The sequence below is a fragment of the Equus asinus genome, chromosome 11 (genome assembly GCF_041296235.1).
Source record: "Equus asinus isolate D_3611 breed Donkey chromosome 11, EquAss-T2T_v2, whole genome shotgun sequence".
NCBI classification, from domain to species: domain Eukaryota; kingdom Metazoa; phylum Chordata; class Mammalia; order Perissodactyla; family Equidae; genus Equus; species Equus asinus.
The window spans coordinates 30,113,581-30,401,938 of NC_091800.1; the positions used below are offsets into that span (position 1 = coordinate 30,113,581).

The 288,358-nt window shown below is 42.1% G+C and overlaps 3 long non-coding RNA genes across 5 annotated transcripts; all 3 read left to right on the forward strand.

The window, feature by feature from the left end:
* Window positions 1–15,285: 15,285 nt before the first annotated feature.
* On the forward strand, window positions 15,286–28,400 carry LOC123289772 (uncharacterized). Of its 3 annotated transcripts, XR_011492994.1 has the most exons (9): window positions 15,286–15,402; window positions 16,701–16,868; window positions 24,156–24,243; window positions 24,369–24,487; window positions 25,927–26,008; window positions 26,211–26,260; window positions 26,562–26,636; window positions 26,763–27,510; window positions 28,066–28,400. It is a non-coding gene; the product is annotated as an uncharacterized lncRNA (long non-coding RNA). The 3 variants fall into 3 exon arrangements; XR_011492995.1 differs by lacking the exons at window positions 16,701–16,868; window positions 28,066–28,400 and having other exon boundaries at window positions 15,310–15,402; window positions 26,763–27,541; XR_011492993.1 differs by lacking the exons at window positions 16,701–16,868; window positions 28,066–28,400 and having other exon boundaries at window positions 15,352–15,576; window positions 26,763–27,541.
* A 34,612-nt stretch (window positions 28,401–63,012) lies between these two features.
* On the forward strand, window positions 63,013–196,912 carry LOC139039791 (uncharacterized). Its single transcript, XR_011492996.1, has 5 exons — window positions 63,013–63,195; window positions 115,010–115,118; window positions 115,595–115,744; window positions 185,571–185,743; window positions 196,689–196,912. It is a non-coding gene; the product is annotated as an uncharacterized lncRNA (long non-coding RNA).
* Window positions 196,913–204,044: 7,132 nt separating this feature from the next.
* LOC139039792 (uncharacterized) lies at window positions 204,045–230,223 on the forward strand. The gene is made up of 3 exons (XR_011492997.1): window positions 204,045–204,280; window positions 228,244–228,291; window positions 230,126–230,223. It is a non-coding gene; the product is annotated as an uncharacterized lncRNA (long non-coding RNA).
* Window positions 230,224–288,358: the final 58,135 nt, after the last annotated feature.

Here is a 288,358-nt window from a genome sequence, read left to right on the forward strand (position 1 = left end):
TCATCCCCCTTCCCCTGGTAACCACTGAACTATTTTCTTTGTCTATGTGCGTTTTTATATTCCACATATGAGCGAAATCATCTGGTGTTTGTCTTTCTCAGTCTGGCTTATTTCGCTTAGCATAATTCCCTCCAGGTCTTCCCATGTTGTTGCAAATGGGATGAATTTGTCTTTTTTTCTGGCTAAGTAGTATTCCATTGTATATATACCACATCTTCTTCATCCAATCATCAGTCAGTGGGCACTTGGGTTGCTTCCATGTCTTGGCTATTGTGAATAGTGCTGCAATGAACATAGGGGTGCATATGTTACTTCGGATTGTTGAGTTCAAGTTGTTTGGGTAGATACCCAGTAATGGGATAGCTGAGTCATATGGTAGTTCTATTTTTAGTTTTTTGAGGAATCTCCTTACTGTTTTCCATAGTGGCCGCACCAGTTTGCATTCCCACCAGCAGTGTATGAGGATTTGGAGGGTAGTTATTTTTGCTATATGGAGGAGTGAGGAGGGATCCGCATTAGACCTTGTGTGGGGTATATTTTTCTTAGTTACTTCATCAAGTGATATCCCAGGGATTCATGAAGTGGTCAGTGGGTTTCGAGGGTCTGAGCTTTTGCCAGGGGAAACCAGTGTTGCTCCACCTGAATAGAACAATTGCACCACTTTACTTCCAGATGAGAAATCTGCCTCTCGCAGGAAGTATGAAGTTGGGCTTGATCATCCCTTTAAAATGGTGTCCTTGAGCCATTTATGCATCCTTGGGGGTCTATGTCAGTCCAGTCAGATTCATGAAGAGAGACAGGGAGATAAAAGCAGACAGGCTTTTAAAGGTTCATGAACTACGAAAAATAAGACTGATGGTTCAAGGGGAACTTTCAAAGCAAGAAAACAGAATTTGACTTATAAAGCTTGAAACCCATGGCAAAGCAATCAAAATACTGATTTCCCCAAAGTACAAAGACTTTCGTGATATTTCAAATCAAGTAACTGCTTAGAGGAACTCAATTTCAGTCTTGACTAGTTAAGGTAAAGTTTATGGTTGTAAACTGAAACAACCCTTTTGGAAAGAATTATATAGCAGGAGGCATAAAGACAATACATACCCATACACCCAGTAATTCTACACGTAGGAATTTTTCTTAAGGAAATAATTCACAGAAACCAAAGAATATATAAGCAAAAATGTTCACTGATGCATTATCTTTAAGATAAAAAATAAGGAAGCAATTTATATAAAAAATATCAACGCTAGGAGAATGATTGGTGAATTACGCTATAACAATATCATAAAACTATTAAAATAAATAATTATAAAGAACAAGGAGACATATGTTATAATTTAAGTAAAAAAACAGTAAACAAAATAGAATGTTTGCTATAATTGCGGATATGTAAATGTTACATGCAAGAGGTAATAGCAAAGATTGAAAATAGTGTAATTAGGTAGTGTGATACTATGAGTGACATTTTAAATATTTCCTTTAACAATGTTGTGTTTTTTCAAAAAAGAATGAGGGCAGTCACTAATTAAAAGCTGAAGGCTCAGATAGGGACAAATGTTAAGGAAATACCGTATTTTAATTTTGACATAGATTCGATATATCAGGAGAAAATAAAATCACTTTATTTAAACATCATAAGGATTCGGAAAAGAATCTAGAATCCAAAAGTCATGTGATTCATTTTCTTGTGAGAGCTAATGGTCATCGAGCCCTTTGTTGTCATTAATGCTGGGGAGTTGACTCCTACTGATCCTGGGGACAGCAGAGTGGAAGCCTGTCTGGTCTTTTTGTGCCATCCTCTCACCTTCCAACTCTGTTTCGCACAGTGCTCTGCTGCTATTTATAGGGTTTCATGGCTGATTTTTTCGGAAGGGGGTGGCCAGGTCCTTCTTCCTAGTCTGTCTTAGTCTGGAAGCTCTGCTGAAATCTGTCCACCATGGGTGATCCTGCTGGTGTTTGAAATACTGGTGGCATAGCTTTCAGCATCACAGCAACACACAGCCACCACAGTATGACAACTGACAGATGGGTGGTGTGGTTCCCTGACCAGAAAACAACCCCAGGCTGCAGCACTGAGAGCACCAAATCTTAACCACTGGACTACCAGGGCTGGCTACTGAGCACTTACTCTGTGGAGATGTCCTTTAGTCTTCACACATCCTTTGTGACAAGCATTTTTCAGACGAGGTAATAGGCATAAAGAGGATGGGGAATTTGCCCACAATCACACAGATAATCAGAGGCAGAGCTGGGATTTAATTCAAGTCTGACTCCAGGGCTGCTGCAGCTGTTGAGTTGAAATCCTTCAAGACTTTAGGCCCATGAGAGACAGGCTCTCAGACTAGAACACTCTTGGAATGAGTAGGTGCTTGGTCATCAGACAGACCTGAATTTGGATTCTGGCTTTTTGTATTAGCAGGTATGCTTTTGATGGAAAGGAAATAGAATCTGACTCATATTGGCATAGACACTTAGGAAATTTATCTCATTAACACGGAGTCCAGAGGTTGGGCTGCCTGTGGGGTTGGCAGCTCTATGATGCCACCAGGGTCATTGCCGTCTCTCCCCCTTGGCCCTCTGCCATCCTTGGAGTGATCCTTGCTGTGAAAAGGATGCATCACTTTCTTGCCTGAGGAAGAAGAGAGAGTTCATCTGCCTGGGACACTGTCCCAGGAGAGGGAAGCTTTCCTCAGAAGGCCTCCAGCAGAAATGTGCCCCAGGGTCATTCCTGACCTAGTTCATGGCTGGGGATCCCGGTAGCCTGATGGGTTTACACTAGCATGGAGGTGTGGACGTCAGGGAGTCAAGCACAATGTTCACTGTACTCTTTTACCTAACTTGTTACCTAACTTGTTCGCGTTTCCATTTCTTCGTCTGTAAGAAGGCGGATCTGAAGATTCAAGGGGATGAGGGTTGGATGTGCTTGGTCAATGGGGGCATTCAGTATTAGCTGAGTTTGTTAGTTGAGGAAGGGTAGGGGGAGAGTGTATAAGCTTGAGCTCTCAGAGGTGCATTCTTAGTGTGCTTAATTCTTTTTCTTTGCTATCGTTCACTCCAAAAGAGGTGGAGTGATAAGTTGATAAAGAATGAGGTGCTAATATTCTCAAAATTTTTAAAACTTTCTTTTCTCCTTCTTTCATTTTTTAAGCAGCTTTATTAAGATATTATTGGCATATAAACATGGTATATGTTTAAGGTGATATTTTCTTTTGGTGAGGAAGATTGGCCCTGAGCTACCATCCATTGCCAATCTTCTTCTTTTTGCTTGAGGAAGATTATCACTGAGCTAACATCTGTGCCATTCTTCCTCTACTTTTTGTATGTGGAATGCCGCATCGTTTGAACAGTGGTGTATAGGTCTGTGCCCAGGATCAGAACCCACAAACCTCAGGCCACCAAAGTGGAACACAGGAACTTAACCACTACAACACTGGGCTGGCCTCTAAGGTGATGTTTTGATATACAAATACATTGTGAAATGGTCACCATATGCAGCTAATTAACATGTCTATCACCTCCACCTAGTTACTGTGTGTGCACTCGAATGCGTGTGTGTTGAGAAGACTTAATTTCAGATCTATTCTCTTAGCAAATTTCAAGTACACGATGTGGTCTCGTTAGCTGCCATCATATGCTGAAGTTAGGTCTCCAGAACTCACTCATCTTGCACAACTGATTTTTTTCTCCTCTTCCTGTCCTTCACCTTATTTCTCTATTGAATTTCTATAGTTGATAAGAAAAATGCATAAACCCAAAGTTTAAGATGTTATGAAGTTCCATTATTTAAAAAGTGAAAATTAAGTTTTATAGAAAATTTACAATTTTCAAGACCCAAGCTAAATTTGGTAATTTCTGCTGCCCCCCACCCTTGCTAGTCTTGTTTACTCGTGTTTCTCTTAGGTTGTTTTCAGTCTATTCTTTAACAGTAGATTTCTTTCTCTGTGTTATTATTAATTTGTCATTTATCCTAACTGCAAAAACAGTGAATTTTAAAAAATTGCAAAATCCACACACCTGGACATCTGTGATTCTTCCCTCCGTGGTGGCCTTCTGGAAAAGCAGAGAGCTTCCACTTTCTCAGTTAAATGCTCCTGTCTGACTGAGTCCCCTGGAGGAACAGCAGGCGCAGTTTCTAACTGTTTCACATACTAATGTGTAGGCTGAGCTCCTCTCACCTGCTCTGTCTGCACCGTCATTTCTGGTGACATGCATGTGTCAGGTAGAATGACCCCTGGGGGTCAACACAAGGAGCTGTGAAAAACAAGAAAAAGAAAATTGGTTTGCAGTGCTTGTTAGCACGAATATGTAATGATTCCTTCCCTCTTTCTGTCTTTCCTTTCTCTCTTCCTTCCTCCCTCTCTCCCAGTGTCATGTGGATAGAGCCCCTGGATGGCACTGAAATCACTCAGTGGGGTCTCCAGAATCATAGGCACGTGTCTTCATTTGAGTGACTGAGTGTCGGCCCCACTTTGAAGCCCAAGTACCAGTGTATTTTACTGGTGTATATGGATAAAAAGACACTACAGATTTTGAAATCTCTAGTTGAATGCCGTAGGAAGTATGATGTGGTTAGTTTTGTAGCCAGTTCCTACTTAATTGTCCAGCCTTTCCCCATTTATTGCAACCCTAAAGCCCTGCAAACACATGAAAAACTATAAAATATCAATGGGCTAAAGGCAATAGAGTTCAATCTATAAGAATCTGGCTGTAGGAGCCGGCCCTGTGGTCAAGTGTTAAGTTCGCGTGCTCTGCTGCGGCGGTCCAGGGTTTCACTGGTTCAGACCCTGGGCGCGGACATGGCACCGCTCATCAGGCCACGCTGAGGCGGCATCCCACATGCCACAACTAGAAGGACTCACAACTAAAACACACAACTATATACTGGGGGAATTTGGGGAGGAAAACAGAAAAAAAAAAAAAGACTGGCAACAGTTGTTAGCTCAGGTGACAATCTTTAAGAAAAAAAAAGAATCTGGCTGTAGAGGAATAAATCATTTGTGTGAACTTTATTATAAAATGACAATATAATATTTAATAAATGTTTTTAAAGGGAAATATTACTTAGATCTTTCACCCAAACACAACTGTCTTTATTTTTTGTGTTTCCAGGTATCATTGGTCATATGCCTACGTTTTCAAATAGCTGTAATCATATGAAATATGAAATATTATATATATTACACATATATATTATGAATAGTAGTAGACTGTTGACATTCTTGAATTTGACATTCTCAATTTCAGTTATTTGCCTCGGACTTCAAAGATCACAATAATGTGTAATTTTGCAGAGGGATTTTGAAATAGCTGGGTTTCAAAGCTGGCATCCAAGAAGCCAGTCAGTGAACAAGCCCAGCCACCATTGCTGCAAGCAGCATTTAAATACATCTTTTGTGTTTGCATATGGAGCTTGCAAGGAACTCTCACGAACTGATAGAGATGTTGTTTCTTTGCCGATTTAGGTGCATTTAGCTAAGTAAACTAATGATGTGATATAATGCAATTTAGAATTTGTTTTATTGGCAGAATTTGTTTTTATAGCTTTATAAGCAAATCCTGAGCTCATAGATTCATTAAGAGTCTTAAGGGGTTACTTAACGTTTTTAGTTACTGCATTTTAAAGGGAGCAGTTATATGCTACAATGGTTTCCCACATATCTAGGAATTTGTAAAGATATTAGGCCTTGTTCCTTATGAATGTCAATAGTGTACTGTATTCTGCCTTTTCATGTGACAGTTCACTTTTTATAAATATTTTCCCATGGTGTTACATAATCCTCGTAAAGGTCATGTTAAATGACTACACAATATTCCATTGAGTTGTTGTGGGATTGTTTGACAAATCATTGTCCTATCATTCTCATTTAGGTTGTTTTCAATTTTGCACTATTAAAGATAATGTTGCAATGATAAACTTTGCATCTACTTTTGAAATATTTTCCTAGGGTACATTATTATATTGCTTTCCAAAAGACTTATGTAAATTTACAATATGACCCATCAATGTATTAATGTCAACTGAGTGATGCAAAATAGATGGCATAGTGCATGATTATTAATGTTTTCTGTTAGTTAAATGGCTATAAAATGGTTTGATATTATTGTTTTACTTTCCAGTGCTTTGATTTGTGCCCAAGTTGAACACTGTAAATATACTTAGAATTCAAAGTTTCCTTTTAGTGATGCATCTGTTCATATCCTTTGCTGGGTTTCTTCTAGAGGGTCATTTTGGGCTTTGGAGTTGAGAGATGTGAAGAGAAAGAGTTTGAATCCCAGCTGTGCCACTTGCTAGCTGTGTGACCTTGGGCAAGTTACTAAACCTCCTGGGTCTCTGTTTCCTTATTTGTCAAGTAGGCATGACAATGTGTCTCTCATAGAGTTGTTAAGAGGATTAAGCAGACTAGCAGCCGGGAAAAAGTATTGAGCACACACATTAAAACTGTTTCCTGAGTTTCTAGTCACACGATATGGCTTTGGCTTGTTGGTTGGTCTTTCTCCTAGCCTTCAGCGGCTTCCCATGGCTCTCAAGATAAGCCCTCCTTGTTCTCTCAGCAGCCCGAGTGCCTCTCATCTCTGCGCTCGTCTACCAATCCACCCTTCACGGGAAGTGTCTGGAACATGTCTTGCTGTTTCAGAATCCTATCTGTACCTTCTGACAAGCAGCTCCTCCCTTCAGGCCTCGCCAGCTTTCTTCATCTAGCAAATTCCTAATCATCCTTCAAAACGGCCTCCGGAAGTTTCTCTGACCTTCCAGCCTAACTTTACTGCTCTTCCTCCCATAGACCTCTGTGCCTGTCTCCATTCCAGCATTTATTACATTATTTTCTATTAATGATTCACTCGTAATTCTCCTCTAATAGACTCTAAGCCCCGTGTGAGTAAAAAATCTTGTTTTATTTGACTTTACAGCCTCACCCGTAGCACAGTACTTGGCATGTGGAAAGCGCTCAACAAATACTTGTTGAATGGATGACTCAGCACCTATATTACTCATCAAGTGTGCAGCCAAACGTCTCCAAAAAGGAAGTTCACTTTCACAGGACAAATATTCGCCATCCTCAAGATGGGTTCAATTTAGGGCAAGATTGTGGGAGAAAGGGTGTCATGTCCGAGGGACTGCTCACGATGTCTCAGTTGTGGGGTTACAAAATATGGATGTACTTTCACCACCCTGAGGTCACCAATCATGGTTCCGAATGATCCCCTGAACCTCAAAGCACAGAGAGTTGCTGTAGGCTACTGTGTTCAGTAGTGTCTGCTACACACTTTGAAGGCAAAGCCGAAAGAGGAACCCCCAAATTATGACGGGCAGTGGCTGCATGGGAGGAAGTGATTAATCTCACAAGAGGAGTACTTTGAAAGTGACAACATCTACTTGGATGATTAAGTTCTGATCTAATTGTTTAAAAAATAAAAATAGGCACATCTCGTAATTGCTAAAAATTAGTAAGGGGTCTAGGTAGAGTCTAGTTGAGAAATTTTGGAATAAGTAAAATTTGAGTTAAATCCTGACAGAAATGGATAAGTGGAGAGTAAGCTTTCTTAGCAGGAGGAAGAAGAGAAGACAGACTTGAGCTGTGGAAATAGTGAGGGGGCAGTTCTGGATAGAGCAGAGAAAGCAAGGGAAGGGGGGTGGAACAGGTGGCTTCTGGGAGCCTGAAGGCTAGGCCAGGACTCCTTGTTAGTGTGTCTGTGCCGCTGCTGGAGGGGAAGCCAGGGGCTCACTGTCTTATGTCGGGGTCCCTAGAAGCAAAGCCTAAGATAGGGATTTGGATGCATGTGGTTTACTGAAGAGATGTTCTCAGGGAAAACATGCCAGGGAGGGGGGAAACAGGCTAGGAGAGGCGAGAGCCCAGCGAAGATTAGGTCTCAAGGGGGGATTAGCCTCAGCCTGATCGACTGGGGGATGCACGGTCTCTTCATAAACCACACCTCAGAGTTGTTCCTGCCTTGAGGCAAGGGGGCGGGACTTTTGTGCCCCTGTATCTGTCAGTCGCTGGCTGTCAGCACCCCCGGAGGTGGGGTGTGGTTATCTCTCTGGTGAGGTGCTGTGGTCAGTCAAGAGCAAACCCCTGGAGAAGGGGAGCAGCTGGGAGCTGAGCAACTAAAGTCCTGGTGGCTGGTGACAGAAGCCCACATGCCAAGAGGGTCTGGGCCAGACGCCGAGACCTCTACTTCGTTCATGGCTGCAGCAAATGGATTCTCTTCCTCCCCGCTGCCACATGCCTGAATCGTCCCCACTTTTTAAGACTCAGCTCAAGTGCCTCCTCCAGAAATCTGAGGTCTCACAGTGTGGGAGAGTTACTAGTATGGGGGAGCAATCTCTTTCTTCAGACATCCTGAAATCTTTATCTGTCCCTCTTCCATGGCACTTTTCATCTAATGTGTGTCATTTCACGCTTTGATATGTGGCTCCTATCTCACCTGCTAGACTGTCGTCTTCCCAGTGTCAGGAGTCGTGTCCCCTTCAGCTCTGTATCATGTTGACTCCAGCATGGTGGCTGACACACAGGGTCACAATAAATGCATGTAGGGTGAGCATGGAGAGATTCCTGCTGCTGCCCAAATTGGGAAAGAACTTCAGCTATAAATCCATTTTTTCTGTGTTGGCTACTAAATGCTCTTGGTTTATTATCAAACCACAGCTCTGCAAAGTCCTGTGTAATCTCCGCTCCGCCCCCCCCAACATTAGTATAATCTAATATAATCTTTTTATTATCCTTTGACCTGTATGCTATTAGCATGACTGGCTCAGTAGTGAAATCATAGTAACTTCGGAATCGCGACTTTGGCTGTTCTGGAGGACGCCTGCAGAGATTTGTTTTTGGGCTACTCAGTGTCCAATTTCACAGATGGAAGTTGGGCCTATGAATTGAGTAGTGAAATGCTGTCTTTGATGTGCCCCTGACCACAGATGTCTGCCCTGTTGTAGCCTGCAGCCAGGCTGTCATTCTGAGCCTGGCTTCCAGATTGTCTTCTGAGAAGTCCTTATAGAAGGGAGGCTGATTGCTCGCCAGCAAAACAGAGTAGTGAGACGCTGTGGAAATGGCTCCACCCAGCCTTCTTTTGTCCTTCAAAGTCCTCTGGTGTTGCCTCTGTGCTCACAAACTGAAGGAGAACACAGGGGAGGTGGTGTGGGGCTTCCCAAGATAGCACAGGGGACAGTCACAGCTGCCTGCATGCTTCAGCTTGTTGGGGGTTTGGACTGAGGGTAGAGAGTAGTGGGGCTGGAAAGGAGCCTTTATTCTGGCAGAAGGGCAGCATTTTGTGTACATGTTCTTTTGGAAGAACATCCAGGATGGTAAGTGTTTCATAACATTATGCAACCCTATATACCCCGGGCAGGTTGGATTCATGACTTACCGTGTGTATTTTAATCAAGCCCAATCTCCTGAAAATGTTATTGGCAGAGATGGGGAAGAGAGGTTCCATCAGCCTCTGTGCTGAACTTTTTGTAAGCTGCACCATCGGAAGACCAAACACATCACCCACACAACCTAAAGGAAATCACATGATCCAGAAAAAAGAGCGAATTCTGATTTGTTTTCTAGACCTGGGGACCTGCATACAGTCAGGTTTTTCCCTTGAGCAAACTACTCACTGGCCAGAGGGATCATTAACCATAGCCACCAGGGTGCCCATTTGGGATGGGATGCTGTTTGTGGCGATGGGAATAACTAACTCTGGAAATGCTGACCAGGTCACGGCTGAGGCCCTTCCTAGATTATCGGTGCCAGGCTCTTCCCAGCATCAGTCCCTGTGCTTCCAAGACCCCTCATCCCAGCCACTGCAGGATGCAACCAGCCAGAGGCCAGAGGGACACCGCTGACACCACTCCGAAAGGCTGGAGGCAGACAGTACCCTCTCTCTTCTCTCTTTTGCACCCTAGAAGGTACAGCGTTTTGTCCTTCTCAGGTGCCCCCACCCACTTTTAAGTCTGGTTAAACTCAGAAAATTTTTAAATGGCTCCGCTTATTGAGAATTTAAGTGTTGCCTCTATGTATTTCTTGTTTGGTTCTTACTAATTTTGTCTGGCGTGGCTCACTTGGATTCCCCTGGGCACACGATCCCTATGAATAAAACATTCCAGGGTCAAACAGTTTAGCGTGACTACTTACATGGACATTACTGGAGAGTGACATAAAGTACAGATCAGGTCCTGGAGATGCATCTCTCTCAGAGGAAGACCCCGAAACAGCTGTGGCATAGTGGAAGGCATCTTTCACCTGGAGTCCGAAGGCTCCTTCAAATACTGAGTCTGCCACTAACAAGATACTTGATCAGGCTGTCTCTTTCTCAGGGAGGATTATGTGTCCTTGTCCCACGGTGCCAGGTGTGGCCATGTGATTTTTGGCACCCCTCCCTTCTGTGGAAAAACTATACATCCCTGCCCTATTGACGTCAGGCTTGGCCATGAGATTTGCTTTGGCTGGCAAAAGTGAGTATGAGTAACTGTGTCACTATTGTATAGGTGCCTTCAGAGCCACTGTGTGGTCTGCCATCTCTCTTTCTCTCTGTCACTGGGTCCTGGAATGAAGAAGACAGGGAGAAGGGCTGTACCTGACCCAAAGTGCATGTATGACATGAGAGAGAAAAATGCCTTTGTTGTGATAAACACTGAGATTTTCCAGTTGTGTGTTATTGCAGCATAATTACCTTAAGCTGATTAATACAACTGAGAGTAGTATGATCTACCTGATGGGATTTTTGTGAGAATTAAATGAGAGAATTAACTAAAAAAAGGTATTGTGCAGTTATAAGGTACCAGCTACTGTGTTCTAGGTATAAGAGCCACAAAGTTGCATAAGGCATGGAGCCCATCCTCCAAAGAGCTAATAGTGAGTAGAAGAGGCAGAGATTTCTAAAAATTATGTTAATAACAATGGATAGTAGACCTATGGCCTTTGTAAGGGATTCAGCATGAGCAGTCACAGATTCCAAATTCAGGAAAACCTCTGAACATATGATTTTCCTCAGAAAATGTTTGAAGAACAGTGAGTTTAGAACAGCAAAACTGTTGAGGTGGATGCTGGGCAGCTGCATCACGACGTGGACACTGGGCAGCTGCATCATAATGCGGATGCTGGGCAGCTGCATCACAGCGTGGACGCTGGGCAGCTGTACGAGATCTCTCACTAGCTGAGTAACTCATTCTTTGCACCTAAGCCTTATAGGTCAAAATACTTTATTCAAACCTGTACTCATGAAAATATTTTATTTCAACTGCCTGTGGTTGCTTGTAAGTCAAAACCATAAACGCAAATTATCCAAGAACCAAGGATACATGCATTTAACACAGCAGAAGTTGACACCCAGTATGAGTTACTGCTTGATAAATGGCTGGTCTAAAGGTAGAGAATGGGGCTACCTAGTAACATTCAAAGAGATCCACAATGTGTTTGTTCTAATTAGGGGTGTTTCAGTTGTCAGGAAGAGAAAGCCACTCAATCCAGTTCAGTGAAGAAGGGGGATTGGAAGGAGGTAGGGAAATCTCATGGCCTCTGGAAGGCCTCTGGACAGTACCCTTCCCATCCTTCATCTTGATTCCTCCCTGAGAATGTCCACTTTCCTCCATAAGGTGGCTTTCCCTGCATCCCTGGGCTTCCACACTTTGTCTTGCCTGGATTCTGGCTTGCCATGCCAACCTGACCCCTCTCTATATAATTGTCATGGTTAATTTTATGTGTCAAGTTTACTGGGCCACGGGGTCCCCAGAAAGTGGGTCAAATATTATCCTGGGTGTTTCTGTGAGGGTATTTTTGGATGAGATTAACATTTAAATCAGTAGACTGAGTAAAGCAGATTGCCTTCCCTGATGTGGGTGGGCCTCATCCAATCAGTTGAAGTCCTGAATAGAACAAAAAATCTGGCCCTCCTGAGAGTCAGAGAGAATTCCTGCCTGATCGCCTTTGGACTGACATCAGCTTTTTCCGGCTGTTGAACTTGAACTGAAACATTGATTCTTCCTTGGTCTTGAGTCTGGTGGCCTTTGGTCTGGACCTAAACCATCAGTTCTACTTGATCTCTAGCTTGCTGACTCATCTGCAGCTTGCTGCAGATCTTGGAATTTGCTGGCCTCCACAATTGTGTGAACCGGCTCCTTATAATAAATCCCTTTCTGTATCTGTACACATCCTGTTGGTTCTACTCTCTGGAGAACCCTGACTAATACAGCGATTGTATAGCTTCAGGCTCCTAGAGGATGCTTAACTGTCCTCTCGAGGTCTCAATATCACTCCTGTGGGAAAGCCACCCTGACTCGCTCTCAGCCGGCTGACTCTCCCTGGTCCAATCAGCTCTGGATGCAGATAGTGTGACCCAAAGGACCACCCTGTTCAGAGTAGGGGCGGGGCTGGTTCTTGAACGTGTTGTGCGTGAGGAACTAATGAATAACTTCTCTCACAGTTTTCCATTCCAGCTGATACAATAAACTCAGCTCTGTAGATTCCAGGAGAGGTTTTTACACTATTCTCAGGCCATCATGGGGTTGTACACCTCCGAGTGTTGCATTTCCCAGAAGCCGGCACACTAGATGGCTCCCCTCTTACCCTCAATTGCTTTCCAATACAAATCAAAACCCAAAAAACCCCTAACAAAACAGGAATAGCAACGCTTTGAGCTTATAATTGCAAATGTACTTTTAGTCATTTTTGAGACAATGCTATGTCCACCATTGCCCTTCTAGGGCGCTGGACCAGGAGCCATCAGAATGAGGGTTTATTATGGGCTCTGGGAACCACCAGCTATGTGACGTTAGGTAGACCACTTCCCCTTATGGGGCTTTGGTTTGTGAAACGGGGTTAACACCCGTTGCTCAGGTACAATGAGACAGTGCTGTGCAAAAACCCTTTGACAATTTCGTTGTGATGTAAAACGTTAAAGCTGTTTAAAAGTTCTAGGGTATCATAACTAGAAGGCGTCAGGAAGAACACCTGGTCCAAACTCTTAATTGTAAAGATTATGAAGCTGAGGCTCAAAGAGAGATTATTGTTGCTGTGGACATAAACAATGATTCTCACAATTCTTCCGTTTGTTCTGGTCTGACCTTTCCACCCTCCAGGAGGGGTTTGTTTTCTTAGCTGGGAGGCTCAGGATCCCCAGGCGCCTCCCCTCCCCCTCCTCTTAAGGACTTGGTTTGTTTCCTCCAGGGCACGTGTTGGCCCCCCTCTGAGGTTAGGTGTGGGATCCTCTTCTCTAATTAGGAAGTCAGGGGAGGCCAGCTGCTCTTCTGGGGGCAGACCTGCCAAGGACTGGCATCCAAACTCCTATGGCAAGAAGAGCCAAAGCCATAGATCTGAGTGAGGATTAAGTCACGCGGCAGAAAAAATGCCCAGCACACAGGCGTGTAGGCCCTGTGGCCAGGTTTCCCGGGATGTGCGTTGGCCGAGCGGAGCCTGGGGAGCCCAGCAAACAGCTTTTGATCTAACGCCATAGCGGTTTTTGAACTCAGGGTGCAGCGCCTCTAATCGCTCTTGGCTCCGATTTCCCAGGTTAATTTCCTGACATCTAAGGAGCTTTGTTTCGCGTATGTAACTTCCTGCCTTTTATGTCAGAGCCTGTGAACTGACGGAATCAGGGCCGGAGCCGAGATAACCTGGGGGTGGGGCAAGCATCTGAGGCTCCTTTCCCAGTTTTATTTTCCTTAGTCACACACTCACCCTGAGTCACTTCTTTCCCCTGATATTAACACAATAGGAGGCTCTTGTGTAAGACGTTAAAGGGGGCTAGGGAGGGGCTGGGAGGGACTCTGGAAGGAGACTGGCATTGCTGGAGTAAAATGCTGGCGAGGTTTGACCCTGGCTTTGTGACTTTGCGCTGATGTTTGGAGCCTTTGGGGCCCTTTCACCAAGGGCCCTTGTCTTGAGTCCCCATCCCAGTTCTCTCCACCCTTCAAAAGACCCTGGCGACCCCAGACTAAGAAGATGGAGTGAGTGACCCCTCACCCTGTTTGTTTTCTGGCCTGTGCAAATTCGTCCATCCTGTCTCCCCCTCCACCCTCCCAAAGGAGAACTTTCTCACCAGTTCTTCATTTGCATTCCCTTTGTGGGTCTGACAGAGTTTGCTCAGTTGTTTGTTTGTCCTTGAAGTGGGTGAGCTCCAGGGTTTCTAGAAGCTTCTGGACAGCTGGGCTGTGCCTCTTTGACTTAGTGCATATGGCGCCCTGAGCAGACAGGAGCCTAATAAGTGTTTTTGATTGTGGCAGATGTTGCAACACTTACCTCTCTCCCAGGGCTGTGGGGAGGCTCAATTAACATTTCAGACACCCACATTGCAAGTGCGAGGTAGTTCAGTTTGGGAACTCCAACGTAAAAAAACAAACAAAGAAAACACCATCCTTTTTACTTAGTTGGAGCTGAATTCACTAGCTCAGGAGATAAAGGGAAGCCCTCTTGCCATAGGAAACCACTGAAGGAATATTAGATGGGAAGGGTCCTTAGAGAGTATGTTCTAGAAGCCTGCTGATGCTTGGGTCCATGTGGGCTGTTTTGCTTTTGTTTTTCTAACCCCTGGTAGGTACTCCGTAAATGATTGTTGAATGAATAATTGCAACTACTTACACACTGACATCTCACAGATGAGCAAACCAAGCTCTGCAGAAGTTGTGATGGAACTAGGAGAATGAGAATCCGTCTCCTGCCTCTCCAGCTAGTGCTGTTTCCACTTGGTGGACTTGTTTGTTTTGTGTGTCTTGTGTGGACTGCTGACTGCTTCAAAGGCCACTCAAGCTGGGTCTGAGGGCTCTTGGATCTCAGGAAACCCCTCTGAACCTCACAACCTGATGAGAAGGAGAGCCCAGGAGTGCGCCAGCAAGAGGCCTGCCACCATGTCTGTGGCAATTAGGAAGCCCTTGTGGAGACTCTGGGGGAGTCTCCTTGAGACTTGACCAGGTCCCAACAATCTGAATATCCAGTGATCTTTGGCCAGAGACAAATGCTCCCAAAGGCAGTGCCCTCTGGTCATGGCTCCCAGCTCAGGGTTACCTCCAGAGGAAGTTGATAAGGGGACATTGCAACATGTGTGTCTGGCTCGCGTGGAGCCCGGGGTTGACCATCAGGAAGATTTACTTTAAAAATCTACCCTCACCGTTTACAAACAGCAAAACAAACCACACAAGGAAATTCTTAGTCAGAAACAAAACAACTCAAAAGAAAGTAATTTCTTTGTTCAGGAATTCCCATAGCCTCTCTAACTCTTTGCCTCTCTCCTTTCTCTGTCTCCGTTTCTCAGTTTCTGTCCCTTTGCCTTTCTCAGTTTGCCGCTATTTCTGACACACCCCCACACAAGCACGCACACGTGCTTCAGTGAGATCCTCCCTCTAGTTTTCATCATCGGCAACCCTGTGCGCTCTGCTCTGTGGCATGGATCATTCCTGGGGGAATGCAGAGGATGCCAGCCTTCAAGGTAAACTGACTTGTATTTCAAAGGACTGATTATTCAGAATTGTCCCGAGCCTCACAGGGAGGTGCTGAGGAAAGGCAGAGGAAACATTTGGATCCCCAATGGGACGAAGCCACCGGTACAGAGAGGACGATGGTGTCATTGGCGTAGAGCCCAGGAAAGTTCATCACAGAAACAGTGAGTCACGAAAGAATGACCAGCGGCACTGGTGGCTGCTGCCCCTGCTCAGGGCCCATCTCCTTGCCTGGCTGGCCCTTTGGTGCACTCCCTGGGGTTCTGGAGCCAGGCGGGCTTGGACTGCAAACTCCAGCCCTGGCCCAAGTTAGAAGGCAAGGCCAAAATAGCAGGAGAATGAGGTGGAGAGAACGGAGAGAGTGGGAGGTTTCCATGGCCATGCCCAGTGATGGGAGTCCAATTTTAGAACCCTCTTAAGCAGGACACTTTAAACTCCTGAAGTCAGGGTTTCCTACACTGGGAGAAAAAAGATTGTTTATAGCTCTGAGGCTAGGTAATGCCCTGATTTCTAATTTAGCACTTTTTTTTCATTCTTTCCTATTTCCTCTACCACCTAGCTACCTCCCCAGGGCATTCATAGGAATAATGAGAACATGTGTAATTGCTGTGAGCTCCTTAAAAGGAAAGTGCTATATAAACATGGAGTATTTTTATGTGTGCATATAAAATATATCTTTCTGGCTGGAAGTTTCTTATTCGTGGAGCTAAATGAAACAAGTTTATTTGGAATAGCAGCGATCCCAGAGGACCTGAGGAGTGCAAAAGCTTGTGTTTTGGGAAATATCAGTCAGTATCAGAAACTGTTTCTAGCATTAATTTCTCCCCCCATCTGTGGAGTCTTAGTTTTTACCTTATTCTCTTTGTTTTACCTTAACAAGGCTCGCGGAGGATACTCACACATGGATTCTCAGCATAGATCATAATATGGTTTCAGGTAGTGATGTGCTCGTAAATATTTAACAGCTGACCCTTTTGGGGAGGGAGCCCTAATTTGTAGTTTTTGCCAGTTTTCATAATCTAAGTACTCACCATAGCCAATTTAAAGCTATCAACGTGGTTGATGTGGAGTTGGGGAGAGATGCACAGTGCAACACTGTTAAATGGTTCTCCCACCAGATAGATAAAATAGATGTAAGCAACCTCAAGAGCAGAGGTAACAGTAAAGTAATTACGGGGTGATGAGTTTTGAGAATTTACTACATTTGTTTTTAAGATTACTTAATTGTAAGTTTTATGATACGATTTTTCATAATGTTTGCACTAACAACTGGCTTGCAACATTTCAGAAAGTTTAGCAGTTGGCTTCCCCAAGCTGGTATAAGCTGGTCCCAGCACTGTGCTGAGGTGCCGAGGTGTTGAGCTTGGTGTGGTCTTGACTCTGAAGGCCCTGAAGCCTCTGGCTCACTTTGCCAAGCATCTGTTGGATGTTCCCACCTGGATGTCACACTATGACGGTAAAGTAAAGGACTATGAAAATAAATTCCTTATTTTCCCACTAGCATCCCTTTCTGACTTTATCCCAGGTAAAAATCTTAGAGTCACTTGGGCTGGCCCGGTGGCATAGTGGTTAAGTTCGTGCGCTCTGCTTCGGCAGCACCAGGGTTTATGGGTTGGATCCTGGGCGCGGACCTGCACACCACTCATGCCATGCCGTGGCAGGGTTCCACATCAAAATAGAGGAAGATGGGCACAAATGTTAGCTGAGTGACAATCTTCGTCAAGGAAAAAGAGGAAGATTGGCAACAGATGTTAGCTCAGGGCTAATCTTCCTCACCAAAAAAGAAAAAAAAATTAAAAAATCTTAAAGTCATCTTCTTTCCTCCTTCTCTCTCAGTCTTTACATTTGCTAACCAATTATTATTAATTCTTCCTTTGCAATATCTCTTGCAGCAGTGGTTCTCAAACTCGGCTGCACATTGGAATCACCTGGGGAGTTCTAAATGAATGCTGATGTCTGGGTCCCATCCTGCTCATGGAAATCTTGATTTAATTGGTTTGAGGTGCAGCCTGTGCATCATGATTTCAAAAAGCTCCCCAGGTGACTGTAACGCTCAGCCAGGGCTGAGAATCACTGTCCTTTCCATTCTCATCGGCACCCTCTCCTGATACAGGACAAAGGGCTTGGAAGTCCAACAGACTTGGTGTGAATCTTGACTTTGCCACCTACGAGGGCATGTTTCTTAAATCTGTGAGCTTCACTTTCACCAACTGTAGAGAGGGAATCATAACCCTGATTGCGTACACTTATGTAAAAATGCTGTAGCTCAGGGCTTGACTTAACAAAAGTCAGATTCTTAACTTTGTATTTCAGGGGTCTCCTGATTGATCTCGTCTCATGTCTCCCCAGACTGTATATCTCAGGCACGACTGCTAAATGATCATTCTCAAAAGTCAGACCTTTGTTCAAAAAGCTTGAATGGCTCCCCATCAGCTATATTAAGCCTGGTCCACTCTGCCTCGTACTCACAGTCCTCAAGGATCTCACCCCAAGTATCTCTCCAGCCTCCCCTTCTGCCAGGAAGAACTCTCCTGTCCGCAGGTTAGAACACTTCTCTCAGGTTTGCGAATCCCCCAGTGCCTTCCCGCTCATGCCTTTCTTCCCACCGGGCACTCTCTTGGAATGCCCTCCCTGTTCCTCACTCCACAACCAGCTCAGAGCTTCCAGCTTCCAGGAAGCCTGTCTTTTCAGGAAGACTGATGGGTGTTTCCTCTTCCCAGGCTCCCTTAGTCCTTGCTCTCCTTATCTCTGGTCTGAACCTTTTGGGCTCCCCTCATTGAATGGAGACATTTACATTTCATATCCTCAGACTGAAGCCACCTAGATGATAGGACTTCTTTTCACCCACAGCCCAGGCTGTCCCTGGGACGTGGTCAGTGAGGGTGGCTAAGTATGCAGGGTGACAATCAGTTTTGTTGTTCGCAGCTGCCATTTTTTGGAGCTGCTCAGATTGGAGGGAGAAGGAAGTGGCTGAGAAATTCTAACATCCCATCCCCACTCTTATAGTGCCTCTTCCCCGCCTCTGCCCTTCCCATCTAAGCCCCACGTGCATCCTGCACCTAACTGTACCTCAGCTCCCCCTGGGCATTCAGGGTGATCATCGCTGGGCCTGGACTCTCAATGCAGCAGCTCTGCCCAGGGCCCTGCAAGCCCCTGGCACTCCACGAGTATGGAAATGGGGAGGAAGACGAAGGTCCTTCCTGCCCAGCTCTTGGCCATCACTACCACTGATCCCTGGGAGCACCATACAGGACAGAGAAAGGCCTTCCGTCAACACTGCATTGTCACCCTAAAGAACATCTGTCTAACGCCACCCACAATAAAAGTTAATTTTATAGCAGTTGATTTAAATATTGTGTCTAAATGAGAGCAGCTTCCTTTACCTAGGCTGTTCGATGTCCTATTACTGTACAGTAAGCATTTTGGATGAGCAGGCCCTAAGTTCTCACTCTCTTGTGTTTTGGCCTCCTGTGTTCAATTTCCTGGCTCAGTTATCACCATCACCATTGACTCAGTTGGCCAAGTTGGAAACCTCAGAACCCCCCTTGACTCCCTTCCTACCTCCCCCTCCAAATCTAATTAGCCATCAAACGCTGTTGACTCTACTTTCTAAATGTCACGTGCCTGTCTCCTCTCTCTTTCTGCCACAATGATCTGATTTCAGGCTTTCATTTTCTCTTCATTGGTCTATGGATGAGCCTCTGACCTTCCCTGTCCGTGTCCCACTTTGCTTGCTGCCCGATACAGCTTTATAAAATCTGACAAATCATAGCCATGCTTGAAATCCTGTTTCACCCAAAGAAATAAGTTCAGACCTTTTAGTGTCACACACATGCCTTCACGTCCGACCCAACCCACCATGTCAGCCTGATACCCTCCCCATTTCCTCCTCTGAACCTGTGTCCCAGACACACCACACTTCTCAGGGGGTTTTCATGCCTCCATCCGTGCCTTTTGGTCTGCTGTTCTCTCTCCCTGGAATGCCTTTCTTTTCCTTTCTCGCTTAGACATTCCAACTCATCTGTTACGACAGCTCAGAGGTCACCGTCTACACAACCTTCCTTGACTCCCTCTGACAAAATTAATTATTCCTTCTTTGTGTTCCCACGGTCCTTGGTACAAACCTTATTCAGCATTTGGCTCCATTATTTTAATTATTTGTTTTCATGTCTGTCCTCATTTAACCGCGGCTGAGTCATCTCGGTATTCCCCAATGGCCCCACGCGGAAGGAGGAGTTCCACAGATGTTTGTGAATAAACAAGGGCATTTCCTGTCTCCTGTTGTACATGCTCTCTCTTGTCCTCCTACGTCAGAGATACGCCCATAGACCAAGTGGAGAGAGCTTAGATTAGACAATAATACTCACAAGCATCTTACAAGCTCCGTTGTGTGCCCAGAAAAGACTTCCTCCCAGATCCCACGTGGCAAAGCATGTTGAAGGGAGCCATGGCAGACAGGTGAAAAGTCTACCCTTCACCCTCAGAGAGGCTGTGTTTGGAAAACCCATGTTGATTTTAACTTGAGTATTAGTCACCCATAAAATGCTGCCAGAAATCTCTCTGGGGCTGGCCCAAGTCACAGAACGTGTGCAGATTGTTTTCTAAGCTGCGGTTGTTAAAATAGCAATTCCCTGTGTGCCTCAGGTGTAGAGTTTAGGTTCATGGTTCACTGGGTATTTTAGGAAAATACGAGCAAACATTCCAATCCTTGCTTTTCTCCCTCACAGTATGTAAGGCTTAGGTTGTTTGTTCACGTGTCTTGGAGTTTTCAGAGAACAGATTGCTGATAATGACCGTTCTGTCTCCTGGCCCTCTCCTAAAAGAACCATATTTAAGCTCTTGGTGGATGTGAATGTCCGCAAAACATTACTCTCCAGAATAAGCCCAAGGGTGGTGTTTGGGGACTTTGGAGTCCCTGACAGAGCCAGAGCCCTGGGCCCACGTTAGAGATAAAACCACACTTGGCCATTTTCTGGGAGATGAAGCCAGACTGAAAGAATGAATAAATGAATGAACAGAGGAATCCTTCCTCATAACTTGAAAAAAAGATTTGAAAACCCAACTCTATCTTTAATGTTATTTTCCCCTTCCATCAGCCTTCTCCCACTCTCCCCTCCAGAGGTTCACTCGCTTGTTGACTTGGTGAAAGTTTTTCACTAACGTTCACCTTGCCAGATTAACCTTCAGTGTCAGCCAGTAAAAAAGACCATCAACGACCACTGTGCAGGGCTGGAGGCTCGACAGCTCTCTAATGATTTCTGGCCAACACAGAAGGAAAAGCACTTTTGAAACAAAAGTAGGAGATGGTCAAGGAATGATGGTATAAAATGCGTTCATTCCCTTCCTTCAAGAAAATGATATCTAGGTAGGTTGTTGTTCTTCATCAGGTGGGCACTGTGCTGGAGCTGGGTGCTGGGCAGATGCTGGTGAGGTAGCAAGGTGGTGAACGGGAGGAGGGCTTGCCAGAGTTATGGCTGATTTGTCAGAGCCCTGGCAAGGTGAAGACCATGGATCACAATCATGGAAAGGAGCTGCTCCAACTCCACGTCAGCAAGTAAACGGCCAAGGAAGCCTCTGGGAATGAGGGCAAAGCAGCTTTGTGTCTGCCTCGGCAGGTATTGGTGACATCTACTTGTCAGAATCTTCAGGAATTAAAGAGCGTACATTAACTAAAACAGATGTGCTTAGAAGTACAAATAAAATTAGCTTACATAAATCAATTAACAAATATTACATCAAATAGTGAAAATGTTGTAGGAATGAATGGCTGAGGTTTGAGGTGTGCTGCCCCTCAGAGGGAGTGAGGCCACCGTCTGCCAACTGCGTTAGTCACTGAGCCAAGCTTCTTTCAGTTGCCGTCTCGAGGAGCTCAGAAGCTCTTGCCATCTTGGAAGGTTGTAATCCTGATCCTAAGATAGGAACTGGCAGAGATCTCTTTACTGGCTGTTTCTTGGGACAGAGGTGGAGGTCCTCAGAGGGCCCAGTCTTGGTCACACAACTATATGACAGGGCCAAATCAAACACCCAGATAACAGAGTACAGGGAGTCACATCCTGTATCTCACTGGATCCTCACCACATCCTTCTGAGGGTAGACAGGGCATTTGTTCATTTGTTCATACATTCATTCATTCATTCATCCATCCATTCAACATTTACTAAGCAATGTGTGCCGAGCTCTGTACTAGGGATTAAGACTGCAAAGAGAGAGACCCTGACTTTAAGATGCTCAGAGGCCAGTAAGGAAGACAGATAAGAATATTAACTATGATACCACAGTGTGAAAACATCAGACTAGAGGTATGTACAGGATGCTATGAGAACACATCAGAGGGGTACTGGGCCCAGCCTGGGAGAGAAGTTCAGACAGGCTTGAGTTGTTCTTAAAGGATGAGTAGGAATGAGTCAAATTACAAGGTGGCAGGAGGTGTGGTTTGGATTCCAGGAAATGGGAATAGCATTTTTAAAGACATGGGGCTGCCTCGTGGCCCAGAGGTTAAAGTTCCGCATGTTCCACTTCAATGGCCCAGTTTTGTGGGGTGGGATCCTGGGCACAGACCTACTCTACCCGTCAGCCATGCTGCGGCGGCATCCCACATACAAAATAGAGGAAGATTGGCACAGATGTTAGCTCAGAGTGAATCTTTCTCACCAAAAAAAAAGACATAGAGACATGAAAAAATATGGTAACCAGGAAGCAGCAGATATTTCAGTATGACTGGAGCAAAATGGGTGGGATTCTAGCAGGAAATAGACTGGAGAGAGAAAGGGGACATAGCATCGAGGACCTTGTGTATAATATTAACGTTTTTTACTTTATTCTGAAGTACTGAGGAGCAGTTGAACACTTTTTTCTTTTTAAATCAACTGTATTGAGGTGTATTTTACGTATAATAAAATGTACCCATTTTAAGCATGCAGTTTGATGACTGTTGACAGACATATATACCTGTGTAACCACAGCCCCCAATTAAGATAGAATATCTCCATCTCTCCTAAAAGTTCCTTGTGCCCCTCTTCAGCTCCAGGCAATCGCTGATCTGTTTTCAGTCACAATACGTTAGTCCTGTCTAGGCTAGAATTTCATGTTGCTAGAATTGTACTGAATGTTCTCTTTTTAAACTCAGTTTCTCTTGCTCAGTATAACGTCTCTGAGATTCATCCATGTTGTGGTGTGTATCAGAAGTTCATTCTTTTTCATTGCTCAAAAAGAGTCCATTTTCTGAGTATACTACAATTTGTTTATCTATTCACCTGTTGATGGACATTTTGGTTTCCAGTTTTGGGCTATTATAAAGTTGCTATGATCCTTTTTGTACAAATCTTTTTGTAGACATGAGTTTTTATTTCTCTTGGGTAAATAATTAGACAAACGTCTAACAAGCACATGAAAAGATGTTCAGCATGATTAGTCATCAAGAAATGCAAATTAAAACCACAATGAGATACCAGTAGACACCCTTTAGCATGGATAAAATGAAAAAGACTGACCACAACAAGTGCTGGTGAGGATGTGGAGGAACTGGAACTCTCATAGTCCTTGTGGGAAAGTGAAATGTTGTATCCACTTTGGAAAACAGTTTGGCAGTTTCTTATATACATAAACATTAACTCAGCAATCCCACTCCTGAGTTTTTAGCCATTAAATAATTTTAAGCAGGGCAGCAATATGAACAGATTTTGCTTTTAAAGGAATACTCTAGCAGCATTGAGGATGATAGATTCTATGTGTTTAGAGAGCCTTCATATAAAATAATTTTTATTGTTGAAAAATCATTCATTATGTTTAAATATTGTACGTTGGTAATTATTTCCCTATTGTGGATAGTTAGGTAATGTCAAATGTTTCAATATTGGTTATAATTCTGAATAAACTTCTTCATGCACATAACAGTGTTGTTTCTGCTGAATTAGTTCCTTAAAATGAGCCCTTAGGATTATTTTAGTCAATGTTCATTGAGTCAATGTTCTTCAATATCTTTATGTTTTTTGCTGCCAAGTGACATTCTGACTGCCTAAGGATTGTGCCACTCAACAACAAGCTATATATTGTTAGTTATTTGTCATAGATCGGGAAAGAGAAGCTCAGATAGATTATGTGAATGAACTAATGCAGGTAGAAAAATACAACAGAGTTTTGAACCAGTGTCCTTGATCTTTGCTTAGTCTAGGAGTTCTTTTTGATTCACACTTGCGCTCACTCAGATCGTTATCTGGAGAACCCCTACTCTGTGCTGTAGACTGCTATTACCAGGGATACAACGAGGAAAATGCATACTTCCTATTTCCAGAGAGCTAATGGTCTACTGCCCTTCCCAGAATCCCTCCTCTTTATCTCCCTGGCATGGATAAAAATCTCAGGTGAACAGACTGAACAACAAAAGAAGGAGAGAAAAAGTGTTAAAGTCATTTACTCGGTCGTAGCTTGGATACTAATTTTTGACCCAGCTTCCAGGACCGTGCTGTGAGATGTGAGGGAAGTGCATCCTGTGTTGTACAGGATATGGCTGGGTCAACCACGTGGGTGGAGGCCTGGGATTAAGAAACCCATCTCAGTGGGGAGTGACTACAGAGATTCAGTGTGAGTTTAAGAAGGAGAGAGTACACCGAGGTGCTCAGTGGGGAGAATGACAGCTTGGAGTAATAACTGAGGGAGTTTGATGGAAGCATTCTGAATTGAGTTCATTTTATTGTGAACGACTCACATTTCTTGAGTTCTTTCTGTGTGGTTGGCATTGTTCTAGGTGCTGGAAGAAAGTAGAAGAAAAAAGCTTTGGGGGCTGGAGATCAAGACGTTCCAGGAAACGTCTGGCACATATCAATGCACGTGAGGTAGGAGGCAGAGTGTGGAGGTGGTGGCGTTTCAGTTTAGTGTGCTCCAGCTCTCTCCCTCCTTCTTTCCCTCTGGATGCCCATTTCTCTACCCTCTCCCCCACTGCACCCTCCTGGACCTCCAGGTGCCAAGTTAGCACCGTCGTGTTAGCCCAGCCCCTAGAGGAGGCACCTTGCCCAGGCCTGCACACCTACTTCGGGATCGCAACCACAAATGCCTGCAGGTGCCAGCCAGGTCAGCCACGTGAGTAAAGAAGGATGTTGTGGGGAACCAGTGGTGGGGGCTGCAGAGGACCGGACAGCTGTTACTGCTCCGGGTGATTGATAATAATGATGCTAATGAAACAGGGCATTGCAAGATGGCCCAAGGTTCCAGGAGGATGGGAAAACCAGTTTTTATTTGAAATCTCACTGTGTTTACATATTGGAAATCCAGTTAATTTAATCATTTTGTACACCTTGTATTGACCAAATAAAAAAAGACTTTGGACTGAATTCTGCTGGGGGCCTCTCATATGTGCTTCTGTTCTAGGCAATGCCACTTTCCTTTTTCTTTCTTCTCAAAGCCTGTCTCTCGTTCCTGGGATCTGCTCCCTTAGGACCCAGGGAGCTGACTGGTCAGCTAATTGATTTTCAAGGGTGATAATGGCTTAATAGTGGCAAGTTTGCCTTTGCTTTCAGAGCCATCACCTGGAGGTTCTGGGACTGATGGAGAAAATTGAGGCCCTTGCAAGGTGCATGTGGTCATTGGGTGGGCTGGCCCTTTTGGTGCCAGCTTGCATCAAACTATTTGGGCAGCCTGTGGGTTCTGACCATGTCTAGGGTCAGCTCCCTCTTCAAGGGGTCTGGGGACACTCAAGGAATATTCATGAATGGGTTCACTTGGGCCAGGGGCTTGGAATGGAGAAGGGATGGCTCTGGGGAATGGTACCTATGGAAAGATGAGGGTGACTGACCCAGAAGCCCTCTCTGTGCAGCTCAGCTTTAGCACTAAGGTCCTACTGGATTGTCTGATTTGGTAGCCACTAGTCACATGTGGCTATTTAAATTTAAATTAATTAAAATAAAATAAAATTTAAAAAATATAGGTCTTCAGTTGCAGTAGCCACATTTCAAATGCTCAGTAGCTACATTGGGTTGGTGGCTACCATAATAGACAATGCAAATATGGAACATTTCCATCATCACAGAAAGTTCTATTGGACAGCATGGCTGGAACCCCAACCTTATGAGGAAATAGGTGTGGGAGTCAGACTGAGTTTTGGTCCTAGCCCAGCCACTCACTAGCTCTGAGATCTTGGGCAAATTATTTAATTCCTTGGGATCTTGATCCTGTTTCTTCATTGGTCAAATGGAAATGATAGCATGTTCCACAAGATTCCCTTGCGAATTACAGGAAAATACAAATATATTGGCATTACAGTGATTAATAAAGTTAATGAGGTCCACAACCTCCCAGCCAGAATGCTGTCCTGCATGAGGAGAAGAGCTGGGCCTTACACTTGGAAGGAGTCCTTGCTCCCCTCACTAGGGTCCCCAGTCTGGTTCTCAGGTTTTACTGTATTATTTTTGCTTATTAGCATAACTTCAGAAATATTACCTAGGAGCATATAGGCACAGAGAGATGGTATGTCTGAAATAATCCATTTTGCTTTTTCCATTTACTGCCTTAAAAAATAAAAGTAAAATATGAACCCACAGATGAGGAAGAGCACGAGAAAAATAAATGAAATGCTGAGGAATTGGCATACCCCTCCCGAAGAAGGTAGGTTTGCCAGGAATTTTGTGGGGGAAAGAAGAAACAATTCAGTAATACCCATATGCATATCTGTGGAGGCAGGAAATGCTTTTTGAAAATTAAATTTCAAACAGACAGTGATGATTTTGATATTGAGACACTTGGACAGAGAAAACCCAGGATGAATTTCAAAATTTTGCTTTCTAATATTCATCTCCTTTCCTTCCAGGAAGGAAAATTTATGAACTTCAGAATTAAATTCAAAGGATATAGTACTTGGTATGCTGGAAATATTCGCTAGCAAATATGTCAGACTCTAATAAAGATGGGTCTGACATATTTCCATGGGAAAGAAAGGCATCTTGTCTTTTTTATTCTTTCAAATCAGGAATGTGAAATGCATTTCATTAACCCTGACGCATCAGGGGGCCCTCAGCTAACATATTTCATTCAGCAAAAGGGCACAATATACCTTTCTCTCCTATTGCCTGCTTGCTTTGAGAAATCTTTCTGCCCTTCACACACACATGAGAAGCACATCTGAAAGGTCTATAATTTTCCAAACTGTGTCCTCAACCAGGTGAATTGCACAAAGGATCACTCAATCCTTCCAACCGAGGAGAGAAACTGTGATTGGAAAGCTCCCTTCCCAAAGGTAGGCTGTGGAACGGAGGCTTGGGGAAGGTGGGTAGCTTTTGTTGGGACAAGTCATGGAAGCTTTGGGAGCCTTCTGCCCTGTGGTTGATGAAACTGTCATCTGAAATACTATTCTTTTGACCAGGTGTGCCCCCTGAATTCTGGGATTGCATAATGTGAGTGCAAATGAAAGTCAAGTCAATGAAAGCAGTCAAGGAGGGACAAGATAGGAGGGAGGATATTTCCAGAGGAGATTTGAAATGAGATCCCGGGTTGATGAGGCAAAGACATACAGGATGGTTGTTCAAATGACAGGAGCTACAGAAGATGTGCCTCTGTGTTTGTCTTTATGAAGAGAGAAAAGCTTAAACGGATGGGAACACCAAATATTAAAAGTACTATATACAGCACAAAACATTGTTTTAAAATCTGAAAATGCTACAAGAACACAGATTTCACTTTAAATAATTTTGCTGAACATGATTTTCAAAAGTGAATGAGTAATTTTACATGGTATGGTGGTATAGTGGTTGAATTGTGGCCCCCAAAAAGAGTCTCCACGTTCTAACCCCCAGGACCTGTGAATGTGACCTTTTTGGGAAAAAGCATATTTACTAGTGTAATTAAGTTAAAGATATTTAGATGAGATCATCCTAGATTACCTGGGTGGGCCCTAAATCCATTGACAACTGTCCTTATAAGAGATAAAAGAGAAGACAGACACACAGAGCGAGAAGGTGTTGTGAAGAACAGGGCAGAGATTGGAGCGATGCAGCCACAGGGCAAGGAATGCCTGAAGCCACCAGCAGCTGGAAGAAGGATTCTCTCCTAGAGATTTCAGAGGGAGCATGCTCTGCAAACACTTTGATTTTGGACTTCTGGCCTCCAGAACTGTAAGAGAATAAAATTTCCTTGCCGTAGGCCACCCAGTTTGTGCTAATTTATTATGGCAGCCCTAGCAAACTAATGTGGGTGGTTTTAGCAGGGTCTTAGCATCCAGACAGGCCTGGTTTTGAATCATGGTCGCTCCTTTTCCTAACCTTTTACAAATCCCTTAGCATCTCTAAATATTAGCTTCTGCCTCTGTGAAACTGGTAAGACAATAGTACCTACCTCATAGGCTGTGGAGAGCAAAGGAGTCAATGTGTGGAAAGGATGGAACACAGTCAAGGTCACATAGTAGGTACTCAGTAGAGGCAGCTGATGGTTATCTCTCTTTCTCCCAAACCATTTGCACTGGTGCTTACACATAACCCACCTGTGCTGGTAAGGAAGCCATGTTCTCTCATCTCCAAACCCATACTCCTATACTGTGTTCTGTTGGGCTTGGGCTGGGACTTTGCTAACTCCATGTCTCCTTTGCCAATTACTGACACTACAGGAGGTAAGGTGCCACAAAGAGAGGAAGAAGGGACTTATCTTTTCTGTTTGCTTGCTTTTCCTGTCAGCATCACCCCAGCAGTGACCTCTCACCCTGGAAGCAGTATTAGTTCCAGTTGGTAGCAGTTTCCAGCCTCTTTCAATACTCCCAGTACCAGCTCCATCACAAGTGCTCTAAGGTACCAGCACCAGCTGGGCAGTGCTCCCTCCTCAGAAGTCTGAGTCCTATGTCTGAGGGCCCCTTCTGCAAGCCTCTAGGGTCTGCTGACCCCAGCCCCAGAGCTGTTTGTTAGCTACTTACAGTTACTGGCTTTTGTTACCTCCTGGTTCCCTGTTTGCCTTTTCAGCCTCCCTAATACCTGTTCAACCAATTCTCTATATTAAATTCTCTCTGTTAAAGTCACTAGTGAAGTTTCTGTTTTCTGACTGCACCCTGGTGAATACAACACTCAGTGGGTTTCTTGGTTTCCTATGTGTGTGGGAAATGGTTGGTGCAACTGAATGAGCACTGAATTAAAACCAGAAAGACTTAAGTTTGTATCTTGGCTCCTCTACTTTCCAGCTGAGAAATTTTGGCCAAAATACTTGGCTTCTTTGAGAGTCCAATTTTCTTATTTGTGAAATGGGATTAATAATGTGTATCTTGTAGAGTTATGTGTAGTTGAATGAGATAATGTCTAAAAAGTGCCTGGCACTTAACAGATGTTCAAGAGATGTTGGCTATCATTTTATGTGTGTTAGAAATATATCCTTGCATCTAGATATTGCTTATAGCTTCCTCTGCTTCTTACTGTTGAGCTTATGAACTCCTCTGGTCAAGCCTGGACTCTTATTTCAGCTTTCTTGGTTCGTTGAGGGTGTTTGCTCTAGATGAGAGGACTGCTGTTCTGTTGTATTAATTAGCTTGCCCCCAATTGACATAAGAATGAGGAAGTGACAGCTGTGAGTGTGAAAGGAGTTGGCTTTAAAATACACAATAAATTAGGCTGAAAAATAAGACCCCCATTGGGAAGCACCACTGGAATGGTTTTGATAGCCTGGAGTTCACCATTGCTCACTCAGCCCTCTTTCTCACATGGATGTGCTCCTGACTTTCAAAAGCACATCTGGTAAGAGCCTATGATGTCCCTGGGGGTGGTGGAATGTGAATTAAAAATTAAATGAATACAATTTGAGTGGGACTGTTTGCCTAAGACGTAGTCAAAACTCATTTGAAGCCACTCCCATATTTAAAAACTATTTCAGCGTCCAAGAATATGGTCTGCAAGTCACCAAACATTCTCTAGGCACCTGCTGTAGGTCAGGAAACATTCTGTAGGGGTGACCAGAATTAAAGGAAAACAAAAATTGTTGTCTTAGTTGGTATGGAATGTCCAGTATAGTAAGGAGACCAAACTGACAGGCCCAAACACAAATATAATATCTGCATATGCAATTCCTCTAGATAAGAGAATTTTCTGGATCTCTCTGGAATATTTCTGAGCTGGCAGGTGCAGGACCTGGGGCATAGTTACCACCATTGAGAAGTATTTTGCAGAGTCTATTGAGAATTATTTCCCCCATTCTCTCTTCCCAATCACCCTCATTTGACCCCGTGCTCTGACACTGTTGTCAGGCATCATCACATCAGCTCACAGGAGGCTTGATCCATTCCCTTGGCTCCCAGTTACTACCCCTTCTTGACCATCAAAATGTTTCATCCCTACTCTCTTAGGACCCTGCTTTCTTTCTATGAGAAAATTCAGTCAGTCAGCTGTATAAACCACAGATAGTACCAGATACTTGGCTAGGCTTATTGACACAAAGGTACATGAACCATAGATCCTGACCTTAAGGAGTTTACAGTCTCAGTAGGAGAGATAGACAGGTGAACAATGTGTATATTAAATGCACAATGATTTTGGGTTCTAGGATGATGAAACACAGAGACGTCACGGCTATTCTAACAAAGGGTGAGAAGGGGTTTCATGGACACTTCAAAATGGATAGTAGTGCAATGCTATTAATTTTAGGGCCTATGAATTTGGAAGGTGAGGAAAGGGAGTTGCAGGTACTACAGCAGAATAGAGGACGGGCAAACCAAATGTGCAAGTCTCAAAATACAGGAGCGTGGCGGCTTCTAACCCCAGAGACTGAAAGACGGAGGAGGGCCATGCAGCGGGTAAAGGATTTGGCTTGGGAGAAAACACAAGAAAAAGGGTTCTTGCTTTAGCTACCTTTGTTTCACACTTCACAGCCAGGTCTCTGATGTTTCAATCAGGTATTTCATTCTGCTTCCTCTAGTGTCCGTTTATCACAGACTTATCAACTATCGTGTTATGATTGTTGAAAAGGTGCTGCATTTGGAGAACGTGTTCAGGAGAAGCAACCAGGCCCCCTAACCGTCTCACCAGTCAGGATTCTGAAGAAAAGTCTACTGCGCTCCTCCCTACCTTCCCTCCCAGAAAACCAGTTCTGAAACATCCATTGGGTGTCAGCTGAAACATGGTTCCATGCTAGTCACAAAGAGGAATAACTAGTGCTTTTTAACAAACATTTGCTATTTTCCAAGCACGGTGCTAACTGCTTTGGAGGCAAATAAAAATAGAGCACAGTTCCTCCCATTAAGAGCTTGCAATTTTTGTTGGGAAGCAAGATTTATGCATGGATTTTTATATACTATAGTCATGGCCAAGAGAGAAGTATGCAGAGGATGCTTTAGGGGTACAGAGGAGCAGTGCTTCTGGAGCTCCTGGGAAGGCTTCAAGAATTGATGGAGGCTGAGCTGAGTGTTGAAGCGTGAATAAATGGCAGCTACATCCAAAAAAGATGAACAGAAATCCCAGGCTGAGGAAAGAGCATGAGCAAGAGCATGGAAACTTGAAACAACAGAACGCATGTTAGGAGCTACGAGTGCTTTAGCACAAATAGCGCGTAAAGTATAAGACAAGAAGGGGAGGAGGGGAAACTAGAAGGGTGGAGGCTAGTTCATGCAGCAGGTGAAGCAAAGAGCTTAACTCTCTTCTGTCATGTTGGGAAGCCATAGAATGGTTTTATGTCAGGGTGACATGCTTAGATGTCTAATTGCAGAATCGAAGATGGATCTGGGGGGGTGGGGGTGGGTGTCAAGGCTGGAAGCAAGGAGTCAATTAGGAGTCTTGTTCCATAGTCCAGGTAAGAGATGCTGAGCTCCTGAGCTAGAAAAGGGGTGGTGGGGGGAGTGGGGAGGAGGAAACAAGTCTTAAGGGCCGCTTAGGAGACAAAAGAAGCAACTGGATTTAGTGAAGGAATGGCTAAAGGAGAGGAGCTAAAGGAGAGGCAGGATGAATTAGGTTGAGGCTTGGCTGAATGGTTGCAAGGAGGTTTGATGAACTGAAATAGGAAATATGAGAGGAAGAACAGAATTCTGAGGAAGTGGGGGAGGGCTGTGGTTGCTTGAATATGAAGTGCTTGGAGGGCCTGAAAAAGGGTTTGCTCATCAGGGAGTTTGACATATAATCTGAAACTCCTAAGAGAGCTGGCGTGACTTGTAAGCATCATCAACAAGTGGGTGGGAAATGCAACTGTGACAGTAGCTGGAATCACCCATGAAGAGAAAAACAGGAGAGAGAAAGAAGAACACATTATCCTTCCTTTGAGGGGATATAGTCTATTGGAGGAGAAAGGCTTGTACACAAACAACTGTAATACAAGAAACCACGTCATAATTGCTGTAATTAAAGCAACTGCATTGTCTGGGTCAAATACTGGACGATGTGGTCTCACCACGATCTGATCACAGGCACAATTTTTGAAGGAGAGTTCTGTCAGAAATCCAGTTGCCTTAGTTCTGACAGAGGTACAAAGCGAAATGTTTTTAAGGTGCAGAGTAGGAAGAAATTTATGGAGAAAGAGGAATCTGAGTTTATCCCTGAAAGTGGACTTGGAAAGTCTCAACTCTACCTATATTTAATGTTGTTTTTGTTAAATATTGTGTCATCCTGGAGCCACTAAAAATAGTGCTGGCCTCGGGGGAAAAAAAAACATTGAGTCCTGTTGCAAGCGCAGACTGGCCAAATTCATAAGAGAAGGTATGTTTTTGGGCTCCAGTTCTTTTCTGGACTTCTGGGTCCCTGTAATTTGTACAGCATCGTCATTTCCCACCCTGTGTCAACCCACAGAGACACACCCAAGGGATACAAGAATGAATTCCATTATTCACAAACGTGGTGGGGTCTCAGTTATGTTCAAACTGGAATTCAGAGTCTGTTTATCTATGGGAGAAATGAGCTATTGACCGGTTAGCAGCCCACCCCCCATATCTGTTTCATGAGTGGTTTTCCGTGAATTTTTTTTTCCTGAAGGGTAATGGAGGAAGTTTAGTGCTTGAGCATCTTAGAGAGAGATGAGAGAAATATGGATGATAGAGAATTGCAACAATGTCTGTCTCTTCTGCTTGGTAATATGAGCCTCAATTTTTTATTATGAAAAATTTGAAATCCTCAAAAAGTCCCAAGAATAGTGTATCATATACTCTTCACTTGGATTCACCAATATTAACATTTCGTAACGTTGGCTTCCTCTTTCTCTCTCTCTTCCCGTGTGTATATCATACACAGGTATTTTATTTTTGCTGAACGGCTTGAGAGGTAGTTGTAAGCATCATGAGCTTTTATCCCCACATACTTCATGCTGTATATCTTAGGATAAGGGGCAAGGTTCCACATAACTACAATACAACCTTCACACTCAGAAATTTAACGTTTAGACAACAATATTATCTAATATGCAGCTCTCATTTCAATTTCCTCAATGTTCCCACTGAGGTCTTTTATGACCTTTTTTTTTTTTTCTTTAAATTTCAGGACCTAATACAAGACCGTCCATTGTCTTCAGTTGTCATATCTCTTGGGTCCCCTTTAGTCTCAAGAACAGTGCCCGAATCTTTTGTGGTTTTCCACGACATGGAGATTTTTGAAGGGCCCAGGCCAGTTGCTCAATTTGGATTTTTCTGATTGTTTCCTCATGGCTAGTTTCAAGTTAAACATTTGGTTGAGACTTGTTTTTGAGCTCCCAGGTGAGGGTTAGGGGCAGAACAGGAAGAGCCATGTGACTGGCAACCTGGCCTGGGCAGGGAGCCCTTTCTGATCAGGCGTTTCTCAGCCTGGCTCCAGCGCAGTGAGGGCTGAGCAGGGTCGGTGTGATTGCCAGCTCCAGGGCTTTGCAGTTTGGATATGACCAGGCTCAGTGGCAAAGAGCAGACACAGGAACAGTGGCTGGAACAGCTGTCAGGGACTTACAAGCGCCCTGCAAGAGCCACAGCAGAGCAGTAGCATCCTTGAAGGGGATGCATCCATGACGTGTGTGGAGATCCCCTGGAGTTCCAGACATACTTGGGATTGGTGTCCTTCACGGTGGAGGTCTCTGTATTGTTGATACTCTTCCTGATTAAACAGTGGGGTAGAATTGTAATAGTCAGGAGAATGTTGGGGTTTACAATCTGGAAAGGAGGAGAAGGTACTCCTTCACAGGTGGGAAATGAATGAATAATTGGAAGAAACTACTAAGATTTTCATTTTCCTGAAAGAAGTAGAGGCCATTGTGGTGGGGGGTGGGGAAAGGGATGGAAATGTACTATTGCCAGAGATCTTAAACAAATTTATTTTTAGTACAATTTTTATTATTAGAGGTTCATGATAAAATAGGAAAGGTACACTCGGATTTCCTTCTAAAGGAGAGATTTCCTGTTCCCGAAAATTCCACTGACTATTTTGAGAAGCACGTGGGAGGCAAAGAGCACCTCCTTCTGCGCTCAGCAATGAGACACCAGGTCGTCTGTCTGCCCCCCTTCCTCCTGACCCTGCCCCAAGGGCTGTGAGCATTCATTGCTTCCTGGGCATGGAAGGAAATAAAAGTGGAAACCAAAAGTGGAACACAGAGGAGCGACATCCTTCCTGTTTTGTGGAGCTGGTCCCCTCTAGAAGCACTGGGGTGAGGCAGATCCAGGCTTGGTTTTCGGATGGCAGAGTCTTTTGATCTTAAAGCAGCCTCTGGATCCTGGACATGGTTCAGGCCAGGGGGAATGTAGCTACTGGTTTGTGTAATCATTTGCTCACTCCTAAGACCAAATCCTACCTTGCAGCCGTTAGAATTGTGAACAAAACGTTTCAAAGCAGGAAATTTTTTTTTGTTAAGTTTATCTATTTATTTTTTTATAAAGCAATGATGCCTTCTGCTTGTAAAGCATTTTAGCATTTTCAAAACACTTTCACAAATCGTCAGTTTTCACATTAGCTTCCCAATATAGGGAAAAGAAGGACGCAGCCCACCCTGGAATCCACGACTTCTATTCCGGCTCTTGGCCCAGTGCTCAACCTCTGCCCTCTGCTTTCTCCTCGCAGCAGGTGGGTACCATCTAAGAGGTTTGCTAAGAGAGCTGACTCTTCCAACTTTCACCCTTCAGCCTCCTATGAGTTTTTTCTTCCACCTGGTACCAGGTCTGCATGGAGAGAAGACCAGTAGGCACTAGGGAAAAGCCCGGGGCTCCTTGGGCAGCTGTTGACCCAGAGAGTGGAAGATGCCCCTGAGATTTTCCCCTTTTTGTGAAAACACAAGTTCTCATGTGGTGTGGGAGAGAGTCACCCTGTCTTCTCATGAGACTGCTTGGGAGGAACAAATATGCCCCATGAGATTTATTTTCTTAGACCGATAGAAAATAGATCCATGTTAAACTGAGTTTCAGGCATGGCCCCTGAATCTGGAAGGATGGATTTCAGAAGGTCAGCAAGCTGTTGACACTACCTGCCAGATTTCTGTGGGATGTGTGTGTCTGTGTGAGTGTGTGTGTGTGTGTGTCCTCAGGTAGCTATCAGGTAGTAGCACTGTAAGTGATGCTCCACAAGTCAGAGGACATTTCATGTGCTACTCACAGGAAAGACGTCAGGCTGGAATGCCAGCCTCCGCCTACAATTTCAACTAACTTTGGATTGCCATTATCACTTATAAGAGAGGAAGCTTCCCCTGAAGCATTTGTGAAACTCCTGACATGGGAGGCTGGTGAGGGAAGAGGCTTCCCACAGCTCCATGGCAGGGTCCTGCTGAGAGCACACCAGGATCTTTCCCCACAGAGGTGAAGCCCTGTGGCTGATGGCTGAGAATGACACTTTAGGACCCACCCCACTTAATTTTCCTCCTCTGGGAAGGTGATCAAACGTTATTGTCTATGCGCACATTTACATGTTCCTGCAGGATGTTCTGCAGTCCAGCCCATTACAGTCTGTCATCCATGAAGCTTTGTGTCCAGGCCTGGAGGCATAAAACATATGAAATTGTGCACTGGAGAAAAAGAGCACAAAATCTCAGAGGCAATCTCTCCTTAGGCTAAAAAGGAGATTGGGAAATCTAAAAAAATCAGAGGTTAATATGGTAGAACCAAAAAAACCAGTCAATTCAGTAAAAGACAAAATAAGGTACACTCATGTTCATGGCAGCGCTATTCACAATAAGCAGAAAGGGAGAAGCATCCCAAATGTCCATCCACCGATGAATGGACAGGAAAAACATAGTATATATGTATACCATGGAATATTATTCAGCCATCAAAGGAAGGAAATTCAGACATACACTACAACAAGGATGTATCTTGAAGATATTATGCTAAGTGAAATAAGCCAGTCACAAAAGGATAATGTTGTATGACTCCACTTACATGAGGCACCTAGAGTCATCAAATTCACAGAGACAGAAAGAAGAATGGTGGTTGCCAGGGGCTGAGAGGAGGAGGGCATGGGGAGTTGTTGTTTAATGGGTACAGAGTTTGAGTTTTGCAATATGAGAAGGTTCTGAAGAGTGGTTGCCCAACCATGTGAAGATACTTAACACTGCTGGAAGGGAAACTTAAAGTGTTTAAGATGGTCCATTTTATGTTATGTGTCTTTTACCACAAATGAAAAACAACAAAAAACAAACAAACAAAAGTAAGGCAAGACAAGCCAAGTCGTAAAACAACTCATGGACCAACAGAGCTTTGTTAACTGGTCACTTGGACTTCCTGGAGACACAGCCATATGTGGCCAGCCAGGGAGTGGGGCCAGAGGTGGTGCTCTCAGCTGGGAGAGAAGCTGCCCTGGGGAGAATTTGCTGAGGAGGGAGTTGGGTCATCCTCTGCCCTTTATCTTCTGGAAATTCTTCCCTCCATCCATGACTTCTGGAGGAAAACTCCTTGTGACAGCATCAGTCTCTGTGTTTTACTCCAAATCCTGACACTGTCCTGGGCAGGGAACTGCTGTCTCTTCAGGATTTCTAGAGACTGGGTTGGGTTTGTCTTTCTTTGGGCAAAAGGGTGATCAGACTAGTTGCACAGGTGGGAGAATGTTGCCAGTGTTGGTGGTTGATCTAACAGCATGTTTCTCAAACCAGAATCCACAGGTTCTTTATGCAAATTTTATAATTTGTAGTGGTGTGACCTTTACAATAGAAATATAACTTAAAATTATACATTTAATTTAATAGTTGGAGCACCTGGATGATCAGCTTATCAGTAGTATGCTGGTATAATTCCAGTACCCACTTTTATGATTACATTCACTCCAGTGAAGGGCGAATGACATTGTGAAGCTTTGCACGAATGGAGGTGTTGCACCCAATTAAACTGAGGAAAGAGGTGGGAAAACTGAGTCATCCCAGGGCATAGGGCAGCACAGGCGTGTCACACTCAAAAATGACAACATCGTCACAACGTCAGGATAGAGTCCATGCAGTAAATTAGTTTCCACAAAACATTATTGGTGCCATTAATTTAATGTGGTTTATTTGAATTTTATTGCCCTTTGAGGTTTTGTTTCCATTTAATTTGTAAACTTGTGCTGCTTTTCAAGTTGTGTCAAAGTTATAAACACAAAGAGTTTATATCTACATTTATGTTGGCATATTCTTAAATAACAGTATGATAAAGTTAATTTATAATAAGATTAACTTAACACTCAGTGCCCAGGATGCCTTCTTCTCTAGAAGCTTCTACAGCTCCCCAGGTGAGAGAAGCCCGTTACATTGGGGAGTCAATAGGCTTTATCTATATTTGAGCAGATGTGGAGGGAGGTCTTTAACTCAGGCCACGAGGCTAACACAATGACTTATTGAGAATGACTGAACTTACATTTAGGCGTTCTACCCATTGTCTTCAACATAAATACGTAAAAGTCCGTGCATATAAATAACAGCTTCTTGTTTGTGTTCATGAAGAAACTGGCACTCTGACTGCTTCTCTCCCGTTGGGCTCAGTTGATCCTCCTCTGTGTTTCACATCATTCTTGTCGTTTCTCATCCATCTAGAGTTAGCTGCTTCTTTTGTTCCAGATGCTTGTTGTAGGTACACAAACTTCTGGACTTGACATCAGCAAGTGCTCAGATTTCACTTTAAACACAATTCTCATCAAGTGGTTTCTGTGCAGTTTGGCTTCCCTAGAAAACAGTCTGCAAACTGTTGCTTTCTTATTGTGCTTATTACCCCAAGACTTGCTTTGCGTTTCCACTTGCTTTCGCAGCTCTCTGTCTCTCTCTAACCAGACACTCTGCCCTCCATTTGCACACTCCCTTGAGATGTGGATCCTGCCTGACAGCAGGAGAGGCTCTTGGAACTTTCTGGGCAGGAAATCACTTCCTGAGCAGGAACCAAGTTGAAAATGGATTCCCACTTGGGGTAGAGACTTGGGCATCCAGACACTTTCTTTGGAACACCATTAATATTTCTGCTGTCAACAGGAGTTAGGGGCTATTTCTGGTTAACTTTTCATGATCTGTGTCATGGAGGCCTCACACCTCCATTATTTGGTTCATCTGGCAAATATTTACTAGATATCTTCTGTATGAGAGCCACTGTTCCAGGTTTTGTCAATACCAAGATGGATAAAATGTAGTATTTGTCCGTCATGAGCTTGTGGTCTCATTGGGGATGCCATGTGCATCTAAATAGATTGCAGTGCATTGTGACAAATGCCTTACCATATAATAGAACTGCTATACTCTATAATAGCCCTCCGGAGGCGAAGGGGAGGAGCTCCCTAACTACCAAGGGAGGTCAGAAGAGACATGCTGAAGGGTGTGACATTTGAACCCCTCTTGAAGGGTGAATGGGAATTCTTTTGGTGGGAAATGGGGTTGGGAGGCATTCAAGGTAGAGAGGAGTTTGTGCAGAAGCTCTAAGGAATAGAACTGCATGGAGTTTGGATGGAAAGGTAAATTGTTTGGAAAGGCTGGAGTGTACGTTTCGGTGTGTGCATGTGAGTGTGTTGTGGGAGGGAGAGGGTAGTGGACATGTACACTGTAAGGAAGCAGGGTGCAGATTCGGAAGAGGCATAGACTCCAGGCCAAGCAGAGGCAACGGTATACCATTCCATATTCCACCAAACAGCTTACTCCGCTCCACACTGTATATCACTCCTGCCTTTGGGCTGCTGTATTTTCTCTCCCTCTCTTTTTCTTCCTCTGTTTTGCTTTCTTTCCTTTCCTTTCCTTACCTCGCCCCTCCCCTTCCTCCCTTCCTCTGTCTTTCTCTCTCTCTCAGCCTCTCCCTCCCTTCCTTCCTTCCTTCTTCCTTCTTTCTTTCTTTCTTTCTTTCTTTCTTTCTTTCTTTCTTTCTCTCTCTCTCTCTGTTTCTCCCTTTCTTTATTCCTTCCTTTCCTTTTAACAGCTTTATAATTCACACACCATACAATTCATCTATTTAAAGTATACAATTCAGTGGTGTTTAGTATATTCACAGAGTTGTATAACCATCACCACAACTAATTTTGGTACATTTTCATTGCCTCAAAAAGAAAACCTATACCCTTTAGCTATCACACTCCTATCCCCTATCCCCTCCACCTCGGCTCTAATCAACCAGTAATCTACTTTCTGTCTCAGTGGATTTGCCTTTGCTGGACATCTCATATACGTGGAATCATACAATATATGGCCTTTTGTGACTGGCTTCTTTCACTTACCATGGTGTATTTTCTTTAGCAGCTGCAGAATAGGCAGAATTCTGTTTCTCCTAAACTTGCAAAGCGATAGTGAGTTCATGAGAGAGAAAAAGAAAACAGTGGTAGAGTATTTGGAGACTCTGAAAGGGCAAGGCTAAAAAGGCATAAAGTTTCATTTAAGACATTTTCTTTCTGGGCCCACGGCTGCCCAGGTATGAATATTTCTCTTACAGGAGACTTCTTCTTGTTTTGAGCAATGGGTAGTTTATCTGGAACCCCTACAGTTTATGTCTTTGCATGCTGGTAGGAAGAGACAACCACTCTCTTTCCCACTTTATGTTACCATTGTGTACATGAAAACATCACTGAATTTGTCATATATACTACTTGCTTCTTTATGAGCCTTCTGCCCAATATTGGGTATACACAAAATTGCTTCTTCTCCAGAACAAACTTGATGAACTGGTAAGTGGCATAAGCCGTACCGGAACTGTTTTCGTAAGTGTGGCAAAATTCAACAGGGAAGCCCTTGTCCATTTCATAGGTCTCTGTGCAGAATTCCTGAGTTCTGGGAAGGTCTGGTTTCTTTCTCTGTGAGGCTTGCTGGCACATTTTCAAAGACCACATAAGTCAGCCCTGGGTCCTTTCCATGCAGCCGTCTCAGGGTTTTATGCACCCTGAGATGGAATCTCATAAAGACTGGAAGCCATTTTGGGTTGCAGTCTAGTGATTCTCTGTCTTTTCCTACATGAAGATTTGATTTTAAATCCATTTGGAAAACGACATGGTTAGCCTGAATCATCTTAGGCTTCAATGTTAAAATAGAATGGAATATGCAGTAGTTGACTCACACTATTGTAGTTAAATTACTTGTCACTTAGTACTACATGACTTTAAGAGTCGTTTTAATCAGTAATTTTATAAGGTACATAGACGCCAGAGAGCTTCTTCCACGTTGTTCTCTTCTCTAGTGATGTGCGTCGTTATTACACCTCTGCCAAATAGTATATTTTAAGAGCCTGTTGTGTACAACCCTGCTTTCTCTTTCTGATTTTCTCTCTCTCTCTGTTTCTGCCTCTCTGTCTCTGTCTCTCTCTCATTCATACCTATATTTACCAAAATATGATTACAAATATTCCCCTAATATTTTACTTAGGAAGATTTTGGCATGTGGCTTGAGGTTGTCCTTCAAATGGTTTACAAGTGTGCTAAATGAGAATGAGAAATGGGAGAGGCAGGTCTGGGACAGCAGGTGGAGGGAATGCTCAGTGGTCACAGAAATCTCAGCTTAGTGAAGTGAATCTTTCGCTTGAGGTTAAAGACCAACTTGCCTAATCATAACAGCTGTGACCCAGAATCTGATCTGGGAGTCGACTTCTTCTAAGAGCTGATTCGGTGATGTGAGCCTGGAACAACAAGGTCGGGAGCAGCCACAGAAGCAGCACACTTATGATCGGATATCAATGAGCTTGCAACCTCTGCTTGGCCCGGTGTGGTCAGAAAGCACAGGTTTTATAATCATTGGCCCTGGTTTGAAGTTTGGGGCTTAGCCATTTTGTAGTTGTGTGATGTTAGGCAAGTTATTCAATATCTCTGATCTTCAATTTACTTGTTTTGTAAAAGAAACACGATGACACCTACCTCTTGGAGGTTATTGTGAAGTTCAAATGTGCATTGAACGTTGCAGACATGGGAGTTTCAGATTGAAGATTTGTCTCTGTCCCTTGATAGAACAGTACATTGTGTGGTTCACTTGACAATACCTGATCAAAAATTTAGCTAGAAAGATTGCCTTATCCAGTTGTTCATTTCTTGTTTCATTGATTCATTTGCTCATTCACTCAGCGCTGACCATGAAGTGTGTGACACTGGGCAGGTGCTGAGGATACAACCATGATGGATCAGACCCTGTCCTGCCCCTATCAGTCTAGTGGAGGTGCCAACCACAGTGACAAGTACAATCCAGTGTGGACAAGCACTGTGCTGGGGGAGGTAGCATTTGAAGAGTCAGTCAATCTAACTGGCGAGAGGCCCGGGAAAGGGGAGACCAGAAGGATGAAAAGGAGGTAGTCAGGTGAAGGGGAGGTAGAGAGCGTCGAATGACACACAGTGAGCAGACAGATGGGGATGATGCGGCTCCTGTAGACATTCTGGTATGTTCAGGGTGTTGAGTGTGAGGGGAAACATAGTGATTTGGAGAGAACACAAGCTGACCATACCCAGGAGTTTTCTCCTTGCCTCTCCCATGGAATTCTATACCTCAGAGGTTGATACCATGGATACTGTCATCACCAAAGATAGGCCACTGGGGCATTCCTCACATTTAGAGTTAGGTCTTGATATACGTTTTCCCATAGAAACAACATGTTAAATGGTAGTTCCATGTAGGTAAGATAGTGCTATAAATAACACCGTCAAGTGGATTTTAATTTAAACAAGTAAAATATAAAAAAATAAGGAAGGACAGGTCCTGTTTACTGGTTAGGGGACCTTTGCAACCCCCGCTTCTTGTTCTGGCCATCCAGGCCTGGACCATATCCACAGGTGACTTTACTTGGCCTGAGGTGTTGGGATTTGAATGTCTGGTCCGGTGAGGCTCTCTCCACAGTGCTCCCATGGCTCCATCACTCCCCACTATTGAACATCTGGCCCACTTCCTCACATTGTTGGTCTCTGGAGGCAACTAAATTGGTCCTGGGAGGCACTAGACTTGGGGACCCTTTCTCTAGGCAGCAGAGGTGCGAGGTGGTATCATCGCTTCCTTCTGATTCATCATCAGTTTGGTGTTAGTCCGTACACAAAGTCAAACATGAGAGTTGAGCTGGTGTTTGGGGGTGCCTTCTCACTTTCCGCCAGTGCCTCTTTTTCTTTCCTCTTCCTCCAGTCTTCCTCCCGGTCTTTCATCTTGCCCCACCAGCACTTTTCTCTTCTAGCTCAATTCAATTCAATTTAGCAAAGGCATATGGGAAATTAACTATGTGCCTGCCACTTAGGATGAGGGGGTTAACAAAGCACAGTGGCATGAGGGGGTGGAGAACGGGCAAGTCAAGAGGCCTGCTCTACATGGTGAGGTGGTAGCCCTGGTGGGGCAGTGTCTATAGGAGCATCAAGGAGGAGTGCCTGAGGCATTCTGGGGATGAGGAAGCGGCCTGAAGGACCAGTAGGAATTAGGCAAAGGCAGTTGTGCCCCAGGCACAGAGTAAAACACTCAGGATATTGCAGAATTGAGCCAAAGGCTGGGGGCAGAGAGGACGAGGGAGTGGAGGGCTGTGAGAGCTGAGGATGAGAGGCCAGGGCCTGCCTTTCCTGTCTCTCCCCAGAGGCACGTAGGGTGGTCCTTAGCACCTCCTGGCAGCCCTCCGATCTGAGATGGGCACTGACTTCTGCCCTGTGGGAAGTCCGTATTTTTCAAAATTTCCTTAGAGGAAAGAGTCCCAGGAGAGTAGAGGGGCCAAGCATGCACTGGCAGGAAAAGGGGTTAAAAGCAGGACAAACCAAAAATAGCTCCTGGGGGTTGACCAGATGGGAATTAGTTTGCTGGGCTGTTTGAGTGTAACTCTCGGGAGGCTAGAAAAATGGCCAGAAAAAGGAGAGTGGGGGAGAAAATGTTCCTGTGGGGGTCCCAGCTCAGCAAATGTTAACAAAGAATACTACCCTGCAAAAGCCACGTCTTTAAAAAAATTCAAAATGCAAATGATTTTGAGTGCCATAGAGAAAAGATTCCTTTGTTTATAAATGAGTACCAAGAAGATTACCGGCCCTGATGTCTAAAATAATGTCTGGACCTGTTTGGGAGTAGCAATCTGGAGGCAGCTGGCTAATCTTTCTTCCTGAGCTGGGAAGAATTCAGTCATGCTCCTTAGGTTGCTGTCACTAGGCATGTGGTGTCCCATTAGGAAAATGCACCCAGCCTTCGAAAGTGGCTGGTCTGCGGTCTTGTCCTTTTGCATCTATTTCTGGTCTTTACATGTAAAGCCACCCGCTTAAGAAGACCCAGGGGCAGGGTGCTGTGTAAACATGTAATGTCTATGCTGTTTTGGTTTCTTCTTTCATCACAGTGTTGTTTTGGGAACTCAGTTCAGGGAAATGACGGCCAGCCTTTCAGCCTGCTCTGGGCTGCCCAGCATCCCCGCCGGCACCCCGGAGGCAGGCGTGTCTGATTTCTTCCTCTTAAAGCTGCAGGAAGTAGCAGCTCCAGGATGTGCACACATCTCAGCCTCGTGAGAATGATGGGCTTTGGGAAGAGGGATTTAGATGGAGAGTAAACAGGAGGGAGGTTTTCATGAGCTTCTCGGAAACGCCTGGACCTGACGCCTGTCATCTGCTGCTAAATTTGGCCTTTTCATTTTCATTGCACAGGATATAATGGCAACTGTGGCACGAATTCCAGGATGGATTTAGATAAACAACTTGGCTACTGAGGATTTCTACCTGTTACGGGTCCAAGAAATGTTAAGCATTATAAGCATGACTCAGGACAACTTCAATTAAAATATCAAGAATAGAAAAAATCAGCTGTCTAGTTGATCAGTCCTTTTTTCTTTTCTAACCTTATAATTTTCATTACTCTCAAAAAACTACTGGAGGTATAACTATTTTTGTCCTTTCAGCTTTTATGTTGTGCGTAAGCTGATTCTCGTGTTTAGTAATACTGTGGAGAGCTTCCGTAACACCTCCACCCTCTTCCTGAGCAGGTAGAGTGCTTCTCCCCACCTTGAATATCCCAGAGCAGCTGTGCATGCCTCTATTACAGCATTAGCCGCTTATAGTCCATTATTTGTTCTCGAGTCTGTCCCCCGCTGGTCCTGGGACCCATTATGGACCACTCTCATTGACTTTTGTATTCTTAATGTGATCACAGTGCCTGGTACATAGTGGGCACCTAGTTAACGCTAAGTGGTCACCATGATTCTGCAGGATGATGTTTTTGGCTGCCAACTGACAGAGGGATAGAGTGAAAGGCTCATGGAAAGACAGCTATGAGGTAGGAGAAGGAACAAAGGATGTGAAGATGAAATACTCTTCTTTTGTTGACTAGCAGTTTCTGTCACTTTGGGCAAATCATCAATTTGATGTTTTGTAACCCATAAAGTGATCATACAGCTTTCCTTCTAGATTTTTGAGAGGAGATTAAGTGATGTAATGGATATGAAAATGCTTTTTCAATGGTGATGAGTTTTGTATAGGAGAGGCATCGTCCTTAGCGGAAAGAAGCATCTGTTCTGGGAATTGGGACAGCCACGTTTCGCTATGGTCCCTCACATTCTATCTGAATGACCTTGGGCAAGTAAATTACTTAGCCTGTTGTGGATGCCTCATTGGCAAGGAAACTGTCAGTTCTATTTCCCGGGGTCAATGTGAGGATCAAAAGAGATAGTACACATGAGTATGGTGTGAAGATTATTAAGGTCTGTGAACTAGAGCTATGACATTATCAGGTAAAGTGGTGTAAGTGCATACAGATCTCCCTTTGCTTCCCTTTGCTTGTGTCCCCTGCTGTCCTCCTCCCTGCCCCTACCTCCCACCACCGATTCTGGGCGCATGTACGTGCATGTGTGTAGCATGGGGAACAGGCAGCAAGAGCCCCTCTGACTCCAAGTGCTGGCAGTGTGGCCCCGTCCTTGCTGTGCAATGACCCAGATGGGTTGGATTCTTGGCAGTCTTCCATGAGGACAGGATAGGGGAGGTCAGCAGAAGCTGGCTCTGCTAAAATCCCACATTTTGGGGAGATGCATCCAGGTGTACAAACAGACATATACATTTCTGGTATATCTGCCTCCAAAACAAACATTGATAATGTTTGCCACTCTTTAATGAACAAGATCAACGTTTTTTCTGCCAGCCAGACAATACAGGAAGTTAGGCTTTTTACCTGTGCACTGAAAATAAAGCACTTCAAGGCATAATTAAGTAGAACCTTCATAACCGGGACTTCCAATTCACCAGAATTATGTTGCTGCGTTTAGTAGTCACGAGAAAGGTTAGCAAGGAATACACAAAGCTGGTGTGTCAGGATAATGTATTAAAATATCAATTAGTGCTTTGTTCGTGCTTCGATAGAAGAATACAAATTGAATGAGACACTGTTGTGCTTTATTTATTTTATCCCACCTTTCTTATTGTAAGAAAGTAGACAGATCTTTTAGGGTCACTTGATTGTGAACACCCCCAGGGCAGAAGGGAGGGGTGAGCATCTTTGGGGTGTGTGAGTGGAAGCTGCGAGGGAAGGGGAGCCATCCTGAGGCTGGGGAGCTGGTGAAGTCTAGTGGATCTGCAGAGTCACAGCACCCTTGCCCCTGCTCTGTCCACACCCCAGGTTAGCAATGAGAGCTTGGAGAGAAATGCTTGTGTAGAGTTCCCAGGGGGCTGAAATTCAGGAAATGGGGCTCCTGGCCCCAGTAGCAATTGGCTACCTCTGCCCCTAGCACAGGCTAGGAAGTACCAGGCTGTAGGACTTCAAGGGACCATATTGGCTCTTTGTGTGACCCTGGTAGGTCCAACAGGAAGCCCCAGAAGATACTGAGATTGAATTTTGGAATCATTGCTCAGAGTTGAATTGAATGAAAATAAATAAATGTGTTATTTCTTGGAAAGCTGAACATGAATTTGCAAACTTACCCTCATGTGGTTGGCAGTATTTGTTTCAGAGACCCAATTTCCAGTGGGCTCTATGAGGTCAACTGACATCTAGTCCAGTTTCTAGCATCCACATCTTCAGAACCATAGGGGCTTAGAGAGTTGGGGGTAGAGCAAGAGGAAAGCTGACATCCAAGTTTCGGAATTCAAGATGGTGGGATGTGGAGGAAACTGATTCATCTGAGCCAGGAACTGGAAGAATCTCTCATCTCTCTTCCCATTGGGAATCCCTGAAACCCCTAGAGATTGTGATAAGGCAAACCAGGTAACCAAGTACTATGCTAAGCATGTTGTTACATACATTAACTCATTTAATCCCCATAACAGCCTTGGAAGGTGGGGGCTGCTATCAGTCTCGAATTTTACAGACAAAGAAACTGAGATAGAGAGATACTCAAGATCACAAAGTTAGTAAGGAGCGAAGGCAGGAGTGAACCAAGCAATCTGGCTTCAGAGTCGTGCTCTTAACAACCACACTCTTCTGCCAGTTGGACTTCACTTAAAACAAACTGGCTGGGATGTTGCTACTGGACAAGGCTCATGGGTGTTCAGGATGCTAATCCAAGCAAGACTGTAAATCGTCAAGGAAGGTCACATATGCATATTCTTTGTGGCTATTAAGAGGTAAGATATTTTTAATTTTTAGGATGAATTTTTACAAGTATTGGAAGAAAAGGGTTTCTGGGTAACTCTTGGTTGTTTCACTTAAGCAACACAAAGCAATTCTCTTCCTAGCACATTGTGGTTTATCTGGATTTCACTTCAACAAATAACTTTCGGTAACTGAGGCAATCTTGAAGTGGACGGGGATTAATTCCTTCTTTGCTACTATACAACTAAACCAAATCTGGCCTGGTGTGTGGGCTCTTTTTGGAAACACTGCAACACGAGGAGCACCATGAAAATCTCAGGATGAAATCACAAAAACAGTATGTTTGCTTTCTGGCAAGAACATTGAATTCTAGCAGAGTGTAAGGGGCAAGCACACAGTGGATGGTTTCATCTGGACCATTCCATTTAAATGAAATTTGACTAAGGATTTCGAGAGCATTATGACTACTGTGGGGAATTCCTGTGTGGATGTAAACAGAGCTTAGTCTTTATTTATAGGTAAATACCCCAAAGGTCATAGCAAGTGAGGGCTTAGCAACAATAGCATTTTTTTTCCTTCTTTTTCTCCTCAAAGCCCCCCAGTACATAGTTGTGTATTCTAGTTTTAGGTCCTTCTGGTTGTAGAATTTTCTTTTTAAACAAAGACTTTATATTATGTTTGGGTACTTTACACGTTACACTACTTTCTGGATTTGAAGATGATGTTTCTCGTGGTACTCTCAGCCCATGGTTACATGTCACAGGGGGCATATAAAAATAGATACACTTATACTCTCTGCAGGTTTTAATTTTATTCTAAGAGAGAATAACAGCCAAGTGACTAGAAGCTTCCTTTGTTAGAAGCCTTGAGACCACCCCATTCCTCCCTTCTATCTCCCTCCCCCCAGGGAGCTGCCACAGGGCGGTCTGCCTCAGTGACAACAGGTCTCAGCAATGAGCAAATGTGGAACCAAAGTCATCTGGTTGGCCTCTGAGAATTATTTTATCCTTGGTATCTTGCTGCTACCTTTCATTTCTGATCCAGATTTCCCTTTGAACTTGGGTTTCTGACTTTGCTGCAAAGCCATCCATGTATCTATCTATCCATCCACGCAGCCATTGGTCCATTCATTCTTCTATTCAAGTATCCATTACCTGTGCTTTCTCTGACAGGCCTCCCTCAGTGCCCCAGTTGATTCTGTTCTTCCCAGGGGGCCTGGGGCTCCCATTCTCTCACCATGCATGTAGGGGTATGCATGGTGTTGTGAGGCCATCCTCAGCCTCATTTTCTCGGACCCTTCCCATGGCCAGTACGAGTCCATTGTAGTGCCGGGCGGACTGGTCCACAGTTCCTGTCCAGGACTTCCTGACACAGTTCTGAGCCCACAGGGCCGGAGTGGGAGAAGGGGAGGTTCTGGGGACAGGAGGCCACAGTCCTACCTTGGCTCCTCTTCTTCCTGTGGGGTGGGAATCACCCTCATAGGACACCCTAATTTCTTTCATGCCTTGCTGTGTATGGCCAGCTGAGAAATCTTTTGGGTCTTTATATGTTAAAAAAAAAAGCCTTGAGAATTCTGATAAAACCCTTGCCCTTAACAGTCTTACAAAGTCCATTGCCTTTAAAGTTAAATACAGTTTGAAATCCACAGTAGATGTAGTGATGCCTTTTCTCCACTCACCATACCCGCTTCCTAGGGCTGTATGTTTCAATAGCATGGCCCAATTTTAATGGCAGATGAGCTATGGAGCAGGGGCAGCAGAGAGTCACTGAGGAAATACAGTGGGCGATATTTCAAAGCATCCTTGGACCCGAGGGGCCTGTGTGAGCCCCATCCTCCAGCGGCTCCCACTTCTACTGACCTTGTCCTGAACGACCTCTCATGTGACATGGAGAAATTGCCTTTCTCCTCATATTCAGTTCTGATTTATGTGGCCGTTTTGAAGATCAAAACTTGAACTAACGTTCCTGAGCTGGGAACCCCTTCCTGTGAGCACAGAAGCCTCTGCACTGGACTCAGCTGTCACACTGCATCATCTCTGTCCCACTGCCCCCGAGCAATTTGGCCCCATGTCCAGAAGCAACAGCCCCAGCCTGTCGCCATCTGTCAGACCATCGAACTACGGAGGCTTCTCCAGTCAGCTTCCCTCAACCTTCACTTCCTGGAGTTTGACTGGCATCAAAAGCAAGCACCCTCTCAAAACTTAGGCAGCTTTTCAAGGACGTGGATGACAAGGCCACCTCAAGGACAATTCTTGGCCCTGCTGGTGACTATGACCTGCTCCTTCTGTCTGACATTATGGCATCTTCCCAGTCATCTTAGAGGGAGGAGTCTAACCATGCCCGTGTGGGCAGCACTTCCCAAGTTTCTCATCCGTGGTCCAAGGATTCAAACATTCTGTGCTCTGTCATGCTTCTGCACCTTTGTGTATTTTATTCCTTCTTAGAATACCTTCTACCCAGAGTCCTTGATCCCTTCACTGAACTATCTGGGTGCTTCTGTCTGTACCAAACTGGTTTAAGAGTCCCACTTGTCCCTTAAGCCTTCGCCCAGCACTCAGTGCCTTCGCTTGGGGGACTGTCTTGATAACTCCCTCTCCTTTTACATCTCTTTCCCCCTTTCATCTCAGTTCTGAATTATGGGCTCCTCATCCGCTCTCTTAGGACCTGTTGCATACTCCTATCACAGCATTTATCACGTATTGTAATTGCTTTCTCCACCAGCCCCTTTCCAGACTTAATTAACTCCTGAAAGGGCAAAGATGGTGTCTTGTTCACCTAGCACATGATCTGCACATAGAAGGCCCTCAACAGAATTTACTAAATGAGTAGATAAATAAATGATCGGTTTTAACGTATTTTCAAAATCACATCGTGGTGTAGGATTGACTAAGAAGATATTCCTGGAACTGAGAAAACAAACCAGAGCAATTTAGTGTGATTTTAATTTTAACCTGACCTTGGGGCTTTAGGCTGAGTAAACAGAAGATGAAAGACAAAATATTGGATTTAAGAAATGGTAATTTTCTCAATGTTTAAAGTTTTAAAAGTCCCATGCAGTTTTACCCACAGAGAGAAAAAAAATGTTGCCATGAAGGAGCTGTGAATTTTGTCTTGTCTCTGGGGCAACAAAGTGAATAATTTTAGAGAGAGAAGGAGAGAAATTGAGACAGAGTCTTACAAAGAGAATTCACTGTTCCAGCTAAAAGTCATTAAAAAAAAAAACAAAGACTGTCCTAAAACATAAAGATAGGAATCAAAATCAAAATAAAAGGAATTGGGGTAAGATTCCTTATACATAATCTTCTCTTGGTGGGCGCCAAGAAGGAGATGGGGAAACAATGGAAATTTTATGAGTGTTCAACTCAATTGAGAAACAACAGAGCAGTCTTTCTGACGTTTACAGCAGGGAAGAAACATCACGTAGGAACCGTATGTATAAGCCGTCTCCCTAGGCCAGTTTCAAAATGCGATCAGCCCCTCGAGGTGTGAGAAGGAATATGATGATAGGATGTCCCTGAAAAGGGTTGGCAGGGGAACAGAGCTGTGCTGAAAGATTGCCCCTCGCCTCTTGCTCTGCTCTCCTGCCTGGAGTGCTCTCAATTCAGGTCCATCAGGAGCAAATTTCAGGTCTGTTTCTGGCATGGTTTTTTGCCTCCTGATTCTGGCATCCTGCAAATCAGTTCGTTGTCATGGAGACAACCATTTAGACATTTCATCTGAACAGGGCCTTGTTAAGTGGGCCAATAGGACCCGAAGAAGTATCCTCTTCAGTGCAGGAAGGCTCCCGGTTGGAACGCTCTGTGTCACTGCTAGGGCAGCAGCCGAAGCAGGTTGTCACAAGGCTTCCCAGAGTGTTCTCGGTTCACCCTTCATCTCTTCGTACACTCAGAATACATTTGTTTACTGCTTCATGAGTGCCCTTGATATGTGACTTCAACAGAGATGTTTCTGACTTCTCTGCCTGTCAGGACCCTCCTGCAGCGTCTGGGCTCCCACATTTGGCTATCACACTCCCAACGGTCGACTGTGGTTGTTTCCATTTCTAGCGTTTTGTGTTTAGGATGTGGATGATGAGCTGCTTCTTACTCACTGTCTGTGGCATCAATGGTGAGATGGCTGAGTGCCTCGGGCCCTCTGAGCAGTTCCATCTGCAGTGGTACCCACAGCCTGGCAGTTGGATGACCAGCACCCCGAGTCATAGTGGAGAGGGGAACCCATAGGTGCAAACCTAGAGCTGAGAACAGATATAAGAGCCACTCAGGAAAAGTAGCTGGCCCCAAAGGGCCTGGGGATTTTATTCCATGTGAGTGAAGCCATTCTCGGGACCTCCCCATAAAACCATGTGAAATCATGCATTATGCAGGGCTTCAGAGGCACTGCTCCCATTCAACACAGAGAATAACATCTAATAGGACAGTAGTTTGGGGTCATTTTGCACCTCTGGATGACACTGGAGGCAAAGAGTATTGCATCTCTCAATACCCACTGAAGGTCTTGTTCTATTGGTGTCCAGAATGACACCAACACATTATCAAGAAAAGCTAAGCATATATGTATATATACACATATGTACACATGTACACATATATATTTTTCAAGAAGGTGAAGTATGTAACATATTTCAGGAAAATTTCCTACCATATTGATAAAACCAAAAAGGGAAAAACATCAGTTTTATGGAAAATTAAGAACTACTATTCTGTGCATTCTATGTGAATAGAGTGACTTTCTATTACAATGCCAGTGGAATTCAGAGTTCTTATACATGGATTCTGCAGAAGCACTGCTGGAGTGGGAGGGATCTTGGCGATCATATATTACGGTGGTTTTTAAATAATTATCAGCCTTGGAATCTTTTCTGCAGTGGAATCTTAGGCAAGAGCCCCACCTGTATGTGAAAATCTCTCTCTCTGCCAACATGTGGGGAAGGAGTTGTAAGAACTGCTGGTTTCAGGTTCAGGTGGCATCTTAGTCTGCTCAGCTGCCATAACCAAGTACCATGGACTGAGTGGCTTAAGCGACAGACATTTACGTTCTCAGAGTTCTGGAGGCTAAAAGCCCAAGATCAAGGTGCCAGCACGGTCATCTTCCTGGCTTGTAGATGGCTGCCTTCTGGCTGTGTCCTCACATGCAGGGGAGAGAGAAAGAGAGCTCTCTGGTGTCTCTTCTTACAAGGGCCCTAATTCCGTCTGAGGGCCCCACTCTCATGACCTCACCTAACTCTAATTACCTCCCAAAGGTCCCGTCTCTAAATGCTATCACACTGGAGGTTAGGGCTTCAGTATATGGCTTTTGATGGGACATAATTCAGTCTGTAGTAGGTGGGAAAGAGGAGGTCTGTGGTGTGTGTGAGGTCCTAGAGCTCATGCAGGAAGAAGGCCACTTGCTCCCAGGTGATGATGTCTAATCCAGGGCTCCTTGCCTTCTACTGCACAGCCTCACCTTCCAGAGCAACTGCCTTGGGGTCTTGGCTCCTTAGTCTCTGTCCTTTTGAGAGCTGGGTGGGTTTAAGGAAGGATTTCTGGAGGCTGCCTTTTCTAAAGTTTATCAGGAGCAACAATAACAATTAGAGATAGCTATCCTATACAGGGCCTTGACCAAAGTCAGCACTGATCTAAGAGGCTCACATATAGCCCTCATTTAACCTTCATGAGCACCTAGGGTAAGGTGCTCTTATCCCTTCCCCTTTTCATAGAGATAGTACAGAGACATTATGTGATCGTGCAAGGTCACACAGCCAGTTGGTGGCACAGCTGGTGATCGAACCCAGGCTGTCTGGCTCCAGAGTCTGTGTTCTTAATCAGCACTGCCCTTAGGGATGGAATGGACAATACCATAATCAGGAGATGGGCAAGAGTAACCCCTCCCCCGGGCTGAGTGTGCTGGAATACACTGTCTGGCCCCTGGTCAGGGCTTGGGCTGGCATGTCAAGCTGATCGTACAAAAAGCTATAAGTATAATTGACATATGCGTATCTCCCAAGCTGAGAACACAGGCACAGACTTGAATCCTCTGCTGGTTACAGTGCCAAAGAATGAAGTAGACAGCCTTATTCTAGTCATATTCCCAATTTCCTGTTTTTCCAGTTGGATAGAGGTCAAGGGTCTCTTTATCTAGCGTCACAGGATCTAGGGACTATGCAAGGCCTATTAAGCTACCTGAGACCCTTTGGTGCCGTTGGACAGGACCACACGGAGAAGGATGCCATTTTAGTATTAAACAGTAACTGCTGGTCTGTCCTCTAAGGGTGATAATCTCCCCTTCTTCTCTTTGGTGATATTCAATAGTCACCAAGGACATTCAGTGTTCTGGGTGTCCTAGAGCCTAGACATGTGGTCCTGTGCTGTTGAGGTTTACATCCAGACATTGCTTGATGTCAGCCATCCTGGGATTCTTATCCTCAGCTGTGGCTTCTGGTTGGATGGCCCACACACTGCGCTCAGCACCACAGAGAGGGACAGGGGTGTGTGGAAGAGTGAAGATGTGAAGGGATAGCAGGGAATGTGTTTTACTGCCTGTATGTAAGCGGGATGTCAGATTTGGGAGGCACCTTGACAAGGGTTCCATCTTGGCTTGTCACTGGGTTAATTTGAGCAGATGACTTCACCCTCCCAAACCCCAGCTTCTTCACTTACAAATACAAAAACAGCCTTGCAGGTTGTTGTCTGGATGGATTTGAGTGTCTGCCATCTAGTTGGGGCTCAACAACGAGAGCTTTTTTCTCAGATGCTGCAGGCTGTGCACTTTTACTTAAAGAAATGCTTCTGCTAGAGTTTAACTGACATCAGCTTGCTTCAGTGGGTTGTTGGCTTGCCTTTGTCCCGGAATCTTTTTATACCTGAGATGCTTCCTGCTTCTGGATAAAGAGCAGAAGTCAAGTCAAGGAAGAAGCCAAGCTGAGGTTTAAGGGTGGTCATGGAACGCTGCGGGCCACCCATTGGCAGAAAAGAATCACAATGATTTAAAAAGAAAAAAAAAGAATATCCTGGGGAAAAATTGCATTGAAGTTCACTCCTTTGTCTCAATTTGGAAAATTATTATTTTGTATCATGTTCCCAAAGTGCACCCTCAACGAAGAATCACTGTCTCCTAGAAAGATTCGAACAAGTGAAATTAGGGAAGTAGAAGATCAAGACGATAGCAAATAATCTCCCACCAGAAGGAGAACAAGGAGGAAGAAGTGTCCTCACAAACGCAGGATGTTTCCGACCAGATGCTGCCTGAGCTTGACATTCCCTTAACAGACCTGCCCCGGGTGACAGCTGGTTAGCAGGAGACGGACGGTTTAAGAGTTAAAAAATTATCTTTTACTCTTCTTCCCTGCAGATCTTAGTTTTCAAAGATGATTTTCTTGCTAACTCTTTAGTAACACGGAGCAGCTGATGCATTATGCTGTTCCTCTCCGATGGGAACATGCATTTTGCTGGCAGAGAAAAACAGAAAAAAACAAAAGAAAGCCACGCAAGTGGATTGATGAGGGTGAAGGAATCATGATTGGCTGAGAAAGAAGGTTAGGAAGTTACCCATGGAGATGAAGCGCATAGATTTAATTTAATATTGATTTCAGTTTCAGGAGGAAGAAATTGGCTTTGCAGCTGAGCATGCTGTCGTGCAGAAATCTCTGTTTTCTCATTCTGACCAGGACTCTCCTCTCCTCCCAGTAGCCTCCCCACCTGCACGTGTCTTACACTGAGGGCATTTTGAAGGGCTGTTCATTCATTCCAAGGCGATGGAGAGTGGAATAGAAAGTGCCTTCAGTCAAAAGCACCTCTGTGCAGTGACCAGGAAATCTCAGACACACGAATTCCCTGAATAAGATGATTTTCTTTCCTACATCGTCAGGGTCTTCTCTAACAAACCGATAGCCTGTTCTTACAAATGGCTTTTAGGAAACAAATGACCACTCTGGTTTTGCCTCATCCATACAAAGGGATTTAAAAATAACCAATGTTAGGATCAAACGCTGGGCTAATTATTTCTGGCGTGTTTTCCTTTCAAGTCAGGACGAAAATGACATCATTCAGCGCCATGGTTGCCTTATGTGGCATCTTCCTGTATCTCTGTCACCACAAACACTCACCCATTCATCCCTTCACTGTCCAACCATCCCCCAAAAATGTGACTGACACATAAATTGTGCCAGGCAAGGGACAGGTGGGTTAGCTGATCTTGGGGCCCTGCCAGACCTCCCATCATGTAATAAGAGAGCTCTCAAATAAACACCGTATGATTTAATTGAAAGTGAGCTAGGAGATATGGTTTTTACAGAAACTAATTACAGCAGGCAGCCTGGCATATTAGTGCAGTAAATCTCACTGATGTCAAACCCTTGAGCTGCTCCTGCATTTATTTTCTCTCTCGCTTCCTTTGCTTCTCAGTTTTTTTCATTCAGTCTCTTTCCACTTATTCTCATCTCCCCCTCTTCTAGCTGGCATGTTTAGACCTGGAATATGGGTTCAGCACTGGTAGCCCACTGACTCCTGCTTCAGATCAATAAACATACATGGTTCTGTGTATGTATATGTGTGTGCACACGTGTGCACACGTGTGTGTTTTGATCTTTCTGTCTGCAAGGGACATGACAATTCAGGGTAGAATGGTATCATAAGTCACTATGGCATGCAGGGGTGGAGGCGAGGGGCAGTGTATTAAAAAAATGATTCAAACTTCCTGCCTTCAAATAGCTTAGCATGGGTGATCCTGGGGGCGGTAGTGGTGGTTATGAAAAGGGGAAGAGAAAGTTATGTAAACAGCTAGCCTTGGAAACATCAGGCAGAATAAGGTACTGGCCATGTGTTATGAGAATGCAGATGGAGGAGTTTTAATTCCTACTAGGCTAAGCTTTAGCTTCTTTGCTTCAAGGCCACCTTCTGTTTCAGTTAGGAACAGAATTCTTGACCAAGTATTAGGAGTGAATGAACTCATAATGACACATCATTTACTTGAGAAAAAGTCTGGAGCCAGGTGATCTTAGAGTTTGTCCAATTGCTTGGTTATCCTTCCATGCTTTTTCCACCCTTCTTTGCCATCCTCATTGTCAATGGCTTTTTGTTCTCATGCTTCATGGTCTTAAAATGGCTGCCGCAGTTCCAGATATCACATGAGCATCCCAAGCTTAAAGGAAGGGACAAGGGCAAAAGATCTTCTTTTTGTTAAGCTCTAGATTTTTATTTTTTAAGAAACAAAAGTTTGTTCTACAGCCCCCAAGAAAATTTTCCTTATATCCTCATGATTTGAACTGGGTGGCTAGCTGTAAGGAAGGACAGGAACGTGAGTATCTAGCAAAGGCAAAGAGGAATGGGAGGGCCGTGACTTATTTCCTAGGGATGGATGCATTGTCACTCTACTAAAACTGAGATTCCGTGAGGAAGGAGGAGGGGGACTGGGAATGGCAGCTGGATTGGCCAAACTATGGTATCTGTCACACTCTCCTCTAGCATATTTGAGAAAAACGGTAATTGTCTTACCTCATTTCTTGAGCTGTCCCCAGCCCCCACCTCCATTCCCCCTCCCTCCCCAGGAGATGCTCCTCATGTAAGTACCTTTCTCTGACATTTGCTTCCCTGCTGGTCACCACTGGAATTCTTCAACTACAGTTCTCTGGAAACAATGCTGCTTCCTCTGCACACGTCTCCACATAGGATTTCAGGTCAGACAGACCTGGGTTCAAATCCTATCCAGACGTACCACTCACTAGCATCATGGCCTTGGGCCAGTTACTTAACCTCCTCACTCAGTAAAAATGCGCATAATCATTTGTGTGTCATTGCATTGCTATGAGGAGTAAAAAATGAATGTAAAGTGCCTTACACTGTGCCTGCCCAGAGAGGTGCTCAATAAATGGCATTTTCTCTTTTCTCCACATTTAAAAAATAATAATAGCTGTTATTTATTGAGTGCTCACTATATACCTGGCACAGCTCTAAGTGTTTCACATAAATTGACTTATTTCACCCTCACAACAACCCAAAGAGGTCTATACTAGATTGTGAGCTTTAACAGCTGAGGGAACACGAGAGAAGAGTAAATGTGTCTAAGATTCCAGAGCCCGTGAGAAGCAGAATGAAGACTGAATCCAGGCAGTTGGCTTGGAGCCTGAGCACTAGCCACTGTGTGATACTTCCTCCCCCACACACCATATCTCTCCTGGAAATGGGTCCACACCCAGCTAGGGCCAAAGCTTCCTATCAGGCAGCGGACATTAGACAAGAGGCAGCCCAAGTGAGCACAGTTGTGTGGTCATGGAGAATGGTGGGCTCCTCCAAGGGGTAGGGGCTGTGTCCTGTCTGAGAAGGTGGCACAGCAGGAGAGCAAGGTCCATGAGGGGGTGAAGAGGAGTAATGCTCCACACTGCACAGCAAGCTGTGCCCCCTGAAGGGTCTCCCTCCACTCATGGTTTGTTTAGCCAGTCTCCATGTGTGTGACAGCACCCAGCTCCCTCCTGAAGGGGACTGCCCTCAGAGAGGCAGGGATCGAAGTCTCTTGGATCCAACAGAGACCCTGAGCTACATTATTTTCTGGGTGGGGACTATTGAGAGAGAGAAAAGAATCAATATTAGGACCTGGCAGCAGGAAGCCATCTTGATATTCTCCCTGGGTGCAGCCTTTCTAGTGGAAATAAGACAGAGCAGTGTTTTATGGAGGAAAATGACATCTTTCTTTTGACTTCTGAAAAGCCTACTCAGTTGCATTGAACGATTCTGACCGATGGACATAGGCTGCAGCATCGAAACTCTGGTGCCCCGTGGCACTCAGGAGCTAAAGCACCTTCTGGACTGAGATCCTAGAAAACCGAGGGAGAGAAAGGATCAGAATGGAAAACTGGCTCCCTGCTCTGCTGGCTGTCTAAGCTTAAGTCATTTCAATCTGACTTTTGGAAGGTGACATTTCCTTCCTAAGAGAATTATGGACCCAAATATCAGTGCCTGCATTAATATACATTCCATTAAAAGAAACAGGTGAAGGACCGGCCCAGTGTTGTAGCAGTTAAGTTTGCACGTTTCCACCTCAGCGGCCCAGGATTTGTCAGTTCAGATCCTGGGTGTGGACCTACGCACCGCTTGGCAAGCCATGCTGTAGTAGGCGTCCCACATATAAAGTAGAGGTAGATGAGCACGGATGTTAGCTCAGGGCCAGTCTTCCTCACCAAAAAGAGGAGGATTGGAAGCAGATGTTAGCTCAGGGCTAATCTTCCTCAAAAAAAGAAGATGAATCACAAACCATGCTGGCAAGGTCTTTGATGAGGGCATAACATTTTTCATTAAAAAAAAAAAATGGGAGTACACCAGAGCCCATCAGGTTGGATGGAGGGTGGTGGGTGGGGAGCGTGGAGGTGTTTAACAACTGTACCCTGAGGAGATAAATTCCTCTGCACATTTCCTCACCCCTTTGGTGGTGTTGTGCTGCCTTTGGATTTTGTTTGTTTGTTTGAGTAAAGAATGAGGACCCGCAATAATGGACCAGAAAGGTTAGATAACTGAGTGGCACAGGCCTGCCTGAAAATGAGTCTCTGCCTTGCACATGATGAAGGACATGACTTTTTACATGCCGGGTGTACAATTAGTTGCTTACTTAGGCCTATCTGAGCATTGCTGAACCCTAGATAACGACAAGTTTTAAAAGTGATTTCTGAGTACCTTCTCTCACATGATTTCATGGTCACCTTGGCTGGAACTAGGATCCAGGAGATTTTTAGTGTTACCTGGATTTTACAGAGGAAACCTGGGCTCAGATCAGCTAAATGACTTATGGTGGGGAAGCACTCTGACTTCTCACCTTTGGAAACAAATCCCACTATGCCATCAGGTCCTTCCCCTAGCGGTGGGCAATTCCCCACAAGCCTCCCTAAGATGGGGGGACTCACATGTAGCAGGAAGGTGCCGTCCAGCAGAAATGAGGATGGAGACACGATGTCTTTGGTCACTGGCTTGCTGCCTCCCTAGGGTCGGAGTTGCAGGTGGTTTTAGCAGGGTTTTGAGAATATGGTGGCTTATCAGGAGGGCAAGAGTATGTCCACCTTCTAGAGTTACAACCACACTGAACACTGGAAGGAGCATCAGAGGTTTCCTAGGCTAGTTCTCACAAATAGGAAAATGGGACTCTAACTCTGCACCCACTTTCAGTGTGTGGGTTTTTACCCCACACCAAGCAGTTCTCAGACACCAGCTGGGTGTCCTACAATTCCACTCAATTCTGACACGATCTACCTAGAGATAACATCAGATACCACAGGGTAAGGGCTCAGTCTTCCAAGACTGCCCCCCAACCCCATTCAGTTGCCAATCACAAGTCCAGGTTGTCACTTGTGCTTCTGACCGACCACGGGCTATAGATTGGAGGTTCAGACGACTCCCTCCGCGGGTTCGATAGTTTGCTAGAGCAGCTCACAGAACTCAGGACAACATTTCACTGGGTCACCAGTTTATTATGAAAGACTCTTAACTCAGGAACAGCCAGATGAAAGAGATGCATGGGGCAAGGTATGTGGGAAGGGACACAGAGCTTCCACGTCCTCTGAACGCCCGACTCTCCCAGAATCTCCCCGTGTTCACCAGCCCGGAAGCTCTCTGAACCCTGTCCTTTTGGGGTTTATGGAAGCCTCATTATGTAGGCATGAGGGAGCAGATCTTTGGCCACTGGTGATTAAACTCAATTTTCAGCCCCTTTCCACTCCCCGGAAGTCGAGGTGGGACGGAGTTCAAATCCTGTAATTACAGGGTTGGTTCCCATCCTCAGGTTACCTAAGGGATTTCCAAAAGTCACCTCACTGACATATCAAAGGATGTCTTTATGGCTTTCATCACTTAGGAAATTCCAAGGGTTTTTAGGCACTCTGTGCCAGGAATGGGACAAAAACCAAACAATAAATTTCATGTTATAAATCACAATATCACACAGACTCAGAGAGGTGAATTGACTGACCTGAAGCCATGCAGGTAGTAGAGAGCAAGCATCGGAGCTCAGATCTCTCTGCAGGTGCCCGGCCCAGTGTACTTTTCCCTGTCTCTCACTGCCTAGCTATTGGGCTGCTTTCTGCTGGCTGTAATTTGTGGGCCAAAGGAATGGTCAAAAGGAGGCAGTGAGACACGGTGGCTAGGAGCACAGGTCTGGGGGTGGGTGAGACCCAAGTTTGAATTCTGCCTCAGTTGAAAGGCAGCTGTGCACCTTCAAGTGGTACATTCAAGGCAGGAAGAAAAGGAGATGGCAGGGCTGTGCTGGCCAAGATTGCCTCTTTTTCTCAGGAAAGGAAAATTTATTCTGGAAGCCACATCCAGGAGTCTTCAGCTTGCCTTCTATGTGCCAGAGTGGGGTGATCTGGCTCTGCCCAGCTGCGAGGGAAAGAGAACATTAAGCTGTGGGCCCTGTAGTGGAGGCAGCGAGGACCAGGGGATGGGGTCAGTCAGCAGTGGCTGCCTCAGATCACATGCTGAATTTCAGGGAGAAGGCTGATGGGACGCAGTCTCTGGCTCAGCCTCACGTGGAACCTGGGGAAGCAGGTTTCCCACTCCTTAAGAACGAGGTAAAACTGGTTCAAGTCTCCATTTCTTGGTACTCCCAAGGATGTCTTCCTATAAGATGGAGGTTTCTGTCCTCGTGGTCACCACTGGCGTGGAGCTCAGTTTCAGCTGCCTCAGTTCCTCTCAAGGAGAATATCACCACCTGTGGGTGCTATCCCTGTTTTCCCCCAGTTTACCCAGGCCTGGATCTCAGAGACTTTCTTTTCTTCCCAGCAACCTCCCAAAGCTCCAGGTGTGTGCATTTTACAAAGAAGTGAGTTTAGGGCTGGGTCCACTGACATCAAAGCCAAGCAAAATCCAATGGAAGAACACACACTGCTTGCACCATTGTTTCTGCAATAGCTTAGTCAGAATGAGCCCTTCTAATCACAGCCTCCACTTTTGGGCAGGCTGAGTCTGTTTTCTAAAGACCTGTCTGTGCCATTGTTTGTCTGATGCTCGGTTCCCACAGCAAGGTGGGTGTTTAAGAAATTAGTTAAATAAGAGCAGAGAGGGAAATCATGAGTCAGGAAGCAACCACTCAAATATCTGAGAACTTTTGAGAAAGTTTGGGGACTACCTCTTTTGGTTAACTAGAGTTTAAAAAGACATATGCTTCTTGAATGTTTCACTTTCGCAAGTGAAAATTTTTCCTTATTGTTTTCTTGGTGGAGGGAAGAGGTTTCAGTGTGAAAAGGAGACAGTGAGATTTTGCTGATGTAACTAAATTAATGAATAAATAAATAAATATATTTTAAAAATATTTGCCTGCAATTTATGTTCTCTCTCCCTGCCACTTACCCACTTATCAGGGTTCTTTGCGCACTACTTGTGCTGCATTCCTGAGGTCGCCTTGGAGAAAGAAGCTCCAGGATTTCCAGCCATACATAAGGACCTAGATGTTTTCTCTTTTTTTCGGGGAATGTCTTTGGGCCTGGAACATGCCCATGTGTTTGCTATGGCTCAGTTTCCTTATGTGAAGAGTGGAATTGTCGTTACTCAGATTCCTCAACGCCCTGAAGACTTTCTGATGGGCAATTTTCAGGCCGCATGTGTAGGAAACACTGCCTGGCTGTGGCTTCAGGAAGTCAAGCTGTGATTTCAGAAGGTGCAGAGAACAGATTGGGCACTGAGGGAATTTCACTGCTGACAGGATACGGAAACGTGTGTGTAGGACCCAAATGGAAAAGAAGCTACCTGAGTCAGTCCACTCTAGCTGATGGATCAGATGACTTGATAAATCTATCAGCTCTTCACTTAAGGCCCTGATAGATTTCAGCTGCGCTTTTTGTTTGGTTTTTTTTTTTTTTTTTTTTTTGGGTGGGGGGGGGTGGGGAGAGAAGGATGAGGGAGGAGGCTGGGAGGAAGTTAAGTACTTTCACCTGTGCTAATGTTTCCTCCCTCTGAGCTGTAATGGGAGATCCCTTCTCAGAGGAATCAGAAGTGGAAGCAATAGTTGAAGTTTGACAGCTCATCATCTTGCAGGTGGGAACAGAGGGTGACAGAAAAATCATGTGGGGCCATGAGGGAAGTGGGGAAAATTCATTCAAGATGTTCACCACTATGTGTGAAAAGTTGAATTGATTTCTACAAAGTTGTTTTGTCTATGATCTTCTGGAAGGGTTTGTTAACAGCCACTTTAATCAACTAATGCCCTGAAATATGACCATCAGTGGGTGATGAGAAACTAAGTTTAGAATGTTCTTCCTCTAAAAGGAAGAAAGTCACCCCACCCCAATCCGATTTTATCAAAGAAGAAACTGAACTTTAAGAAGACATTTGTTTACATAGCAGAACAAGAGCTGAGAGAACCATTTAAATGGAGTTAAGACTTGACTATTGTTCCCGTGACTGTCTTCCTGCCTCTGTGGCTGGGGTTGGGGTTGGGGGTGGGCATGAGGGTGGGTGACTCAAGAGACTGACCGTCTCCTTGGTGTTTCGTTGCCTGGCCCAGGCCAAACTGTTACAGCAGAAGAACAGACATGCCTGCAGGCCAATCTTTCCACCTGAATTCCTCCCCACTGTGTTCCAACCAGAGCCCTATTGACCATTCTCCAAAGATGGCATTTTCTTTGCTGATTTTTGCCTTTGCATATTCACTCCGTCCAGAATTCCCTTTCTTACTTTCTCTTCTGTGTAAGCCCCTACTCACTCTTCATGCCCCATCTCCACAGTCACCCCTTCTAGAAAACCTTCAGTGGTGCCTCAGCCACTTTATAGTATCTCTGTCATGGCCCAGTCACCCTGAACGTTGTCAATATCTGAACAGGCGTCTCCATGGCTCCCGAGCCTGTGTTGCAACTTGAGGACAGTGACACGGGCCTTTTCGTTTTTGTAGACGTAGCTTCAACAATGCCTGACACTTAAAATATGTGTTTAAATTACTTATTCGACCAATTCTGCCATTCTCACAGCTGAAAAAGTACTGGGACATAACAACTCCCACAGAAACCCATATTAATTCACTCTTGTTATGCCTAACCTCTTGGGGAAGTTGCTAGGAGCTCACTGAAACAAACCTCAAGCCGCTGAGCGTATGGAAGGAGTGTGGACTTTGCCAGCATTTTATTCTTTACTATCAACTTATGTCAGGCCCTTTCCATCCACAATCTCATTTAATCCGCACAACAGCATACAAAGGAGGTGTTACATCCTAACTTCACATTTGAGGAAACTGGGGCAAAGAGAGATTAGCACTTGGCTCAAGGTCACAGAGCTCCCCAAAATGGCAAAGCCAGATTTGGACCTTGGTCAGCTGAAGGCTGAAGATGGTACTCAGGACCACTGAGTTGTAATGCCTTTCAACACATCCACCATAGCATGCATTTAAATGGAACAATGATGGCAGGAGGTGGAGACGGCTAGGAAGGGGGCTCAGCCTGGGCTGAATTTTTTCTTCACCTCCAGGCTTAGAGTAAGACTCTTAAATGGGGTCAGGCCTAGAGGCTTGGACTGATGCTGAAGCTTCAGGTAACCTGTTTGGAAAGGAACCCATGGCCTCCCAGAACCAGGGCAACCAGCAGTGTCTACAACCAGCAGTGTCATTGTTGAAGACCAAGTATGATGGGCTTCACACACACACATACACAAACAGACACACACACACACACACACTGACAGGCACATTCCCCTAAAAAGCTGCTTGTTGGAGACCAGGCAACAGAGGTTCCCCAGACTTTCATAGTCAGTATCGAGGGGAAATATCCTGTGTGGGGCCTGGCAAGAGGCAGCACAGCCAACTCCAAAACACCACCAGTGAGAACAAGCCCCAGGGGGCCAAACGCTTGGCTCCTGCCATGTTTACTCAGAGTTCTGGGCAGGAGTTTGGGGTGGAAGGGGAGAGGCTTCCAGCTTCTCTAGGCCAGCCCTAGGCCATGGTCTGAGCCTGGGATCTGTCTGGGCTTTGCAACCCTGGAAGGCTCTGCTGCTTGCTGCAGGCCCGAGAGCTGCCAGGAGGCCCGAGAAAATGCTTAAGAACAAAGAGGCAATAAACACACTCTGAACCCTTTTACCAACTGGCTCCATCCCAAAACAAGATGAGAAAGGAATTGCTGGGTAAGCATGTGTGCGTGTGTGTTTGTGTGTGTGTGTTTTAAGTTGATGGGAAAGAAAAACCCTGTTTTAGATGAGAATACTCAGTTTGGACCATTTCAAGTTATGATTGAATGAATACAGCAAATTTAATTTCTCTAAGTTTGTTCCCCCCCAAAAGCTGGATAGGCTTACAGGCTATAAAATCTTAGCACCTCAGCTTTTCATAAGTACTAACAGTTCTGGGAGGAAGGCGAAGCGTTTGCTTAACTTGAGAATGTGTTTTCTACACAGGGAAGACCATCATCATCATTGGCATCATTATAGTCGTCATCATCATCATCTCCGTATCATCATCATCATCCTTTATTAAGCACAGTTTATGAACTAGGCAATTTGCTGGAAGCCCACAGACATCATCTATCACTTTTATAACAATACTGCTGGGTTGTTATCCTTAACCTATTTTACAGAGCACAAAATTGATGTTCAGATTGTGTAAATAATTTGTTCAGGATTACACCACTGTGGTATTTGAATTCAAGGCTTTCAGACTCCAAAACCCACGCTATTCCTGCTGCACTTCTCTGTGGAAAATATTTACTTTTGTCATACAATGTCCCAAGCCAGATCAATATTCAGCCTAGGATGGGGAAATGACTGTTTTCTCAATGTATTGGCTTTTTACAGAAAACTTAGGTGGGTATGTTGTTACCCAAATAGTGGATCCAGGAGCCAGGGGCTGGATTCTATTTCTGGTTCACAATTACTTTTTCTGTTCTTCTCTTTGGTAAAATAAATGTGTTGCCACTGGCCTTTACCCCTATTTCACAAGACTTGGTGAATTCATGTCTGCAAGATGCTCCCAGTATCTTAGCCACCAGGTAGTCACACATTTTGCTAGTTGTTGTTTTGTTTGTTTGTTTGCTGGTTTTTATTAAAGTCGGATCATATTTACTTTGTTTTTAATTGAGTTGAAGTTTTTGGAGGAGTCTAAGGGAGAGGCCTGATCTATGGCTTGAAGAGATTGGCATGGTCAGCTCACCATCTGGAAAGTTCTTTGAGGCCTTCCTTCCATGAAGGTTTGCTTCTAGGAAGTCATCAGAATGTTGCATGTCCCAGTTTGGTAGGAAGGAGAGCAACCCAAGAAAAATATGCAAATGTAACTTGGCTCTGGTGATATCGCAGGTGTGTCTGAATGCAAAAATCACACGTCACGTAAAACAATGGGAATAAAACGAAACACCTTGTGCACATCTAATCTTTTAACAAAGCACATCAAACCAAACAAAAAGAAAACATCAACTGCCAAAAATAATTTTAGGACTATTCTGATATAGTTGTTTGATTGAAATGATTTTTAAATATATCTGTTAAATTGCTGAATACCTTCCAATCCTCCGTGGGGACATAGAAAAAGTACAATTGATGGGAAGACCTATGCTCAAGAGTATTTAAGTTAATCAGCAGTGTTTTAAAGAGATTTACACAGTTAGACAAATAATCCTCACAATTATATCCTTTTCAAAGATGAGGAATCTGGACACAGAGTAGGCGAGTAACCTGTCCAAACTCACGCACTACGTGGTTCTTTGACTCCATTGTTCATACTTGGTTCACTTATTAATTCATTTATTCAACAAATCTTTATTGGGTATAATGTCTGGCACTGTCCTAGGCACTGGAGGGGCAGCAGTGGAGAAATTCAGCACATCCCTGCACCCACGGAGCCCATGTGTGAGTGGGGGGTGACCCTCAAGTGCAAATATCATGTTTAGAGTGAACACCATATCTTCTGAAGCTCTGGGTGTGAAAATTCACACCTCTAAAGTGGTGGCCAACGCTGGGTCTTTGCGCCTGGTGTTTGTTTTAGTAAACTGACTTTACACTGTGAGTTCCAGAGTAACAGACCTTGAAGTCTTCTCTTGTTTCACCGCACACGGATACGAGTGAGAGCGTGTTTGAGAAATATTAGCTCTTTTGTTAAGCTTATGAAAATATCAGACCTTTGCTAATGAAGACTTTTGCCTAATGGAGCAAAAACTGTTTAAGTTTTAATCAGAGAGATAGGAGGGGGGCTCAGAAAGAATGAAGGCCTGAAGCTGAGCCGTCAGCGTGGATGCCTTGGTTCAGTCCTGTGCACGCTGCAGGCTGCTTCTCAGGATTTGTGCTGATTTGGTTTGAGTTGCATTCAGTGGAGGATGGGAACAGTGGGGAGAGAGTGTCTCTAAGCATCCGGAGGTCTCTTTCCCTTTGATGTTAGCTCCCGGTGCTTCTTGCATCACAGCAACAAAGAGAATGGGCTCCTGCGGGCAAAGACTCCTTTCCTCTCCCTATTCCAAATTCCTCAGAGAACTGGCTTATTTAAGGGCTTGCCAAAAGTTGACTGGATGAAGGAAAAGATCTCAAGACCAAGTTAGCTAGTTTCCGATTTTAAATAGCTAGTTTCTGGTCTTAGAAACTTAGGCCAGGTGCACAAGGTGTCTGGGCTTCCACATCCTCATCTATAAAACGAGAAGGCAAGCTCTCAGGTCCCCTCAAACTCAGACAACTGTAGAAGGTCTCTTTTCCAGGAATTCTTATTTGCAACAATAGATGTCGATAGCCTGTAACTTACACTATGCTTCTGCCTCATAGTGAACTCTATGGAAAACCCCAAATGGAATCAACTCTGACTTTCTATAGGGTGTGAGGGGCTGAAGGCTCTTTATCAGGAAGGAAGAGAATTTTATTATTATCATTATTACTATTATCTACCATTTATCAGGCACTTAGAATGTTCCAGGTGTTGTTTTAAGTGCTTTGTATACATTATTTCCATTAATCCTTGCAACAACACTATGATTTGACCCTTTTATTTTCCTGATTTCATAAACAAGGAAACCAGGCTCAGAAAGGTTAATTAACTTAAGCAGGCTCACAAGCTAAGTGATAAAGGCAGGAATCAAAATCAAGTCTGTGTGGTTTCAAAATTGCTGTTTCCCAAAAGGTAAACATCAAAGAGTATTCACACTGTACCCAAATGGTGTGTGTGTGTGTGTGTGTGTTGATATTCGGGGTGAGAGCATCTTGTTTTCCTTTTATTTGTCTCAACTCTGCAGTGGGAAGGTCTGTCCATCCCCCAGAGGATGCAGACTTTGGCAAAGATTCACAGCTGAACAAAGCCCTTTCCTGTCAGACCTGCTGATTTAGTCTGTTTGGGCTGCTCAGACAAAATGCCACAGACTGGTGGCTGATAAACAATAAACATTTACTGTTCACAGTTCTGGAGGCTGGAAGTCCGAGAACAGGGTGCCAGCACGGTTCATTCTAGTGAGGGCCCTCCTCCTGCATGCAGACTCCCTTGGTACCCTTACATGGTAGAAGGGGCTAGGGAGTGCTATGGGGTCTCTTTTACAAGCACACCAATCTCATTCATGAGGGCTCCATCCTCATGACCTAAGGCCCTATCTTCTAATACTATCATCTTTAGGGGTCAGCATTTCAGCATATGAATTTGAGGGGGGACACATTCAGACCAGAACACCTGCCACAGCAAAGCCAAGCCAAGGTGTGAGAGTAGCTAGATGCTTTACACAAAGGAAGGGAAAAATGAGGGCCAGGCAGAATCCTAACTGACTTCTCCAGCACTGGGAGCCTCAGTGGTCAGGGGCATTGGTCATCTGTATATAAGAACCCGAAATGATTCCCAGGGGGGACTCCAGGTTTGCAAAAACTTCTGTGACCATTAATTCCAATTGCTAAAATACCTTTTCATAAAAAAGACAATTACACTCAACTCTTCAGTCTCAAGGTTGTAACTGTTTTCAACTCAGAGGAGGGAACATATTCAGGAATCTATGACTCCTTGATTTCAAACTAATTTGTCTTGTTTTCTGTTAACACCAACAAAGCTGCCATTGACAGAAATCAAGGACATTAAAACCCAGGGCACATCCACCAGCTGGGGAAATTAATCAGATGATGACCGCTTTGAGAAATGGGCTCTGTGTTGGGACACAATGGCCAGTCTCCTTAGTGTACACCCAGGATTTCATTACAAACTACCCACCCCATGCTGTGTAGAGACTCCCCTGTGTGACTTACACACAGAAAATTGCACTCACATGTACAAAATTGCCTCTGCTGGTGGGACAGACTTCCCCAGACGATGGGCTTGCTGTGCTGTTTCACAAAAGAAATACCATATGCTAAAGAGTTGATGTACATATCATGGTCTGGTGGCTGAGACACTTTGGTGAAGAGCGCCTAGTAAACTCAGGGGGGCTGATTGCGCTGTTTGTGTCAGGCGTGGGCCCCAGGCTGCATGCTAGCCCACTTGCTATTCACAATACCTGAGTCTAATGCCATTGGAGAGGCCCTCCAGGCCCACCTTCTAGTTGAAATCATCATTCACCTTTTACCTGGATTTTCAACATGCTGTTTTTTACTCCTGCTTCTGGGTGTGCAAAACAATTGCTGGTGCCTCAGATTCACCTCACCTTTGTTCTCCTGAGCCGAGTAAGCTCCCATCAGTCTCTGTAGGTCTGAGTTTGAGAGGACCTGAGAGCTTGCCTTCTCAATTTATAGATGAGGATACAGAAGCCCAGAGACCCTCAAGCACTTGGCCAAGGTCCCAGCTACTTATTTTTAGAGTCAAGACCAGAAACTAGCTATCATGACTGTTGGTCTTGGGATCTTTTCACTTGTCCATTTAACATTTGAAAAAACTTAAGCCAATTCTATGAAGAACTGAGAATAGAGAGACAAAAGGGGGTCTCTGTCCTGAGGAGCCCGTGGTCTTTGTTGCTATGATTGCAAGAAGCACTGGGAGCTAACAGCAAAGGGAGAGAGGTCTTGGGGTCCTTGGAGAAAGAGAGTCTCCCCCTGGTTCCCATCCTCCACTGAATGCAGCTCAACCAAATCAGCACAAATCCAGTATTCACTAAATAAGACCACCGGAAAACAAGGTCAAAGAGATGGAGGCCAAGGGAACCAACACAAGTGCCTTCTTTTCTCTGTTGAGTGGTGAGCTGAAGAGCGACCCCAAGTGACAACTGTGGGACTCACGGCTAGGCCTTGCCCCCCATCCCAGCACCGCCTGGGATGAATCACACACCAGAGAACAACAGAGCTATTTCTCGAGAGTCATTTGTCAAGTTGACGTCCCTGCCTGGAGTTATTTAGGGCTTTCTAAAGACACTTCTTTCCTCCGCTGCTGCAGGAAGCACCTGCACGGCTGTTGAGTTGTGGTTTTGCTCAACAGCACTTTGATATCCCTTAAGGCCATTAATTACTCTTCTGTCCCTGCCAGCATGGACCTTGGCTGATACAAAGATAGGGAAGCTTAGAGAGGATGATGAAGGGGAAGAAGATGGTGTGTTCCTCTGAGATCTGAGGCCAGACACTGTCTGCAGGTGGGCTTCTTGCTGATTTCTGTGGGGGCTCCTCTAGGTAAAGACAGTCTGAGTCCTTGGCTGACTGGACCTGGAACCTAGCTGTGATGCTCCCGTGAGGCCAGCTCTCTCTCCTGGAGCAGAGCTATGCTCCTCGCTAACTACGTAGAGAAAAGGCAGGCCTGTCAGATGAGTGCGACTGGAGCAAAACTGGTCTTCTTGCTCAGGTACATGACTTAAGGGAGAGGGAAATTTGAAAGGAAGCAGAGGAGAAAAATATAAATAATTAGAAGGCTTGGCGACTGGACCTCTGAAAGCAGTTAGGGGAATTAGAGTTGTTGAGTCTAGGGAAGGCAAGAGCGAACTAAGAACCAGCTTTGATTACAGGGAGAATAATTGTGTAGAGATTAGTGGTCATTTCCACCGAAAATATGATGTGGGTTAGAGATGCTTAAATTGCTGCCTGAGGATTTTGTTCAGTGTGCGTTGGCCTGTCTGGGCTAGTGCATTGTTCTTTTTCATGAAGTGGTGGGTCTCCTTCCTTGGAGATTTGCATGAATGAAAATGACATCCTCCCAGCTGGAAGGGTTTAGGGAAAGTCTTAGTGGCACATCAGTCTCTTCCTTCAGTTCACACTGCCTAAAGCCCAGCTTGACCTTTATGTCTGAATCAGTTCGGCAGACTCTTGACTGGTATCCAGACATTTCATCTCTGCCTCCTCCAAGCCATTTTGCATATTGAGGTCCCACTTATCTTTCTTAAATTCTGCTTGAGTTATGGCAACGCCCTGCTCAAAAAACATTACTGCCTCATTATTCATCATTCAACAAATATTGAGGGCCTTTTGTGTTGAGTTTGTATTATGTGCCTGTACTGTACTAAGCTCTGTATGTATAACATGGCACAAAATGCAGTAGGGCCTCAAGGAGGGCACTCAGTCTTCAAGTTCTTGTCCTGGAATTACTCAAGGCCCCCACCACCTGATTTTAACATGTCTTTCTGACCTTATGTCTGCTACAAAACCTTCTCTTTTACCAGCCTAGTCTATTCACCATGCCCAACCCACTCTGGGCTTTGCCTCTCGCCATTACTTATGCTTAGAATATCCTTACCCAAAGTCCATCTCTTCTTTGAAGCTAACACAAGTCTTTCCTCTTTTTGGAAGACTTCTGTGGCCACTTGGGTTTTAAGAATTCTCCAGAACCTCAGCCTCCACAGTGCTTACTTGGCACTAGACGTTTTCAGCCTGACTACAGATTGCAAACCAGGCAGCAATTGCACATACGCTGACCACTCCTGCCCTCACTCACTGTGGATAAGCCCTGAGAGAGCCATGACCGAGTGGACCTTCTCTCTCTATCCAATGCTCTGCTGTGAGCAGTGACAGCTCAGGTGTTAGCTGGTGCTTCCACAGCATTTTACACCATTAAAAAAAGCGTGAAGATATCAAACCTCTGAACTTAAAGGGAGAAAGGCTTTTGAGATCTTTTAATAAAACTACCTCATTTTACAGATACAGAAACTGAGGACCAGAGAAACTGATTTACCCAAAGCCACAAGATGAAGTCCTAACAGAGTCAAATCTGTTCTCCTTGCCCACTATATAGTTTCTATATAGTCAGTCTCTAGACAGTCTCCTGTCTGTATACAGTCTAGCAGTTGGAATCCTAAAGAACCTAACACTTCAGGACAGACATGAAAGAAATAGGAAATGTATTAGTTTCTTATTATGGTTGTATCCACCACAAATTTAGTGGCTTAGACAATACAAATTTATCGTCTTACAGTTCTGTAGACATTGGTTTAATGGGGCTAAAATCCAAATGTTTGCAGGGCTTCATTCCTTTCTGAATGCTCCAGAGGAGAATCTGTTTTCTTGTTTTTTTCTAGTTTCCAGAGGCTGCCCAATTCCTTGGCTCATGGCCCCTTTCCTACATCTTCCAAGCCAGCAATGGTGTGTTGAGTGTTTCTCACATTGCATTACTCCAACCTCCTCTCTCCCCTCCCTCTTCTATTTTAAGGACCCTTGATTACATTGGGCCCACTTGGATAACCTTTCTACCTTAAGGTCAGCTTAACAGCAATCTTTATTCTTCTTTGCTATGTAACACAACATATTCACAGGTTCCCGGGGTTAGGAGGTGAACATCTTTGGGGGTGGGGCGGTAAGTATTCTGCCTACCACAGGAAGAGAGTAGAAAAATGAGAATAAAGACTGACTCTGTCTCTTGCTTTCTTTAATTCTTTGTGACCAGAAAAATTTAGTTTGAAGATGTTCTAGACCTCTGCATTCAACCTCAGGCTTCTCTTCTTTGCCATGATTTGGTTAATATGGTCAAGACATAAAGGAAAGGGACAAAAATGACAAAATTTATAGAAAAGGAGCCTCAAAACTATTGGCTAAAATGGGATGAGGACCAAGGGAAGACTCCTCTAGTTTCTAAGGGCCTGAGAATTCCAAGGCTTCAAGGGTGCGGGCTGAATTTGCCAGAGGGGGAGTTTATATGAGACATCTAGATGGAATCAGTGAATAAGAGTGAGGGGAGGGAGGGAATGTCCTGGACAATTTGAAGAAGGAATCAACCAATTTGAGGTTGCAATAGGCTCACAGACTCATGGCTTTTCAGAGTCTAAAGGATCTCAGGAGTTTCATTGTCTGGCCTCACACCTAATGCAAGATCCTCTATAAGGCCTTTGACCACCCGTCATCACCCTTCTTTGTGAAGCTCTGGCCAGAGGTAGGAAATCACCTAGGTTCCCTTAGATCTTCCCTAATTCTCTGAGTCTATGATTTTCTGTGATTTCCAAACTTCATCTCTAGTTAATTCTTGGTGTTGGTAGGAAAATCATGAACTATCCCCCCTGATCTTCTCACTGCCAGGATGGTAGAAGGTTGTCTGTTGTATGTCTTCATGTGGAGGGTCTGAGGTCCCCTAGACCACACATAGTATTTAGCCCTTACTTAAGGGACTGTGAGGACAGGGAGGAAGATCCGAGGGAGGAGTCATCTGCCAGTAGTCTTGGTGGCCTTCACAGAGCTCTCTCTTCCTCAGATACTGCAGTGGCTGTTAAACAATGGCCTAGCTAGCACCTCTCCCTCACTTCCTCTGGTAACAGACCCTGTCCCCCTAGCCACATGGGACACACGACCCAGGAGAGCCAATCACAAACCTCACATGCTTAGTCATTGTGAATGGGCCAGTCAGCATCACCCCTCAGGGATTTTTTTCCAATCCATAGGGGTAGAGGGAGGAAATTCCTAACTGTTCATGTCACGAGCTGTGAGGAGGTGAGCTCTGCCCATGGCCACGTCCAGACCTCATGGAGGAGCTGGTCTGGGAGAATAGCATCAGGCAGGACCAAAAAGAAGAGAAAGAGTATCCTGAGGGTGTTTTTGGGTCCCTCAATCCACCCATCTTTTTTTATGACTTGGTTATATGAACAAATAAATTTCCCTTTTAGGCTTAAGCTGTTTCAAGATGTGTTTCTTCCATTTGTAACCCATGAGTCCTAAATAATTTAGGATCTTTCTCAGTTTTTCTAGTTTTTCTAGAGACTCTAAAAAGTAAACTAAATATCAGAAACTATTAGTCTCAGAGTCCAACTGGTCCATGATGGTTTGGGGAGGAATCAGGAGAAAGAAAGGATGAGAAATCATGCAGGTGAGAAGTACAGGTTCTTCTGTGTGAGGTCCAGGGAGATGGGATCCATAGGTGATTCATGGGGTCCCCCTCCTTTCACCCCTTTTGCACCTCACCTTGGTTAAAATAAATCATGGCCCCAAATTCACACAGAGTCAGGCCAAACTTGGGGTCCCAAAGTGAGTGTTTTTCTATTTTGTGGACATGGTGCTCCTTGTTTGGTGTAAATCAGAGATTTAGAGAGTACTCAGTAGATTCCCTGGTGAGCCCAATGTTTTGGCAGCAGAGGGGGAAGAAAGAGAAAAACAGAAAGGGAGGGAAGTGAGAAAAGCAGTAGAAGTAAGAGAGCGAGACATGGCTCCATCTACAAAATGCTGATTGAATATCTCCTCTGTGTGTAAGGCTGTGCTAGTTTCAACGTGTCATTCCAAAGCAACAAGCAGAAACCTTAGCTGTGATGATAGACGCTAAGAGTTAGGTGTGTCTGGTGTAAGAGAAATGTACACCCAGGTATGAATGGCAAGCAGCAGACTAAGTGGACAATTACTCACGCAGGCTGCCAAGGAAGGAACAAGGATGAATGGGCTCACGTTTAAATGAGAAGTTAAGTTAAAACATATGGAAAATGTTTTTTTTTGATATTCATTTAAAGCCTGGAACACGCTACACAAAGAGGCTGTGGCGTCTCCCTCAGAGCTAGGCTGTTGAGGATAGTTGAGACTGCCTTATGACTGCTTCACAAGCTTGATTACAGGTCTGCGTCTCTGCCCATCACATCTGCTTTTCAGTAATACCGTGGGGGGAGGCAAGTTGTCCCTTTGGACTCTTAAAGTTAATCTGTCTAAGGCTTTTGCATTTTTTTTCTGGCAGGGCTAGTTTTTCATGTTTGTTTTGTGAAGAAAGGGCTCTCTCTCTCTCTGCATATATATATTTTTTTTTGCAGTAAACAGTTGAACAAAACGTACACCATTTTGTCCAAACTTTTTAAACGCTCCCAGATTTGGATCTACTGTTTATTTATGTAGCCTTTAGAAAGTCAGAACGGATCTGAAAGGTCGGAAGATATCCAAACTTTTGACTCTGCCCTTCGGCTCACACACTGTTGTACGCATTGTTTTATCTTCAAAATGGGAAAACGAGGAGCTGTTCTTTAGCTGTATCTTGCTCACAGAGCCTTTCCCCTCCTGCAGACTGTGCCACCACCCAAAAGCTTGAAAACACCCCAGGAAACCATTGCACCATTGTGAAAGGACTAATCGCCACACACCACTTGGTTTTCCTTCCTGGACTGCGTCACAGGCCATAGCCCTGTGGTTCCCACATTGTTTCTGTCATCATCCCAAGGAACATAACTCTTGATGCTGAGTCTGGGCAGGACAGCCTGTCTCAGCATGAGCTCTTATGTAAGTGGCTGTGGGGAGAGCTGGCAATAAACAAACATTTTTCTAGCCCTTGTTTTCACTGCAGCCTTGAAAAATTTTTCTCTGGGGCTGCTGCTGTGTTCCTGCAACAGGATGGCAAATTCCCGGCTTAGAAAGGTCTTGTGCTGCATTTCTACATTCTAAAATCAGAATAAAGTGAGCCGAAGTGTTCAAAGAGGTTGAATTATTGAGAACGGGGACATTTAGATGGGTTTCTCTATAAGGGGACTTAAGGAGCCACTTCAGAAAGCTTGTCCACATGTCTGTGCTGCTGGTAACCACTGGCAAATCACACAGTCACTTTAGGGCCATGAATGGGGGAAGCAGAAGATGGTAGAAAACAACCTGGGAATGGAAAAGTGATTTCATGGTTACCAAGTACTGTCTTCCCGTGTCAAAGTCAGACTCACTATAAGAACAAAGTACATGCCTGTGAGAACAATGGGACTGAGTATTTGTAGAATCCATTTTTCCTCGGGCAACTCCATCTTAGAAACCAAACTGATTTCTGTGTGTCTCTGAATAACTCAAGTCATTTCGCAATGAATTAACAAACGTGTTTGTTATTTGGGGGAGTTGTAGAGATGGGAAGCACATCCAGAGTTTCTTTTAGTTTTCCTTGAGTCTACTAAGACCCCTGAGAGAGAATTTATTGCCTGTAGCCCGGACACATTGCTACACATCTGAGAAGCCTCCAATCTGCTCATTGGCAAGGTGGGCTCCGTGGCTGTACTAATGCCACCTCTCTCAACATTGTCTCCATAACATCCATAGAAGTGGGATAAGAGCCACCTGGAAAGGAAGTGGCTTACCCTAGGCTACTCAGCTAGTCCTTAGTCACACAGAAGTACAACTGGCTACATAATTTTGGAGACCCAGTAAAAATAAAAGAGTAGAGCTGCTTTTTGAAAAATTATTAAGAATTTCAATATGGCGACAGCTGAGCATTAAACTAAGCACAGGCCCTATGCAAATGCACAGGTCACATGCCCTGAAGATGCCCTGAGTGAAGCTTTTATCTGAAGTCTCTAGTTTTCAGGATGGAGTGGCTGGAAGGGGTAAGTACTTTAGGGCCATCTAAGAAAGTCTGTGACGGGAAGACATCAGCTGGCTGCTTCCAGCAGGCTACACTAAGTGGGTGGTGCCCTGTGGGGTCACTGTGAATAACCGGCACCATTCTGAGTGCTTCCGTATGTTAAATCCTTTCCTATACATACACATGTATAAATAATTTACATCTATTAAGTCATGAATCCTCTCAACAACCTTACAAAGCAGGCACTATTATTTTCCCTTGCTTTACAAAAGAAGAAACTGAGGCACAATAGAATTTAAAACAACATTGATTTAGAGTTTGATTCTCAGTTTTCTGATACAGAACCTCTACTTTTCAAGTCTACCTGGAGCTTACTACACCTGGAGGGACTGAATCGTGCTAAGCTCACAGATAACTGATTTCTATGCTGCAAAACAAATTTGTTCTTACACAATGGCAGGCACTACTATTTCAGTAACTGAAATATTTATTTCCATGCTCCAGGACACCCCTTTGGGTATTAAGGTGCCTGGGGTGACTGAAGTAAGAATTAGAAGGTTTCTCAGCAAGCACAGAATCAAAACAAAGCTAATTGCATAGTCTCAAGGGACATGTTGACAAGACTAACGCAGAATCTGGGAAATCATCATCCCTGTGCTTGACACACTTCTTCCTGGTGGATGGAACATTCCTGTCTGCTGAGCACAGGGTCTCTCTCCTGTGCATGGTGTCATCCCAACCAGCTCACTCGAGGCCAGTTACATTACAATTGAGCGGGCTGTCTCTTTCTTTACTTTGTTGCATTTTGGTCTGAGATTTGATCCCAAATATCATGATCCCAGCAGTAGCTTGTTTACAACCCAACACCAACGATGCTTGATCCACAGAAGGTCTGTTGATTTCTACCGGTTTCCGCTTCCAAGGACGAAAAGAATCTGGGCCTCTATGTGCTGCCCAAACTTAGCATTTAAATGTCTCTAAAGAGAAGCAGAATGTTAACGTGTTAAGATGAGATTATGTTGGTTCCATCACTAATGTAGGATAAAGATGCCAGGCTGGCTCCGCGGAGGTAAATTAATTCCCTAAAAGCGCCTACCTAAGTGGCATTAGATAATTAAACAACAAAACTACACTTGGATATGTTTCAAGTGGGACTGAGGAAGTAGTCGTAAAGTAAATGACTTTGCATCATCAGGGAATTAGATTTTTGTTTTGTTTTGTTTGTAACGTTCCACTTGAAAGTTGTCTTCTCCCTGCCAAAGTCAGGGTGATTCATAAAACCGTCTTCCGATGTAAAGAGAAGCTGCTGGAGGTGATGTGGAAGGGCATCTTCCAGGAGGCAATTTAAAGAGTAGCATGATTGGATTAAAAAGATGGTGAGGAGGATGCTGATAATGATAATATGATGATAATAACAGCCAAAATAAGAAATATTTTCACTATGCTTGTGGCAAGCATTGTGCTAACTGAATAAAAACATTATTTTTTAACAGTCCTATGAGATCATTCTCATTTTTCTAAGAGAAAATGAATTTTGGACCAGCCATGGTTATAGAGATAAAAAAGATGATTCTTAAACTCTGAATTTCAAGAATTGGCTGCAACTGGAAACTTGTCTTAGTTGGAAGGGATGATTCCAGGCAGACCAGCATGGGCTGAATACTGGTGGGCACGTGGGGGAGGACCAGAGACCACAAGCCAAGTGATGAAGATGGAAGAGGGTCTTACTTAAAAGCACCGAGGCAAGCATTCCTTTAGGTTAGGCACACTTGGATAAAGTTCTCCTGAGATTCCCCTACTGAGAAAGGATCAAAAAGACCACCAGAATCATCTACTCTCTAGTTAGGTGTGGATATTAATTGTGACTGATCATATGTGTTCATGTATGCTCATGTTAATTGTGAGTAGATTGGTTAGATGTCATACTATGACTTGGATTTTGCCTTTCTTTCCTAATCTCTTTTGCTCCATTATAAACTCTAGTTAATTGAACTCTTCCGATATTGTGAGAGGTAGGAGCCAGCTGACCAGCACTTAGTCAAGTAGTCTTCTGCTCCTCCCTGGGAGGTGGTTTAATCACATCCATTTGTAAGAGAGGAAATGGCAGCTCAGAGCTACTCAGTAATTTTCACAGCTAGGTAATTCACAAGTGAGGGGTTCAAACCTAGGTCTCAGATCTCTCTAGCTCTTTCCCCTAAAGTGTTTGTGATGGGGAATCAGGCAAACAGTAACCCTCATACACAAGCAGTCAACCAGGCTTACTCCTATCTCCAGGGTGCCTCCCGCTGCCCTGTCTGCACAGAGCTGCCCCTGGGGTCTACCCTCAGGTACTCGGTCTCCTTCGGCTCATTACTTTGCCTACTCATGTGCAGGCAGTAACTGAGAAATACAAGAATGTGCCTTGTGATTTCCTTACCTACTTTTTAATGCTCAAATCAGCTCTTTGAAAGCAAAGTTGAGATACCACAGTGGTGATAATAAAAATCATTTATAGTTAAAGCGGGGAATCAAATAGCACTTCTACAGCATCTACTCTGTGTCAGGTACTGTTTTAAGTGTGTTATATTAATTCAGTTTGCCCTATATCTTCATAAAGCTGTTTCTTTTTGTGTGTGTGCAGGGAAGGAGGCTAGAATTTCAGTTTTATCCTGTTCCAGGCTTTGAACTTCTCAAAATGAATTTTAGCAGGCAGAGCCTGACTAAGAAGAATCTGATTCTTACTTGTGACTCCAAAAATGGTCCCACTCTAAAGCCTGCCTCTTTGGGAAAGGGACGGGCCAGACAAGATGCGAGGGTCCTTGGCCCACCCCAGAGTCCCCGAGGCCTGATCTCCCCAGGAGTGTTTCTCAGAATCTGTGGTTCCTTCTCTCCTTCCTCTTCCTTCCTCCTCTGCTACCACAAAGTCTTTCTTTTTCATCTTGAAAAGCCACATGCTAATTACTGTGTAGACCAACACACCAGTCTTTCGGGACCCTTGAATGCTTTCCGCACCCTGGGAGGGTGGTGCTCACCGAGCCAGGAGAGCCACATACATGCAGTCACGGGGATAATTCGGCTCCCACGGTCCAAAGACACTCAAAACCAAGCCCTGTCCAGTAATTCCCCTCATAAATCTCGGCCTTAACTACAAATTATTTAGACTATCCAGTTTCACTTCCTTTTCCTCTCCCATCACATTGAAAGGGTTGGAGACTTCAGGGAAACACTGACTCTGATTTAAGCAATTTCTTTAACCTGATCATCTTTAAGTCTTTCATTTCACAGGGGAATCCCAGGAGTGGGGAGATGTGGGGGCAGGGCTCCCCGAGGCAGGGATCAGATGTCTACAGATAAAAAGGCATGTGCAAAGCCAAACCTGCTATAGACTTTATAATATTGAAGATGGTATAGCCCAAACGAAGCTTAAAACAAAAGGTCAGCCCACCTCACTGCAATGTTGTTGCCCTTAATTATTGTCCTGGGTAGTATACCTCCAGAAGGTTGAAACAGGAAATAAACAGAATTTCAGGGCCTCCAGAGAGACAATAATGACAGGTTTGGAGTGCAGCTGCAGCCACTTTCTGCGATTAGGCCTCCATCCCTCCCCTTGGCCTTGGCAGTGGGTCTAGGGTGCTATTTGATCCCTAAGGCTTTCCTTCCACCCACTTCAAGTACTTGCTTGCAAGCTTCCCCTTGCCCAGCGCACAAACAAACTTAAAATGACAAAAGAAAACACTGGCAAAGTATTCCAAGGCAGGCCTGAGGCTGGGATTTCCCAGAGTTTGTTACGAAAGGCAACCTGCTCTCCCCACCAGGTCAGGAGGAGCCAGGAACCAGGTGGAAAAGCCATGAGTCAGGCCTAGAGAAGTTCAGTTTCAACATCCACTCTGCAAGAGGCTGTTTAATTATATCTGTTACCTTCAATGAAAAGGTCACCCACTCTACAGTAAATGATTAATTGCTAGCTGCTTCACATACTGTTCTGATTATAATCCCTTCACAGTTCTGGTTAATTTTTGTAGGAAAACAGTGCTCAGTTTTGCTTTATGGGATGGTAACCATAGTCGACGCTCAATTGGTGAGCTGGATCCGTTTGATGGATCTTTTGCAAACAACTCTGTGTAGGATTGAAAGTAGGGGTGGGCAGCATGGTACTCAATTTGTAGTTCAAATTCTGGTGCAATTTTTCTCCCCCAAGTCAAATGTTCACTGAATGACTGGAAACTAGTTGAATAAACACTGTGGTCTGAGCAGGAAAGGAAGAAAGGATGCAGGCTTCTAGAGAGAACATTCATACAAGCCAGCCATGCCATGACTGCACTCAGGGTCTTCCAGCTCCCAACTTGCCATCTTCAACCCTGGGAGTGACTGACCCAGGAAGATCAGAAGGTCCTCTCTTAGCACCTGTCAGCTCTCTTCCTGAGCAGAGGCCTTAGTCAAGAGTCACGCTTAACCCCACCAGGTTTACTGGCTTTCCTTCTTATAGTGATGGCAAAGGGGAAAGAGGAGAGTTGCCGAATTTGATCTATAACTCACCATCACATTTTAGACCTTTCGTTTCCCTCAAGAGCATAACTGTTGAGTCTAATTCATTGGAGAAAATTTTTAGGAGAAATGAGAGGGATGGGGGATTGACAGATGGAGGGAGCATCAAGTATTTTATTATCATTTCTTCACCATTTTTCCTACCCTTTCTTCTACATGGAACTCATTAAAGTCTGTTGTAAGCTCCTTAATAACAGAAGCACATCATCTGTACCCGCATCCAGGAGATGACCCAGTCTCCCGGGGCTTGAAGCTTAAAAACTGTGGGGGCCTTGTTTAACAAAATTAAATATTTATTCAGAATAAGGACAGAAATCAAAATAAATCTAAAAGTTTAAAATGGTGACAAACACCACAAAAATCCTGAAAAATAGCATACGTTTTCATCAACTAAGTGCCTAACATACCTCTATAATACTAATAATATTTCATGTTTTCCCCATACCTTTTCGGTTACACACACTTTGATCCATCTCTTTATGTGACAATAATTTTATAGAAAAAAAGTAGAAGGATAGTACAGTCTTTAACATGATGGATCAAAAACAATTTTTTTTTTAAGATTTTATTTTTTTCCTTTTTCTCCTCAAAGCCCCCAGGCACATAGTTGTATATTCTCAGTTGTGGGTCCCTCTAGTTGTGGTATGTGGGATGCCACCTCAGCGTGGCCCGATGAGCAGCGCCATGTCCGTGCCCAGGATTTGAACCGACGAAACCCTGAGCCGTCTGCAGCGGAGCGTGAGAACTTAACCACTCAGCCACAGGGCCGGCCCCCAAAAACAATTTTTTAAAAAAACTTTAAGTTAAATAGTTGGGTGCATAAACATATGACTTGCACAGGGATATATTTGCTATTTATAGTACTACCATAGGTTTGTGCCCTATAAATGAAAAAGAACTTTCTTTTTAATTAGATGTCCATGAGAAGTGAAATCTCTGCTTACAATTTTACACTTTTGATGATGGGAGGAATTCCCACAGACCAGCTTCTGCCTCCATAATCTCAAATCTCAGTGATCCTCCGTTCCCCATATACAGTCATGAGTCACTTAGTGAAGGGGATACATTCTGAGAAATGTGTTGTAAGGAGATTTCGTCATTGTGTGAACACCACAGAGTGCACTTCCACAAACCTAGATGGTATAGCCCACTACACACCTGGGCTATATAGTACTAATCTTATGGGGTCACCTTTGCATATGCAGTCTGTCCTTGACCGAAACATATTTATGTGGCTCATGATTGTATTTACAGAACCAGATTCTGCACAGCACATTTATATCACGATACGACATCTGGCAGTGTGTCTGCATGGTGATGCTGGATAAGTTGGCACAGTGCGTTCTAAGAGTATTTCTAGAAGCAATCCTACAGCACGATGAATACCAACAACTTAACTATTATATACAGATTAAACCCAAACTAAATGTATCTTCAATTCATCTTCATCCCAGCAGAATCCCAAAAATGCTGTGGTTACTCCAAGGCAATCCTGCACAAGGGTTAGTGTGGTGAAGGGGAAGTCAGAACAGAAGAGAGAGTCTTAAGTGATTTCAGTTAAAATATTTTATTTTTGCAGATTTTGCAAAACACGGGCCCTGTAGCTTAAGCTTCATTAACATCGAAGTCAATCTTCCTCTGCTTGTATCCATTTTAAAGCCCAGTTCAGTGCTCAATAAATAGCTGTTAATTGAAGGAATGGAAAAATTAATCTGTAGAAAACAATGAAGAGTGATGAAAGAGGGCATCTAAGGCAACGCTGCTGCCAGCCATGCGTGTACGCCAAGCAGCATCTCAGCCTGACGTGGATCCGGGAAAGCAGCCAGGTGGCTGGCCCCGGGAACCTTCCAGGGATGCTTCAGGCTGGTGATCTGGTTTTTGAACCATGACGTTTTTCAAAAACACAGAGTAGTCTTAGCTGTTAGCAAAGGTGAGAGAATAGCCTGAATATGCCAGAGAAAAAGTTAATAGAGTTTAGGTAGGGAGTGGAGACGAGAGGGGAGGAAAAAAAAAAGAATTTTCCTCATTAGGTCTCCTACCTTCCCCCTAGCAATGGCAATTCTGTGTGCAGCCTGAAAGGAGAACATGTCAGAGTTACTTGTGGTATATAAAGGTCTTTTAAGTGACCCGTGAGCGACGGTGGTCTGCTGGGCCTGGAGAGAATCCCCTGCTAAGTGTGAGGATTTTCCTCTGTGTTTCTAGGAGGCATCAGTGCTTAGCTCTTTTTCTGGGTAAGAAAACAGATTTATGGAGGAGGGAGTGTCATCTGTGAGACTCATTTGTGAACCTAACAAGAGCCATTGAAAAGCTGGAGCAAGACCCCATATTCTCCATTTCCTAGTCTCCTAGGGCTCCAATACTCTGTTCGTTCATTGATTTGACTACTGTGTATTGACTGTATATTGAGAACTCCTACATGCCAGGTACTCTTCTAGAACTGGGGATACAGTGGTGGCCAAGACTGGCAAAGCCCATTCCCTCATGTAGCTTCCATTCTGTTGGGGAAATAAATAGTGTCTTAGCAAATGAACAATACATATCAGTTCCAGATGGCCATAAGAGGAAATGAAAGAGGGGGGTGGGATATGGGTTGGAGAGGTGAAGGGGATGCTAACAGCAATCTCAAGAGTGTGCTCACTTTTGAGGAGGTGACACCTGGGACTGGAATGGGGAGAGGGAGGCAGGTGTGCAAGCCCAGTGCAAGAGTATACCAAAGAGAAGGGGAGCAACAAACGTGAAAGCCCCGAGTCCAAGAGGAGCTGGTGCATTAGAGGGGCAGAGAGCATGCCCATGTGTCTGAGGCTAAGTGAAGAGGTGGAGAAAGGGCAGGGGATGAGATTAGAGGGACACAGGCCAGATGATGATGGGCTTTGTAGACTATGCAAGGATCATGGATTTGGACAAATTAACTTCCCCATTTAGACAAATTAACTCTCCGTTTTACAATATTATCCCAGGTACTTGGAAAGGTACATAGAAAGTGACCACGGTGAATGTAAAGACCACCAAACCAGTGCCAGTAGTAGGTGCAGCGAACTATGAGAGTGGTGGGAGGAGTCTGCAGACCCCAGAGGAACAAAGGGGTGAAATAAACTGGTCTCCCATGATTCTCACGGGGGCATGCTCCAAGGTGCCCAAGAGAGTGAGCTGGTACTAGATGTGCAGAAATAATCTTATTTACAGTTTAAAACGACCACATTGTGGCCGTTTATACCAGGCCATAGTGGGATAAGAGAGGTAGCAGAGAGGCCAATTGGAAGGTTATTGCAGTAGTTCAGGCTAGAGATGGTGGCTCATGGTAGTACCTGCAGGCACATATCTTGGAGGTAGAGCTGGGAAGATTTGCTGAACAGTTGGATGAGGATGTAGGAAAGTGAGGAGGAGGATGACATCATCATTTGCTGAGATAGGAAAGGTGAGAGAGAAATAACATTTCGATGAGAAGATCGAAAGTTCTGTATGACTGTTGTTTATGATACCTAATGATATATTAAGTAGGACACTGGACAGAAGATCTGGAGCCCTTGGAGGAGGTTGGGGCTGCATTTTATATTATTGGATTTATTCGCTCATGTTGATGCTTCAACAGTGTTGTGAGCAGCCAGGCAAATCTTGACAACAGGGATACATTCTGCAAGATGCATCCTTAGGCAATTTCATTGTTGTGTGAACATCATAGAGTGTACTTGCACAAATCTAGACAGTATAGTCCACTACACACCTAGGTTAGATGGTATAGCCTATTGCTCCTAGGCTACAAACCTGTACAACATGTTACTGCACTGAATACTGTAGGCAATTACAACACAATGATATTTGTATATCTAAACATAGAAAAGATACAGTAAAAATATGGTACAAAAGATAAAAAAATAGTACACCTGTACAAGGTAGTTACCACAAGTGGAGCTTGCAGGACTGGAAGCTGCTCTGGGTGAGTCAGTGAGTGAGTGGCGAGCGCATGTGAGGCTAGGACATCACTGCACACTGCTGTAGACTTCATCAACACTGTACACTTAGGCTACACTAGATCTATAAAAACATTCTTTTATTTCTTCAATAATAAATTAACCTTAGCTTACTGTAACATTTTTACATTATGAACTTTTAGATTTCTTTAACTTTTTGGCTGGTTTGTAATAACATTTAGCTTAAAACACGAACACATTGGATAGCTGTACAAAAATATTTTCTTTCTTTACATCCTTGTTCTATAAGCTTTTTCTATTTTAAAAATTTTTTTATTTTTTTTTTTTACTGTTTAAACTTTTTTGTTAAAAACTAAGACACAAACGCACCTTAGCCTGGGCCGACACAGGATCAGGATCATCAACATCACTGTCCTTCACCTCCATGTGTGCTTCCACCGAAAGATGTTCAGAGGCAATAACACCCACAGAGTCATCAGCTCCTATGTTAACAATACCTTCTTCTGGAATATCTCCTGAAGAACCTGAAGTTTGTTTACACTAGTATCACCACAAACACATGAGTAATGCATTGTGCTATAGAATTACAATGGCTTCGATGTCACTAAGCGATAGGAATTTTTCAGCTCCATTATGTTCTTATGGGATCACTGTTGTTGACTGACATTTCGTTATGCAGCACATGACTATACATAAAGAACACGTAAACTCGATAGCAAAAAAATAAACCATCCGATTAAAAAATGGGCAGAAGATCTGAATAGATATTTTTCCAAAGAAGATACACAGATGGCCAACAGGCACATGGAAAGATGCTCAACATCACTAACCATCAGGTAAATGCAAATCAAAACCACAATGAGACATCTCACATTACAATGGCTATCACCAAAAAGACAAGAAATAACAAGTGTTGGCAAGGATGTGGAGAAAAGGGAACCCTGGTGTTGATGGGAATGTAAATTAGTGCAGCCACTATGGAAAACAGTATGAAGGGTCCTCAAAAAACTAAAAAGAGAACTACTATATGACCCAGCAATTCCATTTCTGGACATATGTCTAAAGAAAACAAAAATACTAACTCAAAAAGATACGTGCACTCCCATGTTCATTGCAGCAATGATTTATAATAGCCAAGATATAGAAACAACCTAAGTGTTCATTGATTGATGAATGGATAAAGAAAATGTGAGCTATGTATACAATGGAATATTATTCAGTCATAAAAAGAATGAAATCTTTCCATTTGCAACAACACAGATGGACCTTGAGGGCATTATGCTAAGTGAAATAAGTCAGAGAAAGACAAATACTGGATCATCTCACTTATATGTGGAATATAAAACAAAACAAAAAGTAAGCTCATGGATACAGAGAACAGACTAACAGTTGCCAGAGGCAGTGGCTAGGGAGTAGGAGAAATGGGTGAAGGGGCTCAAAAGGTATAAATTTGCAGTTATAAAATAATTAAGCCAGGGGGATGTAAGGTATAGCATGGTGACTGTAGCTAATAATACTGTATTGCATATTTGAAAGTTGCTAAGATAGTAGATCTACAAAGTTCTCATCACATGAAAAAAACTTGCAACTATATATGTAACTATGTAACTATGTAAGGTGTCGGATGTTAACTAGACTTATTGTGGTGATCATTTTGCAACGTATACAAATATCCTATCACTGTGTTGTACATCTGAAACTAATATATGGTAATATTATATGTCAATTATACCTCAATAAAAACATTTTTTCTAAAAAGACTGCAACTCAGGAAGAAATACATTGTGACCCAAAGCACACATAACAGTTTCACAGAACAATACCTATCATTACTATGAGCAAATAACTCTGATATAGATAGGATGCTACACCACCATTAAAGTTATGGCTATAAAAAGTTTGTAAGAAAATGGGAAAATGATGATTTTATTGTGCTGAAAAGCAAGAAGTTTTAACTGAACTCTTTCCCATGGTAATTATCTTGAGCACTATGCATAAAAGTCCATTTTTGCGTAGAAATGTTTTTCTAATAGAAAGGAAACCTAATATTGCATTTGAAATCCAAAGAAAACCCAGGCTCTGGCCTCTGCAATGCTTCTGACAGACTATATAATCTATAAAAGTGGTGTGAGGAAAATATGCTGCTTCCACCAGGAATTCTGGTGGGAGAGAGAATGACATTATTTGTAGCACTTTCCAAGGACCAGTTCTATATAAACATAAAGTGTTATTCTATCCTTTCATAATTAGAAAGAAAAAAAAGTTATGGAACATTTTCTTGAAAAAAAATAAGACTTTGAATCCTGAGTAATTGCTACCATAGACATTCAACAGAGCATGGAAGTCAAGCTCAAATGGTAACCTATTTTCCTGTCTTCAACTCTTTTTCTTAACTGAAAAATTCTAAGTCCTAAATCTACAGGCCATAGGGATCCTTGACAGCTGCAGTGGAAATTAAGGAACCAGTCTCTGTTGAGACGTCTGCCTTTCTGGAGCGTTCAATGGAATGTTTTATGAAAAGTAAGATATAATAGAGTTAATGAAAACGTAGAGATGCAGTCTTGAAAACTCCAGTTTTTCTTAAAGGACCTCGCAGTTTCTTCCTTTGCAACACAGCCTAGTGGGGTTATATATTACTTTACCAGTTGGTTCCAGAAGTTGGTCACCTGTTTTGATACCTCTCTGTGGGAGTTATCTTTTGTTGTTCACAGCACAGACACTTCCTAAGACTGCAATTTCTTGGACTTCAAGTACCTATGAAGTCTCTTTTGGAAAGGTGAAAACAAGTATCAAGGGCACCATTATCTTGCTTTCTCTACCCAAGTACATTAGTGTTTCATGCGTCAGTGGATAAGAAGAGAACTTGTGGTAGGAGGAAGAGGGAGATTTTAAACAGATCTAAGGTAAAGGGTGGACTTGAATATCAATGGAGAGGATGTATAGTGAGATGTTTCTTATTCTAGAAAGATAAGAGAATGGAACATTTCCACATCACCCTTCCTAGAACTCTCTAACCTTGAAATTCCTGGGCGCTCTTGTTAATAATAATAATTAAGATACTTGTAATAATAGCTGGAGTAAACATTTAGTGATCTCTAGGTGCTGGGCACCATACCAAGCATTTTATGTGTATTATTTCATTTAATCCTCACAATAACTCGAGGTAAATTTTATTATGATACCAATTTTGCTTAAAGACAGTTAATAACTTGCCCAAGTATGAAAGCTGACAATTGGCACTGTGAGGAGATGAATTTGAGTGAGTTAGGATCTAAAGTTCATGCTCTTAGCCATTATGTTGTACTGCCTTCTTGATGCCCATGAGATGTCTACAGTGGAAGTAGCCATGCATTCTAGAACAGGTCTCGTGGGTAACCAGTGCTAATGCATCACTAATGGTGATGGCATCCTTTTTTGTTGACACCTTTGTCTTTCTTTAAGAAATAATGCTTTCTGGGGCTGGCCCATGGCCGAGTGGTTAGGTTTGCGTGCTCCGCTCTGGTGGCCTGGGGTTTTGCCGGTTGGGATCCTGGGTGTGGATGTGGCGCCGCTGGTCAGGCCATGTTGAGGCAGCGTCCCACATGCCACAAATGGAAGGACCTGCAACTAAGATATGCAACTATGTACGGGGGTGGGGGTGGGGGATTTGGGGAGATAAAGCAGAAAAAAAAAAAAAAGAAGATTGGCAACAGTTGTTAGCTCAGGTGCCAATCTTTAAAAAAAAAAAAATAAAAGTAAGGTAAAAAAAAAAAAAAGAAATAATGCTTTCTCCAGAATCCTGATGTGCTAGATCTGTGGCACTGTGAAAACATTTCTTTTTGCTTCTTTTAAATTTGCTAGTTTAAAATGTTCCCAAAGTGACCATCTACCATTCCTCTCTCTTCTGCAAATAAATCCATTTTTCATGAGCTCATGCCATTTGGGCATGAGACCCAGGTCCACTCACAGCGATTGGTCTAGACTTGGGCATTTGATTCAGCTGGGCCAATCAGAGTCCTTCTCTGAGACCTTTCCAACTGGAGGTGGTGAGAAGACTCTTTAGTTACATGTACCAATAAATCACTTCTTTTTGGGTCTTATTTCGTGTTGAATTTCTGAAAGAGTCCTGATTAATGTAATTTTATCCTCAACTCTTCTCAATTTTTGTTTTGTTGTAGGCCCCAGTACACATTAGCTATAGGATAATTTGGTTTTGTACCGATAAAAGCAGGAAATTCATTGAGAGTAAATGAAAATGAGATAAAGATGAGAACTGGGTACTGATAGGAAAATGGCCTTGTGTTTGAGGACATAGTGTTGGAGTGTTGGAGGACACGGTTCCAGGGAAAGTTATAATATTTTTTTCTCAAAATATTTGTTTAAATATGGTAAGAAATTTTCACAAGGAGGAGGAGCTAGAGAAGATGCTGTCCTGCCTAAATGTAGGAGAGTCCTGAGGATTTTCTGGATCTAATCTCTGCTGTTTTATGCCAAGTTCGAGGACTCATCATACTTTATGCTTTGTAAAATATTTTTCTTCTGGGTGCTTCTGTTTGTGTAAATTTTCTATATTGGGTTTGCATGTTTTTCTAGTGGAACCTTGCTCCATTGTGTACATCTTTTTTTCCTCTAGGGACATATCAGAAAAGAATATAGCAGCTTGTTTTTCTATCTAAATGGAGGTTTGTGCTAAACACAAAAACCTAGCTACAAGTAAATTATTCTCTGATCTTGAAGGATAAAATAAACACAAAGCAATGCAGAGCTGTGTTTTGCCAGAGCCAAATGGAACATGACGTTCAGAAGTTTCAAATTGAGTTCCAAAATTAGACTAAATCTTGGCAAAATGCATACTCATGTCCCCATCAGGAATTTTATCATTTGAACTCAGTGCTGGCTACTCTATGCCTTACTCATTCCAGTAGCTCCCAGGAGGCCTGAGGACATGACTCCCTGTGTTCTGGAGCTGCCCTAGGCCTGCTGGTTTTAACTTTGTCTCAGTTAGGATGGAAATAAGGTATCGAAAATGCAACCAGTGATCTAAGACTTGAACATCGACTTCCAGCCCCATGTCTTCTAGGAAGTCTGGCATCACTACTTGGTTTTGCAGTGTAGCTCTGTCAGAAGGACTTGGTGGTAGGTGCCAGATCTAAGCCTTTTGGCTGGGCTGTGAGCTCTGGGTTACTATGAAAATTTCGCTGGATTATACATTGTATAAGGGGTAGTTCATTTCTAGATTAGAGGCCTTCTTGGATAGGTAGTCTGGTTCAAGTGAGAGTGTAGGAGTTCCTATCAAGAAGTCCTTAATTAAAGACAGCCATGTGGCTTCCAGGTAGTGTGAAACAAGGCTAAATACTTGCTGAGTTACCTTCCAGGAGCCAGGATGCCAAACTTCATCGCCAAAATGGTCTTGAAGCTCTTCCTTCTTTTGTTCATGGGGCCTCTCAGCACAAGACTTCATCTTGTCTCCCACTACTAATGAATCAGTGTAGATGTTTTTGTCCACCAGGGTCTTCTTAGCCCCTTAACGTGCTGTGTTCATTCTAACCTCAAGACTTGTGCTCATTCCAGTTTCCTCTTGGAATACTTCTTTCTACTCCACTCTACAAATTCCATTCATCCCTCAAACCCATCTCAAATCTTCCACCCTGTGTGAGGCATCATTGTCAACAATTTCAGCCCACTTTGGTTGCTTGCCTTTCTCTTTTTTCATTGTCTACATGATACAACTCCTACTTTTGTAATATTCAGTCTTTTACTTTTCTGCAATTGTGTCCCACAATTGTACCACAGCATCTTTAAGTCATTTGAAGGGCACATATTTCAGACTTTCTTTTTTATATCTCTTGCAACTTGAAAGATAACTACTTGAATGTGCTCAAAGTTGAATGTAAATCTAACAAAAGATGAACAAAATCTTTAGACTAAAAACTAAAGAATATTACTGGGATAAATTAAAGACCTAAATAAATGAAAGCATAGATCATGCTCATGGATTAGGGGACTTGATATTATAATGCAGAAAAAATATTTTCATGTGCGCAGGAAGGCAAAGATTTCATAAATAACATTTATGAATTTTATAACATACTAAACATAAAATTGATAAATTGGATGACATTAAAAGCGAGAACTTCTGTTTATCAAAAGACACCGTTAAAAGACAACCATGACAAATGACTTGTATCCAAAATATATCAAGATGTCCTACAAATTAGTAAGAAAAAGATAGACATCTCAACAGAAAAATGTGCAAAAGGCTTGAAGTAGTCTACAAAAGAGGAAATCTGAGTGGCCAATAAACATATGACAAGATGTCTAACTTCATTAGTTATCAGGAAAGTGCAAATTAAAATCACGGGCTTCAAAAATACAGCCACCAGAGCAGCTAAAATGAAAAGGACATTCAATACTGAGTCTTGGCCAGGATTTGGAATATTTGGAACTCTTGCACATTGTTACTATACAATGTCAGTATACAGTTGGTATAACCACTTTTCAAATCTGTTTAGCAGGAACTACTAAATCTGAATGTATGTATATATGAGCTAGCACTTTCACTCCTAGGTGTGTATGAGTACATATGCTCATCAAAAGACATGTAGGAGGAATAGTAGCACGAGGCATAATGACCAAAAAAGGAAAACCACCCAAATATTCATTAACAGTAGAATGGGTAAATAATGTGGTATATCCATACAATGAAATCCTTTCAACAATGAGAATGAACAAACTACGGCCACATGTAACAATCGAGATGAATCTCACAGACATATTATTGAGCAAAAGAAGTCAGACACAAAGATTGCATATTGTATAATTCCATTTTTTAAAGTTCAAAAAGGGGCAAAACTAATCTACAGTAACCAGGAGGGCTTTCAGGATGCAATAATGTTTTATTTCTTCATCTGAATGGTGGTTACAATGGTTTTTTGTGTGTGTGTGCAAATTCATTGAACTGTACACTTATGATTAGTGCATTTCTTCTGTATGTATGAAGTGTTTATGCTTAAAAGCAAAAGGTTATGGGGCTGACCTGGTGGCGTAGCAGTTATGTTCTCACGCTCTGCTTCAGTGGCCTGCAGTTTGCCGGTTTGGATCCCAGGTGTGGACCTATGTGCTGCCTGTCAAGCCAGGCTGTGGCAGGCATCCCACATATAAAGTAGAAGAAGATGAGCACAGATGTTAGCTCAGGGTCAATCCTCCTTAGCAAAAACAGAAGGATTGGTGGTGGATGTTACTCAGGGCTAATCTTCCTCAAAAATAAATTAGTTAATTAAAAAAAAACCCAGAAGTTTATCCTAGGAGGAAGAACTGTCACTCAGCAGGGATTTTTAACCACTGCTTCACTTCTGCTCATGAGCTCAGCCAGGGAAGATAAAGAAAGTTTGATTGAACAAACAGACTCATAAATCCAATCTCAAATCTCATCTTGACCTTGGAAAGGATAAAACACTGGTTTGAGGTACTCAGCCCCTCCTGCTTCAACAAATTTACTTATAAAACCATTTTACAGATGTCACTTTGCTTTGCTTTCAACAAGGAAAGCATCTTTATTAATCACATTCCTGTCCTCATTATCTCCCCATTGTAGTCATCTCCTGGCTTAGAATTTTATGTCTCTCTCATGACTGTGATTGTGTGGAATATTCCATTTTAATCGTGTGTATTCTTTTCTTATTCCACCACCCCCACCTCCCGAGGAGAGGGTAGCCCTGTGCTGCCCAGTTCAATACATAGGAGAGGTTCAAAGATGAATTAAAAAAAATTTTTTTAATTTAATTGTATTAACTGCAAGGACAAGGTAAGTGAGTGGTATCAGCTATACCTGGGTATGACTCGGATTCTCCTGGCTGGGAGTGGCCACTATTCCCACCAAAACCCACTCAGATGCTGAAGCATCTTTGCTCAAGTCTGTAAGACCACAGGCTTGATTTTCCAGGGTTGGTCTTGGGCACTTAAATTGGCTTAGGCTATTCCAACCAGAACATTCTTGAATGTTGGAGGCAAATTGGAAAACATATTCTCCTGTTTTTGTGTAAATTCTATCAATTATACCAAAGTGAGGTGAGAGAACATTGCATTTGGGATCTAGAAGTCCTGAATTCAAAATGTTTCTAGTTTAGCACTTACTAACTCTCAAACTTCAGTGGTGGTGGTTGGGAAGGGGCACTTAGCACCTGTTTCCTTATCTTCCCCCAATATAATGCACTCTCCCCCCCCCCCAGGATAATTGGGAGGATTCATTCACGAAAACATGCATTCAGCTTTCAACATTCAACATTTACTCAAAACACACTACGAGTCAGCCACTCCGTTGGCTCTGGACACTCACAGTTCACTTGGTGAGAAAGACATGTGAACAAATCACTTCAGTATTTCTTCTCCTCATTTTTTATTATTGGCCTCTAAGGATCCTTCTTAGACATTTTTCCCTATCTCCCCCCCCCCATGAAATTTTAATACTACAGACATACTGTATATATATTTATGAATTGTATGCATATCTGGGCTTTATAATAAAAAAGAGTAAGAATTTTCCAGCCCTCCCCCCAAGAGATACTTCTCAACACCATGGGGAGATATCCCCCCTCCACTGAAGGAAACAAATGATTAAAGGGGAGTTTAGTGAGTGCAATAGGAGAAAGAGGTGCAAGTTGCAGAGTCACTCCACCACCCATGGGTGGGGGAGACCAACTGTGATGGGTGTTGTCGGGGAAGACTTCAGGGAGAAAAGGAAGGCGCTGGAGATCACAAAAGATGCATGGGGACTGCCTGGCCGCCCCAGGGAGGGGGAGTTCCAGTGGAAAGGTGGAAGGGGGTGTGAGGCAGTGCGCCCACTCCAGGTAGGTGCAGGTGGGGAAGCCCAGGGCCAGGAAGCTGGCAGGGCCAGCAACAGAGGGTCTGGAATGCCAAGTCCAAGAGCAGACCTTACCCCAAGGGCATTGGGGACACAAAAAGTCTTTAAGAAAGAGAAGGACTTGATCAGATTTATCCATTTGCAAGTTCATTCAGGCTTCTGTGTGGATGAGGCAGAGAAATCAGGTCAGAGATTAGTGCAGAAGTTGAAGCCAGAAATCATGAGAACTCGCATGAGAGCAGTTGCCAATGAAGATGAGAGAGGAGAGGGAGAGATTTTGGAGAAAGAATTAAGTGAAACAGTTTGTGTGACAGCATGCTATGGGTAACTGATAAAAAGGCTTATTACTAAAACTCAGCATTTGGGACCATTTGACAGCTTAGCATTGCAGATGCTTCCCAGAGGCCTCAGAACCTGATTGCTTAAATCCCTCAGTGGCTGAGGTTTGATATCTGTTAAACCAATGATTTTCTTTGAGGTGAAACTGGGCAGAGTAAACCTAGCTCGTGGGTTGTGAGGAGCCTGCACAGGCTGTTCCTCGGCTGAGCCCTGACCACTGAGCTGAATGGCTCCATGAATTACGTACGTATAATGGCAGGACAGTATGGGCTATGGGCATTCTTAGGCCTGTGCAGGGTTTTATGCACTGATTTCAAATGCTCCTTTGCCTCTCAGCTCCAGCCAATCCGAATCCACTAACTACATCAGTTGCTGCTCTTGTTGTCCCCTCTGCCTGGCTTTGCTCTCTTCTGGGAATCACCTGATCTGCCCCCGAGACCCTGGAGAGATGACCACAGGCTCTTGTTTGTCTCTAGTTCACAGTAAATTAGACTGCTTACAAATTAGCCAACATAAAGCTATTCATTTGCCATCTGTTAGTGGCTTCTAGGATTATGAAGAAACGAAAAGAGGGCAGTGGGGACGTAACCTGCAGGGAAAATGAGGAACATTAGTGTTTGAATGGTTTCTCTGTTAAGTGGAGGAGCAGAGATGGGTGGCTTTTGGTGATGGAAGGACTGTTAGCCATTCCTGGAAGCCAGGAAAGAATTCAGGGAGGCGGACCAGGGAGGGTGGCTGCTGCTTCTCTCTATGCTGGGGAGCTGGCTGCAGTCGCCCCACAGAGCTGCCTGACAGGATCTTGGGGCATCCAGGGAGGGGCCTGTCCAGTGCCTGGGACCCTGTGATACCTGTTAAGGTCCATTCCCTTCAGCTTTATGCAGAGCATACTCACTGTGTTTGACAAGATGGCTTCAAAGTAAGGATTAGTGCTCTTTTGCCTATTCTGAATCAAACCCATCCACTGGGGGCCACCCCCTCAGCATCCATATTTATCATAGCACATCCCTTACAGTCCCTGTCAAGCTCCTAGAAGCCCGCCACACTGGCAGCAGGAATCAAGAACTGCCAACGTTTCCCTCCCAACCATCCTATTTAATGTCCCCTCACTTAGGCTTCCCCAGTCTCAGCCTCATTTGGCTTCCCACACTGGCTCTCTGCTTTGCCTAAACCCAGTTGGACTGACAACTGGGCCTCAGACTGTTTACCTTGGCTCTGACATAGACTGCCTTTAGAATTATTGCTCTTTGAAACTGCCCTTCATGGATTTGCAATGAAACTTGGGCAAAGGTCCCTGGCCCTATGCCTGCCCAAGGTGTAGGAATTGGATGCAGCTGGGCATGCAGAACCTTCCAGATTCCAATTATTTGTTAGGAGAAGGTGGAAGCAAGGGGGCTGAGAGGGAGCTAGAGCTGAAGATGATTAAGGAGCTTGCTAGGGAACCCCACAAATGCTCCACTGAGCTCAGAGCTTCTGACCTGGCTCAAGTTCTATCCCAGGCAGTGGCTACCTAATTCTTGAAAGGACACATCCACAGAAGGATGACTTGTGCATTTTGGTATCAGGAAGGAGGTCTTCAGTGGTGTGTCACAGTCCCTGAAATAGTCGTCATTTAAAAATTAACTGAGTTAGGAGCTTTGGGAATATGTTAAAGAAACACTGAGAGAATGCAAAGCTGGAAGCGGAAACCAGTACACTGTGACAAACTCAGGATTTAGAGCAACTTTGAGGGACCAAGCAATGACATAACATGCAGAGAAGAATGAGAAACGTTAATGAGAAGTGTGAATGGTTTTTCTATTAACTTCATAGTGAAAGAGAGAGGAGATGTGGCAAACCATTGTGAATTGGAAGAGCCTTCAGGATTTTAGTGGACAATAAGATCAGAGAAATATAAACCCAAGATCCAGCAGATTTCACATTTGACATGAGCATACCAAATTTGTACCTCCCTTGATCGTCCCAATTTCTGTCGATCAGAGCTGTTAGTTTCCTAGAAGTCTCTGTGATATGATTTATCTATTAAATGATTGCAATCTGTAGCCAATTGTTTAATATACATATACTTGATACATAATCTCACAATATATTTTAGTGAATCAGTTGATCGTTCATTCATTCTTCTCACAAGTATTTACTGAGCAAATAGTAAGTACTGTAGACTCTGCTTGGTGCTGGAAATATGGTAGTAAATGAGATAGACATTGTCCCTGCCCTTCTAGAGCTGTTCTCTCGGAGGAGACACACATAAAACTAGTAAACACACACAAAATCATTCAAAGTTATAGTCTTCATTAGCTTTATGAAAGTACAAGACACTCAACAGCATACAGTGAGGAGGTAGGCCTGGCTCCGGGAGGCGGATTCAGGGAATTTTTTTGAGGAAGTGAATGCTGAGTTCACTAAAGGTTATGCAGTTATTCTGTCCAATATGGTAACCTCTAGCCACATGTGGGTATTTAAATGTAAATGGATTAAAGTGAAATCAAATTGGAAGCTCAGATCCTCAGTCGCACTAGGCATATTCCACTGTTCACAGCAACCTTCCGCAAGTGGCTACCGTATTTCATAACACAAATATAGAATGTTTCCGTTGTTGCAGAAAGTTTTATTGGGCAGTGCTGTTATATAGGATTTAACTAGCTGGATAGGAGCCCAGGGTAGGGGGAAGGAAATACTTTGAGCCAAAAAGATACTTTTTAATTTAGAGAAACTAAATTATAATCTAAGAGAAATAAGGTTTTTAGAATGTTCAGTTGATGGTGACAGTGGGTGATGAGTTTTCGTGCAGGATCAGAGGAGCTGGGAAGCGTCTCCTTCTCCTGTTTTCTGAAACAGGCTGGGACAGATGATACCCAGCCAGTTGTTCAGTCTTATTCCTACATGGGCCCCTGGTCTGAACCCTTGGCTTGGTTCCTGGGTATATGACATAGTGACTAAGACAGCATAACAGAGAACAATATTGTGCTTGAATTGTTCAACAAAACATAATATGAGTGACACAGACTAGAACAATTAAGACTAAACTTCAAATTGTATAGTCAAAATCGCACATAACTGAATATTGGCAGTTGTCACCCTCTGAGTCGTCTGCCATTTGCAACAGCACCTGTCTGCTGCCCATGGAGTGTGTGTCCATGCTCCTGAGAGTTCCGTCCTGGACGCTATTCTCTCTTCACTCTATACATTCCCCTGAGTTCAACCATTCTCTCCCTGACTAACATATGATCCATATGCTGATGGTTCCCAAGCCTGTATTTCTAGCTCCAGACCTCTCTCCTGTGCTTCAGACCTCTAAATTCAAATTCCCACTCATAATCTCCAATTGGCTGTCCCACACTCACTTCAAACTCACCTCTACAGTGCCCATCCAAACTGCACCTCCTTCTCGGTTCCCAACGTCAACAATGGCAACACTCTCCAAACCAGAAGCCGGAAGCCTGGGCATTGGCCTTGTCTTCCGTACTGAAATCCCATCGGTCACCAAGTCCTGTGGATTCTGCCTCCCAAATAACGTCTTCAGTTTACTGACTTGTCTCCTTTCCCTTCTGCACTATCCTAGTTTATCATTCACTGCCTGAATTATGTAACCATTTCCTAACCAGTCTCCTGGGTCCAGCCTTGGCCCCCTCCAAACCATGCTCCACACTACAGCCACAGAAATCTTTCGAAATCTGGTGATGTCCTTCCATGGCTTAAAACCCTTCAGTGCCTCCCCATCACATTGGTCCAAGTGACTTCCTGTAGTTGCAAGGCTCATCTTGATTTGGCCCTAATTACTTCTTCAGCTGCTGCTCTCACCCTTTCTTGCTTGCATATTATTCTGCAAATACACTTACCTTCATTTAGTTCTAGGAATCCAGCATGCTTAACTTTGCATTGGGATCTTTGCACTTGCTATTTCCAGAAACACTTTCACCACCACCCCCCTTTCCCTCTTTTCCTGGCTTATTCAGTTTAAATACTGTTTTTTTAAAGGAGATTTCCCCCAATTCCCCAGTGTAGAGTTAGCTGCCCCTGTCATATACCCTCTAAAGTGGGTCGAATGATGGTCCCCCCCAAAAGATAAGCCACATCGTAATTCCCAGAACCTGTGAATGTTACCTTAATGGGAAAAAGGGTCTTTGCAGACATAATTAAGTTAAGGATCTTAAGATGAGATCTTCTTGGATTATCCAGATAGACTCTAAATACAATGACAAATGTTTTTATAAGAGATGCAGAGAAAAGAGGAAAAGGACATGCGAAGAAGGAGACAAAGATTGGAGTGATGCTGCCACAAGTCAAGGAATGCCTGGAGCCACCAGAAGCTAGGGAGGCAAGGAAAGATTGTTCGTTAGAGCCTTCTGAGGAAGTGTGGCCCTGTCCACACCTTAACTTCAGGCTTCTGGCCTCCAGAACTGGGAGAGAATACATTTCTGTTGTTACAAGCCACCAAGTCTGTGGTAATTTGTCACAGCCGCCCTAGGAAACTAATGCATCTCCCCTTAGTTCTTCTAGGGTACCTCTTATCACAGTGCTTCCAAGTGGCCTCTTTCCTTGTTGCCTTCTTAACTTGCAAAGCTCGGGGGCAGGAGTGTGAGTATCCCCAACACTGGGATGGTACCCAGTGCAGATTAAGCAGTCAGTAATCATTTGATGTATGAATGAAGCACTGTTGGCTGATAGACACACGATACACCTTGTGGAGGAGATGGACTTGGTCGAATAAAAATGGCAGGATGTGGGTAACACTGCACAGGGGAGTGATTATTCCCAGCAACAGGAACTACATTATGAGGGCCTAGAGGTGAGAATGTCAGTAATACGTGGACTCACAGAGATCAAGCTGACTACAGGATCAACCTGACTAGCAAAGCTGGATGAGCACAAAGGTGAACTAGCAGGACCTTCTCCTGCAGGCCAGAGTTTCCCAGCAGTTTTGGGTGCTGTGAGAGGGTCACAGTTTTCCATGACATCTGCTCTCCCCAGCACCGCTGCCTGGGATCTGGGGCTTCAGAGCGGCCCACTACAGCATACATCTATTATCATGCTCTTTGTGTGCCATGGCTCACAAAACCCTGGGAAATACTGCTAAGGTTAGGAGCCATTAGAGCTTCTTGAATTGAAACATGAATAGGACCAGCTACTTAGTTTGCAGGCCACAGTGCAAAATAAAAATGTGGGCCTCTGGTTCAAAAATCATTAAAATTTCAAGATGGCAATAGCAGATCATTAAACCATGTGTGGGGGTCCTTCTAAATATGTGGTCCTGTGTAAGGGCATAAGTCTCATACTCTTGAAGTTGAGCCTGACCATGATAGAAAGATTTGCTGAAGATGGATATGCAGTTGTTGTATGGAATGGGTTAAATAGTAGGAAGTATGTCAGGGGACTAGGTAAGGGGCTACCTCAGTGATCCAGGAAGGCAGGGTGAGGAGCCCCTGGGCTAAGGTGTTTTCAGTGGAACTCAAAGGGATGGAAAAGGCCACTCTAAGAGATGATACGTGCTCAGAGTCGGGGATGCTTCAGGGCTTTCCAGACTTCTCAGAGCAGGCGGAGGCAGCAGGGGAGCCCTCGAGGAGTCTGGGAGCATCAGTATGTCATTGACTTTGTACTGGGAGCCACATTGGGCAGGAATGAGTAGAGTCCAGTAGAGATGAGAGCGAATCACTGGCATTTTACTCCACAAGGAACCACATCCGGATATCAGCGTTACCTAACAACCTCATGGCTTTAGTGAGAAAGAGGAATGGAGAAGGTGATGGGAGAGAGGACAGACCCTCCAATGCTTCTGGGGGCCTGAATGCGTGAGGATGAGGCATGGTGGGGGCTGTTGTAAGCTCATGACTGTCCAAAGGTGACAGCCACTGTGTAGCTTCAGCTGTACCTGCTTATGTGAGATCACAGGGGCAGGGTGCCCAGAGCTTCAGATTTTTAAAGAGAAGCTGAAGATCCAGAATTGTGAAATCCTTCTTAATTTTTAAGTATTAACAACTAAGTTAAATATTTTTTTATAAATACCAAAGGCCAAACCAAACACACTCATAGGCCAGATCTGGCTCATGGGGCACAGCTTGCAGCCTCTGTACAGAACACAGTGGGTAAGAGCTAGGCAGGGTTCAAATCCTGCCTCTGCCATTGGACCAGCTGTGGTCATTAGAAAGAGCCTTTCTAAGCCTCACTTTCCTATCGAATGGGGACAGTTTTAGTATCTACTTCTCAGGGTAGTGGTGAGGATTAAATGACATCCTTAAGATAAAGCACAGTTGATGGTAACTGGTAGGTGAAGGTTAAATAAATGCTGGCTGTGACTGTTCTTAAGCATCTACTATGAGCCAGTTCCATGCTACGTACCTTATGTGGTCTATTTTATTCTATGCTCACAGCCACGCTGTCAAAGAGGCTTTACAGTATACCCATTTCCCAGAGGTGGGGTGGAAGTAAAGGCTCAGAGAAATGAAGTCACTTGCCTGAAATCACAGACTCTAAGTCTGAGCAAGAATTCACATCTCACTATTTCTGCCTCCAAAGGTGCTGCTTTTTAAACAGTCTTTCCTACCTTGTACTGACTCTTGTATTTTATTTTGGAGGTTTCTAAAGAGAATATTCTAGCTAATGGTACTTTTTAAGGAAAATTTTAATAAGAAAACAAAACTCCAAAAGGGGAAAAAAGCTCTCCCCCACACACATTCAAACACACACACACACACACACACACACACACACCCCATCAAAACAAAAGTAATGAAAGCTGGCAGTGCTGCCTCCCTCCGCATCCAATGAACTCTTAAATAACATTGTTCGGGGAAACACATTATTCTTTGTATTTTCCCAATTCCACAAGACAACCACGGCATTCCTATTCTGCCTTAGAGGTGAAGCAGTCGATGGTATAATGGATAAGGGACCTATGCACAGACCCTAAGGCAAGAGATTAACAGGAGGACCCTAATGTTTTTATTGAGCAGACAAACTCTCTTGGGTCTTCTCAGCAATGGTGACAGGTGTCAGAGCCACGCATGGGGCCCTAGGGCCTCTGTGCCCTGGAAGGCAATTAGTTATTTGCTCAGTGGCCTACACTTGATGTATATTCTCCAGTCCTACAAACTGGTCATTCCATCTCCTGCTTCTCCCTGGGGGCTTTACACTCTGGACCTGTCTACCCAGAATCTTCCAGTGATCAGAGTTTCTTGTCTTAAAAAAAGAAAAAGAAAGAACAGGAAAGATTTGCATTGTTTGTAGGTCTAAAAGTAGCAGGAATTTTCACTTGTTCCTGGAACAAATTCTGGGGCATTTGAATTGGGAGTGGAATTGGGATGGGGTAGGGGGGAGGTCCCAGCTGGGCAAGTCAGAGTGATGAAATTCATGGCAAACAGCTTTGTTTGAATCTTTTGACTATGGCCAAGCCAGTGGGGCTGAGAGCACGATGTTCTCAATAACAGCCTTGACAATAACACGATTTGTTTCCCTTCCAAAGCCGAAAATGGCATCTCAGCCTGCAAAGGGGAGCTTTCTTCTGAACCTGTGGGATGAGAGAGCTGGTTTCGTCCTCCAGAGTAGGAAATAAAGGCATTAAGCAGAGCAGACTTGAACTGAAATGTCATCCGGCCATAACACTTGCCTAAACAATACATATTTTATTTTATTTTGGAGGAACTTCTCTTCAGTCTTTTCACGGGTAGGATTTCAGACTAAGATGTTCCTCTTTCCTACCCACCAGATTGAAACAGAATATTGCCTCCATCCAAGGGGCACAACATCTGCATTCTTTTTCTGTAATTCACAACAGAAACTAAGTCCTCAAGCTTGACTCAAGCCAGCTGATAGTTTTAGGCCCTGGGCTGATCCCTTACCTAAATGGTTTTCTTTTGTTCACGCTTTTCTGGATTTTCTCGGAGAATAGGGAGGATGTAAAGTAAGCTTCAGTGCTTTTTCTACGGGGAAAACTGAAAGCTAACAGGCATTTATGCCATTAAGAAAAATAATGGTTGCAGTTAGCTAGCAGTTGATAATGATTGTAAGTGATTGCAAATCTCTTGAGCTACAGAAACGCTAGAAGTAAGTGAGGGTTCCCATGCTTTCTCCATCAGTGAGAAGCATGGATGAGGAACAACAGCAGCCAAAGCGGTGCTCTAGTGCAGCAGGGAAACAATGAGTCAATACGTGATCCCTGCCCCCGGGATCTTACAGTGGAACAGAGGAGCAGGGTGCTCACACTCACACCCAATCACACACACACACCCCCCGGAAAGGTAGGCACAGTCTCCAAGGTGTGCACTGCCCACGTTCATTTCTAAATCAATGGCTTGAACTCAGATTGCATTTGCCAATATAAATTATACTCTAAAGGCTAAGTTCCCGGGGGGCAAACTACAGCCCACTTGCTTCTTCAGACAACTGTAGGATTTGTCCACCTTTTATAACTTTGCTTCTATGGACTAATGTATTGATTCCCATGGTCCCAATGGTAAATCCCAGAAGCTCCATGTCACCATCCTGCTGGAGGGAATGTCCCTTCCTCTCTCCTTTCACTGGGATTCTACTTTCTTTTTGCTGTTGTTGAAGCATAATTGACATACAATATCTTATTAGTTCCAGGTCTACATCGTAGTGATCCGATAGTTATAAACATTACAAAATGAACACTGTGATAACTCCAGTTACCATCTGTCACCATACAGTTATTACAGTATCATTGGCTATATTCCCTCTGCTGTACATTACATCCCCAAGACATTTATTTTATAACTTGAAGTTTGTACCTCTGAATCCCCGTCACCTTTTTCACCCACTCCCTCAACACTTCCTCACTCTGGTAAGCACCAGATTGTTTCCTGTATCTATGAGTCTGTTTCTGTTTTGTTTTTCTGTTTGTTTGTTTTGTTTTTTAGATTCCACATATAGAATTGGAATATAGAATTTCTCTGTCTGAATTATTTCATTTAGCATAATACCCTCTAGGTCCCTTCACATTGCCACAAATGGCAAGATTTCATTCATGTTTATGGCTGAGTAATATTCCAGTGTGTGTGTGTGTGTGTGTATATGTATATACCCCCCACATCTTCTTTATCCATTCATCTATTGATGGACACTTGGGCTGCTTCCATATCTTGGCTATTGTAAGTAATGCTGCAAGGAACACAGAGGTGCATGTATCTCTTCAAATTAGTGTTTTGGTTTTTTTTTTCAGATAAATACCCAGAAGCAGAATTGCTGAATCGTATGGTAGTTCTATTTTTAATCTTTTGAGGAACTTCCATACTGTTTTCCACAGTGGAGACACCAATTTACATTCCCACAGTGTATGAGGGTTCCTTTTTCTCCATATCCTTGTCAACACTTGCTAGTTTTTGTCTTTTTGATAGTAGCCATTCTGACAGGTGTGAGGTGACAGCTCATTGTGGTTTCCATTTTCATTTCCCTGATGATTAATGATGTGGAGCATCTTTTCATGTGCCTGTTGGCCATCTGTATGTCTTCTTTGGGAAAATATCTATTCAAGTCTTCTGCTCATCTTTTAATCACGTTGTTTGTTTTTTTGATGTTAAGTTGTGTAAGTTCTTTATACATTTTGGATATTCACTCCTTATCAGATGTATGATTTGAAAATATCTTTTCCCATTCAGTAGGTTGCCTTTCTGCTTTGCTGATGGTTTCCTTTGCTGTACAAAAGCTTTTTAGTTTGATGTGATCCCCTTTTGTTTATTTTTTTGTTTTGTTTATTTATTTTTTTCTGCCTTATCTCCCCACCCCCCACCCCCCACCCCCCCGTACATAGTTGTCTATCTTAGTTGTGGGTCCTTCTAGTTGCGGCATGTTGTTTTGTTTATTTATCCCATTTGTTTATTTTTGCTTTTGTTGCCCTTGCTTGAGGAGACTTGTCAAAAAAAATATTGCTAAGACTGCTGTCAAAGAGCTGATTGCCTATGTTTTCTTCTAAGAGTTTTATGGTTTCGGGTCTTATACTCAAATCTTTAATCCATTTTGAATTTCTTCTCGTGTATGGTCTAAGACAATGGTTCATTTTCATTCTTTTGCATATAGCTGTTCAGTTTTCTCAACACCATTTATTAAAGAGACTGTCTTTTCGCTATTGTATATTCTTGCCTCCTTTGTCATAGATTAATTGACTAAGTATGCATGGGTTTATTTCTGGGCTCTCTACTCTATTCCATTGATCTTTTGTCTGTTTCTGTGCCAGTACCATACTGTTTTGATTACTGTAGCTTTGTAGTACAGTTTGAAACCAGGGAGCATGATGCGTCCAGCTTTATACATTTTTCTCAAGATTGCTTTGGCTATTTGGGGTCTTTTGTGGTTCCATACAAATTTTAGGATCCTTTGTTCTAGTTCTGTGAAAAATTCCATTGTTTTTCTTTATTGAGGTAATAATAGTTTACAAAATTGTGACGTTTCAGTTGTACATTATTATTTTTCCATCATCATATGTGCTCCCCTTCACCCTTTGTGCCTACTCCCCACCCACCTCCCTGCTGGTAACCACTGAACTATTCTGTTTGTCCGTGTGTTTGTTTATCTTCCACATATGAGTGAAATAATATGGTGTTTGTCTTTCTCTGTCTGGCTTATTTTGCTTAACATAATTCCCTCAAGGTCCATCCATGTTGTTGCGAATGGGATGATTTTGTCTTTTTTATGGGTGAGTAGTATTCCATTGTATGTATATACCACATCTTCTTTATCCAGTCATCCATAGAGGGCACTTGGGTTGCTTCCATGTCTTGGCTATTGTGAACGCTGCAATGAACATGTGGGTGCATAAATCTCTTTGGGTCATTGATTTCAAGTTCTCTGGACAAATAACCAGTAGTGGGATAGCTGGATCACATGGTAGTTCTATTTTTAATTTTTTGAGGAATCTCCATACTGTTTTCCATAGTGGCTGCATCAGTTTGCATTCCCACCAGCAGTGTAGGAGAGTTGCCTTTTCTCTACAACCTCTCTAACATTTGTTATTTTTTGTTTTGGTGATTATAGCCATTCTAATGGTGTAAGGTAATATCTTAGTGTAGTTTTGATTTGCATTTCCCTGATGATTAGTGATGTTGTATATCTTTTTATCTGCCTATTGGCCATCTGTATATCTTCTTTGGAAAAATGTTCATATCCTCTGCTCATGTTTTGATTGGGTTATTTGTTTTTTCTTGTTCAGTTGTGTGAGTTCTTTATACATTATGGAGATTAACCCCTTGTTGGATATATGATTTGCAAATATTTTCTCCCAATTGGGTTGTCTTTCTGTTTTGATCCTGGTTTCCTTTACCTTGCAGAAGTTATTCAGTCTGATGAAGTCCTTTTTATTTTATTTTATTACTTGTTTATTTTTTCTTTTGTTTCCCTTGTCCAAGTAGATACGGTATTTGAAAAGATCCTTTTAAGACGGATGTCAAATAGCATATTGCCTATATTTTCTTCTGGAAGTTTTATGGTTTCAGGTCTTACCTTAAAGTCTTTGATCCATTTTGAGTTTATTTTTGTGTATGGCAGAAGACAATGGTCTACTTTCATTCTTTTGCATGTGGCTGTCCAGTTTTCCCAACAGCAGTTATTGAGAAGACTATATTTTCTCTATTGTATGTTCTTAGCACCTTTGTCGAAGAATAGCTGTCTGTAGATGTGTTGTTTTATTTCTGGGCTTTCAATTCTGTTCCACTGATCTGTGTGCCTGTTTTTGTACCAGTACCATAGTGTTTTGATTACTATAGCTTTGTAGAACATTTTGAAGTCAGGGATTATGATGCCTTCAGCTTTGTTCTTTATTCTCAGGATTGCTTTAGCTATCCGGGGTCTTTTGTTGCCCTATATGAATTTTTGGATGCTTTGTTCTATTTCTGTGAAGAATGTCATTGGGATTCTGACTGGGATTGCATTGAATCTGTAGATTGCTTTAGGTAGTTATGGACATTTTAACTACGTTCTTCTTCCAATCCGTGTGCATGGAATATCTTCTCATTTCTTTATGTCTTCATCAATTTCTTTCCATAATGTCTCATAGTTTTCATTGTGTAGGTCTTTCGCCTCCTTGGTTAAATTTACTCCTGGATATTTTATTCTTTTTGTTGTGATAGTATATGGGATTATATTCTTTAGTTCTCTTTTGGTTAGTTTGTTATTAGAGTATAGAAACGTAACTGATTTTCATAAGTTGATTTTGTACTCTGCAACTTTACTGTAGTTGTTGATTATTTCTAATAGTTTTCCAATGGATTCTTCAGGGTTTTCTATATATATAGAATCATGTCATTTGCAAACAGTGAGAGCTTCACTTTTTCTTTGCCTATTTGGATTCCTTTTATTTCTTTTTCTTGCCTAATTGCTCTGGCCAAAACCTCCAGTAATATGTTGAATAAGAGTGGTAAGAGCGGGCACGTTTGTATTATTCCTGTTCTCAGAGGGGTGGCTTTCAGTTTTTCTCCATTGAGTATGGTGTCAGCTATAGGTTTGTCATATATGGCCTTTATTATCTTGAGATTATTTCCTTCTATACTAATTTTATTAAGAATTTTTATCATAAATGGATGTTGGATCTTGTCAAATGCTTTCTCTGCATCTATTGAGATGATCATGTGGTTTTTATTCCTCATTTTGTTATTGGGGTATATCACATTGATTGATTTGCAGATGTCAAACCATCCCCGTGTCCCTGGTATAAATCCCACTTAATCATGATGTATGATCTTTTTAATGTATTGCTCTATTCGGTTTGCCAATATTTTGTTGAGGATTTTTGAAAAATGCCATTGATATTTTGTTGGGAATTGCTTTGAATCTGTAGATTGCTTTGGGTAATATGGACATGTTAACAATATTAATTCTTCCAATCCATGAGCAAAAAATATCTTTCCATTATTTGTGTCATCTTCAATTTCTTTCATCAAGGTCTTAAATTTTCAGAGTACAAATCTTTCACCTCCTTGGTTAAATTTATTCCTAGGTATTTTATTCTTTTGGATGCAATTGTAAATGGGATAGTTTTCTTAATTTCTCTTTCTGATAGTTCATTATTAGTGTATAGAAATGCAACCAATTTCTGCATATTAGTTTTGTTTCCTACATCTTTACTGAATTTCTTTATTAGTTCTAATAGATTTTTGGGGCATCTTTAGGGTTTTCTATATATACAATCATGTCATACGCAAATAGTGACAGTTTTACTTCTTCCTTTCCAATTTGGATGCATTTTTTTTTCTTTCTTAATTGCTATGGCTAAGACTTCCAATACTATGTTGAATAAAAGTGGTAAGAATGGGCATTCCTTTCCTATTCCTCATCTTAGAAGAAAAGTTGTCAGTTTTTCACTGTTGAGTGTGATGTGGATTTGAGTGTGAGTTAGCTGTGGATTTGTCATATATAGCCTTTGTTATGTTGAGGTATGTTCCTTCTATACCCACTTTATTGAGAGTTTTTATCATAAATGAATGTTGAAGTTTGTCAAGTGCTTTTTCTGCATCTATTGAGATGATTATATGATTTTTATCCTTTGTTTTGTTAATGTGGTATATCATGTTGATTGATTTGCAGATGTTGACCCATCCTTGCATCCTGGGAATAAATCCTACCTGATGGTGGTGTATGATCCTTTCAATATATTGCTGAATTCCATTTGCTAACTTCTTGTTAAGGATTTTTGCATTTATGTTCATCAGGGATATTGGCCTGTAATTTTCTTCTTTTTTGGTATTGTCGTCTGGTTTTGGTATCAGGGTGATCCTGGGCTCTTAAAATGAGTTTGGAAGTATTTCTTCCTTTTCAGTTTTTTGGAATAAAGTGAGAAGGATAGGTATCAATTCTTCTTTAAATGTTTGCTAGAATTCACCTGTGAAGCTGTCTGGTCCTGTACTTTCGTTTTATGGGAGTTTTAAAATTATCGATTCAATTTCATTACTTGTAATTAGTCTAGTCAGATTTTCTATTTATTTGTAATTCAGTCTTGGAAGGTTGTGTGTTTCTAGGAATTTATCCATTTCTTCTAGGTTTTCCAATTTGAGGGTGTATAATTGTTCATAGTAGTCTATTATGATGCTTTGTGTTTCTGTGGTGTCATTTGTCACTTCTCTTTCATTTCTGATTTTGGTTATTTGGGTTCTCTCTCTTTTTTTCTTGATGAGTCTGGCTAGAGGTTTATCAGTTTTGTTTATCTTTTCAAAGAACCAGCTTTTAGTTTCATTGACCTTTTATATTGGTTTTTTTAGTCTCTATTTCATTTATTTCTGCTCTGATCTTTATTTATTTATTTATTTATTTATTTATTTATTTATTTATTTTAAAGATTGGCACCTGAGCTAACAACTGTTGCCAATCTTCATTTTTTTTTTCTCTGCTTTTCTCCCAAATACCCCCAGTGCATAGTTGTATATTTTAGTTGTGGGTCCTTCTAGTTGTGGCATGTGGGATGCCGCCTCAGCATGATCCAACAAGCAGTGCCATGTCTTTGCCCAGGATCTGAACCAGCGAAACCCTGGGCTGCCAAAACGGGGCTCACGAACTTAACTGCTTGGCCATGGGGCAGGCCTCTGCTCTGATCTTTATGATTTCCTTCCTTCTAATAACTTTGGACTTTGTCCTTCTTTTTCCAGTTCCTTTAGGTGCAAAGTTAGATTTTTTATTTGAGATTTTTCTTTTTGCTTGAGGTAAGCCTGTATCTCTATGAACTTCCCTCTTAAAATTGCTTTTTTCTTTCAAAGATTTTATTTTTTCCTTTTTCTCCCCAAAGCCCCCTGGTACATAGTTGTATATTCTTTGTTGTGGGTCCTTCTAGTTGTGGTATGTGGGATGCCGCCTCAGCGTGGTTTGATGAGCAGTGCCATGTCCGCGCCTGGGATTTGAACCAACGAAACACTGGGCCGCCTGCAGCGGAGTGCGCGAACTTAACCACTCAGCCACGGGGCCAGCCCCTCTTAAAATTGCTTTTGCTGCATCCCATAGACTTGGGAAAGTTGTGTTTCCATTTTCATTTGTCTCAAGGTACTTTTTTATTTCTTCTTGATTTCTTCATTGACCCATTGGTTATTTAGTAGCGCGTTGTTTAGCCTCTATGTGTTTTTGCTTTTTCCAGTTATCTTCTTGTAATTGGTTTCATACCGTAGTCGTTGGAAAAGATGCTTGATATTATTTTAATCTTCTTAAATTTATTGAGACTTTCTTGTGGTCTAACGTGTGATATATCCTGGAGAAAGTTCTACGTGCCCTTGAAAAGAACGCGTATTCTGCACTTTGGGGATGGACTGTTCTATATATCTCTATTAAGACCATCTGGTCTAACGTGTCATTAAGGCCAATGTTTCTTTATTGAGTCTTTGTCTCAATGATCTACCCATTGATGTAAATGGGGTATTAAATCCCCCTACTATTATTGTATTACTGTCAATCTCTCACTTTATGTCTGTTAATATTTGCTTTATATATTTAGGTGCTCCTTTGTTGTGTGTATAAATATTTATTAATTTTATATCCCCTTCTGGGTTGATCCCTTTATTATTATGAAATGCCCTTCTTTATCTTTTGTTACAGTTATTGTTTTAAAGCCTATTTGGTCTGATATGGATATTGCTGTCTCAGCTTTCTTTTTGTTTCCATTTGCGCAGAATATCTTTTTTACCATCCTTTCACTTTCAGTCTGTATGTGTCTTTAGATCTAAAATGCATCTCTTCTATGCAGCATATACATGGATCTTGTTTTTCTATCCATTAAGCCACCCTGTGTCTTTTGATTGGAGCATTTAGTTCATTTACACTTAAAGTAATTATTGATAGATATGTTCTTATTTTCCATCTTGTTAGTTGTTTTTTTAGTTCTACTCTGTTCTTTTCTTTTTCTCTTGGCCTTGTCCCTTGTGGTTGGATGGTTTTCTTTAGTGTTATGTTCAGGTTCTTTTCTTTTTTGTGTATCTATTGTTGGTTTTTGGTTTGTGGTTGCCATGAAGTATATCAACCTGTATATGTAGTAGTCTATTTTAATAATTGATAATTGCTTAAGTTTGAATGCATACTAAAAACACTACATTTTTATTCCCCCTCCATACTGTATTTTTTTGACATCATATTTTACATCTTTTTATTTTGTGTATTCTTTAACTACTTATTGTAGTTATACAGGCATACCATGTTTTATTGAGTTTCACTTTACTGCACTTTGCATATATTGCATTTTTTACAAATGGAAGGTTTGTAGCAACTCTGCATTGAACAAGTCTATTAGCGCCATTTTCATGTCTTTGTGTCACATTTTGGTAATTCTTGCAACATTTCAAACTTATTCATTATTGCTTTATTTATTATGTGATCTGTGATCAGTGATCTTGGATGTTATTATTGTGATTGTTTTGGGGCACCACAAATTGCGCCTGTATAAGACAGAAAACTTAACCAATAAATGCTGTGTGTGTTCTGGCTGCTGCGCTGACTGGCTATTCCTCCATCTCTCTCTCCTTTCCTCAGGCCTTCCTACTCTCTGAGACATAATAATATTGAAATTAGGCCAACTAATAACCCTACAGTAGCCTCTAAATTTTCAAGTGAAAGAATCACACATCTCTCACTTTAAATCAAAAGATAGAAATGATTAAGCTTAGTGAGAAAGGCATGTTGAAAGCCAAGACAGGCTGAAAGCTAGGCCTCTTGTGCCAAACAATTAGCCAAGTGTGAATGCAAAGGAAACATTCTTGAAGGAAATTGAAAGTGCTATTCCAGTGAACACATGAATGATTAGAAAGTGAAACAGCCTTACTGCTGATATGTAGAAAGTTTTAGTGGTCTAGATAGAAGATCAAACCAGCCACAACATTCTCTTAAGCCAAAGCACAATCCAGAGCAGGCCCTAACTCTCTTTAATTCTATGAAGGCTGAGAGAGGTGAGGAAGCTGCAGAAGAAAAGTTGAAGCTAGCAGAGGTTCGTTCATGAAGTTTAAGGAAAGAAGCTGTCTCCATAACATAAAAGTGCAAGGTGAAGCAGCAGGTGCTGATGTAGGAGCTGAAGCAAGTTCTCCAGAAGATCTAGCTAAGATCACTAATGAAAGTGGCTACACTAAACAACAGATTTTCAGTTTAGATGAAACAGCTTTATATTGGACCAAGATGCCATGTAGGACTTTCAGAGCTGGAGAGGAGAAGTCAGTGCCTGGCTTTGAAGCTTTGAAGGACAGGCTGACTCTCTTGTTAGGGACTAATGCGGCTGATGGCTTTAAGTTAAAGCCAAACTTCATTTGCCCTTCTGAAAATCTTAGGACCCTTAAGAATGGAGCTAAACCTACTCTGCCTATGCTCTATACATGGAGCAAAAAAAGGCTGGATGACAGCATATCTGTTTATAACATGGTTTACTGAATATTTCAAGCCCACTGTTGAGAGCTACTGCTCAGAAAAAAAGATTTCTTTCAAAATATTACTGCTTATTGACAATGCAGCTGGTCACCCAAGAGCTCTGATGGAGATGTACAATGAGATTTATGTTGTTTTCATGACTGCTAACACAATATCCATTCTACAGACCACAGGTCAAGGCGTACTCTTGACTTTCAAGTCTTATTAGTCAAGAAATATATTTCATAATGCTATCGGTGCCATAGATAGTGATTCCTCTGATAGATATGGGCAAAGTAAGTAGAAAACCTTCTGGAAAGGATTCACCAGTCTAGATGCCACTAAAAACATTTGTGATTCACAGGAAGAGGTCAACGTAGCAACATTAACAGGAGTTTGGAAGAAGTTGATTCTAACCCTCATGGATGACTTTGAGGTCAAGACTTTGGGTTCAAGACTTCAGCGGAGGAAGTACAGATGTGGGGTAAATAGCAAGAGAACTATAACTGGAAGTAGAGCCTGAAGATGTGACTGAATTGCTGCCATCTCATGATAAAACTTGAAGACATGTGGAGTTGCTTCTTACGGATGAGCAAAAAAAGTGGTTTCTTGAGATGGAATCTACTCTTGCCCACAATGTTGTGAAGATTGTTGAAATGACAACAAAGGACTTAGACTATTACATAAACTTAGTTGATAAAGCAGGGACAGGGTTTGAGAAAACTGACTCCAGTTTTTGAAAGAAGTTCTGCTATGGGTAAAATGCTATCAAAGAGCATCACAGGCTACGGAGAAATCATTCATGAAAGGAAGAGTCAATAGATAAGGCAAACTTCACTGTTGTTTTATTTTAAGAAGTTGCCACAGACATCCCAACCTGCAGCAACCATCACCCTGATCAGTCAGCAACCCTCAACATTGAGGCAAGACCCTCCACCAGCAAAGATTACGACTTGCAGAAGGTTCAGATAATGGTTGGCATTTTTTAGCAATAGAGTATTTTTAATTAAGGTATGTACATTGTTTTTGTAGACATAATGCTATTGCACACTTATTAGACTACAGTATAGTGTAAATATAACTTTCATATGCACTAGGAAACCAAAAACTTCGTATGAATCACTTTATTACAATATTCACTTTACTGCAGTGGTCTGGAACCAAACCTGCAATACCTCTGAGGTATGCCTATAGTTGATTTTACTACTTTTGTCTTTTAACCTTCATACTAGTTTTTCAAGTGGCTGATCCATCGCCTTTACTAACTATCTGCCTTTACCAGTGAGATTTTTTATTTCATATATTTTCTTATTTCTAGTTATGGTCTCTTCTTTTCCACTTAAAGAAAACCCTTTAATATTTCTTGTAAATTTAGTTTAGTGGCAATGAACTCCTTTAGTTCTTCCTTCTCTGGGGAACTCATTCTCTCTCCTTTAATTCTGAATGCTAACCTTGCTGGGGAGAGAACTCTTGGTTGTAAGTTTTCCTTTCAGCACTTTCAATATTCCATGACACTCCCTTCTGGCCTGCAAAGTTTCTGTTGAAAAATCAGCTGATAGTCTTATGGGAATTGCCTTATATGTGACTTCTTGTTTTTCTCTTGCTGCCTTTAAGATTCTTTCTTTATCTTTAACTCTTGCCATTTTAATTATAATATATCTTGGTGTGGATCTCTTTGGGTTCATCTTCTCTGGAGCTCTCTGGGCTTCCTGGACCTGGATGTCTGTTTACTTCCCCAGGTTAGGGAAGGTTTTAGCCATTGTTTCCTCAAATAAGTTTTTTGCCCCTTTCTCTCTCTCTTCTCCTTCTGGAACACCTATAATGCTAATGTTAGTATGCTTGATGTTGTCCCAGAGGTCCCCTATTCTCATTTTTTTAAATTCTTTTTCCTTTTCGCTGTTCTGATTGAGTGATTTCCACTATTTTGTCTTTCATATCACTGATCTATTCTTCTGTATCATCTAACGTGCTGTTGATTACTCTAGTGTACTTTTCATTTTAGTTATTGTATTTTTCAGGTCTGATTGGTTCTTTCTTATATTTTCTAACTCTTTGTTGAAGTTCTCACTGTATTCCTCCAATCTTCTCCTGAGTTTGGTGAGAACTTTTATAACCATCACTTTGAATTCTTTATCAGATAAATTTATTATCTCCATTTCATTAGGGTTTCTTTCTGGGGTTTTATCTTGTTCTTTTGGTTGGAACATAGTCCTTTGTCTCTTCATTTTGTTTGACTTTCTGTGTTTGTTTCTATGAATTAGGCATAATACCTATCTCTCCTAGTCTTGAAGGAGTGGCCTTGTGTTGGGGTGTCCCCCGTGTAGACTGTAGGTGCTGGATGGCTTTGGTAGGCTGGCTGGAGCTGGAATGGGTACAGGCTGGGGGTTCCTGGGGTGCACTATGCTAGGGATGGCTGGCGCTGGCGTAGACCAGGGGTGTCTGTACTGTGTTCCTGCCCATGCTATCAAGGTGGATGCAAAAAGTGGCAGTCACCAGTGCCTCTGACTCTGGAGAGAGTTCAGCAGTTCTCTGCCCATTTGGCAGATGCTCTAGGTTTAGTTAATGGATTTCCTTCCCATATAGTCTAGTTACCCTTTAAGTTGCTGGGGTTTTTTGCTGTGCCCCATGGTGGGCAAGCCTGCTTGTGGGCCACTCTGTGATATCCCTTCCTGTTGTAGGTCACTGTGTTGGAGGTGGGGTTCCTATTCATACCATGTCTCCATCTCTTCTACCCATCTCTTTTTGGTCCCTCTATCGTTTGTTGCACACAAGCTGTTCAATCAGCCCTCAGTTCGTCTTCAGGAGGAATTGCTCTATTTGTAGGTGTAGACTCAGTATGTCCACAGGAGGAGATGAGTTCAGGGTTTTCCTACACCACTATCTTGGAGCCTTTCAGGGATTCTATTTTCTTAAGGGTTCCAGCGAGGGTAGGGAGATGGTACCAGCCATTGATGGGAGTAGAGAGTAGGAGGTGGCTTGGGTGGAGATAGAAAAGCAGAGAGACCTCATTCAGGGAGTGGTTCATCTTTAAGAAGGAGTTCAAATCTTAGCCGTGGCACTTATGAGTCATGGGGCCTTAGGCAACACTTTCTTGATGAGTTCCTCAGCTTGCAAGGACCCTTTGAAGCTGTTTCCTCATCTGGAAAATGGAAAAAAAAAATAATAGATGATGCTTCCCTCTTGGGGTTGTTGTGAAGATAAGGAGATGGAGTATGTGAGAGCACCTAAGATGATTCACTGTTCTATAGTTGGCACTCAGTAAATATTGACTCTGGATCTGTTAAAGAAAGACACAGCACGTACAAAAGTATAAACAAGTATAAATACATTGAATGCAAACTATATATAGGCTGAGAACTAGGTGTGGAATTATTTGGATATCAGGTAATTTGGGGGCTAGCAGATAAAGCTATCCAGGGAAACTCTTGGAAACTTACATGAGGATGGATGCCCCTCTACAGGGCATATCTCAGCATAGCCAGGCTTTTTGGGCTCTTCATGATGGTCTGGGTTTGGTCAGGGCTTCCATGTGGGCTTCTTGGCTCTGTTTCTGTTCCTGCTGATAAGAAGGAGCTTAGCCCCACCCATGTAAAGTTGCAAGATTTAGCAAGTAAAAATATAGAATGCTCAGTTAAATTTGAATTTCAAATAAACAATGAATAATTGTTTAGTATAAGTATGTCCCATGCAATATTTGGGATATACATATACTAAAAAAATCCATTGTTTATCTGAGATTGAAATCGAACTAAGTGTCCTCTATTGTATTTGGAGATCATACCCCATCGCCACAACTTGTAAGGGACCAAGGGCAGAACTCAACAGGATACTCCACACTGACATCTTGGGAAAGAGGAAGTCATCACTTCTGGGGTGGTTGGATCAACTGAGGAAAAATAGCAAAGGCACTGCTGAGTGACACAAAGGATTTCTCTTGTCAAAAAGCTCTATCAGCTCCCCTCTCCTCAGCTCTCCTCTTTGGCTCGGGGACTCTCCTGGCATAGACACCAAGATTGATGCCCCTGGACTGGTAGCTTTGGGAATTCGGCCTCAGAGGGAGAATGCTGCCTGCCCTGGATAAGTAACTGAAATTTTCATGTGACCGTAAGTTAGGAGTTTCTCTAGATTCCAGTCAGTCCTCCACCTCAGAGGCAAGCCTCATAGCATCAAATCCACTGTTTCCTTCAGTGCCCACCATTTTTATGTTTCCTTGATGGACACAAGGAAGCTTTCACTGGTCCTATGCTCTGTGAAGATGGAGCTCAGTAAATTCTTAGGACAACAATATGGCTTGAAGAGAAAGATATGAGGAAGCAAAGAGAATCTTGAAAATGTAAAAATCTCACTATGAGACCCAGGTGGAAGAAGCAGCCCCTGGGACATCTGTTCTCCCGGCAGAGAAGAAGAGCCAGAGGGGAGTAGAAACTCACCACGGCTTTAAACCTTCTGCTTAGAACTAGCGTACAGGACTGCTGCTCACATTTTATTGGTTAAAGCAAGAACATGATTGAGTCTGTTTATGGGGTAGGTAAGTACACTCCTTCCACAATAAGGCACTGCAATAGGCAGGGATAGGTAATTCTCTTACGGGGAAAGAGGGCATCAATAATTGGGAACCATAATACATTTGATCCCAAGAGGCATAATGTATTTGCTAATATATGACTGTAATATCTCTGGAAGGATATTCAAGAAAATGATAACATCAGTTACCTCTGGGAGAAGAGAACTGGGTGTCTGAGGAATAAGGATGGGAGGCAGATTTTTCACTATGTGCCTGTTTGAATCTTTTAAATGAGATCTAAGTAAATATAGTACCTATTAAAACACACTTACCTTAAATTAAAATTTAAAGTGGAAGGCATGAGCCTTTTATTTGGAATTATGTTCCTGCTAGAGACATACCTGGAGAACCAGTAGTTACTTATGGAGAGTGGAGTGAGGGTAAGGCCGGAGGAGTGGGAAACTTGATGTTTTGTTTAGGTCTTGTTAGTTATTTTTCAAAAATAAAACAAACTTCTGCTTTCAGGAAGATGGAATAGATGTACTTTTCCTTATTTCCCCACTAAGGACAACCAAAATCCCCGGACATTATATCTAAAACAAACAGTAGATGATTCTGAAAGGTGGAGAGAAGGCAGACCAGCTAGGAACCTTGGGAGTTGAGAAATGACGTGGTCAAGAGTTCCCTGGGGCCGGCCTGTGGCCAAGTGGTTAAGTTCATGTGCTCCACTTTGGCGGCCCAGGGTTTCGCCGGTTCGGATCCTGGGTGCGGATGTGGCACCACTCATCAGGCCACACTGAGGCAGTGTCCCACATGGCAGAACTAAAAGAACCTACAACTAGAGTATACAACCATGTACTGGGGGACTTTGGGGAGAAGAAAAAACAAAAACAAATAAAAGAGTTCCCTGAGTTTTCTTTTTGCCTTAGATATCCCAGACTTGGAGCTGAAGAAGCCAGCAACCCAGAAAGGCCTACAGAAGCAGATGGGGAAAAAAAAGCCCCAGGAAAAACCTGCTTTCTCCAGCCAAAGGAAGAGGTAAGGAGAAGTCTAGAAAGACACAAAACTTTTAGACAACAACCAGCCAAACACCACAGAAAAAACTGTGGTCCCACTCCCACCCATGCCAGCAAAGACCAGGTGAAGAACCAATACTTTTACCCTTGTGAGGCTCTGTCCAGGTGCCTCCGAATCCCTCACTGGGGTTCTGTGAGAGAAGGCCAAGTAGGGGCCCAGGCCTCTCATCTTCACTGGCCTGTAAAGTCCTATCCCCACCCTACAGGGTCAGTGGAGATTACATGGGAGCTGGAACGCCCATTCCCATCCAGCAGTAACAAGGAGCCCTCTTCCCCAGGTGTTGAGAGAGGCCCAGTGGGGAGCCTGGATTTCCACCTCCACCTGGCATAGCAAGGTGCCCCTCCCCCAGCTACCTCCTGCCAGAACAGTCAGAAAAAGCCAGTTAGAAACAGAAGGTTTAAATAAGATCCAGAGTCTTAAAAAGATTTGATATACAGCTCTCTATTCATTTCCTGTGGCTGCTACAACGAATTACCACAGACTGGATGGCTTAAAACAACAGACATTTCTCGTCTCACTGTTCTGAAGGCGAGAGGTCACAAATAGAGGTGCTGGCCTGGCAGTTCTCCCTCTGGATGCGTTAGCAGGTACTCTGTTCGTTGCCTCTTCCAGCGTCTGGTGTCAGTTGGCATTCTTTGACTTGTGGCCACATCACTCCAATCTCTGCCTCCGTGGTCACATCTCCTGCTCCTTTTCTGTCTATCTCCTCTGTGTGTCTCTTAGCAGGATACTTGTTATTGAATTTAGGTCCTACCTGGATAATCCGGGATGATCTCCTCATCTCAGGATCCTTAACTTAATTACATCTACAGACACGTTTACTTTTTTTCTTTTTTTCCCCTAAATATTGGCACCTGAGCTCACAACTGTTGCCAATCTTTTTTTTTGCTTTTCCTGCTTTATCTCCCCAAATCCTGCCCCCCTCCCCAGTACATAGTTGTATATCTTAGTTGTGGGTCCTTCTAGCTGTGGCATGTGGGACGCCTCCTCAATGTGGCCTGATGAGTGGTGCCGTGTCTGCGCCCAGGATCCGAACCCGTGAAACCTGGGCCGCTGAAGCGAAGCGTGTGAACTTAACCACGGGGCCGGCCCCCAGCACTTTTTCCAAAGATAGTCACATTCACTCATTCCAGAGATCACGACATGGACATACCCTTTGGGGAACTGCCACTGAACCTATTATAAGGTTTAACTCAAGCGTATCAAAATCTCAGCCGTACTTTTTGTAGACATAGACAAGATTATTCTAAAGTTTATATGGAAAAGCAAAGAAATTAGAATAGCTAGAAAAATGTTTAAAAAGAAGAATAAAATGAAAGGAATCAGTTTATTGGATTTCAAGACTTACTATACAGCTACAGTAATCAAGATTATGTGATATCGCGGGAGGGATAGACCCATGGATCAACAGAACACAACAGAGAACCTAGTGACGGACCCACACCAATATGACATACTGGTTTTCGGCAAAAGGTAGAAAAAGAAGGGGGAAAAAAGAAAAAATGGTTCTGGAACAATTGGACATCCATAGGCAAATATATGAAACTCAACCTAAGTCTTACAATTTATACAAAATTAACCCAAAATGGATCATGAACTTAAATGTAAAGTGCATAATTATAAAACAGCTGGAATAAAACAGGAGAATATCTTCAGGATCCAAGGCAAAGAGTTATTAGACTTGACACCAAAAGTACAATCTATAAAAGAAAAATTAGAAATTAGAAATTTAAAGACTTTGCTCTGTAAAAGACCCTGTTAGGAGGAAGAAAAGACAAGATACATAGTGCGAGAAAATATTTGCAAGATGCATATCTGACAAAAAGGCTAGCATCTAGTACACACAAAGATCATTCAAAACCGAACAATGAGGGGCTGGCCCCGTGGCGGAGTGGTTAAGTTCGCGCACTCCGCTACAGGCGGTTCACTGTTTCGTTGGTTCGAATCCTGGGCGCGGACATGGCACTGCTCATCAAACCACGCTGAGGCAGCGTCCCACATGCCACAACTAGAAGGACCCACAACGAAGAATATACAACTATGTATTGGGGGGGCTTTGGGGAGAAAAAGGAAAAAAATAAAATCTTTAAAAAAAAAAACAAAAAAAACCGAACAATGAGAAAAATAAACAATCCAGTTAGAAAATGGGCAAGAGATATGAAGAGAGATTTCACCAGGGAAAATATACAAACAGCAATAAGCACATGAAGAGATATTCAATATTACTAGCAATCAGGGAAATGAAAATGATAACCACAGTGAGAAATCACTACTCACACATCAGAATGGCTAAAATAAAAAATAGTGACAATCACCAAACGTTGGTGAGGATGTGGAGAAACTGGATGACTCATACATTGCCAGGGTGAGTGTGAAATCGTACAGCCACTCTGGAAAACAGTTTGGCAATTTCTTAAAAAACTAAACATGCAGCTACCACATGATGTAGCAGTTGCACTCCTAGGCATTTATCCTAGAGAAACGAAGACTTAGGTTCACACAAAAACCTGCACGTGCATGTTTATAGCAGCTTTATTTGCAGTAGTCAAAAACTGGGAACAACCCAGATGTCCTTCAGAGCATGAATGGCTAAACAAACTGCCATATATCCCTACCAGGGAATACTACTCAGCAATAAAAAGGAACAAACTATCCATACATCCAACAACCTGGATGAATCTCCAGAGAATTCTGCTGAATGAAAAAGCCACTCCTGAAAGGTTATGTACTGTATGATGCCATTTATATAACATTCTTGAAATGACAAAGTTATAGAAATGGAGAACAGATTAGTGGTTGCCAGGGGTTAAGGGGAGGGCGGGAGGGAAGTGGGTGTGGCTATAAAAGGGCAACATGAAGGATCCTCGTGATGATGGAAATGTTCCATATCTTGACTGTATAAAAGCCAATAGCCTGGTTGTGATATTGTACTAGAGTTTTGCAAGATGTTACCATTGGAGGAAATGGGGTAAAGGGTAAAGGAGATCTCTCTTTATTATTTCTTAGAATTACATGTGAATCTACAATTGTTTCAAAAAGTTTAACTAAAAAATCTGAAACAAGGGCTGGCCTGGTGGCGCAGCAGTTAAGTGCGCACGTTCTGCTTTGGCAGCCCGGGGTTCATCAGTTCAGATCCCGGGTGCAGATATGGCACCGACTGGCAAGCCATGCTGTGGTAGGCATCCCACATATAAAGTAGAGGAAGACGGGCATGGATGTTAGCTCAGGGCCAGTCCTCCTCAGAAAAAAAGAGGAGGATTGGCAGATGTTAGCTCGGGGCTAATCTTCCTCAGGAAAAAAAAATCTGAAACAAACTAAAAAAATATGGTTTTGGATTATCTTTATAATTAAAAATAAAAAATATTGAACATAAATTATAGGAGGTTAATATTATTATTGTAACATGATCTTTACATAATCAGTAAGAACAGACAACTTGATAGAAAAATAAAAGCAACAAACAAGCAATTCTCAGACTAAGAAATGCAAACGGTCAATAGGTTGTGTGACCATGAGTTCCATTTGCTTCCCTTCTGGTTAGTATCCCTTTCACTCGCCAGATTGGGCACTGGCCCAGTGGCATAATGGTTAAGTTTGTGCACCCTGCTTTGGTGGCCCAGGGTTCGCAGGTTTGGACCCTGGGCGTGGATCTATGCACCACTCATCAAGCCATGCTGTGGTGGTGTCCCACATAGAAGAACTAGAAGGACATACAAGTATATACTGGGGCTTTGGGGAGAGAAAAAAAAGAGACGAAGATTGGCAACAGATATTCGCTCAGGGCCAAACTTCCTCATCAAAAAAAACCCCCAAAAACAAAAAACACTACAGATTGGATAATAAGTTATATGATCATCTTATTAGTAAACTAATAAAAAGATTTTCACCTTCACAAGTAGGGAGAAAAATATGAATAAACAAGCTATTGTTTTCTCCTATCAGCTATAAAAGTTTGCTAATACTCACTGTTAGCAAAGTTGTGGGAAAGATGTATCTTATGTTCTGCTGGTGAGAGTATAAACTGATTCAAGTTTTCTGGAGGGTGATTTATCAACATATATTAAAAACCTTTACAAAGTATATTCTCATGAACAGCAATTCCACTTCTAGAAAATTAGACAAGTACACAAAGATGTATATTGAAGTATTTTCATTGAAATGTTGTATATACACTGAAAACAATCCAAATGGCAAATGTTTGTTAATACATAAATAATGGTACATACATACATGTACATATGATGGGATATTATGTAGCCATTTATATATGCATATAACAAGATATTAATATTAGCATATCTTGGTAAATGATACTTGTTATTGTGCTTATTTTCTTATGTATACTATTCTGTGTTTTCTAAATTATTTTCAAAAGTCATATACTATTTTTATAAACATAATGCAGCAAATCTATTTTAAAAGGATCCTAAGAAAATTACACCTAGAAGATAAAGGTAGCCTTAAGGAGATTAAGTGAAGCAAGAAAAATGCAGTGTCACTTAGGAAATTGGTCTCTACAAGATGTGGGAATTGATTCTAGCATCTAAGAATATGGTTAAGACTGGGTCTCGTCACCCTGAAAAATATGGTCACCTTGCTGTTCTGTTTCTGACTGCAGTGTTGAATGCAGTGGTTGCATTCAAAATTAGAACAAATGAGCTAGGTACTTTACAAACTATAAAATGCTATGAAAATGTTGGTTATCATTCTCATCACAAGTGACCACTCCATGCTGCTGAGACTGGATTGAAGGATAGTTCTGCAACACCAATGAGCCAACTGGATCCATGTTGCTCATGAATGGGGCACTTGGGCATTCAGTTCACATTCAGCCCTTTGGCCATCCTTGGGCTCTGTCCTCTGCTGTCACATGGTGTAGTGCCCAGAGCAAAGGTTTGGACATCATAAGATATGGGTTCAAATTCTGACAGATCATTCACCACCTTAGAAAATCTGGGCAAATTGCTGTAATTACTCTAGCTGCTTCCTCCATTTGGAAATGAAGAAAACAATAATCCTCATGTCCTGGGAGTGTCCTGAGGCTGCAATGAAATGCGGTATGTTAAAGTGCTTTGTAAATGCAATATTCTGCAAAGCTCAGTTATGTGTATTAGAGAGGCAGTATTGCTAAGAAAAAGGCATGGGGATTCTAGTTTGAACCCAGAGTGGCCACCTGTAGTCATGTGAACTCAGCAAGTTACTTAAACTCTTTAAACTTTTGTTTCCTCATCTAAAAAATAAGACTTAAAACTTCCTCATAGTGTTTTAAATGAAAATTAAGTGAGATAGTGAGGTAGGGAAGGAAAGTGAGATTTATAGAGCATCTGCTATGTGTCAGACACAAACTAGGTGCTTATATATGATAGTAAATAAACAAATACTTCCCTCCAAATTACCCTTTGATGTAGAGAGCTTTGCCTTACATTCAGGTCCTTACAATGTTTCTTCTATTATGGGATGTTCACTCAGTTATTTTATTTGTGAAAAACAAAGTACCGTTTGAAAAAGACACACTAGACCAAAATGACTCAATGGATGCTGGTTTTGGACGCATAAGAGTCATCTGACGGAATCCATGAAACAGGAGGCATGAGCACCGAATCAGGAAGCAACATTCCAGGGTGGTTAAACAGCACAAGAGGTGCCCCATTGTGAGTCAGCCTCCGCAGAGGGGGTTATCCAGTACTCCCCATATCTTTAGTGAAATCATTTCTTTGGTATGATGAATAGCATGACAACTGGTGATCGGATAGGAATATTGTAGGCTCTACCCCCTTTCATGGATAAGACATAAGGTGACAGATCTGTGTCTGCCACCAGCCCCTTGGTCGTCTGTCCTTTCCTTCACTGAAGATCCTGTTGCCTAACCCAACCCAGAACTGCCCAGTGCTCTCCTAAGAGTATCACTGGGTCTGCCCCAGTGCCTGCCTTCCATGCACCACACCCGCTGGGATGCTGGCACCAGTGTGGGTCTTCCCCAAAGTACGGAATGAGTTCAATGGCTGTTTTTGTGGTTCCTTGCCAATACAGGTCTGTATGCCTGGTGGGGTTCAGTCCAACATTTCTGAGGTTATGGGAGAGGGGATTCATAGTTCCCCATGTGTCTCTCACTACAAGAGGCTACCAATAGTTACCAAAAGAACCTGATGTTTTCTGAATGGCCAAATTTGCTCAAGTCAGAAGGCAATGTTGTCTGTCTCTGCCCCAGACCATAAACTCCTTTAAGGTAGGGACTATGTCATTGTTGTTAGCCTCTTCAAATGCCTAGTATAGCGCCTCCTACAAGAGTAAAAATAGGAAGCAGACACATTTAGTGACTAAAAGGATTGAATTTGGAATAAAACTTCCAGTGTTCAAATCCTGGCTCTTGCATACAGTGAGAAACTTTGGGGAAATTACTTAAGCTTACTGTGCCTCAGTTTCCTCTTCTGTAAAACAGAAAGGATGACAATAGTACCCACTCCATAGAACTCTTGTGCAGATTAAATTAATAGATATGAAGAGCTTGGAACAGTACTTGACTTCCAATAAACATTCGCTATCCTCATTAAGTAGGTGAAAAATGTTTGTTATGTAAATTAGTAGAAGTAGTATAGGGTTCTGGTAATTGCATGAGAGGTCTGTCCAGGCCAGCTCTTATTGCACAATCAGTTGCCATAAATCTACTACTGGTTCCGAGAAATGTATCCCTGTCAATGAATCCACCTACACCACACACTAAGCCACCCTGGCAGCGTTGGAGGCAGCACAAGCCAGCAGGACGCTTTCTGAGAAGGCCGCCTGGGATCCAGTCCCAACTCATTCCTAATGGGTCCTATTTTTTCCACATTAAGTGACCTCTCCATCAGGATGTTGATTATGACAATTGGTAGACATTCTCCTTTGTTCTATTCCATCTCATTACTTTACGCTCCTCCTTTCTCCCAACTATGCTAAGTGATTTCCACAGGGTGAACTGGAATGAGAACAGGGTACGAGTCAACTCCTGGAAAATAATGGCTTTTCCCATCAGAGTTGGGTTTGGCAATTGTTCTGTGGTTAGGCTAACATGTGTAGTACTTATACTGTTTGCAGCATCACATGAACTTCCTCACGCACGCCCAGAGGCATCAGCACACTTGTACAGATCTACATGGGGTGGCACACACACTCTGTGTTCATGTACACATGTTCACAGCCCCCGATTTCCAAACGTATCCTGAAAGGACCTGGCATAAGGAGAGAAGGGGAAAATGCAATCCACTTGAATCCTCTCATCATCTTTGCTTCCTACTTGTTTTGAAGAACTGGGGCCCCTCTACTCACGTTTATTCTCTTTCTGTCTCCCCACTTGGCTCCCATTCTTTCCTCCTCCACCCTGGGGGGTCTCCAACTGTTCATATAAGGCCAGGTGTGTGAATGTCTGCTTTGCTTAAGGTGATGACTCTTTCTAAACACAACCTCACAGGCCCTTTTTGTCCAATCAGGAGGAAGTCAGGACATTGTCCTCCCACACTGACCATCCTCCCCGCTGGCCCTTGGGCTGCAGTGGTGAGGACAGTCACAGGGAAAGGAGCATTCCAGACTTGAGGGCTGAGATTTCATCTTCCCAGGACTGACTTCTTTACTTTGGTTGCTATGTATCCTAGGAGACTGTGTTCCTGGGATCCCTAAGTATTTAAAAGCTACTGCCTCCCACATCCTTGAGATGGTCACACTTACTAAGCAAATCCCTGACTTCAGTTCACATCAAACACCCTGTAGCTGAAGGCTTGTCTCCTATGCCAAGAGAGCAAATATGAAAGGGGGGGGGGTGTCTACCAGGAGGAGGAAAGATCTCTTTCCTTCTTCTCCAAGATGGTGAAAACACAGCCCTACCCCTCGCTATTTATAGTTAGTGTCTATGGCCACCTAGGTGTGTCTCTATAAATAGAACTTTCCAGAAAAATCTTCTGAGTAAATCTTCTTATCAGTCCCCTAAATAGTGTTGACTGACAGGGAGAGGCAAGCTGTGTTAGCTTTCCACTAGCAAGCAAAAGGCATGGCTGATAAATTTCAACAAGTGAGATGTTAATGAGGTTGAGTAGGGAAACTCCTGGCCAGAGAGGGATGAAAGAGAAACGTTGTTTAAGAAAGAGTTTACCTGGCACCTGTGTTTTTTTCTCCACTAATTATGCACTGGCTTCAGCAACGAGAGTAGATAACGCAGGTAAAACATGCTTGTATTCTGGTTGTCAAGGAGACGGGGGATGTGTTTGTTAGCTCAATGTACAGTCCAACTTAATAAGCACAGCCCACTGTTTAGATTTCTGGACCTTTACCAAATCTTTGCATCTCTGTCCCAGTGCTATATTGAGTTCAGTGATCTATGGCATCTACTCTTCTTTTCATGTTTCTCTTCTTCCTACCACCCCCTCAGTCTGTGAAACTGCTGACATAAAATGAAATCCCTTGTGGCAAGGGAGTTTCAGCCAGTGGGAGACTCTGCCTTATGTCGGCAAACCCTTAGAATGACAGTGCTAGGCAAGGAGGACATCCAAAGGCCAACTCCCAGCACCCACTCCTCGGGACTGTCAGGAAAACAGAGACTTCCTCAGCCCTCTAACTAGGTGGTTCAAAGGACAGGTGACTGAGTGGAGAAATGTGATTTTAGAAGGCTGGAGCGAATGGGGCATGGAGCCAGAGAAGAATATGCTGGACCTGAGAGCAGGGAAGCTGAACCATAGATGTGGACACGTTTCCATGTCAACCAAGTGTCTTGGATCCATGTGATAGAATGACAGAGTTTTCCTGGCAGAACGGTGGGGAGGCTTGTGGGACCAACTAATCCAGGATGAGCCTTGCTGGATATTCTGTTTTTCCTGGGACCATCTCTTGTGAGCCTGTTTCTCTTTAGTCGACTGGTAAATCATTACGAAGCCACGAGTGGTCTACATGCGAATGTTCCCTAGGCTTCTTTAGCCGTGGACGCAAATGAGACTGTCAACCCTTAGGATCAATTTTTTTTGGCTCAGCTCTGTCGTCCATAGGACCTCAGTCCTTCTTTCACAGTCCCGGCTCCCTCTAACATCTCTGAGTCTGAGACGGTGTATTATATGCTCCATAATCAGTTCAGATGTATGGAAACAGCATCCTGTCTTTTGTAAGCTGCTCTTTTAGGGGGTCCCCCACAAAGTTGGTGGACTACAGAAGTTGAGTAGATCAAACGTGAGTTACATATGATCCTTTCTCTTCAAGGAATGCACCCCCTACCACCAAAGGAGATAGTTAGGGTGGAGTCCAACAAAAGCCGTCCATGCCTTTCACTTACATTGTTTTTCCTCTCTGGGACAGATTCTCCCTGAGAGTAGGCACACCATCCTTCCTGTAAGTTTGCATCCTTTTATCCTCTCCTCCTCCATTATAGTTCACCAGGTGAAAAGGGAAAGCTCAAAGAAATATCTTTTGCAGATGAATGGATCAAAAAGTACAGATAAATGTAAAATAATTTGCCTACATACATGAGGAGGAGGGCCTGAGGGGAGTAAATGAAGGGGCAGGCATAGAAAGCGCCCTGGGAGAGGTGAGTGGAACCAGGAGAGAGCTGACAGATGAAATTACTGGAGATGTGGGAGGAGGACATCCTATGTGCTTCCATAGCAACCCGGCTTCCCTCTGAATTGCCTACCACAATTATAGTGCCTTGTAATTGCTCTTTCAGCCGTCTCTCCACTAATCTATGAGCTTCAGAGACTGAAGCTTTAATCTCTGTATTCCCAGAACCCAGCTCAGTTCCTGATATAGAACAGGTGTTCAGAACACAGCAGAAAGGCTTGGGCAAAGATCTGGAGGCAAAACAGGCAAATTATTGGCCAGGGGCAGTTAACAAAATTGCTTGGTTTAAAATGGTAGATATGGGTAGAGAGAGGACTCTTGTAAGGGAGGGCAATACCTTAATAGTTATCCTTGAGTACTAAGATTTTAGTTAACAGTGAGTCAGAAGCTGAAATCATTCCTTAAGTGTGGCTCCAACAACAGGGCTTGAGAACTAATCGTCAGAAGTTGTGTTTAGAATGGCCGGGGTGGAGGGAGAGAAGGACAGAGGCAGTGGGCTGAGGGACCCACCAAGAAGCTGTTGTAGGTAGTCAGCATGAGACCAGGAAGGTAGGAGCTGAAGGAGCGTTTGTACGAATAAAAGGGCGGAGCAGAGGAGGAGGTTCAATGAGCAGGAATTAGGCTGGACTGTACGAAAGATTGATAGGTGTGGATTCATTCATTTGTTTCTTTGTCTGTTTATTCATAAATTTGTAAATTCATGTGTGCTTTATCATCTTGGGTTGTGCCGGTGTCCTTGCTAAGTGCTGTTCTCTGTTGGCTGTCAGCAGCAGCTTCAGGGCAGACCACAGCCAGAGGGTGAGTGTGTAGCACAGTGCAGACTCTGGCTTCGGTCTCCGCTGGTTCGTGTCCTGATTCTGCCTTCGTGGTTCTTGGCAATTTATTTAAATACTCTAAATCGCACTTCCTCATCCATGATAATGACCTACCTCACGAGTTACTGTGAGGATTGTCTGGGATTAATGCACAGAGCTAACAAAGGCTGGTTATCATATGATACATGAATATTTCTTAAGCACCTGCCTATGTGTTAGGCACTTTGATGTTAGGATACCAAGACAGATAAGACCCCATTTTGTCCTCAAGCACCTGAAAGACAACTTTGGGGAGTAGGGAAATTTGTAAACTGTGCTGCATAATATAATGTGGTAAACAGATCTAACAGAAGGATGATGTTAGTGCCATGGAATTCAGACAGAGAGATTAATGGGGCCTGGGGAGTTAAGAGAGATGCCACAAAGGAAACAGTAATTGAACTGGGCTTTGAAAAGGAGTAGAAATCTGGAAGATGAGAGGAGGGAGGAAGAAAAAGAATTTCAGATAAAAGGAACAAATATGCAAAAGGACAAAGGCTAATGAGACACCTCCCTTGCAGGGTTATTGTAGGATGGACTGAGGCACACCATATGCATGGTTGAGGGCCTGCAAGGTGTACAGTAAGCTCTCAACAAACACTGGTTTTCTCCCCGCCTTTGCTGAATCCCAGCTCTGTCTTCTGTAGATAACTTGTAGCTCAAACCAAGAAAATGGAGGAAGATCTCAGAAAAGAGAGGAGAAAGAAGGCAGGGGTCATAAGATCAAGACTTTTATCACCATAGTTAATGAGTGAATGAGGACGGAGTAAAGGAAGCATCTGCAAAGGAGGCTGACAGAGGTCACTCTGGGTAAAAGGAGCAGAAACAAGAGGGTTCGTGTCACATAAGCTTAGGAAGGAAGTCTTAAGAATCAGTTTGGTCAGTTACGTCAAATGTAATAAAAGGTCCAACGGAAGGACATTGCCAGGACTGCTTCTAGTGGCCCTCAGTGTTCTCCTCAGAGGTTTCCATGGTAACAGTGGTAGCCACTGTGAGGGGCTCACTCTCCAGTGTTTGGCCACAGCTCTGGCAACATTTCTTCTTCCCTCAGCATCCCTATTGCCCTCTGCACGCACACCCCACAGGTCCACGGTGTAGGCAGACCTCAGAGAGGTGGGAGCAAGAGGGCACACAGCTATACCCTTGAGCCAACCCACAGACCAAGCCACTCTCCCTGGAGAGCCCCACCCACTCAAACCCCACTGTCTTGAGGGACAGCTGCCTGCCAACCCAGAGGCAGTCTCACGAAGGTATTTGGTAAAACCGAAATAAAGCAAAACAATCTCCCCATGTTATTGTTGCAGCTGGGATTGGTCTTCAAACTATCTGCTGATGCAATTCTCCCAGGCAACATTAAAGGACTCAGACCTCAAATATTTAATGACAAATAAATATAGTTTTCAAGATAAAGTCCTACAAGACTGGGTCATTCACAAATGCCCTGGTAAGTAATGAGACCGCATTAAACTCCTACAACGTCCATCTATTCTAGCACCTATAACACAACACAGGGAGCTTATACTTCCTAAAAACTACAGTTTAGTAGGTCTGCCTTTGCTTGAATCATTTGCCAATGGGTCAGGATATGGGTTCCCTTTATTTATAGCTGAAACCCTGTAGAGTGGAATAAAACAGACACGACTCCTGAAATACAGTAACATGATGGAGAAAGCAAACAAAATGGAAAGAGATTTCCCATTTTCTTGATCTTCTTCTTTGCTCTCCAAATTGCCTCATATTTTCTAAAACTTAGTGAATTGAATCTGAAGAACTACTCTAAGATAGCAGTGTAAACTCATATGTTAATGTTTAATTCACCTTGGGTTGATCAGTTCTTTAAAAGTCTGAACAAAATGGACTTAAAGATAAAAATGGAAGGACATCTTAATATAATTTTGGTGGAGAAATAAGGGCAAAAGCAAGTGGTTAAGGAAGAAGTAGGTTGTAAGGAAAACAAGCCATAGCTAAGGGATTAGAGCAGGGAAAGCTGAAGTCTAGGCTTGTGTAAGAGAAGCTCTTGCCTTTTCATCAGGAACTTGGCTTTTCTCACTGTGGTTCTCATTCTGCTAAATTTTCCTCACTCCATGCCCAATAATCACCAAACTAATCTAGCAAATGCTAATTGCAAAGTAGAATACTTAGCACATGGGAGTATAGAAAGAAGAATGATACTCCAAAACCTTCTTCATCTTCGCCTATCTCAGAGACCTTCCTCTGACCCCTAGACCAGGTGAGGACCCCCATTATGTGCTTGCCCAACAGCTCAAGTGTCTCCTTCACAACAGCCATTGCTCTTGCGTATATTTGATTAATATCTGTCTCCCCACATATTGTAAGCTCCAAGAGGACAGGGACTCTTGGTGAACTGATCCCACCTGTATCTGGAGCATCTAGTATAGAGCCGACAGAGAGGAGGTCTTCAATACATAATGAATGAATGAATGAGCAAGGAATGGAAGAATAAATATCATTTCTAAACCATTGACATTATTAATTATTCTCTCTCCTGGAACAGCAATGGAAGGCTGTCATTCAAATATCAGCTCACTCTCCCCTCCTCTCTCCTCTCTTTTTCTTTTCTTCTTTCTGTTTCTCCTCTTACCACCACATGCCTCACTCCTCACCCCTCCCAGCAGCCCCTCAAATACTAAAATGACTACATCATCAACGACTACTAAATGCGCTGTGAGTGTCTGGGTCCTGGAGGAGGTGGTGGTATCCACACGGGCTGTAAGAGCACAGCCCACGTCCTCTGCTATGCTGCATGGTGTTTTTATGTAACACGAACATGTCGATTGGCATGTTCTCAGTTTGGAAAGATAAGCAATGTCTTGTTGTGGCTTTGAGTTCAGACAAATTTTTCTTAATCTTTGAAGATGATGAGTCTTATAAGCAAAGCAAGTCAAAATGAGCCTGGATGCTTCAAGCTGTACGCAAGGCAGGAAGAATGCTGTGCGGTGATATTGTTTAGAAAGAGACTCGGTAATTGCTGTACTGGAGAGCCGACATTTGCAGAACTCAATTGTGTGGTGTCCGACTGAGTAAGTTAGCAAAATAAAGACAGATGGCAATGGATTAACTCCAGCACGCCCACCAGACAACAGGAGCCAACACGGAGAACTGCGGAGTGCTCTAAAAAGCGCTTTCTGGGACAGTTCGCGAGTGCCTCCATTAGATGCCACCTAGTGACTCCCCAAAACATTGCATCTTGCACAACTGTGTACACTGAGGACACAGCTTAAGGGGACTGTGCCATACATTGGTTTTGTTTAATAGGAAATGAGAGAGAGAGAGAGACACCAGATCATGTGGAACTTGAAAATTTACAGTTTAATACATTAAACTGTACAGTTCACTGGGAAATAATGGTTCAATTCTGTATTCTGCCTTGCACGCTTAGAGAAAAAAAAATGAAAAGAAAAAGAAAGAAAGAAAGAAAGAAAGAAAGAAAGAAAGAAGAAAAGAAAGAAAGAAAGAAAGAAAGAAAGAAAGAAAGAAAGAAAAAGAAAGAAAGAAAGAAAGAAAGAAAGAAAGAAAGAAAGAAAGAAAGAAGAAAGGAAAGGAAGGAAGGAAGAAAGAAAGGCAAATTTTGCAAGACAGCCCAACTGTCTTTCATTCAGAAATGCATGACCCAGAGATAGATACAAGATTTAGTACAGTTTATGCATTTGGGTCCTGGCTTTATACAACTAAAACCTAGGATGGTAAATCACTTCATTTCAAGTGCCAGCCCCAGTTGACTGTCAGAGGTTCTCCCCGGGCTCAGGGTTAGGACTCTGTGGTCTCTGAGGTTGTCTGCCATGGCTGCAGGCAAGGGCACTGGTGGTACCTGAGTCTGTGTTGGACAGCTGTACATCAGGCTATGAAATCTCCTAATTTGTTTAATAGTGGGTGTTTAGCCAAGAAAAGCTTTGTAATCCTGATTGTCTGAGGGAAGAAGCTGAAATGTGAATAGACTGTATAGAAAAGGTAGTGTTTTTCCACCTAAAGGAGAAATGAAGAAGTAATACCAGCAGTTTTGTTAGGCTCTACTAGGTTAGAAACTAGGGTTTTATTACGTTTGTCCCTCCATTGTGGAAGGCACTGTTTGACTGGCAATTTGCACCACTAGCCTATATAATTTAGGGCTTATAGTCCTCAAATATGCTCCAAGAACTTGGTGATGAGTCACCGATTATTCCTAACTATAGAATTTATTTTACAAGTGAAGGCCTAGACAATTCCAGTAACTGACCCAGAGTGCCAAGTAGTTGAGGAGGGAATAAGCTTTAGTTTCTGGGCCTCTCCATCACTACCTCCCCACTGAGCTGACAGTGTATTTCTTGTTTTTCCCTGGAAATTGCCTGGTCTGTGTTTGGACAAAAAGAGAAGTTCTTTTCTCTTTTGAACCTTAACATCCTTTGGTGACCAGCAAACAGCGCCAGCTCTCTTCGCAGATTTGGGGCTTCCAGTTTGGAGGGTCAGTTAGTTGTTTGGTTAACTGGTCTGTCTGATTCTACCCAACAAGGTCGGTGTGTCCAGGGTGAGAGCGTGGGTCACCAACGGCTACACTTCTGCCTTCTCAAGTAACTCTCTCCAGAGGTCCGCATGCTCTGAGCTCAGTTTATTTGAGGGCCAGGCACAGACACCAAACTCTGTTCAGCCTTTTCTAGTTTTAATTCAATTTGACATTCATTGATTAACTGAATGCTCACCACAGGCAAAGCGCTGTGCTCAGAGTCAAAACCCAGAAGTCACACAAGGGGTCTAGCTTCAGCTCTGCACAGTATGAGTCATTTCACCACCTGAGACCTCTTTCTCCATTTTGGTTGAATGAGAATACTAAGCTAAAGTAAACCCTCTAAATTATTTTCTCACTCTAAAGTTTTATGGCTTTGTGAGGAAAGTACTTGAGAATATGAGGCTGGATTTCAGATTTGATTTCTTAAAGCATGATACTTTTATTAGTTATTCATTCAAAAATAGTTTTTGAGTACCCATTATGTGTCAGGAACTGGTCTTCTTCCGTGAACAAGACAAAGTCCCTTAGCTCACAGAGCTTACAGTCTCCTGGAGAAGACAAACAATAAACAAAATGAACAATAAATGCAAACTACAATGTGTCAGGTGATGAGTGCTATGAGGAAACACAGCAGAGTAAGGAGAGAGAGGGAGAGAGTGACAAGGGGAAGCCTCTTTTTGGGAAAGATGCATCTATCCTGACTGATGTGGGGAAGAAAGCTACGTGAGATCTGAGGGAAGAGAGTTCTGGGCAGAAGTAGGTGCAGATGTGAGGGCTCTGAGGGGAGAGCAGGCTTGGCAGGCTTGAGGAACAAGATCCATCATCACATGTGGCCAACCCATCTGAGGTGCCTAGAAGGGCACCCCAAAGCAGTTACTGAACATCTCCTGTGTTCCAGGCACTATCCTAGGGGTCAGGGGACACAGAGATGAAAAGAAAACACTACCTGTGTGAGAGAAGTTTGAGTTTTAGTGAAGAGCCAGACATGCATAGATAAAACCCCAATACTATGAAAGAGGTGCTATAACTGAGATCATGGCTGAGGGAGACGGGAGCTCAGGAGAGAAAGAGACGGTTCAGTTGGGTCTTGAAGGATGAGGAGGTGTCAGATAGGCTGAGGATGAAGGACTAGTGTTTGCAAGGACAAGGGCACATGGAAAGGCAACATGTGATTAGGGAATAATGAGTCAAGATCCAGGTTGACCAAGCACAAGGCAATGAGAAGCACCAAAAAAATCAGAAAACCTTTTGTGTCTCCTCCACTTTGACGTGAGCCTCATGTTTAGACTTTATCCTGTGAGCCAGGTCCCTGATATTCATTCTTGAGGACTCCCTTTTCATACTTTCTTTCCAATGGCTCAAGTTTTCACAGATTCTTTTCAACCTCCCCCAACACTGCATTTATTAAGAAGTAACTAATTTCCCATTTTGAAAAAGTCATCCAACCTCCATACCTTCCAATCAGAGCCACAGATATGTCTGAGATACAGCGTGTTACCAAACTGAGTTGATAAAATAACCAATGAGGAGGAAAGGGGTTCTCCTATTCAATGAGCCATATCATGGGCTGTATTGATTGAAGATACAACATTAGCTGGTACATCAAACAAACCCCCAAATCTCAGTGCTTTAACACATGAAGGTTTATTCTTGCTCAAGTGAGGTCCACTGTGGGTTGAGAAGGCACCTTCCATGATGCAGAAAACCACTGAGAACATTTCTTTCAAGGTCTCTGTATCGGGGAAGAGAGAGCATGGAGGAAGCACCCTACCTCAGCCTGGAAGTGGTAATGTCACTTTGCTCACAGTCCATTGGACACAACTAGTCATATGCCCAACCTAACCACAGGGGAGGGTAGAATGTGTGGGGATGCATGTGGAATATTTCTTCATCACTAACTGCCTCTGCCACATGGCATAAATGTGCAATTTTGCTCCTGGGTTCTTGGAGTTCAGGGGATCCTCCAGTTGAGAACCACTACTCTGGCAATAGGAAGCAGGGGAGTGACAGGATTGACTTCTTTCTCAGAAAGATCACCCAGGTGGTAGTTCAGAGAATTGACTGTCGTGGGTAGACTGGAGGCAGGAAGACCAGATGGAAGGCACTAGATCCAAATGAGAGAGGATGAGGGCCTGGCCCAAGGTATTGGCAGTGGGATGGAGAGGGGAATGGGTTCTAAAAATAGCCTGGGGATGAAATCCCTCCGTGATGGGGACCAGATATGATGTCCAAGGGAGTCGGGGGTGGCAGAGTCAATCCTTGGGTTTCTAGGCTGAGTGAGTCAGAGGCACTACGACAGCAACAGCATGAGTCAGAGCAGAAGGCAGGGCCAGGCAGGCTGGATCCCCTTCTCCAGGGTGGCAGGTATAACGCTTGCCAGTCACCCTTCTTTTTCCTTCTGACCTAGTCATTTGCCCCATCACTTCCCCACCCAAGAACGCACCAGGTCTGAGTCACAGCATGTGGGAACTCAAAAGCCAAGGCACCAGAGTAAGGGCAGGCCTGGCTGGAAGTTTCAGACCCAAATCCAGGGAGCAAAAGCCTTCTTGGCTCTACCTGGCCCTGCTTAGGTGCTTTGTACGTGTCTGGGCCAAACAGCACTTAAAACTGCCACTACTGCCATCACTCAATGTGCCTTCTCTTCGACTCACTTTCCTCCATCAAGTTTTTTTCCTTCTGAACTCTTCTTGGTTGTCTCTACTGACCTTGACAATTTGCAACAAGCACTACATCAATCCCCTACTCCCCGTGGGGATATTGCAATCCAATGTATCCACACACTTCTTGTTCAGAAACCCAGTCTGTCCTGTCTCCTATTAGATAGCAACCTCATCTGTGGAGAGACCACACCTTCCCAACCGCTGCCAACTGAGCAGAAGGGAGCGAATCCTGCCCCTTTCAATAAGGGACTACACTCTTTAATAAAGTTGACCCACTCTGGGCATCAGAGCCTGGAATGCAAAAATCAATTTTGCTCCCCTGTTCGAAGCATCAACCTCTTAGCTGAATCTACGGTGACACAGTTTCTTTGAACTTTACAAAGACAATTGAAAAAATAATTTGAGAAGAAATTAAATCATACATAGGAACAAACTGTGTTCAGTTTACTCAAAGTCTATTCCATTTACTCAAAATGATGAACTACGAATGAATAAATGGCTGTTACAATGGATAGCAGAAGAGAGTAGACTTGAGCATCACAGAAAACTTGGTACTTGGGTTCTAACTCTGCTGTTTACTGCACGTTATCGAGCTTCACTCTCCTCATTTGCAAACTAGGGATCACAAGAGGCAAATGGCAGCGCTATCCTAGGACTGGGTCCATGATACGTAGGGAACCTAGTGTGGACCTTGCACAATAAGAGACACTCAATAAAGGGTAGCCAGTTTTGTGATTATTACTCAGTTCCCTTCCTCATGATGTATAGTGCTGCAACCTGCAATATTTCTGCGTTCCTTCTTAGCTTGGTTCCCTTTGCTTTTGAGCATCCTGTTCTTGTGTCAGTCACTGACCCTCATCCATGCCTCATGTGGAATCTTGCCAGGCTCATCACTTCTTAGTCCTAGTATTGCAAAGCGTTCTCAGTATTTTGTTTTCTCAAAAGTTGAACCTCAAAGTGGAGTCTGCATCCATTGCCTTTATACATAAAGTCCGATCTATTTATGTTTCCATTTGCTGTTCTATGAGACCATGCAAATACTGGAAGAAAGACTTGCTTCCAGTTCTCCCGGAGCTGCGTGGGAATATTGTCTTGTGGCAGAGGAAGCAGAGCCAGCAGCTGATGCTCCTTCTGCCAGAAGTTCAATAAGTCTCCCTGCCTTTCAGTGGGAAGAGAAATATTTTCAGCTTGAAAGGATTACACTGCTCAAACATAAATTACCTCAGGATCTGACTTTTGTCTCCTCGTTAATTATCCTTGCTAGCCGCAGAAGCTGGAGTTAAAAACTGGACGATGGTCGCTTTGCTGCAGATTTGCTATTCAACCATTTCTCACCCATTTACGTGTAAGGTGGCAGTGAGTACAGGCTACGTGCAGTGCAGGCAGCAAGTAAGTTTCTGTTGGACATGTTGATACATTCCTGATGTAGTTTGAGAATTCAAAGCCACTCCACCTAATCTTTTGAGGAAAGGATTTGTAGAAATATGCCAAAACAAACAAACAGAAACATTGAATGACACACTTTTCCATCTGGGCCTGCATACAGTGTCACACATCCTTCGGGTAGCTTAGTGCTTGGGTTTCCTTCGACTTCTTACAAATCTTTGACCAGCGCATGGAAGTAACTAAGACGAGAAAAGAGAGAGGAAGTTCCGTCTTGGGAGAGGCAGTCTGGCTGGAGGGCTGGCTAGAATAGTAAAAGAATGCGTGGTGGAGGGGGGAAAGAGAGGGCAGCATACTGTTATGGGCTGAATTGTGTCCCCCTGAAATCCGTATGTTGAAGTCCTAAGCCCTGAGAAGGTGACTGTATTTGGAGACAGGGTCTTTAAAGAGGTACTTAGGTTAAAATGAGGTCATTGAGATGGGTCTTAATTCAATATGGCTGGTGTCCTTGTATGAAGAGATCAGGACACAGACTGAAGACACAAAGAGAAGGAGATGACCATCTATACGCCAAGGTGAGAGGCCTCAAAAGAAACAGAGAAAGAAATTGCTGACAACTTGATCTCAGACTTCCAGCTTCCAGAACTGTGAGAAAATAAATTTCTGTTGTTTTAGCTACTCAGCCTGTGGCACTTTGTACCACAGGAAACCAATACACACGCCTTATTGGAGTATTGCAGCAAGTGAACATTTCACAAGTGATGTAGTTCAGAAAGCTGAGATAAGTTATTATGTATCTCTAAAATATTGTGTATAGGTATGTTGGTATTTTATACACATTTGAAGGTGCCCCATACCTCCTACTCCTGAAATTTTTGCTCGAATTTAAATTATTCAAGGTCTTGGAGTCCATCTCACTCAGAATCATACCCAAAAGCCTTTCTTTTAGAGAGAAGAGATGTTGGATGGGTAATTCTCAAACTCTTCTTTCTAGGTATTGCTACAAACAGATAAGAAAGAGTGGATGTAGCAGTGAACTAGTCTGGAAAGGGAGCCCGAAGTTATCCAACTTTTAGTTTTTTTGAGATATAATTTATATAAAGCAAAATTTACCCTTTCAATTGAATAGTTGAATTTTTCAAGTATATACAGTGTTGTAAACACCATCCCAGTCAAGATATAGAACATTTCCATCATCCCCAAATTTCCCTATGCTTTTCTGCAGTCAATTTTCTTCCTTCACTCTGACAACCACTGATATGAATTTTATGCCTATAATTTTGCCTTTTTCAGAATGTCATATAAATGGATTCATATGGTATGCAGCCTTTTATGTTTGGCTTCTTTCATATTTTTTGAAGTCTATTGTTTTTCTTTTAAAGATTGGCACCTGAGCTAACATCTGTTGCCAATCTTCTTTTCTTCTTCTTCTTCTTCTTCTTCTTCTTCTTCTTCTTCTTCTTCTTCTTCTTCTTCTTCTTCTTCTTCTTCTTCCTCCTCCTCCTCCTCCTCCTCCTCCTCCTCCTCCCCTCCTCCTCCTCCTCCTCCTCCTCCTCCTCCTCCTCCTCCTCCTCTTCCTCCTCTTCCTCCTTCTTCTTCTTCTTCTCCCCAAAGCCCCCCAGTACATAGTTGTATATTCTAGTTGTAGGTCCTTCTGGTTCTGCTATGTGGGATGCCACCTCAGCACAGCTTGATGAGTGGTGTTAGGTCCATGCCCAGGATCCAAACCGGTGAAACCCTGGGCCACCTAAGTGGAGTGCATGAACTTAACTACTCGGCCACAGGGCTGGCCCCAGGTCTATTGTTTCAATTCTAAAATTTATTTGTATTTTATATTCAATGCTGATCTATGTGATATATGGTATATACACATATGCACATAAATTATGAATAATATATCCATGTTTGTTTTAATATTGGGATATACTTAAACCTACTTACCCAGTTAAGTTACTTAAATGTGACCTAATAATAATTAGATAAATTGATACTCCATGAAGATGCCCCATTTCCAAATTTAAAAATATTATAAAGATGCTGGGTTGCAAGACACCTCCAGAAAGTTCAAAGAGGTGTTCACCAAATACTGAAAAAATACAGAAGAGGGAGTAACGAGCAATAACCTCCTTACCTTTCACCAGAGATTGAGGTCATAAATGCTTTTTGGGGTTTGAGAGACATCAATGTTATATGTTAAATAAGTGGGAAAAAAATTTAATAAGAAAAATATCCAGATAGACCACATGATACTCTCAATGGTGATGCATCATTGGAACACATCAATACTCTAAAGCTGACAAGTATGAATGGTGGTGGTAGTGGCTGTGGGGCCTCTACTATTTGGCCAACACCCACCAAACCAGCTCCACACAACTGGAGGCCTTTCTGACTGGTTGTTTCCCTGGGCCATGACCCTTTTGTAGGACACACTTAATATCTGTCTCTATAGTGCTGATCCAAAAATAGTTCTTGTATGAAGTTCTTTTTGCTCTGGATGAGAGCAACACAAAGATGGAGAGGAAGAAGAGGCATCCGCTTGGTCACCTAGACAGTACACTTCCAGGGCTGCTCTTCTGCCCTCTCTTTCTTTACTGAATACTTTAAGATCCAGCTCATGTGTTACCTCCTCTGTGCTCCCACCATGACCCATTCCCTAATCCAAGGCAGAATGAGTTATTGAGTACATAGAGTTACACATATTTTGACAATTAGTTCTTTATGTGTATGTGTACCCTGCTATACTTTAATCTAATTGAAGACAAGGATTGTGTTTTATCTCTGCATCCCTAGATCCTGGCATATAGCAAATGCTTGATGAATATATGCTAAATTTAGTTGGTCCTTACAGTACACAGTGTGCCACACGTCACAGACACACCTCAATCAGACTTTGGAGAACTAAGAACTGGCCTGTGTGGATGGAAAGCTAGTCTCCATTTTAATTTGTGTCTCTGGCCTCGTGTTTCCTGCCAGTCTGCCAAGCTTTCGACCCAGATTCCTTCTCTGAGCCTATTTGCCTGGTCCAAGTGCAAACATAATTCCTGCTCTGACCCAGATCCACTGCTTCTACTTGTTCCAGCTCACCAGGGTCTCCTGCTTTGGCCTCATCTACGAAATCCGATGTGTGACCCGGGCAACCCTGGTGAGGAGCCAGGTGGGGCAAGCTGGCACTGCGAGGTCCCAGAGTGACATTCGACTCTCCTGGCTATCTGCAAGACAACTAGGTGGGCCAAGCAGAACAAGCTTTCATAGGCTCAAGTATCCAATGTGCTGCCCACAGCAAATCCTGAGGCAGAAAGCAGGTGCAGAAGTGGGCCAGAGTGGAGCCACAGAAGGAAGAGATTGGTCAGTCAGGATGTCTTTCTTGCCCCCCTGGCTGTGACCATCCCATCAAGGAGATATGGACAAGACTGGACCAAGTGTGCAGGGAAACAGAAAGGGCAAAGGAGATGCACAAAGGTTCAAACTAGGTAAAGGGGTAGATTCTATTTAGATCCAATTAGGACCCTGTTAGCCATTACAGTGGGTTGAATAGTTGGCCCCCAAAGATATGTCCACATCCTAAGCCCTGGTACCTGAATGTGAACCTATCTGGAAAAAAGTCTTAGCATATATAATTAAGTTAAGGATCTCAAGGTGAGATTTTCCAGAATTTAGGGTGGATCCTCAGTCCAAAGACTGGTGTGCTTAATAGAGAAAAGCAGAGTGAGATTTGGGACAGAGACACACAGAGGGAGAAGGCCATGTAAAGACAAAAACAAGGATTGTAATGATGCAGCCACAAGCCAAAGAACACTTGGAGCCACCAGAAGCTGGAAGAGGAAAGGAAGGATTCTCCCATGGAGCCTTCAGAGGGAGTGTGGCTCTGCCAACACCTTGGTTTCAGACTTCTGATTCTAGGGTTGTGAGAGAACAAATTTCTGTTGCCTTAAGCTACCAAGTTTGTGGTACTTTGTTATGGAAGCTGAAGGAAATTAATATGCTTCTCCTTGGCTCATTTACCAGAGAAATGGGTATGCACTGGAGTCTCTGGGTCCACGAAGAAGGTTTTTGGAACATTAGGGAAAGAAGGTAAGGCACGAGGGGAGGTGGCTGGCTCAGAACCAGACAGAAATAGCTCCTTTTCTTCCAAAATCTTCAGTAGAGACCAATAGTATCCACAAAAAGAAAGTTTCTGTTATTTAATTAGGTTCACTCTAAGAAAGTATCTTTCACTTTACAAGAGAAGTAACAGTAACAGAAATAATGATAATAATAATAATTACTGAGAGTCTGCCATATGCCAGACACTGTATGAAGTGTTCTACATATATCCATTTTTCTGATCGGAAAATTGAGGCTCAGGACAATCAGGTAAACCTTTAGATAGCACTCATTATATCCTAAGTCCTATTCTAAGAACTTTAAAGTTATGAACTGATTTCATCCTCATTATAACCCTATGAAGGAAGAATTTTTATCTCCATTTTACACATGATAAAACCAAGGCACCGGCAGGTCATATAACATGTCTAATGTCACATAGTGAGGAAGTGGAGGAGCTGTTATCCAAATCTAGGAAGTCTTGCCCCAAAGATTCTATCCTTAACTTCCATCCTATAGCTTTAAGTAAAAACAATAGGGATTTGAATCTGGGTGAGTCTGACCCAAAATCCCATGTTTGGTCCATAAGTTGTACTGCATCTTAGAAAAACAAGTGGTGGAATCACATTGTGAACAGCAGTCTTGTCCGCATGACGGAGCCTGACTGCTCTCTGTTGCAGGCTCTAAGGGTCTTCAGCCAGGAGGCCTGATTCCTTCCCATTGCTTACACAATCCTGGGCACAACAGTCAACATAGAGGGAGGCTCAGACCCACCCCCTGGCAGAGACCGGCACTGGTTTTTGGGCCAGTCTCTGGGAGGTTGCAGGGGACCCCTAGCCATCCTCTTCCTCTTCACTTCCCCATGCTGTCCTGTCCTTGTTTACCCAGTTGTGTAAACAAGCTTTTTAGTATTTCAACAAATATTTATCAGGTATCTATTGTACGTCCCGCAACGTGGCAGTTGCTGAAGATAGAGTAAAGGCCTAGGCCCGGGCAAAGCACGCATGGTCTCCAACTCAGAATGACAGGTGCTATCCAGGAAGAACAGGATTAATAACAGCCACTGTTTTTAGAGTGCTTATTACATGCCAGTCATTATATAATCTTCCCAACACATGCTGCTCTGGGAGAACACCTAACCCAGTCTCGGGAGGTCAAAGAAGACTTCCTGAAGGAGGCCTGGTGGATACCTGAGGGATGAGTAGGAGCTAACTAGGTAAAGAAAGGGAGCAAGGGAGAATGGTCTTCCAGGCAGAAGCCTGAAGTTGAGATCACATCTGTTATATGTATATATTGTAGAAAAGGAAAGTAGCTCACCGTAGCTGGGGGCAGTGCAGGAGCACTCTTGCTGAATTCCCTATCCCCTGTTCACTGCCTGGAGGCTTCCTTCCAGGTGGATGGAAAACCCAGAACTATAACCTTCCCCTTCATCTGACTCTAGGCACCATCACTGCCCAAAAGCTTCTTGGATATTGACGCTGGTCTGAACGGTGATCAAGTTCACCGCCCCCTGTAGACACCTCCAAATCAATGGCTAGACACCACTATCCCTGCAGAGCAGATCCACAGTAGAGTTACTCCTCTACTCTGGCCAAGCTGCCCCTTCCTCCCCGCTTTCTGGTGCCTTAGGGAGTCCCCGAATGCTTCAGGAACGTGCCTACCCTCTGCAGATTAAGAGATTCAGAGATGTGTCTTGGTGAAGGCTACACAACTGGTCAGTGGGAGGGGACCTGGCCTCATGACCTATGTCCAGGGTTTTGATCAAATGCAAGGGCTTTGAAGGCATACAGCCTGTGGCTGAACACAGGTTGTACTGCTAAGTAGTAGCTGGGTGAACTTGGAGCAAGTCACCTAGCTTTCCTAAGCCTCAGTTTCCCCAACTACAAAAAGGAGTAAAAATTTATCTCCTTCATAATGTGAAATTAGAAAATGTGTTAAAGAACTCAGCACATGGCCAGGCATTTAGTAAAGACTCATGTCATGAAGATTGCAGTGGATGTTGCAGTGCAACACGAGATTCCCCTTTAGGTCTGAGGCATTCATTCTCCATTCATTCTCCTGTCTGCTGATGGCTCCCTATGCCAAAGGGAGCTTTCTTGGCCAAGGTCATGTCTTTTCTCTGGGGCACCCATATTCAATGATAGGTTGATGTGGGGATACAAATTCTGACCCCCTTTTCCCCATAAGGGTCATCAGTAGAGTCTCCTTCCATCTTCAGAGTTCCTCCTGGGATTGGTTTAGACCTTTGTTGACACTGTGGAGCAGTTCAACTTCTCCTGCCAATCCTGTTTCCTCTGTTCTCCCACAGGTGCTGTTCCCTAGAGCAGTCCTGGATAAATTTCTTGCATGCAAATCTCAGAGTCTCAGACAACCCAAGCCAGAAGGATGATGAGGAAGATGGTGTGGTGATTACACCTCACTGCCTTGAAAGATCAAGCCTGAGCTGATATTCACAAGAATATTCTAATGGTGACAAATTAATTAATTGAGTTATATTTACTGCTTATTCTCAAATAAGTTATTTCTTTGTTTATTTGAAGCTTCTACTAGAAAGAGAATACACAAACTTGAATTTCACATGTATGTGTGATTTACAAAAGTATGATCTTTCTCCAGCAAGGACCCAGCTTCAGGTCTCTTTCAGACACCAATTGTTCTCAGTAAGTCACAGAGTCTGAGTCAAGAAACATTTATCTTTTATGTTAGAACTAAAAACTGAATAATTAATTCATGAATTTAGTAATAATTGTTGTCACCTATTTCTTCCCAAAGTCTAAATCGTATACATCATAAATTCTACTAGGCTTAGAGTATGGCATCATTGGGGCAAACCAATATTCTGATAGACAGAGTTGTCATATTTCCATACATGCTTTCCCAATTTTTAATGAGTTAGAAAGTAATAAAACGTGTTTAATGCTAAAAGTCTGCAGCACACAATTTAATTTTATTTTTGGTAATTCCAAAGGCATTTGGCATTTGAATGATTAGCAGTGCAGAGATAACAGTTACTAGAGAATGATAAAGCCAGTTTTAATCTGACTTTATCTGCAGTTATGATGTACATGAATATCCATATTTGCATACGTTAATCTTGTTGAATATAAATATGAAGACTGTCATTATAAAAGTTGGTTAATTGGAGTATAGCTGCTCGTGGGCACAGCAGGGAACTCATTGATTGGAATGGGATTAGATAGATAGAAAGATTTAAAAGTTAAGGTAAAATTTACATATACTCTACATTAGGTGTAGCCATGTAACCAACATCCTGATCAAGATGTAGAACAGGTCCAAAGCAGGGACTATATGGGAAAGGTCTGTTGGATTTCTGCCTATCACCAACAGCATGCTCAGCTTCCCGAGAGAGCTTGTCAGCTGCTGGATCCTGATGCCTGCTTCAGTCCTCTTCTCATCTCCATTGCTTCTCGCAACTTCCATCGCCATTCACTGCACCTTTCCTCGGCTGATCCTCACTAAACATTTTCACCAGATTAGCGGTGACTTCTTTCATTTTCCCAGGCAGTGGCCGTTTCCATCTTTTCCTTCCCAGTAGTCTGTCGTTGGCTTACTAGTTTCAAATGAGCTTTCCTCACAATGAACACACACAGTGATCAGATTTCTCCACAGCTTCCAGGAGCTCTCCAAACCTTTGTTCATAAATCTTCCCAGCACAGTCCTGGGTAATGAGTAGAGAGCAAGTCCTGTGCTTTGCTTTGATAGATGGAAACCTCGAAGCAAAGTGAAGTTTAATGGCTTCCTGGCCAATAAGTCTGACACTAACCTAGAATTATATGACCTAGTTTGTGCCACGGGGTTGTTTTTTTTCCTTCAGCAGGAGGGAGAGTATGGTGGACTTCAGGAGGCAGCTGTCTTATCTCCTTAACTCTGTTTTTCTCACCTCTACTTGAGAGGCTAGTCCATAGGCCAGGCCTGAGGAAACAGTTGCCCAGAGGGAGACATGGCAGTAGGAAGAGACACACAGAGATCTGGTGGGAGAAGCCTCGGGTCTTTGTGAAGTTCTTAGAGATTAGGAACAAGGGAGAGAGAGTGAAGGGTCAGAGACGGCCAAAAAATAGTCAAAACAGCAGTTCTTCACACTTCTTGCCATTTTATCTGCATACTTCTTGCAGTTTTATTTTCAGCAACTTAATCGTTTAATTTAAATATAGGCAAACAGTTTCAAAAAGATGGTGATGAAGTAGTTATAAAGAAGAAATTCAATTTTTTGGGAAACCCACATTCTCCACTCCAAATGTCGTTCTTTATGTTAACCAATTGGCTTTGTTCAAATAGCCACATTTAGTTACTAGGGGAAATATATAGTTAGAGGCTTAGGAAATTACACCAAAGGATTTTCCATGCTTTCAGTAATGAGAGGCATAGCCACCCAGTGTGTTAAATTTTGAAAATGAATCGTGGGGCTGGCTTCACCCCTGCCCTACATCTCCAAACAGAGCCAAGAGACTAGAGCAATCGGAAATGGTACCACTCTCCAGCTGTTCTTATTGGCTGGCTCACAGTTCACCTCACCTCCTTAGCATAATGACTATGCCGCAGGACTTGACAGTTGCAACATCGACTCTGTTTCAAAGGCTCTTTCTTGCTTTCAGGGAGTTCCACTGGACCTCCCTTAGTTTGATGTAAGATCTAACCACAATGTTAATTATTAGTCTTCTTGAGAGAACCAGGGAGACTGTCTCCACACCATGACTCCATCCACTCAGTTATGAATGAACAATCCAACTCGCTACGGCTAACTCCCCAAACAAGCGTCAAAACCCAAAATAACTATATGCCTTAAACAACACAACCCGGGCATGCCACTCCTATTTTGCTTCTTATGCAATATTTTACACTCATCCGCAGTCTGAGTAAAACTTTCTCTGGTACCTTCTTCTGACTCATGAGAGCATCAACTTAATCCACTGTAGACAATCAAGGATTTATTTAGCTGTACTCGTGGAAGAGGCATCACCAAGGTTGCTTAGCAACAGAAATTGGTTTATTAAAAACAACTTTCTGTGAAGAAAGCATTCCCTTGTTTTTCCCATGGATTTGTATCTTCTGGTTGATTGACTTGCTAAATGAATTACTCAAAAGATTTTCTCCTTATATGTGCTTGAGGGGACCTGGAAGGGAAAATGGCTGGGAGAGACTCAATATTAGAAACTGGATGAAGCACCTTGAAGCTACTAGGGGGACCATGTTTCTTCTATCCAGAAAATCCTAATTAGAAAGTCTGAGGACTCGGCATGGCTATGTGTCCTTTGCCCTGTTGTCAGGTGTCATTATGAGCTCCAGCAGGATGAGGGAGAAGCTTGGAGAGGGAGAAGGGACAAGCGTCATGCTGGGGATGGGCCAATACAGACTTGAGTTATCACCGAACGATTTGAGAACCATGGTTGCCAAACTCATTTTGTTGAACTCTCTAGACTAATAATTATGCTCATCGGGCCAGAAAGGTAAGAAAAATAGCAAAGCTACCTGTGTAAGGGGTGGGGGGGAACAATTGACATTTATTGAATGATTATTACATGCTAGTTACTATTTTAAGCATTTTCAGTGTGCAAAAATAATTACTATGAGTTTAACAATGACTTTAAAGATGAGAAACCGAGACTCTGAGAGGTTGAGTTCATGCATACAGTAACCTATAAGTAGCAGGGATGGAATGTGAATCCTGGTGGCCAACACTCCTATCTGCTGCTCTACCTAGGCCCTCAGTCCCAGACGATTGTGACCATGGGGGGATGGAGGGAATTGTGGCCCTGAGTGGTCAGATCTTTCTATTTTTCAAGAGAAGCCAGTTTATCTGAATCTATTAACAAGAAATTTCTGAATTTTTAAATTGTTGGCAATATCTTTTTTGTTGTTATTAATGGTTTTGTAAAGTTTATTTCAAGTCAGCGTTGAATGCAGGCTGAATGTGATCTAGGATTACTTTCTTCTCGGCCAGTCATTAGGTCATTGCTCAACCTGCAACCTTGTGTACATATGGGATAAACTGGGACCAAGGAAGTGGAAATGCAAACAGGAACCCACACCAGTCCCATTGCAGGAAACGCCCTTTGAGGAAGCTTTGAAATGTTGGGTCATCAGAGGGAGCTTGACTGCCTAGGCTTTGTAAGTTTCACCAGAAACCTAGGGAAAATGTAGATTTCAGATTTGTGATGGAGTAGAGTCTAGAACTATGTGTTTAGGCCAGAGCACTGTAACCCTATGGTTCAAAGAGGTCACGGGGTTACAAGTGAGCTGAGATACTGACCCTCTCAGCCCTCAGGGGAGTGGGGAGTTTCTATGGTCCAGAGGTCTCTCAGAGGGAGGTTTCTTACATAATATGGATTGCCCTAACTTTCCACCAAGGTTTTTTCTTTTCGATGAATGGGATTTATATAAATCCTTTAGTGGAACCTCCTTTTCTTTTTTTTTTTTTCTGCTTTTTCTCCCCAAACCTCCCCTGTACATAGTCGTATATTTTTAGTTCTGGGTCCTTCTAGTTGTGGCATGTGGGACACCACCTCAGCATGGCCTAATGAGTGGTGCCGTGTCTGTGCCCAGGATCCAAACCGGTGAAACCCTGGGCTGCTGAAGCAGAATGTGCGAACTTAACCACTAGTCCATGGGGCCGGCCCCTGGAACTTTCTTTTCTTCTGCTCACCTGGATAGCAGGATATCCTCCTCCTAATTCTCTCCCTCCCCCTTATTCATGGATCTTTTCATTACAAACAAATCATTAATTTCATTCATTCATTCCAGTTCTCTTCCTGACCTCCAACCTCACAGACCAACTTTGTATCAATTTATGCAAACACGAATTGTTATCTGTTTGGAAAGGTCCATGGGGAGAGGGCATGAGGCCTGGGACATTCCTGGTTTTAGCACTGAAAGTCCTGCGTCCCATGGACCCCCACCCTCAGTCCTGGGCAAACTGAGATGGTTGGTCCCTCTAGGCCTAGCTCACAGGTAGAGTTTTAATCACAGACAGAATGAAAGACCCTTCTTCATCTGAGTAGGTAGGCATGGAGAGGATGAGGGGAAGGTTTCACACAAATTAACCTCATTTTTTTGCTGGATAGATGTAAGGTCGTCTGTGGAGAGGAAAGTGAGCAGAGGGGAGAGGCACTGTCAGTTCAAAAGATGTAATCCATAAAGATGAGGTATCATCCAGATCATTAGAGGCACTTGTACATTCTTTTTTTAAAATTTATTTTTTATTTATTTTTTTTTTGAGGAAGATTAGCCTTGAGCTAACATCTCTGCCAATCCTCCTCTTTTTGCTGAGGAAGACTGGCCCTGAACTAACATCCATGCCCATCTTCCTCTACTTTATATGTGGGATGCCTACCACAGCATGGCTTGCCAAGCAGTGCCATGTCTGTACCCAGGATCCGACCCGGCAAACCCCCAGCCGCCAAAGTGGAACGTACGCACTTAACTGCTGCACCACCGGGCCGGCCCCTGTACATTCTTTAATAACCACTTGTCCTCAGCTGGATGCCATGCTCCTGCTCCCCCCACCCCATATCCTAAATAATACACCCAGCTTAAGTAATAGTTACTCATTCAAAAGTGAGGGAAATAGGCTATTATGGAGGGAGGGAAATGCCTAATTTGAACTATGGCCGTCAAAGATCCACTGGAGGGCAGACACCGCCAGGCTGTAAGTGGCACCAAGGACAGGGCGAGTGAAACCCAACGTGTGACCTTGGATGAGTGCTTAAACATCTGTGACCCCGTGCCTCCATCTGCAAAGTGAAGGGGTAGACTATGCGAGCCCCTAAGGTCCCATATACATTCTAGAATTCTAGTGCTTTTTGAGGGATTGTAAGGGGAGAAAAGCAGTTACACACACACACACACACACACACACACACACACACCCCTACACACACACAAATGTTAGAAGTCCTTCGTAGGTGAAGCCAAAGGTCCCTGAAAAAAATTAGGATTATGACTAAATTGGAACAAGCCTAGAACAGTGAGAACCAGGCAGCACCCTGAAAGTTTGTGACAAAAAAGGTCTCATTCCCTATATTAGAAGCAAACTTCTGATTGCATACCTTTACAATTTAGAAAATATTTTCACACAGAAGAACAGCCCGCAGATTGAGAAGCAGTTGAACACAGTGTTTCATTTGATCCTCACACAATCTTGGGAGGCAATAGCAGAGTTTCTATTCTCCCCATTTTATACATGAGGAAACTGAGTTTCCAAGTAGTTAAGGTCACAGAGTTGAGTCTGGGACTCTGTTTTCATGCATCTCTGTTAGCTCTAAAGAGAATGGGGGTGAGTGGGGTCTTAGCACTGAGCAGCCATTTCAGAAGCAGGAGCGCTAGACATGGAGCGTTAGGGACCCGTGGAACACACTGTGCCCTCACCAGGCTGGAGCAGAGGCCTGAAGTTGTGAATGCCGTGGTTAGTCTGCTCTGGACAGGGCTTTTCTTAAGGTCACCAAAGAGATGTCACTGTAGACTTGAGGATAGTCTGACCAGTCTTTGTGCTTACCCTCTGCTGGGGCTGTGTCCTTGTGGTCACATCTTCAATCAGGTCACTGCTGGAGTCTCTGTGCCTAAATGTCCCAGTACCATGGCTTTGGTTTTCTGGGAAGCTGTGGAGTTGAAATGATCTGGGAGTCTGCGAGGACTCACGCTTTTCTGTTGTGTGCTGTTATGTGATGCTGGATGATATTGTACCACTTGTGCTGCTGTTTAGATTTTTTTGTCCATTCTAGAGTATTATTCCAAAAATAGACCTGTAATGCATTCCTGTACATCTGAGTTTAATTAAGAACCTTCTTCTTGCTGACATGGACGTAGTTTTACTGTTTCTCGCCAGGCCAGACAAGGGTGTTTGAAGACAGATTTCTGAATTGTGGGCCAATTTCTTGATCTCTTTAACCCAGGGCCCCTACTCTGAAATGATGATTTATAACTTTGACATGCATCTTCAGCCACCCTCTTGTCACTAGGGAACATGTGGAACCTCACAGAAGCAACGGCTCCCAGGAGTCAAGATTGTCCCCTCCAACCTCACCAGGATCCTCATGGGATTCCGGCGATTACTTAATTTTCAGTGTTCTGAGGACTGCGTCAGGATCACCCCAGCCTTACTTAATCATTATGACTTGGGCGGGCTGCTGATGGGATTAAATCATCTGTACTGTGGTCCATTTCTGATGTGTTTCACCTGTTTGGCCCCCAACAGCACTGTGGTCTCTACTTTTTGCTTCCCTACAGGATTAAGACCAGGAACTCATGTACTATTTTGTCCTGTAGCTTCTCTGTTTATCAACACCTCACCCTTGGAACTGATGCTGCCTAATGAGAGAAGGTTCAGGAGCACTGACAATTGTTACCAAGTGCACATCCCACGCCCTCTGCCCCTCCCATGTGTGCTGGCCATGCCACCTGCACCTGGAGCAGTAAAAGCCTGCACCTTTCAATCACCTGCCAGGTGCTCACCTCAGCTGTGCGCTCAAATTTAAACAGCCAGCCCAGGGAACATTGCCTCTTTGGTACATGTCATAATTGGGAGATTATGCCTCTCTTCAGATTCTGGAGTTCACTCCATTTATGGTGGAGAGTTTGGGGAACAGCAGTGACGGGATGGCAGCATCCATCCATTGGTTCATTCACACCTCCATCCAGTCCTCCCTCCCATGGTTATTGTTTGCCATGTGCTAAGCTGGGTACTGTGCATTCAGGGGTGAACACAGAAGATGTGGTCTCAAGGAGGGGTTTCTATTTCAGTAGAGTAGCCCAAGGCACTTCATCTGCTTTTGTTTCACATGTGTTGCTGCCGTGAGTCTGTAGGTGTTTAGGAGCCTCATTAAGTTCAGGAAGCTCTGGCTCCTCTCCACCTCTTGGGAGCCTGGCTCTTGGTTGGCCTTGAATGAGGAGCTGGGCCCTCGAAGTGCCACTGTCAGCAATCTCCAGATGAGTACTACGCATAGGGAGGGGCCAGGGCGTGGGGCCCTCTGAAAGCTGTGTCATCCCCGGTTCCAGCCACAGAGGTTACATCATGGAGGAAAGCTGAGCTGTGAGCACGTTGCTATGCTGTGGCTATTTATTTTTATAAACGAGCCTTGTGCTTAATTTAGAAATCGGCTTTTGCTTTTTCTTTCTTTTTTCCAGCATCATCTGGCTGTCTGGCACCATCAAAGAATTGCATTTCTGACCCAACAAGAGCTTGTGGGTGGATGGGGGTGGGAAAGAGCTTGGGGAGAAGACTGATGCCAGCCCGGCTGCTCATGGGGAGGTAGAAACACGTGGCCATGCCATTAGCATCCTGTTCGGCTTCTGGACCAGTTTCATCTGTGACACCTACATAGTCCTCTCTTGGAACAACAGGAAAAAAATGTGGCCCTGGTGCTAGCTCCTCTTCTGATTAACCACACACTGGAAAACAGCAGAACAGAAGGCAAGGCCGTGCAAAAGAGGGCCAAATTCAGGTGCCAGAAGCAGGTGACATCTAGACTCTCAGCTCTTTGGATGCAACTATTTTAATAGAGCCACTTTGTTGCAGCTATTTTGACATAAGAATATTTTGATTTGGCCTAAAAATTCAGCTGATAAATGTTCAGCTTTTTAAAAATAAATGAATCAAATGGGCATTTTATACTCCATCTATGAGCTTCACCCCAGCCCTGATCTCCACCCTATTGCCAATCCTACCTCTGGGCATCAAGGTGTATGGATCAGGGGCAGGTAAAGGAAAGAAATAGCAGAGGTTCAATATGGGAGAAATATTAGGGATCAGGAAACAGTCAAGAATGGAGTAAATGTCAGGCATGAGGTGACTCAGGACCAGGGGAGGGCTGAGTCCATCAAAGTGCATCAAAGTGCAAAGGGTCCATCAAAGTGCAATGGGGCAAGAGTCAGAGACGGAAGGAGGGGAGGGAAGTTGGTGATAAACATAAAATATAGTGAGTTTGCATTTTGGCTCCTGCTTCGAGGCTGTGTCAGAACCCCTGTATGAATTTGTTGGCCAAGAAAACGGTCCACTTAGGATTCAGAATAGCTCATTTTGGCTCTTCCGTGGGCAGTGTCTGACTCATAAATGTCTATACATTTCACTTTTGGGCTTGTTTGAGCCTCAGTTTCCCCATATAAAATGCAGACCATTATATCTACCTTCCTCTTTCCCCACCTTTTGCTCTCTTTCCAAGCGACATAATGAAGAATGAGCCAGCAGCATGTAAACTGCTAGGAGCCACTTGGAGAAAGGTGCTTGCGTAAATCGTGGGTATTAGTACATATGAGTCCTCTATGAGTCAAGGATTTCAGAGTCGGGCAAGTGTGGCCGTCTCTGCCTGGTGATTCACGTGGACAAAGTGATGTTTTTAGCTGGAACGTACAGCTTTCATGATGACTTTGTTCTTGTCATGGCAGAGAACTCCATCTTTACCCAAATGCTTTCGGCTTAAGGAGTCCGCACATGGCGCTAGAGGATTAGAATGTGAAGAGTTGAAAGGAATCTGGCATTTCTGCCTGCCGTCTAGAGCGTTAGTACAAAGAACTATGGCAGCTTGTTTGTGCCCAATCATCGACTTCCCTTTGCCAGCAGAGAAATTCTTCTAAATTCTTCTGCCATTTGTCAAACTTGCCCAAGTCCCCCAGAGGCAGTTCTGGTGTAATTGCAGGTAGAGGGAAGAGAATAGGTTCTCTGCCAAGTTTCACTACTCTCTGTGTCGTCTGTTCACAAGAGGAGAACTCTTGCATCACAAGATGAAGCCTCACTGATTTGGACATGGAGTGTCCTTCCAGAATTGGTACAAGGAGGCAGTAGGGGCTGGGGCGTCAGCTTCCAGAGCCTGACCTGGGGCCACCATGTGGCTAGGCAGGGACCTTCCTCTGAGTCCTCAGAAAGGAGGCAAAGGGCACGTGCGTCTGCAGTTCAGCTGACGCAGCCACACTTCCGAGCACTTGACATTCGCTTATCCCTATTCCAAGAGCCAAAGCGCCACCTCCTCTCGTACAGTTAATCTTTGTTCCTGCCACCAACTCATCTTTCTTTGTTATTTCTCATCATGTCCCTGCCTTCAGATTTCTTACAGATTCCTTCTTAGGCATCGTGTTTTGATTCCCTCCTCACATTTACTTCCAAGTGCCAAGAACAACTCTGTTCCGGCAGGAGGATATTATTTGGCTTAGAAGAGAACGAGCAGTGGCTTCTCTCCGCTGGCATTCTTTGGATTTACGTGGGAATTTATTCTGGGAACTGTTTAGAGTCTCCTTCAAGTCTCTCCCTCACCGACAACATGTTTCTGTCCCAGAATGTCACTTTGCTTTCATAAGAGCTTTTCTTTCGGAGCCTAGGTCTAAGGGTTCAGAACCTCCCTCCCCCCACCGTTACTCCCCAAGGACCTTGACCAGGCTTACATTGAATATTACAATGGGTATTGTTACAGACTTGAGCATTGTCCCTAGTATTTGATTGTGCAATAAACCTTGAGTCCTCTTCGAGACCTGTTAGTTTTTCCAACCCTGGGGCATGGAGCTTACCCTTTAGGGCAGCTCTCCCCAAGTAAGTGACAAGCACTCCTGGGTTTAGCTGGAGGGTCAGGCCCAAGGACACTTGCTCCTCTGTTGACATGATGGGGGCCTTAATGACATACACTAAGCACAGTAGCTGGTTTTCTCACCGGTCCCTACTCATGTTTTGGGGAAGTTGCGTTGCCCCATCCGCCACTTTGCATAGTGATTCAGGGATCTTCTGTTTGATACAGAGCTAAATGAAGATACAGGAAGGACTAGGCACCACCAGGCGGCAAGCAAGTCTGCCTGACCCATCCCAAGAGGACTTTCTGTGTGCCCCTGGCAGGTGGCCTGGTCCTGGACTTGGTCTGTCTGGAACTATTGCAAACAATGGCCTAGTTTCCTCTAGACTAGAGGATATTCTGCCCTCCCAGAACAGAATGCCCCACTTGGGGATGAGGGGAAGGGAGACTTTGAGAGGTCAGCCAGCAAGACCCCTACCTCAGGGCCTAAAACCAATGTAAGACACGAAGGCTGAGCAATGAGCATCCCTTACCTTTGAAGGTGCTTCCAGGTACATGAATTGGCTCCTTTGAGTCTCATCACAACTCTAGGAGGTAAACAGGGCAGGTGTTAATACTCCACTTTTACCAATGGGGAAGCTAATTTCCAGAAAGTTCAGTTAACTTCCTTAGAGTCCACCAAGGAAATTATTGGTGGACTTGAGACAAGAAATTTCAAATTCCTGATATTTGCTCCAGTTTTTTCCATGATCCCATGCTATACATCAGCAGGACTTGAGCAAAACAGAAAGGTAAGTCCTAGCTGTTCCAGCTGGGCATGTGTTGGAAGCTGGCATGGACTTGCCCTGGAGTGGCTGGGGCCTGGGAGGTTATAAGCACTGTTTCCACTTGCTTCCATTTGCTTGTATGGCAATGCAAGGCCGTGTGGCTCAGCAGGCCTGAGACCATTTAGGGGATTGCTGTTTATGAGGCTGTAGTGAGAAGAGTGCAAATGAGAGGGAGGGAGGTGGAGAAACTATGCGAGTGCAGTTGTGCATGCACACATACATACCTGGGCACCCAGGTGAGGAGAAGACATTATTGCCATTTGCCACAATGGCTGTTGAAGATGGAGGGAGCAGATTCTCTCAGGGGACATCTGTAGCTCCCAGACACACTGTGGCTTTTTACCTCATGCTACTGTGTCTCTGCCTGAAGGCATTCTCTGGCCACAGGAATTTGCTGAGGCCCTGGATGGGGCGGCCCAGAAGAGCCTCAAGTAAATGGTGACTGGAGAAACCCTTAACCAAAGAGGGATGGAGCTGGCGAAAAATGTCTCAGGTTCCTTGCCAATGGATAGGACAACTGAGTTCTCTGTGTTCTGTAGAGTCTTTGAGAAAGACCCAGTGACTGTGAACCCCAATGCTCTCCCAGCAGCCTGTTCATTAACGTCCCCTTTATTAGCTTTCTTCTCGTCTGTCTTGCTTCTTCAGTCCCTCACTGTGTTTCCAGGGATCATTTCCTCCATAAACTGTGTGCAAGCAGATTCCTGTCTAGGAATCAAAACTAAGACAGTGGCCCAACTCCTTTCTCCCAGGAACACCTGGTATGCGGTGGGCTTTCGATACAGCCAGGCTCCTGCCGTGAGTGGCAAGTGTCCATTTTACGGTTGGCATTGCTCCTTTTCAGCCATTGGACAGGAAGACTGTGGCGCTGGTAGAAATAATTACAGAGTTCTTCAGGTTGGAAGAATCTCGTCTCCTGTAAATCTAGAAGGGCGCCTGCATGAGGGCTACGCAGGTAAGGAAAAGAGAACTGAGCTTAGTGTCTTTAAAATAATGCCAAGTTGAAGTAAGCCTGGAGTTTTCTTGTTGTTTTATCTTGTTTTGCTGACCACATGACCCCGAGCAGGTGCAGCCTCAGATACTCCTTACCACCTTTCAAGTCTGGTGAGAGGCACTGCAAATGCTCACTTTCATTGGACATGCCTGGGTTGACTTTCTCTCTAAATTCCTCTTAATGCAGCAGCAGGAGACTCTCTGAAGCATGGGAAGGTAGAGCCAGAACTCCCTGGGGTGGGAGCAGGTTTCTGGATGTCATTTTCCTAACCATTCTCCTGGGTTCCAGCAGACAGTAGACACATGAAAGCAATCGTGCGCATCTAACATTTCATAACCCGCCTCCCACGAAACAGAAGGCTGTCTTCCCCTCGCGTTATTCCCTGCCTTGTTCTTGACATTTTTAATGTGCTGAGTAGACAGCCAACTTTGCATTCCTGACACCTCCCACTTGAATTGGCTCCAAGTCCTCCAGGCCTGAGGATCCCGGTCACGTGCTACTCCCCAGAGAACACTCTCGGCTCCCTTTCTGGCCAGGCCACACTCCTCCTCATCTTGACATTTAGGGCCTGCTGTTTCTTTTCCTCTTCTGCTCCAACAAATCAGGGCCAGTCAATATTCACTGTCCCCTCGGGCAGGGTTTGGGGAAGCTGATGATGGGATACGGAGGCTTCTCTGCGTGCATTGGGTGAAAAGCAAGTGTTGTCTTTCTGCTCCTACTCTCTGGCTTTGCAACGGTGTGAAACCCTAAGCAGAAAGCCCAGGCTCCATTTCCAGATCCTTGTCTGACCTGCACTAACTGAGTGTACCTTGAAGCTCTTCTGATTAAACCAGACAAAGCAATACTGTCCCTTTCCTGGGTCCTTCCTAATTTATGGCCAGGCTGAGCTGCTAGTTCAGCTCATTCACCTCTGGGGCTCTGATGTGGAACGGAGTCATCAACATGAGGACTACAGAGGCTGGGCTAGCCCCTCCCCTCCCCCCAAGCCACATTCTGGAGTTTGGCTTTAATCCAGCCTAGGAGTCAAGGGGAAGCAAACGTTTTTATGTCAAGTGTCAATGCTAAGCAATGCCTAAGGGTATGTATGTGTGGAACAGTAAAGCCATCAGAAAGTGGGAAAGGAAGGGAAACACAGCAAATGGGAGGGAGAAAGAGGGAAAGGAGGAAAATGAGTCCACAAAGTGATAGTAATGCAGAGCAGTGGCTGAGTGCCACCAACAATCCTGTGAGTGGCATGGATACCATCTGTCACCCATCCCTGCTTCAAAGTGGCATCAGGAGTTGGTGAACACATGTGCTTGCTCCAGAGAACACACACTTCAAATTTTAGAAGCCTAGTCCCCTGGAGAGGCAATATGCATCACTCTACTTACTCAACAGTGAGAGGTCTGGACTAAAGGATTTTAAAATGCTTTGTAAAAAATAAATTGTTTATGTAAATATGAGATATTTTTCCCCCCATTCACCCCACGACTTGAATACACTATTAGCACAACCCCTGAGGTTAATTTTAAGATGTTGGTTTAGAAGATTCTTAAAGGAAGAGACCATGACAGTTGGGTTGAGCATAATGCCTGGCACATAGTAGGTGTACAATAGATGTCTGAAACTGAATTAGGGAATGAATGAATATGAGAGCGATACAAAGAACATTCTAACAATAAGATAACTGATTATTCAACATTGATACCTTTTCAAAACATTTCATGGCTTTCATTCTGGTCCCTGAGGATGCAAGGATGACTGAGCACCCCACCTGCAAACTCACTAGTGGACGTGTGATCACACCCTCACACTGAAGTCCTTGTGTAAGGAAGACGTGGACAGGACACAGTGATGGAAGTAGTTGACTCTTGTCAAGAGATTCTGGGAAGGTCTCTAGATATGTGGGTTCTGAAGCTACTGAGGAGGTCTTACCAGGCAGATCAGGCCCTGGAAGACAGAACATAAGGACAAGAAGTTATGAAACAGCCTGTTGTGTCAGAGAACTGCAATACCCAGGTATGGCTGGGACAAATGAAAGGGGTGTGCGTGCGTGTGTGTGTGTGTGTGTGTGTGTGTGTGTGTAGGAGGGTGGGGCTGTAGGGAAGGCAGGGGATTTGGTAAAAGAAAACAGACAAGATAGAGACTCTTGAATGCCTCTGATAACCACCAGCCTTTGCTGGTCACCATAGGTTTTAGAGTGTCTTCTATATGACCAGGCACTGGCAACAGTAGGTTTCACTTATTTAAAACTTCCCAGGAAGCTGAAATCCCATGTATAAGCTATTGCTTGGTTATTAGGGAATGTCTCAATAGGGACTCCTAGCGGATGGTAGAGGGGAATAATCTCTGATCTGCTAAGCACCTCATGGTGCTTTTGTGGTTTCTAGTCTATATTATTCTCTGCTGTGAGCTACCTCAGGGCAAAATCTCCCTGTTCTTTTAACATACTAAGCACAACATAGCTTTACTAAATGGATGGATAGATGTGTACACAGGTAGACAAGTAGACGGGATGGATGGATGGATGGATAGATGGGTGGATGGGTGGATGTTCAGAATCCTACAAAAGGTTTTAAGCCCCACTGCTCTCTCCTAAGGGGGCAAAATTCATCTTTACTGTGAATATGTGTTTATCACTAGTTTTGCAAGTCTCCCACAGGCACAGAGGCCAGAAATCAGTCTGGAAGGAAGAGATAAGTCCGGAGCCCCCGAAGAATCTAAAGAGACATCAGGTTAAGGGTTTTCAGAAGTGAAGTTCTGTGGTCTGGTAGGAAAAGGAAGAGCTAGCAGGCTTTGCAGACGCTCAGGCTCTTGGGCCCCCAGCAGGGCTGATAGAAACGGGCCCAGTGCTGGAACATCATGAGTATCTCAGATACAGAATGCCTTGGGAGACAAAAGATTTGATAAAGCCGGAATCAGAGCAGATAAAAGGCAATTATGTTCCCATATCCTGGGCTCCTGCCACCCTGAGGCTCCCTGGGGGTGTATTTGTGGCATTTGGATGTTTCTCTCACAAAGGCCTGGAGAGAGAAAAACAGCCACTCAACATCCAATAAATTATCCACCATGTCACCACTTCTGCTGGCCACCTTCTGACACTTCCTCCTTCTGACTGTAGACAATAATTATCCTCCCATTGCTTAGATAATCTTGCTCATGGAGCTACCGCAATGACAAAAAGCTCTCGTTTGTTACTGTTCATTCTGAACACTGATTTAAGTCAAATTATGCCCCAGTTGTACACATGATTCTATTCTGAAGAGTAGACCTTCCACCCCTCCTGGGCGGGGTCTTTGGAGGTTGGGAGGGAGTGTCACAGCATGTCTTTTGCTTCTGTCTTGGCCCAAGGGCTGCACCTGACTTCCAGGAAGTCCCTAATCAGCCCCTTTCCAAACAGTGCATGGAAGTGCGGTCCTTGTGTATCCGAGGGCCACCAGCCAGCAGTGGACGGAGAATAACTGCAGGAAGACAGCAAGTGGATCCACATCCGCACCTGTCTAACGAGGGGGTACCCTGGGATTGAGAGTCAACCTTTGACCCTATGTGCCATGATCTCTTTTTTCAAAGCACAGTATTGAATGGTAGACAAATAACACAAATTATCAACATAATTAAATAGCATTTATTAGATGTCCCATATTTACTGCTCGGTGTTGGAGCTATACAGTCTTTGAGAATCTTTTTTCAGGCAGTATGAGTACAGATTATGCATGGAAGGCACCGTGAGTATATGGAATATATGAAAATATGAGGCAGTGGTGTGAGTCAGACACACCAATGAGCATCGATTTTCAGAGCAGCAGTCAAATGCAGAATGCTCAAGAGACATACCTGTGTGTGAGTTGGAGGTCAGGATTGGAGATCTAAGTTGCTTGACTGATTACTTTGTTCATTTGTCCAACTATTTATTGAGGACCTATTAAGTGATAAGTACCAAATAAGGCACCAAGAGTTTTAAAAAGAATAGATCACTGCCTGTGGCTTTGAGGAACTCACACTCTGGTGTGAATTAAAGTGTGAATTCTCACACTCTGGTGAGAATTAAAGTATGGACATTCTATATAAATAATTACTAGCATACAATAGTATAAAGAGAGTAGGGACTATTAGGAAAGCATCAAGGAAAGACTGATGGACTTAGGCTGAGGAGATGAGACTTATGTTTGAATTGAGCCTGGAGGAGTTGGTGAGCTTCTGAAAGGTTTGCTGAGGGCATTTCAGACTTGGAAGCTGGAAGAGCATGGAGTAGTGAAAAGAACGTGAAACAGTTCTTTGTGACCAAAGAATATGTGGAGAGAGGCATAGCGAGGGGATGTGGCTGGAGAGAGCCCAGGGCTAGTTCTGGAGGGTCCTGAGTGTCTTATGGAGGGTGTCAAAGGCTATAAGTGGGGAGAGAGCATGAAGAGACTCACTCTGGCAAGTGTGGAGGGCACTGGATGAAAGAAGGGAAGGCAGGAGGCAGCAAGACCAGCGGGAAAGCGGCAGAATTACTGGGGCTGGAGGAGAAGCTTCTGAAGATACTTTGGAGATGGCATCCATTCTACCCTCATGTTTCTTTCTTTTCTCTCTTCAGTGCCTTTTGGGCACTACTACATACAGTCATCTCATAATTTGATTCTCTTAATCTGCTTATTCTGGAAGACTTTCCCCACTTTTCTCTTAGGGCCTGAGCTCTAGCCTCTATTTCTGCAATGTCAGCTGCACAATATTTTTTTGTCCTTGGTTGGGGATAGAGACCCCAGGTGCACGCTCAGGTTAATGGAAGTTTCACATCTCAGGTTGGACTCAATTTGAAGTCCCTCCTTTATGCTCTACATCATTAAGTTTTCTGTTTAGAAGTTGATGAATTCTTACCTAAAGCTGGAGTTATTTGTGTAAGGACTTGGATCTCTCCCTACTTTCTCTGTCCAAGGGTGTTAATAATCCAGGGGTCAAGTCCCAGCTGGCCTACGAACACAAATTTATGGGACACCTGTTGTTTACATTTCACATTACTATTCCAGGTTGTATTCAAGAAAGAATCAATATTGTTCAATGCCAAAGCTGTTGAGGAAGGGTCAGGCCAGGTCCTCATACCAGTAAGCAGCCCCTACCTGGTGGTGAACTGGGCCAACTTTGGGCTAATGGTAAGTGTCTATCCCTCTCTGGAGTATTGCCCATTTGCTTGGAGTAACTCTGATGACTCAACATCTTTAGACTTCATGCACACAAACATCTGCCTCCAGGATAATTGTCCTGATTGTTTCTAAATCATTTCTGTGGAAGGTGATAAATGAAAGTGCTCTAGGTAGCCTAGAAAAGAGCTCTGCTCTGGACTTGGACCTCTCCCTACTTTCTCCACCAAGGATGTCAGTAATCCAGGGGGAAAAAGTCAGCTGACCTATGATCACAGATTTATTGGATGCCTGCTCTTTACACATTACGCCACTATTCCAGGTTGTGTTCAAGAAAGAGTCTAGACTGAGTCTCAGCAAAAGTCTCTTTTAATTTTTCCCACTGCCAACAAAGCTTGTCACTGGTTTGGGACAACCTGGCTATGTGCTGCTGTGAAAATGAATCTCTCATAAAATGCTTGTAAAGTCTGATGCAAATTGGTCATCTGGACCCCCCCCCCCCCCCCAGCTCCCTAGCAATGGACACAGAAACAAGAGAAGGGCTAGTCTCTGAAATGCTTTTCAGATCATAAATCTCCAACCATACTGAGGAAGCAGCCTCTCCCTCGGAGATGGTAAATCAATTTGTCTAAAACAGACAAACAAACCTAACTTCTCTGAGCATGTCTCCTATTTCCCAAAGGTAACATATTCTGGAGAATAAAACAAAAGGCAAAAAAGTACAGATTCAGCACCTGCTGTATATGTAACTCTCTGTTAAGCACCATACAGGTATTATAGGGTCACAAAGAAACCAGGACTTGGCCTCTGACCTCAAGGAACTTACATTCTACCTGGGGACATACAGAGCTGGATGAATACTTCTAGAGGCCCTAACATGAAAAGATGTGGTCTCTTTCCCATTTATAGATCGGAATGAAAAAATAAACATAGCATAAAACACAAAACTTGCATGTTTGTAAAAATTCTAGATTTTCTGATTACAAAATTCTGGACAAGTTAATTGAATTAAAGATGAACTTTTCTCATATTTTTGTGCCCTGTTTTTTATTGGCTCTTTAAGCATGAGCTTAATCTGTCTACTGGTAATCCAGATGGGGGCCATAACTATACACACCACAAGATACAAGACTATACACACCAGATAATATTCCAAGAAAAAAAGGATGTGGTGGGCTCCTGCATAATTTAGGGTTCTTAAGAGAAACAGAACCAGTAGGATATAGATGACATGAAAAGATACAGGCCCTCCCCCCCAATTTACAGATCAAAGTAAAAAACAGAGAGAGAGAGACAAACAGACAGACAGAGAGACAGAGACAAAGAGAGAGAAAGAGATTGATTTCAAGGAACTGGCTTAAGTGATTATGGGGATAGCTGGCCAGTCTGAAATCCGTGAGGCAGGCCAGTGGCAGACCGGAAGCTCTCAGGCAGGAGCTGATGCTGAAGTCCACAGGTGGAATTTCTTCTTCCTCAGGGAAACCTCAGTTTTGCTCTAACAGCCTCTCAGCTGATGGGATGAAGCCCACCTAGATTTTCAAAGATACTCTTTACTTAAAATCAATTTAAGTGTATGTCAATCACATCTACAAAATACCTCCACAGTGACACCTAGATTAGCGTTTGATTGAATAACTGGGCTCTAGGCTGGCCAAGTTGACACATCAAATTGACCATCACAGTCCCCTACAATGGATGTAGTCATAAGCAGAGCGGATGATCAGAGGAAGGAATCCTAGGAGGATTAGAATCCTGTGAGGGCTAGAAGGGGAGTTAGGGATAAACAAGTTCAATCCTTCCAAGCACAGGGAAAGGGCCTACAGTGCTCAGTTTGTACAAAATCTTGAAAACTAATTTTCCAACCCAGTGCATGTTTTACATGAGGAATTCAAGGGGATTGTTACATAGGCCTGGGGTCTAGATCCTTGATTAAGGCTTGAGAGAGCAGAATGTACTCAGCAGGTGTTCAAACAACATTTTTTAATTGGGTCACATGGGTATTGGAACTGGGCCTGAGGCTTAGTCCTACCCTTTGAGGCCAGGGTTCAAGACTATCAGTTTACTGATACATCCTTAGGGCCTAGCCTACTTGTGGCATGTAATAGGTTCTCAAAAGCATCAGTGGAATTCATGTATTGAATGAATGCACGGAATTCAGGTCAGTTGGATGTGCAATATCCTGATTTTACCCATAGGAATGCAGACATAGAAAAAAAATATTTTAAGGGTGAAATATGCTATCTTCTGAGTTTCCTCATCAGTCCAGTGGAAATGGTAGTATATGACCTATTTAATAGCTGTATTCTAAGGACTATATAGTAGTCTAAGGACTACTATTCTATGGACTATATTTATACTAAGATAGATGGATAGATAGATAGATAACACATTTAAAGCAGTACTTGGCATATAGTAGGTGCTCGCTCAATGAATAGTAGTGATTACTATAATCAACATTATTTACACTATCCAACACTAGTAGATGCTGTTGGTGCCATGCCCAGAGCACTTTATCAACCACTGCAGCCATCCTCCAGCTCTGGGTGTTGAGTGCCAACAACTCACAGCTGTCCCCTTCTCCAGAGAATTGCCTTCCATTGAAACAAGAGCTGTGTTCAGAAGGTGGTTATGATTCCCTGCCCCAAAGGATAGCCCACAGCCAGTGGCTGACCCATATGGACAAAGAGTTAGCCTCCTTGCCTTAAGGTAGGACCAACCCCAAAGCTCACTGTTATCAAACTGTAGCTAGCCTCCAGCCAAGCTCACTTCCTGGCATTTCCCCTGCCTTATTCTGCCCCCTTCATTTCCTTTCTTCTGAGATTATGCCCACAATAAATCACTTGGATAAGAGTCCTTGTCTCAGGCTCTGCTTGTAGGGAACCCGGACAGTTACTTAGAGAGAGATCTCTTTCTTTGCTTGTGCAATAATGAGCCATTGTGCTCATTGTGATTCTGATATTCAGATCCCTGGGTGAGTGTCTGCCATATGATGTTCCTAGCCAGAAGAGGAAAATGGCCTTGCATCTGCAGCTAGCACCTGGCTCATCCACATCAGACCTCCCCAATCAGAGAGAATGGTGCACTGAGTCCTCTTTATCTCATGTTTAGCCTAATTCTTCCTGGCCAAGTCTATTAATTAGCCTAGCCTGTTCTTTAAACCAAATAATCATACTTTGAACCACCAAAGCTTGCATGCAGGGGAAACATTAACTCATTCACCCATCTATCCATCCGACAGTTACGGAGTATTGTCCCTGTAGCCAGGTACTGTGCTAGGTGCTAGAGATGCGGCTACATAGATAAGACATATACTTGCTCTCTAGGAACTCACATTCTGGAGGGAGAAACGAACAAGTAAACAGGCAACTGCAATGGCGTTTGTGATCCATTCTATAATATGATGTTACGAGAACAAAGAGGAGAGGCTCCTGATCAGGCTGGAAGTTCAAAATAGCTTGGTCTTCATTTTACTTGACCTAAAAACAAGTAAATAGAATGGATATCTCCTAGCACACTGCCAACAAGACTGGTTTTTTCCAAGAATAAGGTGTTTTAATGTAGAAAAATTTAAATTTTAGGCATAAAGAATGGTTGCCTAGTGATGGACAGAATAACAAGATGTAAATGCAAAGGACTCTGCCTGCTGTGTCGTTACTGTTGTAGCTTTTCTCCCACTCAAATGTTCACTTCCTGGGGACCGAAAGAAAGGGCAGCTGAATTAGATGGTTTCTGCCTGGGGACTGGCTAGATCAGTGGCAATCAAAACCGAGCTCTCTTTACTGCCTTTCCACCCAATGGCATGGTCAGGACGCAGGGGTCTCACTGTAGGGCTGCCTTACTGTTTCTTATTCCTCCTGTGCCACTCATTAATCTACTCCTGCAAGACATGTGGAGGTTATAGCATAACTATAAGCTTAGAAATGTTAATTGTTCTATGTTGATACTAGTGCAGCTGATGCTAATGGGAAAATAATTATTACTCTGTGCCTTTACGGCCATTTCCATTGCCCTCTGGTGGTTATGTAGCTATTTGGCTATAGATGGTAATGACATAATACACAGTGGCTATTATTGCTTCGGCTCTACAACTGTAAGGAGTCAGAAAGGAGGAGGCATTTGGGAGAAACTGAGACTTGATAAATACTTTATTTTTCTTGACAATTTTTTTTCTTTGCAGGAGTTCTTTTTGGCTATAAGAAAGTAAAGTCCTAAAAATAACTAGAGATTTGGTAATTCAAGAACCCCAAGATCTTATTCATAAGTCAGCTCTGTTGGTGATTATGTGCTGGGGTCTGAAAGATAAAGAGTTCTCCTGGTCTCTCTAAATGCCTCCTACCACCAGGTTCCTGAGTTGTAAGCCTTAAGGTCAATCTAGTTTCCTCCATCTCTCTTATTCTCCTGTGTCCTGCCTCCATGCATTCTTAAAGCCCTTCATTGTATCTGCTGAGCATCCCACTTCTGTTGCCTCCTCTCTGGTCCTCATCATGGCTCTGGTAGGGGGTCGGTGCATTTCTCACTTCCTGGGCTATTGATTTGCAACTGCTGCCTTACTGGTCTCCCATCCTTATTCCCAACTATTCCACCAATCCTGTCGATTCCTTATTCAAAATTCTCCTCAGTGACTACAGAATAAAAGAAAAGCTTCTTTCCAAGAGGCTTCGAGATCTAACCCCTGCCCATCTTTCTAACTTCACCTCCTTTCACATTTGCTTCTCATTCCCGATAGCCCCATGTATGACTCTTTACTTGTTCTTCCCCAAGTGCATCACACCTTCTCCTCATGCCTCCATGCCTCACTCCCTAGAATGCCCTCATCCTTCAGAGCTGCTTCATCTGAGAGCTTTCCCTGACTCGCCAGGCAAACACGACCATCTCTCCCCTGTGCACGGGGTGTTCTAGCTCCAGCGTAGAAACGACCACACTGTCTTGTAATGGTGCGTTGGCTCATCTGTTTCCCCACAGGACTGTGAACTTCTAGATGTTCATGAGGTTTTTCTCTCTTTATTTTCCTGGACCTGCCACAGTGTCAGCCACATAGCAATTAACTTGAATATGTGCTGAATAAATGAATAAAGTGGTTTTCCTCCTCATGTGCTAGGATCTTCTGGATCGAAATGACAGATAAATCAATTATACTCTATAAACATCATATGAGAAGTTTTTATTGACTTATGGTCACAGGCACATAGTAACACTTGTTAGAAAGCTTCCCTTTCTTCATGGTCCTCACATGTGCTGTTCCCTCTGTTTGGAACACTCTTCCTTCCTCATCATAAGATTTCAGCTTAAATATGTATTCCTTAAAGAAGCTCTTATTGAGCACCCTTCTAACCCCCATCAGACTACGCTAGGCTCCCTGTTATATGTTCCCACGGCATCTGTACGTTGTTTCCCCACTTTATTTATCCCAATTATAATTGGGAAATATTTGTCTAATTAATTGTTTAATAACTGTTTTATCTACTAAATATTAAGTGTCTTGGAGGCAGGGGCTATATTTGTCTTATTCACCACTGTGTTCCTGAGCCTGATTTCTTGCCTTGCCTATGGAGAGTATATGAGAAATATTCAAAATAAAGAAATGACAAAGTCCCCAAGGCAAGACATACTTTTGACATCTACTTTTATGCACAGAATAAAAGGCTACATAACTACATCTCTTTCCAGAGATAGGCCGAAGTACACATTTTCTTGCAAAACATTTCAAGCAAAACACTGAAACCATAACAATTCGAACTAAGAGGAATAGAGGAGAAGAAAGGTTCTTTGAAATATGTGGTAAATTTTATCTCCAGGCTTTTTCTCAGGTCAGTTTAATTCAACATCTACTGAGCACCTACTATGTGCTGGGACATGTGTCTACTGTCCTAGACACAACACTGGGTACATGGACATGAGTACGACATGGTCCCTAACTTTGAGATGCTTCAAGCCCTTTGAGACATGCCTTTCTGTAGATTTCATAAAGTTTATTCAGTCTAAACACGACTTGTTTCTTTAAATCATGTGGTCATCTCTGCCCAGTTCTGTCTGGATGCTCTTTCCTGACTTGACCATTTGGTTAATTATTATTTCTGTCTCTTACAACAAAACCTTTGACTAAGATCACACTCCTCCTTTCCTCTGTTGGTCCCTCCTTTCCTTTCCCAGAAGGCTACCCTCACAGCTCCCTCTCTGTGCTGCTCTTCTGTTCTCCCAGGGCCCCTCCGCGTAACACAGTCCACTGCCTCATCCTCACTCTTTACTCCTATTTTGTGTGCGTCATCAGGGCAGGAACCATCATTTTATTCTGTTGTTGCCACACTAAATAAATAAATGAATAAAACTAGTGTTTTTAACTAGAGATCCTGCCAGACTATTTTTAACGGATTGTTTGCAATTAGGAATACTCACTCCTACGGAAACCTAGACCCTCAAAGTTTCTCAGTTTTTTTCCTGTCACCAACTAAGTTAAATATCCCCTAGTATGTCCTATTTATCTCAGGTTTCTATAAGATTCAGCCATATGAAGTCACCACTTTTTTGCATTAAAAACGATGGAATATCAGTACTTCACATAGGTCAACCTAATACTTAGCAAATCCATTCACTAATGATTGTGCCAAGGTGAACATCAAAGTGTCTATATTTAAATGTTCCAGATTCCAAAGGAGAGGACTGTTTTCCTTATCTCAGTCTGGGTCTCCCTGGCGTATGTCTCCAAAGCTATTCAGAAGGGACTACTAAGCCCGCTGCTTCTTTCGTTCTTCCTGACTGAGACCATAAATGCTTGGAGTGCTGTGCAGAAACAATGATTTTGAGGATCGTGCATGAAAGGTTAGCATTTTGAGCCAATTAGCAAACGCCCAGCACAAAGTGGATGTACGATAAATGTCTTCGAATGAATGCTAAGCAGCACAGCAGAGATTACTCATATCATGGGGAGAATCTCCAGTTGGTTGGGGTGGAAGGGCTTTTGGGATAGCGTTTTGGTGACTCCCCTTCCTTTCTGGAATGAGAGTCACACTTTTTGGCTATTTGTCTCTGGGCGTTTAACTCCATTGCCCTGGTCTTTACCCATGTGGCCAACACCCACAGGACCATGCTGTCCTCTGAACTTTCTAATCCGCAGCCACTGCCTGAGACTTTATTGTTCATGCCATCCTTTACTCCATTTCCCAAGCAAATGGCATCACTGGCTCCCAATCTCTTGCCTCATTTCCTGCTTATGTCTGTACTTTCAGCACTACAATCTCACAGCCAATATTTCTTTACCAGAATTGTCCTAAACTTCACTCCTTAATAAAGATAGCATTTTCTCTGGTCGCTCAAAATATCATCTTGGGACATTGGGACCCAACTCCCAGCACAAACTCCACTCGTCTAATGTACCTCTGTGCTATCTCCCAGCCCCCGAGATGAGGATGATTTTTCCCCCTACCAAAGATCTGGGTAGAAAAGGAGATGGAAACACAGGCCTGCCCTACTAAGGATCTTCCTTTTGCTACTAGTCAGGTTCAAATGTGATCTAACATGGGTCAAAACTCAGCCTCCACTCAGCTCCCCGCTCACACTGCATATTTCCCATGCTTACCTGGAAATGTGGAGGAAGAGAAGGCAGAAGAGAGAGGTGAAGTCCAAGAACCTGGGTATTTTTCTTGGGCAAGAGTCAAGACTGCTCTGGACAAACAGAAGCTGTGTATGGATGTGTGCTGTGTAGTTCAAGGCCACCATAGCTACAGAAGCCAATGTCACGTTAGCATGAACTCTGACCTGGCTCCCCGGGAAAAGTGCTTCCAGATTTCCCCTGTAAGTATTATCCCTTTTTGCCCTCCAGGCAAATAAATCATAGCTCCCATCTTACAGGGTTTAACCTTCAGAGTTTAACCAGAGAACCTCCAGTCTCTTCCCATCTACCAGCCCATACCCCCCTCCCAATCTTTCTTTTCCCTTGTTCTGTGACACCTGTTGAAATAAGGCACTCAGGGTTTGCAGTCACCGCAGTACACCTTGTGATTGTGAGGTAACTGGATAATATTAGTGCCTTCTCAGAAAGTCTTCAAAATCATCACGAGGAAGTGAGGCATTCCTCTCCTGGCAGGTATCTGTGCGGTCAGATAAGATGATTGCTACATTCCGTTCCAATCATGTCACTCGGCCATTGTTCCATAGTGGGCACTGCTGTGGAGACAGGAGGGATGTGACAGTCCAAAGCATTCAGCTAAAATGGAATTCCAAATATCGCACCCACATACGGGCTTCTAATAATCAGTCTGTGAGTAGTCTGTCCACAATTCAGGGCTTAGGTTCCTCTCTCTGTTTTTGTTTTTTTCTCCTACGTTTCAGGAGTTTAAAGAAAGTCGAAGGCATCTTGTAGATGGTGACGAAAGTATTCATCATCATAGAGAGCTCTTGTATGTAGCACAACTATTATGGCTTTATGATCTAGATTGCCTAGGTATAAATCTTAGCTCTGATAATTTTTAGCTTTTTAAACATGGATAGGCTATCTAACCTCTCTGTGCCTCAGTTTCCTCATCTATAAATAGGGAATTACAGGAGGATGTATTTTACAGGTCATTGTGAAGAGTAAATGACAATGTATACAAAGCACTTAGAACAGTGCCTCACAAAAAGCTAACACAAAAAGTATAATGATATTATTGGTAGTTGTACTAGAAATAATGTTTAGTATTTGCCTTAGAGAAGTATGATTTCCTGCAGTGTTTCTCCTACATGACAACGCACTACACCCCTTGAACACGTCCCTGGACCCTCTTGAGTTCTCTGGACGTCTGAGAACCCCTGGTTTAGCAGAAAGAGCCCCAGACCAGAATTCAGAGGACCTGGGACTTTTTGCGGCTACATATATATTATTCATTAACAGCTTACCACGGGTCAGTCCCTGCAGGGGGTTTTTCTGCTGTTACTTTATGTATTCTTCACACCAGTTCCGCAAGGTGGCTATTATTTTCCCCATTTTACAGAGGAGAAAATATGTCCAGACAGGTTTAATGACTGAGTCAGTGCTATGGAGCAGAAAACACAGGTCTGTCTGGAGCCACTATTAAAATCCCGTTTTAAAATCCCTGCGCAAAGTCACTCAACCTCTGCGATTCTTATGTCTCCCGCCTGTAAAACTGGACTATTCCTGCCCTGTCCATCTTAGAGGGGTAGAATCCAAAGAGAAAGTGTTTTTGCAAGTCCGCCATCGGCCGCGAAATGGCAGCTGACATTGGAACCATTACTCCAAGCACAGGAAACAACCTGCAAGAGGGAGAAAGGAGATACTAATGCTGGCAGGAGACTCCGGATTCTGCCTCGGGGCCGAACGCTGGGGGCGGGCGCTCGCGTGAGTGGCAGGCTCCTACACCAATAGAGTTGCGGGAAGAGGCGGGGGCGGGGTTGTGGGAGGGCGAGCGCCCCCGGCCTCGCCCCCGCGGCGGAGTGCAAATTTCCAAGCGCTGGCCGCAGGCAACGAGAGGCGTGGCCTCAGTGTTGGGAGAGAGCGAAACGTGGTTAGTGAGAGCTCAGGCTGCTGGCGAATTCGGGACGCTGAAGTCAAACGGGCTCAGTGGGCCCCAGGCTCTGGAATTCAGGAGTCAGAACAGTTGATCGCCGTGATAAAGCCCCCGGGGCCCCCGGCCTTCTGCATCCTCTCCCATTCCTGACTGTCCCAGGGCCAGGTCCGAGCGGGAACAGGGAAGGCTGGAGAAGGAGCAGGGACGATTTTTCTACCGGAAACACATTTGCGGTCGTCCTAGAAGGAGAAATCCGGAAACAGTGGGATATGGGGAAAGAACCACGCCTTGGTTCTCACATTTTGATAAGATCCGTTCACCTGCTTTTTAGGGCCGCCACCACCATCTCTCGCGCGTTTTGTTGCCATAATTCCGACTGCATTTCCTGCTCTAAGATCTGCCCATTCCTGTCTGGCCCACTGCAGCCCAAGAGTGATTGCTGCTGAGTGCTCTACGGGAAACTCTTATGGGATTTCTCACCGCCCTCAGGGTAAAGGCCTCTGACTGACCTTAGCTTTCAAGGCACTGGAGGTTTTGGCCTCTTAATTACTGCTCCAGCCCCATCTGTAGACACTTTCCATTCCCTTTCCCCACTTAAGTGTTTGTGAGATTAATAAATAGATGAATGAGTTATTGCTAGAATTATCAGCAATATTGTCAGAATAGAAGAAGCCCTCCAGAATCTGATGATGAAAACCTATTATGCTCAGTAATCACCTCGGATGGGAGGTCAACTCTCCCCGGGAATCCAGGAAACTTGACGTCTAATTCTTGTTCAGCTGCTGATTTTACTGTGTAATCTGCCACGTGGTGCTTCCAGTCTGTTCTTTCATTTATAAAATAGGGCCAGTGAAGTAATGTTTTCTGTTCTCTTATATTTTCATCTTTTTAAGATACTTCAAAGATAAATCTAACAGTACATTGGCACTTGACCAGTTCAAAGTATTGTTAGTATGTCCCTTATTGCAACGTGCATACCATTAATTTGCTTTAAAATCGTTTTTGGGGGACCTTGTAGAACCTGCCTTTTATATGGAATATATAACACCTAAGGTTTATCTTTATATCAGGCATGGATTTAAAGCACTCCACCGATTCTTTTTCCTATGGCTGGATCAAAGGAGCAGGCCTGATTTGTAAGCCTTGCCGACCTCTGGTCACCAATTGTCGTACTTAACAGAGGGGCCTAGAGAGAAGGTAACATAGAAGATGTCAACTAAAGAGTTCTGCCTGGATGAAGTAAAGATGGCTCTATCTTAAGGAAACTTCAAAAATTCTTTGTGTGCCCCATATAGTGATTGCCTCCACGGGAATTGGAATAGCATGTGAAATATTAGAACATGGAGTCATGGGCTGCTATTGGTCCCTGCTTACATCATGCTCTTAATCACCTCATTTCCTCTGCCTTCAATGCCCCTTCTCAATCTGGAGTGCCTCTGTCTTTTTCTTCCCCCAGCGTCCACATATACTTTTCACTTAGCTAACTCTGGGAAAATACAATATGAATTGAATGGATGAGTGAATGAAGAAATGAAAGGATGATGGATGGAGGGATGGAGGGATGAGTGGATGGATGGAGACCATAAACATGAAGCCAGAAGGTCTGGGTTCTTATTTGGATCAGGACAACCACCTTGTGATGTCAGTAGAGCAGCAACTATTGGTCCCATTTTACAAGTGTTGAAGCTGAGGTTCAGAAAGTTAAGTGACTTGGTTGAAGACACACTGTTAAAAAGTGACAGAACTGGCCCTTAACTCTTAGGACACTTTTCTTCCCACAACGTCATAATTGTTGAAGGCAAGAAAGACTTAATTTCCATGTTTTAGGCTGAGAACAAGGCTTCTTTAGAGAAAAGAACATTGATACACTTGTCTCCTTTGCCGCCTCCTCCTCCCCTAAGCAAGTGATTTCAGAGGCAAGCCAGTGCTCACAGGCTGATTTTAAAGATAGGTCTGGAAAGTGACACCTGTTAGGAACATGGTAGAGAAGAACGAGACATCCTGAGATGTCAGCCCGTTTTCGTACAGACTTCTAACGGAAGACTCGGTATAGTTCTCTGCTTATGAACGAGCCTGTTTCCATGGCAAGGGAGGAACTGAGGGAGCAAAGAGAGTGTGAAATAGTAGAGTGTATTTTCTCAGAATCATTTCTCCAGATACACTGAACAATTCAAAGGCAAGGGCAATTCAGTGACAAGGACTGTGGCAGTGGGCGAGCTGTAAGAAACAGAACAGCTCTTGAGGTCTCGTCCAAGGGACAAGATAAATGTTAAACTTGGGCATGAAAATGTTTCTTTGAGCCCATGAGCCTGCCCTGTTTTGCTTGCTCTGGCTCACATATCTTCATACAGACTCTGAAGCTAGACTTCCTGGGTCATAAACCCCAACTCTACCACTAACTAGCTCTGTAATCATGGGCATGATTTTTAACCTGTCTATTCTCATCTGTAAAATGGGGATAATGATAATTAACACTTGCCTTGTAGGTTGTTGTGAGAATGAAATGAATTAGTTTATGCTAATACCCTTAGATCAGTGTCTGGCACATTGTAAATGCTGTTGTCACTATCATCATTACCTCTGCCTCTTGATAATTGAAGCAGGTCATATACTTTTTTTTTGTTTTGAGGAAGATTAGCCCTGAGCTAACGTACGCCACCAATCCTCCTCTTTTTGCTGAGCAGAATTGGCCCTGAGCTAACATCTGTGCCCATCTTCCTCTGTTTTATATGGGGGGCACCTGCCACAGCATGGCTTGATGAGTGGCGCATAGGTACTTGCCCGGTCCCAACTGGCGAACCCCGAGCCACCGAAGCAGAGCACAAACTTAACCGCTATGCTACCAGGCTGACCCCAGGGCATATACTTTTAAAACAGTTATTTTCAAGTGGATTAAAAAAAGGAAGAAAGAGTGGCTAGGTCCCCTGGGGCACTTTTATACATTCTGGTCTTCCTCTTCATCTCCCATCCTCAACCTTCTGGAAATTCAGACTCACCAGGTCTGGGGTAAGACATAGTCATGCGTATTTTGAAAAGGCAAATCTAAAATGCTTTCTTTTCATCCTACCCTCAACTTAACACCCCAGCAGAACCCCAACTTTAAGGGATTTCCCTGGAGGGTAAAAGATATTTTTACTTCATGAGGCTTACTAAGGTTGTATAAACTTGAGCAGGACATATACATATTATTGAGTCTATCCCTGTAGCTAGATTGAAACTGACCCAATTTAGGATTCAGACTTCTTTTGCATTATGGGTATGTGGATAAGCCCGCCTCACATTTACAGATGGTATTATCATGATGATATTCTTTCTGGGGACACTAAGTCCTGGTAATTTGAAGTTTGATCATATAGTATTGTGTGCATTACTCTACAACTAGCTTTTTTCACTTGATCCGCATGGATATCCTTCCAGGTTCATGCACGTAGCTGTAACTCATTCTTTTTAATAGCTGCATAATATTCCATAATATATATTTTCCAGACTTTCTTCAACCATTTCCTATTGCAGAAAATGAAAATAGTTTGCTACCAGGTTTTTTACCACTGGACACTATGCTGCGATAAACACCCTTGCACATATATCCTTATAATCAAGGGCATTCTTTTTCTTTCCTCTTAGGATAGGATCATGAAAGTGTAATGGTTGGATTACAAAGTATGCACATTGGTAACTTTAGACGATGTTGCCAGCAAGGGTGAAACACTTCACCAGTGCCCCTCCTATAAGCTCTTCCTGAGCCTATTATGTGTACTGAGGGAAGGGGGTAGACTGACCTAGAATACCTTCACGTGGATGCAGCTGTGAGCCTGACAAGACTATGATTCATGGTTTGGGAACTAGTTTGGGGTTTATGGGTCAGCTAAAACCTCATTAGATAACATGCACCTGCCCTTTTCTGAACGTAACTGTGCCCACGATGTGGCTGAATTGACCAGCCCACCATTGCGTGGCCGCAAGCACCAAGCCACCTTCCATCCCTACTCCTAGTTTTGTATGATACCTGCTTGAGGGAGAGAGGGAGCGGGCAGGAATCAATGCAGAAAAAGGAATGGTGGGAGTGGGAATTCATGTAAGCTCAACCCAGAGACCACAGGAGAGATGTCAGACGACAGGAAAGAATCTATTTCTTTATGTTCGTGCTCTCTCTCTGCTCAGAAACGTTTTCAGTCTAATTGCTGCTGACTTCTATAACATCCTCCTGTAATCTCCTGCAAATCCAATGAACTTGGTGTTGTCATACTGCATATGCTGTGTTATAATTCCCAATAACTGGCACACAATTGATGCCCTATCCCTGAAAACCTGGCCCCAAATAAATGGCTTCTGAGGACTTAATGAGAAATCAGACGCATCCTGAATGGATTCTGAAACTATTCTAAGTGAGGACAGATCCTCCCTGGAAGCCAATTTGGCTCCTTCATTACCAGTTCTCTCTCTCTCGCACGCAGAAAGATGAGAAACAACATTGTAAAGATGTAGATGAGATTGGCTTTTGTGACCTAATGTTTCTGATGAAGAGGGAAGTGCATGTTGTTAAAACGGGAAAAATACATGCAACCCACTGGCAACAGATTATGACAAGCTTCATTTTGAAGAGGAATCATTTGTGATTTTGTCATCTCAGAGACAAAGACCTGGCTGCTTGTGCATTTTATAGGGGTTTAATTAACCTTTGTGCACAGAGAACTGGTACACCCACTCCATGAACCAAAAGCCACTTTAAAAAATTGAAAGTTGCCAGCTGTTTCTTACACACCTAGACCACGATTCTGTAGGGGTATGAAGAGTGGTGAGAGCAAGTTTCTGGGGCCAGGCTCTGGGGTGAGCTCCAACAAGTGACTTAACTTCTCTGTGTCTCAGTTTCTTCCATTTGGAAAATGGGCTCATAGTAGTTTGTACCTCATTTTTTTAAGTGGCACTAAGAAGAACCAACAGATAACCAAATGTGAGAGTGTGTATGGGCAAGAAGGGAAAGTTTAGTTAATAAATCTAGCTCCAGAGAAATCATTAAGAACTGTTGGAGTTTGGCTGTCATTTTAGGTTAATAAATGTCCATGTGAGGTGTTGGAATTGACTTTATTGTGTTTCTGTTCATGGCCTTTGGAGTCAGACAGACTTGGGTTTAAGTCCTCTCTCTCCCACTTAGTAGCTGCTTGACTTTAGTTTCTTCATTTACTTTATGAGGATTAAGTGGAGGACTGTGTGTCACACGGTGCTTACCCAATACAATGGAAGGGTGTGATGCATGGCAGCTACGATTATTATTGCGCTTAAACTATTGGCTGCCGTGTGTTGACTCCTGCGTTAGTTTCCTATTGCTGCTCTAACAAACTGTCACAACTCTGATGGCTTAAAACAACGGAAATTTATTCTCTCACAGTTCTGGAGGCCAAAACTCTGAAGTTCAAGTGTCAACAAAGCTGTGCTCCCTCAGGGGCTCCGGAGAAGGATCAGTTCCTTGCATCTTCTAGCTTCTGGTGGCTGCCAGCATTCCTTGGCATTCTTTGGCTTGTGGCTGCATCACTCCAATGTCTGCCCTGTCTTCACATTGCCTTCTCTAATCTCCCTCTGCTGTTCTCTTGTAAGGAGACTTTTGATGGTATTTAGGGACCACCCACATAATTCAGGATAATCTCCTCATCCCCAAAGCCTTACTTTAGTCACATCTGCTAAAACTTTACCATATAAAATAACCTTCACAGGTCCTAGGAATTAGGACTATTGTCTTTGGGGGCATCACTCAACCCACTGCAGCCCCTTACTATGTGTTGGACTACTTGTGTTTCGAGGGATGTCTCTCATTTCTAGAGGACAGAGGGAGGAAATTTGAAGTGAAGTGACCATAACTTCATTTAAACAGAATTCTGAGAGGAATGGAGAGTATTTATCAATTGAAAACAAAGTAAAGATTTTGTTTCTGTGGTACTGGGTCATGATTTCAAACATAAACAATGATCCTACACAGATGATATAGCTTAGAGGTGAAGACCCTGGATCCTGGACCTGGATGGGCTGGTCAACTCCCACCTGTATCTTGTATATTAGGTGTAACCTTGGGAAAATTAACTTCTCTGTGTCTCAGTGTCTTATCTGTAAAATGAGTACAGCTAGGGTACCCACCTCAAGGGGTGTCTGTGAGGACTAAAAGGGGCCCAGCTCCCAGTAAACACTGTGTGTTAGCTGTTATTGTCCCTTTCTGTGCAGGTAGAGAAAAAAAGGATTAGGGATCAAGTAGAACACTTGCTACACTTCTAAAATCAGAAATCCCCACTATCTGCTTTTTTCCTTCTAATTTCATTACTTGCTTCTAAGAGCATTATGCAGAGAACATTCTGGTTAACTAAGAATCATAGTTATCAGGACGCTCAGGAATTGAGATTTCCTGTGTAAGTACGCACACTAAGAATGTGCACTACATGAGCAGACGTATGACAGAGCAGATCCAACTTTGTGGGGATGGAAGCTTATATAATATGGGAGCCCTCTTGATGAGAAGAAACACAAAATCACAAAAGCAAAATTAGGTACCAAGTGAATATTTACTTACAACGAGAAGAAAAAGCACAACAAATCACTGGTTCAAGTTGGGCATGGAAGGCAAATGAAGAGCAGGTTCCGGGGGCTGGCCTGTGCGTTCGTCTAGGTGGTTCAGAACAGCAACTCCAGAAGTGGTCTTGGCAGGGTGGATGATCCAATTGACAGTCCTCTCCTGGATCAGGGGTCAATAAAATTAAATCCATTAGTCAATAAAGGAAATTTATTAAGCGTAAACTAAAGGCAATTTATTTTCCTTTTTTATGACTTCAGATAAAGAAATTTATGGATATGTCCGAACTGACATTTCAGTTTGGGATCAGGAAAATGCAATCCTGTGTTTCCTTTTAAGTTCTTAGCCTTCATAGAGAAAAGGATTCTTCTTCAGATCCTAGGTCTTATCTGGATGGAGAAGGGAGCCGGAAGTGTGGGCTCCGGCATGTCAAGGTTAGAGCACCTTCTCTCGTTTCTGTCATCCTTGAGTTTCCAGGTGCTCTGGCTGGGAGAGAAAGCGTGTGTTTAAGCATTTGTGTGGTGAGTCCTGACCCCGAGCGCTTCTCAATATTGTCTGGACAACCGTGGAAGGGCTGAGGGCATTCTAGAAAGTGTTATCCTGCACAAGCCACCATTGGAATAGAAGCAGAGTCTGTCTGTATCTCCCTCTCATTTTTTTCTCTCTATCCTCCTCACCTAACCCTGCCTCCCTCAACTATTCCGGAATCCTACACAGACACCAAGTTAAGAAATCACTCACTAATTGGCCTCTCTGAAATATCCAAAAGCATGGGTTACGAATGATAATGGAATTTTGGATACTGTGACAGGAAAGAGGAAGCACAATTTGGGGGCTGCGGGGGCAATAAGCTTCCAGGCACTTGTCAAATGACTCAAAAGCCATGCCTGCCCACTCCTCTTTCTCACCAGGCCATTGCTGCTCTTGGAGATAAGCTGACCGCTATATTGGGCAGTGCTGCTGGGCCAGCTCTGCCAGGCCCAGTGTGGGTGACATGCCCCCACCAGCCTGTCCACACATCCTCATTAGCCAGAAGCTACAGAGCCTGGAGGAATACTGTGGATTCCAGTGTGGGTGACCACAGATCTAATGCTTCCTGAAGTCCAGGGTCCACCCACTTGGTTTAGGGATGAGCAGAAAGGTAGGAACAAAACTGGCATCAGCTCCTTGATGATAATGAGACTTGATCCTGCTGAGTGAGTCAGAGTTCCATCTTGTTAGCAAATATGTGTAATAGCCATTTATTCAAATATTCATTTAACAAACAATTCTCAACATATGCTGGGCACTTTACTGGCAAAAGATACAAAGGAAAAGTTCACAAGTACAATTATAAAAACATATGAGCATGCCAGAAAGAATACAGTATAATGTGATAATTGCTGTATTGGAAGATAAATAGAACTTTAGGGAATCCAAGAAATAGGAATGATTAATTGTGTGTCTGTATGTGCATGTGTGAAGAGGTGCATGTAAGGGGTTTTCATCCAAACCAGGGAAATGTGATTTTTTTTTCGCATGTAACCTGAGGATCCAAGTGTCTCCTGCTAGTACAGTCCTTTCCCCAGTAAGGATTAGTTCCCTCTCCTGCCTTCCCCTCAGGGTCACTTTTAGTGTCTTTTGGGAGAAAGGGGGTCTCATCCCACATCCCTTCCTGAGGTGAGGCCGCCCATGCTCCAGCCTTCTCTCCACTGTAGCCTGTTCCGAATGGCCTCTCACAGCTCCCGTGATTGCTGACCCATCCCTCCTTCCCCTCCCACTGGACAGCATCTCCATTCTTTCCCAAAGCTCCCCTCAATCAAAGCTGTCATATGGAACAGACTTATGGAAAGGTTGGAGGTTATGGAAGGGGTCAAAAGATAATAAAGAAGAGAAACTATTTAAAGTAGAAAATCAAATAGAAAAGTAAAAAATCAAATCAGGCAAGGTCACTCTCTAGATCACTCTCATCAATCAAGGCCACAGCCTGATGCCTTTTCCTTTGGGAAGCTTCTCCTCTAGACACAGAACAGCGGCAGTCCTGTTGTTGTTGCTGATGTTAAAGCATTTGGTTTTCACCCCCTTAAAGTGGAGGAGTGGAATGAAATTAAGTCTTGCAGACCTGAGTCTCCTATGGAGCCCCCTTATCCAAGAAGGTGCCGGGAGACATTTGGAGGCCAGGAGAGGCAGGTCCCAGAGACGGACGGCCAACTGGATTGAAGTCTTGCATATCTGTCAGTCAGGGGTGTGTCCTGGATAGATTCCTTGACTCCTACCACTGGTAAGTCCCATGGATTTGATGTTTTCTCTTTCACTTCAAACTTGTGATTCTAAGCCGTGAAAGAAGCCCTTTCCTGGGACCAAAAGGCAATCACAGCAATCTCCAGCTCTTGTGTGAACGGCATCATTGGTATATGCACATCTCACCTCCTCTCCCAACACTTGCTTCACCTATTTGCCAACTCAGCCTCACCAAGTAACCTGGCCCCAGTGCCTCAGATAATTCAGAATGAGAATAAAGGAAGATAAAAAAAGAAAAGCAAAAGAAAAACTTCCTTTGGTTTAAATCACCTAAGCAATGTGAAGAAACGACTTTTTAAAAAAATTTAGATCATCCAGGATTTAGGTCTTCTTCAATGCCTTCTAGGGATTCCCAACACTGCCCCCCCCCCCCCCCGAAATGCTCTGACAGATCCTTCCAGCCCATTCTGGGGGCAATGATTTTGGCCCCAGCAGCTGTTGCCAGTTGGCCTCCACAGTTGTGCTTAGACACCTACTCCTTTGCTTTCATTGTCCCCTCGTGGTAGATCTTTGGGAAGCTTTATTGCTGGCCAGAGTCCCCTTCCTTAGCGCTTGGCAGGAAGGGGCTCTCCTCCGAGGCAACCCTTGGGTTCAGGCATGGTAGTCCTCTGGCTGCCTGCCTGGCAAGCATTATGGCCGCCACACAGGGCCAGGGACCACACTGGGTTGCGTGTGTAAGAATGTTCATGGTGGTACTTAGCATCTGGGCTGTAGTTCACCATCTTGAATAGAAAGATGAAATAGAGGAGCCTGAGCAGAATGAGGGCATACAATCCATGGAGACTCAGGATGTGTCCAACAGCCTCCTAGGGAATGCGGATAGGGAGCTGTTGGGAGCAAGAATGCTGTTGCTTCCGAGCTTTATGAATCCAGAGGGAATTCCACTGTGGAGAAATGAGTGCCAAGAAAGAAGCCTAAACAGCAGGAGGCAGTGAACCCAAAGTTCAGAGACCGATAGGCAGCAACTTCCAACTCAAAGCCACTGATCTCCCCCTTTCCCGGAACTCCTATCACATTTTCCATCTTTACTACAAGTTTTGGCATTTATACCATACCTGTCTTATGCTGTTTCCTGATTGTAGTTTCATGTATATACATTAGCTCTTCCTGACTTGAATATAAACTCCTAGAGGGCAAGACCATGCCCCAAAACCGGCAAAAGGTATGAGCGAAACCAATTTTTAAATCTTCTATATTTATTATAAGAGAGACAATGCAATCGAGTCATTGTATTGTGCATGGAAGTAAATTGAATAATAGTTATTATAAAGAAGTAAACTGGCACTATGAAAAAGCAATCTCTACCTAATTTCCTGATCCAAAAATTATTTTAAGGTTTTTAATAATAAAAAATTTTAAATATACACTGAAGTAGAGAAAATTGTTTAACTAACCCCCATGCATCCATCAGCCAGAGTCCAGAATTTTCAAGTTTTCACCACTTGTTTCATTCATTCCTTTTTTACCAAAAGTAATTAAAAAATTGTAATCACAAATCCAAGATATGTTACTTACCCCTATATATTCAGTATACATCTCTAAAAAATAGGGATGTTTTCTTTCATAACCACAATGCTTTCATCCACCTGATTAGCATCAACTTAAAATGAATGGTAATTCCTGCATATCATCTAAACTTCCTTGATTGTTTCCAAAGAGCAAGGACATCATTTAAAAGAAGGTCTGTTTCTCAGCCTGTCATAGGAAGACATGCTGGGAACCGACATGAGAAGGCAGCACCATTATATTCAAGGTCAATTGTTGCCTGGTCACACTAGCAAAGTCTGAGAATCATAGTCACAAGCTCAAAGCTGGCTGTTCTCTGATCTGACTGTAGGACTGGCCCAGAATCCAGCTTTCTGGAGAGAGGCTGTTGGGTTCCAGATGGCTAATGCTATTTAGAGGTATGTATGTGTGTGTCCAGCATAGGGACCATCTTCGGGGCATTGAAGTGGGACAAGATTTTGGGGTTTGTGATGGCATTCAGAGGGGCTATGAATTTAGATGGGAAAAGGGATACATCTTAAGTTTTTATTAACCTTTAATGGAAACATTAAATTTCTTTCAAGTAGAAATATAGACAGCAAACCACAGAAGTGTTAGTATCTGTGACATTGACACCAGTAGAAAGGAAAATATTTTAATATCACATTATAGCTGTTGCAGATATCTTCAAATATTGTGAATACACTCTAGTACTTTGAAATTATGTTAATTATTTTCCCACCTCTAGATCTTGTTGTCTAACATGTCAATAAAGAAGCACATATAGGGGCCAGCCCCAGGACTGAGAGGTTAAGTTCACATGCTCCACTTCAGTGGCCTGGGGTTTGCTTGTTCGAATCCTGGGCGTGGACCTATGCGCCGCTCAACAAGCCATGCTGTGGTGGCATCCCACATAGAAGAACTGGATGACCTACTACTAGGATATGCAACTATGTACTGGGGCTTCAGGGAGAAAAAAAAAAGAGGAAGATTGGCAACAGATGTTAGCTCAGGGCCAATCTTCCATATATATTACTATATCACAAATTTGTTTTGTCTTTTTTTTTTTTACTATTTAGATAACTGCATTTCGATATACTTGATTTCCTTTGTAGTCCTGTGTATTATATTTTACACGTTTTAAAACAGTGTTCTGAGAAAGAGTCCATAGGCTTCATCAACAGCCAAAGGAATCCTGGGATCAGGGCAACTCGTTGGAAGACACCCTGAAAGCCTAAGAGCCTAAGCCTAAGGATGCTGTGAGTGATGTTTAGGGGAAAAAAGAGAACTACCCCTTGTCTAGTTCATCAGTTTCTTGAACCCTGAACATAGTAACCAGGGGTGAGAAGTCAGTCCCTACAAGAGCCTGGAAGTCGCCACATGAGCAGTAGGAAGGCCCATCTCCAAAATGGCATTTCTCCTAATGCTGGCATATGAGTCACAAACTTTGGCCAGCTCTTCTCAAAGGAAGCTTCAAGTCCTCTAGAGGCAGAGAACTATAAAAATCTAAGGTATTAATAGAGTTCCTCCCACCTCAAGGCTGCGGCTCCTCCCACGGCCTTCCCAACAACACATTGGGCACCCTGCCAGGCTGACTGTGTGGGAAGGATGGCTGGAGACTGTTCTCAGCTCACAGCTTGAAGCTGATACTGACTCGCTGTCATGAACGCGGTAAGAGGGAGGTAAAGTGATGTGCCTCAACTCCCTTTTCGGGAAAATGGGAGCAATGCCACTTGCCACCTACCTCACAGAGTTTTAAGTCAATTAGCACAGTGTATATGTTAAATCCTAGGAGTGTCATATTATCATATCATGAAAAAGTTACCAAACTTTGCTAAAGGCAGAGGATACAAATAACCAGCTCTTGCTGGGACTGGGATCACACAGACGAATACCCTTCACTTGCAAATTCATCGATCTTGTTCATTTCTCACCTATCGTCTACTAGCATTATGCAGTGCATTGCATATAACTGCCTTATAGAATAACCATACCTTTAAATTTTGCAAGCAAGGAAAATGATCTTTTGCAATTGTTTCGCTTCCTACAGCCACAGAAATTTATCAGCCCTTGAATTTCACATTCACGCTTGATGTGGCTTTTGACAGGAGTACGTCAACAGTGATCAAACATTAAAAATGGCTGGCCACTATTCACATTAGCTCCAAACAGGAAATGACCCCAATGTCTATCAACAGTAGAATGAAGTAAATAATTTGTAGTACATTCCTAGGAGGGGCATACTACACAGCAGTGAGAATGAGTAAACTATTGCTACTAGTAATTATGTGTATGGATTTCACAAATACAAGGTCGAGGGAAAGAAGCTAGACAGAAGATAGTACACACTGAATGATTCCATTTATAGAGTTCACATACAGCCAAAGTGAGCCTGGGATACTAGAAGTCAGAGCAGTGATTGTCTGTGGATGGTGAGGACGGGTTGGAAGACATAAAAGGGTTCTTGGGGTGCTAGTACTAATTCTGTTTCTTGACTTGGGTGCTGGCTACCTGGATGGATACATTTTGTGAAAATTTGTTGAGTAGTACACTTATAATTTGTGCACTTTTCTGTGTATATGCTGTACCTAACAAAATTTCAGAATTTGAAAAAAAAGACAAGAACAGGGTCCCAAAATATTTTTTTTAATACACCCTCATCCAGACTACATACCTTTTTAGAGAAGTGATGATATTTGAAAACGAGGTTAAGAAATCTGAAATTCTTTTTTTTTAAATGATTTTATTTTTTCTTTTTCTCCCCAAATGCCCCCAGCACATAGTTGTATATTTTCAGTTGTGGGTCCTTCTAGTTGTGGCATGTGGGATGCCGCCTCAGCATGGCTTGATGAGCGGTGCCATGGCCGTGCTCAGGACCCCAACCAGCGAAACCATGGGCTGCTGAAGCGGAGCCCGTGAACTTAATCACCCGGCCATGGGGCGGGTCCCAGAAATCTGAAATTCTTAATTGGGGTTTCTGGAAACACACAAGTCACCAGAAAATAAGCTATCCTGCCCTCCCACCCCACCCCCCAATTGGGTTATAATTCTTTTTATTGACATATTTGTTCATCTTAAATGACAGATATCATAAAACCAACTGTGATGTGTTCTAATGACTTGTTAAAGTGACCTTAAATAAAGTGAGCAATGATGAGAACAGGCTTACTAGGAGCTTCTCCCCAGGAGGCAGGGTGGCCGTGTGGTTTTGCCGCGACAAGGTCACCCAGTTGAGCTGATGTAATAGGGGCCGAAATCTGCTTTTGCTCAGCTCTGTGTGTAGTGCATGCAGCTGGAAAAGGGGAAACTTATTCTAATTGGTCAGCCCAGAGAGGCCATTTTCCCTCATTAGTGGACCCACACGGGTACCATTTTACAAAGAGGACTAAGTAGGGCTGCAGCCCTGCTTCTGTCCCCAACAGGGCCCTCTCTTCTGCTCCTCACTGTTGATGTGGAGCACTGTCCCTCTCTCCTCCAGTTGCCTATCTTCTTCATTCCCTGTCTTTACAGAGGAAGCCTTTGGTAACCATCTCCTTTCTTAAACGTCTCTCTTTCATCCCACTCCACACTCTAGAGCAGAGCCTAAGCCTGAGGCCACACATTGCACTGTTTGCTTAGTAGGGGTAAAAGGTGAGAGCCCTGTTTTTGAGTCACTAAAACCCAGTCCTACCCTAATGCTGGGTGTTTAGGAGGAGCTTATTAAACGCTGTTCAAAGAAGGAACTGCAAATTCTTGGTATTCCTTTTGGCTCTTCTGCATTTTTGTCTTTTCCTTATTCTGGGGTGTTTATTCTGATTATCAGTATGGTGCAGTGGAAAGAGAGCAGGTATCAGAGTAGATCTGATGCCAGAAGCCCGCCAGTCACCTGTCCCTTGTTAAACCCTGGGCAAATTACTTACCTCTAGTTTCAGTTTCCTCAGCAATAAAATAGGGATGATACTGTCTTCTTGCAAGGGTCTGGGGAGGATTCTACAAACAAAAGGTGTGTAGCTCCTAGAACAATGTTTGCACATGGCATTGCACGTTCATTCATTTCCTCACACATGCATTTGATAAACATTTGATAAGCTTAGGATAGAACCAGGCTAGCTCTAGTGATGCAAAGACAGCATTCCCACTGGCATTGTGCGCAGAATCCAGTGGAGGATGTACTCGTAATCAATAAACACACAAAAAAATTTGTTATGGGTATTATAATAGAAATATATGCAGAGTTATCTATTTATCTACCCATCATTTAGCTGTCCAGACATCCATTCTTCTATCTGTATCTGTATGAAATAATAAGTAATCTATATGTTTGCTATTCTTACTAATAATATTATAACTTTATACATATAGAGAAATGTCTGCTATAAAATTATAACTATATGCATATAGAGATGTTTACATTATGGTTATTTCTGGGGCATAGGATTTGGAGTGTGTTTTTCAATTTCTTCTTTAATCATTTCTATATTGTTTGAAATCCCTACCAGCAGCTATAATTTTTTTAAAATGTTAAAATACTGAAAGTTTTGTGAATGAAGAAGTTTCAAAATCTAGAGAAAATAAAAAAAATATTAAATGCCAAAATTGTCATAAGAGATAAGGAATTTGAATGGACCAATACATTTTAAAGAGATTGAATTGCAACTGACAACTTCCCTTCTCAAAAAACTGTAGGCCCAAATGGTTTTTTAGGTGAAACTCTTGAGGAAAGATAAATTTCCATCTGCAGTGTAAGTTATTTCAGACGAGACACACCAAAATCTGCCAAGCTCATTTAATAATATTGGTATAATCAGATGAATACAGTATTAAAAAAAAGAAAGAAAACTATACTCCCTTTGTCTTATTCACCTAGATGAAAAATATCTTAAAATATTAGCTAATTAATTCCAATGATATGTTTTAAAATGATACAGCTTGATTAATGAATTGTTCATCACTAGAGTTTCTGCCAACCTAATTCATAACATTAATAGATTAAATTTTTAAAATCTCATGATAATTTCAATTGACACAGAAAAAGCACTTGACAAATTCTTATTTATGATAAAAACTCTTAGCAAACTAAGAGTAGAAATGGGTTTCTTTAATTCTCTTAAATGGATGATGGTTATATTCCAAAATCGTCAGCAAATATACTTGAGACAAACTTTAAGTGCATTCCTGTTAAGATTGGAAATAAGACAAATATTCTGACTGTCAGAAACCACTGTAAATTACAAGCGATACTAGATTATTGGAAGTGCTGGCCAACACAGGAGGAAAGAAAGAGAGATAAGAAGATTGGAAAGAAACAAATTATCCACTTTTGCAGATGATATACTCATCTACTCAGAGTAACTGATATAGAATCAAGAGGTAAACTAATAAGAATTTGGTGGATATATGATCGAATTATAAGAACATTTCCAACAGCAGACAAATAGAAAATGTTGTAAAAAAAACGTAGCAACAACAACTAAAAAATGCTTGATAATTAACATAACCAAGAATACATAGGCCTCCTTGAGAAAACTTAAACATTCTAATAAAGAACATTGAAAAAAACCTGAATGAAGAGAAACACTCCTTGTTCTTAGATGAGAAGATTTAATATTCTGAAGATATGAATTCTTCCCACATTTATCTAGTAAACACAATGTAATCCCATGCAAATTCCAGTTAGGTCTTTGAGATCCATGATAAATTTACTCTAAAATGTATCTGATGTTGAGGTAGTAAAGAAGCTCTTAAGCAAAAACTTCAAAAAACCATATGGTATAAAATTGATTTTTGAGTGCGTCAAAGTTAAGGGTTTCTGTTATACAAAAGGCATGTGGATAAAGTTAGAAACATATCTCAAGGTGGGAGAAGAGCCTTTAGAATGTTTCAAATGGACAAGGGACTCCTATCTAGAACATAGAAGAAGAACACAACTCAAACAAGAAATCAAATCAAATAAATCAACAAGAAAAAGACAGTAACCTCAATAGAAAAAGGGGAAAAGTTTACCAACTGGAGCTTTACAGAGAAATAAATTCAAAAAGCTAACAAATGATGTAACCCAGCAAATTAACATAACAATGAGCTATAATTTTATACCTATTTGACTGTAAGAAACTCAGAAAGCCAAATTCCACCCTGTATTGGCTGGATAAGAGGATATATCCTGTTGGTGAGAGAAAGGATTGGTGCAGCCATTGGGAAGCACGGTCTGTACCATTCACGCAAAGAAAGTAAACCTGTGTCCTGTAAGCTGGCAAGATTAAAAGGAGGGTAAGGAAATAATAGAAGCAGAGAAAATAACAGGTTTCCGGCTTAATCGACTGGGTAGATTCAGATAACAGTGCCCAAGATACAGAATGAAGGAGGAGGAGCTGGTTTGGGCATAAAAATGATGTTTTCTATTTTGGACATGTTAATAATTACAAACTTATGGGACACCCTGATAGAACTAGTAGGTACTCAATCAATATTAACTTCTCCCCCATCAAATAAATTCCTTTTTTCTTCTGTGTTTAGGAAAGATTGAATCTTAATTTGTAATTTTCTCCAACTAAAATTCTGTTAGTTTTTATAGTTTAAAGACCAATGTTTCTAATAAGCCCTTCTCAATAATAAAAGAATGAATAGATAACACTGATTTTTCAGATCATCAAAACTGTTAATCCATAGGAACTGAATGGGAAGATATCTCTATTTTTTCCAAATCACTAGTGTCAATATTCTTGGGCAATTTTTTTTTTTGAAGAAGAAGATTAGCCCTGAGCTAAGATCCACGTCCAATCCTCCTCTTCTTGCTGAGGAAGAGTGGCCCTGAGCTAACATCCATTCTTGGGCGTGTTTTTTAAAGCAAGGTAAAGAATGCTTAGGAGACATCATTTCAGACTGGAAAGCTCATATATTTTGGTGCCAGGAGTTGTATTTAAATACCAGCTCTATCACTAGCAAGCTATACAATTTTGGGCAAGATACTTAGCCTTTCAATAAATAGGATTAATGATAATTACCTTTCAAGAATGTTATTAGGATTAAATAAAATCATATAGATTAAGTGTCAGACATACAGTAGATGCATCATAAAGACTATATACTATTATTATGACTATTATTACTATTTTATCATAACTTTGTGGACCCTTACCTTCAATTCTTTCTTATTAATCCTAAATTTCACAGAATAGTCTATATTGGCACTGTCTGATAGGAATATAATGCAAGCCACGTATGTCATTTAAAACTTTTTAGGTGGCCGGCGCCATGGCGGAGTGGTTAAGTTCTTGCACACCCCTTCCGCGGCCCAGGGGTTCGCCGGTTGGGATCCTGGGTACGGACATGGCACTGCTCATCAGGCCATGCTGAGGCGGCATCCCACACGCCACAACTAGAAGGACCCACAACTAAAATATACAACTATGTACTGAGGGGACTTGGGGAGAAAAAGCCGAAAAAAAAAGAAAAATGAAGCTTGGCAACAGTTGTTAGCTCAGGTGCCAGTCTTTAAAAAAAAAACAACTTTTTAGTAGTCATGTTAAGAAAGTAAAAAGAAACAGGTCAAATTGATTTAATAATATATTCTATTTAATCCAATATATACAAGATATAATTTCAACATGTGATTAATATAAAAATTAAGATATTTTATATCTTTTTTTCATTGCTTTCAAAATCTGGAGTGTATTTTATACTTAAAACCATCTCTGTTTGGATGAGCCACATTTCAAGTGCTTAATAACCACTTGTGGCTGGTGGCTACCGCATGGAACAGCACAGGTCGGGATACAATATTTTAAAGCCTGCATTATTTAAACATTCTCTTTAAAATCAGCAAATTCCTGTGCATCAATCCCAGATAACAAGAGTTTGACTAAGAAACAACATGACATTTTTTTCCCACTTCAGTGGTTAGAAATGGAGGTTGCTTTGGAATAGCCATGAGGCTGTTAGTGCGTCTGGCAAGAAGTCTTTACAAAGGCTTCCTCCTTTCCCTTCAGTGTCTGGAGCCAGGCTGAATGGGGCCTTGGAAGGATCCCTTGAACCCGGGAGCCCATGGAATAGTTTTGGCTGTACCTTGAGGGAACTGCAGGTTTTCCGACTCTTCTCCTCGGGTTTCAGAATATTAATTCTAAAACAAATCTTTTTCCCTCCCAGACCTGGGAAGATCCAAACCGCACCAGCCATTAAACAAACGGGAAGGAGGCAAGCAGCTTTTTCCATTTGGGGCTCGCTCACGTTCCAATGCAATCAAGCAGAACATTTGTTCTGTTGGGAGCTGGTCTGGAACGAGACAGAGAAGAAAGAAATGCATATTGCATAAGCTTCTGGTAAGCACAAATTAACAACACTTGAAACAAATTAAAAGCTGTAACATTATTACCTTTCTCTGTAATATCTAATGGAATATCCTGCTTTGGGTGGGAGGGTGACAAGATGACTTCTCTCAGATCCGTTTTAAGTGTATTATTCTCTGGTTTATGAAATGATTATGTGTAAAACCTTTTTTTATTGTGGTAAAAACACAATATGAAATTTACCGTCAACTATTTTTAAGGGTACAATTCAGTAGTGTTAAGTATATTTGAATTGTTATGAAACAGAGCTCCAGAACTTTCTCATCTTATAAATCTCAAACTCTGTACGCATTAAACAACCCCCTTTTTCTGCCTCCCCCCAGCCCCTGGAAACCACCGTTCTACTTTCTGTTTCTAATAGTTTGACTATTTTAGACACCTCGTATAAATGGAATCAAACAGCATTTGTCTTCTTGTGACTGGCTTATTTCACTTAGCATAATGTCCTCAAGGTTTATCCATGTTGTGGGAACATTTTTCATAATAAGGTTTTTTTAAGTTTAATCTCCAAGATTTATCATTTTTTAAAACCCGTTTGAGTCTCTTCACCAAACTTTTACTGAGCAATAACTGTATGCTACCTGCTAGACACATGAAGCCCATTTTCATGGTGAGGAGCTAGGAAGCTAGAGTCTTCAGTCAAGTTAGTGCAGCCGTGGTTGGGACTTCTTTGAGACTTACTCTGGTAAGCTCTAAAGAACATACCAGGGAATATACAGCCTTCTTTCTTTTCTTTTCTTTTTTTTCTTTTGAGGAAGATTAGCCTTGAGCCAACATCTGCTGCCAATCCTCCTCTTTTCGCTAAGGAAGACTGACGCTGAGCTAACATCCGTGCCCATCTTCCTCTACTTTATATGTGAGGCACCTGCCACAGCATGGCTTGTTGAGTGGTGCCATGTCCACACCTGGGATCCGGACCAGCAAACCCAGGGCTGCCAGAGCAGAACGTGTGCACTTAACTGCTGCGCCACCAGGCTGGCCCCTACAGCCTAGTTTCTAATTTAAATTCTATCCATGCTCTTCAGCTAGGCACTTCATTACTCCGTGCTTTCTCACTGTCCTAAGGGATGATTTGGGTCCACAAATTACGGGAAATATAGGTAAAAGAAAGCATAGATTATGTGTGTGGCCTTGAATGAAGTGGAGATCAATTCAAAAGCTCAACATTTCATGCTCAGTGATTTGGGTGGGACACAGGCTGGCGATAGGGAGGCTGGCCAATGGCAAAGCATCCCACATCACCAGACTCTGTCCTCACCCTTTGTCTTTCCCATTCCCAACACTTGTGACATCTCCAGAGCAGCAGGGAATTCAGCCCTGCCATGTGTATCTTGGGTCAAAGAGAAAAAGCACAGAGCTCCAATGTGTGATTCCCAGCCCGAAAGGAACCAAGTGTCTTCCGATAAACAACGCTTGAGATTTTTTTTTTTAAGTGAAGGCATTAAACTGACCTTCTTTTGAAATGGGCTAGACAGGGTAAACAAGGAGAGATCTTGTTTTCCCTTCATCGTGGAAAAATAACATTTCTTCCTTTCCAGCTCAGTACAGTTGACTGAATTGGAAAGGAATCTATTTTCTCTGGAAAGATTTATTTGCCCAACAGTCATGTTTTTGTATATGTGTGTGTGTTGGCAAGAGGCGATAGATTTTCCAGAACAAGGGTCTTCTTGTTCACAGTTTAAAGAGGCCCAGGAGTTGACTAAGGAATTTAACGTTAGGGAAAGCTTTTGCAGCCTTCCTTAATGCCATGGACAGACTCCAACGCATCTCAAATTGGCCTGGATGTTAGGACAAGGAGGTGAGTGTGCTGCGGCAGTGATTCTGTGGTACCACCCCACTCATCGAGAACAGACAGAAACATCTCTGCTTGCTTCACCTCACTTTTCAAGACATGCAACAATCAGGATCTGTTGGGAAGCATCTGTTTTTCTATTTTTCAAGTAGAGAAATTGTTTCCAAAAAAGTTAAACAATTTTTGAATAAAGCCATGTGGAAAAGCTAAGAGTAGAATTACCTCCTCCCCGCACTCCCCCCACCAGATTTCTTTTCCCACCTGAGGATACATGTCTCAGGATCAAGCAAAGAAGATGTAAATTCCTTTCTGGCCAAATTAGAGAGAAGACTTACGGAATTACTAAGTGCCCCTATCTCCTGTCTCCTCTCTACTCAGCTTCATAAAGGACTGGCATCACACTGGAAATTATAGAGCAAATCTCTCCTACTTTATAGAGAACTGTTTTCACTACTTTTAATTTTATTGTATTGTGTGCCAAGTACTAATACAATATAAAATAAAATTGCACACTTTGGGGTATTTTCTTTGCAATTATTTCTTTGAGGGTTAATGACCTACTTCTCATCAACTCAAAAAAAGTTGAATATATATACATAGTCTATAGAACATTATCCATGTAATCTATATATTATCTAAGATAATATATATCTATAGAATATTCTATTTTATATACATATATATATTCTAACCCCAGAAATGCAATGTATCTTAAGCTGGAGGTTCTTTCCCCTGATCTTTCGTTTCTGAGTTACTGAGTTCAACTGACAGCTCAGCTGGATTTTGCATAAGTGACTTTTCACTCAGCTGGTCTTTGCCTTGCCAGGTGTGGCTGGCCAATGTAAAGGAAAGGAAAGGTGTTTTTCCTTTTAGCACGAACGTTAAAACTTTTACCACATTTTCCATCGCCCAGTGCCTGTTTTCAAGGAAGCACAGACCAGCAAAAAACAGAGGAGTCTGAGATTTCTCCTTTGTAGATGTTGGCTCCCAGCCTCTTAGTGCATTTAATTTAGCAAAGGTCCATGTAATTAAATGAGAGGAAACTATAATATTTTTTTGGTCTCAAAATGGTTTCCATGAGGAGAAATTGGCTGATGGTGTCGACTCTGAAGAGATGTTGGAAGACTTCATAGCAGCCAGGCACCCTCCATCAGCGCTTAGACCGTCCACATTCTTAAGGACTAGCAGCACTCGTAGGCTGATCCACTTTCCACTCAGTAAATGTACACTTTCTTGAGGCATTTTTAACTTTTGCCAATACATTCCTATTATATACCAAAGTCCACGTATTTGGCTTAACTGGAAATTTCACTAATTCCTATTACATTCTTTATTACCCATTTGAAGATGGTTGGGACTGAATCTGGGCTAAATGGGTTTCACACCGGTTGTGAAGTTACCCAGCACAGCAGCTGTAGAAGAATCAGCAGGTGTCTCTGGGAAAGACCCCAAAAGTCCCCAAAAAGTTTCCAGGGCAGGGTCCAGGCTTTCCTTCTCAGTTTGTTCTCCAAATATCTACCCCATGCTTGGTGTTAAATAAATATTAATTGGAAATGCTGACCACAAGGTAAAAGAAAAAGAGGAGAGGAGAGAAAAATGGCAGCTAGCTGCACATTAGCAAAGGATAAAACAGGGTGATCAGCCAGTGGATCTGGACCTGATTCTCAGTCTCCGAGTTATTCTCGCAGGGCTCCCAGCCACGTGAAACATCCGGGTCTTTCTCTGCCATGCTCCCTTTTCTGATGCACCTTCAGTGGGGCCCCCTAAACTCTGCCCATTCGTTCTTCCATCAGCGCCCTTCCTTTTCCACCCCATGATGCTGAGAGCCCTCCTAGGTAACTGCTTCTCTCGCCCCACTTCCTCTCTCTTCCCCTCCAGCCAATGGCCTCAGGAATTGGGGAAAATTCAAAACACCTTCTCCACCAAGAAGCAGAAAATCTCTGGGGTAGAATACTAGCTAAGGCTGGATGCATCCCACACTCTGGGTTTCTGCATGTAGGACAAGAGGCAACTGCCTCGAATTGTAAGGAGAGTTAAGGTGGGATGTTAGAACTTGCCACCTAATTGCCAAGCTTGGTTGTTCACAGAGATGCAGTCCTCAGCTGGGCTGTGGACAAGCTTAATGTAACAGAATGGGGCAAAAATCGACTATCTTAGTAGCTGGCCTCAGAATTTCTCCAGGTTGATGAACTGGCCTGATGTGAAGAGTTGATCAGGAAGGTTAGGCCCCAGGAAAGCTACGGAAGGAAAAGATAGATCAAAGAGAGGTTGAAGTGCTCTGTATAAGAAGATGAAAGTATAATATTTTTTGCTAGCGAGGGTGGGCGTAGACGAAGGGGAGAGTATTGAACTACCTGATACTAGGCCTCAGTTGATGGAAAAATATATTTATACCATATTAATTTTAATTGTTTTGGTTTGTTCTTATTGGTATGATATAAACTCCTCTATATGAGTCTTCAGTAAAGGACATAAAGTACTTATAAATTACAATAAAGTACATATAAAGACTTGTGTGTGGGGGGTGTGTGTGTGTGTGTGTGTGAAAATCAAGGGACCCTTCTGGATTTTCCACATCCAGATCCACGTGTTAGAGAAAACCCACAGTGCACAATGAGCTGATACACATATTGATCACAGAGTCAATATTTCCATGGGAAGAACTGGAACTTGACCAGCAGTATCAAAAGGAACACCTTTCTTGTGCATCCAGAATCCTGGAGGTGGGAGGGATGCAAGGACCCCCCAGATGGGAATGTGAAGCAATTCATTTGAGACTCAAAGGACAAGTTTTGTTTTTCTCTGATACCTTAGTTAAATTAAGAGCACATTTAGCAAGTAATGGGAGGTGGCTGGGCAGCCATTTACTGACTTGATTTGGGTCTAGTAGGATTACCTGGGAAAAGAGATCAAGCCAAAAGACATTTTAAACTTCTATCCAGCACTTTGACTTGATTGAAAGAGATCCTAGCATTCTTTCACAAAAATTTGCAGATCACAGACATATGGAATCATGCAAATATGTTAAATTCGTGAACCCAGATTTGACAAGGGCTGTAGAGAGTATGAATCCAACCTCTGGAACCAACTGCCTGGACTTGACCCCACTTACTGGTAAATGACCTTATGCAAGTTCCTTAACCTCCCTGTGCCTCAGTTTTGCCTTCTGTATAATGGGGACAATCATAGTTCCTAGCTCATAAAGTCTTTGAGAAGATTAAGTGAGTTAGTATGCAGAAAGCACTTAGAATAGTTCTGGCATATTCAAAATCTGAATTGTCACCATCTTGCTTTATCATAGGAAGCTGGGATGGGGATTATGCTAGAAAAATTATGTACATATCTCAATTCTCCCAACAATTAATTTTCATAACAATGGGACATTATTAAACCTATTTTCTCAGCTGAAGACCTGAGACTAAGGAAGATAAGTAAGTTTTTCAAGGTCACACAACTGGTTAGAAGGAGATGCCTTTGTGGGTCTTTTGTTACATAAGTTGACACAGCAAAATTATGATTACTGATTATAGCTCACACAGGAAATAGCACAATATCTCATATAGCATTTAATACAAATGGAAAAAGCAAACAGGAAATAGCTATGTTGAGTGCCTTAGCTTAGCCACACACCATTTTAAATGGAAAAGTGTGAAATGAAACCGTTACAGTTAATCCCTGAGCAGAAAATTCATGGGAAAAATAGTGTGGCTGAGCTGGCGTGTCTGCAGAAGTCTTCATTTCTCAATTTTTGATCTGCTGTTGCTTGAATTTTTTAAAACAATATTAAGAGTAGATTTAGCCAACATCTCGAATATTTAATGTATTAGCTTTAGTTGAAAGAGAAACAATTTTTCTCCTGAAAGCTATGTCTATGGCAAAAGTCCCTTTTTCTCTTATTAAGCAGTTTGGGCAAGCCTGGTTTATTGGAGGTTTGCTTTCACGTCCCCCGTGTGGCTTCAAGCCTGCTATTGATCGCAGTTCCATGTGTGGGCTGGAAGGCGGGCAAGAATCATTCTTCGTGGAGCGGCTCCTAATATCAGAGCCATGCTAGACAGTTGGCACCCATTGTCCCTTCCAATCCCCATCACCATCTTCTGAGGGTGGTGCTCTCATTCTCTTTTTAGAGATCAGGAAACTGAGGCACACAGAGGTTAGTTAACTTACTCATGTTCTCACAGCTGCTAAATGGGGCACCAGGCTTCAAACCTACAACTGTTTGACTCCACAGCCCACACTCCTGTTATCCATAATTTACCCCCCATTGATTGAAGATAGATCCAGATTAAATCAAATTCCAGTTCCAGGTGAGTTATTATAAGACTTGAATCATTCATTTACATGTGTGTCAGAAGAGGTAGAAGTTCAGGTACTTCCAAGTAGTTGCTAGATGGACAGACAGAATGTGAAGGGCCTTTAGGCCTGAACAGCTGACTAGGGCCTACAATAGGGTCAGATTATTTCTTACTTGTTCCCTCGACAGTCTTTGACACTATTCAAAGAAATTCACAGGCTCTAATCTCTTAAACCAGTGGTTCTCTCACTTTTCACCGTAAGAGAAAGAAATGGCATGTTTTATTCTCACCAATGATACATTCCCACGGGTGTCCTCAGGGCTCTGATGAATTTGCTGCATCTACACTCCTTTCCCTTCCACTTAAGTCCTATCAGAATGCAAGTGAATACTGTGTGCTCTTTAGAGCCATAACTTTGAATCCATACTCATTTATAAAAAATAGTATGTCATTTGCTAACTTCAGCACTTCCACCATTATTCGTAATAAACTATTATGTGCAACATATCAAAGAGCTGCTACTCAGATGTGTCTAAAATCTAAATGAAGCAGGCATGGTGGAGTATATATTTCAATGCATTTCCAAAGGAGCAATTCTTCTGCATTTTCCTTTCTTTTTCATCTTTTCTTTTTTGGGATGATCCTTTCTGTGTCTATTTCCATTGGTGGAACTAACTTACCTAGAGTTATCCAAACTCAGCATCGCAGGGCCATTTTAGGGCCTCTCTCACATCACTATTTCTCTCACACCTGCTTCCTTTTCTCCATCCTGAGTTCAGGGAGTCATTATCTTACTTCTGGACTATTGTCTGTCCACTTCTTTCCTTGCCTCTTTTCTCTTTCTCTTATAATCTTTTCATTTCATTGCTGCCAGATGAGTCTCCCTAGAATGCAGTTTAAATCCTATCATTCTATTGTAACAAGACCCTAAAAAGCTATCCAGATCCAGTGCAAACTGCCAATAAACTTTCCCATATGATCCCAACAAGCTTTCCAATCCTATCTTCTGCTATCTGTACTCTATGTTCCAGCCAAAATATAATAGATAACTGCCACCTGTCTTGCTCATCCATTGCCCGTTTTATTAAAATGGAATCCTTCAAGGTTTTATTCATCCTTCTCAAAAAATCTTTTCTCCTGATCTTCTTAGTCATTTTTCCTTTGAATCCTTTTGTCATAAAATGACCAGAAAGTGCTGTGTCTCACTCTAATTTCTATTATTGTCTCTAATTCTCTTGTCTCTTCTCCTCCCCTCCCCCACTACATGCACACATACACACACACACACCGCCCCCACACACATGCAAATATACACTAAATTGTCATTCCCTGGCAGTTGGGACTTTGTATCCCCTGTAGTTCCAGTGTGGTCTTTCTCATGGAGTAATAATTGCAATCACGATGTTGTTTTCGTTAATGAAGAGGAAGAGGAAGGAGGAGGAGGTGGAGGAGGAGGAAGAGGGGAAGAAGAAAGAGAAGGAGAAAAATATGGTTAGAGAGGTCTTGCGCTTCTCCAGTCATCATACTTGAACAGCTCTAATTTGTTGGAAAGTTTTTCCCTGTATTCATCTGCAATCTTCCCCCTTGAAATTCAGTTCCATAAATATTTATTGAGTGACCATGATGTGGAAATTGCACCATTTTAGGCACAAATCACATTCACTTATCCAAATATAGCCTATGTGCCCCCCTCCCCATCACACATCGTTAAGGATGTCCTTCGCACATACAGAGGAGGAAAGGCTGCTGCTGAGTCAACCCGCTCTTAGCTTCTCCAATCTTCTCAACTTCTACCTCGAGTCCCTGCTCGCCAGGTTAATTTCTTGAAAGTATCTTTCTCCACTCTTCTCTGATCTATATGTGTATGGGAGGTCCACAGAGGGTTGCTGAGAGATTTATTGAAATTATTATCATTATGTATAGCAAACCCTGGGGTTCAGAGGCAGAAAGATTTGTTCTTTCATTTACACAAAAAATGTTTTTAAGCCTCCTGGTTAAACCTTCAAATATTTGAAGATTATTACCCTACTTTCCATAAATCTTCTTTGGAAAGATTTATTTACTTTGGAAACAAAGAGTGGAGGGATAGGTAAAAGTTCTTAGTTAAAATACCAGGAGATGGGTTTAAAAGGGGTGTATTTAGAAAGAGGAGTCATTTATTAAAGACTGAGTGGATATATGACAGTTCACAATTACAGGAATGGGGAAAGTTCTGTGAGTCGGAGTGTCTGGATTATATCAGTCTTTGGTGGTACTCCCGTATGGCTGGTAGAGAAACGACCTAACTTTGGTTTCATAGGTTATTTATGTGAATTAGACTTTGTTGTAGGTGGTTGCTATACAATACATTCTTTGATTTGACACTTGGACTAGCCAAATCCACTGATGTCTTCTTTTCCATCACTGCTGCCATTACCCTCACTCTCTCTCTCCTGGACCACGTAATGATCTCCCAACCAAGATCCTTGTCTCTAATTGCTCCTCTTGCTAAACCATGTCACACAACACAGTGAGGGTAATCTTAGTAAAATGCAGCTCTACTCATGTTCCTGGCCTAGCAGTCCTGTTTGCTTAAACCTCCAATGCCCGCCACCACCTTGTCCCTGGAGGCTTTCCTAAGCTCCACTAGAGGTTGACCACCACCACTTTTTACCTATTATTCCTAATACAGATTTTAATAATAGTGCTTATGACACTTTATTTCTTTACATCTCTCCCCTACTTCCAAGACTGTAATTTTACACTTGCATCCCCAACACCTACTATAGTGCCTAGCACCCAGTTAGTGTTAATATCTTGTCTTAGGAATGAATACAGGATAAGTCCAGTCTCCTTGGTACAGCACTCTAACCCTTCCATAATCTTGGCTCATCTCATCTCTCCATTATGCCTCTTCATGGCTGCTATTCCTTTGCAAACCACAAAGCAAACCTTTCCCTGAACAATTCTTGAATTTTCCCACTTTGCTGAGAAAATTTTCCCCCTGTCCAGGCTGTTGCTTTCACCTGGATGCCCTTTTCCCTTTCTCTCCTTGTCGAAACTCTGCTCGTTTTTCAAGAGACAGTCTAGATATTCCTTCGTGAAGCCTCTGCATGCTCTAGTAACACCTGGCTGACTATCTTTGACAGCATTGATCAGATACTTATTTCAAGACCTCGTTCAATTTCATTTTTACCGTGGCCTTTAGAATGGGAACTTGGCCAAATAGGTGCTAAGAAAATTGTTTGGAGTGGAAATAATATGGCCATATGCCTTACTACGGGAAGGCTCTGCTGACTTTGCTGAGCACACAGCCCAGCCCCAGGTGCATGGATCTTGCTAATGAACAAGTGCTAGAAAAGGGTACCTCATAGGCAGGAGGGCATCGTTAGAACATGATCAGACCAGAGTCTTTCCCTGTCTTAATTTTCTCTGGAAGAGTGGTGAGCCTGGCTGCAGAGCCTGGAGCTGCCCAGCCTGTGTTCCCCACAGAGGTGGGTTACGGGTGTATATAGAGAGAGATTCCTGTCATCCCTCAGGGTGGCTGGGCCAAGCTCGGAACTACCTGAAACCACCCAGAGATTGGGGAGCACTGATCTTAGTTAAATTAGGGCAGAACCACGAACAAGTGGGTGCACACACACTAATGGGAAGGGAATCCCTTTGGATTTGGCGTCCTACTTGTGGACACAGCAGGAAGAGCTGGGAACCCGGAGTCAGAAGCTCTATCCCAAACCCATTCTTTACATCTGAGTGACTTTGAGCAAATCATCTAAACTTTCTAGGTTTCTGTTTCCTCAGGGACTTTTTTCTTCACTGATTTTTTTTTTTGGTTTTCACCAGACTGCATCTGGGGCTAGGGGAAAATCATGATTTGAGGCTTCCAGCTGCTTCCCCCACTTTGGTCAGGGCAGCTCGCTTTGGTCTATTTTATAAGCTAGGGGAGCAGATAGCCCCACCGCCCCCAGAGAAAGAATTTCTCAGCTCTAAAGTGTCCCAAAGCCACTGGACTGGATGATGTCCTTATTTCCTTTCAATGCTCACATCCTCTGACTCTGTGAAAACCCGTTTCCTATCGCTCTGTTGAAAGTAAGTCAATTAATATACCTTGGGCCACAACTTTTTCTTTCTTAAAATAGATTGTTTTTCTGGTCTGGTCACTTGATCATTTGGTTTTCTGAGAAAGTAGATCCTCTGGGTGAGGTCAAAGCTTTAATGACGTGGGTGTTAAATCCATCTAGTTGAAGGTGAAAACTATGGGTCCTCCTAGAAAAGGAATGTGAACGTATTTGGGGTATCAAATGCCGTAGATTTCATCTTCAGGTGGTTTAGTTCTCCCTCTCTCAATTAAATATTACATGACTGTGAGCTAATTTTAGAAAAATACAACTGCTAGGTTTTGTGCTATTCATCTATTAATTCAACAAGTAATTGCTTATGATAACTACACCATTGTTTTCCCGAAAACGGTCCTGGTTAGACTTTTTCTGCATTAGATGATCTCTAATTATTTTTAACACTCCCTTTCCACTCTGTATATGGAGCTCCTTCTCTCTGCCCGCAAACTGCCCCTCCGGGCTGGGGATGATATAGATCCACAAACGACAGCTCATTCAAAACAGAGAACTGGGTCAAAACAACCTCCTGAAATCTGCTCCTGAACCAGATCAACTGAAGGCAGTTAGTAGTAAATAAAGGATTGTGGACCCTGAATGAAATACGGGATTCAGAATCGAACTCTCCAGCTAAGCCATGATTCCATCCCGGATATTAATTTTTAGGTGATTTTGAATTCATGCTTTCTCCTCTGTATTTGTGTAGTTGTGGTTTATAACACTTTGGTTTTCCACATCAGGATTTGTGCTGTCAGCATGGCCATCCACCTGGATCTTGACCACAACAGAATCCTGCTTGCTGAGTGGAAAACCAGTCCTTGAGCTGAGAATTCATTTGGTGAATGAAGATAACTTTTAGGTATAAGGCGTCTCCTTCACCGTTCACAAGCATGATTTATTCACTCGTTTCCACACACTGGCTTCTGTCTCCATCCACAGAACTGGAAAAAAGGGTCTTGTTTATATAAAGTCATTGTAAAATGAATCCGTCTCTGCAAGGCCTCCTCCTCTACCGTGGGAAGGACTCCCAGACGTGCTCTGCACTATATAAACACATACTTTCATCAGCACCTGGCACACCTCCTCCATTTGCAGCCTGCAAATTCCCTTCCCATAGTCTGACCTAGTAATGCTTCTTTCTTCACTTCAAAGCTTAACTGGGGGGCCAGCCTGGTGGTGCAGCAATTAAGTTCCCATGTTCCGTTTCGGTGGCCCAGGGTTCACAGGTTCAGATCCTGGGTGCGGACATGGCACTGCTTGGCAAGCCATGCTGTGGCAGGCATCCCACGTATAAACTAGAGGAAGATGGGCATGGATGTTAGCTCAGAGCCAGTCTTCCTCAGAAAAAAGAGGAGGGTTGGCGGCAGATGTTAGCTCAGGGATAATCTTCCTCAAAAAAAGTGTAACTGAGTTTCTGGGATCTTCTCTCCATTGCTGCTCTCCCATGCTGGAGCGTGGTAAGGTCCTGTTTAAACACAGCCTTGTTCTCTGACCCCCTCTTTGGAAATAAGCTCTCCTTCCTCTTTGCTTCTATGACATTTCTCCATAACCTTTGTCCTCACATTTATCACTTATTAAAGTGATAAAGGATCTTCATATCCCCATTAGGGCTGGGACTATGTGAGATGATTGAGATACTTGCCTCAGATGCAAAATTTAAGGGGGGCCCCAAAAAACCCAGTCAAAATAAATAACATTGTAATGTGACATTTTGAAAAATAAAAATGAGTGCAAAAATCCATGATGAACAAAATATCAAAATTTCCCATAAATATAGGACCAGTATTTTTCCTTTTATTTTCCTTTTTCCTTTCAGATTTTTCCTTTTGCCTCATTCTCCAACATGGCCCAGCACTGTTACTGATTCTGACTTCATTGGAAATTTTGTTCATCATAGATTTTTGCATTAATTTTGACTTAAAAATATTGTATTAATGTGTTGTTTATCTTGATTGCTGAGTTTTTTGGCATCCCCATAAATGTTGTGCTTGAGGCTAGTGCCTCACTTGCCTCACCCTGGTCCTGGCTCTGATCACCATAGCAATGAGCAAAGGCCTTTGCACATTGACATGCACTCAATTAATATTTCATGAGTGAATGAATGCCAGCAGAGTTATTTCAGGTGCTTTTTTTCTTTTCTTTTTTTCTAAAAGCAAAATGATACCTAGCCCACAATCCAGCATCTACGATGACGTTTAGACAGGCAACACAGGGAAGCTGTAGCCTGTAGTAACAGGCTCTCAAGTGGCCGCTTATAGTACCAGGCCGCATTGCTCCTGCCGATTAAAATAATTGATCCTGGGCCTCTTTCGCTATCACAGAGCACCCCCTCCAGCCTTGCCTCACTTCATAAAAAAACTAAATAGCCACAGAGGCACAGAATCATCTTTCACATTCTTCTAGTGAATTGTAGGCCACTAACAACAAAAGTAACCTTTTCAGAGTCCAGAATCCTGGGAGCAGGGATTCTGTCGATGGGTTTCCGAAGGCAGCCTCAGAGCTCCCTTTAGTGCAAAAGGCTGGAAGACCAAATGTGATAGGGTCCGCCCCTCCGACTGTGCTACCCAGCTTGCCAGGAAGTAAAATTTTGTTTCATTGCAATAGCCCAGACACATAGGGGAGGTTCCCATTTCTCAGGGGAAAAAGAAATGGATCATGTAGGTATCGAGTCTGAGTCTCACCCATGCCCTGAAGACGACAGCTGATTCCCCAGTGTGTTCATCAACATTTGCCTTTAAAAGACCAAAATTACCATTCACAAAATCATCTCTACAAAGTTGAACCTGCAATAATAAAATTATATCTATGCCCTGGTAGATGGCCCATGAAAATAATGTTTTTGATTTAGTTATAGGAATTCTATTCAGCAAACAATGCTGTTAAAGTCTTTTCTCTGGGTTCTGTCCACATCATAGTCACTGTCCCTAAGGGGGAACAATGGATTTTATTCTGTAATACTTACTAGGATTTACACTTTTTCTCCTGTCATCGAATGATCATTAGTTAGCCTTTATCTATCCTCACTCTTTCTAACCTTAAGTAGTCCAACTGAAAAAAAAGTTAACTAAATTAACTTTAAAAAAACAAGAATAGGGGCCTGCCCGGTTGCGCAGCAGTTAAGTTCGCACGTTCCGCTTCTCGCCGGCCCGGGGTTCGCTGGTTCGGATCCCGGCTGTGGACATGGCACTGCTTGGCACACCATGCTGTGGTAGGCATTCCACATGTAAAGTAGAGGAAGATGGGCATGGATGTTAGCTCAGGGCCAGGCTTCCTCAGCAAAAAAAGAGGAGGACTGGCAGTAGTTAGCTCAGGGCTAATCTTCCTCAAAAAACAAAACAAAAAACCCCCCCAAAAAAACCAAGAATAATCTACTCCCTAAATCCAGCATCTAGAAGAAGGAAAATGATTCTCAGAGACTATCTCTTTGTCTCTCTGATGGTCTTCATATGGCTTATTTTTCCATTTTGTTTCTTTGCTGGTCCATTGTGAAGTGAGTGAAACTTGAGTTCCACTATACCTTTGGAAATTTGGGGATCTGAGACCGAGTAATGTGCTCAATTTAACGTATTATCTTACAGGAAGAATGTTCAGACACTTCCTGGAGTATTAATCGAGCCTCACTGTCTCGGCAGGTTTAGATTCCACATTTCATGAGGGCCTACCGTCACTAGCCACCGTGCTAGGCAGCTTTTCCCCGTTATTTCATTTAACCATTTGAAGAGTCTAAGGGAGAGAACAGGTATTGTCAGGCTCAGGTTGGAGAAACAGAAACCAAGACTCCGAGGGGTTGAAAGACCAGTAAGGGGCGAGGCTGAGGCTTGGCCCGGGTCTCTTGCTCGTCATACTGCATACAGCTGCCTGGTTATGGTCACAGAAGGGAAATTCTGCACAGCTTCTGCTCCAAGAGATGCAAAGAATCTGTTTATCCAACCCAATTTGTCACATGGTTAGTTTCCAAGGTGAAATGAAATCAATCCTAAGAGGTTTCAGACATTATTTCAACCTCTTTGAAGGCTTGAGCACCATCTGTCCAGCTCTCCAGACCCTGTATATACTTTCCCTGGAATCCCACATTTTATCAGGGAGACTTCTCCCCTTTCAAAAAGGTCACCTTAGCGTCCAAAGAGGCTTACAAGTAATAGGTTCTAGATCACTTTGGAAGTACTTGTAAGGTGATTGTGTATGAGAGAGAACAATTTGATCCTATGAAAAGGTAATTGCATCAAAGGTTATATGCCTGAATTTTGGGGATATATGTGGGCATATTTGTGTGTGTGCTGGGGGGGTGGGGGAAGAATGTGTGCAACAGAAATTGAATGATGCAGAAAAACACATCCTAATCACTCAGGTCTATATTCTTGATAAACAAGCAATCACGTGTTCATGGCCACAACTATAATGGGTAAAACAACTTATTAAAAACAGTACAAGGAAGTAAGCTAGGATCACACAGCACAGTAGTTAAGCATGTGGGCTCTTAAAGTCAGTTGCATGAGTTTATATCCGGGGTCTGCTACTTCCTCTTTGTGTGACATTTGATAGGTCACTTAAAAACAAATAAGTAAACCTGTGTGTTCAATATTCCCATCTATACAATGGACACAATAACAGTAAGTATGCATAAGGATGTTGTGAAGATTAAATGAGAAAGGGCGTAATAAAGTATGTGACACTTCATAAAAATGTGCTATTATCAAAAAGGGGATATATCTGTAGCATTTTGAGCTCCTTATAGTAGAATAATCTATTTCTCAGGTTCAAGAAATTGAGAAAGAGTTAATCATGACAGGAATTGTCACCAGGCATAGAGATAAGAGAAATGGTTTTATTAGTGAAAGTCAAGATGACCCCAATAACTCAGGAACACAAGGCGTACAAAGCATGGGGAAGAGGCCATCTAACCAATAAATAGAAATAATTGCAATATTGTTGGCAGCTAAGCCCTTGGAGCATCTACATGCCTTTAACAATTAGTAGGTGAATAACCCTGCTCAGTGACAGTGGATCTGTACAGGAGGCACCAGTAAAACTGGAAAAAAACCAGCAGATACCGCTGGTAGGAAATCTAATTAAAGTAGAAAGCCCTGTAATAACTTTCCCATTGTGCTCTTGACTTAAATTGGAGAGGCACAGCATTGTGTGAATTCTCCAGACCAGGAGGCTGGTGTGGAAACAGCCAGACACTGGGAACTCCTCAGATCCGTCTGCCAAGAGGACTTGCAGCCCTGTCAATTTTTACTAACCTCTGCAAATCCATAGCATTCTTTCCAGTCAGCACAATTCTGGGTCACAAAAAGGGTGGGAAGAGCCCCAGGTCCTTTAAATGAAGTTAAAGATTATACTTTCTGTAATAAAACAACTTTATATCGCCTCATGGCCACAATTACTTAGTCACTGATAATACAATGAATTCTTCAGAAATAATTCATGGAGGTGAGAAATCAAGCCCTACCCTTTTATGAACTGAGATGTTAGCAAGAGCTCCACCTCTTGAAAGGGGGAGAGAAAACCTATTGCACATCCTCAGCCCCAGATATTTTCTTGCAAATGTGGGAGACCCTAAATTTCTCGGAAGGGTGGTAAACAGTTCCACTGGGAGACAGAATAGTGGGTGCCTGCCCTGGAATGGCGGTGTCTGCTTTCCAATACGGTCTCAACGTCCCAGCCCTATGGCACTGGGCCAATTACTTCATTCCCTGTGCCTTTCAGTTTCTTCACTCACAAAATAGGAGTAATAATAGCGCCTACCTCAAAGGGTTGTTGTGCCTGGCACACTGAGGTACTAAATAATTGTCAGCATTTAGGCCCATTCTTCTGACCTGTTAACAATAGCCTCACCTCTTGCACAGTCTAGCAAAGAATTCTTTGAAAAAAATTACAATTACCACTAGAGTACATATTTCACATAGATAAAATATCAAACATTCCTTCGGATATATACCCAGAAGTAGGATTGCAGGACGATATGGCAACTCTACATCTAATGTTTTGAGGAACCTCCATACTGTTTCCTGTAGTGGCTGGCCTGTTTTGTATTCCCATCAACAGTGAACAACGGTCCCAATTTCTCCACATCCTTGCCAACACTTGTCTTTTGGGGTTTTTTTGATAATAGCTATCCCAACTGGTATGAGGGGATATATATCGTTGTGGTTTTGTTTTTTTGTATATCAATTATATCTCAATAAAGTTGTTTAAAAATATCTAACAATATACCTTATGCATTATAGGAATCTTACACTATATAGGTATATATAGGTAGCTACTGGCTCTTGGATTGCTATGTGAAGAGGTAACACGTCTTGCTTCTCCTCTGGACAATATTCTCCTTTGGTAACTCCACTGCTTTGACCTTTTCTGTTGAAGGGATCACAGATAGCTGCCTTTGGCAAGTATTCACAGGGTTCATTTGAAATGCATTCACCTGCTAGGTGCTAAGAATAGAGGAGGGCAGTTTGAAAAAAGAAGGGAACTGATGTCTAAAATGGAGCTTGGGGGTTGTGTACCCATGTCAATTATCTAAACTAATTTACTTGACCCATTGCTTCAGCCAGCGAAGGGCTAATGTCCTCCTTTCACCCTAATTATACTAGTCATTGCAGGGCCCCAAAGAAGCCAGGAATAACTCAACACCAGTCCCTCTAGCCAAACAATCAGCAAATAAAGATAACCTTAAAGAGTGTCAAGCCCAACTTTACAACTCCCTCATAGGCACCAACAGCACTATCGCAACAGCCTAAATTATCAGACAGGATGGGCCAGGGCTGCGTGTCAATTGACCTGCTGGGACCAATCATGACTCATCTGTTGACTGTAGAACAAAGGTAACTCGGGATACAAGAGTTGATGGCTGCCTCCCAGGAGACTGTCAGTACCTGGAAATGAAGGCATGGGGCTTCAACCAGGAAATGTTTCCGTTGGCGCAGATCCAGGCCAGACGAAGCATACTCGGTGAGAGGTCACTCCATGGGGACATGAGTGAGTGCATGCACATAATTTAAGGAGTCTTCACAGCTGGCTGGCTATTTCAAGTAACGCTATTGTCTTACTGAGCAGCTTAGAGGCTAGTGATCATCACATGTATGTGTTGTGTTAACTACAATCTAAATATAACCAGACTTTCCCATAATCAGACTTCCTTTCTTGGCAGAAGTAAGGTTAAGGGCAGCAATAATAAAAGAGTAATAATAGTAATATTGGTATCACTTAATAATGGCATATTATATTCTGAAGGCGCTATGTCATTCAGGTTGTATACATTACTTCTAATCCAGCGATCACGCCAGGGGTACACATATGAATCACCTGAGGAGCTTTTAAATACTGATGCCTGGGACCACCCTCCAAAAACTCTGATTTATTTGATCTGGATGGAGCCCAGGCACTGGCATTTTAAGGCTCCCCAGGCAATTCTAAGGGGTTGAGAACCATAGCTTTAATCATCACGACAACTTCCAACATAGGGATTTTTAGCTTCATTTTATAGATGAGGAAAATAGAGCCCAGAGAGAACAAGGAAACTGCCTCAGTGCAGGATTAGAGACTTCAACCTAAAGTCTGTCTGGCCACCAACCCTGCCTCCCAATTGCTTCACAGACTGTTTAGTGAATCCACAGATAAAGAGTAAGCAGGAAGAGCACACAGGGGAAGAGAAGAGAGCCCAGGGCAGCAGCACCCATGGCTACCGGGGAGTTCATGAGCAAGAGGCTCCACCCCATCCTGAGCCAGCTGTGCAGCCCTCGGGGTGAGGATTCATAAAGGAGAGGAGCCAAGTGGGCAAATAACCTGCCTTCATGGTTGCAGCAGCTCCTGGCCTCTGTCCAAGCCCTAGGGGTAGCCCAGAGGAGACACTCGGCAGAAAGTTGAACAGGTCTTGGCTGGCTGGGGCAGGCAGTCCCATACGCCCTCGTTTACCTTTGCCTTGTCATATTGCTACAGGGAGATGAACTTCCTTCCCGAGGTTCGGCTTTCTGCCCTCTCACCCAGTGCTGTGTCAGCCCAGGGCTGGCGCCAGGTTCAAGGGCTACCTCTAACCTGTACTTCTGAAACACTGGAATTAACTCAAGGAGGTCACACTGATGATACACTACTGAATGGAAAGGAAGCATCCTCTGGTTCTTGTTTCCCCAACCGCGAGCACCCTTAGCTGTGGCTGCCTGAAATAAATATAATTAAGCAGGCTTCTGAAGCTGTGCTTTTCTTCCTCCCTGCTGGGAAGACACCAGGACTGGGCCCTCAGCTCTCCACCTCCTAAAATGAACCATGGACACAAATCAAGGAGCTGAGCTCCTTGGAAGCCTCCCATTTCACAGATGAAGGTGAATCTCCTAAGGTATTTCTAACACCATCTAATATCTAATTTCTAATTTCACTGGGATAATATTAGATTAGGCTGAGAAAAACTCAAACTCTGAGGGTTATAAAGGAAGGAGAGGAGAAGTTTCTGGAATCTGAGGTGGGAGGTGTCTGGCCCTCTCTGTATTTCAGATCTGAACCCTGCTCTTATACTCCCCACAGAGGCTGGGACTGGCTACCTTCATTCATTGATTTACTCAACAGTTCTTAAGGGTTTATGGCACTGGAGATACTTAGAGGAATAAGACCCATCCCTGACCTTAGGAGAGCATAGGTTAGCAGTGGAGACATCACATGAAGAGCATGTAAATTGGCAAGGGAGGGGCCGGCCCCATGGTGTAGTGGTTAAGTTTGCGGGTTCTGCTTCAGCAGCCCAAGTTCACAGGTTTGGATCCCAGGTGTGGACCTATACCACTCATCAGCCATGCTGTGGCAGCAACCCACGTATAAAATAGAGGAAGATGGGCACAGATGTTAGCTCAGGGCTAATTTTCCTCAAGCAAAACAAAACAAAACAAAATGACGGGGGAAAGAACTGGTGAGGCAGGTACACAGGGAAAGGCCCTGGGCCCAGTCAGGAGGAGCAGGCGGGGTGTGCTGGAGGGACAATCCCTCACTTGAGACTTACTGAATGCCTAGCAGGAGTTAGCCAGGTGGAGACTGGGGAAATGGTTTTCTAAGTGAAGCAGGCAGCTGAGGAGGAGCAGATTCAGCAGAGGAGCAGAGAGTTCGTCCCTTGCCTCAATAAAAGACATTCCTTGTTGAAAATCGCATTGGCTTGGCTGCAGAAACTCTTCCCTCTCTAGGTTTCAGACTTGGACTTCCTTCTGTACGTTCAGGCCAAAGGGCTGAGTCCAAAGTGCGACTGAATTCCTCACTCAGATTTTTTTCAACAAAAACATGCAGTTCTGAAGGCCTGCCAGCCACACCAGAGAGCTTTTCCCAAGAAGGCATGGGCTGGGTAGAGGCAGCTGCGCAAAGGGAGGAGTTTTATGTTTTGGACCAAAAAGCTCTACTCGGATGAGGCTAACAAGGCACAAAGCACAGGCACTGCATAAAGGAGTCATTTTTCCCCTCAGTAAGCGTTGTGTTTCATAATATCCAATGTCATCACAGGGCAAACAAAGAGATGCTTGGAGGGAGGCTTCCTGGATTTCAGTCCTGGCTCAACCACTAGGATCTTGGATGACCTACTGTAGGTCTCTGAGTTTCATGGTTTTTATGTATAAAATAGGGCTTAGGCCGTCTCCAAATCCACTCAGGTAGTGAGAATTAGGTGAGACGACAATGGAAGAGCACTTGAGCTTGCAACAGAAGGGGTCTCAGAAAATGGTAGCTCAACTTGGTGGTTCTCTTGAGAATTGGTACTTGGGCCTAGAGAGAGTAATGTCAGGGACTGAGTCCCTAAGTGGGCCAGTTAATCAGTGGAACCTTCCTCAGAAATGTCTGTGACGGCCTCAGTGTTGAGATAGTGTGAGATAGTGGGTGAGTCAGTGAGAACCTGTTGGCACTACTCAAAATGGAGCCCAATCTCACGCTGTACTGAAAGCTACTCAGCAACATAATTAATTCCAAAATGTGACATCAATTTAAGATCAGGGTGGCACAATCTCTTCCTTGGCTATTTCTATGAAGTGCAGGAACCCCAAGAATAAGAGAAATCTCACATATCTATCAGCATGGCCCCTTCTTTTTTGGGTCCACCCCTACTTTTTCTGCGGTTTTCTTGACCTTTGGATTTCCTTATTCCCCTGTCATCTTTAAATGAGTGTCTGGAACTATGAAAGCCCCGTTTGTGATGCTTAGCAATTCTTCTACTCCTCCCCTTTAATTCCATTACCAACTGGGGCCAAATTTTTGAGGAGCTTTTGAAACAGTCCTGGAGACAGGAGTTCAAGGATCACTATCTTCCTGTCAGCAAAAAATGCTGATTTCTTGGCATAATAAATGGATGCGTTAAATGCTCATTGAGATCTCAAAGGAAAACCATCACGATCTAGGACACAGAGAATACTTCAATTGCTTCTTTAAGAGCCCCATTGGTTCGAAGATTCTGAATCATAATCTGGCTCAGAGTCTTGTCAGGGCCCTCCTTGACTTCATGCCCCCCTCGCTATAGAGCAGAAGTAGAGTATGAGTGTATGAGTTTCCTATGTCTGCTGTAACCACAAACTGGGTGGCTTAAGACAACAGAAATGTGTTATTTCACAGTTCTGGAGGCTAGAGGTCCAAAATCAATGTGTCAGCAGGGCCATGATTTTTCCGAAGGCTCCATGGGAGGATCTTTCTCTGCCTTTTTCTTATTTATGGTGGTTGCCAGCAATCCTTGGTGTTCCTTGGCTTGCGGATGGATCATTCTTATCTCTGCTTCCATCTTCACATGGCCTTCTCCCTTATGTGTCTGTCTGTCTGAACTTCCCTCTTCTTATAAGGACACCAGTGATTGGATCAGGGCCCACTGTAATTCATTAAGACCTCAGCTTAATGAGATTACATCTGCAAAGACCCTGTTTCCAAATAAGGTCCGTTTACATGTACTGGGATTAAGACTTCAACATATCTTTTTGGGGAACTCAGTTCAACCCACAACAGTCAATGTTCCCCGTGATGACTATTCTCCAATGCTCTGCTTCTAGACTTAAAGAAATGGTTGGAGAGAATGTGATCCAAGTTTCCATGACCTTCTTGACCATCTCTGGTAGATAAAGGGAAAGGCTATCCATTTGAGCTGTTACTGTGAAAGCACAAGGAAAAGAAACAAACTTTTCTTCTAGAAACAAACTTTTCAGGAGAGGGTCCTTCATGGAAACTTCCTGCACTTTTGATGTAACCCTCTTGTTTCCAGTTCTCTCACCACAGAGCCCCCTTTCAAGGCTCAAAGATCAGTAACCCAAGACTTGCATCAGAAATTTCTACCTTTCCCAAAAATAGATGATTCATTTTTTGATCCTGTACTGCCTCTTGAAACACCTCAACATATTCCTCCTCAAGCTCTGAAGTTGGCTGCTCATTGATGTGCCTCTGTTCAGTCAGTTTCCAGTGAGGGCAGGGCAGGAAAGCTTGAGCTGTGGTTCCATGGGTGCAGGGCGTAGGTCTCTCAGCTCCATTTCGGCCTCCTCTTCACCTGAGAGAGCCATGGCTGGTTCTCTTAACAGGTCACTTTATTTCTCCATGACCATGATTTTCACTTTGTCCATTTTGGAACAATACACTCATTAATGTTAAGAAGCATTTGTTTCTTTCTGCCTATGTTGAGCCTGTGTACTTTATAAGAGAAATCACAGTGGTTGTCATGGTTAGGCTCTTTGCTTCCTGAGTGGAACAGCACCAGTTTTGATGCTATATTATATTATTTATAATTAATTATATTATATTCTGGATCTCTCTTTGATGGTGGGTGGCAGAGGAGGGTTTGCTAATTCATTCCCTTAAAATGTATTTTAAATAAGTCCTCAGCTTTGAGCCCATTTTATTATCTTCTTCTATTTTTAAATAGACTTTTTAATGTCCATCAAGTTAAAAAGCATATTTAAACATCTGTAGTCTGTCATATAACCTTGAGGGGGAAAAATCCAAAAGAAGAAGAGGCCACAGAAATATTTTAGAAGACAGCACTTGAACATGGATCCCTTCCTTTCCATTTTCACCATTGCCACTTGCGGTGAGTCCTTATCAGCTCGTCCCAGGACTGTTGTAAGAACTCCGTGCTTGTTCCCCAGCCTCCAGCCTCTTTCCCCTGTAGTCTGTGCTGTCCCAGTATCTCAGTCATCATGTCACAGGCAAGCTCAAAGTTTCCTAATAGCTCCTCAACCGATTACAAGATAAATTCCATCCTCCTCAATCAGACATTCATGTGCTTTACTATCAGACTCCTCCTGACTTTCCAAGGACTCCTCTGCTGTCAGATGGGTCTAGTCATTCTCCTACAATAGTCCTGGAATAGCTTCACTTTGTGCCTAGAGTTGTGGATCCCTCGGCATCCTCCTCCCAGAAGTCCTCCTTCTCCTCCTTGATGTGTGTCCAAATCCTCCCCATGTCCTCTGACTGCTGACCTGGAAGCAGAGTCTGCACTTAGGTACGCATGTGTCTGTCTATCTCGGGGAGCAATCATTTTCTTGCTCTGTTTCCTTTTGCCCATATAAAGATGGAGATTAATATGACATCCCTGGGCAGAATAGTGCCCCTTGTCCCCCACCTTTCCTCTTCCTTTTCCCTGACAGCTCTACTATCCGCCAGTTTCTCTGCTCCAGCTACTACATAGTCCTCTTTCTTTATAGACCTAGGAAACTTGATATCACTGAGGTGTTGTTCTCTGCTGTAATCTCTGTCCAAGCACATTTTTATATAGTTTTATGGTTTTGTCTCTCACATTGTGTACCTATCCTCCAGACACACCCAAGCACGTAAGGAGAGAGGGAGTTCTGACGTTTACTGCATCAGAACTGTGTGTCGGTCACGGACATATCTGGACAAATTTAAATTTACCTACAGACTTGTCTGGAAGTATTTTGATCCACACTTTCAAATAAGGGAACTAAAGCACAGAGGGGGTTAATGACTTTCTCAAGGACAGTTTGATGACAGATATGGTGCCAAAGAGAAAAAAGAATTATTGTGGGATGGAACTTGTTAGAACAGGCTTCACAGATGTGGCGGGATCTGAGCCAGACCTTGGTCTGTTGGGCAGGAAGAGAGAGCACTGCGAATGTGAGCAGCGTCACGAAGATTTCAGACTCAGCGTGACAATGTGATCATTTACGGCTTTTAGAGATTACACCTGATTTCCTTTAAGAATGCAATATTAAAGTTAATTGCCTGCTTTTGAGCATATAAACACTGAAATGTGCTAGAAGGGCCAAAGTTCAGGGGTAAGTGAACCTTACTACAGCGTGTTAAGAACAGAATAAATGCTGACAAAGGAGCAGAGATTTTTAAATTTTAACTGCAGGTTGAAAAAGGACTCTACACAAAATGGCTGAAATTGGGCAAACACACAATCCCAGATAATTTTATACAGCAGGATAAAAATGAATGAACCAATGTGGGTTCATGAATGATAAATATACCACTCTGTGCAAGTGTGTGTGTGTGTGGGGGTGTGTGTGTGTGTGGAGGGGGGTATGTAGGAACTCTGTACTTTCTGCTCAATTTTGCTGTGAACTTAAAACTACTCTAAAAATAACCCCTATTTTAAAAAATAAAATAACAAAGAATGTTTTTAATGAATGAGCCCAGGTCCCAAAGCTGTCCACTGTGACATGAGGGGAGGCGAGTGTGTGGCCTCCTTTTGGTGTATTGGAGCATAGACAGCTTGCTCAGTGATTGTGAGTTTCATCGTCTTTTATTTTTCCATTTCACTCGCTAAAGAAAAGCGTGAGCATTGAAGGCCTCAAAAAGCAAGACATAGAATATGAAAAAGGAGGAAGAGGACAATGAAGAGAAGGAATTGAAGGATGCCCTAATAGTCTGTACTTTGAAAAATAAAAAGCTGTCAGCACATACATGTTGCAAAAGCACGATGATTAAGCTTCCAAGAAGAGGAGTTTTACAGAACATTTAATATATAGTGACCTTGAGCAGTTGCTCACTTCTCTAATGTTTTGTTATTTCTTCTCTAAAACGAGGATAATAATACCTGCCTCATATAGCTATGGTGAGGATTAAATAACATAATGTTTATAAAATTCTTAGTGCAAAACCTGCATTCATTCATTAAAAACAGTGAATGCCTGAGGCTGGCCTGGTGGCACAGTGGTTAAGTTCACACACTCCACTTTGGCAGCCCCAGGTTCGTAGGTTCAGATCCCAGTCACGGACATAGCGCTGCTCATCAACCCATGCTGTGGTGGCATCCCACATAAAGTAGAGGAAGACGAGCATAGATGTTAGCTCAGGGACAGTCTTCCTCAAGCAAAAAAGAGGAAGACTAGAACAGATTTAGCTCAGGGCCAATCTTCCCCCCCACCCACACACACAAAAATAGTGAGTGCCTAATATGAACTAGATACCAAAGATTCACTGATGAACAAAACAGACGTGATTCCTCCTGGCTCATTGAGTTTATAGTCTAGATGGAGACACAGGTGTCAAACAGAGAAACATAAAAATAATTAATTACAAATTGTAGAGAGTTCCATAAAGGAAAAACTCAGAGTGCTGTGAGAAAATAATAGAGTCTCCGAGTAAGTGATCAACAAATAATAGTTATTTGAAGATGGATATTTCTTTGAAACTATGACAGATTAGTTTCTATCAGACAAACCCTTCCACAAATTATCATTAAGAAAAACTGGATAAAATATTAAAAAAAGAAATCCGGGGCTGGCCCTATGGCCGAGTGGTTAAGTTCGCGCGTTCCGCTGCAGGCGGCCCAGTGTTTCATTGGTTCAAGTCCTGGGCACGGACATGGCACTGCTCATCGGGCCACACTGGGGCGGTGTCCCACGTGCCACAACTAGAAGGACCCACAACGAAGAATATACAACCATGTACTGGGGGGATTTGGGGAGAAAAAGGAAAAAAATAAAATCTTAAAAAAAGAAAGAAAGAAAGAAAGAAATCCATTTGAAGAAATATAAGAGCTACTGAGACAGCAAGGGCATTCGTAGACAAGATTCCAGAGAGAGGGTGAACACAAAGAGGTAAGATCAAAATGCAGCTCTACTCTCTCCTGGAAGCATTTCCAAGATCGTTAGTGGATGAAGATTGTTTTCAGCAATCTCATCGGACAAAATTGGACTTCATGCCTGCTAGGGAGGAGGGGCACTGAGAAACACCCTCAGCCTTCAGTCGGGAGCTCTAAAGGGCAACACTAAGAGTAAAGGCAAACTCTATAGAGACCAGCTCTCACAAAAACTAAAAGCAGCTTCAACCCAGGCTGGATAAAGGTGATTTCCCTAGCTTACCCACCCAGAAGTTATCCCCTATAAAGAAAGATAATGGCACCCAGAGTCTCAAATAATCTCTGTAATTTTTCATAGAATCGAATCATGCTCAGTATTCAGTTAAAAAGTTCTAGCATACCAGGAAACCAGCCAAATGACCAAAAACCATTTGAAGACAATATAAACAGGTCCAAAAAAGGTATGGATGAGATACTGGGGTTATCAGACACATACTTAAATACTGTGTTAAACATATTAAAGCAAATTGATGACAAGATGGAGAATTTCAACAGATATACAGAATCTATAAAAAAGAACAAGAAAGGGGCCTGCCCATTGGCATAGTGGTTAAGTTCACATGCACCACTTCAGAGGTCCGGGGTTCACTGGTTCAGATCCCAGGTGTGGACCTACACAGCACTCATCAAGCCATACTGTGGCAGGCATCCCACACATAAAGCAGAGGAAGATGGGCACAGATGTTAGCTCAGGGCCAATCTTCCTCAGCAGAAAGGGGAGGATTGTGACAGATGTTAGCTCAGGGATAATCTTCCTCAAAAAAAAAAAAAAGAATAAGATAGGGGACCAGCCTGGTGATGTAGCGGTTGGGTTCGCATGCTCTGCTTCAGCAGCCCAGGGTTCTCTGGTTTGGATCTTGGGTGTGGACCTACATGCGGCTCATCAAGCCATGCTGTGGCAGCTTCCCACATGCAAAACAGAGGAAGTCTGGTACAGATGTTAGCTGAGTAACAGTCTTCTTCAAGTGAGAAGAGGAAGATAAGCAACAGATGTAAGCTCAGGGCCAATCTTCCCCACCAAAATTAAAATAAAAGAATGAGAAGGAAAGTCTAGAACTTAAAAATACAATAAATAAAATTAAAAATTCAGTAAATAAATTAGGAGCACATTCGACATAGCTGAAGGGAGAAATAATGAACCAGAATGTAGGCCAGTAGAAAATATCCACACTGAACCACAAAGAGAAAAATAAATGCAAAACCAAGAAAAAGAAGGTGAGAGATACATAGGACAATGTAAATTATTATATATAAATTTATAATTGTAGTGCCAGGAAGAGGAGAAAGAGAATGGGCAGAAGCAATACTTGATGAGATTTTTCCAAAACTGATGAAAGGCATCAAGTCTCAGACACAAGAAACCCTATGAATCCCATAATGGACAAATACAAGTAAATCGCGGCAAGGCACACCATCATAAAACTGTTGAAAACTGATGACAAAGATAAAAATGTTAAAATTGCGACCACTATAAAGAAACGGAATTTTTCAGTCACTCAGAAACCTCTCCTTGTGTGCTATCCTGATCACAGTGCACTGCCTAACTTAAGAGCAACCCTCATCCTATCATACCTTTATTGTAATGTCTTTCTTGTGTTTATAATTTTATTATCCAAATATGCATCTCTAGACACTATAGTCTAGTCTTGCCCACTAAACAAAGTTTGATATGGCACATAAGTCTCTTCTAATCTACTGGAGCCCCTCCAAGCTTTTCTTCTCCACAGACTTTATCTGTTGAAGATCCTGGGCTGTTTGACTTGTAGAATTTCCCAAAATCTGGATTTTGTTATTCTCATAATCATGGTACAGGTCAACAAGTCCCTCTCTCGTCTGTGTTCCTTGAAAATTTTTAGCTGGATCCAGAGCCTTGAACATTGTATTTTCTGGAAGAATTTGTCACCAATACCTGCACTAAAGGAAATACACAAGGGAGTTCTTCAGGCAGAAAGAAAGCGATGCTAAGTGACAGCCAAAAATTATAGGAAAGAATAAATAGAAAGGAAAAGATATATATGTAAGTAAATCTAAATAAATATTGACTCTATAAAACAATACTAATAATAACTTATGGAGTTTTAAATATATGTAGATTAAAATACATAACAATGATAGCATAAAAGTCAGAAAGAAGAGAAGTAAAGCCAAAGTGTTCAAAGGTCCTTTCATGGCACAGAAATTCATAAAAAACCGCTAATTTATATTATACTTTAATAAGTCCAGGATTTACGTTGAATGCTAAAGTAACCTCTGAAAGACTGCCAAAAGATTATATAACTGCCAACATGTGAAAAAATGGAGTAGTAAAATCTATTTGACTAACCCAAAAGAAGGTAAGGAAAAAAAAAAGGAACATAGAATGAATGGTATAAATTGGAAAAAAATAGTAAGGTGGTAAATTTAAACCAAAGTATTTTGGCAATTATATTAAATGTAAACAATTTTTAAAATTTATATTGTCAATCTGTATTAAGAAATAACAAAACCCAATAGTGCAAGGCTTATAAGAGAAGCATCTTCAATACAAGGACACAGGAAGAGTAAGTGAAAAAAATGGAGAAAGATACACCATACAAGCCCTAACCCAAAGGAAGCTGGCATAGTTATGCTTGTGTCAAACAAAGTGAATTGTAAGGCAAAAGGGCACCATTTAAAAATGATAAAAGGGTTAATCCACTAGGATGAGAAAATAATCTTAAATTTGTAGTGTTTAAAAATGTAGGTTCAGAACATATAAAGAAAAATGATTGCATTAAAGGAGAAATAGGCAAATCCACAATCACAGTGGAAGCTTTTAAACCTTTTTCTCACTGAAACTGATAGAACAAAAAAATACAATAGTGAGAAAAATCAGACATGGTCCCTGCCTGTATTGACTTGCATTGGGATAAGGGACACAGTAATCAGAAAAGCACATGAATGAATGTAAAATTGCAAGTTAGCTGAGTGCCCTGACAGTTTTATGACAGTGGATGTGACCTGGGCTGAGGAAATCAAGAAAGGCTTTTCTTAGAAAGTGACACTTGATCTCAGATCTGAAAAACTAATAGTGGTTACTGAAGGAGAGTGGAAGTGGAAGGTGGGGCAAAGAGCTTTAGACATCCGGCATCATGGCATCTGCAAAGATCCTGTGGTAGGAAGGAGCCCGTGGTTTGAGGAACTGAAAGGAGGCTTGAGTGATTGAAGCACAGTGCATGAGGAAAGTACTCAAAATCAAGCTGGAGAGATGGGCAAAGCTAGACCATTGAGAACTTTGCAGGCCACGTTAAAGATATTGGACTTTATCCAGAGAGTCCTGGGAAGGCAATCGGGAGTGTTAAAGCAGGTTTATATTATCATTGGATTTAAGTTTGGAAAAGATTGTTCTAGCTGTGGCTTGAGAATGGATTTTCGAAGGTCAGCGTCAACAGAGGAGGCTAACCAACTCAGCAGTTTTTACCAGATGAGGGATGATGGTGGAGACAGTGGTGATGGAGAGGAGTCAGATTCAAGGGACATTGAAGAGGTAAAATCAATGGGATTTGGTGAAGGATTCTGCATGGTGACTGAGGGCAAGGGATGCATCACGGATGTCCTTTCAGGATTTTGCTTGTGCAAATGGCCTGAGAGTGATTCCATTCTCTGAAATAAGAAACACAGGAAGAGGGCCAGGTTTTGGAGGAAGATCATACATTCAGTTTTGGACATGTTGAGATTGAGGTTTTTTCTGCTAGAAATTGTTCTATGAAATGTCTTCTCAAGGCTCTTCATTGATTTTTCTTTGTGGTTTGGTTTGTTTTATTTGCTTGCCTTACCCCCTCCAGTCCGACATTTCAAAAATGCAATTGCAAGCCCTGACTCTGGATATTTATCATGTCACTGCATCAAAATATTGACACTTGCCTAATTTGAACCTTCCCAGGGAGTAATGCAAACAACAGAGAAGGTGGAAAATTTGTTGCGATCTCCAGGTGTGCTTGCAGGGTGTTGGACACTGACCCCAGTTAGAGTCCAAATGTGTCAGGGAACTTTCCTGGCTCTGGCTGTCAAAGGCCATCAAACGTGGCAGGACCACTTTTCTGGAAGATGCTGCACAAGGATGAGCAAACCAAGTTTAGGAGAGTTGGCCCTCAATACACAGGGCCATTTCAGAGAAATGCTAATGAGCCCTCCCTTCACTGAAAATTAAATCTGTCAAGCATATGAATCAGGTGTCATGTAAAGGAGAGGCCAATCAACTCTTCCAAAGCAATTTCCTGTTAGAGCTCCAGGATGGGAGATGCCATTTCCCTTGCTCCATGGTGGTTGCGATCCTGTTGGCAAATAGTTTTGAAATCCTTTCCATGAGAAAGAACACAGTGAAGATGACAGCCTGTGCAAAGTTAGTTCACACACAAGAAAAGGAAACATAGAATCATGGCTATTTCTCTCTCTATTTTTTTGGCTTTGACCAGTAACTTTATGAGGATGTATCAGGCACTTTTTTTCAACACATTTTTTCCTCCTTTTGCCCCCATAAGTCCTTTTATTCTTTTGGGGCCTAACTTAAAAGAAGAAACTGCATTTCTATATGTTAACGTTTGGTAACAAATTTGGTTATGGTATTTGATTGGAATGAGGTTTATAGATTATATGAGGTTTAAATTATGTGTTCTTCTTTAAGAGAGCTTAAATTTTAAGGTTTTGCCCCAAATGGTTATTATTGAGTCTGCCTACAATTTCCACAATAGGAGAACTGAAGGGAAGATCCACTTCCTTGCTTGAAATGGAATCTTGAGTTTTGTACAAAGGAGATAGGAGAAAGATGATTTACAGCTATTTCACAAACTATGGGCAGTAATTTGATTGTCAAAGGAGGAAAGGTGGTGGATGTTCAAGAACCTGTTATTTTATGTGATTTTCTGTATTTCTGATTTATTTGAGGATCATCATTTTAGGAATTTATAAAATAAAAGGCTATACACATGTAGCCTGGAACTGGGTTAAAGAGCCATGACTTTGCTTAATACCAATGCTGCTCAACATAAAAACACCATAGACTTTTGAAGGAGGGAGGCACTTAAGCCATCAGGTAGTCCAGGGTTCTCTGGAAGGCCTGTGATTTGGAATCCTGTTTTTAATCCTCCTCATTTCCCATTACCCATGAGGAAACAAAGTCCCAGAGAAGAAGTGTCCTGGTAAAAGTCACGTGATTTATATCTCATAATTCATCTTCTTGTGAATTTTCTTCACAAGTTGAGCCAGTCTATATTTTAACAGGCTGATTGGCATACTACAAAGAGAAAGTCTCAAATGATAGCACTGGGAAGAACGGTGCTATTTGAAGTCCTTTTCCATGGCTTCCGGGCTTTGGATGTGTTTAGGTCATTTTTATTTCCAATTCGGATTCCTGCAGACTCTGTAATTAGGAAGAGGCCATCAGGTTCTAGGATAATTGCTGAGTGGAATTGAGGGAAATAAGAAGAGGGAAGTAACTCAGAGCATGTCTGAACTTGCTCTTTTTGGACCCCTCCTGCACACTGATAACTGAGTATGGAGCTCCTGAGCTGATAAACAAAGGTCTTGGACTTGAGTGTTTTGCTTTCATGTTTGCAACTTTTGTGTTTGTTTCCTTTCCTCTAAGAGAACACTTACTTACTCCCCATGTGGCCCCCAACCATATATTGAGAAATATGGGCCAAAACTACCTCTTAATAATTTGTCATGTTGTTGCTTGTTTTTGAATTTGATGGATGAGACAAATGACCTAGAGTTTGTGATTAATGGAACCGCATCTCCACTCCAACCCTAACTCATTAACCAATGATTTCTACTTGTTCCTGTCAGATTAACAAATCTGCCAGTGGCTTTCATTTAAATCTGGAGCTAAGCCGATCGTCTCAGTTGTGTAGGGGAGGAAGACATTTTCTCTACCTGCTCTGGGTCCTTCTGGCTGGAAAATGAATTAAATTCACATGAGACAGAATAACAGGAGAAAATTAAACAAAGCTTCATAACATGTATACATGGGAGAGGCTCAGGCAAACTGAGCAACTCAACAAAATGGCTGAAGCCACCACCTTAAATATCATCTTCAGCTAAAGACAAAGGAGGATGTTGGGAGTGGGCAGAGTCAGTTACTGGAGGTTACCAGACAAGTACAGTAAACAAAAGTAAGATTATTATGCAGATTTAAGTCCATGCCTTCAGTATTGATAAGAGTTTTTAGAGATAAGGTCATCCCCCCTTCTTTCTGCTGCAGGGAGGGAGACACATTTACAGATGGAGATTTCCTTTACAAATGTAAATATCTCTTAAGAAAAGGTAAGTAAATTATACTTTTCAGAGTTTCTTTCCTGTCTGCAGTTTTTTAAAAGTAACCAGCCCAAAATAATCCTCATGCCAAAGAGACATATCATGGGGTGGCCAATTCCAGTCCTCCACAGTTGCAATACTCTGATTCATTCTGAACAATCATTTGGGGGAATAGCCTTGGTTTTTCCATCTGTAAAGTGAATTCAATTTTGGTGACACTGGTGTTAAAGTAAAAATAACTTTAAGAAAATTGCTGAAAGCTGTGACGTATGACCTAGTGTATTATTATTTTATAATGGAGAGTTTTACCCACCAAAGAGAAGACCTATCAGCTGCTCATGGCATTGCTGGTAATTTATTATTAATGATTTCTAAAAATTCCAGCATTGCAGGAAGCTTCAAGTATCATTACTGCATTACGTTTTGCTTTTGTGTTAATGGACAGCTATTTTTCACTGTCACTTTCACAGGTAGCAAGAGAGCACAGATGAATAATTTTAATGAATATGGGACAGTAGAAGATATATTCCAGGCTCTGTTACTTGTTATTAATTGAATGATCAAATTCGGCTTTATCAGAACTGAGAATTTCCTGGACCCAGATAGGAACCCATAAACCTCCTTCTTGCCACTGCCCTCTCTACATCACACTGACTCAGGGGCAGGGGACAGGAAACATTGACTTTAGTTAGCACTTTGATGCTTAAAGAATTGAGAAATCTACAGCATCATGTTTTTGCTTTCTACATAATTGAGAAGAAAAAAGTCATGGTGTAGTTTCATACAGTGGAGAAACTTCTGTTCAATTCCACTTCTCTATGGATCAGAGCAAGGAAGCCCTTTTGATGTCACCAAAGAGACCTTCTTCTAGAAAGCTTTTTAAAAATCATATCTCGAAGAGGAATCTCTGCTTTGCAAACAACTCTTGGAGGTAAGGACTCCCTGCTTCCCCACAATCTGGAATAACCTGAGTCAAGCCCAGTTATACTGTAGAAGCAAACTATGCTAAGCCCCAGTGTTACAAATGGAAGGAATTCCTTTCTGTCTAAACCACGAATCCTCATTCTACAACTCTAGCTTGTGATGTGTCTCTCTTCAAAGCGTTTGTGCCCCAGGGATGGCTGTATCTGCAGGTGCCGACAGTCAGCAGGAACAAGGACATCAAGGGTCTTGTTTTGTCTCCTCTTCTTTTCCATGTCCTCCCTTTGGTTAGTTGGTGCTGTGAGAACAAACTTACAAGTTTGAATGGCATATTTTCAAAGGGATAAGTAATACCAAAACAATAGCTCTCTGCCAACGTGGCAAAATTGGCAGATGTAAAGGGTGGAGGAAGGAGATATTTAGCATGTATACACTCATTATTAATAGCTTACAGTGAAGCAATTGCATGTTTTGTTTTGATATCTTCTGACCACATAGAGTTCTCCTTTATGCAGTCCAAGCATGTGCAACAAATTCTTTTTTGTCCAATTATGGATAGCAGTGTATTTTTTCCCAGTCAGCAGGGTCCTTGGTTGTATGGTAACAGTCAGCAGGAATGAGGACATCAGGGGTCTTGTTCTTCTCTCCTCTTAGTTTCCACGCCTGCCCTTTGCTGTTTGGCTTTAGTTTATTTGCTGCCAAGAAATGGCTCTAGATGCATCATATTTTCCACCCATTAATCAATGCTAATCCAAAGAAGCGTGAGGCATAGACAGGGAAGGTCACTTGCCTTCACTTACAAAAACAGCTAGTGTTTATACTTGGAATCTGTTCTAGACAAATTAAAGGACAAAAGAGAGTGCACTATCCATTAAGCATCGTGACAACCCGGCTGTGAAAAGTCAGAATTCATTCAGAGTCAGTAAATGGATATTGTAATATCTGTATCTGTATTATGGTTTAGTGAAGTATTTCCTAAAAGGCATTTCATGTAAGAAAAGTCCCTGGAGATGATTGAGAGAGGGATTCTGGGGTTCAATAAATTTGGGGAATGTTTCATACAAGATTTCCATCTTTGAGACTCCCAATGCATAATACAATTTCACAGTTCTAACAACTCCTCCTACTAAAAACAAAACAAACAAATAAAACCACTATACTTCATATAACCCAGCATTTCTAAAACTCATTTGATCTCAAATCACATTTTTAACTCACTTTTTGGAATAATACCTCTTTTTTTTTTAAAGATTTTTAAATTTTTTTCCTTCTTTTCCCCAAAGTCCCCCGGTACATAGTTGTATATTCTTAGTTGTGGGTCCTTCTAGTTGTAGCATGTGGGACGCCACCTCAACGTGGTTTGATGAGCGGTGCCATGTCCGCGCCCAGAATTCGAACTGACGAAACACTGGGCTGCCTACAGTGGAGTGCGCGAACTTAACCACTCGCCCACGGGGCCAGCCCCTGGAATAACACCTCTTAATTTCTGAAAGTAGCAAGTGAAACAAGTGGTCTATAAACAGTTTGGGAGCAGATCAGTATTTTAAATCAAAGATAAAGTTTCCAACCCAAGGTCTGCTACTGATTTGTAGTACATCACAAGTGACCATCATATTCTGTTATACCTTATCGTTAACTTTTACTTTCAAATGAAAATAATAATATATGTGGAAGTTTATTAAGTTCTTATGATGTGTCAGGCACTGTACTAAGTGTTTTATATGGCTTATCCCATTTATCCCTTTAAATTTGCATTTATCTTTAAATAAACCCAAGTAGTTAAAAAATACATTCTCTTTTTTTAAAAATGAAAAAAAAGAAAGAAAACTCCTTTAATTTTAGTATATAAACATCCAGATTTTTTCCTGCGTATTTAAATAAAAATATGTGTCCTTGGAAAAGCATATACATTTCTCATTTTTTCACATAGACAGAATCATATTGTGCATAAATTAGCTTTTTTCATTTAACAGTATGTGTTAGAGACATTTCTATGTCAGTATATGTACCTCTACCACATTCCTTTTAATGGCTTCTTGACATCAATGGTCCACATGTACCCCAAATCTTTTATTGGTAGATATTCAGCTTATTTTCAAATTTTTCACCAATGTAAACAATTATTTTAATATTTTTATTTCTTTTTCTGGTAGTATGGCAGATAGAGAAACTCATATGATGTCCTTATTGAAACAACCAGAATTCTGGAGAAAACACAGAATATATCTGTTGGTACATAAGGAAGGAATCCTCAGAGGTCAAAAATACAGTAAAAGCAGGGACTCTGCGGCAAGAGATTGCCAAAATTATCTTTGTTTCTGAAGTTTTCTATTGAACCCTGGAAAATTTGAGCTACTGCTTGGTGAGATGCAAGAGCCAAAAAGTAAAACTTATTGTCCATAAAAGGAGCTGAAGTCAATAGAAAACACCCAACATGAAGCTGGCATCCAAAGCTACACCTTCAGTATAACGGTAAACAAGAAGTAAAACCACCATCCAGAAGGGACCATAAATAAATTTATCTCACTCAACCTGGGTACTGGGCAGGGGATGAAGGTAATCCCTGCTGAGAATTCAAAACCATAAATCTGACTCCATGTGGGCTTGCAATCTAGTTCATGATGCTGTTGTGTCTCAAAAGACATCAAGTAAAGATTATAAAGTGGACCCAGGTTATTGATGCCCCTAGGCATATTATGTAAGCAGAAGAAATACAAATCTTCTTAGAGAACTTCAACCCAGGCCTCAAATAATTCCCACCAATATTGTTATTTAAAAAGTTATCAGCCTACAGTCAAAGTTCACAAAACACATAAGGAACCAAGATACCATGAATGAAAACCAGCATAAATAATAGATAGGAGAATCAGACTTGCAAAAACTTCATATATTGGAATTATCACACACTAATGATAAAAATAACTAGGTTTAAGATTTTGAGAAATAAAGGAAAAGCTTGAGGATATGAACAAGAATAGAAAAATTTAAAAGAAGAATCAAATATATTTGTAAAAGAATCACTAGAGAACTAGAATTCTAGAAGTAACAAATATACAAATTGAAATTAATAAGGCATTATAAACAGCAGATAAGACAGACACAGCTAAAGAGAGAATTAGTCAATTGAAAGACAGAACTAAAGAAGCTATATCAGAATATAGTCCAGAGATAAAGAGAAAGAAAATATGAAAGAGAGGTTAAAGACATGGATGATAGAGTAGGAATATCTGACATAAACTGATGAAATTCCAGAGGGCAATAACTGAGATAGTGGGAAAAAGACAATATTTAAAGAGATAATGGCTGAGAATTTTCTCTAATTGTTGAAAGAGTCTAATACTCATTTTCAAGAAGCCAAAGAGTAACAAGTATGATAAAAATGAGAAACTGATATCTAAACATATCACACTGATACAAAACAACAAAGAAAAAGAGATTTTTAGAAAATAACCCCCAAGAAGACACAGCCACCTATCAAGAAAAGGCTGTTAGAGTGGTGGCTAACTTCTCAAAGGCAACAAGAATTTCTTCAGGCTGAGAGAATATAAATGTCAACTTAGACTCTAATACTAAGAAAAAATTTTTTCAAGATTGAGGTGAGAGCCAGCCCCGATGGCCTAGTGGTTAAAGTTCAGCATGCTCCACATCAGTGGCCTGGGTTGGATTCCCAGCCATGGAACCACACCACTTGTCTGTCAGCAGCCATGGTGTGGTGGCACCTCACATAGAAGAACCAGAAGGACTTACAGCGAGAATATACAACTATATCGGGGCTTTGGGGAGAAAAAAAAGGAAGATTGGCCACAGATGTTAGCTCAGTATGAAGCTTCCCCAGCAAAAAAAAAAAAAAATTGGGGTGAAATGAAGATATTTTTTATCCTTTTGCTTAGCCATCCTCACTATGTACTATTTACCTTGTCAAAGAATGGTTGCTTCACCTCTGAGCAGTGCCTCTGCATGCTGGGTAGAAAAAAGGGAAACAGCAAATGGCAAGAAACACGCCAGCTGGGTCTGCTCCTTTTTTTCTGGAAATCTTATCCAGACTTCCACTTACATCTCATTTGCCAGGACTCCATCCGCTGGGCTCACTTATCTGCAAGGGAGCTTGAGATGTATTACCTCCCCCAACAAAATTTAATTTCTGTTTGTAAAAAGGAGGAGTGGGGTAGGAATAGGAGTAGAGATATAGAAAATCTAGGATATAAAAAGTTGGAGTAGGAATATTACATAAGCCACTAATTAATGATTTCTGCCATAATCAAAAATAAAATGTGGTTTATGTCCTCAAAGAATTCACAGCCTGGTGAGAGAGATGGACATGTGAAAAATGTAAATGTGGAATTCCAGACACTTATTTCTTTAGTCCCTTCTACAAATCAAATGGACAGGCTTTACTGCTATCATTTTGGGTCTTTGTTTATTCATCATTCCATCAGCAAACCAATCAACTGACTTTAATAAGCAGCCTCTTGTGCTAGGAATTATACTAGGTCGAGGTACAGAGAAAAATCAAAATATACTAGTGCAAAAAATTATTGTGACATAAATAGGGAGAAAAGGAATAAAAGAGAGTGTTACAGGTTGAATTGTATCCTCTCAAATTCATGTGTTGAAGTCTTAACCCCAAGTACCTCAAAATGTGACCTTATTTGGAGATAGCATCTTTACAGAGGTAATCAAGTTAAAATGAAGTCTTCAGGGTAGGCCTTAATCCAATGTGACTGGGGTCCTTATAAGAAGAGGAAATTTGGACACAAACATGCATAGAGGGAAGGCAGTGTGGAGAGACAGGAAATAGACAATCATTTATAAACCAAGGAGACAGGCCTGGGACAGGTCCATCCCTCACAGCCCTCAGAGGGAACCAACCATGCAAACACCTTGATTTTGAACTTTTAGCCTCAGCCTAGAATTGAGGAACAATCAATTTCTGTTGTTTAAGCCATCCAGTCAGTGCTACTTTGTCATGGCAGCCGTAACAAACTAATATAGAGGGGATGGTAGATTCTTTTGGAGGCATGGAGAGGTGAAAATGTTTTAGAAAAGCCTTCATGGATTAGCTGAAGGTTGAGTTGCAGGATGAGTAGACATTCACCAGGCAGAGTTATAGAAGGAGGAACAGTAGGAATTCCAGTCCAAAAGGATGTTATAGGTAAAGATTCAGAAGTAGGATGAAGTGTGGTGTGACTGAGAAAGCACAATAGCAAGAACACAGGTTTTGAGGTAAGATGCCATAAGAAAGGAGACTGGAGCAGTAGGATGCTCAGATTAAGAACGATCTATGATTTCACACACACAAAAAGTATCTCTTTGAAAAATAAATATAAGGTAGGGAAGTCTTTGTAGCTAGTTTTTGTTGGTTATTTTTTTTGTGAGGAAGATTGTCCCTGAGCTAACTTCTGTTGCCAGTCTTCCACTTTTTTGCTTGAGGAAGACTGTCCCTGAGTTAACGTCTGTGCCCATCTTCCTCCACTTTGTATGTGGGATGCCACCACAGCATGGCTTGATGAGTAGTGTAGGTCCATGCCTGGGATCCGAACCTGAGAACCCCAGGCTGCCGAAGTGGAGTGTGCGAACTTAACCACTACACCACTGGGCCAGCCGCCTGTAACTAGTTTTGTATTGGAGTGAGTCTATTTCTGATTTCTTTATTGCATTTAAATGATCCTTCTTCATCAGTTGAAGCTAATGTTCAGATGAAATTTGTTCCCTCTAATCTCCAGTGCATTCTGCACAGTGGCCAGTACACTTTCTGGCACATTGTGTTGAACAAATAGTTCCTAATGGAAATGTGGAGCTGTGTACTCAGTGTGTAGTGAAGCTAACGGCTTGACATCCTTTCATGAAGTCAAGATTTTAGTCCTTCTAATACAAATGCATTCTTTTGATTCCTTTGAGACAGTTTAAGAGTTAGGCCTTTGCTCAAAGACATGAAATCACTTAATGTAGAAAATCATATTGTCTATGGATAGGTTGATATACAACTGCTACAATTATGTCTCTTCAAATAATTGTGACATTCTTGTACCTTTCTAATTTGAAACTTCTGCTCTGGTTACATGTTTCATTACTCAATTTAATCAAATCAAGTACACACAGGAAATATTGGAAAAGCAGCAGGTATAGGCCTTGCGTGTTCAAGACCAGAGAATAGAAAACTCCAGTGTGTTTTAAAATAGAAACTTTTTCAATTAAACCAACTCCCTCCTGCTCAATAAAATCCATCTAAATCAAATGTGATGACAGTGCTTCCTAACTATAATAAATGACTGTAAATAAGCAATCTAATCTTCAATGCCCACAACATGAAATATAATTAACCCAGCATAACCTTCATTATAATATTTGTCACACCTTGAATCAAGGTTATCAAAATGCCCATTATTTATAAGAGACAACAGCCATTCATTGGGTTAAAAAATTCACCAACGCACTCTGTTTGAAAGATTTTTAACAGATTAGAAAATTGTCTCCAATTTTTATAATGGTGCAGGTAGATTTTTTAAAATAGGTCGTCCATATTCTTTTTGGCATTGGGATCGTATAACTAGGGAGCATTTTCAAACATCCTTTTTTCAAATTCTCTCTCTGTATAGCAGATACTTCTTTGAAAAGCAATTAATTTCTCACTCCTCATTAAAATAAGTGTGTTCACATTTCTAAAATACCAGCTAGCTTACTATCAGCCACATGTCGTGGTAGAAACGGTGAGCAATCTGGGTCATTCATCTTTTTATAGAAGAAAGTAACTCATCTTAAAATGTAACAGCTCTCTTAAGTGCCTGGCCATGAAATAACCAGGGAATCTCTGCATAGGACAACAGAATCTTATGGTCACAGGCACAGGCACGTGTCAACAGCAAACTGTCAGAATATGCTAAAAATGAACGAACACAGAAGATGTTACTCTTAACACCTCTGTCTTGTAAAACCTGTCAATTGTGGGTTATACAAACCTCTCACACTTGGACCAAGTGAGGAAGCCAGTAGCAATCCATATGTTAACGGTGAATTTTAATTTGTTTTTTAAGATAAATAAATAGAAGTTTGTTATGCTCACCAACTGGGATGCCTGCACTCTACTTTGGAGACCATTGCACCAAACAGCCATTGACTTCAAAGTATGTGGGAAAAGGATCTTTGAAGGGGGACTGTGTTTATGAGTTCCCATGGTTTCTTCAGATTCAGGATATGCAGTTCTCAGGTATGCTGTACTTAGGATATGGAGTACTTAGGATATACAGTACTCAAGATATATAGTACTCAGGATATGGAGTACTCAGGATATACAGTACTCAGTATATGCAGAACCATTTTTGACTTGGAATACATTTCTCCATGGTAGCCACTTTGTGATTCTAGCATCTGGAGTCATTTCTTAGATATTTTTTAACTTAAACCATAGCTATTTAATCTGTAATCTAAACTAATAACTATCATGTTTTGGCCACATAATAAATTAAGTAGATTTATACTTTAGGAATGAACCAATACGGGAATTATTCTGATTATCATGAAAATGTAACATGCATTGTAGGCCTTTTACTTCTTTGTACTATGGTGAGTGTATCCACCTCCTTACTCACCTAGGTCCTGCGTGGAGGGTGGGCTCAGTGACACAGTCAGGAGAATCAAATTATCTTACAATTAGGTTCTGCCAGCAACAGTGGAGGAGAGTCCTAGGCCGTCCCTTTCCTGAACACCATGTCAACTGCTTTTTCTGAAATGATAATAAATACACTAGAAACTAAGGATAACAAAATCCATTCTTTACCCAAGGGTTCAGTTTATGGGTGTAAAGGAGGATCTCTCAACCATGATACGATTGACATTTTGGGCCAGATGATTCTTTATTGTGGAGAACCGTCCTGTGTATTGTAGGATGTTTAGCAGGATGCCATCCTCTCCTACTCACTAGTACTCCTTCCCCCAATTATGACAACTAAACATGTTTCCAAACATTTCCGAATGTCCCCCGAGGGGCAAAATCACCCTGATTAAGAACTACTAGTTTAGAGCTAAAAGAGTCTAGGGAGCATTTGGTGTTTTGCTGCCTCTTTCCTTTGCACCACGCAAGGTTGTTGTTAGTGCCATGGAGTCGATTCCAACTCCTAGTGAACCTGTACACAGCAGAGTGGAACCCTGCTCAGACTTTCTGTGCCATCCTCTCACCTTCCGGCACTGTATCAAACAACGTTCCACTGCTATTCACAGGGTTTTCATGGCCAGTTTTCTTGGAAGTGAGTGGTCAGATCATTCATCTAGTCTGTCTTACTCTGGAAGCTCCACCAAAACCTGTCCACCGTGGGTGACCAGGCTGGTATTTGAAATACTGATGGCATAGCTTTCAGTGTTACAGCAACACACAGCTGGTACAGTGTGACAACCGACAGAAGGGTGATGTGGTTTCCTGACTGGAAACGAGCTGGGGCTGCAGTGGTAAGAGCACCAAATCTTAACCCAACAATGGGGCCTAGATTTTTAGGGATTTCTGGTGTGAGTTCTTCCTGTTTCCTTTCCTAGACCCCAATCCTGTCTTCCTGAAGTCTTCTTTTTATCCCTTTTCTTTCTTAGTATCCTTACTGTCTCTATTTCCCTGGACATGCTACTCAACCCTACAAAGATGATCAACCCTCAAGTCCATTCTTATCTTGCCAATTTCACAGCCCCCATTGCACAAGGAATATCAAGGCTTTTCTCCTTCCTCCTGTTTCTGCTGACTCTCTGAGTGGAGGAGTGAACTCATTTCTCAGCGTTTATGGGACCCAGGGTAGGATGGGGCAGAGGAAGGGATCCAACTACCTCTCACAACAGTGCTGCTACCACGCAAGTCAATGCCACCTTTATCTCCTGCCCAGATCACTGCAGCAAATTCCTCTTTGATCTCCCTGCTTCTCCCCTTGCAACCTGCCATTTGTTAGCAGCCCAGAAGCTAGACTGACCCTTATTAAATGTGAATCAGATCCTGCCACTCCTCTGCTCAAAACCCTGCAAAGACTCTTCATTTTACTCAGAACAAAATCCGACATTCTTACATTTGCCTAAAGGCCCTGTGTGATCTGGTCTGTATATTAGCTTCTGACCTCAGCTCCTACTGCTTTTCCCTCCTTGCTCTTGCTGCTTCAGTTACACAGAACTCCTCACAATTCCTTGACCCAGCAGGCACAATGCTGCCTCACATCCTCTGCACTGCCTCCTCCCTCTGTCTGGACTGCTCTTCCCTCAGATCTCCATCCAAATGGCTACCTCCTTCACCGCCTTCAGGTCTCCGCTCAGATGTTAGCTTCGCAATGAGGCCCGTTCTGTTCAACCTGATGAGCATCGCAACCCCTCCCATTCCCTGACACAGCTTTCCCAGACCACCTGACCTACTCTCCTCTGATTTCCTGTAGCATTTATCAACTTCTAATATCCTATACATATTACTTTATTGTGTTTGTTATTTTTGCCTTTGTCTGTTTTGTTCACCAACATATCTAGTGTCTAAAATGAATTCAATATTTATTAAATGATATTTATTAAATGAATAAGTGAGTGAAGGTTGAATTCTCTTCCTGGTGGAAACGCAGCAGAGAATGGAGAGGGCCTGCCTCACAGACTTTGATGCAACCTCTCCTATAATATGCAACCAATGCATTATTGACAGTTTGGGTCGGATAAGTCTCTGTTGCATAATGTCAACATACTGTCCATTGAAAAGATTCATTTCTTTCTGAAAGCCCTTATCTGGTCTGTATCTCAAATTCATATTCTTCTTTCTAGCAAAATTTTAATCTTACGTCTTATAATAATAAGAAGAAAAAACCATTGGAAAGCATTTACCCACTTACCTACTCCAGTTTACATGACAAAGCCTCACTCGCCTTACTTCTCTGGAAGCTAGATGGGTGTTGGGTGTGAGTGGTCTCTTCACCACCCCAAAAATATATTTGCAAGCTTTTGGATTATAATCCTTTGTCAGTTAGATCTTAACTAAATTCAAGATGTAAATTACAGCAGACAAACAAGACACTTGGTTTTGTGAGATGTTTAGTGTCTACTAACAATTTCTCTTTTTTCTTTAGAAGAATTAAAGTGAAAGAAATGAAGAAAAGAAGAGGAAAGTGTAAGAGGTAAAAGGATAAGCCTTCTTCCTCTTGGTGTTAAGATTTTAGTTCTTGGGGTTTGAATCTAGTGTGTCCAATCCGATGTCAATTAGTGTCCTACAACATCGGTCAAGCGGCTAGTGCTTCTTAATCCAGATTGTGGATATGCAGAGTCCATAGAAGCTGAATTTTCCATCTAGAAGTCTCATTAAATTGACACTAGCCACATCTTAAACTACAAACGTATGCACTTTCATCTACAGCAAAAGTAAAATATATTAATTCTGATTTTACTAATTTGTAATATTTAATAATTCTATCAGTAGCTAAAATTTACCTAATGATTACTTACATAGAAATAATTTACAATGTAAGTATGAATTCAAGTAAATATTTTAATATTTTTGTAAAAAATAATTTTCAAGTATCCTCTACTCCTTTGGAATTATTAAATTATGTGTCTATCTGAGGGAAATAAGAGAATCTATTTCTCTTTGTATTCCACATCTAGAGTGTTCCTGGTACAGAATGGATGTTTACTAGGTAATAGTTAAATGAATAAAATAATTCGTATGTTAAAAAAATCATTTATTGGGGCCGGCCCAGTGGCATAGAGTTTGGGTTTGCAAGCTCTGCTTCAGAGGCCCAGGGTTTGCCAGTTCAGATCCTGGGTACAGACCTACGCACTGCTTATCCAGCCATGCTGTGGCAGGCATCCCACACATAAAATAGAGGAAGATGGGCACGGATGGTAGCTCAGGGCCAGTCTTCCTCAGTAAAAGGAGGAGGATTGGTGGCAGATGTTAGCTGAGGGCTAACCTTCCTCAAAAAAAGAAAAAATCATTTGTTTAATAAAGAAGGTCCCCAAGGAGCATTTGATTTGAAAATACTTTTAAAGCTAGTCTTATTATTGTCTGAATTTGAAAGCAATAAAAATGCTTGTCTTTAAAAATATCCTCTGAATTTAAAGCTATTTGGCAACATACTTAAATACCTAAAATGTTGATAACCTCTAGCCTAGTATTTACACTTGGCATTCAACCTTCAAAATACATTAATAAAAACTTAATGTAATTTAAAATAGTATAGTGTATTATGCAACCTAAAATGACCAACAGTAGGAGATAGTTATGTAGCCAATGGCTACTGTTGACAAAATATTATGCAGGTGTTAATGGTTATATTTATAAAGCATTTTATAACATGAAAAAATCCTATAATATTAAGTTTGAAAAGCTCTATTCTAAATTATGCATAAAGTATAAATGTAACCAAGCCAAAACCTACATGTAGAAAATTTACTGGAAAGAAATATTACTCAACGTTATCTATGACTGTGTGTGGGTGTTACAATTATGAGATTTTTTTGCTTTTCATGTTTTTCCCCTAAATTCTTGTAACATGCTGCACATTCCAAGCTGCCATCATTTTCGCCTGGACCATTGCGACAGCCTCTAAACAGCCTCCCCACTTTCACAGTTGCATAGTTTTTTCATTATCTGTGTATTAGCCAAAGTGATATTTTTAAGTGTTTGACTCTTCTTAATAAGTTGGCTTTCTATTTCAAATAGAATAAAATCCAGAATCTTTAACTGGTTGACAATAACCTGCTTGATCTGACCCTCATGTGAGTCCTACATCTATTGGTTACATACTTAAAGGCATTTCTCATTTCTCCTATAATTCATCACTGTCTTCCTGAAAAAAAGCTACACCTTATTTACTCTCTCCAGTTCACTAAATCCCACCTAAATCACGACAACAAATCGTATTTCACTCACGGCTTACCCAACTTGATAATTTCAGCAACTTTTACTTATAGAGCATATGTGTATTTCACTTTCCACCCATATAAATATAGGTGCAGATACGATGGATCACCTTAAAATGCTGCTAGTAATATCCGCTGAAGTAAGGGAATATGAATGTATGATTGACAGGATGAATTCACGGTAAGCAGTGTTCCCTTACTGATTACATACGAAAAGCGTGCTTTATGCAGCAAAGATCATAATTGCTTAAGAGAGATTAAATCCATTGCTTTAGAGAAGAAGAACTGCACTGACATTTAATCAGTTTCTACCTGTGGTAGATAATTAATATTTGTTATCTGTCTTAAGTCTGGAAGCATTAGTAAATACCTGATACAAGGAAAAGAAACACAGATTACCAAATGGCAGTCTGAAATAAAGCTGCATCTTTTGCTCAGTTCCAGTTCAGTGGGTCTCCTGGGTAGAAATTAAAAGACTAGATCAGTGCTGTCTAATAGAAAAATAATGGAGCCACATAGGTAATTTTAAATTTTCTAGTAGCTACATTAAAAAAGTGAAAAGGAAACATGAAATTAATTTTAATAATAGATTTTAAATATATTTTATTTAACTCAAGATATCTAAAATATAACTATATTAGTATGTAATCAATATAAAAATATTAATGATTTATTTTACCTTTTTTGTACTAAGTCTTCAAATTTTACTGTGCATTTTGTACTGAGAACCATCTCAGTTTGAACTAGCCCATTTCAAGTGCTGAATGGCCATCTATGGCTCGTGGCCACCACATTGGACAGCATAATGTTCAATAATAAACCAAGAGGAGAAAGTAACCAAAGAAGAGAGAGGCTAAGTTCAGTCCTCTGGGTGGCTCATAAGGCAAATTGTAAACGCTTCTCCGGGATCGGTTGCTTTCAGTTTTTGAGACACCAAAACTGAGAAGCCTGGATTCAAACTGTCTGAAACGGGCTGTCCAAAGTTCCAGCCAGCCAAAGGTCAATCAGTGGATGTGCTTGGTTGCACATGGTGGAAACTTGGCAAGATTTCTCTTTGCCATCCAAACAGGTCTGCAATCCACCACAGATGAGAATAGGAGCCTTTTATCGCTTCATCAGCCCCATTGATCTTCAGTTAGAATGAGTATAATTGATTATTCAAACAACGATACTCTGGAGACAGAAAGGAGGTACTCTTAATAATTACTCTGGGACAACAGGCATAATATGAGACTGTCCCTGCTGGCAAATAAGGACACGTGGTCATCCTACCTTTAGGCAGCAGTTCCACCTCTCAAAAGAACTTGGGTTCTGGAGAGTTAGGCACATGCATCTCCAGGATCTATGTAACTCAACAAAGAGGAGCCAGTTCCCACAGGAGCCCTGCCCACAAAGCCCTAAATTCCTCCTATAGAATTCTAGGTCTCATCCCAAGAGCCAGCATCGTAAAGGGTCTTTTACTCCCATGTTGATAACATTGCTTTGAGGCAATTTGCAAGCTTCCTGTTTTGCAATTTTCCACTCTGGGTCATGCTTAAATTGGGGGTTTAATGAGAAATGGTTGTTGTCAGCTAAATGGAGCTTCTTCTTGGCAGGGTCTCCCAAGGAAAGTAGAGGACCAGTAAACAAAGCTGTGCATGCGGGTGGCCAGGAGATTTTTTTTTTTTGCCTTCTCTTTCTTTCTTTCTTTCTTTTTCTCCTATATAAAAAAAGAAGTAGAGCAATCAGCAGTGACAGCCGAGGGAAATATTTCATGGGAAGTAACAGATGGCTTAAGGCCTCCGTCATTTCTGAGTGGGAGGGAGAATGCCTGCGGGCTGGAAAATTGAAGGTTTGGAAACTAATTTTGTTTGACTCTTTAATCCATTTCAAACATGGGCCCCAAAATGGAAGATTAAAGGATTTCACTTTTGCTGCTGAGTACATTCCATTCAGAAAGGTAAAAGATACAGAAGTAGGATGACTGGATGGAACAACAGGAGAGTGAACAGGAGGAACTTACCTTTATTAGCGCTACGGTAGTTGGGTAAAATTCTCGAATTAGGATTTCTTGGTATTGTTGTTTTTTATGTTAAGTCTGGAGTGCTTTACAAAATTGTCAGACACCCGGTTACCGTACGAGGTTATATTTTATATAGAAACTACGGGTCAGATTACTCGGGGCAAAAAGGCGTAAAGTAAGATTCAGAGATTTGTTAGTGACAGCATTACAGCAAAGGTGATGATGAGCACAACGGACTCAAGTCCATTCATTTATTCATCTAATATTTATTGAGCAGCTACTCTGCAGCTGGTGGTCTTCTGTTTTAGGTTCTGGAATTAGCCCTGAAGGAGGTGGAGAAAGACTCTGTCCTCTACATTATGAGAGCAAGAAATTGACAATAAAGAAGTAAGCGGATAGTAAGATAATTGCAGATATGTATACGCATGTGAAGAAAACTTAAAAGGGTATTGGGAGAAAGAATAAGTAGGATGGAATGGGGGTACTTTAAATAGTGTGGTCAAGAAAGACCGCTCTGAGGAGGAGGAATTTAACCTGAAACCTGAGTAGTAGGAAGGAGCCTTCTAGGTGGCAGGAATAACGTGCAAAGGGAGCTTGGCCTTCCATGTGCCGGGCATCATTCTAGGTGTTACGGATACAGTGTGAAAAAATTTGGCAACTTTTAGCCCTCATACAGCTTCTATGTCAGTGGGAGTGGAAAAATAAATAAAGGCTAAATAGAAAAACTTCGCTGGGAGATGCTAGGTAGAAAAATTAATCAGGAAAGGTGATAGATCGTGGCTCAGAGAAGGTTTGTCCAAGAAGGTAACATTTGAGCAAGGAGCTGATGGCAGGTAAGGGAATGAGCCACACAAATTTATGGGGGAAGACAAGTGTTCTAGACAGAGGGAACAGCCTGCGCAAAGGCCGTAGGCAAGAATATGTGTAGCTTATTTGAGTAACAGCAAGGAGACCAATGTGGCTAGAGTTTACCCTGGAAAAGGACAAGAGCAATTTATATGTAATAGTTAATACTTAATGATAGAAGATGATGGGCGCCTTAAAAGTGGAGAGAATCTTTATATCCCAGAACCATCATACCTCCTGAACACAGATGCTCTTTCTCTGACAGCAGAAGGCCTATGTCTAGCTCTGGGAAATAATGCTCATTCCAGGTAATGTGCTTTTGTTTTTGTATTTTCCTCATCTACCTCAAATTCCACAATACTTCCGGATATTATAAACTGCAAAACTTAATATGTGTTCAGAGGTAGTTTGCTTCCATATTTTCTAACTTGATTCATTGATTTGTAAGGAAAGATTAAAGATTCGCCGGCCAATATTGTAAGACTGCATGATTTTATCTATCACCAGTGTGTTGTTTAATCTTCAGTTCTTTAGGAGAACTTCCAGATATCTTTCTGTTACTGATTTCTACTTTAATTCATTATGGGCAGAGAACATATTTGTATGATTTAGACTATTTTACATATATTGAGATTGCTTCATGGCGCTCAGTGTCTTAGTGATTGTTCCGTGTGCACGTGAAAAGAATATGTATTCTCCGTCGGGTGGAAGCTCTACAAAAGTCAATTAGACTAGTAGTGTTTAATCTTCTATATTCTTAAAGATTTTCTATCTTAGTTTTTTCTACCAATTAGTGAGAGAAATGAGTTGAGATCTTCAAATATAATTGTGGATATGTTTATTTCTCTTTTAAGTTCCATCGGCTATTTCCTTATATATTTTGAAGCTCTATTATAGAGGCATACACATTTATAATTATGTCCTCTTAATTTGTTGATCATTATGAAATATACTATTTTATCTCTGATAGTATTCTTTGAAATAAACTTTATCTGATGTTAATATAATTGGGCTTTGCTTTTTTGTCCAATCTAACAACCTCTGCCTTTTAATTAGAGCATTTAAACAATTTAAATTTAATGTAATTTTTGATGTAGTTGAGTATAAATCTACCATTTTGATATTTAATTTCTATTTTTCAATTGCTTCTTTGTTTTCTTTTACTCTTCTCCTACTATCTTTTGGAATGAATACTTTTTATGATTCCATGTTATCTCCACTATTGTCTTATTAACTGTACCTCTTTAATATATTTTAGCAGTTCTTCTTGGGGTTATAATATTCATTTCTTTTTTTTGAGGAAGATTAGCACTGAGCTAACTGCTGCCAATCCTCCTCTTTTTTCTGAGGAAGAATGGTCCTGAACTAACATCCATGCCCATCTTTCTCCACTCTATATGTGGGACTCCTACCACAGCATGGCTTGCCAAGCAGTGCCATGTCCACACCTGGGACCCGAACCGGCGAACCCCAGGCCGCTGAAGCAGAACGTGTGCACTTAACCTCTGTGCCACTGGGCAGCCCCTATAATATTCATTTCTAAATTATCACTACCTATCTTTAAATAATAGAGTACTACCTAATTTTATACTACCTAATGTATAGTATAAAAATCTTACAACAGAGTCCTTGTCCTTCCTGTCTTTTGTGTTATTTCTATGATACATTTTGCTTCTACATATTATACACCCCACAATACATTGTTCTTAGTTTTGCTAAAATAGTCAATTATCTCTTAAATAGATTAAACATGTGAAAAATACATTTTACTTTTACCCACACATTGATCATTTCTGACACTCTTCATCTTTAGGGTAGAGCCACATTTTCAAATAATACCGTTTCTTTCTGCTTCTCTTTCTTGCAGTGTAGATCTGCTGACAATGAATTCTCTCAACATTTGCTTGTTTAAAAAGTCTTTATTTTCCCTTAATTTTTGAAAGATATTTTTCCTGGGTACAGAACTCTAGTTAGACAGGTTTTTTTTTTTTTCCTTTTGAGGCTTCGCTCCATGGTCTACTGACTTGGGTGGATTCTGAAAAAACTTCTGCTGTAATTCTTATATGTGATCCTCTTTACATAATGTGTCATTTTCTTGCTGCTTTTAAGATTTTCTTTTATTATTGATGTTCTGAAACTTAATTACAGTATGCCTTTGTGTAGTCTTTCCTATGTTTATTCTGCTGTAGTCATTGAGTTTCTTCTATCATTGTATTATTTGTTTTTATTAACCCACTATTTCTTTATTTCTCATATCTTATCTTTTTTGGAGTAATCAAGTATTTTTTATTATTTTATTTCCCCCATTAGCTTGTTAGTTATAGATTAAAGGAGACGTTAAAATATGCACACTAGACTTATTACTTTCTATAATAAAATTAGTATTTTTTAACACCTCCCAGACGGTACGGGGAACTTAGAATATTTTAACTCCATTTACCTTCTACTGCCTTTTGTGCTGTTGTTGTCATGTCTTTTAATTCTGCATATATTTTAAACCCCAGAAGATATTATTTTGTTATTATTTTATTTTATTGTTTTATATAGTCAATATATTTACTCACATATTTACCCTTTTTGGTACTCTTCCCATCTTTGTGAATTTCTGTGATTCCATTTAAAATAATTTTTCTACTTCCCAAAGAATTATTTTTAATATTTATTATTGTGTAGTTTGCCAGTACTTAATTCTCTTTTTCTCTGTATGAAAATATTTTTATTTCCCCTCGATTGTTGAAGACTATTTTCACTCAATATAGAATTCTATATTGAGTGCCAGTTATTTTATTTTGGCACTTTTATAGATGCTACCTCATTGTCTTCTGGCTTCCATCATTTCTGTTGAGATGCGATCAATTTATAATTATTACTTTGAAAGTAAAGAGTCTTTTTCTTCCAGCTACTCTTAAATTGCTTTTGTTTTTGTCTTTAGTTTACAGAAGTTAGACTACATTGTGCCTGTGGTGGTTTTCTTTGAATTTAATCTTTTTAAACTTAGAACTTCTTAGAACTTCTTGAATGTGGGTTGATATGTTTTATCAGGTTTTGGAAATTCTCGGTCATTATCCCTTCAAATATTGCTCCTGTTCTTATTTCTTTCTCCTTTATAACTGTAAACCCAATCATAAGTGTTAGCTCTTTTTTTTCACTATATTTTATATACCTTTACATTCTTACTGCGTTTTTCATCCTCTTTTCTCTCCATGGTTTGATCTGAATTTTCCTTCACTGTCCTGTCTTTCAGTTCACTAATTCTCTTTTGCTCTAATTTTCTATTAAACCCATCTATTTAGTTGAGTATCTAAGATACTGTATTTTTTGATTCTAAAATTTCTATTGGATTCTTTATTTAAAGATTCCAGTTTCCCATTTTGCAGCTTGTCATCAGTTTCCCCCAAAATATTGATTACAGTTAATGTGAGGTCTCTTTTGGATAACTCCAATATCTAGGTTGCCTGTGGACCCATTTCTGTTATTCTCTTTTTAGTTCTTGATTTTTAGTCATTTAGTTCTGTCTCTAAGCAGGACCAGTAATTTTCAATTGAATAGTGGGTATTACCTATGAAAACTTGTAGAGGCTCTTATGATATTATCTTCTTCCATAAAATATTGACTTTTCTTTGGGCAGGCAATTAGATGAGGAGATAACCCTGATTCAATGGGGCATTGGGAGAAATCAAGGTTGAACTTCAATTTTTGTGAGAGCCTGTCTATTTCCAGTTTGCCTTTACTCTCAACAAGCAGTTCTTCATGGTTTCAACTCAAAGTGTAGAATGTTTACCACTGCCTCTCATCCTTGGTTGGGACATGATCTTCAATTTGTGTCTCCCCAGCACCATGTTATCAACAAAAGTTTGCTAGGTTTTTTAACTTCTTTTGTGTGTCATTATGTTTGCTTTCTAATCTTTTCACCCTGCACAGCTTAGTAATGGCAAAACGTCTCAAGAGGAAAAGCAACAGTGGATGTCAGCTTGTCTCACTGTCTTTTCTCCCTTTCCAGAATATTTATCCCCTAACTCCTTTCTCCCTTGATTGCTCTCTAATGCCTTCAAATTGCTACATTTTAGTATTTGTCCAGCTTTCATTGATGTTATCAGAGGAAGAGTTGATTCAGTGTAAGTTACTCTGATTTTTTAAAATATAGATGAATTTGTACTTTTAAATTTATTTTACTTTTAAATATCATTTTGATGAAAAAATTTATTTAAATATCAAAGAGACATTGCATTTATGCCAAGTGAAATAACAACCTGAAGTCAGGACACCTATTACTTGGCAACCACATTTTTAATAGATGACTAGACGGTAGTCATGCTGGAAATCAAGTGAGAGGAGGAAAGAAAGAAACCATGAAATCATATTACCAGCAAGATGTTAGTTGAAACTAAAGGGAAAGGTAATGGAAAACAAGTTCTGCAGTGTCATTGTGGGTGTGTGTAGGAGAAAGAGAACCATTAATAGTCCATTTATTTTTAGAAAATATCTTTCGCATTCTAAAAATATGACCATTTATCAGGTAGCACTATGATCTTTCAGTGTAAATTGGTAAAAGGAGATGTTGATTGAGAGACAAGTGGTATTAGTCATTCTATGTTTGCTGAAGTTTTGAAAATAAGATGGCAGAACTGAGTAGCCCCTTTTCTTCAGCTATTGAAAAATCACAGGTGCATCATTTAGAGGAGAGTCAGTACAATATGGTAGACTTGTGGAAAAGTTCTATTCTGTGCTCAACCTATAATAAAGGCAGTTACATGAAATGAGTGAATGATGGAAGAAATGAACAAACACAACCTCTAGACTCTACTTTGGTTATCAGCCTCCAGGAAACCACTAACCTGCCCTCCCACAACAAAAATGCTAAACCACCAGAGAGTCATGCTACAATTCACCAAGCAGGTGATACCAGGGAGTGTATGGAAGAAATCTAAAAGGAGAGTGGAAGAGTGAGAGAGGATCTTGGAGTCACGGTAACTAGGGTTCAAATTCCCAGGTTCTGACACTTCTTAACCATGTGGTCTTAGTATCATGCTTGAGTCTCTGCTTTTTCATTTGTAAAATGAGAATAATAACACCTATCTTGTAATGCTGTTGCATGGATTAGAAATTTCCTAGCAAAATGACAGACATAAATAGGGTCTCAATAAATAATTGATATTCTTGTTATCTCTTTCTCAAAACCTCCAGGATAATAATGTATATCTAGTTAATTATCGTCATGTAATCATTTACGTGAAAGACAATTTGCCTTATAGATTCTTTCAGAATGAACTTTCAGTTTTATATTAGATTAGTTATGTGAAATTGGCAAATGGTGGGATAATGATTTCATTAAAAGAATTCATAATAATCATCCCAGGAGCTATTAGTAATTTCTCCTGGGGAAATGAAAAAATTAAACACTATAAAGTTGAAAAAAAAAGGAAATCAAATGGAGTGTAGCTTTTGTAATTATGATTTGTATTCCATTTATCATTTGAACACAATGAAACGTCAACGTAGGCTGAGTTCTTTGTCATCAGTGATTAGAAACCCAAAATTAATTTGTGGCACAATAACTCTGACACTGATCAGTGTGCTTTTTCTGATACCACCACTTTAACGATTATTCATAAACAAGAACCTCTACTTTATTGACTCTTCTACCACTGTCCATCACCTCCTTCATGTCCTCAACTTGCTGCCTCACTGGGTTTAGAAGCCACAGCCCATAATTATAATCAGTGTCTCCCACTCAGTTTCCTTGCCCTTCCCTTCCATTATGCAGGCATGGCAAAACACTAACCTTCTCTCCCCCTTCATTTCTCTTTATAGAAGAACTCATACATATTATAATATGTTCTATATGCTTGTTCTCCCTGCTCCCTCTCCACTCATTGTCCCTTAAGCCCACCCCAATCAGGCTATTGTGCACACCAGTCCTCTTAAATTGTTCTTATCAAAGGCACTGAATCTAGTAGTCAACTCCACATCCTCATCTGATTCAGCAGCATTTGATGCAGGTGATAGATATTTCCCTACTTTTTGAAAAACCTTCTTTAACTAGCCACAGGGACACATCATTGCCTAGTTTGTCTCAGATTTCACAGTCTGCTACTGCTCAGCCTTCTCTGGTGGTCCTTTCCTTTTCTTGGTTTCTGAATGTTGCTGTGCACTGGGGCGAGTCCTTGGACTCCTCTTTATCCTTATTCCCTTCCTTGATGATCTCATTCAGACTATGGCTTTAAATTCATCAGGTCTGAGATTCTAATAGGCTGAATAATGGCTCTCAAAGATATCCAGGTCCTAACCCTTGGAATCTGTAAATGTTACCTTATATGGCAAAAAGGACTTTGCAAATGTGATTAAGTTTAGGATCTTCATGTGGGAAGATTGTCCAGGATATTCAGGTGAGTCCTAAATGTAATCACAAGTGTCCTTATAAGAGGAAGGCAAAGGGAGATTTGACTACAGAGATGGAAAGTAATGTGTGACCGAAGCAAGATGCTGTGCTGGGGACTTGGAAGTTGGAGGAAGGGGCTGCAAGCCAAGGAATGCAAGAATTGCAGCTCTGAGCTGGAAAAGGCAAGGAAATAAATTCTTCCCTAGAGCCTCTGAAAGAATGTGGCTTTGGTGTCAACTCAATGAGATCATTTGGACTTCTGTGCTCCAGAACTGTAAGACTATAAATTTGTGTTATTTTAAGCCAAGTTTGTGGCAATTTATTACAGCAACCATAAGAAACTGATATAGATACACTTTTTCTTTACATTTTAACATCTTTGAGCTCAAGGTGCATCTAAAAGTCATGGCATCCTAGGATTGCTGTCAGCCAGATGGGAGTCGTGACCTAGCTGGAGTAGTTCAGTGGTGTTAAGTACATTTACATTGTTGTGCAACCAATCTCCAGAGCTCTTTTCATCTTGCAAAATTGAAACTAACTATTAAACAACAACTTCCCATTGTCCCCTCTTCCCATCTTCTGGCAGCCACCCTTCTACTTTCCGTCTATGAATTTGTCTACTCTAAGGACCTCATATATATGGAATCACACTGTTTTTGTCTTTTCATGACTGGCTTATTTCTCTTAGCATAATATCATCAAGGTTCATCCATGTTGTTGCATGTGCCAGAATTTCCTTCCTTTTTAAGAGTGAATAATATTCCACATTTTGTACATAATGTACATACCATGTTTTGTTTATCCATTCATCTCTTGACGAACATTTGGGTTACTCTTCCCATGGCTTTTTCTTATGCTTGGAGTAAAATCTGAAGCCCTTACAATGGCTTACAAGGCCCTGTATGACCTGGCCCCTAGCCATCACTTTGGCTTTTTGTCTATTAAGCTCCTCCTCACTACACCCTAGCCTCACTGGCCTCTGTCACACCTGTGCTGTCTCCTCTTTTGCTAGTGCTCCAGGACGCCTCTCTGAGTGGTCCCCAAGGATCCTCCCTCACTTCCCTCAGGGGTCCCCTCAAATGTCCCCTTCTGAGAGAACACCTCATCTAAAACAGCACTGCTTCTGCCTCCCCTACGGTTGCTTTGTGCTGATTCATTTTCCTCCATGGCATTTACTGCCTGACGTTATTTGCTTTTATGAGTTTATTTATTATCTGTCTCCCAACCAGAATAAAACTCCAAGAAGGCAGGCATTTTGGCTCATTAAATGTTGCATCCTGAGTGCCTAAAATAGGAAATAGCACACAGTAGAAATTCAATAAGTGTCCTAGAAAACTGACTGAAGTAAAAGAGATCAAATTCAGCAATTAACTTTTGGAGTATCTAATTTTTTTTAAATTAAAAGACTTTATTTCTTAGAGCAATTTTGGTTTACAGTAAAATTGCACAGAAAGCACAGAGAGTTCCCGGGTACCTCTTTTCCTCCCTCCAGTTTCCCCTATGGTTAACATTTTGCCTTAGTGTGGTACATTTGATACAGTTGATGAACCAAATTAAGACACCATTATTAACTAATGTCCATAGTTTACATTAGGGTTCATTCTTTGCTGTACAGTTCTGTGGATCTTGACAAATGGGCAATGTCATGTATCACCATTATAGTATCATATGGAATAGTTTCACTGCCCCGTGCCCCACCTGTTCACCTCTGTCTTCTTCCCCCAACCCCTGGCAACCACTGGAGTGTTTTAATTTTACTTTCCCAGGAAAGACTGAGAAAGCCCATGCTTGAGTTCTCTGCGGCTCCTGACACGCCGCCTTCATGTTTAATGTTCGTGCTTTTCAAAGCTATTAAGAAACTGCAGCACATTTCTTGGGTTAAAAAAAGAAGAAAAAAGCACTTCAGCTAATAATGTTCCATTTTGTATCCTTTCAGAAAGATTGCTGGGTTCCTAATTATCACCCAGCTGTGGTCTCTGAGGCTGACGTCTGAAAGCTGTGATTAATAGGGGGGCTCACTGGGAACTAGTTTCTCACATAAACTCATTTCCTCTTTCTAGGATTCTCCCCACTCCCCCCCTTTTTTCCCCTCTCTTCTTGTCTTCATTTTCTAAGAGGTTTGAGTTATTGAGATTTCTAAACCTGTTTACATGCAACGCCACTTTAATTAAGAAATGGCCACAAGCAAATTGATTTTTCCAGTCAGTTATGGGGGAAGGCTGTGCTTCAGAGTTTCCAAATGGCAGATGCTCTAATATTGGTAGTGGGGGTAGAGGGGTAGGCAATATGGAGAGCTACCTAAGGGCCAGGCATCTTTCTGTAGGGATACGGACAGAGGGACTGGTAAATGAGTGACATCTTTCCTGATAAGGAGAGGATCTCTGTCCTATGTACTCCCTGACTACTCGTGAAGGCAGGTGAAATGTGGCAAGACGGATTAAAGCTTTGTGGTCCTCAGCTTGGCTCCTGGGGTCTTCCTCCCTCCTTGACGCATACGACCACCGGCACTGGATCTTTTCCTCAGCCTTCAATCCTAGCCTATCTCCTTGGAGAAACTCGCCAGTTATAAAATCACAGCTATTGCTAAATGCAGTGAAGTCTTCTGAGCGCCAAGGAAGAAGATAATGTATTCAAGAGAGGAAGTTATTTATGTTCATTGTATAAACCAAGTTCCTAAGAATGGTTTGTTTTCCCAAATTGCTTGCCCTTTCCCAAGCACATAAATCTTTCTTTGCACATGTTTTGCATGTGCTCATCTCAGTGTCATTGTTACCATTTCTTTCTTTTCTCCTTCTCTCTCTATGTGGCCCCAGGGAGAGTCAGTCCCTCCTTGTTCAATCTCCCCATAGTTCTTTATACATAATTTTAATATAACACTGTTGATTCCTCTACTAAGGGACAAGTTCTTTCTTAAAGGCAGGAAGTTCATCTAGAGCTTCACAATCCATAGTTAGGTACTCAAGGAATTGCTGACTGAAAGAATGAACTTAGATCTTTTAAACATAGTGAAACAGGAGTCCTGGCTTGAGAGTAAACTGTGGCGACCCTATGGCCACTCCAGCGTGTCCGGAGGACTGGTGGAACCAGCCCACTACGGGCCATTCTCACGAGGACTGAGAATCTCTGGGGAAAGAACTGTACTACAGGACTCCTGCCTGGAAAGACTGATTTCTCCTGCCTCCAGGCCTCTACACATGCTCTGCACATGTTCTGCTGAAGACTCTCCCTCCACCTCTTGACTGAGCTAATTCCATTTATATTTCAGAGCTGAGTTTAAATATCACTTCCTTAGGAAGCCTTCACTAGCCACCCAGACTGTCAGTCCCCTTTCTTCTTCCCTCCCAGAGCATCCTGATTTCTACATCAATACGTACATCATGCTTAGTTACTTGTCCAGTGTCTGTCCTACTTGCTTATAAATTTCATAGGGTCAAGACCATCTCTGCTTCGTTTATGGCTTTACCCCTAGGATCTGGCACAGTTCCTATGCATACTAAGGGCTCAAAAATATTTGTTAAATAAACAACTGGGTGTATGCAAATACCTATTTACTGCTCCACTTCAGTGACTCATAAGTACAGCAAACTTAATGTGTTGCAGACTTTTGACTTCCTTTCTGAAGTCTGCTCTTCATCTTCCTTATCTTAGTAAATGCATCAACATCCATCCCATGGCTCAAGCCAGAGACTTGGTAGTTGATCTTGATTTGTCTTCCCCTTTGCCACACCTCCATACTGAATCTACCAGCAAATCTTTCCTATTCCAAAATACATCTTCCATTTATTTATAACCATCTCCAGCATCATTGTCCTTCAAGCCACCACCATCTCTCACCTGCAAATCATCTCCTGGCTACTCTCCCTACTTGCCCTGTTGTTCCCCTCTAATTGCTAATTAAATTGCTAAATGACGCTAATTCCCCAACCAGTAGTCAGGATGATCTTTGCAAAATGTAAAGAAAATGATCCCATTGCTCTGCTCTTTCATGACAGCCCCGGTGCAACCCTCAAATCCAGGCATAGCCTGGCCACTCTTTACCGCTCCAATTCTGCCCCTCGCCATTCTGCTCTCCCTAACTCAGTTTTAAACGCACTCACTCCAAGCTTATTTTAGGTCATCAGATGTGCCATGCTTCTTTCTTCTTTATGGCTTTTGCTATTCCCTTTGCCTGGAAAAGTCTTTACCTAGCCCCTCAAAAGGTTGTTTCCTTCTCACTCTTTGACTCTCAAGTTAAATGCTATTTCCTGACTGAGGTCACCTCCTGACAACTCCATCAGCTCTTGATACTTGTCACAACACCTTGACTATTTCTTTCTTAGCACTTCCTGTAGATAGTTGTCCATTTATTAATTTGTTTGTTTGATTACTGTCAGTCTGCACACTGGAATCTAAGCTTCATGATGCCTCTTTTGCACATAACTGTTCACCATGAGCTATTTTAGTGCTCGGCATACAATAGATGTTTAATAAATGTTTACTGACAGAAAAGAATAGACAAATGATTGAACAAAGCTCACGGGCAGTGGGGTTGGTATGGAGTAGAAGGGTGGTTCTGAGGACAGTCCCGGGTCTGTCACAGGAAGTTGCAGTGGCCCAGATATTGGTCGCCTCTACCTTGGTCACCATCAGCCTCGGTGTGGACATCTGCAATAATTGGCCTCTCTGTGGGCAGTGGGGGCCAAGCTCTCACCTCAGGCATGGCAGAGGCAGACACAGCACCTAGAAAGCTGGGGTCCCCTCAGGGCCCAGAAGGTTAATTGTTTGAACACTTGGGTGGTGCCATATGGGAAGAATTTGGGCGTTGCTAGGACCCATATGGGAAGAATTTGAGGGGGATGAAGATTCTACAGAGTGGGTGAGGAAAGAGCTAGAAAAATGCCATTTTGTGAGTGTTGTGGCCAGGGACATGTGGCTTTTGATTACCTAAGTCTTTTAAGCCTCTCTCTCAATTGGTAACTTATTTGAAGTTTAATTTTTATCTTCAAAACATTTAGAGTAGGCACTATTAATAATCACTTGCACCAACAGTGGTGGAAGATGAGGACTCAGGGAGTTAAACAAAAACTCAGTCCCACTGGTGGTAGTGGTTGCAATTTTATGAAGTCACTTTGGAAGTACATTAAAAAGCAAACACAAAAGATCTTTGAGCCATGTTCCAGCTGTTGTAGAAATCCTTCAGGTATTTATGTCAATGTGTACATTAACAGTCTTAATAGGTCGCAGGTGGCTGCATTTTATTTTTTTAAAGCATTCTTACAAGGCAATCCAATTTAAGTACACATTTGGGCCAAATTCTCATCCTTTATGGCTCTATGGGGACATAAATTCATTAGTGAAAAGGCATGGACTGCTTTAAAAGGAAGAATTGTCTACCAGTTAGTGAGTTGGCCTAAAATATTACGAACTCTATATCCTGTTTCCACTCTGTTCATTGTCAAATTATTTCCTTCAGCGGGGGCTGGTTTTTCTCCGGGCTGATGTTTCTTGCTGTCATCTCCAACATGAGTGCTAGGTGAGGAAAATGAGATGACAGCAAACCAACAAGGATTAGTCTCGTCCAATATCCAGCCTCTCCAGGCTTCCTCTCTGTCCATAACTGATGCTACTTAAGCCCAGTTTCAGGCCCACTCGTTTCCGAGGCTTAAACTGCAGCAAGATGTTCCAGCACACACTCTGAATCTCTGCATAAAGTCAGTGTGCCTCCAGTCCAGCTATGACCTTTTGCACAAGCCCTTCTGCTTATATCCGAGAGCTAGTCTCTACCTCTTGTGTCAGTTGTGAGAATTGGGCTTCTCCCTTGTCCTTGGTGCCTGAGTTTCTGCATTGGAAACCTGATGCTACCATTGTCTCTCTTCTTTTAGTTTATTTTTCTTTAGATACTTTTTTACCGTGGTGAGATATACATAACATGAAATTTACCATTTTACCTATTTAACTATACTTAAGTATATAGGACATTCACATTGTAAATTCATTCATATCGCTGTGCCACCATCACTACTCCCCCTCCAGAACTTATTCATCATCCTAAACTGAAACTCTGTACCCCCATTCCCCCTCCCCACAGCCCCTGGTGATTCCTGTTCTACTTGTTGCCCATTGTCTCTTATACCCAGTCCTGCATTGCTCTTGCCTGCCCAACTCTCTGTTCCCCAGCCACAGGGACTAGTCAGAGCCCAGAGTCTTACTTTTGAACTTTGATGTAGGAGGTAAAGCCTGCAAAATTTTTATATTTGCTGCCTGCCTGGACTTCTGAGTATCACGTCAAACCTCAGTCTTCACTGTCTTTCTCTGCCTGTCCCTCATAATTTCCCTACTATTTTGCTTTGAGCTCCCTACCCTACAACACATTCTTCCTACTTCCATTCCTCCCTTCCCCATATATGTGGCTTATTTCCATACCCTCTGAAACAGCAGTCTCTCCGCTAGACTGACTATCCTCCCTTCTCAGCATCTGTAGGTGGACCCTTCTCCCTTCCCCCTATTTCTACGTCTTCATCCCTCCCAGCATGCTCTTCCCAGGCTCTGAGGCAAGAGGACATTGCCATTCAGTGCGTGGTCAAATGGAGACAAAGCCACTGGCTCTGCAACCTCTAGAAGGATAAAGCTCTCAATCCCTCTAGGAGGATAGAGATTCAAATTCAGAATTATTAGCAAAAGGCAATGAGAATTGACAAAGCACTGCACAAGGGAAACGGTCACCCTCTGGCAACACAAATGAGATGAATTTTAATGTACTGGAGTGACCCAATATGAAATCTCATTTTACATATAGATTTAAAAGATGGACCTCACAAGTCATCAATTCCATGTCCCCTCCACATCACCAGGTGAAATGTGAATCTCCTCAACAATAACCCCAACAAGGTCAGGAACTAAATACATCTCATGGTGTCCCATTGAACTTGAACAGGTTAGGTTGTTAAAACTTAAGGTCCTATCCTGAAGAAAAGCTTGTTCTTCTAATGTGCAATATTACTCTTCTCTTCTGTTAAAGACTGATTCAGTAAAGAGTCAGTTTCTATATCATTTTAGTAGTAGGTATTTTTAGAGGTCAGTGAAATATTGCTGTGAAGTTGAAAATAATGACTCAATTCCTCATCTCCTTCACTAGAAGAGCTGCATATTAAGACTTATTTTTCTGAGAAGAGAGATGAGGTAGAATTAGATATTCATAATAATGCTGTGAATTCTCAAGTACTTCATTTTTCAGTGAACATTTAAAAATAGCACAGAGAGCCTATTTAAATAGCATTTGGGTCATCTCCAGCAGTCTAATACCCTTTGCTATGTGTCATTCTTGGTCAGGACCAAGGCAAAGAGGGCCAGGGACCAGGGTCTCAGATCAGGCAGGTGAATGACGGGTTTAAAGCGTAACTTTCAGCTATAAGATGAATAAAGTCTGAGGACCTAATGCAAAACATGTTGACTATAGTTGACAACACTGTATTGAATAATTGAAATTTGCTAAGAGAGTAGAATTTAAATGCTATCTCTGAAAAAAAAGATAGTTTTTTAAAAAAAAATTCTGAATTATAGTGTGGAAACACAATCAAGTAAGATACAGAGTAACTGCTCACCAGCTGAGCAGGAATCAGAGACATAAAAGTCTGATCAGACTCATATAAGAAGCAGAGATGGTGAAAGCATTTGGGGGACAAACTGAAAGAAGAAAATAAATGACTGACATTGAGACTTAGTGATGCTCAGGATAGTTTCATGGTGTGGTTGTACCAGCGCCCACATAGAAGGCCAAAGCCTGCCTTTGGCGCTGTCACTCAACAGGTAACATCTTGTTCTAGATGCCTGGATCTGCTAACATGTGCCAAAGAACAGGACAAAGCCCTTCTCAAAACATTTAATTGTAGAAAGGGTATTAGATTTTAATTTGCAGGACCTAGGTCTCAGTTCCAGTTCCACAACCGTTTAGATGTGTATTTGGAGCAAATCACCTACCCTCTCTGCGCCTGTTTCTTCCTCTAAGTGATGACAACGATATTCACTTTACAAAGTCCTTTTAGGCGTCAAATCAATTAAGGGGGCTTTGAGCACTGGAAAGCATTCGATAGTTATTAAAGCTAGGTTTTCCTGAAAGGAATACATCTTGCAGGCTCTAAAAAGAAACATCCAGCCACTTATTCCACAGATGTCAGCTGCATACAGAAAACAAAGTCAAGAGCGTCTATTTTCCTATTCAGTTCTGTCATGTCCATGTCATGTTTTTTCAGCTGCTAATAATGGAAATTTCTGCCAAATATGTAATAATGATAATATTAACTCTAAACTTTTTCTGACTGCCACTTTAGCACCAAACCAGCACAGAGCCAAGTGGTACACATCTTTCTGGAACTTATCTGTGTGATATCACTTCATTTTATCCCAGACTTTCCTATATAGATCTTCCTGATCTGTTTTGTAATATCATAGAAAAGAGAGAAAATTTTCCTTTTTTCAAATGAAGTTTATTTTTCAGAAGTTTTAGATTTACAGAAAATTTGTAAAGATACTTCAGAGAGTTCCAATCTACCCACACCCAGTTTCCTGCTATTAACATCTTATATTAGTATGGTATATTTGTTGCAGTTAATGAGCCAATATTAAAACATTATTATTAACTAAAGCCCATGATTTATTTAGTTTTCCTCTGAAGTCCTTTCTTCTGTTCCAGGATCCCATCCAGGGTACCACAGTACGTCTAGTTGTCAGGTCTCCTTAGGCTCCTCTTAGCTGTGACAGTTTTTCAGACTTTCCCTGTTTTTGATGACCTTGACAGTTTTGAGTGGTAGTGGTCAGGTATTTTGTAGAATGCCCCTTAGTTGGAATTTGTCTGCTATTTTTCTCATGGTTGGACTGGGATTATGAGTTTTGGAGAGGAAGACCACAGAGATAAACCACCATTTTCCTCACGTCATATTAAAGGTGCATACCATCAACATGACTTATTACTGTTGTTGTTAACCTTGATCACCCGGCTGAGTTGGTGTTTGTCGGGTTTCTGCATTGTAAAGTTATGTTTTATTCCCCCCTTTTGTACTGTACTCGTCTGAAGGAAGGTGCTATGTGCAGGCTACACAGACACACATAAGGAGTGGGGAGTTATACTCCACTTCCTTGACGGTTGAGTATCTAACCTAAACTATTTGGAATCCTTCCGCATGGGAGGTATTTCCCTTTCACCCCATTTATTTGTTTATTCTATTATTTACATCAGTATGGACTCATGGACATTTATTTCCTACTTTGGATTATAATCCAATTCTACTTTATTTGATTTTTGGCCCAAATTGTTCCAGCTCTGGCAGCTCTTTTAGTTGGCCCCTATATCCCTTTGTAATATCTCCCTCATTACAGGATTTTGTCTTGGTTTGGTTTTTGGTTTTTGAACCTTCTGCCACTGTAGGATACTCCAGGCTCATCTTGTCTATTTCCTGACCCCAGAATCAGCCATTTCTCCAAGGAGTCCTGGCTCCTTTTATTGGAGAATGGTATTAGAAACCAAGATCTGGGCACCAGATGTGCTTGTTGCTACTGGGGTGTTGTTGCTTCTGGGACCCTCAGCTGACAGAACAAGGGACTATATGTGTGTATACTAACTCATGTTTTTATGCATATCTAAAAATATATCAATATATAGCCATCTGTATCTATATTAAGCTAAACATGGGTTCATACTGATGTCTCTAACCCTAATCACATGGATCATTGTGGGCTCCTCCTCTTGCTTATCTTTAAACTTCCACTCTAACAGTGAGAAACCTGGTTCTCACTGTCTGCTATCCATTTATTTAATTGCTCAATTCCAATATATATGTATAGTAGTTTCAGAATTATTAACCCACACCCCTGTGGGAAACAACTTTACCAACTAGAGTACAGTGCTTATATACTGTTTCTTTTGCCTTTAAATCTTATGGATTCCACTCATACCCTAAATTACTTAGGTCAACACCTTTTTTACCTACCTCCCTTAGTGAGGTTATTTCATACACTATAATACAGTTAGATGCTCTTGTCATAGTCTACTTTCCTCCTTGGTATCCCATGATGTCCTAAATGATTTCTTAAAAATTTATGTAAACTAAGTTTCACTCTTTGTACTGTAAAGGTCATTGGGTTTTGACAAATGCATAGTGCCATGTATCCACAAGTCCAGTATCATACAGAATAGTTTCGCTACCCTAAAACACCCCTTGTACTTCACATATTCATCACCCTTCCACCAAACTCTTGAACGTTTGGCAAAAGCTGATCATTTTACTATTTCTATAGTGTTGCCACTTCCAGAATGCTATATAGTTGGAATCATGCAGCATATAGCTCTTTTAGATTGGCTTGTTTTACATAGCTGTATGCATTTAAGATATACCCATTTTTTGTGTGTATTTGCCTTGATAGCACATTGCTTATTATGGCTGAATAATATTCCTTTGTATGGATATACTGTTTGTTTATTCATTTACATATTAAAGAATGTCTTGGTTGCTTCCAGTTTTTGGTGATTATGAAAAAAGATACTATAAACATTCAGAAACAATCTAGTTTTAGGATATTTCCATCAATTGAAAAAATTCTCTTAACTATTTGCAGTTAATCCCTACTCTCTCCCTAGTCCCAGGAAGTTTTGCCTTTATTAGAAATTATTTATAAATGTAATTATCATTGTCTAATGTGTCTGGCTTCTTTCATTTAGCTTTACGTTTCTGAGGTGCATCTATGTTGTTACATATATCAGTAATCGATTCCTTTTTATTGCTGTGTAATATTCCATTATAAGGATTTACTACATTTTGTTTATGCATTCATCAGTTGATGAATGTTGCCATTTTTTGGTTATTATAAGTAATGCTATTATGACCATTCTCATACAAGTTTTTGTGTGGATTTATGTTCTCATTTCGCTTGGGTAAATATCTAAGACTAAAATTGCTGGTCTGTTTGGTAGGTTTATATTTAATTTTTTAAGAAACTATCAAATTATGTCCCAAATTGATTGTACCATTTTTCTCCTACCAGCAATGTATGAGGGCTCCACATCCTGCCCATCACTTGAAATTTTCAGTCTTTTTGAATTTAGCCAGTCTGGTAGATGTGTAGTGGTATCTTGTGTTTTTAGTTTGCATTCCCTGATGACTAATGGCATTAAGCATATTTTCGTGTGTTTATTAGCCATTTGTAAATCTTTGGAGAAATGTCTAACAGATCATTTCTCATTTTTTTAATTGGGCTATTTTGCAAAAGTTATTTATTCTATATAAAAGTCCTTTATTAGATAATGGTTTGCAAATATTTTCTCCTAGTCGCTGTCTTGTCTTCATTTTCCTAGTGATATCTTGTGAAGACCGAAAGTTTTTGATTTTGATAAAGTCCAATTTATCAAATTTTTAATAGATATGCTTTTCATGTCATATCTAAGACATATTTACTAACCCAAGATCACACAGGTTTTTCTCCTGTGTATTCCTCTAGATATTTTATAGTTTCAGCTCTTAAATTCAAGTCTATCATCCATTTACAGTTAATTTTTTTCTTTGGCAAATAGATATCAAATTGTTTCAGCCCCATTTGTCGAAATGACTGTCTTTCTCCATTGAATTACCTTGGCACATTTGTTGAAAATATATTGACTATATATATGTGGGCTTATTTCTGGACTATTCTGCATCATTGATCTTTATGTCTACCATTATGCCAATATCACACTGTCTTGCCTAATATCACTTTGTGTTGAGCTGTGAAATCAGGTAGTGTAAGTCCTTTAACTTTGTTCTTCTTTTCCAAAATTGTTTTGACTATTCTATGTCCTTTGCATTTACATATGCTTCCCAGGATCAGCCTGTTGATATCTAATAAAAGAAGTCAACTTTGATTTTGGTAGAGATTATTTTGAATCTCTAGATCAATTTGAGGCAAACTGACATCTTAACAATGTCAAATTTTATAATCCATAAACATGATTTACTTCTCATTTATTTAAGTGTTCTTTAACTTCTTTCGGCAATGTATTGTAATTTTCAATATATAGGACATATCATTTTTTAAAAAATTATTCATAAGTATTTTGTTCTTTTTCTTAGATTCCTTAGGATTTTCTACACACAAGGTCATTTCATCTGTGAACAAAATATTTTACTTCTTCCTTTCTAATCAATATGCCTTTAGTTTCTTTTTCTTTCCTTACTTCACTGACTAGAGCCTCCAGTGCAATGAATTTCCTCAATCTAAGGGAGAAAGAATTTAATCTTTCACCACTAAGTATCATATCAACCGTGGGATTCTTTTATAGATGCCCTTTACTAACTTAAGGAAATTCTCATTTCTTCCTAGTTTGTTGCAAGTTTTTAATATGAATGGGTGTTGGATTTTTTCCAATTCTTTTTCTGTAACTGTTGAGATGATTATATTGGTTTTGTCCTTTATCTTTTTAATATTGTGTATTTCACTGATTGATTTTTGAAACTTACTCTTGCAAAGCTTCTAACTATTGAGTTGTAAATGTTATTCTATATAAAAGCCCTTTATCAGATAGTTTTGCAAATATTTTCTCCCAGTCTCTGTCTTATCTTTTGATTTTTCTCAGCAGTATCTTTTTCATTTATAATCCTTTTCATGCATTGATGGATTTGATTTGCTGATGTTTTGCTAAGGATTTTCATGTTTATACTCATAAAGGTGATTTCATAGTTTTATCTGGTTACCTTTCTCGTGACACCTGTCTTGCTTTGATGTCAGGGTAATACTGCCCTCATTAAATAAGTAGAAGAGTATTCCCTCCTCTATTTTATGTGTTTGTGTAGAATTGGTATTATTTCTTCCTTAAGTGCTTGATAGATTTTACCAGTAAAGTCATTTTGGCCTCAGCTTTTCCATGTGGAAACAGTTTTATATACTAATTCAATTTTTTTACTTGATATAGATCTATTCAGATTTACTATTCCTTTATAAGTCAGTTTTAGTAATTTGTGTCTTTCTAGAAATTTGTCTATTAATTTGTCAATTAATTTAACTTAGATTTTCTAATTTGTTAGCATAAAGTTGTCCATAATATTTCCCTATAACTATTTTAATTTCTTCATGATCTGTGTTAATGTGCCTCTTTCCTTCCTGATTTTGGTGATTTCCATCTACTTCCATTTTTCCTTGGTCAGACTGGGTAAAGACATCAATTTTGTTGATGTTTTCAAAGAACCAAATTTTAGCGTAATTGAAATTCTCTATTGTTTTGCTGTTTTCTACTTTACTGATTTCCATTCAGATATTTATTATTTCATTCCTTCTATCCCCTTGAGGTTTGCTTTGCTTTTCTTTTCCTATCTTCTTATGACACAAACTTAGCTTGTTGACTTTGGATCTTTTTTCTTTTTTAATATAAGCATTTATAGCTATAAATTTCCCTCTAAGCACTATTTTGGCTATGTCCCATAAGTTTCTTGTGGGGTTTTTTTGTGTATGTGTATAAGGAAGATTGGCTCTGAGCTAACATCTGTTGCCAATCTTCCTCTTTCTGCTGAGGAAGATTGTCACTGAGCTAACGTCTGTGCCCATCTTCCTCTATTTTCTGCGGGACGCCGCTATAGTTACCTTTATTTGGTTATGTCAAGCTATGGCTTGACGAAGGGTGCTAGGTCTGCACCCGGGATCCAAACCTGCAAACCCCAGGCCACCAAAATAGAGCATGTGAATTCAACCACTATACTACCAGGCCGGCCCCAAGTCTCACAAGTTTTGATACAGTTTTTTCTCATTTTTAATTGGTTCACACTATTTTCTAATTTTTCTTGAGATTTGTTTTTTAACCTATGGATTATTTAAAAGTGTGCTATTTAATTTCCAAATATTTGAGGATTCCAAGATTTCTTTCTGCTACTGATTTCTAATTTAGTTCCATTGTAGCCAGAGAACATATTTTGTATGATTTCAGTCCTATTAAATGTATTAGTATTTGCTTTATGGCTTTTGTATATATCAACTTTGTATGTCAGCTAGGCCAAGTTGGTTGGCATTGTTCAATTTTTCCTTACTGATTTGCTTTCTAGTTCTATCAATTACTGAGAAAGGAATATTTAAACCTCCAAACATAATGGTCAACATGTGTATTTCTACTATCATCTTGTCAGTTTTTGTTCCATGTATTTTGGGGCTCTGTTGTGAAAAACATATATGTTTTTAATTATTATATCTTCCTGCTTCCTTTTTTTTGAGGGGGGGAGGATATTGGCCCTGAGCTAACATCTGTTACCAATCTTCCACTTTTTGCTTGACGAAGATTGTCACTGAGCTAATATCTGTGCCAATCTTTCTCTATTTTTTGAATGTGGGATGCTGCCGCAGTGTGGCTTGACAAGTGGTGTGTAGGTCCATGCCCGGGATCTGAACATGCATACCCTGGGTCACCAAAGCAGAGTGCATGAACTTGACCACTACACCACTGGGCCAACCCCTCTTTCTTCCCTTTTACCATTACTAAATAGCCCTCTTTTTCTCTAAGAATTTTCCTTATCTTAAAGTCAATTTTGTCTGATATTACTGCAGCCACGCCAGTTTTCTTATGGTTACTGTTTGCATAGTATATCTCTCTAAAGGTTGTCCCTTGTAGCATAAACCTACCATAATTAATTTTTGTTTCTTTTTTGTTGGGTATTTCTGTTAAGCATTGTTTTATAGATAGTTTCCCTCCAGATGTTCAATTATTTTCTTACAATAAGAAACTCATTTGGTTACCATCTCTTAAAAAAGAAATGTTTCAAAGTTTGTTCAGTGGTTATATAGACATAGTTGTTATCCTTGGGAAATTATAAACTAATGAAAATAACAATTATTTTTAAAAGAATTGTACTATATGTTTTGTAGTTATCTTATAATTTAACATAATGCTCAAAACAATCCAATGATGTAGGTATTTTTTTATTCTTTTTACAGATGACTAACCTAAGGATCATAGAGATTAAGTAACTGCTTCAAGCTTACAAAACAAACATTAAATGAAGGAGCTGGGATTTGATCCACCCTGTTAGACTACTCCAAAATGATGCTGTAAAGTTTTTCTTCAATCTCTTCTCTCTCTTTCCTTCCACCCATGCTCTCCTCACTCACACAATTTTTCCTCCCAACATTCTATGCTCCTTTCAGGCACTTAGTGGCTCATAGCACATTATCTGTCTCCTTTTGTCAGGGCCCAGAGATATGATAAACTCATTCACAGTTGTCAATAATTGATTATGGGCTGCCTTATATAAAGGTATGGCCAAGAGTGGAAATTTTGTTCCATCCGTATGTTATCTCATTCTTATACATTATCTCTAATTGGGTTGGTTGAAGATCAGGAAAGGAAACACAAGATAAGACTGAGGAGAGAGGAGCTATTTTTTTGGCTGCTGGTAATGGGGGCGGGGGAGTGGTAGTGCTGACTGCCTGTGTATTCTCAACTAGATCTCCCAAAAGTATCCAGTCCTGTTTGGCTAGGCTGAAGAGCAATATCCCTTTGGGATATAAATTAACATCCATCACATATCATTTCACAACAGTTTCTAGGAGGAGAACCAAAACTGATGTTGAAATTATAGAAAGAATTGGCAACTAGATTGATGGTAGTAAAATCCTTGCGTGAGTAACTAGATAATAATATAGTGAAGGCAAAAGAAGAATTTTGTTTGAATGAGGGTTTATATATATATATATGTTTTAAGTTGTATCTATATATATTCGTATGTAGATATACGTATAGGTTCTCTGTTCTACTTCAAAAGAGCAATCACCTCTTCAGCATAAAATATCTCACTCAGCAGTGATCTCCATCAATGAATCCAGATTGTATTATATCACCAAAGAGTTCAAAAGATATTTTCTCTTTTCTATTCTGTGCCAATAGAAAGAAACACACATGGAGAAGACTGAACTTTAAACTTAGCAGATTTGAACTGCTTGGAGAATTTCATAAATGCTATAAACAATTTGAGATATATATGATGTTATTGCATTTTAATATTTTCCCAGAGCCAGCATCCATTTTTGCTCCTTCAAAGTGATATAATTTTGATCTGTTAGAAACGTTCTTTTTCTCCTGAAAAGAACAAATTTGTCATGGAAACAGCAGTGAATGTAAAAAGTGTGGGCATTTACAATTTCCCAAACTAGTTAGAATTCTCAATTTCTGTCCTTATTTTTTGTAATGATGGGGGAGCACTACGGCTGAGGACAGGATGAAGTGGACGTTCACACCAAGAAGAACAGGTAGAAGATGTTCTAGATGCACATTTCAAGTCTCAGTCTGTATTTCACCAGGTTTGGGCCTATGGTAAAAGACAAAGAGTAAGATGTAGAAACAGAGAAGCGACCGCTGGTGAAAAGATGAGACCTTTCCTGGGATTCTTATGGAGGATATAATATATATGTGTATACATATGCACATATGTGTGTGTACACACACACAATCTTTTTTCATTGGAAATGTCTTAGGAGTGTCGAAAGTCTTGACATTTGGGCTTGAGTAATCAACAGTAATGCTTATTCTTCTCTATTTGATACCAAAGAAATCCTATTTACCGTGGGCCCAGGAAAGCTTTTTTTCTCTTTCTCTCCCATCCTTGTGCCCTTTTTGCACATGGCTATTTGGTTGCTGGCCATCCCAAGTGGTTGGCCTGGACAGACCTGTGTGGAGAGGGCAGGCCAGGGGCAGAGATGGGTGTGTGTTTGCTCTATAGCAATTGCCTTTCTCTCATTCCCACCCTAGGGCCATGTTTCCTGGAGTGTAAGATCTGTCAGCTTTTATTCTTATTTCCCAAACCCAACTGGAAAATTTCAATATAAATGCCTCTCACCTTTTTCAAAATGTCTGGAGGGTTATCTGAGGGAATCAGAAGTAAAATTGACCTTCCCAGGGATACTAGGCTCTCAGTGCCTTTCTTAATTCTTTCTAGAATAATAAAATATTAGATAGAAAATCTTCTAGACAAGCATCTTAATTTTGCCAATGAGAATACTGAACGCCAAACAGGCTGAGAGGCTCTGTCAGGGCTCACAGCTGGTTCCACCCAGCTGGGACTTGAATTTGCTTCTCTGGCCTCTCAGGCCAACATTCTTTCCACTCAGCTATGCTCCTTCCTTGATGGGTGTTAACAGAAGAAGTTCTGATGAAAAAGACCTTATATTTTTACGATGGCTGCTTAAAATTTTTTCTTTAGCAGCACACAACATTATGAGTTAGATTTTGCACTAATTAATTTATCTTTTTCCTCATTTTCGACATCAGGAAACTGAAGGGCTGAGTTGCAGCAACATCCACAGAACCCTGACAAGTACAACCAACACTGCTCTTCACAGGAAAAAAGTGCTCAATACAGGCTTTAGACGAAGGAGGAATGCGGCTCAAGCAAGAGCTGTCGCTGCCCATTCACATGGATCCCAAGGGCAGCACAACCCTTCCGACAGTCCGACCCCAAACAACGCCAGATTTGGATTGCCAAAGGCATTCAGAGACGATGGTGCTAAGACTGCCTGACACTAACGCCATGCTTTGATCCTTCAATCAAATCAAGAAGCATTTATTAAGCATCTGTGTGAGGCTCCCTGCAGGGCCTTCTCTTTGTGTCTCTGGCATTCACACTTCCCTGCTTCTCCTCTGTGGCTCTTCATCCCTGCCCAAGAAAACTCCCCAGTGCACAGGCTTCTTGCCACTGGTGTTATCATTATCGTAACCAGAGCAGGATCCCTTTTTGGTTCCTCCTAAGATGCTATTCAAAGTCCAGGACAGAACTTTGGGCATGGATCTGGCCTTTATTCCATTGTACAATCTATTCGCTCATTCCTGATTTCACAGGATTCTGTGTGAGGAGCACCCTCGCCAGGAGTAGGAGCTTATAGGGAGAAAATGTCAGCGTGTGTTTTCTTCTTTCAGAATGCAGAGCGAATATTTAGAAGGGTTTTTAGGAAAGCAATTTACAGCCAGTAATTGGAAGTGATGAAGTGTTTTTGCAAGATCAATGTCTCAGATTTCATGTTTATGATTTGCCTAAAAATAGGTTGTTTATTTTAGGCTTGGACTTTGGAAAGAAGAAAAATAAAGTTTTAGACTGATTCTCTTCAAGTTCTCCGTGACATTCTTTACATCATAAAGAAAGCTGTAGGAAGGCAAGATGGAGTTTGTAGCAAAAATGGGATCCAACACTATTTTTCCTTGGTTCATTTACGAGAGTACATTTTCCTAGCCATACACACTATTTCCATTTTATGACTCACTCAGACAATTTATTACGTTTAAAATTACCTTAAATTTTCTTTGCAATGCTTAGGTCAAATATGTATACCATGTATGCAGTTGGAAATTCTTCCTCATAGATACAGCTCATGATATGGATGTTGTATTTGTGTCCTCGTTGCTATGGTGACTAGAAAAGGTTACAGCCAAAGCTCAGAAAACAGAGAGGCTGTGCAATAAAATATCATAACTATGTGTGTGCTTCTGAAAATATTCTTCTCAAATACGGATTAAAAAATCTTAGGACCACTGTCTTAAAATTAATTTTCCATTCCTAGCATGTAGGTTATTACCTAAAAAGAATCTTCTCAAAACAATCTCTTTCGACTCACTCCCTTTCTCTCTAAACTGTAATCTAGTGGCCATTCGTCTCAAAAGGCAGACTATATAAATTATAAGAAATGCTTCAGTTTTTAGATATGAATGAGACAAGCCAACGAGAATGAAGTTGAATGAGTTTGTAGTCTGACTGAAACACACTGTCTTTTCAAATCTCTCCTTTAAATCCATTTATACAGGAATAATGGAATATTTTCCCCAGTTTGTTTAAGAACTTGGTAAATAAACTTGGGCAACACTAGACAGTGCCAAGATGTTAAACATTTATCGGCTGTAAGAATTCACCCTTCTTTTTGTTGGCTGACCCTCGGGTCCCTGACTGACCCTTTTTATTTCCTCATACACTTTATCCTGTGAGGTAAATTTTAAGAGTTTATCCTCAAAAGTGATACTAAATAGGAGTAGAGAATGTAATTCCTGTAAAGCCTAGAGTCATCGTAGAATTGGATAAAAGAGCAATTTTCATATCTATATGTCTTTCCTACTTACATTTTCAAGTGAAAAGGAAATATGGATAAAAAACCTTCATTGAATAATTTTCCTGTCCCCCTTGCCTATTTTACAAGGATATCAGAATGAGTATTAATACATCCTTTGGTCTATAATCCCTGGCTGGATTTTTAATAGCCAACCTAGCACTTAAATTCTCCACAACCCTTTCTGTATTTGAAGATACTTCCATGTAGGAAGTATAATAAAAATAAAACCATAGTGATACATTTAAGCATTTGTTTCCTATCTTTAATACCAGCTCATATTTAATATCTAAGAATCAAAACTATCTCAAGCTCAGTAACCTGGCCCTGCTTCTGCCATCTGGTGGAGAAATAAGGAAGCAGTGGAATTAAGTAATGTACCCAGAGTTTCTTCACTGAATCCATAAATGCATCAGCAGGCAAACGTTTGTGAGGCTATTATTATTATTCATTATTTTTATTCAAATAGTACTCATCAAGGCACTTGGCACCATTAAGTTCCATACTCTCCGAATTAGCCAAACTCAGTCCCTATCCCCAGAAGGGCTGTGAAATATATAATTAAAATCTCTCCTACGGTTTAGTCATTTCGGTTCAATGCCCAGGACAAGGCTGGGATTCCTTAAAACCATGAGGTTACCACATAGCTCATTGTAGTAGTAATTTGCTTTATAATGATATTCTGACCTCGAGATGCTTATGCTTTTCTGAGCATTTTCCAAAGAGAAAGAAAGAGCGGAGAGAAAGGGGGTAGGGGAGAAGAAACTCTCTTGTGCCTTACAAAGCAAAAAACAAAGTTTGGGGGAACATTTTTCAGTAAACCATTTAAGAGTGCCTGGAAGGTCTCTATATGAGAATAAATAACGTCCCTGTGAGCTGTCTGCATTTTTATCCAGTCCTAATTTCCAGGCTATGGAGAGTAGACATGTGATATTTATCATCCTAACTGCCATGATTTGAGGAAAGTGGCAGCCTCCTCAAATTAGCTTGAACAAAATGATGCTATGAGCCTGTTGAATTGGCCCATGTCTAGCCAAATCTGAGTTCTCTTCTTCATCCAAAACTCACAGAGAAGAGGCAGCCATAAATCATGTAAGAGGTACCTTGGGTGTTATTAAATGTCCTGTATGTTTCAAGGAAATGTGGCTCTTTATGCCAATGCATTCTGGACGAAGGCAGGCAAGACTGAAGGACCATGCTGTTTTATGTTGAAAGGGGCTATTGGCTTGGTCTGGTGCCATATACTTTTTGGATTTTAAAGGACATTGAAATCTAAGGAAGGCCCTTTATGGTGTTCCAGAATCATTACCATGGCAGAGAGAAAAAAATAGTACTGATGCAACAAATGTACCCAGATGGGGCCCTAGAAGGGATGGAGAGCATGGGAAACTCCCAGCTCAACTTCCTGCCTCCTCCATTCAGCATCTTCTTGGCCCAAACCTAGGATAAGCAGTCTGCCAGAAATAATCCTTAGGCTTAAGGAGGGGATAGAGGCTCCATCTTGAACATCCCTGATTATAGTCATCAATGGGTGTATATTTTGAATAACACTGGATATGTGATGCTTTCCTAAACAAAATGAAAGTTTATGTAGTCCAAAAAATAGGCTTAAAAATATACCCTCTGGGTTTTTTGTAGCTGCTTCTCTACTCCAACTTCCCCCCATGCATCCTGATCTGCTGTAGCAACCTGAAAGGTCGATGAAGTTTTACAAATGACTCCTATAAATTATTTCCCCCACCAGTGTGTCCACAAGAGGGCTCATAAGGCATTCTGCCCATCAAGGGAGGATGTGGAAAATGTAGAAGAGGAATGGGCAATCACCAGGAGCCAGCATAGGTTCCTTAATATCAAGTTATCCCAGTTGAAACTCATTTTTCATTGAAATTATTTCTACATTGTAAGTGAAGTATATCTAGAAGACAGCAAAAGATCCTGTAAACTTCCTTATGACAAAAATGAGGGGAAAAAATGAGCTGAATCCAATACATTTGGAGAGATAGATACCAAAAGAAGGATGTTTCAGGAAGAAAGCTATTCTGTCCTTTTTCACATTTTAATTAAAACTTGAAAAAATATAGAAGGCATGTCTTTCAAGCTTTGTCCAGTAAACATTTAACTGTGTATGCTCTAGGTGCCAGGCCATATGCCAGGATTTGGGGATAGCAACATGGGTGATGCAGAAAGCCTGACCTCCAGAAGCCTAGATTGGGACTCATTAATTACGCTGATGGTAGAAAGCCAGGAGAGCTAAAGTTTGGAAAGTAGAATCATAAGCAAAAACCATGAAGACACTCATTAGGCTAAATTTAGCAAGGGTATATGTGAAGTTCTGAACTAAGGATCAAAATGTATAATAAGTGAGCAAAGCCATTATAGAATGGAAAGATATAGCTTAGCAACTGTATCATGAAAAAGACTTAATGGTTTGTGATGACCAGGATAGGTGACAATGTGATGTAGCTCCCCCAAAAAGCCAGGGCAATGCTGGGGTGCATCACATAGATATACTGATCCTGAACAAATTGGCAACCACCCCTTTCTATTCTGAAAAGTTTTTACTGATATCAGAACATTGCATTCTGCACTGGACACGACATATTAGTCAGGCCATAGACAAACTCTAACACACATTCACCAGAGATCCACTCAGATGGTGATGGGTTAGAAACTAGAAACTATTCACCAGCAAGCACCAGTCTGTTGAGTACCTACTTTGTTTCAGTCACTGATTTTGGCACTGGGGCTAAATGATGGACAAAACACACAAGGTCCCTGTTCACGTGGAGACAACTGTTTAATGAAGACTGAAGATAAACAAATAGTTGATAAAATAACTTTGCATAGCAATAGGTGCTACTTTACAAACTACCCAAACCATGTCCCAGGAAGCACATTGGAAGGGAACTAGAGACATCAACTGGAGAGAGGAAGATGAAAGAGACACGCAAACGGCTTATTAAAATATGAGGAGGGATTTTCTGTAGGAGTGAGACTAAATATACTCCATAAGGACCTGATGAATAGAACCATGGCCAGTGAGAGACATGACAGAATTGACCCAACATGAGACCAGACTTCCTATTAATCTGGTGGAGATGAAGGATGCCTTAGAAAAAGAAATTTTCTTCACCAACCCACTTACCAAAGCAGAAACTTCACAACCCCAGTTGTGCAGGAGTGGGAGGCCCATGCTGGTGGGTCCTCCAGTACTTTGTGGGTGCCTCTGTTAGCATTTCTCACTCAGCCCACTTCTCCATCCCTCAGTAGCTTCATTAACTTCACTGAAACCATCCTTTCCAGCCTGTACAGCCTCACCTTAGGTTCTCATCACTTTTGCCTGGTTTCTTAGTCAGAAAACATTCAGTTACAAGTAACAAAAAACTAACTCAAGCTTGCTCAAGCAAAAAGGAAGGTCTTGGTACATGTACCTGGAAAGTCCATTGGTAATTGGTTTCAGACACAGCTGGATCTAGGTCCTAGATTGCAGGGGCTCAAAAAATATCAATAAAGCTCTGTTTCCCCATCTTTCAGTGCATTTCCCTCTAAGTATTGGCTTAATGATCAGAGAGCCCTTGCCATGTAGCAGGAAAGATGGCCTCTGGAAGCCAAAATCTACCTCCCTTCGTCTTGAAGGGAAAAAAAAAGAATCCTATGTCCAGAAGTTGTATGTGAAATTACATGGGAGAAGTCTGGTTAGTACTGCTTGGATTATGTGTCCACTCCTGGACCAATCTCAGTGAACTGGGGATAGGGTACCATAATGGGCTGGGTTTGGGTCATTCCTGAGTGGGTGGGCTCGGGGTTGAGGGCAAGACAATTCTCTTCCAAAAAGCAGATGCTAGACTGCTAAAAAAAAGCTAGTAGATATCTTCTATAGTCACACTATTTCAATAACTTCAATTGCCCCATGTCTTCCACAATTCATGCTTTTCTTTGCTGGAAAAATAATCTTCCTAAATGGCAATTATAATTCTCTGCCTTTTCCCCTTAAAACCTTAAGTGGCTCCTGCTTACCTGCAAAATAAAATCAAAACTCATTAGAATCTGGACCCTTACCTACCTCTCAGTATTGTTTCTCCCTAGTCTGTTTTCATGGCCAAAGCTCCAGCCATTCTGAATTGCTTGCAATTCCCAAAACACACGGGATCATCTCATGCCTTCACTCTTTACTCACGTGTCCCTTCTACCCTCTTCCTCCAATCCCACTAATTTCCTTTCAAATTTAAGCCAAGTGTTACCTCCTCTCCAAGCCTGTCCTGCTCTCCCTCAGGTGGGATTTATCCACTTGGGCCCTGTGCACACCTCTCTTTAGCTTATGCATTTTGCATGCCATGTCCCTATCTAATAACCTGTGGGCTGCTAGAGGACAGGAATCAAGCCTCATTCATCCTTGTGTTTCTGGTAATTGCCTGGCAGATAATAGGTACCTAATAAACACTTCTGAGAGAGAGCTAAAGTGGGGAAGGCAGAAAGGAATAAAAGGAGGGAAGGAAAAGGACAGATTCCCCAGGGCCTGGCTTTTCCTCTCAGATAATAAATAAATTTTGAAAATTACATTCTGGGTAAAAGGTCCCGACTTTGTTGTCTAAATCGAAATAATGAATAATAGTTAGAATTTCAGGCTCAGTCATGGTGGAAGGTAGATGCAGGGAACACGGGAAGAGGGGACAAAAAGGTCTTCGTGGTGGTTTTTTCTGGTGTGGACCAGGGTAGACCAGCCCTTTGTCCCACTATGCACAGAGTAAGCTGGGTCACAGGGACGTGGAGAGCCATCTTTGGTAATGCACTGTGGCTGCCCGGTTTCTGGCTCACTTCCAACTGGGCAGTCATGTGGAGCAATGAAAGTAAGTGGAGAATTAAAAAGGTGACCTAATTCTCTGCTGAAAGCATTTCCAATCATAGGTTGAGTGTATTTTAATTATACCTGGACACAGGAGCCCTCACCCAGACATGACTGAAGTCCCGAGTGGACTGTCGCTGTGGCTGTAAAGATTTGTCTAAGCTCGTGGTTATCTCAAGAGCCTGACATCACACTGATCATTAAGCAACAGTGCGGAGGCGCAGCTGGGCGTTACCATGGCAACCTGCTCTGAGTTCGCCTGCAGAGCTTGGTAACAAGAGCATTTTATTATGGGTCATTAAGGGCAAAAGGCTTCATTTACATTATTTCCTGTAAAATCCTATTATTTCAGGTGTTACACTCCATCTCCATCTATGCAGCTCTTCCAGAAGAAATCATAAATGTTGGTTATTAGGTGGAGAAACAATAACAAGCTTCAGGTAAACTGTAAACCACGGTGTTCTGTAGACGAGAAAGCATTTTGCCCTAGGGATGTGGGCTACAGAGGCATCCAGTGTTCTCTGGAGGCAGAATTCTTACTCTGAAAAGTGAAAGTTCTTTCTTTTTATTGTCTGTTCCGCCTGGCCTGAGTCATGCTTTAGACCGCCATTGGCAAAGATTCTTGGGTCCTTAAATCTTCTAAATAAGTATCGACAAATCTGGCCCAGCTGGTTTTCCTTTCTATTCTATTTTATTGTGGTAAGGAAACTTAATGTGAGATCTACCTTCGTAACCAATTTGTAAGTGTGCAGTACAGTATAGGCACAATGTTGTACAGTGGATCTCTAGAGTCTATGCCTTTTGCTTGACTGAAACCCTACACCCTTTGATTAGTCACTCCCCATTTCCCCTCCCCCGACCCCTGGCAACCACCTTTCCACTCTTTGATTCCATGAATTTGAAGATTTTAGATACATCGTATAAGTGGAACCAGGCAGTATTTGTTTTTTTGTGACTTGGCCTGTTTCTTATCCTCGTCAGCTGCTGAGTCTCAGGGGTCTTATGCTCCAGAGTAACCTTTCCTTCTCAGCTGTACCAAGTCAAGAAAATGGTAGCTTCTATCAGCGTGATAGCGGATAAAAGGTCTAGAAGGCAGCGAGCTTCTCCCTTGTTTATGTGTGCTTGGGAGGAAGGAAATTAGGCGTTCAATCCTAGCCAGTGTTTTTCTCATAGCCCAAGGCCCAAGCTAGCATTGGAGACTGACCTGGAGCTGATGGACAGTGACTGCCTCTGAACTATGACAGCACTAAGTCTACTTGGAGAAGGGACCTTAGAAGGTCATTCATTCACTCACAGCTCCATCTGCTGCCTATAATTCAGGATATCAATTCTACAGAGGCAATACCACAAAATACCACAGAATATGCTCTAGCTTACAAATCTCTGTGACCTAACAATAGTTAATTTAGCCTTTTCGGACTGCTCATAAGTGCTGTCATGATCGAGAAGACTCTAGAGGTCTTGCGCCCCAGGATGACAATTGAGAACTAGAGATAAACAGCAAAGGGTCTGATTCTTAAACTTTCTAAGTTAATTTAGTGTGGTCAGGAATATGTGGAATGCGTCCCTGTTCAGGAAAACACCTACCTAAATGAGTGGAACAATGGGCATGTCACTGAATTAGTTCACGATGTCACTGGCATTTTATACCATACTCCAAGGACAGCGGTAATCGACTTCAGATGACCTAAAGTGAAGCAGCGGCCAGTAAGTGGATGGTAGCCAACGCTTCACTTATAAAGAAGAGGCTGCAGAACTGCAGGATCATATTTTTTTAAGAAAACAAAAAACGGTTCATCCTCTTAATGTTCACTAGAACTGTTAAAGCTAGAAAAAGTAGAATTTTTGTGTCAAATTCTAATCTTTTAACTATATAATTAAGGTATCTCTAATATGAACAGTGCCATCTCTTCTATTAATGTTGAGTTACACAGGCAGGAAACAGGTAAATTAAGACAATTTCGTGAATGTTCCTGTGTGTATTTCCTGGTGTGATAGAAGGCCCAGAGAGGCGAGTTTAGTTCAGACTTCCTGGGGAGTCGTGTAAGCGAACACACAGGATCTCCAGTATACCTTCAAGTCCAGAAGATACTACTTAAGCGTTGTGACAAATAAATATTTTACAAGTTGCTTTTCTCACCCCAGAAAAGGGGATAAGTCTAGATTAGATTTGGAAAATGAAGCTATCCTACAGATAGACAATATCAGATATGTAAACACATGCTCTATGTAGAATAGTGGTGAATATGAGTTTTATCTGGTGTTTTTATACCAGCAGGTACCTCCTGCTAAGAAGGGTTGCAGCTATATTGATGTCAAACACCCCTTCAAAGGATTCCAATCCAGGAAGTGTCCTATGTTTGAGGACGTGAATCTTCCAGCTCCCTAAATCAATGAGCAGACAACTCATAGAGTTAAAGGGAGGCAGAGCTCTGAGGACAGGGGTTTCATAGTCAACTCCCAACAGCTCGATTAAAAGATTGGATTTAACCACAAATTATTGTCCCAAATCTCCTCCTTCACCTCTGGTATATTTATAGTTAACTGTCATAAAGGTGTTACAGATGAAGAACTGTTTTTCTTAGATAAAGATAACTGAAAAAGAATGGTACTTACACATAAAATTAATCCTTTGTAACCTACATTTTAAATTTCGTTCATCTAGAATACACGGGATAATTTTTTATGGACTACTAAAATAAAATCTGTATGTTTAAACATCCTAAGCAGAATATATACAGATCAGATCTGAGGAATGAAAATACATTAGACACAATAAGAACAAAGATATAGGAGAGAAAACTTTTAAAATAAAGCTCAATTCAATAAAATGGAATGGTTTGAAAAATTTAGTTATGTTGTTTACTTCTAAGAGTGCTCTTTGTTGTTTATTCCTGGTTTCTAAATAGTAGAAGAATTAGTGATATGCATTACCAAAAATAGCAATGGATTAATACAGCGGCTTGAGCAAAATGAATTAATTTAATTAAGTTATCTATTACATCCTAAACCGTTAAAAATGAAAATAATCCTGCTCTGAATTAAAGGATTGAGCTGCCTGTGGGTGTGTCTCAGAGAAGATTCCTCTCTTTCACACTGGTTCTCTTATTATTAGTTCTGAAGAAAATCATTATAACCGCTTTTCCAGGTCTGTCTCTTCTCAGTTCCTGAAGAAATAATCACCTTATCTAGCTTTGAAAAGCTGTCATACTTGTCATTTAGCATTGGGCATATGAAAAACCAAAAAGTGCTATTGGAAATGAAATGTTTAGTTATTTCGATCTTTTGGCAAAGGCAAAACAGTTACGTGAATGATCTTTCATTCCTTTTTCCTTTTTAGAGTCATATTCATTTATGAGTGTAAATTTAAACTAACACTTGAATCTTGGTTTGACACTTCTTTTTTGCACTGCTTACTTCAAAACTCCTGACTCTATACCTCCTGCTGATACATGTGACTAAATAATGTGACCTGAGTGTGGGGCCTTTCATTCTTTGATTGGCTGCAATGGTCAAAAGTGTCAAAGCAGTCCACTTATAAGACATCTTTATAGGCTCACTGGGAATCAGCAACAGTGAGGCTTAAAGAGACCGTTTAAGTCATGACTGTCTCCGGTGTTGATTAACAAAGAGATCTATAATTAAAATTGAAGCCTGAATCTCAGGAGTTTTGAGGGCCTCACAAACATCATCTAATGACCTTCTGCAGCATCTTGATAGGATAGTAGGAAGCTGACATCCTGGCCCTGGAGCACAGAGGGGGATGTGAAGCTGTTACAGTACTGTCGTATTTATATTGGTACTGCATTAAGCCATATTCTTTTTTATTTCATTTTTAAGGACCTCAAGTGCGCAGGACTGAATTGATGATACTCATTAGCCCAAGGCACACTATTAGTATCCATCTGAGGAAGGTCCTTGATTTGTTTTATTACTTTACTCTTCATCTCCTATCTTCAATCCCATTGCCCTCCCCACTCCACAGGAAAAGTATGTGCTGTCCTTCCAGGTCCACCATATGTAAGCGTGTGCATTTACAAACAAGCAACTTTGCCCCTGGAAATATACCCCACAGAAAAGCTTGTGAATATTCACAACGAACTATGCACCTGTTTGTTTATCATGGAGTTGTTTGGAAGTAGCAGAGAGATGGAAGCCACACGTGTCCATCACTAAGTGAATAGATACATAAAATATGGCTTATATACATTACGGAATACCATGTAACAGTCAGAAGTAATGAATTAAATTCTCGTACAGTAACATGAAAAATGTGTGAAACAGAACAAGATCTAAAGCAGGTCATTTATGTAAAATTTTCAAACCATACACATAAAATAACACTAAGCATTTCTCACATACATGTTTATCTCTCAATTTTAAGGGAAAAAATTGAAGTAGTTTATTAAGAACGAAGTGGGGGCTGGCCCCACGGCCAAGTGGTTAAGTTCGTGCACTTCACTTTGGACCAGGATTTCGCCTGTTTACATGCAGGAACTCTGGCCCAAGGGTCACCAGGCAGTTATAAAACCCCTCATCTCTGAGAGCTGTGCTCTTGGTGGAGTCATGGTCCTTCATTAGGAATTTTCCCATAGCCAGTTTTCTCTGTTAGAATTCTATGCTCAGTTCTCAGCTGTTAATTGTTTTTGTTTCCGAGATTCCAGGAAGTGGATATTAAAAGTAGAAGACATAGGGGCCAGTCCCATGGTATAGTGGTTAAATTCAGCATGTTCCACTTCAGAGGCCCTGGTTCTCAGGTTCGGATCCCTGGTCCAGACCTATACCACTCATCAGCCATGCTGTGGCGGCAACCCACACACAAAATGGAAGAAGACTGGCACAGATGTTAGCTCAGGGCTACTCTTCCTCAGCAGAAAAAAAAGAAAGTAGAAGACACAAGCATAACAGACATTGATAGACACATTCTGCTTCTGACAAATGAATACGCTTACATCCAATTTATACTTTAGTGTTTCATTCGTTTGGTTAGCATGAGTTGATACCTAAGAAACTAATAAGCCTAGATGCACTGTTAAAATGTAGTTTCTGGACATTGGATGGTAAGAAAGTGATTCCACAATGTGATGGCTCATCTACTGTCACCACTATACCTGAAAACCCATCTTGACCCTACAGGTTATTTCTCTTTAAACTCCATAGATTGTTCTCAGTAGATTATTAAGTTTCTGAGAGTATGTGTTCTGTTTCTTAGTAATATAAATTATTCTATAGTTGATCTTTAAAATATTAAAGAAAAATGTTAATTAACCAGAATACTCAATTAAATTTCCTTCCTAGAAGTTTTATGTGATGCTTCCAGGTTGTTAGAAATTCAACTTGACAATGATGAAATCCCTTGTATACTAAAAAAGATGCAGAAAACCAGGCACCCACCTATCGCTGAGTTGACTCTCTATTTTCTTTGTAACTGCTTAATGGAAAATGTCTTTTGAGAACTCTAGCAGAAATGGCACAAAAGCTGCTTCTGGTCAATGAAACAAGGAGGAGAAAGACAAGCAGGGTGACACCAGTGACGTCACTGAATAATATAATGCTTGAGATTTTCACTTTTCTGTTAAATATGTTCATATGCAATCCAGAGAAAGAAGTAGAAAATTCAACTAAGAAACCACAATAAAAAGTAGTGTCAATAAAAAGTTGGTAATTTCATATGAATGCTCAAAAGCCAGAAAAGGAAACCTGGGGAGTGGGGTGGGATGGGAAACGAAATTTGTCTTAGAGGAACTTTGAGATTCATAGCTCCAGAAATAGAAAAAGAATTGAATACCAACGATAGGCGGCATATTTAGTACTTTCCATCTTTTGGAAATTTACTAGTACCTATTATAAAAATCCTTGTTTCCACTAAGAAGAATCTAATTTAAGAATTCCACATGGACTCCATTTCTTTATGGAGAGCAATGATTCTTTATGTTTTGGAGGTTATAAGCCTCTCTTAAAATTTGGTGAAAATTATGGACCATTTTTTCCCAAAATGCACATCCATGCACTGTTTTGCATTAAATTCCAAGGGTTTATAAATCTAAAACCTAGGACTGAGACTAGAAAGATCAAATTGATAGGAAACAGCAACTCAGTCTCAATTTCCTCTACTGATTCTTTTTATAGCGTTTTCTAAGAAACATCTTGACACTTACCATTTTCACAGGTGCTCACATATTATACAGAATGAAAACCAATCGTACTACTTCTGGCAAGGTCCAATTTTGACATAACTAGATTCTGTTTATTTTACTGGAGCTGTCATTGAATTCTGCAAATTGCAGACATCATAATGACACTTCCAGGAACTAGTGCCAAAGGACATAAAAAATATCTGGGCTAGTGATGCCTTGTGCCTGTGGAAGGGAGGTGATGTTAACTAACGGCTACTTCGAACTAATAGAAGAGAACTGAGAGTTCATCAAAGCTCATGACTTTGAAAAAGTAAATCTAGAAGAGTGCTCCAGTGATATCGTTGACACTCAATCAAAATATTCTCGTCTAACCCCTATGTCAGGGACATCATTAAGGTTTCGTGCAATCATGTCTTGAGATCAAATAGAGATATTATTCCCCAGGTGCACTGAATCAAACTGAGAACATTTATTAAGCAATGAGATCAGTTCCTTGTGAGCTGAGATGATCTAATGAGAAGCATTTATCCACTAGGAAAAGCTTTAGACCCCAAAGTTGTACCTACTACTCACCTGAACATTCACCTCTGTTCCTCATGCTGTCACCAACCAAGGGTGAAACTGAGACCTAAGACAACATTAGATTCTCTTCGGTTAGCTCAGACACGACTAAAGAAGGATGTCATTTTGTATATTCAGATTTTTTTTTAGTTCCTACTGTGTGGGTGATATTATTTAAAGCAACGTGACAAATTTAAAGTAAAAGATAATGAGAAGCAGGAAAGTATTGTGAGGGAGCCTGAAATATGAAATCAGAAAGACGGGGTTTGATCCCTGGCTCTGTCACTTAGTAACTGTGTGAACTTGCACAGTCTCTCTGGACCTCAATTTCTTCATCATGTAAAACGAAGATATAATGCTTATCTGTCAGGGATTTTCTGAGTTTTTGCATCAGTCACCACAATGAGGTATGTTCTTCTCTACATTCTGAACGTACTTTAAATTTTTATATTCACTATAGCAATCAATGTATGCAATTTAAAAACTTTAAGATTACTACAAGCCTCAAAACAATACCAATGAGAAAACCTACAGTTTCCTTCCCAATTCCTGCTCCCCAGGGGTAACCACTGTCAACTCTTTTAATTGTTTATTTTGCCTCTTATGTATATTTTAATAACATGCTTGTATCTATTTCTAGATGTTTTCCTACATTTAGATACTACATATTGAATTTCTATATTGGAAGATGAGAATTTACTTCTCTTACATCACTCTCAACACACACACTTTCCCCTCATTCATTCTCCCAAAATAGTTTTACCACAATTTGTGATTAAATAAGTATTTATTGCTTATATTATTATGGCCATAAAAATGTTCAGGGCTGAGCTGTGTAATCTGCTATGATTATATTCCTTTCTTAGGCAACTTTTCCCCCTCTCATGTGTTATTTTTATGTTTTCTACTTATTCTGTTTTCTACTTAGTTTTTATTAATTCCTTTCCCAAATCTTCACCTGAACTACAAATGGCCTTAATTGAGTGTTTGGTTGGATACATAATTTTTTAATTGTATGATTGGATCATAATAATTAGGCCCTTGAAAGGAGCCACAAAATAGAAGTTTGAACATATAAAATAAGTTAAACCTTTTAGACTTCAAAGTTATTGTATTGGGTATATTCAGTATACCGTATTATTTAAAGAAGGTGAGAAAGGGATAAAATATGCTTAGATTTGAAGCAACTCAGCGTCTTCCAAATTTTGATATTCAATTCTTTCACTTTGTTCTAATAAGGGAGGTAAAAATCTCAGCCTTCAGAGGCCAGACAATGCTGTTTGCTCAGTGGGCCCATGATTAAATGTCTTTTCACATAGAAAGATACCAAAAACAAACAGCCGACAGACGAGAGCAGAACATTTCTCACTGATGTGCGGCATGACTCTCATTCCCTTTGGAAGTAAAAGTGACAAACTAGCGTGTGACGTTGGAGTCAATAAGTAGTCAGCCCCAGTGAGAAAATCCTGACAGCTCTGCCTTTAGGCTCTGAGCTTGAGGAATTATCGGGGCCAACCTAGAAGACACTTCTTACAGGGCCCCTAGAACAGAGTTTGTAAAGGTTGTACCTCAGGATGTAGCAGGATGTTGCATGGAGCTTCATGAAAGCAAAGACTCAGTAAGACAGATCCAAGGAGGGTTCTGTTTGATTCTCTCCTCAAAGCTGGAGCTCAGTGATGCTAACAATGATGGGAAACGATGATAGTCCCAGCTGAACATCACTCAGGGCATTTTATTCTCTCCTCTTGGTTATAGACTATGGTGATGCTCTCTCTTTCCAACATTGACTTGCTCAGTTTTGAATTCTCTGCCTATTTTCACCTTTAGATTTCTTTCCACCTTGACCCCAGAACTAGGAAAAGAGAGAGAACAGAAAACAACTCTGTTTCGTTGAATTCTGGGGGATTGTGCGCCCTAAGCCAATTATGGAGAAGAGTCTGATAGTTAGGAGAGGGACACACCAGCTTGTTTCTTCTGTACCCTCAGTCCATCCTTGACCACTCTCTCAGAAGTCCACTTTTGTTTCCCAAACATAACCCTATTCTTTAGGAAGATCACAAAAGTGTGGTCTTTCCCTCCTTCCCATTGGTTTAGAGGTCAGGAAAAGTAGAATTGAACAGAAACAGGGACTGGTCCTGAAGTCTGAAATTCCACCCCTCTGTAGCCATTCTCCCAGTTTTAAAAGGTTGCTAACTAAGTGTTGACCTGTCCTTCCTATAATGGCGTAAGGGCTTATTCTGCCATAACTTTTGGACTGCCGCCAGGGTTGGGGATTTAAAACAAAGTAAAGATGCCATTTCCATTCCTTTTTTTTAGAGAGAGAGTAATAAGTTGTGGGTATCTTCAATACGTAGTGTGTAAAATATGATTTAGCTTACTCCATTGTGAAGAAACTTCAACATCTATTTTTCTTTGGTAATTAATGGAAGATAACATGAGATTGTGTGAAGGTTATCCACCATCTAGTATTTAATGATTGCCTTTGAGATTGCTAACTGAACTGATTAATTAAACACTGCTGGAGCAGTATTGCCATTAACTGTTGCCTGCCTGGAACATTGCTTAACTCACCAGAATCACACAGAAAGACCTACAAGTCATAAGTAGGTATAAAACTAGTGACATCATATTCTTTTTGAGTTAAATTTATCCAACATTTCAATGGCATAACAGAAAAGATATATGCTTTCAACTGAGATAAAAGCTAGTACACTCCAGCAGCAACTTTGGCATTTGTGATTCTTAGGCTTAGCAAGGACTATGATCTCTAGGACTTTGCAGTGGGATGAAGGCGAAAGATGTAAGTGAGGGAGCCATGGATGATTTCATCCCTGGTCAGAGAGATCACCCTTCTTGGGAAAGAAGGGCATGATTAGGCCTCATATTGAAGGAAAAATCAGGATCTGTGGCAAATCTAATGATAATATGTACTTATGTCATATTTTTATGCAAAAGTCAAGACAATCAATGAAAAACGATCAAGTCATATCACCTTGGCCGTTTGCTAACATTGCCACAACTCCCACTGGAATACTGGTCACGACTAGAGCTTAATGACCTTCTGCTTATCCCATCCATCATTTAAACTCATCATTATGATATCATATAATTTGGCTGTTTCTTTCACCTGTTCCCACCCCCCACAAAATTAGGTAGCCCTTCTTGAGAAAACTCTGTTAGTGCTGAAAGGCTTCTTGTAAAGATTTCAGTATTATGGGGTAAAATGAATTGCTGCACAGTCCTGTGTCATAGACATTCAAATATTCAAAGTTGTACACAGTGACCAGGTCTTATGAAAATTCCCCTGATTTGTTTTGCAAAACTAACCTGAGCCTTCCTGAGGAACTGACTGGTGTGGTTGTTGGAGGGACTAAAATGACATTAGTTTGGGAGGCTCCTGGGTGTTTCCTTCCAGAGATATTATCTGGCCCCACCCACACACTTCCTGTCCTGGTTCCAGTCCTGGATATTGACCGTATCTTGTAAAGGTGAGGGAGTTAGTAGACGAGAGCCTGCATTTAAGTTTGCACAACGCCACTCTCCTTACCAGCTTTCCCTCCAGACTTTAACAGGATGCAACTTCCTTCCAGAACAGAACTGTTGTGCTGGCTGAAGTATCTTGTCTTCTTTCCCATTCCTCATTATCAAAGCTCAGTGATGAAATGATGGAGAACTTGGGGAATTTTAATAATGGGAACTACCAACTATGAAAGTATTGACTCACGCGTCTTAAAGAAATTGAAATAGGCTTAATCCATTGCTTCTTTCTATTCTCCTCTGTAAAATGTCTTAGTCTGGCATAAGTGACATATTAGAGACCAATGGTTCTCAAACTTTAGCATGCTGCATGTATCAAAATCACCTGGAGAACTTGTTTTTTGTTTTGCTTTTTAATTTTTTTTTTTAAAGATTGGCACCTGGGCTAACAACTGATGCCAATCTTTTTTTTTTTTCTGCTTTATCTCCCCAACCCCCCCCCCCCCGTACACAGTTGTATATCTTAGTGGCAGGTCCTTCTAGTTGTGGGATGTGGGACGCCGCCTCAACGTAGTATGACAAGTGGTGCCATGTCTGCTCCCAGGATCCGAACCCTAGGCCACCGCAGCGGAGCACGCGAACTTAACCACTCGGCCACAGAGCTGGCCCCCTGGAGAACTTGTTTAAACGAGATTGCTGGGCCCCATCCCCAGAGGTCTGGGGCTGGACTCAAGGATTTGCATTTCTGACAGGCTTCCAAGTGAAGCAGATGCTGCTGGTCCCAGGATCCCAGTTTGAGAATCTCAGTTGTAATAAAGGAGTCAGACACCTCTGAGATGGGGCTAGGGTGATGAACTCATCTTGGTTTGCCTGGGAGTTTCCCAGTTTGGGTGTTAAAATTCCCACATCCCAGGGACTTTTTCAGCTCAGAGCAAACCAGATCAGTAGGCAACCCTAGGTGAGGCCAAAAATATTTCCAGTTTGAATAGAAATTTTGTGGTTCTTAACATTCCCAAAAACCATTTTCAAGAATGGTGTATTGTGACTTTATATTTAGATGATCAAAGGGATTTTAAAATCACTAGGTTTAAGATACTCCACATATCTAGTATCCATATTTCTAAAATTATGGATGGTCTCATGGTATCCTGTAATAACAGTAATGAGCTCCTACTGAGGCCCTAAAGTTCTGTGTGGCACTGTTAGCACTTTGCATATATTATATCTAATTCCTACAACAGCTCAGCTTATTAGGAGTTATAGCCAACGCAGACGGAAAACTAAGCTTGCGGAGGTTATGGGTAACATAGCTGGTTACTCTGCAGCTGGGATTTGAGCTCAGCTCTCTCTGGCTCCAAAGCTTGTATTCTTTCCCCTACAATGACCTGAGTGGGTAATTGTTTTTCACAAGGTTTAACGTTTGCTATCACTTCATAGATACAGATGTTCAAGGCCAGTCCTATGGGGGCTGATTATTTGTGCATTAAATCTGAAATTATAGTGCATGCCACCACATAAACACTAGCGTCTCCTACAGGGACAGAGGATCTGCAGACAGGCTTTCCTTAATTAGGAAAAATTAGCAGAAGCAGGAAAACAGCTAATTATGCTTTTTAAAATAAAAAAGTTGTGTTCTCAAAAAGCAATTTCATTTTCATGTTAAATTATTTCACATAGATAAGGCACAATACCATATGGAATAAAACTTACAGGAATACGCTTAAATATAATGGGATCTCTTTCTCACATTTCAATGATTTTCAGACATCACTTATTGCAAGAGACCACATCTTTCTTTCCCTCTCCTAGGGCACTTTGATTCACCCCATGTACCTGCTGATCCCGTCAAATCCCAGATCCTTATCCTGTCTCCGGGGCCTCCAGTAGCTGGGGGAGAATTCTCTCCACTGTTCCCCTCCTGTCGCTCCTGCTAGAAAGCTGCTGGGGTTTCATTTCTTTAGCTGTTCAGTCTAGGAGAGCTCTTTACCCAGCTCTCGGGAAGCTTCAAAGCTTTTTTTTTTTTTTTTTTTTCCCTCTCTTCTTTGATCTGTCTATTCAAGGCCAGACCACAGGGAGAGAAAAAGGAAATCTGGTCAAAATATGTCTCTTTCCTCCTGGGCCTCTTGAACAATTAATAATTTCCTTCTGATCAGGAAAATTACCTTGTTGACTCACTAAACCCATTTGATGAATTCTCTCCCTGCTCCTCCTTTAACAACGGCCTACAGTAAGCCTCGAACCAGTTCTTGACTTACTCTGTCAAATTTGTGACTCAAGAAGGGTGCTCTTTGTAGTTTTGTTGCTTTAAATATATTTGGGTTCATCAGAATGTTTTGGAGGACTTGTTTCTATTATTTCCTCGCACATGGTGTTCTCAGTTCTTAGCATCCTCTCATGTTTATGTGAGTAATATGGTCTATGCATGCTGGGAGAGACTTCATAGTCACCTTTTTTCTTTCCTGATTTCCGTTAAACAGAATTACTTAAACTGTTTGGTTTTGTTTCTAACCATGAGAAAATAAAAGTTATGAAGGCAAAAATTCTCCAGGATCCCTGGCACCTGTGCTTCTAGTCCCACCAGTGGCAGAGAACACCCACAGCTCCCCCTTCCTAGTTGCCTGCCTGCTGGGCCCAAAGACACCTGCTCATAGAAGAAGATCCAAAAGCAGATGGAAAACATCCCTGACCGTGAAGAAGAGTCTAGGAGGTGTTACGATCACTCACGTCTTCACCTCAAGCCTGTGGCCTTCCTGGCTCTGAGCCTGGATCTTCATCGGCCTCACTTTTGTGTCCTGGTGTTAAAGATGATCTGTGACTCTGGGCTTGGCCTGGGCAATCTTTGTCAATAGATCAAGATGTGAACTGGTTACCACATAATTTTTATTTTACGCCAAATATTGGGAAAAGAGGAAGATGAAACTATGCACGCAGTTAGGCCCAAAAATAAAGTACCCGTTGCTGAAACTTTCAAGGAATGAGAAAGTGGCTGGGAAGGAGAATGGTAGCAGGAGCAGCGGTCCCAATGACTTCAACAAACATAGCAAATTCCACTGTTCCAGGCTCAGCAAACAGCAACCACATTGTCTTTCTTTAGGCCAACATTTAAAAGTCAAATATCTTGAACCAGACGCCAAGCAAAGAGACAACATTTGTCTTATTTTTTTTTTCATAATCAAATGAGAAGGATTATTAACAGAAAACAGATTAAGCATAAATGCCCAACATCACAAAAGATTTTTACTTAATTCATGTCTCAGAAACAAAGTAAAAATGTCTTAACAACATTTAGCATTTCAAATTAAGATGATTGTGGACACTGTAAGAAATCAACAATAAACAGGATTTTTAGGGTTTTTTTTTTAATGTAAAATGCCATTTGCTATTTGCTCATGAAATCAAATTGCCTCTTTTTGGCAAAGACAGGGGATAATATTTCAAACTCGGAACTGAACCAGATAAAAGCTGCTGGTGGTTTCTTCCTCTTTAGGGTGGAGACCGGCAGAGCCCCTGCCAGGCCTTGGGCCTTCCTTGGGTCATTTCCTGACCATGGCACAAGCACTGTGGAGGGAGGGGAATGGGGCCACTTTGACATCTTTGTTTTAGAGCATCAAGGGCCCAGCCTTCCGTTTCAGTTTCTGGTTGACAAGTTCCAAGGAATATGATTGTCTAGCCAATAATCCATCTCGATATTGCCCCAAAGAGCTGTAATAGCAGACAGAAGTTAGTCAATCAGGTTTGCAACAAACACAAGTTCTCCCCAATACTTCTTTCTGAGCCGTAGCTCTTTCCAGAAATCAAGTAATTGCTACTGAGAAATTGTTGATTTCTAACCTGTGAGAAGCATACTGAAAACAGTAATTTGATGAAGATGCCAGTTTGGTGATGTTCGTTCAATCATTAACATATTACAATTTCTGGATTGAATAGCTGAAGCTTACGCAGAAAGTTCGGGAAGGAGAGTTAGAATTAGGCACACAGATTAGAGAATTCGACTAACTGATCTTTCAGTTTCCCAAACTGCATTCGGAAAGTTTAGAATTATTTGATCTGGCCTGCACTGAAGTTTGCATTTCACTATCTGGGAAGAAATGCTTTGCTAAGCAAGTTAATAGTGAAATAATATTATATAGTGGTTTTTAACCTACTAGAAAGAATAATAAGGTATAACTAGTTTCTTTTTTGTGCTTTATTTCTATAGAATTTAAATCACGAAGGAGAATATAATGTTTTGTTTAATAGTGAAGATTTTATTTTATTTTTGCATAGTGATTCATGTAACTTTCTACCTGACAGCAAGAGGATGAAACAGTGCTTTTAGAAAGATAAACAGGACATTTAGAAAGACTCAAAAGACTGCCAGAAGTTTTTGTTTCAACATTTCACTTCTCAGTCCAGCTTCTTTATTTCTAAGTTTTAAAGTTAATTTTTGTTATATTGACTCAGTATTGATATAATTATATTATGATTGTAGGCAATTTGATGAAAAAAAGCATCAAATCTGAGTAGGAATGACTTTATTGCCATACACTATGTTCTTAATTTGGTAGTGCTATATCAAGCCACTTTTTCTCTATATTGAAGACTTCTGTTTTTTACAGGCTAGCTGATATAATTTCCTTTTTGGGAGCCAAAGGGCAAAACAGAATTGTTTCCCAGCTTAGGCAGCATGACCATTCATATTAAAGGCCCAAGGTGTTATGTTCTGTAAACAGCCAGGATAGATGGATCAAGAACCTGACAGTAGGTAGGAGCCAAGTCGCTCAACCACTGGACACCAAGAACCCACCACGCCTTGAAGAAGTAACTCCAGCTGGTCTCCACTCCTAGGACAATGGCCAGGACTTTCTTGTGTCTGACCCAGCCAAGAAAACACAAATAATGTTAAGCACAATATTAAGGAACAAATACTGGTTAGGCACAGAGCAACCATATAATTTATTGTCCAAACTGGCGCACTTTTTTTTTTTTTGGCACCTGAGCTAACAGCTGTCACCAATTTTTTTTTCTGCTTTTTCTCTCCAAATCCCCCCAGTACATAGTTTTATGTTTTAGCTGTGGGTCCTTCTAGTTGTGGCATGTGGGACGCTACCTCAGCATGGCCTGATGAACGGTGCCAAGTGCGCGCCCAGGATCCAAACCAGTGAAACCCTGGGCCACCGAAGCGGAGCGCGCGAACTTAACCACTCGGCCAAGGGGGCAGTCCCCAAACTGGCACACTTTTGAGGGTGAAAGATGCTATTAATAATTATGCCAAGATAAAAGGTGTAAACCAAACCTGTTCCAGGAAAAATAGGACTTAACAGTCACTCAGAAGCCGTATAAAGCTATGCAATTTTCAGATCACAAAAACTTAGAGCAGAGGGAATCCTCGACCAGCGTTTTCATTTTACATGTGGAGTAGCAAAGGTGTCGGGCTGTGAAGAGGACTTTCTCAAAGCCTGAAAGCAGGCTGCTGGCAGAATTAGGATGAGAACTAGAACTTCCTGCTCCCAGCTCAGTGTTTTCTTAGTGTACCACATGTTTGCATAGGGTTTTGTTTTCTTCAAAGTGTGGTCACACCTCATGTAGCCCCTCGTTTCCCCAGGCCATACCACTGGGGAATATAAACTAAGGTCATAGCAACAATAACAAATAGTATTTTCCTGGTTCTTTCCTCACCTGTGATTTCAGAAATTCCAGTTCTACTTGAAATTCCCATTAAACAATTCCCAGGAGTCTCCTGGGGTCAGCTCATGATTGTTCATGGATAAAATCCCCCCTCCATTGGATGTAATCCGCATTTCCCTCGACCTCCACCCTCACGCCAGGGCAACATCACCACCACGGGCTGGAGGCCTACAGCTAGAGCTGCTCCTGCTTCCTTGCCAGGATTATAGCTTTGAACACAATATTCAACCACCGTAGGCCTAAATTTTTGTAAAATGTGGCCTTTATAGAATTACTGTCTGGAACTATGACTATTAAGTGAAATATGTACAGTCAATTCTCATCATTCATGGTAGTTAAATTCTATAGTCACCGTGAACGCTGAATTAGCAACTACTGGACCACGGCTCCCAGGGGAAGGACAGAGTTAGGTTCCTCAGAAGCTCTAGTCACATTTTTGTCAACTGATAATACATAACCTTGTTTTATATGTGTTTCTGTTTAAATACACCTTATTTAAGAAATGATATCAATTAATTAACATTAAACTCATGGCCAACAGCACTATAACTCACGCCGGGACAAAACTTATCTAACACACACGTTTTTTCCCTAAGGCAGATCGCAGCCTTCTTGTACTTAAAAACGCTAGACAGCGTTTCAGCATTACCCTTGGGGGCTGTCTCAAACAACAAAATCACCAACAAAAGGCACAAAAATGTGAAAAACATGGCAGTCCATAGTAGACCACAAAAGGGACACTTGTTTACAGTATGAGAGCTGAAACAAGAAGACAGAGTGTCACCCTGTTTGACCTCAGCTGGGAACACACACACACGTCAGGGGACTTGAATTTTTCTCTGCTCTGCACTTGTCCGTGAATGACCACAAAAGCTCTGGGAGTATTGATTTTGGAGTGACAAATAAATTTTAGCAAGTAGGTGAATATGGAAGCCACAAATTATGAGGATCAACTGTCTATAAGGAGCTTAGCAAGTACATGACACGGAATCCCTGATAAGTGTTAACCACTGTTGTTCTTGTGTCACTGTTGTTAACAAAACACCCCTGTCAAGGCCTAAGACACAGAGAGGCCACCCCCGACAACTGCTAGAGACCCCAGTACTACCTACTGCTGATGCCAACCACAGGACATATTTTCTTCTCCAAGACAAACAGTAGGCTCGTCTAGCCCTCAAGCCTTATATCCCAGACAGGAGAAGTGTACTTTTTCCCAGGTGGCTCTAATAACGTCCACCAGGTAACAGATTCCTAGTAAGCCCACTTCCCAGGTTCTCTGGGATCAAACACTGCTGAACTCTAGGTGAATATCATGTGGCTCTAACTCAGACACTCTTTCTCCCCGGGGGCCCCGCTTCCCTGCATTTTACTCTCACAAGGTGTTTCTGTATTACATAGGCAAATGCATGGCACACCAGAATGAATTAATGACCCATCATCAAACAAATTCCACACACGCTTGAGGGCTTCCCAGTTTCTCATACAAAAGTCACGCTCAGATTTTCCATTCCCTTCCTTTTATTTGTTTTTTCTTTTGTTTTGTTTCTCAAGTTCCTCCTTTAGCTCTCTCTGAGGCCTTGTATATTCTCCTATTCTTGGAGCATGTTCCAAGAAATGGATTTAACTCCTCCTTTGGCTGCCCTTAGGGTTTTCTCCTTCTTTATCCTCTTTGAATCCTTGATTTCTGGCTTATTCACTGTCTCAAATTCCAATTACTCTCTCCTCCAGCAGATCCTCTTCCTGCAGATCTTTCTATAATTGAGCTTGTTGTTCTCCTCTGGCTGTCTTTACTTCCGAGAATGGCTTCCTCCCTACGCCCTTCCTCCCCTGTGGCCCATGGACAGAGTTGTTTTCTCTGGGGCAAGCCCAGACTGTCGCCTTTCCTCAGCAGGGGGTGTCTTCTCCCTGCTGTCTTCTTCCTGTGCTTTTTGTTGAGCCTGAACTGCGTTCTCCGTTTCCTCCTTCCCCTTCCTCTCTTATCTCCATCTGAAATCCATCACCCTTGACTCCTGTGATTTGTAGGTTTGGATTTTGCAAAAAAATTGGATTGTCTTAAAATAGGTTGTCCTTGAACACTCTGTGTACCTCCCTTATCGAACAGCTCATTATTCCATGGATTTGGAAATGCTGCAGGTTATAGCCCGCCCTTTAAGATGCAACTCCACACAGGCCAGACCATTGTGATTGCTAACCAAGCGTGTGCCTTAGATTTGTCTTCCAATGCCAGCATCAGAGAGAGCTGATACAGTTAGTTACAGTCCTGCAGTTTTAAATATTATGCCCAAACATGAATTTTCTTTGTGAGTTAGCGCTATGATCCTTGCTGTTTCCACTTCCTCTGGCCGGGCCCTCTTACCCAGCCCCCAGGTACTCTCCCACAAGGACTTCCTAAAACATCAACCCAATGACCTTGCCCATTCTCCTTGTGCCATTCTCCTTGCCTTCTCAACACTGTCCTATGCTGTTCATTATGTCCTTCAACAAATAGCCATCGAGTGTTTCCTCTGTACTGAGCACTGCTCTAGGCACTTAGAACAGGTTAATAAAACAAAGATCCCTGTCCTTATGAAGGTTATATTTGATTAGACTGTGGGGATAGACATCAGACAACATCAACAACAAATTATTATTATGTAGACAAATTAGGAAGTAAATTATCTGACGTATTAAACAGTCCTAAAGAAAAAACGAGAAATTGAGCAGGATCAGGGAGTTAGGGAGGGCCAGGTAGTGTAAGGTTTCAGTGTTCAAGGGTAGTCAGGTATATATCACTGAGAAGGTGACAATGAAGCAGAGACTTGAAGGAGATGAGGGAGGAAGCCACGTCGAGTCTGAGGGAGGGTGTTCCAGGCAGAGAGGGTAGCCAGTGATACGACCCCGAGATGGGGCACAACTACGTGTTCAGGGTACAGCAAGGAGGACGGTGCACTGAAAAGGGGAGATTCGACGGAAGGCTTGTAGGAGATGAAGTCTGAGAGCTGACAGAGCTCAGGCCATCTCAGGCCTTGTAAGCCACGTTGGTCACATTCCCCCTTGGCCTCCATCAATGCGCTGTGCTGCTTCCCTCTTTAGTTTCTTCCTGTGCTTCCTCCTCCAGAGGACTTGTCCTCAGCTGATCCCCTCAGAGCTGGGTTCTCCACATGCTCTTTTCTCATCCTCCTCTGCTCCCTAGCCATCTTTCCCTTTTTGATCACATCTACTTCCTTGGGTTCTATGATATGACTAATTCCCAAAACTTTCTCCAAGTTACACCTACCTCCAAGGTACTGTTTCTAACTTGGTGTCTTACCAACATCTCATACTCAGTATGTAATAAATCAGCTTTCTCTCAAGCTAGTAATTCCTAGGTCTTTCCTATTTCCATTAATGAAAACTCTATTTCCTTGGGCATTTGTGTTTAAAATCTCATAATTACATCCTCCTCCTTATCTAAGTAGTGTCTAAGTGCTCTTAAATCTATCTCCAAAAAAGGAAACTTCACATGGGGATCTTATATCCAAGAGAAACATAATTTTAACTAGAATTTGTCAAGTGCCTTTTAGAGCTTTATAATATTGTCAGCTATGCCTACTAGAGCTCTGATTACCAATAATATTTTCGTGATGAGTCTAACAAATCAGTAACTAATTTTGTTTTATCCTTAGGATCATTAGAAAGTTTATAACAAAGGGCAACTCCAAGATGTCAACTAGAAAAGGTAGCCGTGGTTTTGTAAAAAATTGACAGAATAATAGGATGTGGATTATAAGCTCTTCTTTTGATGCCAGAACATTCCGATTCTGCTCTTTGCTAGCTCTTCCCTCACATTTTTTTTAATCCTTACTTAAGCTGCTTTTCAGCTTCCCCTTGGCTCTATAATTCAGCTTTTTATCAGAGATCCATTCAGAAATGAATTCAAGGACTGAGTGAAATCCCTGGAAGTAACCTATCCACCCTCCAACCTGGTGATATAGATTGCACGGCTTACATGCCTAGGTACCTCACCACCGGTTTCCATTGCCACCGTTCAATTTTTAAATGAGAAACCCATCATTTTTCCCATCTCCACCTTGAACCATAGGATACAAACTGCCTTACCTGCTTTTTTCCAGGCACTGTTATTTTCCACGGCACTTCTTTTGCAACAACCAAATGAAAGGTTACCCTCTGCCCTGCCTGTCTCTTCTTTTCTCTCCCTCCCTCCTTCCTCCGCTTCTCCCTCTCTCCTGAGAAGCCATCACACGGCCCGCCTTTAGACAGATGGAGAAAGATGCAGGTGAAGCACAGCGGCTCCCTCTTGACAAGTGAGTGCCATGTCTCCCTCTAGGGGCACGCACTTCCTGGAGCACATATTAAATTCTCAGTAATTTCTATCTGCATCACTGTCCACTCACCTTCCTTTGAGGAGGAGGGGCCATCTCCAGGGAGGGGCTGTGCTCTCTGCATGCTGCACAAGCTCTGGCTCAGTTGGCAAAGATTCAGAAGCGGCATTGGAACAAGATGGCGTCAGCAGCAGGGGCTTCGTGCTGGATCTGGAGAGGGCAGATAGGGCAAGAGTGGCCGTGAGCCCTGTCAGACAAGCAGATTGGCTCACGGCAGAGGCTGGCCCCTCAGCAGACACGACTAAGGGGTTTCTACAGGTCTTAACTTTGGGGTTTAGGAGCTGGAGGAGTCTAATGATAGTTCTAAGACCTAATGGAGAAAGGAAAAGGGTGGGAGGAGAGAAGAGAACAAAGTTTGGACAGAAATAAGGTGAGAGGGATTTGCTCCCTTCCTATGGAAGCCCTGGCCACCACACACAGGACCTCTGGACATCACAAAGGAATTGTATGGCTCCCTGGGCTGTCTAACCTGGGTCTAACAGTGAGACCAGGAGCCAGTGTTGTTATTGACATTACTGACGCATCCTTGATGCACTTAGGCCCACCGCACTCTTCATCTGTCCGCAAGAGGAGTCCAGTTTATTTGGAATGGGGTCTATAGGGTGGCAACTCCTGGCAAAATTTTTTTAGGTGCTCTGCTTCTGAATTCTAGTGTCTCCAACTGGCTGTGTCTGCTTTGCATCCGCTTTTTATGTGCTCCTGTCACACTATGTTTGAGGCCTAAGGTGCTCAGTAAAGCTGTTGTGAATTCCCAGCTTGGGTCATTCTCTTGAAGCCTCAGGGTCTGAACCTAACTCATCACACATCAGTGCCACTCGGCTTCTACTCTAGTAGGTTTGACAGTTTGATGTTCACTTCCTGTGCTGTCCCCATGGAATTGGTAATTGGGTTCTGAACAGGTATTATTGTTCTGAAATCCTTGTAGAAAACTGACTTGCATGATTTTCTCCAGGCTCCATTCTCTGCTCTCGTAAATAGGAGGTGCCCAAGACACTAACAGCCAGGAAGGGACGGTGAACAGATAGTATGTATAATGATAACATACTAACAGATAGTCAGTATAATGGGATCTGGTAATTGGCTGTGAGGTGGGAAAACGTCCTGGGGAAGAGAAGATCATACATAAAACAGAAACTCATCCAAATTCTATGGGTCTAATTTGATAGTAGGCAAAAACTTTGATAATGTGTAGCTTAAATATCCTTCATTGGCCTGATATATAGCGATACTGATTGAAATTAGGAAAAGCAGTTTGACCAATCTGATTTAGCCAAGACGAATGAATAAATTCAATGAAAAAATATTCAACTCCAATGAACAACAAGTGTATGTTTCATTGTAAACTTTATTAAAAACATTATCTGTTCAATTTAGTCAATATATTTAAATTCATTATGTATATGGGCATTTCTGGCAAGATACATTTTGTTCTTTGTTTCATCATCTCTGCTAAGGAAGATCCTGGATTGTTTAGCTTGAGTCATTCATCATTGACTAGTTAGCCTTTTGACTGCTCCCTTCTCATGAAAAAGGAGAGTGATGGGAAGAGTACACAGGGAGAAGTTTCTGGAAATGTTGTAAAACTTTGACATGACTTCCTGAACCACCCTCTTGTTCCTCGGTGACCAGGACTGGAGAGTCAAGGACGCAGATGTGCTTAGGAGGCCAACAGTGCCAAGTGCCCCCAGGGCCTTGGAGGTGGAAGTGTGGGTGGACCCAACTCCCACAGAGCAGAGTCTGAGCTCACTGCCCAGCTGGTTGCAATAAAACCTTCTTTCACATAAAAGAAAAACATTTTAAAACAGCCCTCCTATGTACAGTATTATCCCAGGCAAGCATAGGAAATCAAGTCTGAATCACTCATTTAAATCCAAAGTGCTATTTTTAGTTGACAGTGTCAGCTGTTATTTGATACTCTGTCCTTCTGTCTGGGCTTCTTGGCCAGAGTTCCAGTCGTTTGCTGATCATTAATGGAGTGGGTAAGACCTGAATTATCCACAAGTTTCGGTTTGAGGCTGTGAACTGGTGGTATAGAGGTCTTGCCCTTTCTCTGACGAATGATCAAAGTTCTGTAGCAAAGAAGCTGTAACCAAACATGGCTCTCACCCACATCTTTCTCATCTACGCCCTTCTAGAAATAGGCAGGGTTTTATCAAAGAGCTTTCTTATTTGATGCCACTATATAAGTGTAATTTGGAAAAGGTAGCATTTTGAAAACCAAGATATTATTTAAAGGGACTTTTGTTAAAAAATATAAAGCTGGATTTCCCCGAGTGATGTGTTTACATTCATGGATCACCCAGGCTTTCTGTGGCCCAGTCTTCTTACGCATTCCCAGAAATTTGGCAAAATCTTCTGAGAGGAACCCTCTGGAAATATCTGCTTCTGTTTTTAGCCTCTCATTTGTCTTCGGGCTATTCAGCAACATCCTAGAACCTGGGGACCCAGGGAATGACCAGGAAGGGGTCAGGCATCCCGTATTCTCATAGGAGGGTCTGGATTCAGGACCCCCTGGGGTACTAGGGAGGAGGTGAGCCTTTCAGGCTCTCTCCCTGAGGTTAGGTTTATTATGCTAGGCTGGCCGCCCTTTGTGCATCCACCGTGCCTGTTTGTTTATTTGGTGGATAAAGCCGCCTTCTTGTTGGTTCTCATGTTTCTAGATCCCAGCATAACGTGCCTGCTGACTGCCAGGAAGTGTTTTTCACCCCAGGCTGACAGTCAGGGCAGTAACCACAGTCTGGGAAGCAGAGAAATCCAACTGCAAGTCTGAAGCAATTTAATTTATCTTAATAAGTTTTCGCAACAAGTGGAAAATGTGGAGGCCAGTTCTCCATTACTTAGTAAATTTAAAGTAGGGACAAGAACAATCAAATCCAGTTTTTACCCAAATATGTCAGATGATTGTTTCATGTTTTCCATTTTATTCTGTTGTTTAAATGTCTCCCACCAAATGCAAATGCTTATGGTCTCTCAGTGCTTCATTATCATCAAACGTTTGAGAGACCAGGAATGCAATTTGGCAATATGTGTCAAAAACATGTCAGAAAAACATGCATATCTTTGTGCAAGTGATTCCATTCCTTGAAATTGTTTGAAATTTATCCTCTGGAAATAAACAATTACTGTACACAAAAATGTGGATAACTGAACAGTCATCTTGAAACAGACCAAATGTCCAAGAAGAGATTTAAGATAAGTAATGGTTAATCCATGTTACAGAATACTATGCAACCATTTAAAAGCTATATCTCTGAGGAGTAGTAATGGCTTAGGAAATACTCCATAGCACAAAAAGGAAAGAAAGAGTGTAGAGAGAGAGAGAGAGGCAAAGACAGAGGGTTGGGGGAAGGGGCAAGACTGGAAGATGGGAGAATTGAGAACAGGTGTGAATAGCAGTACTTTCGATATGTGGGATCACAGGGCAGGGCCGAGGTGTTGGCTCCCTCCTGCAATGTTGGGATGAGCACGTACAAACTCTTCTGAGGACTTGCCCATTTGCTCAGTTGGTTGGCGTTGGTGAGCTACTAGAGAGAATTTGAGAGTCCTGAGAAGCAGGTGGGTGAGATTATGAGCAGATGGAAACCACATGCCCTCTGCTCAGACCGGGTAAACTTCTCTCTACTTACCAGCTGCCTTACAGGGCATTCTTAACATGCTTGGTCGCACTCTCTTTAATTAAAAAATAGTGGAGATTCCCTCATCTCTACTCTTCCTTATAACTATAGCCCTCTGCCTCTTCTTCCCTTCCCAGGCACACTTCCAGAGGGAATTGAATCAAAATGTCAATTTATAATCTATTCACTCTTCAGCCCATTGAAATCAGGCCCTGTCTCCCACCACATCATTGAGCTGCTGTGGCAAAGGTCACCACATGGCATCTGAATTGCTGAATCCAATAGACTCCTTCATGTTCTCGTCTACTGGGACCCAACATAGCATCTAACATCCCTTGTTGAAATTTTCTCTAAAACTCTTCAAATGCATCATTCTCACCCAATTCTACTTTGTTCACTTGCACCATTCCTTTTTTATCTCTTTTACTGGCACCTCCTATTAGATCTGGCCATTTCCACTGATCTTCTGAAGAAAGTCTCCTTATCTTTCAAGACTTGGTTCCAGGTTCCACACGACTGTGAATTCTTTATTTGCCCACTCAGGTTACCCACCTGCCTCTCCACTGGTGGATTTACGTGGAAGTTAATAAAACTTAAGTATTAGGGCACTGTATTTGCAAAGGCCCTAGACCTCATGTGTTCATGAGGTCATAGATCTTTGCAAAATTTGCGGATGTAATCTATTCTAATTGTAATGATTTAGGTCCGCTATCTCTTTCCGCTTTGACAGCCCCCACCCCACTTTGCACATGTCTCTTCATGTTGGGTAGGTTGGAGCAACTAAGGACACTTTAGGGATCCAGTTCAGAGAGAGTTGAGTTAGAGAGACATTTATTTGGATTTAATCAGATGTATTTATGTGGTCTATAAATGCTTCCATGTATAGTTAAGTGGCACTAGCTTTCCTGGTGTAGGAATGGTTTCCAGGAATATTCCTCCTGCCCACAAGTGTTGACTCACCCTGTACCACGACAGTTAGGAGCAGGGAGGCCAGAGACTGCATCATAATAAGAACAGCCTGTCATGATGGGCACCGGGACCATGAGGACAGGTAGGTGAACCAAGGTTTGAGATGTACCGAACTTTCTTCCAATCTGTAAATATATAAAATTGTAAGTGAATGATCCAGCCTTTAATCACACCTAGTCAAAATGATCAATAATGAAAAACAAACTTCAATGAACTATGCTAGAGGAAAGACCAAATTACATTTCTATCTCTCTATGAAAAATGATCATAAAAAATAATTGCCATGTGAAAAGGTGATCGAAGAGTATACAGTCAAAATATATAGGGAAAAATGCAATAGAAGTTTGTTACACAGTTAGTTAATAAGAACACTATGTCCTTTTTCTCCCTCTGGATTTTATG